This window comes from Pleurodeles waltl, chromosome 5, assembly GCF_031143425.1.
Source record: "Pleurodeles waltl isolate 20211129_DDA chromosome 5, aPleWal1.hap1.20221129, whole genome shotgun sequence".
Lineage (NCBI taxonomy): Eukaryota > Metazoa > Chordata > Amphibia > Caudata > Salamandridae > Pleurodeles > Pleurodeles waltl.
The window spans coordinates 447,136,761-447,425,118 of record NC_090444.1 but is presented as its reverse complement, the minus strand read 5'-3'; the positions used below and the strand labels follow the sequence as shown (position 1 = coordinate 447,425,118).

The 288,358-nt window shown below is 43.1% G+C and overlaps 1 protein-coding gene across 1 annotated transcript; it reads left to right on the top strand.

Moving 5' to 3' along the window:
* The first annotated feature begins 49,651 nt into the window (after positions 1-49,651).
* SPRED2 (sprouty related EVH1 domain containing 2) lies at positions 49,652-275,537 on the top strand. Its single transcript, XM_069234266.1, has 6 exons — positions 49,652-50,159; positions 112,968-113,142; positions 150,954-151,122; positions 163,480-163,544; positions 258,882-259,028; positions 265,534-275,537. Exons 1-6 carry the CDS (start codon positions 50,134-50,136, stop codon positions 266,185-266,187), a joined length of 1,236 nt encoding a protein of 411 aa, XP_069090367.1. The 5' UTR covers positions 49,652-50,133; the 3' UTR covers positions 266,188-275,537.
* The last annotated feature ends 12,821 nt before the right edge of the window (positions 275,538-288,358 follow it).

The window sequence follows — 288,358 nt, the reverse complement described above, 5'->3', positions numbered from 1 at the left end:
AAGCGGGGATGACCAGTGGTGCACATAAAGCGCCGCAGAGTTGCGCAGCGGAATTTTGGGCGAGACCTGGACCGTGCCTGGCCTTATTCCTGACAATCATGTGTGTGGGTGTGTATGTGCTTTGTGTGGGGGGGTGGCCCCTTGGGCAAGGGTCGCCCCCCCCCCAAAGGGGGCAATGTAATCTAGGCCATTTCTGCCCCCCTTGGGGGCAGATTGGCCTAGTTTGTGTAGGCCAAACTATGAAGATGCAAGGGATTTTTTTTCTTTTGTTTTTTCTTTTTTGTGTTGGGGGTGCGCCCCCTTGGGCAAGGGTCGCCCCCAAGGGGCAAAAAGCACTATTGGGCTGTTTTCAGGCCCATCTGCCCTCAAGGGGGGCAGAATCCACTTTGCGCCAGGGATCATGTGTGTGTTGTGTGTGGGGGGGGTGGCCCCTTGGACAAGGGTCGCCCTCCAAAGGGGGCAATATATTATATGGCATTTCTGCCCCCTTTTGGGGCAGATTGGCCTATTATTTTAGGCCCATCTGCCCCCAAGCAGAGAACACTAGACACAAGGGAACATTTAAAAATGGTTGGTGGCGGGGTGTTTCTAAACTGGCGAAGTATTCGCATTTATGATAATAACAGTTTATTTCTTCTTTTTGTTCTAATTCAAAGCTTTTGCTTCCTTTGCTGTGGCTTGTTGCAGTTGTGGCAGTGGTTGTCCTGCGGTACGCGTAGTTGCATGTTTTAGGTAAGTAAATAAGTTTACTTCAAAGGAGTATTGTTGCCATGCATGAATGACATGCTTGTAGGTGTTGTACTGAATGCAGGATTCTGTGTGAAATTGTCTTTAGATTTATACACAATGGTTATTGTGTTGTCTTATGTCTAATTTGCTTTTTTTCCTCTTTTTAGTGGGATATCTTTGGTGATTGCTGTGGCTGTGCAGAGAAGTTGCTGGTGAGTCAAGCTTTTTCAGGCAAGAGAGTGGTATAGTTTTTGAGTTTATAACTCTTAGTGATAAAGCTACACTTTGTTAATTATCTTACACAGTGCTGGTTGTTGGTGGTGCATTTGTCCAGTTAATTTTTGAAGGAAGGATCATGGCTAGACGTAGGATGACCACTCAGCAGATTGTTGGTGTGCTTTTTGAGTCGTCTTCTGACCATGATTATGAGACTGACTCTGCATCTGAGGCAGAGGAGGAAGTGCAAGATTCTGGAAGTGAATTTTCTGTCAGAGAGGAATCATCTGATGATGAAGCCACTCTCAGTGCTGATGAAGGGCCTGTTTTAGAGGAGGACACTGATGTGCCAATGGTGCAGGAGCCAGTGGCTGAAAGGCTTCCCATTGGAAGACCTGACGCGTGGGTTGCACCAAACATGGAACAGCCACAGTTGCCTGCGTTTGCTGGTTTCCCAGGGTGTCGGTTCAGAGACCCCTACCGGGGTGCCCTCAAGGCATTGCAGTGCCGGCCTGGTGAGGAGCAATTCCCGATGATGATGCTAGCCATCCATTGTGATGCTTGAGGGCTCTCACTCCTGAGACTACTGGTCTCCTAGTTTGGCAGCCTCATTTGGAACAGTGTATTTTTTACTTATTAGGGATTCCAAGATGTCCACCCACTTTTGGAGTTAGTGAGAAAATTGTGTGGGAACTTGGTAGACGACGGTTTAACAAAGGTCACCATTTATATGTAGATAACTTCTACACTGGAGTTCAGTTGTTCAGAGTGGACACTGTTGCTTGTGGCACAATCCGCTCTAATCGGAAAGGCCATCCAAGAGAGCTTGTCTGCAAAAAACTTGAGAAGGGACAGTGCAGTGCCTTGCGGAATGATGAGCTGCTAGCTCTGAAATTTGTAGACAGGAGGGATGCTATCCCCTCGATCTCTACAGGTTTTTGGCATTTTTCTGTTGCAGGCACCTGGGCCACCCACACAGGTGAGGTATCATTTTTATTGGGAGGCTTGGAGGAATGCTGGGTGGAATGAAATTTGTGGCACCTCTCGGATTCCAGAACTTTCTATCACCGAAATGAGAGGAAAAAGTTTTTTTGGGCCATATTCTGAGGTTTGCAAAGGATTCTGGGTAACAGAACCTGGTCAGAGCCCCACAAATCACCCCATCTTGGATTCCCCTAGGTGTCTAGTTTTCAAAAATGTGCAGGTTTGCTAGGTTTCCCTAGGTGCCGGCAGAGCTAGAGGCCAAAATCCACAGCTAGGCACTTTGTAAAAAACAGCTGTTTTTTTTGTGAAAATGTGATGTGTCCACGTTGTGTTTTGGGGCATTTCCTTTCGCAGGCACTAGAGCTACCCACACAAGTGAGGTACCATTTTTATCAGGAGACTTGGGGGGAACGCTGGGTGGAAGGAAATGTGTGGCTCCTCTCAGATTCCAGAACTTTCTGTCACCGAAATGAGAGGGAAAGGTGTTGTTGGGCTACTTTATGAAGTTTGCAAAGGATTCTGGGTAACAGAACCTGGTCAGAGCCCCACAGGTCACCCCAACTTGGATTTCCCTAGGTGTCTAGTTTTCAGAAATGCGCAGGTTTGCTGGTTTCCCCATGTGCCGGCAGAGCTAGAGGCCAAAATCCACAGCTAGGCACTTTGTAAAAAACAGCTCTGTTTTCTTTGTGAAAATGTGATGTGTCCATGTTGTGTTTTGGGGCACTTCCTTTCACGGGCGCTAGGCCTACCCACACAATTGAGGTACCATTTTTATCAGGAGACTTGGGGGAACGCTGGGTGGAAGGACATTTGTGGGTCCTCTCGGATTCCAGACCTTTCTGTCACCGAAATGAGAGGAAAAAAATTTTTGGGGACAAATTTGGAGGTTTGCAAAGGATTCTGGGTAACAGAACCTGGTCAGAGCCCCACAAGTTACCCCATCTTGGATTCCCCTAGGTGTCTAGTTTTCAAAAATTCACTGGTTTGCTAGGTTTCCCCAGGTGCCGGCTGGGCAAGAGGCCAAAATCCACAGCTAGGCACTTTGTGAAAAACAGTTCTGTTTTCTTTGTGTAAATGTGATGTGTCCACGTTGTGTTTTGGGGTATTTCCTTTCGTGGGCGCTAGGCCTACCCACACAAGTGAGGTACCATTTTTATCAGGAGACTTGGGGGAACGCTGGGTATAAGGAAATTTGTGGCTCCTCTCAGATTCCAGAAGTTTCTGTCACCAAAATGAGAGGAAAAAGTGTTTTTTGGGCCAATTTGTGAGGTTTGCAAAGGATTCTGGGTAACAGAACCTGGTCAGAACCCCACAAGTCACACCATCTTGGATTCCCCTAGGTGTCTAGTTTTCACAAATGCGCTGGTTTGCTAGGTTTCCCTAGGTGCCGGCTGAGCTAGAGGCCAAAATCTACAGCTAGGCACTTTCCAAAAAACATGTCAGATTTCAATGTAATGTGTCAATTTTGTCTTTCCTGTCGCGAGCAGTAGGCCTAACCACGCAAGTGAGGTACCATTTTTATCGGGAGACTTGGGGGAACACAGAATACCAAGCAAGTGTTATTGCCGCTTGTCTTTTTCTACATTTTTTCCTTCCAAATGTAAGACAGAGTGTAAAAAAAGATGCCTATTTGAGAAATGCCCTGTAATTCACATGGTAGTATGGGCACCCCTGAATTCAGAGATGTACAAATAACCACTGCTTTTCAACACCTTATCTTGTCACCAAGGTTTTCTTGACACCACTTTTTCACTTTTTATATTTCAGCAAATTAATTGCTGTATACCAGGTATAGAATGAAAACCCATTGCAAGGTGCAGCTCATTTATTGGCTCTGGGTACCTAGGGTTCTTGATGAACCTACAAGCCCTTTGTATCCCCGCAACTAGAAGAATCCAGCAGACGTAATGGTATATTGCTTTAAAAAATCTGACATGGCAGGAAAAAGTTACAAAGTAAAATGTGGAGAATAATGGCTGTTTTTTTCACTTCAATTTCAATATTCTTTTATTTCAGCTGTTATTTAATGTAGGAAACACTTGTAGGATCTACACGAATTACCCTTTGCTGAATTCAGAATGTTATCTACTTTTCAGAAATGTTTAGCTCTCTGGGACCCAGCATTGGTTTCTCACCCATTTCTGTAACTATCTGGAAGGAGGTTGAAAGCACAAAAAATAGTAAAAATGGGTTATGTCCCAGTAAAATGTCAAAATTATGTTGAAAAATGGGGGTTTCTAATTCAACTCTGCCTGTTCCTGAAAGCTGGGAAGATGGTGATTTTACCACTGCAAACCCTTTGTTGATGCCATTTTCAGGGAAAAAAACACAAGCCATCTTCTGCAGCCCTTTTCCCCATTTTCTTTAAACAAACAAAATGTTCGCTATATTTTGGGTAATTTCTTGGTCTCCTTGAGGGCAATCCACAAAGTCTGGGTACCTCTAGAATCCCTAGAATGTTGGGGGGAAAAAAGGATGCAAATTGGGTGTGGGTAGCTTATGTGGAGAAAACGTTATGAGGGCCTAAGCGCAAACTATCCCAAATAGTCCAAAAAAGGCTTGCCACCTGAGGGGGAAAAGGCCTGGCAGCGAAGGAGTTAATATCAATAGGCAGCCATGGCAGCCAGGTATACGATTGTGAACAAATGTGGGATATGATTAAATATGCTCTTCCATAAAACCAATGTAGTTACCATCACACTAGTCCAAACTCGATTAACAACTTATTGGTTGGTCTCCTCCCTCATTCTTCCCCCCCAACCTGAATAAAGTTTAAGTGTTGCCACAAGTACAGTGTAATAGCTACCTTAGCATACCTGTACCTCAGCCTTTAGATACTAGGCTGGAATTTGATCAGATGAAGACAGGATTCTTTTCACAATACTGCCCATGTTCTTCAAAGCTTTCCAAAGAACCTCCCCAGAGTCCTCGCCTACCAATTTCCTACTTGTGATCTACGTTCATCCAGCCAAACCCTAGTATATCCTAACCCTTCATAACACATATCAAGGTTGGTTAAAATATAGCAACTTACTAGAGCCCCATCATTGGAAAGTGCGCCTGCGGACCTCAGTGTAATCTCTTCTTGATCATCTTTAAAGACTGTCTTGATAGAATACCATAATGGCTTCACATCTCCCTGAGGATGAAACCTACAGACCTTCCTTCTCTATCCCAAGACAATATAATATAAATATATATAATAATTTGTGTTTAATATCACACATGTGATTGTCTTGTAATTGTCTTCACTCATCATCCACCAAGCCAATTACCTTCTTTATGTGTATTTCCATCCAATCTGGTACCCTATGTTCCAGGACTTCGTTGCAATGAACAGCATTTCATGTAGAAATGCTCCTGTTGCAATAACTACATGTTACCTGCTACCAACGTACCACATAAGTATTAACTCTTTGAGTACCAAGGAGTTCAATGCTCGAGATCTACATTTAGAAGTCAAAGTTTCGCCAGGACATCACATTTAGGCACTGCACAAATTATAGTTTTTCAGTAGAGCCATATCTACATACTGATATAACCACTCATGTTGATATCTATTATCTAAAGAGGTGTTAATGAAAATACTATTTTTTTAACAGTCCCGACTGATACATGTTCTATTCCTCGCATGGACACACATAGATCTCAAACCACTAATTTAGGGGCATATTCTGGAAGTCCTGTTTCAGGTAATATCAAATATCAGTATACTTTCAAAGGGGTTCCAATTTTATTTCTTTGGGACATCTAAAACTATTGAATACCATAGGCCTGCATAGTGGATCTGGCCTCCCTCTGCACTTATCTAGTGTGAAACGCCCAGGGCCTTGCATTACTCCTATTAAAATCACCCTAGTATTTTTAATTATTCATCTCCACAAAGGAGTTCATCAGCCAGAATAGAATCCCCAATTGAAATACAAAACACTTAAATAACATCCGAGGATTGTTAAGTATGAAAAGCCGATACCTTTAAGGAAATCATCTAAAATGTGTTAAAACATTCATCTGTTTTAATAACGTTAGTTTTGTGTGCAGAACACTGGTTCTAAACCTTTTCACTGAGCAACTAAACTTTGCAAAATGGACGACTTTTAACACTAAGTCGAAAATGTTTTCAGTGGAATCTGTATCATACTTGATTTTAGTCACAGACTCACCTAATGCAGTATTAGCAATAAAAAAAATACATACATGGAATCTAAGGCATCAAAAAAGCATTCACAAAGTACCTCCATGCAATATTTTGTACATTAATTAAATATTGTGGAGCAATTATTGCACAATGCGAAGCACTCAGTTCTGTTGGTGATCTCACACAAGTGTACAGGTGCAAAATGTTTAAACAACCAATTGAATTTACCAAAAGGAATAGATCAAGGACAATGAAGGACAATCTGAGAAGAGCAGCCGATTTAATCTGTCCCTAATTTATTTGTACAAGTCAATATTTCAACTAAACAATAAATGTTTGTGATATTATCAAAACTGGCACTTTCGATCAACTGTGTTGGAATTTCTCATGTGGTGTCCACATAGGTATGAGTTATGCACAGTTATGCTTTATTATTTGGGAATTTATTGGACACGTGCAAACTTAGGGGGTCATTACAACATTGGCGGTAAAAGCCGCTTACTGCCGTGCAGAAGACCGCCAATACACGCCGCGTCCGCGGAATTCCGCCACAGCTATTATGACCCACATCTCGGAATCCGCCGAAATTCAGACACCCACACAAGTCCGCCACACCAAAGGTCAGTGATAAACTGGCGAAAACAATTCCTCCACCGTCGTGCCAACAGAAACACACCCATGCTATTACGACACACGAATCCACGCAGCGGACTTTCAACCAAGGTATTCCATTGGTGGTACACACCGCCGCACTCAAAATACACACACATCTCCAAAACGCCGCCACATTGGACAATTCAAAATACACACACCTGATACACATACAAACACCTCTCCCACACACCCAACACAATATAAAACACACACCCATATCACCCACAAACCCCTACGACCAAATATTCGAGACGAAGGTGACAGAGAGAACACAGCAATAGACAACCCCACCACACAGAGGCACACAACACCATCACCCACACAACATCCACGCACAAAACACCCCACATCACTACACATCACCACATACACCACCCCACCCCACACATCACCAACACCACCCCATGGCACGCCAAAGACACCCCAGGTTTTCGGAGGAGGAGCTCAGGGTTATGGTGGAGGAAATCGTACGGGTAGAGCCACAGCTATTTGGATCACAGGTGCAGCACACCTCTATAGCTAGGAAGATGGAGCTATGGCGAAGAATCGTGGACAGGGTCAACGCAGTGGGACAGCACCCAAGAAATCGGGAGGACATCAGGAAGAGGTGGAACGAACTACGGGGGAAGGTGCGTTCCGTGGTCTCCAGGCACAACATCGCAGTTCAGCGGACTGGCGGCAGACCCCCACCTCCTCCCCCACAACTAACAACATGGGAGGAGCAGGTCTTGACCATTATGCATCCTGAGGGCCTCGGAGGAGTCGGTGGAGTTATGGTCACTGGTAAGTCAAATCTTAGCTATCATATCTCCCACCCTACCTGCATGCTATCACACCCCCCCACCCTCACCCCCTCCCCTATCACTCCAAATCCTCACTAATGTACTAATAACACAAACCTCCCATCCCAACACCAAGTCCTGCATGACACAACAAAGCATGGACACCCATCACTAAAGCATGCCCACTGCACATACCCATAACAACCCCTAACCATCACCACACTAGCCCCCACACAGTAATGCTAGCACTGGGGTACATGTTCACCCACCCATTGCACACCATGACACACACAGATGCAATAAGCATGCTTTTATACCCCTGCAGGACCACTACGTAACGTCACCAGACAGGAGGGTCCAGACATCTCTACCCCATCCACAGAAGAGGCCCACAGTGATGACAGCAGCTCTGGCCAACTGGATCCAGAGGACCAGCCTGGACCATCGTGGGCATCGGGACAGTCGGTTCCCCTCGCACAGGCACAGCCCAACACTGGCCTTCCACCCTCTGGTAACACCAGCACAGCACCCACCCAGCGGGCCCATACCTCAGTCCCCAGGACACGTCAATCAGCTGTGTGTCCACCATACAGGGAACCCAGGATAACCCACCACCCCAACAACAACAGGGACCTGGGGGCAGTGGTAGTGGGCACACGGTCCAGGGGACGGAGGCCCAGGAACACAGGGGAACTGGGAGGGCTGCTGTGTGACAGGGGGCGGACAGGCCAAGGGAACCCACTCTCCACGAGGCCCTCTCCTCCATCATGGGAGCATACCACCACTCCCAGGAGACGATGGCTACGGTCCTGGCCAAGTTTCAGGAGACCCAGCGCATGCAGGAGGAACAATATTTGGGGTTCAGGGAGGAGCTCAGAACCATCAGCTTTGCCCTGGACACCATCGTAGGGGTGCTGAAGGACATACAGAACACCATGAGGGACACTGTGGCACTCCAAGGGGCCCCTGACACTAGCCTAGATGATGAACTGCCCACCACCTCCGCCGGCGCTAGGGGACAGGACGCCCCGCCACAGGACCACCACACCAGCACCCCACCCCCTGCAGACGGAGGCTTGCCCCTGCAAGCGGTCCCTGAGATCCAGGAACAGGACAGAGCACGATGGCAAGACCCCCGCCAAGAAATGAGACCACCCTGATTGTCATCCCACTGTCCCACTTTGTACCCCTGTCCATATTCGAACTGCCCCAGCTCCACTTCCTATGCCCATATGGGCAGTGCACCTGTGAGACTAATAGACTGGACTCTGCATTGGACATTCCTCCACCATCACCCATCACCATTTTGCCACCCCCTCCAATAATTAGCACTTCAATAAACACCCTTGAACCACAAAACAATCTGGAGTCAGTCTGTGATTTAGAAAATGTGTATTATCTATGACAATGACAAAATCCGTTCGAAAATGTAATGTCAACATACCTATGTCACACATCACAAGTCCATGAAGGATGCAAGCAGATGACACACGTTGGTAACCACACCTGTGAAACCGTAATGGAAATGTACAACTCAGTTACCAAATACTGCTTCAAATTGACAGACAGGATAGAGGTAGAAGTGTGAAAGTAAATGTACTAGTAAAGAAAGTGTTCTCACCTGTGCGTCACTGGAAATATTGCTGTATGACTGAGTCCCTGTTGTCAATGTCTTCTTCCTCTGCTTCCTCCTCATCAATGTCCACAGGCTCCACAGCTGCCACAACACCGTCATCTGGACCATCCTCCTGCAGAAAAGGCACCTGGTGTCGCAAAGCAAGATTGTGAAGCATAGAGCAGGCGATGATGATCTGGCACACCTTCCTTGGTGAGTAGAATAGGGAACCACTTGTCATATGGAGGCACCTGAACCTGGCCTTCAGGAGGCCGAAGGTGCGTTCGATCACCCTCCTAGTCTGCCCTTGGGCCTCATTGTAGCGTTCCTCTGCCCTGGTCCTGGGATTCCTCACTGGGGTCAATAGCCATGATAAGTTGGGGTAACCAGAGTCCCCTAATAGCCACACCCTCTGGAGTTGACCCATCACATAAGGGATGCTGCTATTCCGCAGGATGTAGGCGTCATGCACTGAGCCAGGGAACATAGCATTTACCTGCGAGATGTACTGGTCTGCCAAACATACCATCTGTACATTCATCGAATGATAACTCTTCTGGTTTCTGTACACCTGTTCACTCCTGTCGGGGGTGGGGGCAGAGCTACATGGATCCCATCAATGGCACCTATGATGTTAGGGATATGTCCAAGGGCATAGAAGTCACCTTTAACTGTAGCCCAATCCTCCACCTGAGGGAAAACTATGTAGCTCCTCATGTGTTTCAGCAGGGCAGACAACACTCTGGACAACACGTTGAAAAACATAGGCTGGGACATCCCTGATGCCATGGCCACTGTTGTTTGAAATGACCCACTTGCTAGGAAATGGAGCACTGATAGCACCTGCACTTGAGGGGGGGATTCCTGTGGGATGGCGGATTGGTGACATAAGGTCTGGCTCCAACTGGGTACACAGTTCCTGGATTGTGGCACGGTCAAACCTGTAGGTGATGATTAAATGTCGCTCCTCCATTGTCAACAGGTCCACCAGCGGTCGGTACACCGGAGGATTCCGCCATCTCCTCACATGTCCCAGCTGACGGTGCCTAGGAAGGACAACAGCGACCACAGAGTCAAGCAATTCAGAGGTATGTACCCACAGCTACACAGAACACGAAACAAAATCCAAAAAGTTGTCTGTATGTGTGTTGAGTCCAGGCCTAGGTATGTGTGACGCAGTTGAAAATGAAGCCATGTGGGCCCCTGAAATGGCGGATGCCTGACCTCTAAAGTGGGACAATGGGATGTGAGTAAACTGCGCTGGCGGTTGTAGACCGTGGCGCAATACTGCATTGGTTAACATTGGACCCTATGGGTCCCAGGAGCCAATGACGATGTGCGCCGGCGGTGATGATACGCACCGCCGCGGACGGCACCGCCATTTTCTATCTGTTCAATCACTCGATACCTGATCTTCGACAGGAGAGGACCTACACTGCAAGTGCTGCTGTGACCTCGCTCTGGAAGAGACAATGGCACGTGCGTCTGGGGAAAAGGCCCCTGCCTTCACTGCACAGGAGTTGGAGAAGCTCGTGGACGGGGTCTTCCCCCAGTACACGCTACTCTACGGTCCTCCAGACCAACAGGTGAGTACATAGGGTGCAAGTTGTATGGTCTATGCCTGGGTGGAGAGGGCTGGATGTAAGTAGGAAGGGGGTAGAGTTCTGTGTCATCTATGTGTGCAGATGTCCACCATAGCCATGTAGGCCATATCCCAGGAACTGCATCTGTAGAGGCCAAGAGCACGGCGTAGTGCAGGGGGCTGCTGTTTCAGTATTGTCCGCCAACGGTAGCAGTAAGCCATGCACTCAACCTGTCTTTCTTCTGTTTCCCCACCCCTTTTTGTGCTCTCCCTGTTCTTTTGTGCATCAGCATCATCAGGCGCAGGTACAGTGGCACCGGAGCACGAGGGAGCTGCATCCCACATGGCCATGGAGGGCCACACCACGGACTCAGAATACACCAGTGGGACGGAGGGCGAGGGGAGCTTCACGGAGGTCACCGGATCAGCAACCAGCGACACGGACTCGTCCTCCGATGGGAGCCCCCTTGTGGTGGTGGCAACATCTGTGCCCCCCACTTCTACAGGGGTACAGCCGCCACCCCCCTACAAGCACCGCTCTCCCAGCAGCCCCTCAGCCTTCGCCCCGTGCCCACTCATCCAGGAGGGTGGGCATCACCTTCGCCCCAGGCACCTCAGCCGCTGCCCCTGTTACCCCTGCTGCCCTCAGTGAGGAGGCCATTGACCTCCTCAGGTCACTCACTGTTGGGCAGTCTACCATTGTGAATGCCATCCAGGGTGTAGAAAGGGAGTTGCAACACACTAATGCATTCCTGGAGGGCATTCAATCTGGTCAGGCTGCCCATCATCGAACCCTGTAATCTCTGGCCTCAGCACGGATGGTAGCCATTGTCCCTGTGTCAAGCCTCCCTCCTCCAACTTCCTCCACCCAGACCCAATCCCCTGTACCTCAGCCTATCCCAAGCACACCATCAGACCAGCCTGCACACACGTCAACACACAAGGGCAGCTCAGGCAAACATAGGCACCACATATCCCACAGGCACTCACACAAGCATCGCCCACATACAGACACAGCAACATCCACTGCCTCCACTGTGTCCCCCGTCCTCGTCGTCTCCCTCCTCCCTCCCAGTGTTGTCTACACTCTCACCTGCATGCACTACCACTACAGCCACTAGGACTCGCACCAGAACACCCAGCACCACACCCCGCTCACCTGCACTCACCACCCCCACTACCATTTACACGTCCCCTGTGTCCTCTCCTAGTGTGTCTGTGACGCCCCCTCCCAAAGTACACAAACGCGGGCACACACACACCCAACATCCATCCTCCTCACGACAGCCTCCAGAACATGCACCTGCACCCAAATCATCAAAAGTTACACCTCCTACAACCACCTCCTCTTCCTCCACTCCCAGACCCCCTCCAGCTACCCGTCCCAGTGTTCGTCAGAAACTTTTCCTGAGCAACGTTGACCTCTGTCCCACCACCTCCCCCCTCCAATTCATAGGTCCCATAGTAGCACCTCAGCCAAAAAAAGTCCGGTACCAGTGGTGCCTGTTAGAGGTATGTGGAGTGCACCGGGCACCAGGGCAGCCAGTGTGACACGGAGCCAAAGCACAGCCAGTCCCCCCCCTGTGAAGCACCAGAAGTTGGACAGTGCTCGACAGGAGAGGGTGAAGACTCCTGCCGACAAAGCCGCTCACAAGGGTCCCGGGGGGAGTGTCAAGTCAGCTGTGACTCCTCCCAAGGTGGGGAAGGGGCAGAAGAAGTCGCCAAAGTCTGGGAAGAGCAGCACGGCGGAGAAGGCCGCCATCCTCCCCCCTGCCCAGGACGCCACCGCCAGCCCCATCGTCACTGGTCCGGAGACCACCGCCAGAGTCAGTGCCCAGGAGGGCAGCACAATCGTCACTGGTCCGGAGACCGCCGCCAGAGTCAGTGCCCAGGAGGGCAGCACAATCGTCACTGGTCCGGAGTCAGTGCCCAGGAGGGCAGCACAATCGTCACTGGTCCGGAGACCACCGCCAGAGTCAGTGCCCAGGAGGGCAGCACAATCGTCACTGGTCAGGAGACCACCGCCAGAGTCAGTGCCCAGGAGGGCAGCACAATCGTCACTGGTCAGGAGACCACCGCCCAGGAGGGCCCCGGCAGCCACAGCCCCGCTGGCAATGAGGGACCGCCATGGCACACACTGCTGCACAGGTCAGAGACAGCAAAGTCAAGCACCGCTGAACAGGGCAAAGACCGCCACGGCAAGCACCGCTGAACAGGTCAGAAACTGCAAAGTCAAGCACCGCTGAACAGGGCAAGCACCGCTGAACAGGGCAAAGACAGCCTTGGCAAGCACCGCTGAACAGGTCAGAAATTGCAAAGTCAAGCACCGCTGAACAGGGCAAGCACCGCTGAACAGGGCAAGCACCGCTGAACAGGGCAAAGACCGCCATGGCAAGCACCGCTGAACAGGTCAGAAACTGCAAAGTCAAGCACCGCTGAACAGGGCAAAGACCGCCATGGCAAGCACCGCCAACTCAAGCATCGTTAGCCCATGTGCGGCAGGGGCAGTGACAGAACTGGGACCGTCACGGGGAGCGTGATGCACTCTGGGCACCAGTCCCCCTCCAGAACCAGTGGAGAACAGCATCCACTACCTGAGTCCTTAACAGGATGAAGCACTCTGGGCACCAGTCCCCCTCCAGAACCAGTGGAGAACAGCATCCACTACCTGAGTCCTTAACAGGATGAAGCACTCTGGGCACCAGTCCCCCTCCAGAACCAGTGGAGACTGTCATCCACTTGAGAGACTGTGGCTTTGCACTCCCCAGGATTGAACAGTGGGCAAGCCACCCAGTGTAGAGACTTGTGAGACTGTGGCTTTGCACTCCTCAGGATGGTACAGTGGGCAAACCACCCACTGCAAAGACTTGTGAGACTGTGGCTTTGCACTCCCCAGGATGGTACAGTGTGCAAACCACCCACTGCAGTGGGCAAACCACCCACTGCAAAGACTTGTGAGACTGTGGCTTTGCACTCCCCAGGACGGTACAGTGGGCAAACCACCCACTGAAAAGACTTGTGAGACTGTGGCTTTGCACTCCCCAGGATGGTACAGTGGGCAAACCACCCACTGAAAAGACTTGTGAGACTGTGGCTTTGCACTCCCCAGGATGGTACAGTGGGCAACCCACCCACTGAATAGACTTGTGAGACTGTGGCTTTGCACTCCCCAGGATACATCAATGGGCATGGAGCCCCGTCGTGGATCTGGCGTGGTGCTGTCATCCGTCTGAGGTTCCCCCCCATCTTTTCCCCCTGAGGTGCCTGTTGTATTTCTATCTGATGCCCCTGCAGTGTTTTCTCCGTTTCTGGACAGGTATCGTGTGAGGGCCTCGCCCATGCATTTTGGGCCCAGTGGTCCACGGACATTGAAATGTGCATACCTGCACTACTAATCGTGATGTATATATTTGGAATGTGTATATATTTCTGTATATATGAGCTTACTGTATTTTGATACATTACAATGGTTGTACTGATTTCCTTTTGTCTTTGCATTCTTCCAGGGGGGTTGGGGGTTGTTACTGTGATGTTTGGAAATGCATTGGTGTGTGTGTTGTAGTATGCGAGGGTCGGGGTGGGGTGGGGGTGTTGCGTGTGAGTGTCCCTGACTTTTGCCTCCCCCCCCCATGTCGTAGGTGCAGTACTCACCGATGTCTTCGGCGCCGCCGTTGCTGATGTTCGTAGAGGAGCAGGAACACTATCGCAGGGAGTATTTGGAGTTCCAGCTCCATGGTGCCCTCCTTCCTCGTGGAGTGTGTTAAGGTGAGCGTTTTCCCATTGCAAAAGCTGTTTCCACCGTGTTTTTATCCACGGTGAATCCGCCCCGGAAAAGGTGGCGGATTGGCCTGTTGTAATACTGTGGGCGGTACTTTGTCTTCCGCCTGTCTGTTGGCGGTGACCGCCGCGCTCCTTGTCTGTACCGCCGTGGCGGTCGGAGTGTTAAAGTGGCTGTCTATGTTGGCGGTTTCCGCCAGGGTCATAATTCCCTTTTTTGTTCCGCCGGCCTGTTTTCGGTATTATAGCCGCTTTAACACCGTCCGCCAGGGTTGTAATGACCCCCTTAATGTTTAGAAGGTACCTTCAAAACATTTAGGTACAGCAGATCTATGTGAGAAATCAAAGAGTGGCATAAGCACGAGAGAATAACTAATGTTTGCTTTGGTCAGAAAAGGGTAAGAGATGTTCTTCGGGGCAGAGGAAACTGTCATTGTCCGCTTAATGTGGTTCCTATAACTGGAGTGGCTGGAGTGGAACTTTGAAGCCTTTCACCTATCACTCATGACATGTGCATCTGCTATTTATGCATATTAATTACCTTTTTATAATAATCTTTTTATGTTATGTGAGAATATGATAATGTAATGCACTACATACTTTTTGTGTATTGTTTACTAAGAAGAACCTTGTACGGATAACCCATGGCTGTTTTATTGTAGGTATGTATTTAATTTGTACTGTAGGTCTGTATTTCTAGTACACTCTTATTCTCATGATTGGCTTATGTACGAGAAATGTCCACAATATGTGGCTACCATGTCACCTGCTGGTTTGCCCACGAAGACTTGTTACCAATTAACCTTGTGGGGTAATGAGTACTTCACCACGGTAATGGTATAAAACCCACTTCTTGGTTACCAAGGACTGAAAGCAGATTTTTTGATAGAGGGAGGTGTACTTTTTGTTACTAAAAGCATTTGTTCTTATAAGTAGCCCAACTTAAACATTTGCATAATGCATTGCGAAGGATGTAACAAACACTGATGTTCTACATTACTCTCTACAGATGTCGACACTGGTATTAAATGAGGGTGTATATACATTTGGTGTAGACTTAATTTTCATTCTACCACCATTCATCTGTGCTTATGCCAAAAAATCCTGATTGCATCCCTAACACATAGGGGGTCATTCTGACCGCGGCGGACGGTGGTCGCCGCCCGCCACGCGGTTCCCGCCGAAAGACCGCTCCGCGGTCAAAAGACCGCAGCGGTCATTCTGGCTTTCCCACTGGGCTGGCGGGCGACCGCCGAAAGTCCGCCCGCCAGCCCAGCGGGAAACACCCTTCCCACGAGGACGCCGGCTCAGAATTGAGCCGGCGGTGTGGGAAGGTGCGACGGGTGCAGTTACACCCGTCGCGAATTTCAGTGTCTGCTAGGCAGACACTGAAATTCTTTTTGGGGCCCTCTTACGGGGGCCCCTGCAGTGCCCATGCCATTGACATGGGCACTGCAGGGGCCCCCAGGGGCCCCGCGGCACCCCCTACCGCCATCCTGTTCCCGGCGGGAGAACCGCCAGGAACTGGATGGCGGTAGGGGGTGTCAGAATCCCCATGGCGGCGGAGCGCGCTCCGCCGCCATGGAGGATTCTCAAGGGCAGCGGAAAGTCGGCGGGACACCGCCGACTTTCCGTTTCTGGCCGCGGCTGAACCGCCGCGGTCAGAATGCCCAGCGGTGCACCGCCAGCCTGTTGGCGGTGCTACCGCCGACCTCCGCCATGGCGGTAATTACCGCCAGGGTCAGAATGACCCCCATAGTCTACAAAATGATATGGTATAATAAACAACCATAAATACTATAAATATTTTATGTTAATGCACTTACTTTCAGGGGCGTACAGCTGAGCAAAGGGGTCCTGTCCAAATTCCCTGTAAATATGTTTTTTTTTAGTTATCGTTCTTCTGTGAAGCTATTTCCAAGGACAGTAAGGAGATCTGCAGCACAGTCAAGGAATTCACTAACCCGACAATAACGTCAAGCAACATCTCTCCCTCTCAGGACCTATGCGACAAACTTGCAAACTTCAATGCACCCCATCAAACTCAGCTACTAAAGACCCATCTTCCTGCTCAGTTTCCCTGCCAACGTCATTGAAAAATCCATCAACGAACAACTCACCGGCTACCTGGAACACAATTGCCTCCTGGACAACTCCCAATCTGGATTCCACAGCACTGAGACAGCCCTGATGGCAGCCACAGATGACATACTCAACCTCCTCGACAAAGGAGAGACAGCTGCCCTTATTCTCCTCAATCTCTCACCAGCCTTCAGTACTGTCTACCACCAGATGCTCATCACCAGGCTTCACGACATAGGGATCGAAAGAGACACCTTCAGATGGATCATCTCCTTTCTCACCAACATAACACGAGTCACCCTACACCTCCAAACCCAAACCAATCATCTTGGAGTCTCTCAAGGCTCATCACTCAGCCCCACCCTCTTCAACATCTACAAGTTCCGCCTTGCCAACATAGTCAGGTCCCACAGATTCAATATTATATCCTACTTCGACAATACACAACTCATCCTCTACCTCGCCGAAAACTTCACCCCCACCAGAACCAACTTCCACCAACGCATGATCAGCATAGCCAATTGGATGATGAACAACTGCCTCAAGTTCAACACAAATGTCTTGATATTTGGCAGTGACAACTTCCACTGGGATGCCTCCTGGTGGCCCACAGAACTGGAGCCCACTCCAACCCCAGCTGAGCACATTAGGAATCTTGGTATCATGTTGGACAGCAAACTCACCATGAGGTCCCATGTCAATGCAGTGTCATCCTTCTGCTTCTTTATTCTGGGCATGTTACATAAGATGTTCAAATGGCTTACCCAAAAGCGTAAGAAGCACCATCACCCAAGCCCTCGTCACCAGTCGACACGGACTACAGAAACACCCTCTACGTGGGAATCGAGGCCCACCTAGATTAAAGACTACAAACCATCCAGATTTCCACAGCAAGACACATCCTGGATCTCCCTTGTCACACACACATCACACCCCACCTCAAAGAACTCCACTGGCTCTCAGTTCAGAAGGGATGTCAGTTTTAGTTTCTCACCCACGCAATCAAGGCCATGCATGACTCCGGACCCACTTACATCAACCACCGCCTGAGATTTCACAAACCCTCCAGACACCTCTGCTCTGTGTCCCGTGCACTGGCCCATACTCCCCCCCTCACACAACCCAGCAGAGCAGGAGGGCGCTCTTCTCCTACTTGGCAGCCAAAGCCTGGAATTGCTTCTCCCTGCACTTCAGGTCCTTCCCTCCTCTACAGGAGTTACGTGAAACACTGAAGACCAGGCTCTTCAACTCTGACCCTGGACCCTGCCAGTGCCTGGATACCCTCACGGGTGACAAGTTGCGCCCTGCAAGTCGGCTGATTGATCGATAGATTTATTGTGTATGTTCTTATCAAATGCGCAGGGCAACTGAAATAATGTGATTTTGCAGTCATTACATTTTCCACCTAAGAATAGATTTGCCGCATTTGCCACATAATCCATCATCTGCTGCATAATCTGCAGTTTTAAAAATATATATGTTTTCCACCTCAAACTGATCAAATGTTACTAAAAACATGGCGGTAGTTGTTGCTGTGCTGTAGAAGGTATTTCCAAATGATGACTGGTCACCTTTTTTGTTGCTTATTGGTGCCTTTGGTGCATTTGGGTGTCAAACTGGTACAGCTGAGGTGAAACCTTAGCCAGATACTGTTAACATGTGTATAATAACAAAATAATCGGGTAATACTATGAGACAATGTGCTGCATTATGTCACATCATTTGCCTGTTCTTGCTGCATAACTGCTGCATAATTCAGTCAGCCATGCAACATAATTTTGTCTTCCCTTGCCCATACATCCAGTGGCCCTCCCGATGAGTAAACTCAGGACAATTTGTGAGAAACCTATCCATTATTCTGGCTTCACAGGGTCAGTGCTTAAATCCTCAATCTCTGCAGGCCGTGAAATATCTAGGAAGTGTGCTTCTGAAAATACAAAGGCATGAGAAACGCTGTCAATGCAGGAACGGAATTTATAGTGATTCCATAACACTGTTAGGCAGAACTGATGACCATGACCGAGTTCTAAGTATGCAGAGAACTGTGACAAGCAGGATTTATGCTAAATCCGAATAAACCTGAATTTTACTAACAGGAAATCGGGTTCTAGATACACATTTTTTTTCGATGAGAGGTAGGCAGCCCAATCCAAAGAAGCGATGAAAAGAAATCTCCTACTAGGCGATAATGGAAATTAAAGATTGTTTCGGGAAATGTTGAGCCGTTGTTTAGGGTAACTAAAGGACTTTGCAATGAGAGGGACTCGACAGAGTGGTGGCTGTGAGAAGAAGATGAAAGACTATCAAGAAGCACAGAAATGATGGCATACTTTGACCCAGCATTTGTCAGTAAACGGGATATGGATGACGGTTTCAGAGTTTTGGGAGCCACCTTAGTGCAACACATGCATGGACACGAATTTACTCAGTCATCTCTGATGAAGCAGAAATGAAGGTTTTACATTTATTAGCGCATAAACGTAGTGTTGAAATAATCATGTGTGACTCTAACCGAACTAATAAAGATTGTACGGGGACAAAATGTGCCCTTAGAGTAGTTTGCCAACATTTATAAGCGTGCTTTATATAACGTGATGTATTAGAATTGCACTAATCCGACATAATCGTAAACGTGTGCTACGATTTGCTTGTTTGAAATGTTTTAGCTTAGCATTACTTTAGTGGAGGCTTCGGCCTAGTTGCCTGGTCTCACGGTTTAGATGCTCGTATTTTTCCAATGTGCTAATAAACGTGTATTTTTGCTTGAAGCTGTACTTTTCCACTGAGATCGTTCACATGCTTATCTTAAAGTTTCGTGCCAGCTTGGCATTTTTCTCTTTACTCCAAGGTCGATCTGCAGGTGCGGACAATGGAGGCTCTGAAAGTGAGCTAATTGGTATAAAATGTTGCAACTTGCGTACCCATCTCCAAGGATAATGTATGCTTAAGTAAAAGCTTGAGAACTGTTGTTTTTGATTGGACAATTTGAAGCTAACCTATGAACCCTCCAATGGAAGACCCTACTGGATTTGAACTGTTGTCTATAAAACCCAGGTGCACGAGAAGAAAGTAGCCATTACCAGCCTTTTGCAGCTATTACCCGCCATTGCAGCCATTATTGGACATCCCGCCATTTTGTAGACTTCGTAGCTATTACGGCCCACCTTGCTGCGACGCCATTTTGAAAGAGACTTTGATGCTTTCTCTAATCGAGAGAAAGAGACTTTAAATGATTCTTGCCCTAGAGACTTTAACTTTGATTTGTCCCTTTGCATGAAGTAGTAGTTTTACCTTGCCGCCGTGAGGCAATTGCCCCGTCCACCCCTGCCCCTTTGCCCCGTCCCATGCTGGTCGAGAAACGGTACCTGTGAGACGAAGACTTCCTTGTATGCTGATCGTAATTGGTAAATATGAAAGGAAATTGTACAATTGCATTGTGTTTCTTTTAGGTAACCAACTGCTGATTTTTGACAAGATCCCTAGTTAGGAGTTTTCTGAATTAATGTTGCTAAATTGTTTTTGCATGAAGTCCCACATGCCGATGCTAATTTGAGGTTAGATGAGGATTCCTTCTGTTGCACGATGCAATTTGAGACCTTGTTATGCTGACTAAATGTATGCAATTAGCTCGTTACAGATCATAGTATTAGTGATTTGCATTGCTATTATCGAATGCCTTGTTATTCAAATGCTGCATAGATTGCACTTGTTTCGCCGTTATGGACAGCTATTAATGTTCATTTATGTTTATCATTTGGTGTTGAGACACATTTATATTGTGCTAGCTTTGTTGATATAGGGAAATAAATTCACTAACTTTGAATAAACTGGTGTGGTTATTCCTGACTGAAAGGTCAGGGTTCGCCGAAATGTATTCTGGATTAATTGTCAAGTGTTATGTTGATCAGGGTATTGCTTATGTTCGTTATTGATTATTGATTTGATAAATTGCTCGATATAGAGAACGGAGAGTCCCACTTAGTCAAAAGATTCATCGGCCTAAAGAGCGTCCGAATACAGGTAAATTATTAGTACGGACCGCTCTATCAGTAGATGGTAGCAGAGGACGGTTTCGCCTTTTGGGACCCCGTACTCTTAAAGTACATGGTGTTGAATTAACGGTTACGCCCTTTCAGACCCTATTCGAGAAGTTGAATTAGATTTTTCTGGGGTAAAATAGATTGACAGAATGATGATGGGCTAGGTCCACCGCGACTTTCCCGGGATCTCGGAGCTTGCGAATGGAGAGAATGGAGGTGTGAGATCAGCGTTGGCGGTACTAGTGATGGTATGAGTGAAGTTAGGGTTTTGCGCTTGCACAGCTTATTGCCGCAGGTTGGGTGAAAAGGTTGCGAGGATTTTTTTTCTTTTTTAGAGGATAGCGGAGGTGCGACTCCGAGTGTAGAAGTAGAGAAGTCGTCGAACTTCATAGAAATAGCGGAGGTGCGACTCCGAGTGTGAGAGTAGGGAAGTCGTCGAACTTCATGTGCGTGTGGCGCTTTGTGCATAAAAAGGTCCACGTGGTTGTTGTTGTTGAGACGGGCCCTGCGAGGTCAAGAGACTCCGGAGTATGTTGATCCATGTTGTGGTCTGGGCGGTTTAGTAGGTTGATCGGGCGTGGTCAACGAGTCGGTACGTCTGTCGAGGGAGTGAAAGGAACTTCGACTTCGGGCTTTGACAAGATTCTAAGTGCACTAGAGTAGATCATTGACAAGTTGAGAGTAGGTCTGCGGGTCAGATTTGCTTGCGAAAGTGGGGACCGAGAAAGATGGAATAACTGCCGAGGCTAGTGAAAAATCCCTAAGGTCCTGAAGCGATTGTGTTACCCTTCCTGTAGTAAACCGACAGATCTGTTTTATTTTTTGGTAGCTCGCGATACATGCAAGAAGTTGTTACGAGAGGAGCTGAGTGAAGGAGGACTAGCCGCGAGGCTTTGTCAGCCGCAGTGAGTGTGAGTGCGACGTCACTAGGAGCCGCGCTGGGATAGGTTGGTTGGAGAGAAGGGTCGCGCACGGATTGGACGCAGTCCGTGGGGCTCGTTTGGAAGGGGAAAGGCAAGCGAAGAGTATTCCGGGAATTAAAGTCACCTATTGATTACAAATTTTGTGAAATAAAAGACGAGAAAATGAAATTTTTTAAAGCATTAAGGAGTGCGATGAAGGGGGAGTCTTACATTAAAGCGAGCGTAGGAGAGGAGACGCCGCCCGAAGGCACACCAGCTTACATTGTAATGGAGGAAAAAGGGGTAGCTCCGTGCCTTTGGCTAAAGCAATGGCACAAGCTGACAGAGAAGCATGGGAGCGTAGCATTCCCGATCCATGGGACATTCAATATAAGGATACTAGAGAATTTGAGATTCACGATGTACGACATGAAGGTACCTCCAAGGCCAGCACAGTTTGAGGCTCTAGCGATTTGGGAACTGATGGCTAGACAGCAACAGCAAAATAAGTTCGAGACCAGGATAAGGAAGGTAGAAAAGACACTAGCGGACGCTAGGTGGGATAATGCACAGAAGGTGTGGAGGTCAGATGTACTGCAGGGGATAAAATTGTTTCCCGCAATTACTAGGGAAGAAGAGGAGACAGGTAAGAAAGCTACCTGTAAGACAAACAGGAGGTGTTCCAAGGATAGAGAGGACGAGGAAGAGAAGAGAAGAGGAGTTAGAGGATGAGGAGTTAATCATGCAATTGCTGAACGACCGTCCACCACCTTATGCAGAGAGTGGACAAGGTCCAAGTACCAGTTCTGCCCCTCCGGCATCGGTACAGAACGGTGAAACTCAGAGTTCAGGAGCTTCATCGGGATCTAAGGACCCGAGTCTACTGTTCACCCCGCAGATACCGCAGGTTAGGAGAATATATCCAGATGTGCCCATGTTGAAACAAGTAGAAAATTATCAGCCGCAGATCCCAGGGTACTACAGCAGTGACAACGGTGCAGGAATGATTCTAGATCCAACCGTAAGGGGAGTACAGAATGGTCACAACCCGACATTGGCACAAGTTGAATCAACTCAGTTTCTAATGCCTCAAAAGCAGATGCAGGGGGGAAATGCACATGCTCAGATGACGGGGAGTCAGATGGGCATGCCGGCAATGATGACCCGTAGTGTGGGAATGAACATGCCTCAGAACATGGGAAATGGACAAAACCCAGATGCGATATCGCTACCCATTACTGTAGGTCCACCGGTACCTCTGTACAGTCAGCCTAATTTAGGTATGAGCGGTCAGGGATCAATGCTGCAGAATGGGACAGAAAGGAGGTGCATAGAAAACACTCCAGGGATAACTCCGATAGCGGCTCAGCCAACTGGATATGGGACCTTGATGGAGTTTAGTCCCATATATGCTCAGTCGACACTGGTGAGGTCGAGTCCCCCACTGATGATACCGCTGTCATCGAATACTGAAAAGTTGCCGCAACCATCAATGGCAGTCGATGTGAACGCTACACGGATGGGGTTGAATGCGCAACAGCTGACACAGTGGTTCAACAGTCTAAATTCCACACAAAGTTCAGCCAGTGGGAAGGGAGAAGATTATCTGAATAGGGTCAGGTTGAACATGGAAGCACAAGAATTGGTGGAAGGGACTATGGGTGTGAATAGGTTAGAGTCCTACTCGGAAGAAGAGCTGAGGTATCTATGTCCCAGGATAACAAAAGAAGTGAACAAGGTACACAAAAGCTTGCAAGAAGTAGCTGACAAAAACGGGGTTGATATAGACAAGACGAAACACTTGAGCAGGAGCTATAGGTTGGATTTTGGGACCACAGATTTTGAACACATGAGGTCAGCAGGCATGAAGGCGCACCTTAGAGAACTGCTGCAGAGTGCACAAGTGTGGAGGTGCTTAGACAAGTGGGAAAGCAGATGGGTAAAGAGGAAGGAAAGGAGGAGGGACAGTGCTACAGAGCTCAACGAGAAAAGACCACAGAGTAGCGAGGCAGTAACCATGTTACCAATGAGGGAGACAGCAGGGGGAAAATTAATACATGTACCATGGCACAGAAGCGACATTCAGTCATTTACGGATGATTTTCCCAAACTGAGAGAGAAGCCGATTGAATGGTATCAACAGACTGACAGGTTTGTGAAGCTTGCAAAATGTCTTTGGGAAGACCTGAACACTCTCTTTGAGATTGTGGTTCCAGCAGATTTGTGGGAGGATTGCAAAAGAGCTGTAGGTTGGCCGACAAGTGAACCAGAAAGAGACAGGGATACGGGTGCACCATCACCTATGGTGATGAGCTTGTACTACAAGGTGATTGAGCATTTGAAGACGAAAGTTGCTGCGAAAAATGTGGATTGGCAGAAGATCGATCGAACGGCCCAAGAGGCTAAAGAGTCGATTCATAGTTACTATGAGAGGTTGTTGAAGGCGTTTAAGAACTACAGTGGCACAGAGACAATAGAGGCGAAGGACATGCTTCATTTTGTGTTCAGATTTGTGGAAGGGCTGAGACCAGAGATAAGCCAGATGATAAAGTCGCATTTGATTTGTTGGCAGTCGAAACCGATCGATGAGGTGTTGAATTATGCGAAATACTGTAGCGACGAAATTGAAGTGAAACAGAAAAGGCTGAAAGAGAAGGTGATGATGATGCAACTTAAAGCAGCTCAGACAGGTCTGCAAGGTTTGCAAGGGATGCAAGGGTTCCAACAGCAGGTACCGCAGCCGCAGTTGCAGGGAAATATGATGTTTCAGCCACAGGCCAGAGGCAGAGGCAGAGGAGGTTTTGTGAATAATGGTCCGGATTTTAACACTGTTGTGACTGGTGTGCAGGCAATGAAGAAGGTGATGCCGTGTCATGTGTGCGGAATTGTCGGTCATTGGAAACGCGAGTGCCCGATGGTGGTGCAGGAAGGTGCAGGTGCAGGTGTTGGTCAGCAAAACAATGATGTCAATGCATTTCAGACAATGAGGGGACCGAAAATGAGAGGTCCAAACCCAAATTTTCAGACCGTAAATCAGTTGCAGGGATTACAACGTATGCAGCCGCAGCAGATACAGATGCCTCGTATGCAGATGACGCAAATGCAACCAATGCAACAGCAGTTACCCATGGTACCTAATCAGCAAATGCAAATACCTTTGGCACCAATGAGTCAGCAGCAAGTGATGGTTCCTCCACAGGTCTCGGGTCAGGTAATGAGTACAAATGGCACAGTACAACAGTTCCCACTACACAGTGAGAGTGGAATAAACAATGTATGGGAGAGTGAAAGTTCAGAAGAAGAAGGAGATTGTGTGCTTGCAGCATCCTTGGAAGTTGATCAAAAGGGTCCGTACGTAGAGGGAAGAGTAATGGGTCATCGTGTTTCATTCTTGGTTGACACAGGAGCCACACGTTCGACTGTTAAGAGCAGTGAAGTACCAAATTTGCCACTCTCAGGGAGGACAGTTCAAGTGGTGGGAGTAGCAAACAGGCACCTGACGAACCCAATAACAGATCCGGTACCAGTCAGCATCGGTAACTATCAAGGGGTGCATCAGTTTGTGGTATGTGACTCAAGCCCGATAGCACTGTTAGGGAGAGACCTATTGTGCAAATTGGGTTGTTCGATCATGTGTTCGAACGAGGGAATAACAATCCAGACGAGCAGTGATGGGGAAGAAGAGGACAGTGTAGAGGGGGATGAGATGGAAACTGTCGATGAAGAATATCCTCTGATTTGTCTTTTCCCGATGATAACTGAAGAAGATATTCCAGCCGAATTACGGGAAACAGTTGGAAAGGAAGTGTGGGATATGACAGGGAAAGAGGTGGGATTGATGAAAGGAGTGGAACCAGTGAAAGTGACTGTAAAGCCCAATGCAATCTTTCCCCAGACCCCACAGTACCACATGGCACAAGATACCCTCATGAAAGTTGCCCAACTTATTGACGAATTTGTAAAACAGGGGGTACTGAAAGAAGTGTTAAGCAGTCCATGTAATTCACCAATAATGGGACTAATAAAGCCAAGTGGAAAGGTCCGACTTGTGCAGGACTTGAGGAAAATAAATGACATCATAGTCAAGTGTTGCCCTGTCGTACCAAATCCAGCTGTGATAATGTTTCAAGTCCCTTGCGATGCCGAATGGTTCTCAGTCATCGACTTGTCACAAGCATTCTTTTCTGTGCCTCTTCATGAGGACAGCCAATTCCTCTTTTGTTTCAAATTCCTAGACAGAGTGTACAGTTGGTGTCGAATTCCTCAAGGGTTTTCTGAGTCACCGTCAATCTTCAATCAGATTCTAAAGAAAGATTTGGTAGCATTAGAATTGCCATTTGAGTCAACCCTAGTACAGTACATTGATGACTTACTGGTTGCATCAAAGACAGAAAATGGCTGCACAGCCGATACCATTGCTCTGTTGAACCATTTGGGAAGGAATGGACACAAGGTGTCTCCTTCGAAATTGCAGTTTTGTCAGAAGAAAGTGAAATACTTGGGTCACCAGATAGAGAAAGGGTCACGGAGAATAATGAAGGAAAGAATAACAAGTGTACTTCAAATGAGTCCACCAAAGACAAGGAGGGAGGTGAGGAAGTTTTTGGGAATGGTGGGCTATTGTCGCCAGTGGATTCCCAACTTCTCAACTCTAGCAAAGCCTTTACTGAAACTGACCCAGAAGGATGCCTTGGATCAAATTGAACTGAAAGGAGATGAGATGGATGCTTTTGTTGAATTGAAAGAGTGCATGTGCAGGGCTCCAGCTTTAGGTATGCCTGATTACACAAAGTCTTTCACATTGTTTTGTCATGAACGTGATGCATGTTCTTTGTCTGTCTTGACTCAAGCCCATGGTGGCGTAAACAGACCAGTAGCGTATTTTTCAGCTACTTTGGATCCGGTCGCAGCAGCACTCCCAGGGTGTTTGCGCGCCGTAGCAGCAGTTGGTATCAGCCTCACTCAGAGTGAAGGAATAGTGATGGGACACCCAGTAACAGTCATGGTCCCTCACTCAGTTGAGATACTTTTGACCCGCTCGCGAACGCAACACATGACCGGAGCAAGACTCACAAGGTATGAAACGATAATTCTGGGCTCACCGAATGTGCAGCTGAAAAGGTGCACTACGTTGAATCCAGCAACCTTGCTTCCTGGTGAAAATGCTGAAATTGAGAACGCTGAAGACTTCGAGCATGACTGCCTTCAGGTGACTGAATTTTGCACAAAACCTCGACCTGACATTAAGGATACTAAGCTTGATGAAAATGACCAAATTGTTTTTGTTGATGGTTCATGTCTGAGAGATGGGATGGGAATTTTGAAAGCAGGATATGCTGTATGTACTGTAACAGGTGTCTTGGAAGCGGGCTGGCTTCAAGGAGTCTATTCTGCACAAGTAGCAGAACTTGTAGCCCTTACAAGAGCATGTCAACTGTCTGCATTGATGAAAGTCACCATTTACACTGATAGTCAGTACGGGTTTGGAATTGTGCACGACTTTGGACAACTATGGTCACAGAGAGGTTTCCTGACTTCTTCAGGATCCCCAGTGAAAAACGGGGAGAGAATAAGGGAATTGTTACACGCCATTCAAATGCCAGCCGAAGTTGCAGTGGTAAAGTGTAGTGCTCATACGAAAGGACAGGACTATGTTTCTCTGGGAAATGCATATGCGGATCAAGTCGCAAGATTTTGTGCCTTGAACTGTATATTACTCAGGGATGAATGGAATTCGATAAGTGAGCCAGAACTCGAACCAGCTGAAGCATTTGCCTTAAAGGTCGTAGATACAATAGATGAACTAAAAGCATTGCAGAATAACGTCAGGGAGGATGAGAGAGATTCCTGGATTAAATCACAATGTATAAAGAGACCAGATGAGTTATGGGTTTCAAATGAGGGAAAATTTGTTTTGCCAAACAGTCTCTTATCACAGCTTGCGCGGTTCTATCATGGGCAAGCTCACCTAGGGAGAGATGCCATGATAAGATTGTTCAAAACTGATTGGTTTAACCCCAGATTTCGTCAAGCTGCAGAAGCAGTTTGCCATCGATGTGTCACTTGCCAGCAGATGAACCCAGGGAAGGGAACGGTTGTGAACGCGAGCCACATTGGCAGAGCCAGTGGCCCATTTAGTCGAATGCAGATAGATTTCATTGAGATGCCTGTGCATGGAGGTCTGAAGTATGTGTTGGTGATTGTGTGTATTTTTAGTCACTGGATTGAGGCATACCCCACACGTAGAAATGACAGCCTTACAGTTGCAAAGCTATTGTTGAGAGAGTTGATACCACGTTTCGGATTCCCGATCTCTTTAGAATCAGATAGGGGAAGTCACTTCAATAACGAGGTGATAAAGTTACTTTGCGAAGCGCTGAACATTGAGCAAAAACTGCATTGTAGCTATCGCCCTGAAGCATCAGGACTGGTGGAGCAGATGAATGGTACACTGAAATCAAGAATGGCGAAAATATGTGCATCAACAAATTTGAAATGGCCTGACGCATTGCCCTTGGCGCTAATGTCAATGAGAAACACCCCTGATAGAAAGATTGGATTGTCTCCGCACGAAATTCTCATGGGCAGGGCTATGAGACTTCCTGCAGTTCCCGCAAACGCGCTTTTGAATATTACAGATGATATGGTGTTAGACTACTGCAAGGGTCTGGCTGACGTGGTTCGCTCTTTCTCTCACCAGGTGGAAGCAACCACCTTACCACCGATCCAAGGTCCAGGACACGCACTGAAAGCAGGTGACTGGGTCGTGGTAAAGAAGCACGTGAGGAAGTCGTGTCTGGAACCCCGTTGGAAAGGCCCTTTCCAAGTGATCCTGACGACAACTACCGCCGTGAAGTGTGCGGGGGTTGCCAACTGGATCCACGCCAGTCACACAAAGAAAGTGTTGTGTCCCACAGATGAGGAAGTTGAAGCGCTGAAACTGCCAGTGCCTGATAAAACAGTGCTGAGTGCTGAGACAGAACAAAACCGAACTGAAAGCGAACAGGCAGAAGCAGGAGAGAGAGAGATATTATTGGAGGACGAAGAGACAAACTCACTTGGGGAAGACCAAGGAGAAAGCTCAGACAGCGACGAAGCAGCTGAAGGTGACAAAGAACCTGAAGCAGCTGAGGGTAGCAAAGAGCCTGAAGCAGTTGAAGGTGACAAAGAACCTGAAGCAGCTGAAAGTGATACAGAGCCTGACGAAAGTAACGGTGACGAAGGGCTCGAAAAAGGTGAAAAAGCAGGAGAGCCTGATCAGAGGAGGGCTTTCCCAGAAGCAGATGATACAGAAAAAGAAAAGGAGAACGTGATCGATTCCCCAGAAGGAGGGGACAAGGCAGGACAGAACGAAAAAGTTCAAGCTTCCACAGAAAGGGTCGCAGGTCCATCAAATGGACATGGTGCAAAGAGGAGACTAAGTATATCACCAGTAAAACAAAGGACTGAAGAAAGTTTGAACGACGGAGGAAGGCCAAAAGTGAAAGAGAAAAGAAAGGAAGTGTCTGTCGTGGTACCAACCTCGAGTGAAGAAAAAGACTTGACAAAAGAGGAAAGTACCAGCGAGGCAGAATCGAAAAGAGAAGCAAAATTGAAAAGGAAAAGGATACCGAATAGGAGATATTCCGGTCCAGAATGGGCATATGTAGCCAATGACGATTGGACTGACGAATTTGTATCTCTAAGCCTCGAGAACGAAGAAGAAGAGATACCAATAGAAAAGAAAAGTTTTATGGACAGTGTTGATTGAAAGGGTGATAAGTGACATCGCTTGCTACAATATAACGTGAAACAAACAACCAGCTGAGACATTGCTAAACCGGATGAGATATTTGCTGAACTGATAAGGACTGAGTTATTGCCGAATTGAGACAAATGCTGCTAACCGATAAGTGACTGGCCTTCTGAAGAAAACTGTGTGAACATTGCGCTCGTTCAGCTTTGTAACTGAATTGCTAAATAGTTTCATTTATAGGTGCTTCTAGCTCTCTGATTCTATACAGATCATGACGCAAAACAGTAGAAAGAAATATTGTAAATATGTGTGTATAGGCTTGATAATTGCATGCGTACTAATAGTAATGGCAATAGTGCTTGCAATGCATGGAAAGGGTAAGAATGAGAAAATTGACGCTTCTACTTTTGCTCCTGTCACTGTCACTGAACTAACTGCATTGAAAAGACTAGAATTAGATGAGAGACACTTGCATGATAAGAAAGAGCTTTCGTATAATGTTTTCTATCGTTTGCTAACAGAATATGTTGAGACTATGGATGCGAAAGATTGTTATGTGTGTACACAGATACCGACATCAGTAAAGGAAGGGGTGACTTATCACCACATGCCTCTTACATACGGGATTACATGTAGTATAGTAATGTCTAGATTTTATGGTCAAACTAACATACAGTATTTTTACTCAAATTATGATGTTACCTTTGCATATGTTCCTATAATAGCGCAGCTAAACCAGATTGCTAAGGATTGGGATGCTAAAATAATGAGGGAATTTTTCGAGCCAATGCTACCTTTTGAAACGGCTCACGCTCACAGGGAAAACCTTACCTGCTCGCTCTCTGCAGTAGAAATAAGCTTTTTAGATCGTACAGATGATAGAAGGGCACAAATGAATGCGAAATTAGAAAAGGAACTACATAAGAGGACTTCAGTAGATAATTATGATTTTGCCGCAATAAAGACACAAGGGAGAATAGCTTTAGATGCTTGGCATGTAGGGAAATTTTGTATATATCGAGGTGAATCTTATTATGATAACATTTTCGTAGGAGCGAGTGAGTGTAAACATACGTTTATCTTTAAGGCCAAATGGACATTCATGATGAACGGACTTGACCCTGTCATTCCAGGTGTATATTACATTTGTGGGTATAATGCCTATTATCGTCTTCCAAAGGGATGGTGGGGGAGATGTTATTTGGGTATAGTGTTCCCAAAGGTTTATCAACTGGATGACCTATCGATGATTCAAAAGACATCTGGATCCCATCGTATCCAGAAAAGAGAGACCGCAGCTGCTGTGGTAGGAGATATATTTGGAGCCATGATTCCTTCATTGGGAGTTGTGTTGAATTCCATCAAAATAAGAAAGTTGTCTACTATAGTGGATAACATGTTGACAAAGTTTTCAGGTGCTATAATCCTGATAGATGCTGAACTTGCAGCGGAAAGAGCTATGACTCTTCAAAATAGGCTTGCTTTAGACATTCTTTTAGCAAAGGATGGCGGCGTTTGCAAAATGCTTGGTGCGCGCCACTGCTGCACGTATATTCCCGACAATAGTGTGAAAATTAAAACTATGCTTGCTAATCTAACAAAAGAAAGTGCAGATTTGAAGGAATTGAAAGAACCAGGAGTGTGGGAGAAGGTTGGAAAAGGACTTGCTTCAGTGGGAAATTGGATTGGGGGAATTTGGAATGGAATATTACTAAAAATAATACAGGGAATATTAATTGTACTGATTTGCATATTTGGAATTTGGGGAATAAAAAGGGGAATAACAATGATTATGGAAAGAATTAAAAGACGGAAGGAAGAGAAAATAATGAAAAGAATGGCGGAAGAATACAAAGCGAAAACTAGGGGAATTAAAAGGAAAAGAGAACTGACAGAATTTTAATGGAATAAAATTTGTGGGCATGGTTTGGTGTGATGACAAGTAGTCATCAGAGGAGGGATTGATGAAGCAGAAATGAAGGTTTTACATTTATTAGCGCATAAACGTAGTGTTGAAATAATCATGTGTGACTCTAACCGAACTAATAAAGATTGTACGGGGACAAAATGTGCCCTTAGAGTAGTTTGCCAACATTTATAAGCGTGCTTTATATAACGTGATGTATTAGAATTGCACTAATCCGACATAATCGTAAACGTGTGCTATGATTTGCTTGTTTGAAATGTTTTAGCTTAGCATTACTTTAGTGGAGGCTTCGGCCTAGTTGCCTGGTCTCACGGTTTAGATGCTCGTATTTTTCCAATGTGCTAATAAACGTGTATTTTTGCTTGAAGCTGTACTTTTCCACTGAGATCGTTCACATGCTTATCTTAAAGTTTCGTGCCAGCTTGGCATTTTTCTCTTTACTCCAAGGTCGATCTGCAGGTGCGGACAATGGAGGCTCTGAAAGTGAGCTAATTGGTATAAAATGTTGCAACTTGCGTACCCATCTCCAAGGATAATGTATGCTTAAGTAAAAGCTTGAGAACTGTTGTTTTTGATAGGACAATTTGAAGCTAACCTATGAACCCTCCAATGGAAGACCCTACTGGATTTGAACTGTGGTCTATAAAACCCAGGTGCACGAGAAGAAAGTAGCCATTACCAGCCTTTTGCAGCTATTACCCGCCATTGCAGCCATTATTGGACATCCCGCCATTTTGTAGACTTCGTAGCTATTATGGCCCACCTTGCTGCGACGCCATTTTGAAAGAGACTTTGATGCTTTCTCTAATCGAGAGAAAGAGACTTTAAATGATTCTTGCCCTAGAGACTTTAACTTTGATTTGTCCCTTTGCATGAAGTAGTAGTTTTACCTTGCCGCCGTGAGGCAATTGCCCCGTCCACCCCTGCCCCTTTGCCCCGTCCCATGCTGGTCGAGAAACGGTACCTGTGAGACGAAGACTTCCTTGTATGCTGATCGTAATTGGTAAATATGAAAGGAAATTGTACAATTGCATTGTGTTTCTTTTAGGTAACCAACTGCTGATTTTTGACAAGATCCCTAGTTAGGAGTTTTCTAAATTAATGTTGCTAAATTGTTTTTGCATGAAGTCCCACATGCCGATGCTAATTTGAGGTTAGATGAGGATTCCTTCTGTTGCACGATGCAATTTGAGACCTTGTTATGCTGACTAAATGTATGCAATTAGCTCGTTACAGATCATAGTATTAGTGATTTGCATTGCTATTATCGAATGCCTTGTTATTCAAATGCTGCATAGATTGCACTTGTTTCGCCGTTATGGACAGCTATTAATGTTCATTTATGTTTATCATTTGGTGTTGAGACAAATTTATATTGTGCTAGCTTTGTTAATATAGGGAAATAAATTCACTAACTTTGAATAAACTGGTGTGGTTATTCCTGACTGAAAGGTCAGGGATCGCCGAAATGTATTCTGGATTAATTGTCAAGTGTTATGTTGATCAGGGTATTGCTTATGTTCGTTATTGATTATTGATTTGATAAATTGCTCGATATAGAGAACGGAGAGTCCCACTTAGTCAAAAGATTCATCGGCCTAAAGAGCGTCCGAATACAGGTAAATTATTAGTACGGACCGCTCTATCATCTCCAATGCCAGAAAGAAGATGGCTTCGGTATGCACTATTTTCTCTTATTTAATTCACTTACATTGTCACTTACCTGTTCACCTCTTGTCCATTGTGGTTCAAGCTATGAACGGTGTGTTCGGTTCTAAAGTGCTCCAGTATTCTATCTTTGTCGGTTGCTGATCACTATGGAACCGGCTCTCCTAGTTGTGGGCGTTCTGCTCTTTGCATCGCACTAAATAAGCTTGCCTGCCAAGTTTGAATTCAGCCAGTACTTAAGTTGTGCTTGTTGTTTCCGGTGCTGAGCACCAGCACTTATTTGTTAGGGCTTCTGTCTCAAGCATTTGCTGCGAGCAAAAGACACATATGGGAAAGACGGATGAAGGGAAAAACGAAAAAGCGTCACAAAAGGAGAAAGTAGAAAACTGCGAGAGTGAGCTGAAGGGGCAGGGAGTGGCTTTATATGGATTGAAGAGGCCCGGGATGGCTTCAGGATTACGCCACCTCTGTATTCCGTGTTCACACATTTAATTGCAGCAGCCGTTTGGGCTTTGGGCACCAGCACCTTTTTATTTACAAATTAAGCACTGAAAACAGCGTTTTGATTGTCCTCCACTTCTACAGAGAGTTCAGTTCCTATCTTCTAATGAAGAAACATGTTCCTGAGATCAGCTGCGCCACAAGTAAGCCTAACCATTGGTTTAAGGGGGTGTAGTGATGTGTAACTTCGTCCTATATTCTCGAATGTCTTGTGCGCGAGATGCCTTACGCCTTGGTGAGTGACATCGAGAGATTCGAGAATGGTGAGGGCGAGGAAAACGGTTTAGAGATGGACGGCTGCGCGTCTCCTTTATGTATCGATTAACTTTGAATAAACCACAAAGTCTTCACTTAACTTTTACGTTGGTGGTGCTTCATTACAGAATTGGCGACAAGTTGGAGCTAAAGTCCAGCCTACCTTCATCACAGGATCCATACCAACGGCCACGTTAACAGACCGCTGCTATCTTCCCCTTGCCGGTGAGTTTGAGCGAGTCCACCAGAAATCACTCTGGTCGCTTCTAGGTTCCGGTGGCTGCGATTCCGCACTTGGGTGTGTTAAGCCGAAAGCCCTCAAAGGTTCACAACGTCACCACAATGTCATCTGCAGGACGCCATTTTGACTTGGGCAATCCGATGTCTTCTAGGTACCGCCATTTTGTGTTGGGGCAATCTGACGTTATTTGCTTACCGCCATTTTAAATTGGGCATTTTTTTTTTCTTCCATGCGATGTACTATGGTAGAGAATCTTCGACATTAGGAAATAAGGAAATTTCCTAACGTAATTTATATAAAAAATAAAAAAAAACTTCCATTACTGAGGTTTGAAAAAGGAGACTGTGCAGCTGCATGATGGCTTCCGACAACCCTTGGAATTTAACGCCACCTCAAACCTTCATACCTGCTTCTGGTACACTTACTCTGAAATGGGAAGAGTGGTGTGAATATTTTCAAAATTATATCTTGGCCATTGACGATGAAGAAGAGCTATCTGCGGAAAAGAAATACAAAATCCTACTGCATTGCCTTGGTCCAGGAGGACTAAAAGTTTTCAAAAATATTAATTAAAAAACCCAGACAAGACGGCCAAGGCGATGTGTACATCAACGCACTGGAAGATTTGGGCAATTATTACAGATCCAAAGTCTGCATAGCTGTTGATCGTTACAAGTTTTTTCATCGGAAACAAGGAAAAGACGAACATGTGGAGGATTATGTGTCTGCTTTAAAGAACTTAGCAATCAATTGCAGATTTGATGTATTACATGACGAACGTATCCGTGATCAAATTGTTATGCAATCGGCAAATCCACATATCCAAGACAATTTATGGGCTAAAGGAGAAGGCTCACTACAAGAAGGTATTGATATTGTAAAAAGAGCGGAATTAACCGTGAGGTGTGCTAAGGAAGTCATAAAAGATAATAAGAGTGATGAGTCTATAATAGCAAGGGTAAAAGGAAATAATGTTACCAAAGATTTTTTTTTAAAGTGGTTGGGCAAAAAAGAATTTGAACCAAAGTCAAATTTAATAAAAGTTAAATTAGATGATAAAAGGAAATGCTACAGATGTGGCAATTCTGATCATTTAGCAAATATCAGATCATGCCCCGCTAGAAAGCAAAAATGTTCTAGATGCGGCATTATGGGACATTTCCAAAGGGCGTGTCAAAGGAAATCAGGGAATATTAATAAAGTGTTAGGCCTGGACGACACTAATTCTTCTGATGAAGATGATTTAAACATGTGTGTTTTATGTGTTGATGCCATAGATGAAAATTGTATGTTGAATGTGAGACAGGAGGAGACGAAGAGGAAGAAAAAGCCAAGTTGTGAGATCACCTTGGGAGGTGTGACCATATGTATTGTAGTAGATTCAGGATCTCCTTATACCATTGTGAACCGAAATGTGTGGGAAGAGAAATTCAAACGTATGGTGGGTGAAGAGTTAAGCTTACAAGAAATTAAAATCAAAACTTTTACAGGCGAAGTCATTGAGCTGTTAGGCTTCAAAGAATTGAAATTCAAGTATAAAGATAGAGAGACTATGGGAAAATTGTACGTTGCTGTTAGTGGTCCACCTGTTTTAGGTTGGATTGATCAGGGTAAGTTGGGCATGGTATTAGACCCCAACAACCCCAAACCTGTACTTACGGTGCAAACAGAATCGGAGACTGGCAAGTTAATGTTACAAAAATTCCCTAATGTATTTTCGGGGAAAATTGGAAAATTGAAGGGGTTTATGCACATGATTCATTTAAAAAAAAAAATGCAACTCCCCAAGTACATAAAGTAAGGCACATCCCTATCCCTGTAAAAGAAAGTGTTATGCTACAATTGGACAAACTTCAAGATGAGAAAATCATAGAACCCATAGAGTCTTCGGAGTGGGTGGCCCCATTAGTTGTAGTGAAAAAGGCCAATGGAAATTTGAGATTATGCATTGACTTAAGAGACCTCAACAAGAATACATTGATTGATCAATTTCTATTACCACACATCAACGAGATGTTATCCCACACCAAAGGCATGAAGTGGTTTTCTTCTATTGACTTGAAGGCAGCTTACCACTGTGAGAAAGTAGCCTCTTTCTAGCCTTGTTACCCCCACTTTAGGCCTGTTTGTGAGTGTATGTCAGGGTGTTTTCACTGTCTCACTGGGATCCTGCCAGCCAGGGCCCAGTGCTCATAGTGAAAACCCTATGTTTTCAGTATGTTTGTTATGTGTCACTGGGACCCTACTAGTCAGGACCCCAGTGCTCATAAGTTTGTGACCTATAGGTATGTGTTCCCTGTGTGATGCCTAACTGTCTCACTGAGGCTCTGCTAACCAGAACCTCAGTGGTTATGCTTTCACATTTCTTTCCAAATTGTCACTAACAGGCTAGTGACCAATTTTACCAATTTACATTGGCTTACTGGAACACCCTTATAATTCCCTAGTATATGGTACTGAGGTGCCCAGGGTATTGGGGTTCCAGGAGATCCCTATGGGCTGCAGCATTTCTTTTGCCACCCATAGGGAGCTCTGACAATTCTTACACAGGCCTGCCACTGCAGCCTGAGTGAAATAACGTCCACGTTATTTCACAGCCATTTTACACTGCACTTAAGTAACTTATAAGTCACCTATATGTCTAACCTTTACCTGGTAAAGGTTAGGTGCAAAGTTACTTAGTGTGAGGGCACCCTGGCACTAGCCAAGGTGCCCCCACATTGTTCAGGGCCAATTCCCCGGACTTTGTGAGTGCGGGGACACCATTACACGCGTGCACTACATATAGGTCACTACCTATATGTAGCTTCACAATGGTAACTCCGAATATGGCCATGTAACATGTCTATGATCATGGAATTGCCCCCTCTATGCCATCCTGGCATAGTTGGCACAATCCCATGATCCCAGTGGTCTGTAGCACAGACCCTGGTACTGCCAAACTGCCCTTCCTGGGGTTTCACTGCAGCTGCTGCTGCTGCCAACCCCTCAGACAGGCATCTGCCCTCCTGGGGTCCAGCCAGGCCTGGCCCAGGATGGCAGAACAAAGAACTTCCTCTGAGAGAGGGTGTTACACCCTCTCCCTTTGGAAAATGGTGTGAAGGCAGGGAGGAGTAGCCTCCCCCAGCCTCTGGAAATGCTTTCTTGGGCACAGATGTGCCCAATTCTGCATAAGCCAGTCTACACCGGTTCAGGGGACCCCTTAGCCCTGCTCTGGCGCGAAACTGGACAAAGGAAAGGGGAGTGACCACTCCCCTGACCTGCACCTCCCCTGGGAGGTGTCCAGAGCTCCTCCAGTGTGCTCCAGACCTCTGCCATCTTGGAAACAGAGGTGCTGCTGGCACACTGGACTGCTCTGAGTGGTCAGTGCCACCAGGTGACGTCAGAGACTCCTTGTGATAGGCTCCTTCAGGTGTTGCTAGCCTATCCTCTCTCCTAGGTAGCCAAACCCTCTTTTCTGGCTATTTAGGGTCTCTGTCTCTGGGGAAACTTTAGATAACGAATGCAAGAGCTCATCCGAGTTCCTCTGCATCTCTCTCTTCACCTTCTGCCAAGGAATCGACTGCTGACCGCGCTGGAAGCCTGCAACACTGCAACAAAGTAGCAAAGACGACTACTGCAACTCTGTAACGCTGATCCTGCCGCCTTCTCGACTGTTTTCCTGGTGGTGCATGCTGTGGGGGTAGTCTGCCTCCTCTCTGCACTAGAAGCTCCGAAGAAATCTCCAGTGGGTCGACGGAATCTTCCCCCTGCAACCGCAGGCACCAAAAAGCTGCATTACCGGTCCCTTGGGTCTCCTCTCAGCACGACGAGCGAGGTCCCTCGAATCCAGCAACTCTGTCCAAGTGGCCCCCACAGTCCAGTGACTCTTCAGTCCAAGTTTGGTGGAGGTAAGTCTTTGCCTCACCTCGCTAGACTGCATTGCTGGGAACCGCGACTTTTGCAGCTACTCCGGCCTCCGTGCACTTCCGGCGGAAATCCTTTGTGCACAGTCCAGCCTGGTTCCACGGCACTCTAACCTGCATTGCACGACCTCCTAAGTTGTTCTCCGGCGACGTGGGACTTCTTTGTGCGACTTCGGGTGAGCACCGTTTCACGCATCTTCGTAGTGCCTGTTTCTGGCACTTCTCCGGGTGCTACCTGTTGCTAAGAGGGCTCCTTGTCTTGCTCGACGTCCCCTCTACCTCCTGGTCCAATTTGCGACCTCCTGGTCCGTCCTGGGCCACAGCAGCATCCAAAAACGCTAACCGCACGATTTGCAGCTAGCAAGGCTTGTTGGCGTTCTTTCGGCGGGAAAACACTTCTGCACGACTCTACAACGCGAGAGGGATCCGTCCACCAAAGGGGAAGTCTCTAGCCCTTTGCGTTCCTGCAGAAACCGCAGCTTCTTCTGTCCAGTAGAAGCTTCTTTGCACCCGCAGCTGGCATTTCCTGGGCATCTGCCCATCTCCGACTTGCTTGTGACTTTTGGACTTGGTCCCCTTGTTCCACAGGTACCCCAGACTGGAAATCCAGCATTGTTGCATTGTTGGTTTGTGTCTTTCCTGCATTATTCCTCTAACACGACTTCTTTGTCCTTAGGGGAACTTTAGTGCACTTTGCACTCACTTTTCAGGGTCTTGGGGAGGGTTATTTTTCTAACTCTCACTATTTTCTAATAGTCCCAGCGACCCTCTACAAGGTCACATAGGTTTGGGGTCCATTCGTGGTTCGCATTCCACTTTTGGAGTATATGGTTTGTGTTGCCCCTATCCCTATGTTTCCCCATTGCATCCTATTGTAACTATACAGTACATTGTTTGCACTGTTTTCTAAGACTATACTGCATATTTTTGCTATTGTGTATATATATCTTGTGTATATTTCCTATCCTCTCACTGAGGGTACACTCTAAGATACTTTGGCATATTGTCATAAAAATAAAGTACCTTTATTTTTAGTATAACTGTGTATTGTGTTTTCTTATGATATTGTGCATATGACACTAGGTGGTACTGTAGTAGCTTCACCCGTCTCCTAGTTCAGCCTAAGCTGCTCTGCTAAGCTACCATTATCTATCAGCCTAAGCTGCTAGACACCCTATACACTAATAAGGGATAACTGGGCCTAGTGCAAGGTGCAAGGTGCAAGTACCCCTTGGTACTCACTACAAGCCAGTCCAGCCTCCTACATTGGTTGTGCAGTGGTGGGATAAGTGCTTTGAGACTACTTACCACTCTTGTCATTGTACTTTTCATAAGAGAAAAATATACAAAACAAGTTCAGTGTATATACACATTGCCAAAAAGTTTTGCATTTCCTCTTTTCACTCTTTTCTAAGTGCTGAAAAGTACTTCTAACTTTCTAAAAAGTTCTAAAAAGTTTAAAAAGTTTTTTTTCTCTGTCTTTCTAAAAGCTCTGACAAACTTTCTTCTCTTTTGCTATCACTTTAACTCTCTCTAAAAATGTCTGGCACAGGCCAAAATGTTGATCTGTCCAAACTTGCATATGATCACCTTAGCTGAAAAGGAGCAAGGAGTCTCTGCACAGAGAGAGGTTTGAGTGTAGGGAAGAATCCTTCCTTGGAATTGTTACTTAACATGCTTAGAGAACAAGATAAGGCAAGAAGTGCCCCATCTGTTGAAAAAGTAGCTAATGGTTCCCAATCTGATCCAGGGACTCCCCCAGGAAAAGATTCAGGAAAGAAACTTCCTAGCCTGCCCATTACTAGACAGTCTAGCATAGTTGGTAATGATGAAGAGCCACACCATACAAATAGTGTTGTCTCACATCATAGCAAAAGCATTTATTCACACCACAGTGGTACTGATGTTTCTGTTAGCCAAGCTGTTAGGGTGCCCTCTGTAAGGGACAGGTCTCCTTCTGTCCATTCTCACCATACTTCTGTTTCAAGGCATGTCCCTCCCACCCGCCCTGATGACAGATTGTTAGAAAGGGAGCTCAATAAGTTGAGGGTGGAACAAACCAGACTGAAGCTTAAAAAGCAACAGCTGGATTTGGATAGACAGTCTTTAGAATTAGAGAAGGAAAGACAGAAGTTGGGTTTAGAAACCCATGGTGGCAGCAGCAGTATTCCCCATAGTCATCCTGCAAAAGAGCATGATTCCACGAATCTGCACAAGATAGTTCCCCCTTATAAAGAGGGGGATGACATTAACAAGTGGTTTGCTGCACTCGAGAGGGCCTGTGTTGTACAGGATGTCCCTCAAAGGCAGTGGGCTGCTATCCTATGGCTATCATTTAGTGGAAAAGGTAGGGATAGGCTCCTTACTGTGAAAGAAAATGAAGCTAATGATTACAAAGTTCTTAAGAATGCACTCCTGGATGGTTATGGCTTAACCATTGAACAATACAGGATAAAGTTCAGAGAGACCAAAAAGGAGTCTTCACAAGACTGGGTTGATTTCATTGACCATTCAGTGAAGGCCTTGGAGGGGTGGTTACATGGCAGTAAAGTTACTGATTATGACAGCCTGTATAACTTGATCCTGAGAGAGCATATTCTTAAAAATTGTGTGTCTGATTTGTTGCACCAGTACTTGGAGGACTCTGGTCTGACCTCTCCCCAAGAATTGGGAAAGAAGGCAGACAAATGGGTCAGAACAAGGGTGAACAGAAAAGTTCATACAGGTGGTGACAAAGAGAACAACAAGAAGAAAGATGGTGAAAAATCTCAAGATAAGCATGGGGACAAGGGTAAAACCAAAGATTCCACTTCAAATCTTAAACACTCTTCAGGGGGTGGGGATAAAACAAATTCTTCCTCTTCTTCTCAACCTACACAATTTAAAAAGCCTTGGTGCTTTGTGTGTAAAAATAGAGGCCATAGGCCAGGGGATAAGTCCTGTCCAGGTAAACCCCCTGAGCCTACCACCACTAATACATCAAGCTCTAGTGCCCCTAGCAGTAGTGGTACTAGTGGTGGGACTGCTGGCAACAGTCAAGTTAAGGGTGTAGTTGGGTTCACTTATGGGTCCATCATAGAGACTGGGGTAGTCAGTCCCAAGACAGTTTCTGTCACACCTAGTGGCATTGGCCTTGCCACACTGGCTGCTTGTCCCCTTACAATGGATAAGTACAGGCAGACAGTTTCAATAAATGGTGTTGAGGCCTTGGCCTACAGGGACACAGGTGCCAGTATCACTTTGGTGACTGAAAACCTAGTGCACCCTGATCAACACATCATTGGACAACAGTATAAGATTATTGATGTCCATAACTCCACTAAGTTTCTTCCCTTAGCTATAATCCAGTTTAGTTGGGGTGGAGTTACTGGCCCTAAGCAGGTGGTGGTATCACCTAGCTTACCTGTAGACTGTCTCTTAGGTAATGACCTAGAGGCCTCAGGTTGGGCTGATGTAGAGTTTTATGCCCATGCAGCCATCCCAGAGGAATTGTTCCCTCTCATTTCTACTGAAATGAAAAAGCAAAGGAGAGAAGGCCTGAAAACTCAGGATCCCTCTCCATCAACAGGTAAAAAGGGTATCACAGTATCCCCTAACCACCCTACCATTCAGGATACCATTCCTGTGGTGGGAGAAACCTCTCCTGGGGTGGCACCTGTTCCAAGGGAATCATCAGTTGGCAAAACTGTACTCCCTGAGGTAGAAGTACCTCTCTGTGGGATAACTAAGATTGGTGAGAAAAAGAGCACCATTTTAGTTAACATGGAGCATCCCTCCAACCCTCCCAGAGAAACTTTAGTGCAGAAAACCTGCACTGCCTCACAACACTTAGGACAGCATCCCTGCCCTAGTGTGGAGCTCATAGGACAGCATCCCTGCCTTGCTCCAACTCAAGAGAAACAGCATCCCTGTTCTCTCTTCCAGCCATATGGACAAAAAATTTGCCCAGCTATGGCTTTACTGAGACAGCATCCCTGTCTGGCATTTCTATCACTACAAATAGGTTCAGTGGACAATTCCCACTGCTCTAAACTAAAACTTACTGATAGAAACTCTGAAAATACATCTTCACATTGTTGCTTAGCTAAAAAACTTCAAACAGGGTGGTTTACATCCCCACAGGGAAGTAACTATATAGTGGATGATAAAGGGAGTAACCAGTCTATTGCAGAGCTACTCTCTACTTATCACCACTTAGACAATAAAGTCTCAACTGGCCAAGGTTAGCCTTATTGTCCTTCGTTTGGGGGGGGGGGTTGTGTGAGAAAGTAGCCTCTTTCTAGCCTTGTTACCCCCACTTTAGGCCTGTTTGTGAGTGTATGTCAGGGTGTTTTCACTGTCTCACTGGGATCCTGCCAGCCAGGGCCCAGTGCTCATAGTGAAAACCCTATGTTTTCAGTATGTTTGTTATGTGTCACTGGGACCCTGCTAGTCAGGACCCCAGTGCTCATAAGTTTGTGACCTATAGGTATGTGTTCCCTGTGTGATGCCTAACTGTCTCACTGAGGCTCTGCTAACCAGAACCTCAGTGGTTATGCTCTCTCATTTCTTTCCAAATTGTCACTAACAGGCTAGTGACCAATTTTACCAATTTACATTGGCTTACTGGAACACCCTTATAATTCCCTAGTATATGGTACTGAGGTACCCAGGGTATTGGGGTTCCAGGAGATCCCTATGGGCTGCAGCATTTCTTTTGCCACCCATAGGGAGCTCTGACAATTCTTACACAGGCCTGCCACTGCAGCCTGAGTGAAATAACGTCCACGTTATTTCACAGCCATTTTACACTGCACATAAGTAACTTATAAGTCACCTATATGTCTAACCTTTACCTGGTAAAGGTTAGGTGCAAAGTTACTTAGTGTGAGGGCACCCTGGCACTAGCCAAGGTGCCCCCACATTGTTCAGGGCCAATTCCCCAGACTTTGTGAGTGCGGGGACACCATTACACACGTGCACTACATATAGGTCACTACCTATATGTAGCTTCACAATGGTAACTCCGAATATGGCCATGTAACATGTCTATGATCATGGAATTGCCCCCTCTATGCCATCCTGGCATAGTTGGCACAATCCCATGATCCCAGTGGTCTGTAGCACAGACCCTGGTACTGCCAAACTGCCCTTCCTGGGGTTTCACTGCAGCTGCTGCTGCTGCCAACCCCTCAGACAGGCATCTGCCCTCCTGGGGTCCAGCCAGGCCTGGCCCAGGATGGCAGAACAAAGAACTTCCTCTGAGAGAGGGTGTTACACCCTCTCCCTTTGGAAAATGGTGTGAAGGCAGGGGAGGAGTAGCCTCCCCCAGCCTCTGGAAATGCTTTCTTGGGCACAGATGTGCCCAATTCTGCATAAGCCAGTCTACACCGGTTCAGGGGACCCCTTAGCCCTGCTCTGGCGCGAAACTGGACAAAGGAAAGGGGAGTGACCACTCCCCTGACCTGCACCTCGCCTGGGAGGTGTCCAGAGCTCCTCCAGTGTGCTCCAGACCTCTGCCATCTTGGAAACAGAGGTGCTGCTGGCACACTGGACTGCTCTGAGTGGCCAGTGCCACCAGGTGACGTCAGAGACTCCTTGTGATAGGCTCCTTCAGGTGTTGCTAGCCTATCCTCTCTCCTAGGTAGCCAAACCCTCTTTTCTGGCTATTTAGGGTCTCTGTCTCTGGGGAAACTTTAAATAACGAATGCAAGAGCTCATCCGAGTTCCTCTGCATCTCTCTCTTCACCTTCTGCCAAGGAATCGACTGCTGACCGCGCTGGAAGCCTGCAACACTGCAACAAAGTAGCAAAGACGACTACTGCAACTCTGTAACGCTGATCCTGCCGCCTTCTCGACTGTTTTCCTGGTGGTGCATGCTGTGGGGGTAGTCTGCCTCCTCTCTGCACTAGAAGCTCCGAAGAAATCTCCCGTGGGTCGACGGAATCTTCCCCCTGCAACCGCAGGCACCAAAAAGCTGCATTACCGGTCCCTTGGGTCTCCTCTCAGCACGACAAGCGAGGTCCCTCGAATCCAGCAACTCTGTCCAAGTGGCCCCCACAGTCCAGTGACTCTTCAGTCCAAGTTTGGTGGAGGTAAGTCTTTGCCTCACCTAGCTAGACTGCATTGCTGGGAACCGCGACTTTTGCAGCTACTCCGGCCTCCATGCACTTCCGGCGGAAATCCTTTGTGCACAGTCCAGCCTGGGTCCACGGCACTCTAACCTGCATTGCACGACCTCCTAAGTTGTTCTCCGGCGACGTGGGACTTCTTTGTGCGACTTCGGGTGAGCACCGTTTCACGCATCCTCGTAGTGCCTGTTTCTGGCACTTCTCCGGGTGCTACCTGTTGCTAAGAGGGCTCCTTGTCTTGCTCGAAGTCCCCTCTACCTCCTGGTCCAATTTGCGACCTCCTGGTCCCTCCTGGGCCACAGCAGCATCCAAAAACGCTAACCGCATGATTTGCAGCTAGCAAGGCTTGTTGGCGTTCTTTCGGCGGGGGAAATACTTCTGCACGACTCTACAAGGCGAGAGGGATCCGTCCTCCAAAGGGGAAGTCTCTAGCCCTTTGCGTTCCTGCAGAAAACGCAGCTTCTTCTGTCCAGTAGAAGCTTCTTTGCACCCGCAGCTGGCATTTCCTGGGCATCTGCCCATCTCCGACTTGCTTGTGACTTTTGGACTTGGTCCCCTTGTTCCACAGGTACCCCAGATTGGAAATCCAGTGTTGTTGGTTTGTGTCTTTCCTGCATTATTCCTCTAACACGACTTCTTTGTCCTTAGGGGAACTTTAGTGCACTTTGCACTCACTTTTCAGGGTCTTGGGGAGGGTTATTTTTCTAACTCTCACTATTTTCTAATAGTCCCAGCGACCCTCTACAAGGTCACATAGGTTTGGGGTCCATTCGTGGTTCGCATTCCACTTTTGGAGTATATGGTTTGTGTTGCCCCTATCCCTATGTTTCCCCATTGCATCCTATTGTAACTATACATTGTTTGCACTGTTTTCTAAAACTATACTGCATATTTTTGCTATTGTGTATATATATCTTGTGTATATTTCCTATCCTCTCACTGAGGGTACACTCTAAGATACTTTGGCATATTGTCATAAAAATAAAGTACCTTTATTTTTAGTATAACTGTGTATTGTGTTTTCTTATGATATTGTGCATATGACACTAGGTGGTACTGTAGTACCTTCACCCGTCTCCTAGTTCAGCCTAAGCTGCTCTGCTAAGCTACCATTATCTATCAGCCTAAGCTGCTAGACACCCTAAACACTAATAAGGGATAACTGGGCCTGGTGCAAGGTGCAAGTACCCCTTGGTACTCACTACAAGCCAGTCCAGCCTCCTACAACCACCAAGTACGATTACATCTGAGTTGCAGGGATCTAACAGCTTTTATTACGCCTTTTGGTTGTTACAATTTTAGATGGGTACCGTTTGGTCTGGCCTCAGCTACAGCCATGTTCCAAAGATTAATTAACTCCATGCTTGATGGTATCAACAATACCATGGTTTTTCAAGACGATATCCTCATAATGGGTAAATCTAGAGAGGATCATGATCGTACCTTATGTAGAGTCCTTGAAGTCTTAGATGGAAAAGGTTTAACAGCAGAATTTAACAAATGCAAATTTGCATCTGACCATGTTGACTATTTAGGGTATGTAGTATCAGCTGAGGGGATAAAACCTAAAGAAAAATTATTGTCGGCAATAAGTAAAGCCCCTAATCCGCAGACTAAGGATGACGTTTGTGCCTTCCTGGGTCTTGCAGAGTTCTATTCCAAATTTGTTTAAAAAAGTTCTACTAAAACTTACAGCTTAAGGCAATTACTCAAGGGTAGAAACAAGTTTGAGTGGTCAGAAATATGTCAGAATGCTTTTGATGTGCTAAAAGCTGATATTTGCAATGCTCCCCCACTACAAGGCTTTGACCCAAACCTCAAATGTATTGTCACTACTGACGCCAGTTGCAAACGCCTTGGTGCAGTCCTCACACAAGTGAACACAGAAGGCAGAGAAGACACCATTGCATTTGCTTTGCGTTCGTTAACTTCAGCTGAAAAAAAGTATTCAGTTATTGAACGCGAAGCACTGGCATGTATATGGGCATTAGAACATTTCAGACAATTTGTGTGGGGAAACACAATCACATTGAGGTGTGATCACAAACCGTTGGTGAAGGTTTTAACCATGAAGGGGCTGTATAAAGCTTCTCCGAGGTTGGCTAGAATGTCTGTATGCTTGTTTAATTACAATTATACTGTACAGTACTTGCCTGGTGTGAAGAAAATTGTTGCTGACTTCTTAAGTTGTATGCCTTTGCCACATATGGTTACGGAACATGATATTACGGAAGATATGTGGGTGGCCATGGTAGAAGAAGGGGTGTGCCATGGTATAACACAGGAGGAATGGTTAACAAATCAGAGTTCTAATGAGACGTAAAGGAATTGAGTAGTTTAATCACGAAGGGGTGGCCAAAGAAAAAAATGATTAGCAAAGATTTGAAGCCTTTTTGGGAAGTGAGAGACGAATTGTCCATGGAGGATGGTCTAATACTCAGGAATGGTATAGTGATACCTCCTATTATGTTAAGGAAACAAATTCTTGAAATTTGTCATGAAGATCACCTAGGCATTGGTAAAACTAAGAATAGAGTAACGTATTGGTACTGGTGGCCAGGATTAGATAAGGATATAGAAAGAATTGCCAGGGACTGCATGGTTTGTGAGAGTGCGGATAAGACACAAGTAACTTTAAGACTGCCTTTACATACTATACCTTGTCCCAATATGGCTTGGGAGAGTATAGGTATTGACGTAATGGGACCAATTGGTGAAGATGACAGACAAGCTTTTTTACTTGTGATTGTGGATCACTTTTCCAAGTGGCCGGAAGTGGACATTGTAAAAAAGGCGGACGCTAATAACATCATTAAATTCTTGGACAGAATTTTTGTCAGGGAGGGCTTACCGAAATGTATCGTATCTGACAATGGTCCCCAATTTGTGTCTTCGGCTTTCCGAGAATATTTAGGCAGCAATGGAATTAAGCATCACACCACATCAATTTATCATCCGTCTGGTAATGGTGCTGTTGAAAGGTTCAATAGAGTACTCAAGGGCATGATTCAGTTCTCTAATTGCAACCATTTAATCTGGGAAACAGAATTATGGAAAACTCTCTGGGCGTTTAGAATAATCACATGTATTAGTACGAATGCCAGTCCATTCGAACTCATGAGGGGAAGAACACCTATGTCAAAGGACAAAGTGGGTTGGCTCAAGGCTGCTAAGAGAGTGGAATGGTCACCAGTTGAAGTTAGGATGAATATTGAAAAGGCTCAAGGCAAATATAAAAAATACTTTGAGAGATGCATAAGAGGAAGGAGTTTAAGTTATGCGTTGGTGATGTAGTGAGAGTAAAAGCAATAAACACACAAGTAAAGGCGAAAGTAAATTCTCCTCCCCATTAAGAGTGGAGGCTGTATACAATAACTCCGTAAAACTAAGTGATGGTAAGGTATGGCATGTTTCCGCATAATCAATATGTAAAAACATGAGGGTAGGTGGAGAAGGGAGGCAACATGTTGCGAACGACCACAGATATAAAGTGTGGTTTGGTGATGATAGCGAAGGAAGAGTGCAGGGTGATTCCAATAGCCTTAGTAATATTGACAACAGACATGCAACATGTTCACCCAACATTTCCTATGAGACTGTTGATGTTCCTGATAATAACCGAAAATGGAGTAGTTCTGGGAGGAGAATTGTGAAACTGAAAAAAATTATTATCTTTAAAAGTAGAAGCGCTTTTAGTCAAAAAAAAAATGTGGAGTCCAGTACACTCTAGAAATTATCTTGGCATTGTGTTATCTATGGATAAATTATTCATATATTTATTTATTTGTGGTTGTGTTCTATTTTATATAAAAGAGGGAAGATATGTAGTAATGTGTAACTTCGTCCTCCATTCTCGAATGTCTTGTGCTTGAGATGTCTTACTCCTTGGTGAGTGACATCGAGAGATTCGAGAACGGTGAGGGCGAGGAAAACGGTTTAGAGATGGACGGCTGCGTGTCTCCTTTATGTATCGATTAACTTCGAATAAACCGCAAAGTCTTCACTTACCTTTTACGTTGGTGGTGCTTCATTACAGGGGGATAAAGAAGGTGTGTGGGATGGAGCTTAAATAGGGTGCGGCCTAAGTAATTGTTGTGCTTGGTATACATTTCATTATTCATGAATATGTTTGGAAATAGAAAGTTATAGTGTCCTATTAGAATACTATTAGGTAATATGAAAGGTTGCTGGGGAGGTTGGAATGTTATGGGGTGAGTTGGAGATTGTTGCTGGCGGGAGCAAATGTGTTGGCCTTTATTAGATCAATTCTCCCTTGAATAAAGATTTAATTCATATTGGATCGTGAAATTATATAACAGCAGTTTACCTAGGAAACAGTCAGAAGGGGAATACCCTATGCAACCAAGGACACAGCCTATCATATATGAAAAAGAATAATGTGCTTGACAAATTCATATGGTTTTACTGGACAAAACAATAACTGACATCAGCAGCAACAAGATATTAAACTAGCACCTTTAGCCAGGGCCACAAGCAATAAAACACCTGACAAGCAGGCCAACATGTAAAAGGACAAAAGAAACTAATGATAAACATAAAGGTGTAAATGTAAAGCACACAAAAGATAGGGTATGAGCTAAAGTAGTTCTGGTTTCTGTGCTTCAAGTGCAGTTAACGATTTGGCATGGCATGATCAGTTACTGCTGTGTGGCGTGTAGTCTTGTACAGCAACCAAATTGAACATCTTCCTCCCTCAGCAGGTCAATAGTGAGAGACTGATAATACAGAACCAGGAGGCCACCAACGTCTTGCCACCTTAAGCACCATCCTTAACTTCCAGAAGACATATATCCCTGACTTGTTTGCGTGACGGCGACAGCACTCCTTCCACCTAATGCACGTGACATATCAGGAAATTATTCTTGTCACCCTCCAGCAAAGGTAAAAGAGCAGTCTACAAGCATGGCAGCTGAGGGCCTCGGCTTCAAAAAGTACAACAACAAGAAAGATTTGAAGGTGTAGGTGCATAGTAAACCTTAAGCACTCAGATTTTCACTTGTGCTGATACAGCTAAATGCGCTGCCTATAACCCTGGCATTGAAAGCAGGGTCGAGCTGGCATCTAAGACAATCAAGAAGTTGCCGAAGGGCTGTTTTCACATGTCAGTGCGTGACATGGGCGCCCGCGGAAATGTTTTCAGAAGGGGTCGTGCCCATACTAGTGCAGGCAGCGTAACACTACAGCGGCCGTAGTGTTATGCTGCACTGTTAGCTTGCACACCAGGCTGTACCTAAATCCAGGCGGAGCAAGCACCCCCCGCTGCCCTCCTGCTGATACCCATGGAGTGTAGACTGTTGTTTGGCTGGTTGTGAACCTGGTTTGTGCTCGGATTTTAATATTGGTTACTCGATTATTAAAACAAACACTGCCCGCAGCTGGCTCAAATCCATCCAGTCTTCCATATCTTGCAAAATGCGTGTCTTTATCAACTCAAAACTGAACACATTTGCAAATATGGGCCACTTCGTTATCCATCTAATTACTTTTATTTTGGTACCCGTGTCTGTTTTCTGTCCCAATCTCACACTGATAGAAGAATAGAAAATTGTGTTTTAGATTAACTCGCATGTGAATTATGGGTTTTTAAAAAGGTGGCAAGAAAGTGAAGAAATGACAAAATGTTTGATAAAACACGGTCGTCTTTACCCTACACACTCGGCATTGGTATGCTGGACTGCATCCCTATCTGGACCGCTTGGGCGGCAAGCACACGGTGGGGGTACGGCAGCGCTGAATGCCTGTGCTGAGCACGGCTATGCTATTGTAGTAGCTGTGCGCCGCTCTTGCAGTCTGGCAGCATCTGAGCTGTGGCAGGGGCGGGCGGCTGCCGGTGTCTGGTTTCTCCCCTCCCTCCCGTGCTGCAGCTTGGCAGCTGGTTGCTATGATGACGTCATCGCTTCCGCCCCACTTCCTCTCCTCGGCTGTGAGAATCCAACATGGACTGAGGCTGCAGCCATGGGGCTCGGACGGGGCCACCGCCAGCCTCCTTCCCAGCTCCCCGCTCGGCGCCTGTGAGCGGGAGCTCGCCGCATAGGCGCTCTTAAACGGCCGTGCTGCGCTCTCCGGTCCGGCCGCTCTTTTGCACTTACACCTTGCTTTTGTTTTACTTTCTGGGACTCCCTGTCCCCAACCTCCTTGACTGCCCCCGGAAACTATTGAAACGTAATAAAAAGTTGAGAAAGGTCCGAGAATGTGACCAAGAAGATGTGGAGCGCGGAGCCGCAGGGCGCTGCTGCGGGACGTCCCTACGGCCGCCGCTGAGGAGGAAAATGAACGAGGAAGAACAGCCGGAGGAGTGAGTTGGGGGCTCGGGTTGGAGGGTAGGAATGAGTTGTGTGTTGTGGGTGGGGGTAGGTGGTTTAGTGCATGGGATTTTAGCCCTAGGAGCTCCCAGGAGCTGCTGCACGTCCCCAGCCTCCGTGTTTACTTCTGCAGGGCTGGCGCAGGCGGCTACACGTCAGTTGCTAGCCGGGACTGAACGAGTTCGCCCTGGTCCGGCAGGGACACCCTCTCCCCATAAAGTATTGTAACTCGGGTCTTTCAGATTTCTGATATCAACAGCGGTCCCTTGCACTTCTTTGGAGCTTTTGACCCTTCCCCGCCCACTTGCATTGTTGAGCGTGCGGCGGCCGAGGCCCGGGATATCCCCCCGCGTCAAATGGAAGCGCAAGCGTCGGCCATTTTTTTTTCTAGAGTCGCCTTCATTTGCATACAGCGTTTTCCATTCATAAAAAAAGAGCTGGCGCGCGCCGCTGGTAGGAGGCGGGCGCGCGGCGTGGAAGAGTCCGCGGTCTCGACCAGCCGTTGGGCAGAGACTGAGGCCTGGCTAGGTACAGGGCGAGTTGCCAGCCGCCCGTAGTATGGGCAGACGGCCCCCGACACCCTCAGTCTCTTGGAAGGGAGGGTGAGGCCCAAGACCGAGCAGCCCCGAGGAGGGCCCCTTGTTGCTGCTGTGTGAGTCGCCTCGCACTGAGCAGTCCGTGGAAAATGGACTCGTTCACACTGCACCTTTTGAAGCTCGGAGAGCAGGAGACAACCTCTCTGCTTGAGCGAGGACCCAACAGCTTTCGCTGCGCTTCATATTCCTTTTTAGTAGCATTTGCATACTTTCTGCTGGCCTGCAAATAAATCGACACTTGCTAAAAAGTGCACATCTAGGCAATTAAAAAAAAAAGTTAAAAGCCCATGAAACCTCATCATGTCACTCTTGAGATCTTAAGAAGGACCGTAAGGTTTTACTTTGTTTGAGTAAGCACGTAGTTATGCTTTTTTTTTTTTTTAACTTGTTTCTAGAGTCTCGCACTTTGAAGACGAGTTGTATTGCCGGACTTTCCGTTCAAAATCAGAAATCTTTACTTTGGTTTATCCCAGTTTTAAACTGCGTGCACTTGGACCAGTTTGCCTTTAAAATGTCCACCTTTTGCTCTTCTAATACAAGAATGGAGGCAGCAATATGCTTTTAATGCCAATGTTAAGGGAAACAAATTAAAACACTTGTTTATCAAGTCAGTGTTGTTTCGTGCAAAGCAAGAGTGGGATGTTTATTTCTGACCTACCTTTTCATATTGCTTTAATGTTGTACCATACACTTTATAGGACGTAGGAAAGTGAATTTCACCCCCCAACAGAAGTGCAGTGAGAGAACGGGATTTCTGAACTCTACAGTGAGCAAAGCAACGGGCAAATAAATAGTCATGCATTCCAGTCCTCAAGTGAGGAGGAGCGAATGGTGGTCACTTATTCTTTTGGGTACTTCCCTTGTGGGTTTATGAATAGTGCAGGGCAGGTCCCAAAGGACTTGAGCGAGGAATTCTTTATTCTCGCTGCTGGCAGAACTGATTTTGTTTAAAAAAAAAAAAAAAAAAAACACAACTAGCTTCTAATGACTGCCCCTAACAATGCTTGACCCTCACACCCGGCTTGCTGTAAAGGGCGACACTTCCGGAAAGACTGTGACCGTAAAAGTGGCGGATATGACCAATATGCCATGGAAATGCCCGCTTCTGTGATAACGCAGTTCCTTTACTCGTTTTTGTTTTTTAAACTTTTAGGTAGCCTTTCCTAATGGTAACACGATGCGTGAAACTATCAAATCAGCTATTGTACATGGGATTAGTGGCAGTATAAAGAATCAAGGTTGGAGGCGCCTTTTAAAAGGGTTGGAAAAAATAAGCTGTCACACATGGAGTTGGACCTATTTTTGATCAGACTTTACGTGAAAAGGTGACAATGTGTTAATGGCTATATATCAAGAACTGGTTAACTTGTTATGTTTGCTGCTTTGTTTTACTTCCAGGGGAGTGTTTTTGAAATCAGTATGTAAAAGCACAGCAAAACCGCAGGGTAGTCCAGGCGATGTTTATTGACATCGTGGCACGATTTAGCTTGCGGTGCGCTACAGTGCTAAAACAGGGACCCTGCTAACAACACTTTAGTTTTTGAAAGGCCCTTTTATATACAAGAATAAGCTGCGCTTTTTAACGTACAGTACTCGTTTACTTACATTTCAGTGACATTTTTGAAGAATAGTGCAGCACTGTCTCTATACATTGGTCCAGCATTTTATACTCTTCGTCGTCTTCTTCTTCCCATCCATCTTTGGGTGTACTGTTTTTCCACTACTACAGCACCCTCTCACCGACTAATTCAGCATATTTGTGAGGTGGCTTACAGAGTTTACTGGATCTTCTCTTTGCAATTTCTTTATGAGGTTGGTGACATGGTGTTTAGGACCAGTGCTAATTTGCCACTGTCTCTACAAAGCTGTTAAGTAGAAAGGGTATAAAATAGAATTGGGGCAAATCAGGGTCTCGGTCCCGAACGCCACTCATCTTTTCAAGCTGCACAGCAATATTTTCTATTGACCGTATTGTTTCAAGCACCAATGTCAATAAAGATTTAACAGAGAACATTGACACCCTTGTAGTTGATGGTTTGGAAATGTCCTCTCGCATTGGCGATTTTGTTCTCTCAGCCTGCCATTAATATATCTGCTGCTGATAGTAGCCACCATGCCGGGTAGAGATCTTTCGGTAGGGATGTTACACTGTAAACCACTAGGCAAGCTATGATAATGTAGGGTTGCTGGGGCTCATCTGAAATGCCTACTCGGGTTAAATGCACGTTATGTCACAGCTATAATCTGCTTTAAATTACTACCAGCCTGTAAAGGGACATTTTAGATCCTTGGATTGTTGGGTCATCTTTGCGTGCTTTGAATACTCTTAAAAACAGGGAAGATCCAATAATTTGCTCGGGAGGTACTAGTAGCTCACCAGAACCCTGACAGTAGTAACTCCATGAAGGGTAACTCAGCAGAGTAATCAAGAGGGTCTACTATAGACATATTTGAGAAGGTCACTTTGCAAGAAAAGGACAATATTTTCTTTGTGTGTTAACCCAAAATGTAAATTGCATATTTGAAAGAAAACCATGTATTTTGACAAACTAACCTGGTCTTGTTTGTAAACAAACTGATTTGGAAAAATCTAAAACGTATTTAAACTGCTCCTTAAATGATGGTTCATACAGAGTTGTGGAAATTTATAGCCTCTAGTATTTCCTGTGTGCAAATGGACACTTACTGCTGATATTTTATTAGGCATGTGGAGGCATTTAATTATGCTAAAACATTTCCTGGAGGTGCTGTTAGTAACACTGTCTTGTGCATCGGGCGGTTAGTGTTCTACAATATTACATTTTAAATATCGTGCAGCCAATATATTGTATCTAGAATATAGACTACCATAATATCATGAAAGTAAGTACATAGAGGTAAGTGTAGTTTTATTTACTTTAAGTCCACATCTATTTATCCTAAAGATAAACATATAATAAAGGTAACCACACGTGGAGTCTAGAATAGTGAATCTATACTTATCTATATATGTACCTTCATGTCATTGTATTAGTCAATATTCTAGATATATTTGGTATAACTCAGATGTTGTGACATATATCTGGTTGGTGACTACTAGTAATAGTTTTAGACTGAGTACTGGCATGTTATATTCTTACAATTCATCAAGTTTTGATTCCACCACTTCAACTTTGTACTCCTGAAATCCCCATTAAGTGGTATGGTTTTTGTAGAGCTAGTTCTCCAATTTCTCTGCATGATTACTTACTTGGAAAACTGCACATGCATATTTTATGTTTTTAAGGGACATGGGGCTTGTCAGGGCATTTTTGTTTAAAAAAAAAAAAAAAAAAAAAAAGGTTATTTATTCTAGTTGTTGTAAGATACTTAGTTTGGTATTCGGTATTTGAGCCTGGTCCAGACTATATGCAGTCTAGGCTTTTTGTTGTAGAATTCTTTAATCGGAGAGATGAGTACCTCATGGTACATATGTTCAGTTAGCAATTAATTGATAATATTGATGTAAGAAACGTCTCAACTTGTTTTGTCGAACACTTAATTGCCAGATTCTTAAGCATTTTCGCACATCTAAGTTAAATTTAAGTGGTTGAGAATAAACAGCAGGGGTATAATCAGGATTTGCAGGTATCATCTCATTTCAGTAATTAATATGTTTACGCTTGCCAAATGCAGGAGTAAATGGAATCTGTTGGTATGCAGAAATAACACCCCATAAGTGAGTAGGGTATAGAGGAAACTGTCTGCTTGCAGAATTGCACAGCAGGTTCCCATTTTAAATGCAGGAAGAACTAATGCATTTTAGCATTTGGATAAAAAACTGTGATTGTCACAGACTTCCATGACCACTTTATAATTCCAAAAGTGGGAATTTTACCACAAATACAGAAATTACCATGTAGTACCATATTTCTAAATTAAGAAAATGCAGGTTGGACCCTTAGATTTCAGTTTTCTTTGTCCTACTTAATTGTAACTACTTCTGTAAGTGGTTGGCTAGCTATTATAAACTAATATTGTTAAATGGGGGCTAGTAGGAAATCTCAGTTTTGCACCCTTTAATGTTGTATGTCATGTTTGCTGATGTTGACAGCAATGCATAGCTAACCCCTTTGGAATAAACAATATAAATAAAGGGATTTTAAACTATGACCGTTTTTAGTGGACATTGCGAAGCGTTTGACTTTTTGGTATAATCATTTGGATCCATTGTCTATTCTGAATTGGCTAGCGTGCATGCAGATTCTGTATGAATGACAACAAGAGAGACAGAGCAGCAAGTAAGTAGAAGCAAAACTGAAAAGAGGTGTGTTTTTCCATTAATCTTATAGCCAATACAGTTGCAGTAAATGATGAGAATTATGTAGCTGGTAGTGACAGGCGAGAGAAACGGTGTTTAGAAGGAATGTATTTCAGGTGCATCCATTCTAAAGCCCACATTTTGTTGTTGTTCCCTATTGATGGGCTGATTCCATAAGATCCAAAGGTTAGTCTTTTGATCTTAACATTTCAAATTCAAGTGGATGCATTTGCATTTTATCAAAGGTAATGTATATGTTCAGAATTGATAAGAAGATTGATCTCCAAATCCAAGGGGTGATTGGTGTCATCTGCGCACACTCACAGAACAGTCCTAGATGAGACCAGCTTCTTACCGAGGGTAAACGTTAAATACAAAATATGCAAAAAGGAAAATTCTTGTGAAGCACCACAAAAGATAGTCTACAGACTAGAGGCATACTTGGTATGGCCACTTACCAAGTTATTACCAATAGCAGATTTTTTTTATCCATCTTTTCACTAGGTTTGCGAGTCCCATCTCCAACAGATTTGAGGTGGATAGCATGGTTGACATTGTCAAAAGCTGCTGTCAAGTCCAAAATGGTTAGAATGCTGATAATGTCACTTTCTGTACTCAGCCTGTGATGATGCAGCATTGATTTAATTAGTTATTCTTTGTCTCTTTTAGGGTAAAGTCCGCGGTAAAGTGATTCAGCCAATTTGATTTAGTGGTTATTTATTTATTTTTTTTCCTTATTTTTTTTTTTAATCGGTACACAGTGCTCTTTACTCATATGTTTTTCTAAGTTGTTAGATGTGTTTGAGCCAAAAGCTCAGATGATCCCCTGTGTACAATGATGGGGATTTTTTTTTTTTTTTTAAACTTTGGTGTCACAGTGCCTTCTTGATATTTGGGAAAGAACAGTGCCCATAGTAAGCAAGTTTATATTCTTTGCATACAATAATTGCCTAGCAGCACAGAACAATTTATTAGCTTACCCATTTATAGTATATTTACTCTGTAGTTCTGTAATAAAGTTTATTATAACGGGAAGATAGAGGAACAGCTGCCTTGCACATTTTAGGCCCTCTGCTGTTAGTACTACAGGTCCTAATAGTGTTTAGCTCAAGAATATGTGAAACAAATTTATTGCTATGAGTCCTCCGAATTTCGGAAAGAACACTTGAAGTCTTATAGAAATTATGATGTGTCTTGATCTTTATTTCCCGAATTATTTTTAATTCATTTATAATAATAGGCAATAATTCACACAACAAAATGCATTTCATGAACTTATTAGCTTCATCATCACCAAAAATAAATATTTAAAAATAAATACACATGACTTTGCAATATAAGTTAACCGGCAGTTCATTTTCTGAAAAAAGCTTGTTCAGCCTAGGGTACTATACAAATGATTTGCAGTGGTGTTGTAGACGCGTGGCACTGTATAATTCAAAATAGAAAAAACAGCTACAGTTGATTCAATAGGTTCCATAGACTGAATTATATACCCGAGTGGAGATCATTTTATACTTAGAATACACATTCTAAAGGCAAGAACCTACAGCCAAGGTGTAATTCTTCTCAAATTCTTGTAATTTGATAGCTCTAAATATTACTACGTTAAAGCATTTTTAGAACCTTGCAAAATATTTTATAGCTTTGTAAAGTGACACCAGGTAAACAAGTTGAAGAGCACATGTGGGTTTCATTTTTGAAGGCAGGAAGTCGTAACGTTTAATGCACTGGGTCTCTTAACAGGTATTTCAGAATATACATATTTCCGAATATATTTACATATTCATATCCTCTTTATTGGCTACACTTATGAGATATTAGACACCAGTGATCTTTGGAAAAGAAAGATTGCAATGCATGGGGGTCACCCTTAGGTTATGCACATCGCAGCCATCTTGCAATGGAATTTCCTTAATTGGAAACCCATACCAAGAGTGCAAAAAAACATTGTAGCATATATCTCTGCCTTTTAGAGCCAATACCCGGTGGCTTTGCCAGTGCTTTTTATTTATTTATATATATTTATATACACACACAAACTCTGGGTGTAACCAATCTATACATCAGCATGGCTCCTTCATTGAGTCTAAAAGCAATGGAAACCTTCCTGGATGCATCATTGGTGAGCTTCTTCGAACATTACTAAATGCTTATCAATTGACATCCAAGGTTGCTCTGTAGGATAACCTTTTTCTGTTTCAAGGTAAATCACTATGTTGTTCTGCCCGTAGCATTGTGATCATTTCTAACCTTTAACTGGCGGCTTTTAGCAATTACATTATTTTGAAGTTAGTTTAGTGCTCATCGGTAGGTTCAATTTTTGCCATATTTTTATGTGCTTATAATTCAGTGCCATTAAGTAAACAACGAGGGGTACCGTTTGAGCAGTTCCAAACTTTTTATAGCCATTCTCAGATTATTTTTGTGAGGGCAAACAGGCAATCTCCTTGCAGTCAACTGTTGTGTACTTTGATGGCTATTGTAAAGAAGTGTTGAAAGAAAACAGTTTTTAATGAAAACAACTTTTTTGTATTTATTTTTCTTAGCACTGGTACAGTAATTCTCTGATAGGACAGCCTCACTGTTGTAGAACCTTCTAATAAGTTACCGCAATTTGCTCATTTTAAAAGAGAAACATTTTGCATTATATCAGATATGAAACCCAAAACACTTATTTAGAATTCACCTATGCAACATTACTATGTATGTGAAGTAGCGTTCTCATTACTTGAACAACACTGTTGGGCCTGCAGTAGTTATTAATCCAGTTGGTTTTCTATGTGGGTGGATTCCATGCAAATCTCAGATTGATACAAAGTGGTTGGGTTATCGTTAAGGAGTTGTTCCATAAGGCGGCTTGTGGAACAAGTGAAGGTGTAACACAAATGAAAGAGATCAAGATTATTAATTTTACAAACCTCAATAGGGAGAGAAGGCCATGGAAAAATTGTGTCATTAGTCAATTTATCATTTTGAACCTGAGGTTGATCTGGTGTAATGGTTGAGGTAGAATGTTATACATGCAGAGGATAAGATCCACAGTTGAGAATGTATATAATGCTGGGGAACTCACTTTTTCTACTGTATAGTTCCAAAGTGTTAGAGGAGGAAAAGAAGCTTTCTTTGGGAGACCGAACTCTAAGAAATATTTCAGGGATATTGGACAGGCATTAGCTAATCAGGAAGAAGAATTTGAACACCCGTTCTTCTGTGAAGTTTCTTAGAGCGCATTTGATCCTTTTATGGTATATCCGGCATGCTTGGTTTGCAATGCCTTGGGCTGATGACATTTAATTTGCATACCTGGTAATTTGTTATGAGCGAAAGGATTGATGCAGTAGTTCTGTGTTGCTGTGCCACAAAACTTTGTGGTATAGATATTCCATAGCGCCAGATGAGTTTAGTTTTGCCATGTCGTAAGCTGTGCCACATGAGGGTTTCATGTGAATGTAGTTGAGTAAAGAGTATGAGCATTCATCTTCCACAGGTGGTGAGGGAGACAGTTTGGGGTCACTGAGGCAATTTGGGGGGGTCACCTTAGTCTTTTTCTCAATAAGCTGGTGGGTCTATTTTGATGTCGGAACATCATTTCAAGAACACATTGATTCCTCCTAGTTTGTGGTTTTTTTTTTTTGGCCACCCTGCTACAAAAAAAGTTGAAAGCACTCATAACGTTACTCTTTGGTAATACATTTTTGCAGCTTTAATGCTGCATGTCTGCTGTACTTGTTTTGCTTTATTATCGTTTTTAGGTCTGGCTTGACTGCTGGGTGTGATTAGTAGGAAAAGCGCTTTTAGATAGTCTTACTGACAGAAGGTGTTAGACTCTGCCCGCGTATTGGTTCTCCTGACTACAGCACTCGATTAGGCAATGTGTACTTCCACTGTAAAATAATGCTTGTGTTGCAGGTTTTGCCTTAATGGACATACAATGCTTAATGCAGGAGGACTGTGTTGATTATGGTGACAGGCCAATAATCAAAGCTATTGGTCTGATCTGTTTATAATTAAATACAATAAATATGATACGTTTGATTTGTGGTGAAAAGTATCTGTTAAAAATCAATAAGCATTTAAAGGTTGATTGCTATTACTTCATATTAATTCCAGCAGAGCGCTATTTTGTTACTTGGATGCCACAGATAACTATAGTAGGTTAGAGTTTTGGTGTTGGCCCCCTCCTCTGGCAAAGAGTAGAGTAAGAAGATTTGCACTGTGGTAATTCTTGCTTCACCCACATTGGAGTGATATTTTGCTTTGCTAATTGTACTTCTGTATACATTTGTGATTTAAGGACTGCACAATGCTTACCTTGTTGGAAATCCTACTCTCAATACAATAGGGCAGGGGGTTTATATATTGTGTTGCCAAATATTTGTAATTTTAGAACTGTTTGATGGTTGCCAGCTTATGCACAGGGTAGTGGTCCGTTGCTGGTTATGTAGTTACACCACTGGTAAATGCTGTAGGTCTTATTGGTTGATTTGGAAAAGTTATGTCAAATTCCATAGTGTGTTTATTTTTATGAACCGTTTTGACAGAGCCATTTGGCCTGACTTGCTTATGTGGAAATGTGTTGAAGGAAATAGGCTTCAAAGGGTGGTTTGTTATTACACTATGTTAAACCCTGTATGCTAATGTATTGTTACATGAAGTCTCACTAATTACCTGTAGAGAAGGATTTGGGTGTTATCTGTGACATGAACCCTAGGGGGTAAAAGCATTGTACTGATTTTTTTCTAGAATCCCTTCAGAAGACCTGACGGGCTCAGTTGTCTACCAGGATCTTGTAGTCACTATAAATGCAGACATATGTTAATATACATGCAAATATAAAATTACTTTGGGTTAGCCCTGCTCCGCCATTGGTCTGTATGAATCTCATTTACACTTTGCTTTTAACTGTGACTGCATACAGCATGGGCTCCCTCCAGCTTTTCTCTCTTGCTTTGTGTGTGTTGGCATTTGTCTGATGTCACACACACATCCACCTGAGTGCATTTGAAAGCCTGAGCTGGTGCAGCAGTTCTTAGTTTTCCATTTTCCTCTTTTATGGGCCACCTTTCCTTTTTTTTCCTGCCTTAAAAAAAAAAAAAGCTATATATATATATTTTATATTTGGAGCATACTATAGTTGCCCGTTTAGTGTTGATGGGCTGATTGTTGCCCATTTCATCTGCAGTGTGTTTCATCCCTAACAAACGTTACCTTTAAACCAGGCAACCATAATAGAATGGTATTGTCCATATTGCATTAACGTTTTACAATTCTAAGATGGCAAACATGTTGATTTGAAATTTGGCCACCATTCTAGAACCTTAAAATAGTGATACATTTTGTACAATACTGTTAGAAGATGCAACCTGCTACTATGCTTAATTTTGTTATAGCAACCATATTCCTGCTATGTTTGGGAAGCGTATGTTCTTTTTCATGGTCTCATCTAAAACACCACGAGCTGTTTGTTACAAAACATTTTTTCAACTCTGTGGGGTTTTGGGCCCATTGTCTCATTTGTTTGCTTCTTATTTATTAGAATCCATGGGCTTTATTTCCTCTTATTGTATTTGCCCCTCCCCTAAAGCATGGCTAAATTACCAGTGTCCTTCCACTACTTGCTCTTTGGGAGCTTGAACACTCGGAGTATGGTTTTCCTAGTTGTTGCCCTCATGTGCTTCTCTGCCTCCGCGTCCCGTGTTGCACTCTGTCATCCGTTGTCTTCTGTCCCCCACCTGTGGTCCTATTGCCCTCTCACTCGTGTTTCTGTTCACCTGCATTCATTTTGCATGCTCTCACTTTTGTGCCAGTTCTCCCCTCTCCCCCAATGTGGCTCCCATTTGTTGAGTGGTTCTATGCCACCCCCCACCCCATGTTGCTTTCATTAATCCATGTGCATCCGTGCCTCTGCTCTCCTCCAAGTGGCCCTGTGCTCATTTAAATGATGCCTCCACCACAAACACTACTGTCTCCTGCCCATGTGCATCCCTGACTCCTTGTCCCTATTAAGTTTTTAATAAAAAGGGAAATTATTCTGCTGCTGGGCTACTTAGTTTTGTAGGTGCACACATTTGTGTTTAACACATGCCTACAAAGTAACACTGCCCAGTGGCCGCACCATAGAGCTGGTACTTGTGTTTTTTTTTTTTTCTTTCCCTTTATTCTGTACAGTCTCTGCTCTGCTAGTGTAGAGCATGAATAAAATAAATTGGGTTGCTGGAGCTTTACAGCAAGATTCCAACATTTACTCTTTATACTATATATATTTGAAATGGTATGCAGAAAATGAACAACAGCTCATTACTTTATTAAGATACTTTGCTTTGTGTCAATGAATATCCCAAAATCTAATTTGTATTCCCATAAACAAATGCTTCGCAGAAAGTTTACCTAAGTCCAAGTTTTTTGACTGATAGGTTTTTTTTTTTTCTTAAAAGAAATTTTAATAAGCTAGGCAAGACCAAAAGGTCTGGCTTGATGTGTGATTTACAAGCCACGCACAGTGGATTTGCCAGTGTTTGTGTGCAGCTGGAGGAAGCCTGCGAGAAGCTTATCATCAGCAGCCACCCAATGGCAGGGGAAATGAGTTCCAAGGAGGAGAGTTTCTAGCTGTTCTACCAGTCTAAGCAGCATCCTGGTGGCACAGGAGAATGGCTGTTGGCCATGCTGATTGTTTGAGCAGTGCCTTGGCAGTAGAGAACAAGAACTGCCTGATGGAGATTAATGATGAGCTGCCGGCCATTCAGAAAGAAGAAAACGTCCGGAAGAAGGGACAGGGAAAGATGTGTGTTATGTATTGATTGTCTGATGGGGGGGGCTACTTTTTTGAAAAAAAATATTGAATCTTTAATGATTGACCGAAGTTTTCATATATAAATTAGTCCTCCTTGCATCTCATTAGAGGTGAAAGATTCACCAAAGCAGTCAAATGAAAGAAAGTTAGACTAAAGTACTCCTTCTTGTGTGCTGATCCGCGAAGTGATTGGGAGTGTCCAAAGCTAGTGGTAGAAGTGTCCTGAGCCAAAGAAATCAATGACTAAAGGCAGCTGCCTCAAAGACCTACGTATCTATTCATTTTTTTTTTTTAAAGGTCAGACCTTAAGAGGCACTGTATCATATACTGATAGCGGAGTTCTTAAAGTGACAACATTGTATTAAAATCACGTTTTGCAGTGGTAGTATCCATTCAGAGTGAACACACTATAATTTACTCACCTGATTCTTGATTTTCAAACCTGGATATGCAGTGATAAATTTGCGGGTACTTCAGCATATAGTTATGATTGAAGTAATGAAAGAATGAAATACTACAGTTTACTTGACTAGCAGGACTGAACACTTATGGTTACTGAGAAGGATTACTGCAGCTATCAGCGAAATATCGCAAGTCGTGCTGATTTCTCAGTATGACAGTGGGAACGACAAGAATCATCTTTAAGCTAAAATACTTGAATATTCTGTGGCATGTAGAGGCACAATAAGGTAATCGGGTGACCAAAATTACAAAATAAGAACCAAAAGATTAATTTAAAAAATATAAAAAGATAAGGACAACACTTAGAAAAGGATAAGGAACATAAAATCGGAAATTACCTTAAAATAATCTGTAATGTAACTGCAAATGTGAGAGAGCTGTATTAAGGTCGCCCACCCATCAGGTGCCCCTTTGTATTGATATGCATTCTAGAACATCACCACCAAGATTTGGAAAAGGAACTAGGTAATGACATGCCTTTTGTGAGCTGGTTAGCTGAGATTTTTGTATCCTGAATATTGGACTTAAATTACACACTTTGATTATTGGCTTTCCTGTGTGGTTATCTGTCTCTTGTAGTACCTCAACTTTATCTCTTTTATATGCATTTATCTACAGGCATATCCTACAAGTGCATATTGGTATTCATATATAGATTAAACCTTCTGTGCACTTTGATAAATTATTTGATACCCTACATCATTGTACATCATCCTTTCTATCCAGTTTGTAAGCTCCAGCTTCTAGGTGTTTACTTGTTTACTATCCTGATGAGAATGGGTAGCCCCCTGTGATCCTGAGCCATGCCTACTGTTGTCCACAACCTAACACAACCTTCCAATGCTGAGTAATGTCTTGTGCCTACAAAAAGGAGCCAGAAATTATCAAGACTCCCTCTCCTATCAGGGAGGGAGTAGATATTCACACCAAATAATGGCCCCCTACGAGCTATGGAAGCAGGCGCTCTTTACAGTGCAGAAATATCTAGTCTGCCTATGGACCTTCCTACGTCTAACTTCACAAACCCTGAATGAGCTTCGCCATGGGGTTGCTCATGTGTCTTCATCCAGCCTTTCTGAATGCTAACTGTTCAATCTCATGCACATGCATTGAAGAATTGGTTCCATACGCTCACTTTCCTTTACATTACTTGCAATGTTTGGGTGTTTTCTGACACTTCTCTCACCCTTCCATCCACGTACCTATTTCATAGTACTTCATTTTCCCACCGTTTCTGCTTGCCCTTTTTGCGTCTCAATGTTTGGTTTGTACATCCTACGACCATGGCAAATTGAGAGGTAATTGAGGCTTTCTGTGATTTTCCTAAAAGTTGGTTACATTTACGAATCACATTAAAAAAAAAAAAAATTGTCGTTTTCAGCTTCCCAAATATTTAATCTTCTGTTCTCCACCGCAGCTGTAGTTTCCCAAATCACTCTTCTCTCTCTTAGAGCTTTCAGAATTTTTCGCCTTTGGTCGGACCTCATCTTAATAATGAGTGATCCTTTTGTCATTGCAAAATAGAAAGCATTCTTTCATTTCTGGTGCCCCTACTGGGTCGCTGATGAGAACTCCCAGAAAGAAAAAAAACACCAAACCAAGAACAGATCTTTGTTATAGTCTGCTTGTTTCCCTGCTGTAATCAGTGGATTATGTTTTTGGTTTGGTTAGTTGAGATTCTTATGCTTGTCCCTTTTGAACAGTTTATAATCCAATTTATTACATTGATTCTCACCCCACTATTGTTCATGTTGCTTACATTTTCTCTTTTATAGGGAATCAAATGCTTCACTGACAGTGTTCCGCTTAAACCAATCTTCTGTGATATAATTAATTAGTTATCTAAGAAAAAATAATTTATTTCATGGACGTCTATGTGTGCTATAAACATATGCTCCGGAGCCACTTCTGTAAGTAATTTAAGATCCAACAACCCTGGGAACAAGGGCCCCAATCTTGAAAATGTGACTGCTGTATCACTTAAAAAGAGCGGGTTTATGTAAGATACTGTGGAAACTACTACCAATTCCCCTAAGGCAATTAATCTATTCAAATACAGGACTTTCTCAATTGGCAAAGAATGTAAAAACATTTCTGTTACATTTGTGATGTATAATGATTTAAACAATATTTAAGAGTTAGATCAATTTAGTGGTTTATTTATTTATTTTTAAACTCAACATAGCTTTGGGAAGACTTTGGCCAAGAACATTGCTCTTGACAGCCCTAAGAGTTTTCAAATGGTACATACAGATTGTATTAAAAAAATAAATCGGGTGTGGGTTGGCTTTAAAGATGAGTCAACAGTTTGAGTTGGAATCATCCAGATATCATAATACTGAGCTTCTGTCTGCATTAGCCCCACCCATTCACTTTCTTGTGTCGTCTCCCAGGTTATTATTCCTTATTTACTTCTCTTTGGCTGAAGTTTTATCTCCCTATGCCCTTCGGTCTGCAGATTTCCTCCTGGTGTGGAATGTTAATTTATGGCTAGAAGACATTACTTTAGGTGAAATACACTAGATTTTGAGAGGTTGTTCAACTCTTGACCCATGACAACTGGTAGAGGAGCCGACACACAAATCGGGGCACACCCTTGACGTTGTCCTTGCCTCATTTTAACAATATTGTAGTATCCAAGGGACTGCCGTCCCTTGGTCTAAGCATTTTTATATTCAACGCATAGCTCAAGGGTTAGAGTTCCAGAAACTAGACCACTGACAAAAAAATTCCAACCATGATTTGCAAGAGAAGTTACAGGAAAAAAAACTATTCTTGAGGGGATTGAGGCTTCTGCAGCAACAAATTTCAGTAGTTAGATTTGGCTGCCTTTGACCACTAAGCCTTGGTGAAGATAATTAAAAATCACCATTCATGACCCACTGAACCCTGGTAAAAATAATAGCTTGCCTAATAGAAGAAAAAAAAAGAAAAAACAGGAAAGCCACTTAAAAAGCTGAGAGAGCGTGGAAAATTTATTTTAATGCATAAAAAGCCATTAAAAGATATAAAGCTAAGATTAGATTTTGTCATTGCTCATGAATTAGCTTCTGCAAACTGTGAAAAGTTATATGCCCCCCACCCCAAAAAATAATTATCTGACAATCTAGTTGACTTATTTTTGTTTGTGATAAGTTGGTCCTTTTATAGCTAACTGCATACCCTCTCAGAATAAGGGACAGGTTACACCTGAGATTTCTAACACCACCTCGGAAGGGAGCACTGTTTTACAGTTGCATCTGGTTACAAGAATGTATTTATCAAGTAACTGCAGAAAAATCTGTTTAGGTTGCGTTTCTTATCCTCATAAGATGAGGGTTATACGTTTACCTCAAAATATTTTGGGGATAGATCATACAGAGTTGACTACTCTATTTTAAGTTGGGCCAGGTACCAGCAGGGTTAACTGAGCAACATTATTTTTGGCTCTCAAAACGTTGTTTTGGAGGGGGTACCTGGTAGATTCCAGTTATGTAGTCTGTGTGGCAGCGTAAAGCCCACCAGTTGCATATAAAGTATTGGAGACCAGATTTACCGGACAGCACAGGTGTGGTAGAACATGTTTTTATTAATATTGATCACGGGTTGGAGACAGGTTGCAGGCTATGGAGGGATTGAGTGAGGTGCCCGCACTGTTTTGCTGCTAGTACTTCCATCAAACGATATGAGATCAGCTTGCATTCTTTTTGGGGGTGGTGGTATCTCGGGTTCTAATTGTTGAGTATGTTTGTCTGTGGGATCATGCAGATATTGAAAAGATTAACGATTGCACTGAGCAGTATGGAAATCAGCTAGATAGCTTGGTCAGTTCAGAGAGAGGGGGAAGCTAGTTTACCCTGGTGAAATGTATTAGCAAGTAAAGAGGTGATCCATTGGTGGACTGTTCCAACTTCCTGCAGGTCGAGGAGATAATTTATAATTAATGTGTAATCACAGATGTTAAGTCATTGACAAGTAGAGTAGCATAAGCGCATAGCTCTATTTGGAGTCTGGGTCTTCATCGTGCTTTTTCATCAGGTAAATGATCAGGGCGTGTCTGAGTATTTGTCATACTTCCGATGATTATTGGAGGCTTTGTGGAGCCTGGTGGATTGTCCCACATAAATGATTGTCACTGTAAATCCCTGTGGGTGAGGCTGAGGACTTAAGCGGACTGATGGTTTAGGGTATTTTTACTTTCTGCACTTCGTTGCTCATCTCTTTTGCCCTGTTACTGAGTGAGTCTATGGTGGAAATGTGAACCTCAATGGAAGTTTGAGGGTAGCCAGGAGACCTTGCGTTGTCACCATAGACCATGATAAACTACTATGAGACAGTTTGTAGTTGATTCTAAATACTTTTTTCTTTTCACAGTTCTGAAACGCAGGCTTAGCAATAGCTATTTTTCATGACATATGGCCCTTTGTTACTCCTGCTAACACATGTAAGTTGTAACTATATTATCATTCTGCAGTTCGGGAGCTTGCTAAATAATTTTTTTTCTGTGGGTTGTTTTACTATGCTCTTTACCAGGATAGGTGTGCTTAAAAGGAATATATTGTGTTAGCCAGTATATTTCTAAGTCTCGTCTGGTGCATTACCTTAAGATGAGTTAACTTTCAAAAACAGTTGTCCATTGATTTCCTGCACTTGGGTTGAGACTGAGCGCCCTAATAAGTTGAAAGATACGGATACTTTAGTTTGTGTGGGACAGAAATATGATTGCCCAGTTGATAGACCAGTAGGTCAGAGGTAAAATAATTTCTACCCAATATGAGGTTAAGGCTGTAAACCCCTGTGTGTTTTGGATATTTGATCAATTTTGGAAAGCTATGATTACCCCTGCTCTTAAAAAGGCACGAGTTGTGTTTGTCATTAGCCTATGTGTTCGGGCCATTTTGAAGATTAGACAGCAACTGCTGGGCTGGAGATTATTGGCAAAAATAGTGGGCGTCTTCTTTGAAGAGTGATATACTGACATGATGGTGGAGGCTGAGGATGGCTTGGTGACACAATTCATGAGTATGTAATCTATGATGTACATAGCATGTCTTTTCATGAGTAAAGTATCATTGTCTACTGATGTATTTTCTATTATAATAAAATATTCCCTGTCTGTGTCCGTAGGCCTCTTGTGATTGATTTTAAGACAATGTTTTTCCTTTTGTTTCCCCTTGATTTGCGTTCTGATATCCCATTTGAGGGTAAATTAAATAACTGCTATTTTGACCTCTCTCTACTTGTCTTGCTTTTACTTTATTCTTGGAGGTCCGTCCCACCCTAGTTATCTATCTGACAGTTGGAGCCTCATCATGGCCATATCCCACTCATGAGTCTTTTGTGGATGTTTGGAGTCAAAAATACCAGTCACCCTGTGTGTTACAGTGGGTCATGCAGGCACTTTTTTTTTTTTTTTTTGCTGTAGATCAACTTGATTCTTGCATATGCGTTGATAGCCCTCCCACCTCACCCCCCAATGAACAGTAACAAGACTGCAATATTGTATTACAGAAAAATAGCTCCATAAAACTTTTAAGTCCTATTCTAAACCAGTTATTATGCATCCCATCATATTTTGGACATCCTTTGTCAGATTGACCACACCTTCCCATCAACCTTAGCCCTGAAATCTTACCAGCCTTGAAACCATCTGATCCTGTGCTCTGTATTCTAGCCATACCCGAAGCTCTCTTGTACTGTACGTCTCTCCCTATACTTTCCCCAGGTAAGTAATGCTCTTCCCCTGTTCTATAGTGCACAGGTTTCAAGTTGGCCACATACTCAGCTGGCTGTGCCTCCCCTCAGTTGCACTTATCCACATTTGGGTGGTAGCGGGGCATAACATTAATGCACTTGGTAGATGCAAGACGTGGCCTGCAGGGAGCCAAAGTTTGGCCAGACATGACTGGTCTTTGGGGGACCAACAAAAGGAGGATAACAAATCAAGGGGAGCTGAACACTGCGATTCAGAAGCAGAAAGACTGTACCTTCTGCTCCACCGGTCACTGCGTCTGGCCATGAGTAACCTGACACTACATCCTCAAATGAACGCAGGAAATGGCCACACAGGTGTTTGGTCCTACAGTGGCTTCGGTTCTATAGTAAATGCTAGGAGATTGGCTATATAGAAGTAAAGCAAATAGCCTGGCATACAACTAAGGACCCCCCCACGCCCCGTCGTCAAAACCACAGCGTGTTTTAAAACTTGATGGTAGATTTTCTACACTTCACTAGTAATAGGAGTAAAATTATTTCAAGTTATGCTATCTGATATCTGGGTTTTTGCTTTATGCCTTTGTTGAAGATGCACCCACATACAATGTCAATTTCTTTAGTGGTTTACCAATTTCGTACCTACTGTGGGTAAGCCACTTTGTGTTCTGCAAATCTTCTGTATGTCTTCTTACTGACATGAGAGCCTGAGGTTAAAAGGCTCATCGGCCGATTGTACTCATTTGAGCACTGACAACACCAAACTAATGATATTTTTGTTTTCTGTGGCTTCGATTTTATATATTTGAGTTTGACTGTGGTAGGCAAACAGATATGACATAGTTTGTTCTTTATCGGTTTTGATGGGATACACGACCAGACAGGCTATCTCAGGCCAGGCGAAAAACATGCCAAACCAACTACACCTAGCCTCTCACTGGTAATGCTGCATGTTGTTAAAGGAGGGATGGAGTGCCCCGCCCCAACCCACCCCACCCCACCCCATGTTCCCTCGCTCTGCTCATAGTCCTGTAGAGGCATCTTTAGAAATGTAAATCACCGCTTCAGGCCTGGTCTGGTTTATTTGAATGAGTGCGCGGACTGGCATCACCCCGCGTTTTAGAGGCCACGTCTATTCCTGCGGTCTCTTACAGAGAGGTGAGTTTTACATGTGTTTAAGCAGATTGGTTACTGTGTAATTTATATTGGCACTATAGCCTGACAGACCGCGTGATCGGTTATAAAGTTGTTCAAATTGAACCATGAAAGGATTTAGAGTGAATTCTGACGGTGTTAGAAGGGTTTTCTGTTCTCGTCACTTGTTTTAATTCTATTGCAGTTATTTGAAGCATTCTGAAATGCAATGCAAGGCCGAAAGGCTTTATTAATGCACGCGATTTAATAGTAGTTTACACATCCAAGGTCCTACGTTTACATTTTCTTTAGTGTATAGCGTTCGTTGTTGTTCATCGCGGTCTGCTGAATTGTGAAACTTATGGCAAGATCAAACAGAGAAGCAAGGGCGACCAATCCCCCAAGCCACCATTGAGACAAATGTCGGTTTACAGGTTTGGAAAGAGATCCGGAGAGGAAGTCGGTTGAAGAGGTAAATAGTGGTGTGTAGCAAAGCCGACCTCCCACAGAGGCTGCCGTCCCCGCGCCCTTTCATCAAGCTTTGTTTCTCCCTGGGAGAGAGCTGTTCCAAACCACGGGGACCCCTAATTACCAGGCCGCTCAGAAGTATGAACGGCGAGCCTTGTTTTACCAATGCACTGGGATGTTTACAGTCTGAATTGAACAGAGAATAAGGGATGCAGGAGCAAGGCTTTCCAGGTTTCCTTAGTCCAAGTAAGAAGAACCACGAAGGAGCCACAAACCCTGCACACCGGGATCTGCAAATGCCCTGCCAAGCTCATGTCACTGCACGGAATTAATGCTAGCATGGAACAAGCAGGTCTTATGTTTAGGTACATTAAAAAAAACATGCCCTGTAGGGATGGACTTGTGCTTGTATCTACAATTCTGGGGCAAACCCAGTTTTTTCATACATGAATGCTTCAAGCCTCACACATGACACTGGTAAGAAAAATACTGCGAAAGGATTATGGGAGGCTACCTGCAGAGTTGTTGCTAAAATCACTGTTCCACTAATTGTCACTATATTGGTTGTTGTTTTTACTGTACATAAGTGTACAACTGTAATGTTGAGGCACATATGGCACACAATTGTTATCCATGTTCTCTTTTTTTTTTGTCTTTCTTTCTTTGTCGCCCACATTCTGGTAATAATTTTAAGAGCGTTTAAGAGATTATACAAAGTAGAAAAACAGGTTGCAGACGTAAAAATAGTTCTTCAGCAGTGGGAATATTACCGCTTGAGGGTCAGAGAAGGGCAGTGGGCTAAAGAAATTGCTGAATTAAAACGTAACTTCTACTAATGAGTGACCCGGGAAAGATGGGGTTGAGAAATGGTTGGTGTCAATATCGATTCAGGGATAGAGTGGACCCCATAGAGGAAGGCGGTGGGGGGTTATGGGGCCGAGCTGCATGGCGTTAACCAAAGGTGAGCAATGCTGCTAAAACCAGAAATAATGTACTGCGGTGTAGGTCAAGTTCCATGATCTTTTACAAATGATTCGGGAGTAGAGTTTTTCAAGTGGGACTGAAAGGTGAGGAGGGGGGGGGGCTACCTTAAGCATGTTATTTTAGACTCGGAAACAGAATCTGAGAACGAAAGGGATTAGGCGGGGGCTCGTTTTATCTGTAGGGTTTCCAGGTAGAGTTTTTGTGTACTTGGGTCAATATGAATGTTGTGCCTCAGATTGAGAGTAGGTGACCTATCTAATTTCGTTAAGGTTGTAAAGCGCCTCCAAGCATTATTAGCCAATTGCCCCTCCTACAGTTTCACTGACTCCTTTTCATTTTAGTTATTATTTTATATTTAAAAAATGACAATCTGTCTCAGTTGCACCAAATGTATTTGACACCAAAATCACATTTTATATTTAAAAAAAAAAGTCTGCAATTCATTAAAAAATGGAAACCTGTCAACATCTCCTTTGCTTTCCCGTGGGCATCGAATGCCTGCCAAGCTGAAGTTCCTAGTAGTGATCAGTTGAATGATCATTGACCCTATCCCATCTGCAAAAAGAGAAAAGCAACTCAAAATGTATAAACCTTGTTTTAAAGCTGTTGTGTGCAAGATCCCTGTTGCTATAGACGCATCCAAATTTAGGAGCCAAGAAGGCATAATGCATACTAAGGGAAAGGAAGGAAAACACTATTTGTGCGGAACTAGCTGTTGCAGAGATAATGTGCACCATTGATGTGGTAATTTCGAAATCAAATCTGAGTGCATATTAGAAGAGCGAGCCAGAAGAAGAAACATGCAGATCATGCAGCATCCATGTACACCTTAAGGCACTGAAAGAAGCATAAAAAATAACATTAAAATATTTGTTAAATTTTTCACTATATTCTTCCGTACCCCGGACAAGCCCATCATTAAATGCGCCCAGCGCTGACGACCCAACAGTTGCTTCTAGGCTCTGCAGCAGACAGACAAATAGCGTGTGTGTGAGCGTAGATCAGCCTTCACTGCAGGACTGACTCACAGGAGGTGAGAAGAGGAAGTTGCTTAGGTGTTCAGCAGACTTCAGGGTTTGTGTGGCATAGTGACCCTTTGGCCATTGCTAACTGTTTACTCGTAATGAGTTGTTGTAGGCAACAAACAAGAATAATGTTGCATGATGACACTGCGATTTCCGTAGGTATTTATTTTCTTCCTTGCTTTGTCGTAATGGAGCTTTTTTGTTACATTTAGCATTATTAAGCCATTTATGCTAGCCAAGCCAGTTAAAAGTTTGAATTTGAAAGTTTAGTGTCCAAAGACTGTTGGAAAAGTTACCTGAGTGTTGATTTCGGATACTCTGGATATGGACAACAGAAGCAGAATTGAATTGTAAAACCTACTTATACTTTGCCAGGATTTTCCATTCCCTGGATTGATTCTCTTGCACCCTTTATTGGAAAAGACTTAACGAACAAGCCTATGCGAATTCTGTTGTCTTCGTCAATGTTTTTTTTCCTCTCATTATTGCAGCGCAGTTAAGCCGCTGTGCAATTTAACCAATGTTGTTTTATTAAAAAAAAAACATAGTTACATGAGCAATGACAAAGCTAATAGATTGTACTTGGAGCGAAACCTGTTGGCTTTGCCAACACTTGTTTGTTAATGAGATGGTAAAGCAGTATTTTTGATAAATGGGAAAGGACAGTGGTTGAGTGTGTGTGATTCTTATCTGAAACTCAAAGAGTCAATAAGCCCAAGTGCCTGGGTTTCAACAAACAAAACAGACATGGTCACCAGATGGTCTGTGCATGTAAAATGTACATTGCCTCAGAGCTGATCATACCGGATGCGATCTACCAAATATGGTAATTTTTCGACATAGGACAAATTGTTGACGTAGATGAATTTTTCAATCATTGACAATTAACTGAATTGTAGAAAACTGAACTCCAACCGCAAAAAGTACTTCATGTCAGTATAACGGCATTATTGCACCCCAACCAATCTCCCCAACGTGTATATCCCATTCGATTTCCTATTAGCATAAAGGACCGCCAAGGGTGTGGCAAGGGATGCACGCTACAGAGAGAATGGCACTGGCAGGCAGACAAGTAAAGAGAGAGATAAGGACTGGAGTGGGAGAGGCAAAAGGAAAGAAAGGGGGTTAGAAATAATAGAACAAGCGAACAATGTCGACAGCTCGGCGGTCGGCTCTTCAGAGTGGTGTGCGCCTTCCCCTGTGATACGAAACTTAATACTGTGCTGGCATATAAATGCATTTTTGTGTGTTCTGGTGAGTGCAGCCATTCCATGGACCTTTGCTTTGCTTGTGGTTTTCTGAGTAGTATGAATGATTTACACCACACACACTTCATCTACTCATTCATTTCGTCCAACCATGCACTGATTTGCTTCTATCTTGCATTATGTAAACCTACATTGCACACCTGAGAAAAAAATGAACAAGCTGAGGAGAGAAGACAACCTGAAGATGCACATGCATAGAGTGGGGGATAAGAAATTAATTTAAAAAAAAAAATACCTTCTGTGTGAATAGCCTGTGGAAGTACATTGGTCAGTGACCAGAAGCTGTAATTGGTCCAGGCTCCACATGGCATGGACAGCAAAGCAGAGCAGCAAGTGAAAGCAGATGACATGCTGGCCAATCAGAAGCACATAATTTAGAGCGATTTTGGAATAAACTAACGGTTCTTACCCCTCCCCCCCCTTATTTTATTTTTTTTCTTACAAAAAACTTAGCACAAGCTGTGCAGGTGAGCCTAAAAATGAAGAATCCCATTTGTCCTTGTTCTCCTCCGTATCCTCAATGGATGCATTGGGTGTCTTGCCTCTGAAAGCCTACTGCTGAACAGCACTAAAAGGCAAAGTATGTCTGGCTTCTGACATGGTCCCTGGAGGTGTTACACTTATCATTGACCTTTCGATTACAGGTAAAATAGCGACCTGAAATGAAGAGGGTTATTGAAAACAGCTCTTCCACTTGTAAGCACTTAATAACAAACTGGTTAGAAGTTAGACTAGTGCAGAACTGAGTTACACACCCTTGTATTTAAGTCAAAGTGTCAAACACCATCTGGCTTTTAAAGACGTTTGTTTGTAGTGCGCTACATGCCTGCTGCTTTCAGGTTGCCTCTAAGGATGTGTTGAGGTATATAGAGTAAGAAACATGAAAGGAAGAAAGAAAACAGGCCTTTGCTTTTGGACTAGTCTTGTCATACATGGCAAAGCTTGAAGGACTTCATTGCAATTGTTTTATGTCATTATTGTTTTTTGCTTAGTAATATTGGCTATCAGCAGATTACAATTCAAAACAGTTTACTTGTTTTATGTTTTACTTTTCCTATAGCTTTAAACGTGCCTGTGGGGCTGCTTCACATAGTTTTGCCCACAGATCATGCATAATGATGTTGAATTCCTTTTCGAGTTGATAGTTATTACCATTTGGGGTTAGTTAAAGAAGAGTTATTTCTTTAATGACAGTTGACCTCTGGGTTTGATTAGAACTTTTCTGGTGTGTGGGTAAGATCTTTAAGAAGTAACTACATTGGCAGTGCTGATCTGGGTGACTCTTTTTTTTTTTCTCCAGGTACTTCTGTTGAAATGTGTGATGATTGGTCTAGGTGGTGGCTCTGAAAGTTGCCCACCCTGCAGTGACTGCAAGTTTATGTTTGGTAAGCAGAGATAGCACTAGGTCTCAGAGTGCTGCAGGGATGTGAACATCTTGCCACCCTCAGTCATTGTTGGCCAAGGAAGTTTCCGGGTCCTGTATCCTTGTACCCTGAATATTCACATTTGTGAAATACTGTTTGTGCTCCCCGAGTGTCCAGTGGTGAATGGGTGCTCCATGGTCATACGAACATCTCCCTGCCGTCAGCCAGGCAGTGCTTGCCATCACTACGCCATGATGGCACCATAACCCTGCTGTCCTTAGAATCAAGTGAAATTACAACTAGCAGAAATTGAGAATGCATGGTGGGTGCAGTGTTTTCCCATTTCCCCGCTGTCCTCCCTGTGCCAGACCACATTTGTTTCTGTTGTCGCACTATCAAGCACGTCTGAGAGTCACGGGTCTCTTACCCATAATTCATGCATGTGCAGTTCCAGCAAGGCTATACCCACATATAGGGCACATTTGTCCAACATGTTGAGGGGAATATTGAACGTTTCATGACTCACCATCATTTATTTCATTTGTAATATGTTTAAATATCTCTCTCAAATGACTACATACTGTTTTTAATTAGTTCAGGAGCTTGATCTGACTCATTTCGGATTTTGACTTGTAAGTTGTAGAGAAAGTGTGATTTAACATCAACCTAGTTCCTAATATAGCAAAATGGCATTATGTGCGTTCTTATATTTTAAATGAACGGTGATACTATGGCGGTTAGCTTGCATTTAATAGTATTTGAACCAAATACTGAATGCATTTTTGGTGAAACAATTGCCTGAAAAACTGGTTTACAAGGATCCCTTCAAAGCGGGTTCCTTATGCTCTCGCTGAGCTCAAGAAGCTTGCAGCCCATCCCTCGGAAAAGATGCCTGACCAGAGCCCACCATGTTGCTTCATTGGTGTGCTCTACCCCACTCAAAGACGGGGACCCGGGTTAGTACACCCAAGCCAGCAAGCTGCTGTACTTTGTCATGAAACATTTGCCTAATGAGAGAATCAGTCCTGACGAAGTGACCAAAAAAAAAAAAAACACCACCCAGTGGGCTGAAAAACTGAATTTTCTTTTACTGTCAAAGGCTTTTAAGTTGTTTTCCACCATTTGCTAACCATGGTTGCCTTGACTCTTAAAATACTTGAACTGCCTTTGCTGGGTCCACAGTTTCGGAGAGACTGCGCGGCTACTACTGTCAAGTTAAGACTCTAAAGTTTGTTCCCCAGCGGTTTAAGTGGGAACGTCATGTATTGTTAGCTTGCTTGCACGTGAGGATGCAATCTTGCTTTTGGAGTAACTTATTTTGTAATCAAAGTAGTATGAAGTTCCTGTTTTCAAGGATATTTCTTGAAAGTAAACATTCCTGTTACAAGTTGTTGCTCATGTTCTAGTGTGTGTGTGAACCTTACTGTCCATTTCCCTCCCAAAAAATAAAATAAACCGAAGTTCCAGATCTTCGTACTTGTCAAAGTTGTTTTCTAATTTTCCTAGTTTGTCTTCGCGCTATCCATTTTTCTGCACATTGCTAGATGAGCACATTAAAAAAAAAAATTTTTGAGTCTCAACTCAGCCAAGCTGTAAAATATACGCAGAATAAATGTTTTCCCTTCAAGTCTACTTTTGCGGAGATTTTCTACAGAACTGGCATTACCCAGGAGGGTGCCGGCTTTCTGGAAAGTGTAATTTTTGCATAACTATTTCGTATGCGGCATAACGTTTTTTTTGGTAAAAATCTTGTCTTTAATGCAAATGTGGCACAAAGAAAAGCTTTGCCACCTTCAAAATTGTGGAGGTTTCCTTGGACATTTACGTAGGTTTACAAGTACAATCTTTTGCACAGCCATTATCATGCAGAGATACCATTTTTGTTTTCAAAAGACCTATTGTGAAGTTATTGGGTTTCGTCTCCCCTTTCTGGTTCAGGTATTTGGGTAGAGACCTCTTTCAGCTTCCTTTTTGCTTTAGACCTGTTACCAATGTATACTGGCATAATCTGTCTGTAACAACTGCGGGACTGTGATGTCTTATGAAACTCTACAAACTTAGAATTACCAAGAAAAGCTTCAATGGTCCGTCAGCAAGAAATGTCACTATTGGAAATGAACATGTCCAACGTTTTACAATATTTAGTTGAGGGAATTCCCACTTGAACAGAATACAGAAGGCATTACAAATAGTTCAGTGAGTTATCAACTTCAAATAGAATATTTCATACAGAACGGTTTGCAACGATTTTAATGTCAAAGCTATTTCTCTGTTGATGTCTGTTTCACGTGTTGGGGGTATGAGCTAACTACTGATTTGGTATATCTGTAGTTAAAACGTGGCAGTTGTCTATCTGAATGTATTTTCACCCACCAAACATTTGCCCTTAGAACAACTTTGATTTCAACACAGTAGTAAGAATTAAGTTTTGCCTTTTAACATAATTGTTTTGCCAAAGATGTCACCCTCATGGCTTGGGATTTAGTGACTTTAATAAACATCTCTTGGTCAGTTCAGAAAAAAAAAATGTTAAACGGCTCCACGTTCTCTCTGGCATGTTGAAGCCCCTTCCACAGACACTACAAATCTCTCTAACATAGCACGCAGTATATCGTGACGGTGTGAATTTTGATCACCTAAAGGCGTTGTCAATTTAAATAATTACCTAGATCAGTGTGTGGTGCCTTGCTGCGCACCATACCCGATTAATGCATTGTTTAAAAAAGATTAAGACAAAATAATTCAGAGGTTAATAAAAACTAAGTCTAGGACAAAATGAACGGTGAACAGTATACATCCGTTTATTTTACATCGAAACTGTTTATTATTACAAAATGACTTTTGCTAATGATGCAAATGGTTAAGGCTAAATAAAATATGTATTACTATTTAAGGTGCAAAATTACTTCACATTGGGCCAGATGTAGCAAAGGGTTTTACCCATTCTGTGCCTATGGGAAAATGTGTTCGTACATATGGCCCCTAGTAACTAGTAAAAGCACTTCGCATTGTAACTAGTACGTAGTTCATTGTAAGGCATTTTAATGAAAGTTAATGTTCAAATAAATATAAACACTAGTATGTATTATCAAAATTTCATTGCAACATATCATTGTGATATGCAGGAAGTTTTGAAGGCACTTTGGTATAACGCTAAACTCGAGCAATTACTATATAGTACTACTTTGTCTGGTTGTCATCATAGGTGCCCTTATGAGAGTTTGTCATAGCTGATTGCAGTCTGGCAGTTAAAATAGCAAAATTATTTCTGCCAGTAGCAGCTAGCTTATTAATTCCTCTATAAGGGGCCTGATCTTTTATGGCAAGATTTTAGATAAGCCCCTTGTCTGCCTAAAGCCTGTTATATGATCCCAAATTCAAGTCAAGACCTGTGCGGTATCGCAAGTATTGGAAGGCCAAACAGTTTGTCTTGGTGGTGATTATGTCCAGCATTATTGAATTTGTGCCATGCAGAGCCCCGCTGCCTTAAGTAATAGTAGTTGACAGTTTTGCTGCAATGACTTTCAGCATAGAACTAAAGTGGGTATCTTTCATGATTTGTAGAGCGTAATAAATATTGCTGTTAACGACCATACTTTGGATACAGTGAATTCTGTCTGTCCTAGTAATCCCAAGGAGACCTAAAAATAGGGGGGGAGGATGCTGTATAGATTTCATCATCACATTTTTCCAGATCAGTTGATATCCAGTGGGCTATGATGCAAACTGCCAAGATGAACTCAGAACTAAGCTCCATCATAATGACTTTCAATGGCGAAGGCAGCCCAAGACCCAACAAGTGTCCGCATCTTTGGTCTTCATGATTGATGCTTGCAAAATTGATCACAGGGAGCCAGTGGGGTAAAATGTAAGTTCATCTTGCTGTAACTTTGGCAATGTAATTAAAGAGCAAAGTTGCACAAGTTAAATTCCATTGATCGTGCTACATAATATTTAGCACCTTCTTGCACTCAAGGATTGCTTTTTACAAAAGTTTACTGTTGAAGATTGTCCCAAGATTTCAGTTTGAGGTTACCGTCACCGGTTGGGATACTTCTCCCTATAGTCTTATCGAGAAACTAGGATCCCTTCAGTTGTGACTTTTGAAAAGTCATGATTATGCAACGATTATTCTAAGCTGATTTGTAGTTCTACAAGTATCAAGGGCATCCAAAATACTCAACAGATCAATAGCAGTGTAGTAAAATGGGAGTAAACCTCAGTGCAGTGAGGTATTTAGTTGTTTATTCCAGAATGCAGGCAGATTCGAAGAAATTTGAGTCAAGAGAGTCTAGATCGCTGATAAAGGTGGTAAATAGGTATGGTGTAAAGACTCATCCATGATACACTAGATCTTATGAGGTTTCAGTCCCTTCTCAGCTGACAAGTTAGTGTATAATTCAACAAGTAGGCTAAGAAGGTTTCTTGGAAATTATATTACCAGTTTGACTTTCTCGTGGTTCCCTAACGCCAGTGGTAAGTGTAGCTCAGTGCAAAGTTTCGTATTTAGTTTTATTGGTTCTTTTGCTTGGAAAAGATCCAACCTTCTTTAAGCTGTGGAGACTATCAAATCAGTGCCATTTTACCTGATGAACATAGTAACATTTGGAGCAGCACTCAAAGCTAGTGGCATGAGCCGTGCTACCTTCTTAAAGGTCTAGATAGTGCCTGCCGCCTTACAGCGAGATAATTTAAAGAGCAATCCGACGTTGGCGGCATGACTAGAACCTTTACAACTGTTTAAAAGGCACTTATTCCTCCTGCTCTTTAAAGTTTAAAAGAAGGCAAATTGTGAACAGGGATTTCCATTGCAGGGCCCTAATAAGCTCCCAGAGGTGGACTGATCATAAAACCTTGAACAAATGATCTGGCACACTGTGCATGCAAGGCCGAGGCTCAAAGTATATGTTAAGTTGCTGCCGTGGCCCAACAAGACTGGTCTGCTATGCACAGTATAATCCTCCTGTCTTGTCTTCACTTCTCCCTGCAAGCCCAATCCTTTCTTTTAGATCCCAGAAACCCTTACTGTTCATGCTCCTGCCCTACCGCACTTCCCTCACATGTAGTCACATGTTCATCATTAGTATGGAATTGTATTAACAAAAAAACAGTTACTGTCCTGGCAAATTTCACCTTGTTTATTGGGGATGTCCCATAACACTGGACTGTTAGGATCGATCGATGCTAGCCAGCATCCATTGCAGAAATGCTTAATTACTCACTCACTGCTTTTTCACCGGGCAGTTCACTTTCGGAGCATTGTGGTGTCTCACTTGGAAGAAATTCATCAGGGGCAAACATTTTGGCTTTCTAACAGAATGGTTAGTCGTATATCAGGTTGGTAAAGAGGGAAAGAAATGTGTAGTTGAACAAGGAGTCGTCTCCGTGTTTGGAGCATTGTTGTGTGCTAAAGGCGAGGAAAACATTTTAGAGCTTAGCTCCAAGCATCTAAGAGGGTCGCTTTCCATATATATATATATATATATATATATATATATATATATATATATATATATATATATATATATATAATTTTTTTTTTTATTGTGAGACCATAATGAGGTTATCTGTATGCTCTTTGCAGGTTCTCGAAATATTAAATGAATTTGGGAGATTGATGGGAGGAACGTTTGGGGAATAAAGGCATGTGGACAATACAAGATGGCCTTGAGCATTTAAAGTTTGTACTCCCAACAATCTTTATGTAATTGAGTGTAAGGGTGATGTGTTTTCTTCCCAATTGAACCTCCATGCCCCAGCCTTACAATGTAGAGCAGCTTTTTTGCCAACGTGAGCACAAAGAGAATGGTACCGAAAACTAAAATGTTTTTCTACTGAAATTATGATGTATGTAAAATGAATGTATTTTGGTACAATCTTGTACATGCCTTGTGGTCTCAGACATTTAGATACCAGGGGGCCCCTCTTATGTAAAGGCCAGCCTCATAAATAGTTACAAACTCGAGAAATAACACAGATTACGTGTGTATAATGGAATTAATCGCCCGTTTTATGTTGGCAGCATAGGCTCTGCATGACCTTCATTTCATCATTGAGCAGAATGTTACTGAACAACAGTAAGGATACCCTCTTTTCAGAACAAGTCTTGTGTTATTTTCATGATATTTGCGAAGATCTGAAATATTTTTTTCCGAGCTGTCTAACGATATTATGGTTTCTCCTTTCCTCGCTCCGAATCTGGAAAAAAAAGGTCTGCCACTAGCATGACTTACAAAGAAAATATAGTTTAGAACTGACGTTGCCCTTTTCTGTGTTAGATAAATACGCTATATTGAGGAAGATGGGTTACTTTTTTTCTTGTGCGTTTTCATTTTATGACTTGGGTTAAGCTCTTAATGCTATTGTGCATTCATTGTATGAATCCAGTTCCTAAAATGTGGTTGCAGTTATAGCTGCTTTGTTTTTAGGAGTGGCAGGTGGGTGTTGTTTGCTGAAAGTAGAAGCCGTTTTGGATTAGATGCTTTGCCCACTAAAATCAACATTTATTAGCTTGAAAAAGTGCTTCCTTGAAGTATTATCTGAATAATTATCTGTGTCAGTTACTCCTTTTCAGGAAAATGTTATTTGATGGCTTCCTTTCCTCTTTTTGTGTTAGCTTCTTTATCATACTTTAACTTGCTTGACTTGTATTCTTCCATAGCTCGCATACAGGGATCTCTACTTTTTTTTGTTGTTGCTTTTCTTTAAACACTTCATGAGAGTGCAACTGTTTTCTTCGTCTCTTTCTTGTGCGGCCTGGCTCCTCTCACTACCCACCTTGTTGATTCCTGTTAACCCATCACCCCACCCACTCCTACATTGCTTCCCTAACCTCCCAGTCCTTACATGGGTTCGTGTTCCTTTTTCGAAAGCCTGGCAGGCACTATTTGCTGCACAATCACTCCGCAGTACAAAAAGCGCTTTGCACTTGCATTGCTCTCATGAAGGCTTACGATTGCTTCCCGTCAACCACACTGACCCACTCCTCACTCACTTCTCCCCAACGTGGTTCAATAAATAACAATACCAGCTTCAACCATGTCTCATTGCTCATACTTGATAACACATGCACGTATGGAAGGCACTGGACCGTTTCTTTTTTTCCTTGCTAAATGCCTGATCAGTGGACCGCTAGGCCTGAAGAGCTTCTGAATTCAGCAGCACTGTCTTCTGATTGCGTCTTTTCTGGCCTCCCGCCGCAGGGCTAATCCAGTGTTTAGTATACTGGTCTCGCTTTGATAACTCGGTGGCTTTGTCCACTCACTTTTGAAAGCAGCCTGAAAGGGACCCTTCTGCACTCCGTAGGGAATCAGGGGTGTGAAATTCCCGTCACCCAACGTCCAGGACATATTTCTTGGGGTCAAGGACAGCAAATTTATTTTTTAATTTTGTCCATTGGACACGTAGGCCCAAATATCTGCAGCACAAAACCTACATCTGCCACTTCACAGTAACATTGTACGGATCTGTGAAAGAGAATTGTCTGCAACTAAATCAAGATTTGTATCCATAAGTCTGTTTTGCAAACTTGTATATTAAGGTTCATTACTACAAAACCTTTTACTATTAGTTTGAGCGCTGCAAGGAAATGCAGTGATCTATGAGCTCAGTTTACGTTTCGGACAGTGGTTCCAGTATAAAATGTATACAAAACATCTTCAACTTGAAATCATTTTGGTAAACTATTTTGCAACTTTAAATACATTTTCTTTGAAGTTTCTTTTAGTAAAAAGTGTTTGATGCTCACCAGTATTTTTTTAAACAAAGATTAATATCTGTGTAATAATGTTAGTGTCCTTTGCATAATCTTTAAATATCCCCCTATCTGTCTAGCTCGGTGTTCCCATTGCTCGTCACATAACAAGATTCCTCATGCTCAAAATAAAGGCAGTAGCAATAAATCTCTCTGAAGAATGGAGTTTTTAGGTCTGACATTATGCAAGAACATTTCATTGAATTACGTTAATAATTATAATATATTTATAGACGGTTTCAGCCAGTCCTCTTTATACATTGGCCTTCCTTATCTTCATTTTTCTTCCATCCTCTATAGCACACAGCATCGGTCAGCGAGTCTGCCCGCTTTAGCTATTGGCTAACTTAAGAGCGAATTAGACCATTCTGCACTTTTACAAGGAACGCATCCTCACACACAGTAGTTCCCTTCAGTGCCATGGAAGACTATAGGCTTTTTGAGTTCAGCATTTAAAAAAAAAAAAAAATTGTACATTTATTTTATTATTTTGGCAAGCGCCGGGCAGCTCCATTTAAAAATAAAGATTTACAAAACCATGACACACCAATGACAAAATCTGACCTTTGTTGGAAGACAGTAACGTACTTAATGGCTCGATCAGTGATTCTTAACCGCTGTAATTCAAATAGCCAGTTTTCCTCAAACAAGACCAAAATGGCCAAAGATCCTGCAACTTTAAGAGGCGATCAGCCTCTGAAAAGAGGTCACCGTTTTTCCCAAATGACAGGAGGAAGGTAGCCCTTCAAAGCTCTGCTCTAGTCTTCTGTTCAAAAGAGAATTTCTCCACTTTATTGGAATTATTACCCCCCTACACTTCCCCCCCCCCCCCCCCCCCCCCCACCGCCCCACTTCTTGCACGTTCCCTTTGCTGCCTTTGGACTTTGTTCCTGAGGAAAGTGCTTTTTGGTCATGGATATTTTCCTCAGGAAGGTCTTTTCAGAGCATGTAACTGGGGGAAAGAAAAGCTTCACATTAAGCTGCATATATTGCCTTCATCCTGGTTCTCAGGCAAACAACTGCAAAATCTGCAGATAATTATCAGCAGAAATCTTAAAATGATTGCAGTGGATGTCGTCTCCGATGGCTTCAGACAAAGTTTTACAGTAAGGTTCCATCTTCAGGAGCTGAGTCTACCCACTGTGGCCCATTAAAGCAAATAGGAACTTTCAATTAAGGTAATATCCCAAAAATGGAGCAGCTGTCAGCTGAGGAGTTGATGTCCACTTTTCCAGAAGCCCAGCATGAAGCCTTTAAGCTGGGCATGAAGCCAGATAGGCCACCTGAGGTGCCCTGTGTGGCGTCCCTTTATTCTTTGGCTCTTGATTCGACAGCTGCCATTCATACACACATTCACAATTTTTTCTCTTTGCTTTCTCCTGAGCCGACAAAGTCTACGAGACTACCTTTGATAGCAAAATCTAGACAGCTTGTGAGAATTTTTCTTTGTATCCAAAGTAATTCTGGTATACTTGTGCAAAACAAAATCCTGAAGATGGAGGATGAGTTGCAGAACTAGGGCCCTATTAGCCCTGCAGCCAGCCTGACACAACTCCATGTTAAGTGTTAGGACCTATGTGATGATGACGATATGGCTGAACCAGATCAGTACCAAGGTTTCCTAGGTTACTATGATGAAAATGACACAGGTCGTCCATGTTTTGAAGAGAAGAAGAAATGCAACGGGGCTATGGCCATCAACACTAAGATGAGTGCTACCAAAAACAAACTTGCCTTGGCATATCCTCCAAAGACAACCACAAAGCCTGAAGAAGACGGCAGTCCATCAACACCTTGGTTACTTCTGTGTGAAATTCTCATTATGCTTAAGCAAGGGGCCAGCAGCCATGCTAAAATCTGAAAGAAACATGTTCTACTCCATTTTCATCGTAGACCAGAAAACTGGAAAATCACAACCCATGTTAGATATCGGACAACTAAAGAAGTACCTGGTCATGGTGCTATTGGTTCTTCTACTGTTGTTAGATGTTCCGGATCTGTTATTTCATATCTCAGTCCCAAAAACTGCAAATTCCTGTGATTCGAAATAGCCAAGTGCCATTTTCCAACTACCTGTTTGGATTTTTTTGTCCTTTGGGGTTTGAAGTTTCAGGTAGAAGGCAGGGGTTGTGACCTTTATGTGACAGAAGGGTAATGAGTTTTTTTCCTACCTGGATGCAGTGGCATAACGAAACTTAAAGTGCCCCTCCCCCCCTGTAAAGTACCTGCACGCCCCTTGGACCCAGGCAGGGGCCTGCCACCCTTGAACACTGCATTGTGCTGAGGGGGCCCCCTGAAAAGCTCTGAGGGGGTGGAGGGAGGCTGCAGGCCTTTGTAACGCCCCTGTCTGGGTGACTGGTGGATCAATGGAAGGGCACACTCTGCAGCTGAAATATTCTTGGGAAATTTTCTAAACTTTTGCACAAATCGCAAACAAATCGTCCTCATTCTATCCGCTTCCATGCAATTTCTTTCTAGCATCAATATTGAACGCAACAGTAAGAGTATCTGCCAAGAAAGGGGAGCCTTGGACTCCAAACACTTGCAAAACAAGTAAAGAAAATGAAAGGCATCAAAATCAGTCTGGTTAAAATCTCTACTGGATATGAAATCATCCTGCATTCTATTAATTTCAAACTAGTAACTACACCCCTTCCAAGAATTGTTGGATGATAGTGGGTACAGGTCACAGGATCATTCCATGTGAGGATTAAGCCAGTAGTGACAGCTGCACGCTCCTGGTGGCTCTCACAGTTAAACATAGCAGTAGCCCTGACCTTTCTGCAGGAATGAGCACAGTTTGCCTTTACTATGAAGGCTTCCATGGATGGGTGGGGCACCCACTTGTTAGACTTGTAAACAAGGAGACCCTAGTCTTGCTAAGAGAAGGAACTGCAGATGACCACGTTGGAGCTAAATGTTGTCAGGAGAAACAATTATTTCCTTTTAAAAGTTGCACTCCGCTTCTCATGACAACATACCACACCTCATTGATGTTGTAACAGAAACAAACAAGGTGGTACAAAGTCATCGCACTTGTCAGAAGAAGTGCAACACCTGTAAACTTGGCTCTCAGTCATGTCTGCCTGGGATCTGGATGAACGGACTCTCGTCTATGCCGTAATGGCCGTCCCAGAGTAGAAGCGGAACCAGTTTGACAGTTTTGGCTAAAGGGCCATCTGAACTTGGACCTGTTTGCTACAGCCAATAACAAGACATATTAGTTATTAGCAAACCGCCGGAGGGGAATCTGGGTAAAGGGCAAAGCTTTTTTGCTGCTTCCCTTTATCCTGCTAGTGATGAAGAAGCTTAAGGGCAGACATGCAGTCTTATCATGAGGTTATCTGGCCAGCCCCAACAACAGGACACATGGATATTCAGTTGACAGAAGCCACAAGCACATAGCCAGATTATCCAACAATAAACGAAAATTATTCCTCGTGGCCCAGCATGTCTATTTGTCGGCACATCTTTTGCGCACCTGGCTACATTTTAAATCCTTCCAGAGTGTTGGGACTCCTGACTTGTGAGAGCCATGTCCACTAACTGGACTAACAGGCAAATGTGTTTCTCTTGCCCCCCCCCCCCCCATGGCCCTCAGTTTTAAAGTCCATGTCTAGCATTGTAATTGACAGGTCAGACCCTCTTCTCTTCTCTTTTATTTATATTTTTTTATTTATTTTATTAGTATCATTTTTTTATCTCCTACAGTCAGGACTTAGTTACAGGTTTTTTTTTTTTTGTGTTCACCCTGCAGCCATTTCACAGTTCCACAGAACATTTGGCTGTCTGTGTGTTCTGTATGAGAGTTATCAAGAAATGTCCAGTGGCACTTCAGCCCTTATACAATGATGCGAGCTCCAGCAATCACTTCTGAAATCAAAACAATACTAAGACAATTCATTAAAGGACCATTTGAAATGATTTATGAAGCTGACAAGGTTCTTTCGTGGAGGTCAGCAACTCTATTGGTACTGACGGCTACTCACAGAGTGTGATCTAAATATTTACATTCAGGGAACCCTTCCTGATGTTCATTATAGAGTAGGTTGTCGGGAAGAAATCTGAAATTAATATCCAAAGTGCCAACTAATTTCATCTGAATTAACCTGTAATTCTGAAAGCTTTTTTTTTTTCTTTAATCTAACTGCAGCAGCAGAACGATTAATTCCTCCCTTAGATATTTGCAGATGCCTTAAGCTCTATATTAACCAATACGTTTTAAGAAGATGGGTAAATGTATTGCCTTTTACAGCCATCTACAAGCTGGTTGCCCCTTTACAAGCAACTCTTCGCAGGACTGATATACAATTACTTTTTGCACAGGAAACTTCATCTTCTCAGCACTATGGAAAAAGTGTAGCCCTAAAGATAGCATTCTGTTTCTGGAGTGATTTTGGCTGACATCTGCAAGACAGTGACGTTGAAGAACTGATGTGCTTTGAGCATTGCTACCTGGATTGAGAAACAGAAAGAGAATTAGCAGTTGGGCAGTCAGTTTTTCAATGGCTTTCAATAGGCGAGTCTCATTTCACCGAATGCTTATTTCACGCATTGATAAATAAATGCTCACATTTGGCATGATTCTAAGCTCACTTCTACATGCGGTGCTTGTTAAACTGCTTTTTACTCTGATTCAAGGAAGATCCAGTGCTGTAGAAGAAGCACATTAATTAATTACTTGTAACTACAGTCCTCTTGCATTGATGTCCTTCATTGATTTACATACGACAGAACCTCCTTCCTGGCTTTCACTTACTCATGCTTTTTATCCTTCCACATTATGCTACGAAATTTGTTGTATGGTTACTATGGAATTTGGTGTGTGGTGGCTTTGAGGAGGAATGCTGTAAAAAGTGCCTACATTATATGGGTTGCTTGTTAGGTTTTTTGTCTGAAGCTGATTTCCTCCTAAAGTTGCAGAATCTTTAACTTTCCATGTTTTGTTTAGGTTGCCGCCTACCAGACAACGCAGCCTAAGGCATTTTGGGGACTTTCAGAAAGTTGACCTAAAAATGTGTTCCGCTCGTTGATTACCGTTGGCTTTGTGGTTTGTAACTCACACTTTCTGGCTTCTCGTTTGCTGGCTTTGTTTGCTTTAGGCTCTCCCTGTTTAATTTGTCCCTCCAATTACGTAAACAGTGTTTTCTGTATCCTTCCATGAACTTGCTTTCTTTTGACAGGCTTTTAACTCTTGTTCTTATCTCCGCACAGTTGCTTTGCATTCAAAGACCAAGGTCGAATGCCAGGCACTGTCATTCAAGGGTGCTTGTTTACTTTTCTGTCTCTGACTTCAAAGTGAGAGGATTTATGTGACAATCTTGCTGGATACTTGGGGTAGGAAAGAGTTTTTCTCAAGCACAAAGCAACATTTAAATGAACAGTGCACTTATTTCAGAACATATCAGAATTATGAACGCCCAAATGAAGGGTATTCTTTATTTCTGAAGTGTGTTGGAAACTTGTATTTTAATGTGAACAAGACAAATCATTAAACTAGGTGATGCAATTTCCACGCATTTTTGTGTGTGTTGTATTAGTAAAGCTATATGTATGTGCAAATTTTATGGTCATTTCAATTGAAAATTTGTTGTCTGTAATGGCAGTGTGCTACAGCATCATGAATACTCCACTCCACGCCACTGCACTCCTCACCAATCCACGCTATGCCTCTCTATTCTACTCTAGGCCACTTCACTCTATGGCAATGCATTCTTCACCACTCCACTTTACGCCACTGTACTATTCGCCACTGCACTCTACACCACTCCAGGCTATTACACACCAGTCTGCTCTACACAACTTCACTCTACGCCACTTTGCAGCACTGACCTCTATGCCAGTACACTCTACGCCAATGCAGTTTACTCTCTAACACTCAACTCTATGCCCCTGCACTCTACGCCAATTCCCTGTATGGCACTCCTATTTACTCTGCACCACTGCACTCTGTCACTGTACTCTACACCACTTTATGCCATTGCACTCTATGCAATCTGCTCTAGGCCACTGCACTCTTTGCCACTCTACTCTTATCCACTGCACTCTTGTCAATTCTCTCTACACAACTGCACTCTGTCCCTGCATTCTATGCTACTGCACTCTTTCTGCATCACTGTACTCTACGCTGCATCACTGTACTCTACTCCTCCCAGCGCACTACTCCACTCTACACCACTGCACTGACACTCTACTCTGCAACACTTATGGCGTATGCCTCTCTAGGCGACTCCACAATATGCCACTCTATTACACTACACTCTTCGCCTTTCCACTCTGCCACGCCACTCCTCTAAGCCACTAACCTTTAGCCATGCCGAACATCAGCCAAGCTGGTGAACAGCATGGCTTAAACACATTGTGAAAAGCCAATATAATATCTCTTATGTAAGTAATGCTAAAGGTTACCGGAGGGCTTCTAACTTGACAACGAGAAATAATGAATCTGTGAAAGATACTCATGCTTTTTAAGTGAAGTAACAAGTAATTAACTTGTTTCTTATAGTTGGCACTTCTTCTGGGGTTACTCCTGTTGCATCCTAATTATTACGTCATTTTTACAGTGTGATCAGTAAAGTGAATTTGTAACTCTAGGAAGCAGCAACTGAGTCCCTATAAAACATGCCAAACAAATGTTAAATCTGCAACCAGGGCAGAATGGGTGTGGGATTGTTGAACTCTTTCAAAACCTAATTTATTTGCTGAGCATTTTACTCACAAATTCTGCGTAAAGGTCTTATTTTGACATGTTACCTGCATTTGAATAGCGCACTTCTGCCATTGGAACGGCCTCACGATCAAATCCTTGAATAGGAGCGTAGTGCATGGTATTGAAAACTAAGGTTTTGTCATACATAAGTCGTAACCAAACATTAGTTGCAGTTATACCACTGTAAGCGCACACAGTAACCTATCGTAAATGTGCGTACCTCTCACTTTGCTGCATCTCTTATCCATGCCCTCATTCGCACATCGATCCAGTAAATTGACTCCTTTTCAGATTCACCCGCTCATTCACCCACAGAAACTTGTTAATCTGTGAAGAAGCACTTCCATTGAAAAGCAGAGCATTTGGCTTTTCCAGTACTCATTTATTCAGAACTTTCAGGCACAGGAAAGTGTTTAATTCAAGAAAAAATGCGAACATTTTCGCAACAAATGAAGTATTTTCGTACAGGTTATAAAAAAAAGGTGCATTGAATCTTTGCGCGATGGCATGTTTAAACAGAGGCCCCGGCTCATCCAGCCTCGCCTTCTGTAAAGCAGGCAGCATTTGCCAAACTACATGTGGAGCTCTGCAGGAACAAATAATCTGCTGAAAATAAACTTCCAGTTCTTCCTGTTTTCATAGCTCCCCTACTTCCTTCGGGCTAAAGTTCTGCTTCATGTGCTATAGTTTATTCATCAGCTGGCACATTTGAGTCAAGTATTTTTTTGCTGTGCACGTCTTTTTAGCCATCAAATCCTTTCCCAGCTATTTTACTTTTACTCTATTATTTGACAATTTTTTTTTATTTTCAAATGTATCTAAAATATATATGCTCTTTTTTTCTGAATCAGCCCAAACAGTGGTACACTGGATGCCTGTAAAGAGGAAGTTACTATTTTAATGTACCTGAGTTGCACATTTAGTTTCACAAGGCATCTTGTACGGTTATTAAAGTTGATTTGTGCGTTTTAAATCTCTACCATAACTTTTAGTTACGTTTACGGTCTCCTGAATCTGATGTAAATGGGAGGAAAGGGCCTTCCCTAGTGGATTACATTTGATGAGTTAAAATTGTGCCTATTGGATGCAGTTATTGGCAGCGACCTTTTGGCCATCTAATCAGAATTCGTATTGCTGTTTGGATCCGTTCCTCGTCTTTAATTGTTTTTTCATTGTCCTATAATGGTTTCGGTTTGTATTTTTTTTATTTTTATGAAACCAGTAGAATTTTTGCCTTTGTTTTTACCCCTCTCCAAGAGACATAGGTTATTCTGGGTCTAAAAACTCACATGTTCAGAGTAGAATTAATAGAAATCATTTGTAGTTGGTCTGATAATTTCCACAAGTGCCCTAATTATGAATGCTCTGGTATTGCTTCTTCGGATAAATTTGTTGCCAAGTGACATTGTAGTGTGTGTGTTTTTTTTAATATATTTTTTTCTCTTTTTCCTGAGGAGAAAATATGGTTACTTTTCCAGTCATTCAGCGGTGTATTTTTATGTCAGGCCTGCCTGACAGCGAAAACTGCTTGCAACCCCCTCCTTCCCCCCCCCAATATTGTGGGTTACTAAGAACTTGACCATTGTTTGGCTTTGTCACCCCTATTTGCTTGTTTTTATTTATTGGCTTTCCTTGTAACTCCTTGTCCCACCTCTGGAGCATAGGTTCTTTGACAGTCTCTCTGATTTGCTGACCTCTTTCCTTCCACTTCTCACTTTAAGGCAACTGCTTTTTCTTTGAGATTAAGCACTCCACGAGAGTGCATGTTGCTCGCGTATGTACTCCTACCCTCCCACCCCATGTTGCCTCATGTTGGATTCTCTCTTCTGTGCTTCTCCCCCTCACCAAGCTATATCCCCTGCTCTGTGTCACTTTGTTTTTGTACATTTTCCTGACTCCCTTGTTATTCTCTCTCATGTGCTACTCCCCTCCCACCCCCCCTACTCGCCTGCTCCTTGTTACTCCTCCCAACCTCCCCCGCCCACTGCTCTGGCAGCAAATTACTCCAACACCTTCTCCTTAAAATAAATAGAATAGCAAAATCGCTCTGGTCACTGCTTGCACTTTTTTACGTAAGTGCCCTCAAATTTAAGGGGTAAAAAATTCAAAACCTACCTTTTATTGGTCCTCTGTGCTCCCATCAGGCTGAATAAAATGAGGCCGAGCTTCAGGCAGTCGAGGTGGGCTTACTTGCTCTCCTGCCAGCTGCATGTGGTGCATCCATGTTCTGAGAGAACCACCTCTATCCCTCCTCCCAGAAGCTGTGGAGATATTTCTTCCCAGCTTCTCATCAGACGACTCTTCCCTTAACAATAGCTTTAAAAAGTGTTTTTCCTACAGGAGAAATCCATCAGAGAACCGAAATGCATTGTGCCGGATGTTGATGCGACACAACACTTAAGTCCGAATCTCTGGTTTACTCTGCAGCTTTGCCTCCCGTGTCACAGTCAACTGTAGATTAAGGAATAGTCGGCCATGACGACGTTATACTTTGTTTTGGTTGATAATTAGCTTTGGATGTGGAGAAAAGATAGTTCCTTAACTAATAATGGAAAAGGCAGAGGAAAGTACAAGGTTGTCAACCAGTCTTGAGGCTAAAGGATAAAAAGTGGCAAATATATTTCTTTTGCAAGGAACCAAGCAACTGTACGAGAAAAGAAAAGAAGCTAAAACTGTCCAGCTCTGTGTTGCGCTGCTAGCAGCTTTTAGCTGTTGTCCAATAAATGTATTGAATTGGACAGCAAACGTACCAAGGTGCTATTTTTGACCAGCCCCATCTGTGGGAAAATAATGAAATGTTAGAACAGTGTAGTTGTAAATGGAATGAAGTTTAAATGCTGATTAAATGTGTAGCAACCTAGAATAAATTACCTTTTTCGTTATTTTTGAAATGTTATATTACAATGTTTTAGTAAGAGTTGTTTACCTTGCATTGACCACCTTTTGTGGAAAGTGTGTATTTGAACTTCTTATGCCAATTTAAAAACAAATAAAAACTCCCTGGTATCTAGTGGCATCCCTGCAGCACAATCAATATCCGGATTGTGCATGTTCAAGATGGGTAATCCAGCTTCCAGTCTTGGAGCTTTGCAAGCCAAAAACCAGGAGACAATCTAGAGCTGCCCTCATAAAACAGCAGGAAGCAGCCCAAGCTGAAGAAGGGACTAAAGATCTAAAAAATAATTAAAAAAAATGTTTATTTACTGTAGTATGATATATTAAGCAGGCTCTTGGTTTAAACTGTTTTGGTCTTTAATCATGCATTCTAGTTCTTCAAGCAAATCAGAAACCTAAACCGTTAGAATGAATTTTGGTCAGAAAAAAACATCAAACTTTGGTACTTGACCGAAATGGTCCTTATCACAGCAGGAATAAAATCTTGGTGACAAACTCTGGACAAATCTTTTAAACACAGTTTGTACACCTACACACACTCTAAGGAACAAATTGGAAGTACCCTTGCCTTATTTTTGGATGTAAAACAAAATCCATAGTATTACATGAATTGTATTTTCTGGTGTATGATTCCAGTATCCGGATGGTAGTTGTCCATTGCAGTGTCTTATTATCTGTATATTCTGGCTGAATGATTACAGAACATGGATGTTTGTACATGTTCAAGCCTTCCAGCTGACCAGAGCAGTGCATGGCTGCTAATGCAAGTAGCTAATGCTTGATATCCAGTATTGCAGCATTTGGTACATATTCCTGTTTCTTGCTTTTAAGTTCAGTAGCAAAGTGTTTCATTGAGATTCGAAGAAGCACTTTTCTTGATTTCTAATGAGAGCAAAATCCGACACGCTTTGGTGGCCAAAGCATAGATCGTGATGTAGCAGTATATAGACAAGGCAAATATGGATGGCCTCTTAAGTAGATCATTGTCTTTTAAGACTGTTTCAACTGGTAACACAACGGAGATCATTCTTCTGCAATGGGCATTGAAAAATCTGGGACTCTTGCATTCCTTCAGAGTTTTATTTGTTATGTTTCTAGAATCTACTTCATGTAGATAATCCAGGTCTTTGACATGGTTTTGCTCGTGTACACAGTATTCTGACCTAGGCACCATTTGCAAACAACAAAAAGACTTTCAAATTGTAAGGTGTGTTGCCTCCTGTCTTTCACAACTTTCCTTTTAAGCCAGACAGTGAACTCTACAAGTTGACACATTAATTTGCATCATGTCACATAAATTATCTATTTACCGCAACTTTCAGCTCTATATTGTTACATTCTGACATGTATTTGTAATCTTCGAGATGGTGATTAAATCTGCTTTACTGACATTTACTTAATGTGCAAGAAAAAAATATTCATGTATTTATTTATTTAGACATATGACCAAAACAGTATTCTCTTTTCCATGTCTTTTTAAGAATTCTACCTCAATTTCAAATTTCACCTACAGGATTATTCTAAAAATATCATTGTGGTTTGGCAGAGGAGGAGATTCAAACACTGATCTTTAATATTAGCTTTTTTTAAATGCGGTCTCATTTATATATTTATTACTTCGTCCCCACCACCTGTGTCTTTTCTCTGCATCTTGGGGCAGTCAGTGATTACTGTACGGTTTCCCTGCTAGGTACTCTCATTAGATATCACATTGGTTCATGTACTGTTACACTTGAAATTAGATATCTAAATTGCTTCTTTTATGATGGATGATCCAAATGTAGTTTGATTGTGCAGCTGGTGCTTTCTCCAGGAGTTGGTAGTGGGATTAGAGCTCAGATAGCATGTGTAGCAAATTCGCATTGTCTCCATGGCCACCCCAGATGTTTTGGCTTTTCCTGTGCCCTGTATTTTCTGTACTGTGGCATCGCCGATCAGTGCCATGGTGCATGTAGTTTAGCCCTAAAATTGTGGTAGTATAATTTTTTTCACCCGATTCTCCTTAACTGCCCTGTAAAACCATTGTAGATAGCACAGGAAATGCATCTGTGATGTCGAATTTAAATGTCTTATATGGACAGCATTGTATATTTACACCATCCATGTATTGAACGAAAATGTATGTCTACCAAAAGTACCACTGCGCTGGCTAGGGTGCACTTATAATTCACTGTAGTGACACGTGGCAGTGAAAAGTGTCTTTGTCATATAGGAAAATTCTATGTTTATATATTTGTTGCCCCTGAGTGTGCCTTGTAAGCCCACAGGCAGGGTCCTAATATTTAAAAACAGAGCACTATCAGTATTGGGATGAATGTGCACTTTCAATAAAACAAAACACAAAAGCTACTTCACTGTGTAGGCTTTCCTATACCTAAGTGGGATTACAATGTATGTATATCCTATGTTCACTTAGAGAAATGCTAGAAACATGCTTCATAATCATTTGATACTTATTTTATTACATTTTGGTTGAGCCAAGAGTGTCTTAAAATCAGTTCTGCCTTGCATATCACCCCCGAGGCTATTATAGACATCTTTGGCTGGGAGAGTTAACAATTCTGGTTTTGAGGTAAGTTCTCCAATACTAATGGACATTGGAGAGTCTACATAAGGTGCAGTGGAGAATTAATGGTTATCCTATTTTCAGATCAGTAAAATTAATGGTTGCCCCATTTCCTGTTCAGTAAGGGGTTTACCAGAATGAATTGACTCTCACTTTGACTGGGTGCAGAACAATATACGCGCATAACATGATCATCCCTCACAAATCCGACTTAGAAATTCAATATTGATAACTGGTGAATATGTAAAGAAAAGTTAACTCCTGAAATGAGTGAGCAATCTAAAAGTTCAGATCCAAACCTCATACTTGCTGTGCTGATTGGCACCCTCTTTGACTTAGTTGGCATAGTTGTGAAGAACTTTAACTGGAGGAGAAAAAGGAGAATCGATGTGCTGCCCAGTCATTTTTTAATGGACATTGAATAACACCAAAGTGATCTTCCGACACATCATCGAGTTCCTCCTAAAGTTGTTTGTGATTATCTAGTTTGTTTATTGTTCTCCACCATGCCATATTCCTACCACATGTGAATATAAAAGAGAATTGAAAAAAGATAGATTAAATCCAATAATATAATTGCCAACGCAAACAAATACCGCAAAAAGGTTGGCAACAAAGCAAAACATAGCATGAGAAAAGGGAGAAGTGAAAGACTAGCATTAATATAGCGCGATGGGTCTCACCTATGTGAGATTGGTTTGCTTTATCAGTATTTCTTACACATGTTGCGCAGTAGCGGAGCTTTCTGTGCAACATGGCTTATAGTAAGCATTGACTTCGTCATAGCTCTGTTCTGTTTTTTTTAAGCCATTTTGCACAGCAGGGAAACGGCCTTAACGCTGACTCCTGAACAACGAAGTCCTGGTTAACGAAAGCGGAACAACGCTTTCCTTAACCACGACTTCGTTGTTTAGTGCCTTAACCACGCATGTGCTGAACAACGCACATGCGTGGTTAAGGTACAAACAAGGGAGTCGGCTGAGGAGGACGATGCAATGAGGCAACGACTCCGGTAAGTGGGTCGGGGTTTTAGTTTTAGGGGCGGGGTGGGTGGTCAGGGTTTTAGGTTTAGGGCTGGGGGTCGGGGTATTTTCTGTTTTAGGGGTGGGGGGTCGGGGTTTTAGGTTTAGGGCCGGGGGTCGGGGTATTTTCCGTTTTAGGGGCGGGTGTGGGGGGTCGGGTTTTAGGTTTAGGGCCAGGGGTTGGGGGGGGGTCAGGGTATTTTCTGTTTGGGAGTCGGGGCTTTAGTTTTAGGGGCGGGGTATTTTCTGTTTTAGGGGCGGGGTGGGGGGTCGGGGCTTTAGTTTTAGGGGTGGGGGTTGGGGGTCGGGTATTTTCAGTTTTGGGGGTGGGGGGTTTGGGGGTTTGGTTTAGGGGCAGCGTGGGGGGCTTGGAGTCGTTTTTGTGGTGGGGGTTGGGGTACTTTAGGTTTCAGGGATGGGGTGGGGGTTGGGGTTGTTTTAGGTTTTGGGGGTAGGGTGAGGGTCAGTTTTAGGGGTGGGGGTTGGGTTTTAGGGGTGGGTTGGGGGGGTCGGGTAATTTTAGGGGCGCGGTGGGGGTTGGGGGTTTAGGGGCAGGGTGGGGGGCTCGGAGTAGTTTTAGGGGTGGGGGTTGGGGTACTTTAGGTTTCAGGGATGGGGTGGGGGTTGGGGTTGTTTTAGGTTTTGGGGATAGGGTGGGGGGTCACGGTAATTTTAGGGAGGAGGTGGGGGGCCAGAGGGGACGCATGCAGGAACAATGGATGCCTATCACTAATGCCTTTACCAGGAATACCTTTACAACGAAAAATCGTTGTTAAGGCATTCGTGGTAAAGGCATTAGTGGTAATAACGAGGTCGTTGTTCCGACCTTGTTGTTCAGGCATTCGTTGTTCCGGCAGGCGTCGTTCCGACATACATTCTGCACAGCAGCCTACATTGCTGTGCAGGTTGTCCAAAAAAGAACTTTAAACAAAGCCAAATAGCACAAACATTCGAGCAAATTTTGTGTGTGTGTGAGCGATGAGAGGGTTGAAGGGGGCAGGAGGAACCATTAGGTGTATGTGTGGGGGGGGGGAGGGTTCAGCAACACACCAGATATGGGAAGGTGGGTGAGGCACAGGCAACACGAGGGTGTTGTTGGCGAGGAAGGAGGAAAAGCAACACATCGGAGCGCTGGAGGAGGTGAAGCAACACGCGGTGTGGAGAAGGTGGGAGGTAGCAGCAAAACAATGAAGAGTGGGGTTTGGGGAAAGTAACATGAGGAAGGCCTGGAGTAGGCAGGATGGAGCAGCAACACAAGGAAGATGTGGGGGAGAATGAAGGGAGCAACAGCACAACGGAGAGAGGGAGTTCATGGGTAGGCAAAACAGCAAAGGTAGGGGGGAGCGAGCAGTAACACAATGGAAATGGGAGGGGAAGGCAAGAGCATAGATGGCGGGAGGACGGAGGGGATGGAGACACATGCTCCCTTTCTGAGCGCATGTAAAAATGGAATGTGTGCCTTGCCTGTGCAGTCAGTGGAAGAACTCTGGCCGCAGACAGGAAGCTGAACTTGGTCCATTCTTGGCATCCTCCCCCTGCCCAGAACCCCTCCACCCCATGGGAATCCCCTCACCCTCCATTGTGTAACTGCTCCTTCTGTCCCCTTGGGAAGCTGACAAGGCAGCTACCATTTATAGGTGATAGTGTACAGCCGTCCAACATGACATAAAGTAAAGGGGAAAAAGCACTATGACTCAGCCAGTGTTGACCACGTCAAGACTTTTTTTTTCTCTAATCTGTCGCACAGCCGCCCGTACTGCTGTGCGATGTCTAACAAATATTAAACTAAATAAACATTGACAAAACCAATAGATGTTGCATAGGCGAAACTTATTGGCTTTGTCAAAGCTTCTTCCCTAAGCTCCATTATGTCATCTCTATCAAAGGCTCAAAGCGCATCTTAAGGCTTACTTTTTGTTCAAAAATGACCTCCGCCTGGGCGGTTCTTTAAGTGCTTCCTAGCAATTCTGCAAATGCCACTGACTAGTACCCCTGCTGTCTTTTCATTGAATTTTTGTGAGATTTCTATCCAGACAGGGAGGGAGAAGTGTCATTTTCAGATAGGTGAATTTGAAGACTTATTATTGAGGAGGAGCTGCTGATTTTAAGATGCTTTATTTTTTGGGATGCTACTGTATGGTATTTGAGGAGTCCTTATTAATTTTGAAGTAGGTATGATTGTCATGGTGTTCAGTTTTAGCCAATCATTTTTGGAGAGCGCTGGCTGTTAAAGGTATCGACATAGAGTGATATTGCCAGTTAAGCACTTGATTACATTTATAATACACAGAAGCCTGCAATTTATGCATAAAAGCCTGTCTCTAATTTCCTTTTTACGATGCGGTTATGACTGACTCTAAGTTATTACAGTTCAGTTCTGACACCACAATACCTACTGCCAGAGCCAGCTGCCAAGTGAAAGGCAGGTTGCGGAGCATCATTACAGTTACAGTATAAACAAGGGAAGTTGGAACTCGCTTTACCTTCGCTTATGGTTTTCTAAAGAAGTAAAAGTGATCCGCAGAAGGGAGGTATTTAGGGCAACGTGTTTATTTTTTTCCAGTGCTGTCATTACCAGAAAAAGTCTCTCTTCATGTTTCTAGATAATCTGATCTTCATTATTTTTAATCCTAGTTCTGTTAAAGTGATTGTAATATATTTTTCCAAACATTACTAATTGCTTTTTAGTGTGTTTTTCAGAACATATTCTGCTTTTATTCTTCATGCTAGCATTGATTACATTTAAGCAACATACAGTGGATTTTGTTTTTTGAGAAGGTTGACGGTGCTACCATGAATCTGTATGAGAAATACAAGGATAAAAAGGATGTTACCTGTGAGCTCTCTGTGCATACAAAGGAATTCTGCCGTTAAGACACCATCCTTCTCTAGTGCCTTCCTTTCTCGATCAGTGAAAGTTTGTTTGAACTTGTACGAGTTAGTTAGCCATTGTAGGAACTCTGCCAGTAGGACACAAACCAAACTCCTTGGCTATGGACTGCGCCGTGCTGCCTTCCCTTTGGTCACTAAAGACAGAAAGTAAGAGGTATGTCGCTGTGCACCCTAGTGTTTGGCCCCTCTCATGTGCAGTAGTGCTTTGGCTTTAGCACATTTTGCAGAGTTCCTAGGACCTTTCACATGGACTGTGTGTGATCCCTTGAAAATTGCGTGTTCGTGTGAGGCTATTTAAATGGTAAGCTTTTTCAAGGGTCTCAGCTCTCTGTGTATTTTCTTATCCAATCATATTGCTAATTTTGAATTCCTACAGTTTTTAAAGATTTTAATTGAAATACAATTCAGGATGCTTCCAGCTTGTCCTCTGTGAAGCAGGATGTTGAATGTAAGTAATGGCACGACGGGCCCATAAAACGCAGAATTAGCCTCGGATGACTCATCCAGTACAATGCAGTATATTTGTCAAGGAGACTGAATCATACTTGGGGGACCCACTTCTCTGTCAGCCAGATGCTTCTCAGGTCAGCGAACGATACGTTTTATCAGAAGCTCCACAGTAGCGACAATGCTAACGCAGGCGACTGTAATGGGTCTGAAATATAGGGAGGATGACGTATCTGAGCAGGTAAGTGGTTGGTTCTAATCTTTTCCCACTCCCTTTCCTAATAATATGTAAATGAGCGCATGAAACATTTTAAGCGGATTAATACCAGCTATCCTGGATGTCACGCAGCTTCCATTTTTTTATGTTTAATTTCGTTTTTGGTGAAATCATCAGCATGACACTTTTTTGTACTTGTGAATTTTGCGTGACATCGAAAAGTGGGAAACTGAGGAGCCCCCATATGCATCTAAAGATCTCTTTGATGCACAGGAGATATACAAGATTGACTGCGGTGCATGCAAATAAACCTGTATTTTAAACAATTAGCAGTTGTTACATTTTTATAATAATTAAACACTTCAGCGAGATTTAAAATATTTCTGGAGTAACTGAATGTTGGCGTGTATTCCCGCTGCGATGAATGGCAACGTGTTTAAAAATAGAATTTTTCACATTGTTGCTGCAAGGCAAAATTTCATCATTACATAGAGCAATAAGTGCCGGTTGAAGCCTATATATTTAAACAGCAATACATTGAGTATACGTGCAAATATCTATTCTGCGTTTACTATGTCTGACACGGACGTGCACTGTTAATATAAATCAACATTGTCCTCGCTCGTCTGAGTCACCGCGGTTTTTAGAAATGTTTCGCTTATTCTTCTGGGATTTTGCTCTAACCGTCAAAAACAGCCCCCAGAGACTTGTAACTACTGTGGTTGTCGCGTTGATGCTTGGAATACATGCACTGGCTGTGCAGCAGAGACGAGGCAGTTTTAGGGATATTTAGATGGAGCTCTCTCTTTGCGAAAAGAGGTCTTCATACAAGTTGGTTAGTTAACCCTCTTCCCTTATCCCCCCGGCCGCCACCACATTTCACAGCCCCCTTGGACCCCAACACAGATATACGAGTTTCTGTAGACGCGATCTCAGCAGATGCAGTCCCCTGACATCATCTGGCTAGTAGTTACGTGTACACCCGATCAGAGGTATTATGACAACATGTATCGGTCTGTCCTTTCCATCGCGTGGTTTCTCAAACATCTCTGTCGGATTGTTTTCGCCATCATAACTGTATTCTTTATTATGTGGAGTCGTCGTGTGTATCTGAGAGAAATCATTCTTGTATTTCCAGACGTTTCCTGAACATTATCAACTATAGAGACTGACGATGCCCACTTTTCCTAACTGTGCTTCCTGTATGGGTGACCCTGTGCCCACATGAAAACCCCTGTTAGTACTTATTGCTCAGAATTGAATTAACTGAATATTATGGTGCTAAAATTATTTGCACCAGAACCTGTATTTTGTAGTCCGTTATAATTGTAAAATTCAAGTTCTCGTAGAGTTTTGTTTTTTTCTGCTTGGTAAACGTGTTGTAGCTATTTCAAACACATCCTATGTGTACTGTTTGAATTGTTTTGCATCTGTAGAGACCTCGTGACCTTATTGAGGCCTCAAAGCATTTTTGTGGATGTCTTGCACTTCTTTGTACATTTTGGACCGTGAGTGATCACCAGATAAGCGTGAATGATTCTCAGCCCTAATCTGATAAAAATGCTACTGCCTGCTCCTCGCTGCCCAGTGACCTGGTGTAATAAACAATAATTCTGCAGGGCTGTTTATTTCGCTGCAAGAGGTGCATCGTTTGGGAATGCTAGTATGGTGTGGTACGCTGAACATAAAGAAGCTTGCACTAATGAGGTTTGTGTCGAATGAAAAACTGCTAATGTTTAAACGTCCCTTTTTGGGTGGTTAATAACGACTCGATGATAAACTGAATATTTTGGTTCTGTTGAACACGTTTCTCCTGCATGGCTATAAGTAGGAGAGTGCTCCTTAACAACCTGCTTCTGCAGTCTCCTTTTTCACGCGGCTGTGTTGTCTAAGCAGTTTTAAATGATTTCCCTTTTCTTTCATGAAACCTTGACATGTTCTTCCTTTTGAAGGCCTCAAATGTAATTACCTTGATTCCTCTTAAACGTTAAGTACTTGCTATGATCCAGGCATGGCCACCTTGTAGACAAAGGTACCTTTGTAGATGGATGATGTTTACACGATAGTACTGCAGACATAGATCAAAATTAGGTTGAACGTTGAACATTGTTATTCATACAGAAAACATCAGGTGAGAGCAGTTTTAAGGATGTGTTGAACAAAGTGTTATTTTTTCTTTAAAATTGTAATGGTACATAAAATAAACAGGATGAAAGGTTTAGATTTGCTTCAGTGAGAACATAATGGTAACAAAGTCTTCCAGGTAGTGGGGAACTTAACTTGAAGTAGGTGAAGAAGAAAAGTTTAAACCAGCATATGTTGTAAAAAGTCAACAATTTGTTTCAACTGTTTTGATAAATTAAAATGTCTTCATCACTAAGAGTGAAAACAAAACTGTACTCCTATTGCCTATGTAAGAAATCATTGAAATCTTATGTTGGAATCATAACCTCACTGTAGAGACCCTCCTAAGCCAGACTCTCCTAGGTACAGGATTGGACGACAGGGTAGCATTGGACAGCGCTCTTCAGTTTAATTGTCTTGATAGAAGAGCGCCCAGCATCCATGCGATCTCAAAGGGGCCTATGTACCGGACCTAGAAGGGTCTCAACATTCCAAAGTTTATGATTCCAACATAAAATTTCAGTGATTTCTTACATGTGCAGTAGGAGTAGTTTTTTCACTCTCTTAGTGAGGGTTATGCACAATAACAGGTCCTGAAGAATCACCACCTGATCCCTGTGACTGTATTAGGCGAGAAACATGTTGACTATGACTTGAAGTTCTATAGTGTAGGGAATACCCACACACAGTTCCATAATCTCTAAATCTCTAATTAGAGATGTAGACATACATTTAGGTGTTAATAGGGAAGCAGATTTGTTTTCTGTACCCACTTTTTTTTTTTTTTAACCTTGGCATGGGTGCCAGGTGGTATTAAAGATAGTTTTCTTGGGCACCTTTAGCCAATTTTAGCAGTTTTTCCAGCCCCTCTCACATCCACTCACTACCAGCATTCTTTCTTAAAAAGATCTCTGGCAAAGAGCCCTCTGGTAGGGCCCATCAGACATTGCAGCGCCAGCCTGACAAGGAGCATGGCCCGATGATGAAGCATGTGAGGGCCACTGTTCCTGTAAGACTAATGCATGTGGTGACTGAAAAGACCCTGCCCTTATTGGTGGGTGGAGTCTGTTCTTTTGGAACAGTGTATCCTAATTCAGTTATAGGTCCACCTGAAGCTGAACCAGTGCTCAAGGACTGCCTGGAAGTACACAATACCCTGCAACCATTTTAAATTGGGGTTCAGGTCATCACTTAGTTTATGTAAATGTAAAGGGAATTAAATGAAAAGAAATGCTGAGCCTAGCATGAAGGGATGGCCAGGAAGAGTGGCAAAAGATGTGGGGGCCTGCAGGTAAGCAGGGACAAATTAGAAGTGAATGTCAGCGTAAATGCAAAATGAAGTGATGAGGAGCAGACGTTGGAGAGACATGCGAGCACCCATTCCGACTCTATGAAGATTTCTGGGGGGGGGGTGGGGTGTTGATGGGTGCACATGGATCAATATAGATATGTACCAGTTGATAGAGCAAGCAGTGAGGAAAGGGCAGAGGAGAGGTAAAATAGTTTGTGCTGTTCTGTGTAAGCTGTCAGCTGGAGGCAAAAAGATAAAACATATAGTTAAAAACATGTGGATAAAGAGCAATTCTCCAGTGGAATGAACCAAAACCTGTTAAAAGTTTACCATCGGGCCATTTGGATGGTCTTTGCCTACCATATGAGTGGTTGTTCTAAGTGAATTCTCCCACCCTGGGCCCAACATATTCATGTGGTGTGCTCACAGTTTCAGAAGTGTAGTTCTTAAATAATTGGCCCAAGTGTTCTTTGCACCTTATTGGTGGCTCCATTTAAATGTGGGGGTGGGGGTGGGGGAGGGTCATTGACACAATCTTGAGAATGCCACTTACCCAAAAGGGTGTCAGGCATCCAGTTTTTTTTTTTGTCTGCTTTTTTCTGTCTGCTTTTTTATGTCTTGGAACTCATCTGCGGCCTATTTGCAGCCTTTGACTGTTAGGTGTGTTCTTGTGCATGTTCCTTCTTCCTCTGGTGCGCTGAGGCTGGAGTTCCTGCAATGGCAAAAAATGAAGACACTAGTTCTGAGCTCGCAGGACGTGTGTGTACACTGGAGTTGGTGGTGCCTGAGGGGTCCACCTACTTGCAACAGAAAAAGAGGTCTTAGTGTTCATGTACTCATCCCGCCTCAATCGAGGAGATCGTGCAGAAGACCTGTCTATCAGTAGGTTATGTTTCGCTTTGGAGCGGCAATGTCATATCAACTTCCCTGCGCTTTAAGTGATTCTCCGGTCCTTGTAATCGGCCTTCACTCAGTGGCAGCAGCAAATACTTCAGGTACTCATAAATACATGTTTCATGCACTTGGCTAAGCGTGGAATTGTGTAAGAGTTGTGGGATCTTGTTAGTGGTGGCTAATTTAGCTGGCTCATCCATTCTTCATGCGGTTTCCTTGAAGATTTATGGTTGAGTTCCCACCGATGGGAAGTTCCATCAGACGGTGGACAGTCTGTTCTGTTAGTGGGCACCGGACTTCAGACTTTGGCTTTCATGTGACCGAAACAAATGCTTTTGGGGACACATTTCTAAACTGGAATTGCTTTAATTCATGTTTTGCCCCATTCTCATTATTCCTTTGCGTCTGAGAAAAATGTGATTCGACATGGATATTTTCTTGATTGTACCACAATGTAGGAGCAGCCCTTAGTAGTTAGATCGTCTGGATTTCATCTGGTCCCCTCAAAGGCTTCTACGTCTGTCCCTGCATAATGGGGAAGACACAGGGTGAGATGTTGTACCACATCATCAGTAGCTAGGCCTTGCATGCATGGAGGTTGAGAAACCGTTCCTAGCTAGATACTCTTTTGGATGTGGTAGCAGATGCAGTAATTGCAGAGAAATGTGTTGATGCGAAACTAATGTATGCCTATCATTGACATTGTTTTCTCTTTTCATGTTATTAATATCATACTTATGGCCCCTTCTGCGGTGGATTTCGCGTCGTTGTGATGTTATCCTTTCCTTAGATAACAAAACACTTCATATAGATAACTTGTTTCTGGTTTCTCTCGGTTTGCCTTGGTATGCAGTTTCTGGAGCCGACTCAGAACAGTTTCCGTTCTATAATGCGTGTTTTTTTCAATTTTAGTTGCTCACAGGGAGGTGGGTCTGTATTTCAGCTCATGTATTGTGGAAATGTAAAACTCCTTTCATTGAAAATTGTATTTTTTCATAACCATCATTTGAGGTTGCAGGGTGAGCGAAGGAACTGTACATGCTCAGTTGCACCTCATTCTTTGCATTGTTCTTAGGGGATAGAATTGTTTTTGTACATTAGGTTATTGTTTTTTCAGAAGGCGACCTCCTAGTATTATTTGTGATGAAAGGTGACAGGCTCATAATTACTCCTCTTTATCCCTGCAAGCAAATGGAATATCCGTCATAGTCGTACCCGTGTTTCCGAGTTAACCACGCAAAAAGGGTGCAACTTCGGTAACCAACGATTAAGTTTCACTGTTGTGAACACCATTGAGGACGTTTCCAGGCTAATAACTTCATGATGAAATGTGCTCTCAACAATGCATTTCAGAAGCACATTTCCTAGGGGAAGAGCTGCCACTTGCACCCTTCTCAAGACTTCAGGATATCTTCCTGGTGACTACTTGGGTTACAGTCTGTTTGTTTACCAGACAATTGTTACATATTCAAGACTGGTTTAGCTAAGCGCTGTGGCAGTATGCTTTTTTTATCAGTGCAAGAACTTTATTCATGGACCACTTCATCCACGACTGTCAGCGACCGGCCGGTTCAGCCCCCAGACGATACTGACCTATGGCGGCTGGAATCTTCGCCTGCCTTTCATAGCCAGCACGTGCCTTACCTTTGAATACGTACAACACTTTTGAAAATTATTAGAATATCAACATGCTGCGGTGTGGCTGGAGCTCGCAAGCATACAGGTGCGTGAGTCATTCCGCTATATACTACACTTTGGCAGCAAAAAGAGTAGCGAAGGGACAGGGATGCTGAGGTCATTTTGTACAGTGTAACTTGAAAAGTTTCCTTTTATAGTTGTTTCTGACATCGTTGAGATCAGCGGCAAGGTGTGGTTTTAATTAGGCATGAGTTTTTGTTGTACGCTTTTTAAAGGATTGTGTCTTTATTTAAAAGTTTGTAGTTTCGCAGAAATACTTCAAGTTTTTTTTTTCTTTTCAATATCCGTGGGCATTGTAGGAGACAGCTCCTTTTTTGGAATATTTGTTAGTTCGCCCAAATAGGGCGCATGAACTCTCTATTGTAGTTACTCTGATCATTTTCTATTGGGGGAAAAAACAGAAAATTATCCGCCTTGGAATAGTTCCTTCTGTTTCTGCTTTGTTTTTTTTTGGGGGGGCTGGGGAGGGTGGAGCGGGGAGGTGCTCATTCCAAGATGGGCAGTGTTTGCACCCTTACATCGTGATGAACTGGTTGCCATTTTGGTATTTTTAAATACTGTTCCATCATGGTTGGCAGCCGTTTTAGAACACGAAATTAAAAAGACAAAGCGAGTGGAAATAGCAAAAGAAGGTGCCGCCCAGTTTCTCTTTGAAGCAGACAGGCACTTGGAAATAAAAAAAAACAAGGAGCAACACCAGGAAGGAAAAGATGAGCAGGGTGAGTGAAGTGTGGTGTGTGTCTCTCTGAAAAAAGTCACGTTTAAAAAAAAAAAAAAAAAAAAAAAAGCAGCGGATGAGTGGGGGTTGAAAGTAGAGAAGAAAGAGTGGAGGGCAAGGTTTGAAGGCGAACTTGTAGATGGGGGAGGTCAAAGATAGGCATACATTTCAATAAAGTGCTAAAAAAACAAAAAGTAGTTGACCTACTGGCTGTATAACATCAGCGAAACCTCCCTAGAAAGTGCAGTGAAGACGCCTCTGCTGACACATTTCTGTGTGTGCACAGGCGTGACGATGTATGTGCATGCTTGTCTCCTTTGGAATCACCTGGGCAGCATATTCAGTTCTTTGTTTATCAGTGTAAGATGGTGCATGCCGCTTAGATTAGTCAATTTGAAAAAACAACAAATATTATTTGTGTTTAATGTACTTTTTGTATATTGGAGCTTCCAGTCCACAGATGACAGACAATTAATGGGCCCTCACAAAAAAGTAGAATAAGTCACTGCAGTAGTTATGGGAGTGGGTGGAAAGGAATCAGGTGTGTGTGTGTGTGTGTGTGTGTGTGTGTGTGTGTGTAGTGTATTGTCGTGGTAGCACAAAAAACAGATCTGGATTATGGAGTGCCGGTTGGCCCAGTAACAATTGACACCTGCTGGGCCCTTTAGAAAAAATGGCAACTACTGCAAAGGTTGACAGGGCAGTGGATGAGTAGGTTGGAGGGGCTGGTGAAGGGGGAAACAGGCAGGTTGGAGATATGAAGTAAGCAATAAAACATGAGAGAGCAAGGAAATCCTTGTAGTCTCACTGGGTACTTAAGGATGACGACAAATGTAGTTCCCTAAAGGTGAGCAGTGGAAGGTTGCTTGTTAGTGAGAAGAATGGTAGAGACTATGCTACAAGGAAGAGACAAGCACAATGAAGAGCAAAGCAAGCCAATTAATAAGACACAAGCTAACAAGCGTGCCAAAAAAGCCAACCAGTGCCAGCAGTGGACAGGGTCTGGTAGGTAAGACCTGAAAAGTTACCCAAAATTAGAGAGGCAGGTCACTGAATAAATGACGGATAATTGAGACCAAGTCACCCAAACACGAGCAAGGAGCTCACCCAGAGCCCACACTTGCCATTACATTGTACAGAATAGGTCTTCTACAGCAGGCAGCTAAAGGAACTCCTGCAACAAGCCACCCGGGCTCTTTTTTCCTTGCTTAACTTTATTGTGTAATCGTTTAGCTTTATGCTCCCGGCCACTCTGAAATGCATACTAATGTTCCTTTTCCCAGAAGCGTGAACCAGCTCTCAGACTTTGTGCATAACCTCTGGCCATCAAGTTCATTCTAGTTTTCTTTCTGGGTGGGGTTGACAGATTGTAAGAGCTTTGATGCCTGTTGAGAGATTCGGCTGGCCGCGTGCCACGAAAGTTAACTAATTCAGTAGCCTTTTCGGTTTGTTTTCATGATTTCACTCATTTGAACGCTCATCCAGAAGAGAAGCATCCTATGTGAAGACATTAATTAAATAACAGTTGTTTAAATAAATCAGGCGGGCGCTGGGAATTTGATTGGTTTTCCTGTCTTTTTAAATAGACTATCGTTGAATAAATGTGGTGTACTATTCAGATTTGCAGGTCTTTATAACCTTTGGCTTCAGTGCATACACCTAGCATTGTCTTCAACCGCTACCATCGGTCAAGAACGTGTGGAAAAAAAAAAAAAAATACAAAAGCCTAACTAATAATGCAACTTTTGATCCGCACTTTTGTAATCACCTTATTTTTGCACAGATGTTAATCGCGTCAGGAAGTGCATATTTATTTATCATTAATGCAAGTGCCTCATTTAAATAAATGTTTTCAGTTCTAAAGTTGGTGGTAAGTGTTAGCTGTCAGTGCACCTAGTTTGCAGTACAAACAAGTACTAGTATGAAAACAGGAAGCACGCTTGTAAATCAGTACTGCATGCAAAGTTTAGTTCGCTACCTATGTGGTATAACTTCCAGTTTAAATATTTCTACATTGAAAAGCAGCAGGCACCTGATGTTCTGAGTGCCAGTGGAGGGCGTTCGTAGTGGGAAATCTCAAGGGCCAGTGGCTGTGTGAGAGCTTTTCACTTAATTGCCTTGAAAGGTTGCTGTATATTGGCAGAATGGGCCAGAATATTATTCTTAGAGTTCATTCCAAGCTCTGAAATAGTCACAGTATCTAAAGCGAGAGAAATGAGAGACTATGAAAATTGTAGAGGGCTAGAAAGATGGGGGTTAAGAGTTACTGCAGCCAAGTGTTTCAAAATGAGATTTGGGAATTAGTGCAAAGGGTATTGGAAAGGATATTCAGGGCCATGGAACGAGTTTGACCTGACCAAATTAACCTCACATTAAAGCTTGTAAAGCAATAGGGCATTGATTGCAGTGTTGAAGGGAGATTCTTTTAGCAGAACAATATATAAGCCACATATATAATTCACAAAACAATTGAAGGGCTCTCCAGTCGGCCACAGAAAGGTGGTTTCATCTTCTCACAAGGCAAGCACTTATAAATACCACTAAATGTGTCGGTGTAGGAGGCTGGCCTGGTTTGTAGTGGGTACCAAGGGGTACTTACACTCTGCACCAGGTCCAGGTATCCCTTATTAGTGTAGAAGAGGTGTCTAGCAGCTTTGGCTGATAGAAAAGGTAGCTTAGCAGAGCAGCTTAAGCTGAACTAGGAGACGTGTAAAGCTCCTACTATACCACTGGTGTCATATGCACAATATCATAAGAAAACACAATACACAGATATACTAAAAATAAAGGTACTTTATTTTTATGACAATATGCCAAAAGTATCTCAGTGAGTACCCTCAGTATGAGGATAGCAAATATACACAAGATATATGTACACAATACCAAAAATATGCAGTGATAGCAATATAAAGCAATGCAAGCAATGTACAGTCACAATAGATTGCAATGAGAGCACATAGGTATAGGGGCAACACAAACCATATACTCCAAAAGTGGAATGCGAATCACAAATGGACCCCAAACCTATGTGAGCTTGTAGAGGGTCGCTGGGACTGTAAGAAAACAGTGAGGGTTAGAAAAATAGCCCACCCCAAGACCCTGAAAAGTGGGTGCAAAGTGCACCTAAGTTCCCCAGAGAGCACAGAAGTTGTGATAGGGGAATTCTGCAAGGAAGACCAACACCAGCAATGTAACAACGATGGATTTCCAGACGAGAGTACCTGGGGAACAAGGGGACCAAGTCCAAGAGTCACACTCAAGTCGTGAGTGGGCACATGCCCAAGAAATGCCAGCTGAGGGTGCAAAGAAGCTGCCACCGGATGGTAGAAGCTGTGGATTCTGCAAGAACGAAGAGGACTAGGAACTTCCCCTTTGGAGGATGGATGTCCCACGCCGTGAAGAAGCTTGCAGAGGTGTTTCCATGCAGAAAGACTGCAAACAAGCCTTGCTAGCTGCAAGGGTCGCGGTTAGGGTTTTTGGATGCTGCTGTGGCCCAGGAGGGACCAGGATGTCGCCAATTGCGTGAGGAGACAGAGGGGGCGCCCAGCAAGACAAAGAGCCCACTCAGAAGCAAGCAGCACCCGCAGAAGTGCCGGAACAGGCACTACGAAGAAGAGTGAACCGGAGCTCACCCGAAGTCACAAAAGAAGGTCCCACGTCGCCGGAGGACAACTCAGGAGGTCGTGCACTGCAGGTTAGAGTGTCGGGGACCCAGGCTTGGCTGTGCACAAAGGAAATCCTGGAAGAGTGCTCAGGAGCCGGAGCAGCTTCAAATCACGCAGTACCCAGCAATGCAGTCTAGCGTGGGGAGGCAAGGACTTACCTCCACCAAACTTGGACTGAAGAGTCACTGGACTGTGGGAGTCACTTGGACAGAGTTGCTGAGTTCCAGGGACCACGCTCGTCGTGCTGAGAGGGGACCCAGAGGACCGGTGATGCAGTCTTTTGGTGCCTGCGGTTGCAGGGGGAAGATTCCGTCGACCCACAGGAGATTTCTTCGGAGTTTCTAGTGCAGAGAGGAGTCAGACTACCCCCACAGCATGCACCACCAGGAAAACAGTCGAGAAGGCGGCCGGATCAGCGATACTAGGTTGCAGTAGTCGTCTTTGCTAATTTGTTGCGGTTTTGCAGGCGTCCAGAGCAGTCAGCGGTCGATTCCTTGGTAGAAGGTGAAGAGAGAGATGCAGAGGAACTCTGATGAGCTCTTGCATTCGTTATCTAAAGAATTCCCCAAAGCAGAGACCCTAAATAGCCAGAAAAGGAGGTTTGGCTACTTAGGAAGGAGGATAGGCTAGCAACACAGGTAAGAGCCTATCAGAAGGAGTCTCTGACGTCACCTGCTGGCCCTGGCCACTCATAGCAGTCCAGTGTGCCAGCAGCACCTCTGTTTCCAAGATGGCAGAGGTCTGGAGCACACTGGAGGAGCTCTGGGCACCTCCCAGGGGAGTGGTCACTCCCCTTTCCTTTGTCCAGTTTCACGCCAGAGCAGGGCTGGGGGATCCCTGAACCGGTGTAGACTGGCTTATGCAGAGATGGTCACCATCTGTGCCCATCAAAGCATTTCCAGAGGCTGGGGGAGGCTACTCCTCTCCAGCCCCGACACCTTTTTCCAAAGGGAGAGGGTGTAACACCCTCTCTCTGAGGAAGTCCTTTGTTCTGCCTTCCTGGGCCAAGCCTGGCTGGACCCCAGGAGGGCAGAAACCTGTCTGAGGGGTTGGCAGCAGCTGCAGTGAAACCCCGGGAAAGGTAGTTTGGCAGTACCCGGGTCTGTGCTAGAGACTCGGGGGATCATGGAATTGTCTCCCCAATGCCAGAATGGCATTGGGGTAACAATTCCATGATCTTAGACATGTTACATGGCCATGTTCAGAGTTACCATTGTGACGCTATACATATGTAGTGACATATGTATAGTGCACGTGTGTAATGGTGTCCCCGCACTCACACAGTCCGTGGAATTTGCCCTGAACGATGTGGGGGCACCTTGGCTAGTGCCAGGGTGCCCACACACTAAGTAACTTAGCACCCAACCTTTACCAGGTAAAGTTTAGACATATAGGTGACTTATAAGTTACTTAAGTGCAGTGGTAAATGGTTGTGAAATAACGTGGACGTTATTTCACTCAGGCTGCAGTGGCAGGCCTGTGTAAGAATTGTCAGGGCTCCCCATGGGTGGCAAAAGAAATGCTGCAGCCCATGGGGATCTCCTGGAACCCCAATACCCTGGGTACCTCAGTACCATATACTAGGGAATTATAAGGGTGTTCCAGTATGCCAATGTGAATTGGTGAAATTGGTCACTAGCCTGTTAGTGACAATTTGGAAAGCAAAGAGAGAGCATAACCACTGAGGTTCTGGTTAGCAGAGCCTCAGCGAGACAGTCATCACACAGGGAACACATACAGGGCACACTTATGAGCACTGGGGCCCTGGCTGGCAGGGTCCCAGTGACACATACAACTAAAACAACATATATACAGTGAAATATGGGGGTAACATGCCAGGCAAGATGGTACTTTCCTACAGTCGGCTTCTGAGAGAGCCTGGGATCACCTCTTTCCCCAGTAAAGCTAGTGGGTGGAGCAAGGGCGTCCTAAAAGATAATTACTTTTTTAAAGTTATGAAATCAAAATACAAGGCTCAGGTTGCTTTCACTTTGCAACTGAAGCATGTCTGCTGTCGGAAACCGTACCTGTTTTTTTAATCTGATATTGTGGGAAACAAACCATGTTAGTTGGACAAGATGTTTCTCTACACTTCTATGTAATCCTTCAATTAAGTTAAACTTTTAAAATGTGATATTATTAAGTTAACTATTTTCTGTTAAGGGACACAATTAGAATAATCTGAGAGAGAGGGGAGAGCATCCCTGCCCAACCTGCTACCCAAAACATAGGATGATGGATATAACATACAAATATATTGTCATATTTAGCCATTTGTCTCAGAGTAGAAAACATGGTTTTCTCTTTTTTGTGCAGTCTGATCTGACATTGTTTTTCACCATCAGCATTACAGTAGACTTCTATCTTTTTAAATGTTTTCTTCCCAACTAATAGTGCAAATGAGCATTTATTTATTTTCTGCGGAGTACAAAGGGCAATTTATTATTATTTTTTTCAGTAGGTCTGGCCTGGTGGCAGCTTTAGTTTCCCCCCGCCAAAGATAATCAAACATTAGTGTGTATATATAGGTGTGTGTGTGTCTGTGTGTTTTTATATTTTTTTATATATATATATATATATATACACACACACACACACTTTTGGTCACATTTTGCTTCTGAGCATTGGCCAGTGGGTCACCCCACTTCAGCTGTTTGCTTTCTATACTATGAGCAACAGTGTTCTGCTCTTGTACATTAACCTAACAGTGGTCCACTTCGGAGCCTGGACTTGTAAGCCAATTACCGCTGTAATTTATGCTTTCTTTTCTTATTTTTTTTTTGTACATTTATTTTTGTGGTGGTTTAGTTTGTTACTTTTTTGTACATGCATACACACCGTTTTTAGACTGTGATAGTTTTGCTTTGTTACTTTTACACCTCTATTGTCCTTTTCAGATGTTTGCCAAAAAAAGGAAAAAAGTACAGGCTGGCTAAAGCCAGATTATTGGCTTTGCCAAGGCTTGCTCGAATATGAAGCTGTGTTAGATAAGGGACTTTCCCAAATTCTTTGACAGTGTCATCTAAAAAACTTCACTGCAGAAATTCATTACCCTCTAGGATTTCCACAACAGAAGACACAAGTGTAGCTTTACTGAAATCATCAGCCTAGAGCAGTCATTTTGAATTAGCCACCAGCTAATGATCTCGTAAGCTGTTGGATGAAGCCTGGACACTGTTTCCTGTGGCAGGGTTTCTTCATCTGCAATTGAGTAGCTATAACCCCATGTGCAAAGGCAGGGTGAAAAACATGGCAGGTCAGAAAGGGGCTATTCTGTTTTGTGATAGACCAGACCTGGTCAGTTGATTAGCAGGGATTAGTTGCACTCTTGATATAGTTGCTACTCTAGCAGTAGTAAACCACAATCATCCATAGACTGCTGTCTGTGGACAGCCTCTGCCATCCCATACATTCGGTAGACCCCTAGATTAAACTGTCTAGAATTTAGGAACTCTCGGCTGCAAATATGAAACAAAAATACAAAAGGTAAAAAGTATTTAAAGATGGGTATAAGAAGAACTGGTTTGAAAAAAAAGTTTTGTTTCTGGCGTAAAATAAAACCTATGGGTAATCAAGTACATTTTTTTTTTTTTTTTACTGGATTTGTTATTCTAGTGGTTGGGAATGTGTTTCAAATTCTTGCTCCGCAGCTTTGCATAACTTTTCGTTTGAAATTATATCTGTGTTCCTTAGTTACTGTAAATAGAGAGCATTTAGAAAGTGCCTTCAGGCTACTTAAGGTAAAATTCAAGAAATGGTCACCGTTGCTTGTTGAGTTTAAAAGTCTAGTGTGGATTCTGCATTGGCAAAAGTGTGTAACCTGACTTTGTTTTTGTTTTGTTTTAGTGACAGCTATATTGTGCGTGTCAAAGCCGTGGTGATGACCCGAGATGACTCCAGCGGGGGATGGTTGCCACAGGAAGGCGGCGGCCTTAGTCGAGTTGGTGTCAAAGTAATGTTCACGGAGAGCTGCGGAAGAAGTGCCTTTGTCATCTATGGTGTACGAATAAAGGACAAACTGGTAATGCAGAACACATATGTTCATAATATTGACGTTAGGCTACCTCAAAACCCTACAGTGTTTATATATATATATATATATATATATATATATATATATATAATATATATATATTTTCGATGGCATGTGTAGCTGCAGAAACGCATGCTATGCATAGTCCTGCCACCTAGTGTTGGGCTCGGAGTGTTGCAAGTTGTTTTTCTTCGAATAAGTGTTTTCGAGTCACTGGATCGAGTGACTCCTTCTCTTTAGCTCCATTGCGCATGGGCATCGACTCCATGTTAGATTGTTTTCTTTCCGCCATTGGGTTCGGACGTGTTTCTTTTAGCTCTGGTAGTTCGAGTCGGAAAATTTATAAAAACTCTTGAATTCGTCGGTATTGTTTCGATCGCGTATCATCTCTCATCGACACTTCGGTACCATCGGATCCAACTTCTTTACTCGCCCTTCAGGGCACCCGCGCCCAACTCGGGCCTGGTCGGGCCGACCGCGTGGAAGCCTCATGGACCAGACCCCATTTCGCTTCGGTCCTTGGTGCCACACCAAGTTCCCATATACAGACCAACATCTCGTCTGTAATCTCTGTCTCTCTCCAGACCATCAAGAGGATACTTGTGAGGGCTGCAGATCCTTCCGCTCGAAGAAGACTCTACGAGACAGAAGAGCACAAAGGTTGGAAATGGCGTCGAGAAGCACCGAACTTCTTGACGTGGAGGAAGAGGAGATTATGCACACCGCAGTCTCCGTCCGAGGGTCCGATTCCGAGCAGGAGTCCGAGGAGGACAGACTGGTCACGGCAGGACAGCACGTGAGTATGCCTGCCCCTGTCCAATCCAAGCCCAAACATAAGGCCTTGGGAACACCACTGCCAGAAGGCCATGGCTCGACCTGCAAAAATACCTCCGGTGACCAAGCAACAACTTCGGCAATGAGAAAGGCCACGCCAGCGAAGCCTTCGGACTCGAGCCGAAGCACTGGCTCAGAAACAGTCAAACACCGACCCATCGAGTCGAAGTCTCGAAAATCGCTTTCTGAGCCGAGGCCAACATTCACTCCCGGTCATTCGATCCTGAGAAAACAAGCTTCGGAGCTGAAAAGACCCAGCTACACAGAGGAGCATGGACTTTTGAAACAAATTAAAGAAAGCCATAGATTTTCGGAGGAACTCACACAAATGGAGGACATTGATGAAAGGCAGGCCAGAATTCATATTCATAAAAACACTGGCAAGATTATAACTGCACTTTCTCTGAAGACTAAGAGGAAGCTAGCCTTTCAAGGATGATTAGACACTGATCAGCCATCAGCTAAAGTGCCAAGGCCTAAACAAAAATCTCCACCTCCACAATTTTCACCTCATCAGTCTCCTCATTCTTCTCACCTGCTTGTCTCTCCACCTACTACTCCTACACCTGCACAGTCTCCTGTACATTCTGTAGATTCACAACAGGACAATGTCGATCCATGGGATCTCTATGATCCAGATCCCATTCCCGATAACAGCCCAGACTGCTATCCTTCCAAACCATCACCACCAGAAGATAGCACTGCATACACTCAAGTTCTGGCTAGGGCGGCATCATACCACAATGTTGCCATGCACACCGATCCTTTTGAGGATGATTTTCTCTTTTAATACCTTATCCTCCACTCACACTACTTACCAGTCCCTTCCCATGCTTCCAGGCATGTTAAAGCACGCACATCAAATATTTCAAGAGCCAGTCAAGGCTAGGATCATCACTCCCAGAGTGGAGAAAAATATAAACCACCTCCTTCTGATCCGGCATTCATTACTCAACAACTGCCTCCTGATTTTGTAGTTGTGAGTGCAGCAAGGAAAAGGGCCAACTCTCAGTCATCTGGTGATACACCACCACCAGACAAGGAGAGCAGAAAATTTGATGCTGCTGGCTAAAGAGTAGCATCGCGAGCAGCCAATCAATGGAGAATAGCCAACTCCCAAGCACTACTGGTTAGGTATGATAGGGCCCACTGGGACGAGATGAAAAATATCATCCAGCATCTCCCCAAAGACCAACAAAAGAGGGCACAGCAATTAGTCGAGGAAGGGCAGGCTATTACTAACAACCAGATTAGATCAGCCCTAGACTCAGCAGACACAGCAGCCTGGACAATCAATACTGCTGTTACCATTCGGAGATACGCATGGCTTCGGTTTGTCAGTATTTAAGCCTGAAATCCAGCAGGCTGTCCTTAATATGCCATTCAATAAGAAACAGCTTTTTGGCCCTGAAGTTGATACGGCCATTGAAAAGATGAAGAAAGACTCAGACACCGCTAAAGCCATGGGTGCTCTGTATACTAGGCAATACAGAGGTTAATTTCGGAAACCTCAATACAGGGGTGGCTTTCGAGCACAAACACCTGAGGCATCCACCTCACAATCCAACTCATCTTACTAGCCTCAATACCAACGAGGTGGGTTTAGAGGAACTTATAAAGGCCAATTCCCAGGGGGTAGGGGAAAATATCAGCCAGCAAAACAAGCCTCACAGCCAAAACAGTGACTCTCTCCACCTCTTCCCTCATCACACTTCACCTGTGGGAGGAAGACTGCAAACGTTCCACAAAAGTTGGTTACCCATTACAACAGACAACTGTGTATTGTCTATTATCTGCAATGGTTACTGCATAGAATTGGCTTAAATTCCCCCAGATTTACCTCCAAAACCACACAAACTCTCCTTCCAACACATCTCCATGTTGCAAGAAGTACAGTCCCTATTACTCAAACAAGCCATAGAGCTTGTACCACAAGGTCAGATAGGAACCGGGGTTTACTCCCTGTACATCCAAAAAGATGGGAACCTTGAGACCAATACTAGATCTCAGAACTCTCAATCTTTACATCCTATCAGAACACTTTCACATGGTAACACTACAGGATGTAGTCCCACTGCTACAACAAGAAGATTTCATGGCAACATTAGACCTCAAGGATGCGTATTTTCACATACCCATCCATCCAGCACACAGAAAATATCTCTGGTTTGTAATCCAGGGAAAACATTACCAGTTCAAAGTGTTAACCTTCGGGATAACAACAGCTCCCAGAGTATTTGCAAAATGCCTTGCGGTAGTTGCAGCCTACCTAAGAAGGCAACACATCCCTGTCCTTCCATATCTGGACGATTGGCTAATAAAATCCAACAGTCATACACAGTGTAAAAACCATGCACATTATGTAATACAAACCCTACACACTATAGGGTTCTCTATAAACTACCAAAAATCCCACTTGCAACCTGTGCAAATTGAACAGTATTTAGGAGCCACACTAAATATGCAAACAGCACTTGCAAGCCCAAGTCCACAAAGGGTACAAACATTCTATAATGGATTAGCACAAATTCAGTCAAACCAACAGTACACAGTCAAATTTGTAATGAAACTGTTGGGCATGATGGCATCATGCATCACCCTTGTCCCAAATGCAAGATTAAACATGCGGCCCTTACAGCAGAGCCTTGCAAAACAATGGTCACAGACACACGGTCAACTTCAAGATCTAGTGTTGATAGACTGCCAAACACGCATATCACTTCAGTGGTGGAATTCCACAAATTTAAACAAAGGGCGGCCATTTCAAGACCCTGTGCCTCAAACCACACTTACAACAGATGCATCAATGATTGGATGGGGAGCACACCTCAACAATCACAACATTCAAGGACAATGGGACACCAAACACAAACAACTTCACATAAATCACCTAGAATTGCTAGCCGTATTCCTAGCACTCGGAGCCTTTCAACCTCTTCTCGTTTACAAACACATTCTGATCAAGACAGACAACATGACTACAATGTATTACCTAAACAAACAAGGAGGGACCCACTCATCGCAACTGTTCCTTCTAGCACAAAAGATTTGGCATTGAGCAATACACAACAACATTCACCTGGTAGCACAATACATTCCAGGGATACACAACCAATTGGCAGAGGTTCTCAGCCGAGGTCCTCAACAAACACACGAGTGGGAAATTCATCCCCAAGTGCTTCAGACATACTTTCATCACTGGGGAACGCGAGACATGGACCTATTCGCCACCAGCGAAAACGCAAAATGCCGAAACTTCGCATCCAGGTTCCCACACCCTCTATCCAAGGGCAATGCTCTATGGATCAACTGGTCAGGGATATTTGCTTACGCTTTTCCCCCTCTGCTGCTCATTCCATTTCTAGTCAACAAACTGCGTCAAAACAAACTCAAACTCATATTTCTAGCACCAACGTGGGCACGTCAACCCTGGTACATGACACTGTTAGATCTGTCAGTAGTACCACACATCAAACTCCCCATCAGACAGATCTGTTAACACAAAAAAAACAACGGATCAGGCATCCAGATCCAGCAAAACTCAATCTAGCGATTTGGCTCCTGAAGTCTTAGAGTTTGGATATCTACATCTTCCAACAGAGTGTATGGAAGTAGTTAAGCTAGAAAGCCCACTACCAGGCAGTGTTATGCGAACAAATGGAAAAGGTTTGTGTTTTACTGTCAATCTAAACAGATTGCCCCTCTTTCAGCATCAATACAAGACATTGTAGGTTACTTGCTTCATCTGCAAAAAGCTAATTTAGCCTTCTCGTCCATCCAAATACATCTCACTGCTATTTCAGCGTATTTTCAAAATATACAACACACCTCTCTATTTAGAGTCCCTGTTATCAAAGCCTTCATGGAAGGACTAAAACGCATCATACCACCAAGAACACCCCCAGTGCCTTCGTGGAATCTAAATATTGTACTCACACGACTCATGGGGTCCACCATTTGAACCTGTGCATTCATGTCAGATTCAATACTTAACATGGAAAGTTGCATTCCTAGTTGCAATTACTTCATTAAAGAGAGTTAGTGAAATCCAAGCTTAGACTATTGAACAACCCTTCATAAAAGTACACAAACATAAAGTGGTACTTCGGACAAACCCAAAATTTCTACCAAAGGTGATATCACCATTTCATATCAATCAAACAGTGGAACTCCCAGTCTTCTTCCCACAGCCAGACTCTGTAGCAGAAAGAGAGCTGCATACATTGGACATTAAAAGAGCTATAATGTATTACATTGATAGATCTAAATCATTTAGGAAAACCAAACAGTTATTTGTGGCGTTCCAGAAACCACATACTGGTAATCTTATCTCAAAACAAGGACTAGCTAGATGGATAGTAAAATGCATCCAAACATGTTACCTAAAAACTAAAAGGCAGCTATTAGTAACACCAAAAGCACATTCCACCAGGAAAAAAGGAGCAACAATGGCATTTTTAGGAACTATACCAATGACAGAAATCTGTAAAGCATCCACTTGGTCAACACCCCATACATTTACCATGCATCACTGTGTAGATGTGTTAGCAACACAACAGGCCGCAGGAGGACAGGCTGTACTAAGAACACTATTTCAAACAACTTCAACTCCTACAGACTGACCACCACTTATGAGAGGCAAAACTGCTTTGTAGTCTATGCATAGCATGTGTATCTGCAGCTACACATGCCATTGAACGGAAAATGTCACTTACCCAGTGTACATCTGTTCGTGGCATGTTGCCCTGCAGATTCACATGCGCCATCCCGCCTCCCCGGGAGCCTGTAGCCGTTTAAGTTAAAACATTCATTTGTACATATCTATATATATCTGTATTCCATTTGCATGGACATCTCTTCTCTTTATACTCTATCACTCCTACCTTACCCTCTGCGGGAAAACAATCTAACATGGAGTCGATGCCCATGCGCAATGGAGCCGAAGAGGAGGAGTCACTCGATCCTGTGACTCAAACACTTCTTCGAAGAAAAACAACTTGTAACACTATGAGCCCAACACTAGATGTCAGGACTATGCATAGCATGTGAATCTGCAGCAGAACATGCCATGACCAGATGTACACTGGGTTAGTGACATTTTCCATATATATATATATGTATATATATGTATGTATTTATTGCTGAGTTCTCTTTTTACTTACACAGGTTCTAAATATTTTATTTAGATGTTTGTGTTTATCAAGGGAGGTTTTATATTTTTCATTTTACTTTGATAATTTATTTTGTGCACGAATAGTGTTATTTGATTTTGGATGTCAAATTTGCGTGGTGGACGGCTGGAGTGGTCTGGGAAAGGGACATTTCACAGAGAGAAAACAGCAGTAACATGAATTAGGACTGTATTTGAATATTTGTTCCGTTCTCAACCTTTATTGCCATTAATTTGTGTTCTTGCAATACATTGGTGTTCGAGCTTACTGTTTAAAAGTATTTTAAGTTGGACTTCTTTTATATATTGTTTTTTTTTCTTTCTTTTAGTAGCACTCAATATTTCTTCTTGGCCCCTATTTGTTTCTTTGCCATGCTTGTATCCCGAGCACTATGAATTTGATACAAATATGCATTTATGGGCGTACATTGCTTATATCAGCATAACAGATCTGTATAGTAGCTCTCTGCATCCAGTAGTCACTCGTCTATTGGTATTCTGGGCACTTTTCATTTATGTAACAATGTGAACATGAAATCCTTAACACTTGCAAAAGATTTTTCATATATCACACCTGCCTTTAACCACTTTATTGATTGCACCTGCGTTGTCTTGTGCTGTCTACTATTTCTTTTATGTATTTGCTATTGTTTTTACCAGTAAGCGGACTTTGTGCTGTGTTTATTTTTCCATCGGACATTTCACCGCTTACATTCTTTGTCGGGCAAACATCCCGGTTGAGAACATCTTGGTGTTTGGGCACTGAAGCGCTTATGTACGTGGGCGGTAAGCTACACTGAGTTGGTTGTATGTGGGTGAGAGGATGTTGTCTTTGTTTTGATTCTATATGGTAAGTGTTTCCATTTCATGCGTAGTGACCACCGAGGTATGGTTATTGTGCTATTTGGCAGAGCCCTTAGCAGTGTGATGGGTGAAGATATGTGAGAGGCAGGCCTGCAGTTTATAGTTTTCAGTAAACTGGCAGCTTTGAGCAGCTCTACAGATCCCTTAGGGGTATTTTTTTATTTTTCATGGTCCACCTATGTGGTTAATGCACTGGGTTGTCCATTCTGAGGTATCTTGTTTAAGGTCCTGAGCAGGCATGGGTTGGATGGAGACGTGGATCAGAGAACTAATAGCATGGACTTTGTTACTATCATCCTATACCTGATTGTCAATGTGAGATATCAAAAGTGGTCCTAGCATATAGCTAGTTGGGGCCCGCAGTGGTAGAGCAATTTAAAGTCCTCCATTGGCCAGCAGCATGTGGCAGGCAAGTTATTCCCTGCCTGTTATGTTGATGGGTGTTTTAATGCCGTGGACTGGTACAGTACCATCACGTTGGCCAGATTGCCTTCTCTACTGCGTGATAGACATGACCCTTAGTAGTTTTGTCTTATGTGAGTGTGAGAGTGTTAAGCAGTAACAATAAATTATTATTCTATCTGTATAAACTACAATTGACTGTCCAACCGCTGAGTGTTATGGAATTATGAGGCAGGAGGGCTATATATAGCATTGTAACTGAATTTATATAGCACGTACTCAGCCAGAAGAGGTACTGTAGCCCTTTACTCTGGGCAGCACAATGTTCTCGAGCACATGATTAGTATTGTTGGTTATTGAGACTAGTCTTGTGCTCTAAAATATACCAGGCCATGCATTTACTTCAGTTTCTATATGATAGAATAATAAGAGTTAGATGTGATCGTTAGTGGGGGAGGGGGAATTAATGCATTTATTTAGGGTATTAATTGATGCATTACAGGAGATTAGGTATTAGGATGTTTACGTTGCAGGGGTATGATTTCTAAAGGAGAAGTTGTGATTGTTGAATTGAGGTATAGGCAATGTGCAGGGATACAATAATAAAGATTAGGGAAAATATGCATGCGACTTAAAGTAAGCTGTGCTCAGAAAGAGAATGCATGCAGAGGATAGAAAAGGAGAGAGTCATGCAAAAGATAAAGGCAATTCTAGAATTGAAAGTTTTAAGTCAAAGTCAGTTTTCATACAAAGGTTTTTAGGAATATTGTGGGGGGTTTTGAGACTGCATGCAAACGTCTATAAATAAATAACATTATTTGCATGTGTTGCAATATCATTGTAGGCCATGAGAACATCCAGGCGCACACGTGTCCATCACCCATGGGTAAATAGAAGTATGGTTTTATTTTTCAATAAAATTAGATGAAAGGAAAACACGAAACAGGATGTTGTACTTTAAATGTTTGGCATAGAGATGCACCTCCAATTTCCCTCTGATGATCAGGGTCGGATGAAGAACACCTCAAGGTGGCAGGTGTAACACTTAGCTGCTTGCTGACCAAAAGATGTTTTGACCAGTTAGCTGAAGAAATATCAAATTTCCTCATCATTGTTGATTTCTTTGCTGCCCAAAGGGAATTCCACAAGGCTTGATGGTAAATGACTGAGTTAATCCTAGCCTAAGAATAGGAACAATGACAAAGATCAAAGCTTAAAGCCCTGGGAATGTGTGAGCCAGATACTACAAAAGAAAAACATTTGCAATATATAAATGAGTCTAGTCATTAAATGTCCCTGTATTGAAAAAGTATGGTTACAGGATCCATGCAAAAATGTTTTTGGAATTAGGAAACGGGCGAGAGAAGCGTAGTGTGAACAGCATCAAGCAAATGTATAATTTTGGTGCACATACTGTTATAAAGATCATACGGGGAAGTGATAGTGAAGAGTAATGTGTAAGTGGGAACATTGTTTAGTTCTAAAAGGTACTGTAATGTAGATTTTCCTAATAGTTTATGAAGGAAAGTCTTAATTTTATTAAAGACACTGAGGCTCCTGTTATGCTTTTCTTTTCTTGTTTAATTAAATAGCAGCTGCAGTCAAGACAAAACTACAACTCCCATGAGGGCAAAGAAAGGGGCCAATGGGGGAAGCAAGAAGTAGTCACAAACGATGCACCAATCACTAACAGGCTGCCCCTATAATACTTATCTTGACTGAGAACAGCCCTCTTTTCTTGTGTGAACTTAAAAAGTAACAAACAATTGATTGATGGAACAACATATGCATATTGCCATGAACACAGACAAAAGTTCCTGGATAACAGTCAACAGTCCAGAAATAGAACTTGGAACGGGCCGAACATTTGGGGCCAGATGGTTGACTTGAAACGCAGTAGACGTGCTGGCTCCTGAAAGGTGTCGATGAGCGAAGCAGCTCTTAGGAGGAAGTCTGTGGAGTCGTTGAAGATGCTGCTGGGAGGGAACAAAGAAAAAAGAATTTGTAGAGGTGGGATAATACTCGCCTCCGTGTCTTTAATAAAATTAAGACTTTCCTTCATAAACTATTAGGAAAATCTAAATTTTATGTTAAGACCGGAGGCTCCTATTATTATGCTATTTTAAAGCGCATCAATCACATTTAATGAAGCATGTTGAACAGGTTTGCAATAAAACACCTTGAAAACATTATCATTAGACCAGTCAGCCGATCTGAGAATGTCTTCCAGCTGGGAGCTGGCCCAAAAAGCTTTGGAAGCCATAGCTCCCCTAGCCGAATGGGCCCCAAAGGCAGAAGTATCCATGCCTGCTGAAGCCATGATCCATTTAACCCAACGAGCTACAGGAGGGGAGGAAACAGGTTTAAAAGGTTTTCTGGAAGAAATAAGGATTTGGGATGCAGAGGAAGATCTCAAATAGTCTGTCTGTTGTTCATAAACTTTCAAACATTGGCCCACACATAACTTACGTTGGTCAAGAAAATAAGGATAAAAAACTGACAAAAGGTTAGTTTTTGTGCGCCTGTGAACATTAAACAGAACACCTGATAGAGTAAAATGACAAGCGGTAACATCCAAAGCTCTAAAATCAGAGAGACGTTTAAAAGAAACAAGGCATAACAACATGTTAAGATAGGTAGATAATTTTTTCAAAGGAAGCATAGAATTGTCTGGCCAAGAAATAAACAAATTAAATACAGCATTTACGTCCCACAAAGAACTATATCTAGGTTTAGGAGGATTGTAAAACTTTACTCCCTTTAAGAGACGACACACTAATGGATGTTCTCCCACTGGTTTGCCGTTGATGTGTGTGTGAAGAAGAAATGGACCTGTACGAGTTAATAGTACAGTAAGTCTTACCTTTGCTGGCTTCTGCTGCCAGAAAATTAACTATGAAGGTTATATCTGCTGTAAGGGGATCAATGTGTTTTCCCACACACTAGTTATGCCAAAGGGACCAGGCTGATTTGTACACCTTTTTAGTTCCTGGAGCCCAGGAAAGTTAGATGAGGTTTGAAGACTCTGCCGAAATAGAAGGAAAAGGCTGGGGTTCCCTGATAATTTCCAGGCCGAAAGAGTTAGGAGATTGTCTAGGATAAGGTTGTGACGAAGGCCGAGGGGATTGGACAGTACTTCTGGAAAGGAGGGAATAAGAAAGGGAGAGTCTACTGATAGTTCCAGAAGAGTGGGAAACCACACTTGGGATTGCCAAAAAGGAGCAATGAGGACCAACGTTGCTTGTTGATGTCGTACTTGAGCTAGCACTCGGGCTATCATGATGAAAGGAGGGAAGGCATAATTGAGGGAGGTTGACCAATCCTGAGAAAAAGCATGGAAGGCTAGAGCTGAGGGATCCGGGCGCCAATTGGAAAAACTGCGGAAGCTGTGTGGTGAAACAAGAAGCAAAAAAAGCTATGTGAAAAGGACCCCATTTGTGATGAATGGTGAGGAAGACTTAGGGATGAAGCTTCCAGTCGCTTGAGTCTCGAAAATGGCAAGAGTGCCAATCCGCCACGGAATTGAGATTGCCTGGTAAGTATTCTCCATGGACTGAAATTCTGTTTTGAAGACAAAAATCCGAAAACCCCTTTGCTAATTACTCTAAAGGTTTGGATTTTGTGCCTCCCAAATGGGTGATGTAACGAACCGCTGAGATATTGTCCATCCTGAGAAGGACTGACAACAAACCTTGTCTCTTGCGAGGCTTTTGATTACAAAGAAACCGGCAAGCATCTCTAAACAATTGATGTGCAACCTTGACTCCTCTAGAGACCATGTGCCTCCAGGCGAGATTGGACCACACCGGGCTCCCCAACCCAGCAGACTTGTATCTGATTCTAATACAAGATCTGGGGCTGATGTAAAGATAGTCCTGCCATTCCATGCGTCTAAATGGTCTATCCATCATTGCAGTTCTGTTCGAGAGTCTTGATCTAGAGCGATAGAGTCCGAATAAGCCAGCCCTTTTTGGAGATGACAAATCTTTAATCTTTGGAGAGCTCGATAATGTAACTGGCCCGGAAATATGGCCTGGATTGAAGAGGACAGAAGACCTACTATTCTTGCTAGGGATCTGATGGAAAGAAGAGAACTGCGCAAAGTTTGAAGAATTTCTGAACTGATAGATTTTATCTTTGATGGCAGAAGAAGGGTGGCCGAAACTGAATCCACCAGGAAACCTAAAAACTCTATTTTTTTAAACTGGAATTAAGGAAGATTTTTTGTTGTTGATAATGAAGCAGAGATCTGTGAAAAGAGAGTAGGCTGGATGAGCGTGAGAGAGAAGAGACAACCAACTTTGGTTCATGAGGAGGATGTCGTCCAAGTAAATGATTAATCTGACTCCTCGGGCTCTGAGAAAGGCTACAACGGGTTTCATAAGTTTTGTGAAACACCATGGGGCGGAAGACAGGCCGAAAGAGAGAGAGGAAAAGTGATGTGTTTGATTGAGCCATTGGAATTGTAAAAACTTTCTTGAAGCTGGATGCATGGGAACTGTGGGATAGGCATCCTGAAGGTCTAACCGAACCATCCAGACGCCTTGGAGTTAGAGAGTCTCTGAGATGCAAGATGGTCTCCATTTTGAAGTGACGGTAAACTACAATGGTTGAAATGTTTTAGATTGAAAACCAGATACATCTTTTTGTTTTTCTTCTGAACTAAGAAGACCGGGCTGACAAAACTCAAAGGGTTGAGGGGGCAAGGGACAATAGCTTATTTTTAGAGAAGAGATTGAATCTCTGCGGAAATCAGGTGTCCTTTCTAAAGAAAACTGGGGAGGCTGAAGAAAGTTTGATTGAAAAGGCTCTGAGTAGAGCTCGATAGTGTATCCCTGAATGGTGTTTAAAACCCAAGGATCCGCTGTGAGAGACTGCCATTTTGGGAGGATCAATGAAAGACGACCCCCTACAACAGGAAGGTGAAAAGGTTGACTTACCGGGCTGGGAAGAGAACCTGGAGCCTCTGTTGCCCTTGTTTCTGAAACCTCGATTCCTTTGAGGGTAAAATTGAGGTCTGTACTCTTGATAGGTGCTGGATAATGCACCACGAGAACCTTGGTTATTATATGTTCGGCCGCAAAGCGGTTCCTGCCTCTACTGGCCCTGGCGAAAACCCGACTGGAGAACATTTTCTTAAGTGATTGTTGCGCCTTGCCTAGTGATGCAAACGTAGCACCATATTTACTGAGTTCCTTGATAAATGAATCACCAAAAAGAAAACCTTCCGTTTTAACCCCTGGATCCGAGGTTGTCAGACTGACTAGCTTGGGATCCAGTTTGAGCAAGAGCCCTTTTCTGCGCTCATGGGTTATAGCACAGTTGGTGTTACCTAATAAGCATACAGCTCGTTGCACCCATAATGATAGTTCTGCAGGATCCACGCTAGCATTTTCCAAAAGGGCTGCCTCCGCCATATCAAAAATGCGGGTCAAGGGGCCCACAATAGCCAATAATTTATCCTGGCAAGTGGATCAGCCCTTATCTACTCCTTTGCGTGGGTCTTTGCCAAATTTGGAGAAAAAAGTGATGAGCGAAGTGTCAATAACTGGGGTTGGTGAGATTTTTTAACGGAGGGATGGACGAGGACATTCCGATTTTAGTTCCGCTCTGACTTGTTTGTCAAGGTGGGTGCGCAACCTGGAGGTCATATATTCCGCTACATGGTCCGCGGGTAACCAATCAGAGTGCTAATGGTGAATTTCGTTAGGGTCGAACATGGGTTCCCTATCTGCATCTGTGATTTTGCATGACTTGGAAAGCTCAAGGGTGTCTAGTTTGGCTTTTTTAGGAGGAGGGGAGGCGAAGTCTCCATTACCAATGCTCAATCTACAACCAAGGAATTTTATAAAATTCTCAATGAATTTCGAAAACCTACATGCATGGAAGGAAGTCATCCCACCACTCAAGATTTCACAAACAAATTGGCAACTCACTACACAACCAAGGCAGACACATTGGACTCCTATTTAAAACAGAAGAAAACCATCAGCACCAACCCCTTTCCTAAAATACCCTTTAAGAATAAACCATCCCAACCTCTACAGTCCTTCAAACAAATATCCCAGGATGAATTTATGGATTTGGTCAAAGCAAGCAGACCTTCTGGTTGCCCTTCTGACCCTTGCTCACCACAAATCTTCAAGAACATCCTGCTATCTACTTCTGCTGCCACACCTGTAAGAAGAATCATCAACAACTCTTTAACTTCAGGAACTTTTCCTGCAGACCTGAAAAAGGCATACATACGACCTTTATTAAAGAAAACAAACCTAGTCCTGCAAGACCCCAACAACTACAGACCAATCACAAATGGACCTTTCCTGGGCAAATTGATAGAAAGAGCAGCATTCGCCCAGATGTCACAATTCATTGAAGACAATTCTATACTTTCAGACTTCCAAACTGGATTCCGCCCAGGAAGAAGCACTGAATCTGCACTCATGGCAATCTGGGACGATCTTAAAAACCCAGTCGACCGAAATGGAGTTGCTGCACTACTTCTCTTGGACCTCTCAGCTGCCTTTGATACGGTTGACCATGACACCCTAACTCAAAGACTCCACAAAGCCGGCATACAAGGGATTGCTCTCGACTGGATTACTTCCTATCTTCAAAAAAGAGCGAATATCCTCCACTCGCCCCCCCTTCTCGTCCGAACCCTACCTCACAAAAGCAGGGGTCCCCCAAGGGTCAATCATCTCACCTTTGCTTTTCAACATCTAAATGATATCTTTACCAGAACTGATCAATGATTTCCATCTCACATGCTACAACTATGCAGATGACCCACAAATACTACTTAAATTAGAAGGTCCCAAAAACATTGAAAACTCACAAATCTTCAGTTGCCTCAGAGCCGTTGATCAGTGGATGACCTGGAGCCATCTCAAACTCAATACCTCCAAAACAGAAATACTCTCATGTGGTGACTGGAAAAATTATGACCCTCTGTGCATCTGGCCTGACGATCTCGGACCACCTCCTCAGTTATCCAAGGAAGTTAAAAACCTAGGAATCACCATGGATTCCAAGTTAACTATGAATGCCCAAGTAGACAAATTAGCACGCACAAGCTTCATCACCTTAAAGACTTTACGACGCATCTTCCCCCACCTCGGATTTTAACACAAGGTGCAAGCTACTATCTCGCTTGTACTATTCAAACTAGATTATGCCAATAGCCTCTACCATGGATCATCTCTATCTGTTATGAAAAAACTACAACGTATCCAGAATTCTGCAGCCAGGCTACTACTACATATAAAGCCGCAGGCCCACATCTCCCCTGCCTTGAGAGCACTACACTGGTTACCCGTTGCCAGAAGATGCACTTTCAAGCTGCTTTGTATCACCCACAAAGCTATACATGGAACAGGACCGCTTTTTATCAGAAAGAAAATTACCAAATACATCCAACAAAGAACCCTCCGCTCAAGATTGACACCCCTCCTTAGAACACCACCATAAAAGAAAAAGACTGTAGGTGGTACATCCTTCTCCGTCCAAGCAGCCAAACTATGGAATTCATTACCCCCAACTATAAGAGCCACAGATAACTTTCTTGTCTTCAGAAAACTAGTCAAGAGTTGGCTCTTTCCTTCATACCCATCTTTTTCAAACAACTATGAACTGCATATGCCTACAGGGAGTGCAGAATTATTAGGCAAGTTGTATTTTTGAGGATTAATTTTATTATTGAACAACAACCATGTTCTCAATGAACCCAAAAAACTCATTAATATCAAAGCTGAATATTTTTGGAAGTAGTTTTTAGTTTGTTTTTAGTTTTAGCTATGTTAGGGGGATATCTGTGTGTGCAGGTGACTATTACTGTGCATAATTATTAGGCAACTTAACAAAAAAAATATATATACCCATTTCAATTATTTATTATTACCAGTGAAACCAATATAACATCTCAACATTCACAAATATACATTTCTGACATTCAAAAACAAAACAAAAACAAATCAGTGACCAATATAGCCACCTTTCTTTGCAAGGACACTCAAAAGCCTGCCATCCATGGATTCTGTCAGTGTTTTGATCTGTTCACCATCAACATTGCATGCAGCAGCAACCACAGCCTCCCAGACACTGTTCAGAGAGGTGTACTGTTTTCCCTCCTTGTAAATCTCACATTTGATGATGGACCACAGGTTCTCAATGGGGTTCAGATCAGGTGAACAAGGAGGCCATGTCATTAGATTTCCTTCTTTTATACCCTTTCTTGCCAGCCACGCTGTGGAGTACTTGGACACGTGTGATGGAGCATTGTCCTGCATGAAAATCATGTTTTTCTTGAAGGATGCAGACTTCTTCCTGTACCACTGCTTGAAGAAGGTGTCTTCCAGGAACTGGCAGTAGGACTGGGAGTTGAGCTTGACTCCATCCTCAACCCGAAAAGGCCCCACAAGCTCATCTTTGATGATACCAGCCCAAACCAGTACTCCACCTCCACCTTGCTGGCGTCTGAGTCGGACTGGAGCTCTCTGCCCTTTACCAATCCAGCCACGGGCCCATCCATCTGGCCCATCAAGACTCACTCTCATTTCATCAGTCCATAAAACCTTAGAAAAATCAGTCTTGAGATATTTCTTGGCCCAGTCTTGATGTTTCAGCTTGTGTGTCTTGTTCAGTGGTGGTCGTCTTTCAGCCTTTCTTACCTTGGCCATGTCTCGGAGTATTGCACACCTTGTGCTTTTGGGCACTCCAGTGATGTTGCAGCTCTGAAATATGGCCAAACTGGTGGCAAGTGGCATCGTGGCAGCTGCACGCTTGACTTTTCTCAGTTCATGGGCAGTTATTTTGCGCCTTGGTTTTTCCACACGCTTCTTGCGACCCTGTTGACTATTTTGAATGAAACGCTTGATTGTTCGATGATCACGCTTCAGAAGCTTTGCAATTTTAAGAGTGCTGCATCCCTATGCAAGATATCTCACTATTTTTGACTTTTCGGAGCCTGTCAAGTCCTTCTTTTGACCCATTTTGCCAAAGGAAAGGAAGTTGCCTAATAATTATGCACACCTGATATAGGGTGTTGATGTCATTAGACCACAACCCTTCTCATTACAGAGATGCACATCACCTAATATGCTTAATTGGTAGTAGGCTTTCAAGCCTATACAGCTTGGAGTAAGACAACATGCATAAAGAGGATGATGTGGTCAAAATACTCATTTGCCTAATAATTCTGCACTCCCTGTATGTGGATATATATGTTTTTCAGATTATATGTATATTTCTATTTATTTATAGTTTCTTTGGAAAATATGTATTGCTACTATGTCATAACAATAAAATACACACACTCTTTAAACCTGTCTGACTAAGTATTTTTTACCCATTATTCTAATTATGTATTGTATGTGCATATGTGTGTGTGTGTGTGTATATGTGTGTATGCGTATATATATATATGTATGTGTATATGTTGTTTCTGTGCTTGGCATGTTCATGGGTCATTGCATGGCTCCTGGGTGGGTTGTTATACTAGATATCTATGAATTGCTGCTCTCATCTTATCACACTTATCTACTCATCACTCTTATGTCATGTCTCTATCAAACTATCCTCCATTCTCACTCTGACTCATCCCAAATCCGTTCTACCACTTTCATCTCCTAAATATCTCTGCCTAAGCTCTTCCCTCCACTTCCACATCTAACTCACCAAACCTCACTCTACCTCTGTGACCTCCCACACACCCCTACTAAATTCTCCTGCATTCATCTCACCCTGCTACTATGCTCTCCCTTTCCACATACTCTTCCCCCTCGGCTCCCCTTTACTCATCCCAAGCCTTTGGGTTGAGTAAATGAAGGATATACTCCCAATTAACACTTCTGGATTTCTTTCCTCCTCCCCACCTCCATTACTCCAGTCAATCTAACTAACAAACTCTCATATCCGCGGCTCAAATTAACTCCATAATAATACTAAAACTGTACTCATTATTTAACGATACTAATCCATCACTAATTCTTGTTGGGTTCCGGAGTAGCATGCTACTCATCAAAAAGCGCTTCAACGCCTTGTCAGGGGTAGTAAGCGCTATATCAATACGATTACAATACAATACAATGTCGGAGGTGTCCGAATCCGGACTATTGTCATACAATTGATCGTCATCAGTGTCCAAAATGTTTGAAATTATGATAGGAGAAACATGTTTGGCTTTAGCTACGCATTTTTTTAGACAGTTTATTTGAAAGTAACCCCTCCCTTAAGGGAGGCCTTTGAGGAACAACATCCTCTGTCTTTTGTGAGGAACCCTCACCGTTCAATAGCATCATTTTGGTATTCTTGGAAGCACAAGGATGCTTTCTGCTATTCCCCGCAGATTGGGCCAAAATAGTCTTGGACACTAATTTTACCACAGAATCTTCAAGAGTTTTTGACAATTTGGCTAAATAAGCAGAGAATGCTTGCTCAACTGAAAGTTGTATGAAGTCATTTAAATTTTCTTTAATAATCTCCTCCTCCTCAATGGCACCGTTAGAAATAGGGTAGCTTTCCATTGTATTGAAGTTATAAGCTGTGGGAAGCAAAAGGGAACAAAATGGCGAGGGTTTATTTTCCTTCACCAGAGTCAATGCAGAGGAAGGCTCTGCCTATGGGCGGGGAATTCACATGAAGGGACGAAGGCTGGGGAGTGGCACGGGAAAGAAGAACGGTCGGAAGGTCTGACAAGAAAGTAATGGCAGGAGAAAGGTAGATAATTCAAAATATGCAGAGCGCACTGACAACTTGCCGTTCGTTCACCGCGACCGTCAATTGAAAATGGCAGTCGCGCTGAGAGGAAAAAACTGGCAGAGGTCGGTATGGGTGCGCCCGCCGCTACGAGCCGACTGAAAGGAGCACAGAAGAGCGATACACACACGCGCGAGCAAGCACCATGAACAGATACACACTTAGTGCTAAATAATGAAACAAGATATAATATAAAATGAATGAAGATACTTATCTTCACTGCGAGCAGCAAGAAAAGAGGGCTGATCTCAGTCAAGATAAGTATTATAGGGGCAGCCTGTTAGTGATTGGTGCATCATTTGTGAATACTTCTTGCTTCCCATTGGCCACTTTCTTTGGCCTCATGGGAGTTGTAGTTTTGTCTTGACTGCAGCTGCTATTTAATTAAACAAGAAAAGCATAATAGGAGCCTCCGGTCCTGTCATAAAATTGGAGTATATTGCAAATATGTGACTTGACATCAGGTTGAGAAAAATTAGATTCATCTGCAAATAATCTTACAACAACTGGGACCTTATGGAAGAGCCTTGGGGAAACAGGGTCCATAATAATACTGTGCAAAGGCAAAGGAGCTGTCACTGACTATGCTCCACAAAGAGGTGGTGCACAGTGATTGGACTTAGAGGGTGCCCCTGAAAGAAGGGGAAAGGGGACTTCATGTAACCCACACCCCTAAGCCTCTCCTGCAGGAGGATTCAGTTACTCCAGGTAAGCAGGAACGCACAGCTGCCGTGTGGGTCAGCACATTAATTATAATATTGCGTACTATCCACCTTATTGCTCAATTAAAAGTGCACCACAGAGTAGACCACAGTAGTCTACCCTATACATAATACAGCTCCAACATGCTTAAAAGATTCTTATTATAAGCAAGAAAGCCTTATAAAAACTCCCACCTATTTGAGTAAATGATTAACCTTGAAACGCAGGTTTACTGAACATTTCAACACTTAATATTCCTTTAACCTAAAGCTTACTCATTCGATATTCAGGTTACAAACGCTGAATAGTTTTATTGTGTAATCACCATATATCGGGCATAACTTGTCAAATTTTAGCTTTCCCCTTGGTCCTTCATTTAACTGACCATGATATTTGGGCCATTGAAAGTCACTGGCAAATTATGATGTGTAGTCCGTTAATACAAAAATCATGGTATTTCTTTGAGTGAAATCTGACAGTACCAATTAGATCTCTAAATGTAAAAGCGTGTAAAGTATGTCATTTTGTTTGACTCATTTTAAGTAACAAGCCAAATGTTAATGCTATTACAGAATTCCAGCTAAACCCTGCATTCCAACCCTAGGATCTAAAGTGGTGTACCACTTCATAGTGCTAAACCATTCCTGGAAAAGGGCCACTCTCTGTCTTCCTTCAGGCGTTCAGAAAAAAACTAGATTCTTGTGACGGACTCACAGAAGGAAACTATATTGGAGCACATAAGCGAGGATTGTTGTCATTCTAGCGTGGTATATGTTTAATAAATGGCCGCTTCCTCGTGGGTTGTGCATTTCAATTGGCTATCGATTGGAATTTCCAGGTACTTACCAGACAATTAAAACAAAGTTATTTGTTGTGTTTGGCATCCTTCAGTAAAACAACATTCTCTGGAGGTACTCATTCCAATAAACCTAATATTACTTGTTGCTGTATTATTTCTTACCTGGCCCTTAAATGTTCAACATTTCTAACATACATTGCAATCAGAATGCCTTCTTTCTTTCTTTCTGCTTCTAACCTCTGATTCCTCAGCATTAGAATAGCACCAGGCACTTGGATCCAGAGAATTCTTCCAGCAGTACTCTTCTGGTAGGTGTCACATACGACTCGGATGTAACAGAGGTGAACGGAGCAGCGCCCCATATAACCTGTACCCTTGCATGCTTACTTGCGTCAGTTCCTTTTTTCTTCCACACCCTTAAGTGTGCATCCAGGGCTCCGTTCCCAACTTCGCCTGTTATCAGTCCGCTCCAAAAACCTTTTACAGTCTGCCAGAGAACAATGTACCCACCAAAAATGACCGGATTCATGTGTGCCCTCATGCATACTAAGGCAATTTAGGGTCGGCAAGTTGAACTCCGTCGTGAACTAAAGAGATCACGGTTGAAGTACAGATCCTGCTCCCTTTCTGGGTAGTGGCCTGTCGTCAACTTGCTACTGGGTCTATACCGACCCCCAACAATGATGTCTATTTCAGTACCACAGTACACTCCACTGTCACCGTAGATCCCTATGTCAAACTCCAACCGTGCACCGGCATCGACCCACTCCAGGTCTACGTTAGACTATGAAATCATGAACGCGCAACCAGTAGTTACACAAGCAGGTTCCGATCCCAGACTTCCGCCCGTACCACCAGAGGATTCATGCTGTTTTGTCTCGGACTCAAACCCAGTGCAGGATGCATTCATTGACCCCCTAAGACACTGGCAGTGGTGAGGAGGAGGAGGTAGGGACAGATTGCTGCTACCTCCTTACACTGATGGTGCATTGTGTTTAAACTTAAGAAATTCCAGTGGGCTACAGACCTCTTTTGAAACACTGCTAGACTCTACTAGAGCCACCAGTGTAGGAAATTGCTTCATTTGCAGTGGTGATTCAGAGGACTCTTGAAACACTAGAATTTCAGTTGCCTGCTATTGGTTACAAAAACAAATGTGTTGACATTTTCTTCAACCATGCCTGCCTTTATCTGAACTATTATTGCCATTTAATGTAGGCCTCACCAATGCTCTTCTGCCTGCATGGTCCAAGCCATGTTTGTCTGGCAGTCAGTCAACCGGTGGGTACAGACTGCCTCCTGATGATCCGGACTCCCTGAACAACCATCCCATACCGAACAGCCTGATTGTTCATCTTCATCAAGCAAGGTCAATCTGAATTCCTTTCCAACCAATTCTCTGGATAGGGAATTTAATACTTTTGGATGGAGTGTTTATTTTTTTTGTCTGCTAGTATAGTCCTAGGATCTCTCAATGCAGTTTGCCTTATGGGTAAACACACCCATGTACTATGCGATATAGCCAGCAGTATCTTGCTGGTTTCCCCGGAGGGCTTCAGGGCCTCGTTATCATAAATGATAGTGATGTTCAGGATACAGTTAAGTATGTACTCCGAACTGGTGTGCTTTTGGCACCAGCGTTGTGTTCAGAAAGCATGCCTGGATGAGATTAAACAGACTTTCTGGAGACATGAAGGCATCCCTAATGCCCTTCGATATCTCTATGCTTTTCGGACAGAAAGCTGCTTCAGCACTGGACCATATCAAGGACAGTCACACCATATCATGATCTCTTGACACCAGCTAATCAATTTCCTCAGCAATAGAGGAAGTTTATAGTCTATTCTAGGGAGGCTGGCTTACAGAAAGTCCCTGGCTTCCCTCCTTGTACTGCAGCAACCGTCCTAGGCCTTTTGAGTTTGAGGATGGTGCACATCAAACACTGTCCAAACCAATAGGGGCAACATTTCTCAAATTAATCCTGCCCTGCAGCAGCTCAGTCGAGCCACTTAAGTATGCCTTACCAGGTAGGATGAGGCATAGCCTCCCTGGTTTGAGAGCCTTTGTGTAAGTTAGGAGGGTCTTGGAGGTGGGCAGATGGGCTATGCCCTGTCCTTTATCTCCTCCCCACCTCACCTTTCTTCTATGCCTGAGTGATTTTGTGACCACTTTGCAATCCTGATGCAGTAGGTTTGTTTTCTGCCGTCTACGGATGCCAAATAGGAGGAACCAGACAGATGTGGGAAGGATGCTACACGCTTTGCTCATTCCAGAGAAGGACAGAGGCCTCAGACCTGTTTTGGACCCCTTTCCACTAAACAGCTTTCTGAGGAAAGACGTGTTCAAAATGCTCACTTTGAATCTGATCCTGTTCCATGTGGGAGGCTGGATGCCGTCCTTGGACTTGTTGGGTGCATATTTATATATACCTGTCCTGCAGTCCTACAGGTGTTACCTGTGGTTCACGATAGGCTAGGAACTCTTTCAATTTACTGTGTTCACTTTCAATGTTACCTTGGCCCCTCAGGTGATCTCTCAAGTAATGGTGGTTGTTGAGTGTAGGTTTTCTTGTACTTCAGTGACTGGCTGCTGAAGGTGAGCTTGCCGCAGTTAGCTGTGGACCACCTCCAAATGACACCTCAACTCCTGACATCATTAGGTTCCACAATTAAGGAGCCGAAGTTCCACCTGAACCCTACGCTTTGGATTCCATTCATTGGGGCACTTTTGGAAACTGGAATTCAAGACCTTTACTCTGTCACCATGATTCTGGGACTTTTAAGATATGATCCTGATGTTTTGGGATCAGGCCTCAGTTTCATTGAGAATGGGTCTGAGGCTCCCTGGTCTCTTGTATCCTCCTCGCATGCCAGGTTACTCATGCTGGCTCTGTATGGAATCCTCAGATCTCACTGGGCCTAGCGTTGGGGCTACCTCTAGACCCCATCCAGATTTCAAAGGAGACATTGAGGGATCTGCAGCAGATCACTCTCCTGTCCCCACCCAGAGTTCGCATTTGTAGTAGACGTATCACTGCTCAATTGGGAGGTCACATCTTGGAGAGGTCGCTGGTCTCTGGTAGAGAGCTGGCTCCATATCAGTTTTCTGGAGTTTTGGGCAATCAATCTGGTCATGAAAGGCTTCCTACCATCTATCAATCCTTCATAGCAAGCTGGTACATGTCCTCACAGACAACATGACTGCTTTGTCATACTGCAACAAGAAGGGTGATATGAGGTCCCAGACATTGTCACTAGGCACTGCCCCTCTGGAAGTGGCTGGCCAGCACAACTTATCCTTGTCTGCCGATCACCTGGGGGGGTCCCTGAATACCACAGCAGCGAACTGGCCAGTTGTTAGATTACAAGTGGTGTCTTCATCCTTTCTTCTTTGGGTGGCACATGGCATCTTCAGTCTTCAGGTACATCCTGGTAATATCCTTTTGCAACCAAAGAGAAAACACCGTTTCACCGGTTCTGCATGTTAGAGCTTTCTCAAGCCACTTACCAGGAGATGCATTCCAGCTGGAATTTCACCTCTGCTTCTCCTACCTGGTTCTGAATTTGAGTCTCATCAACAAGCACCTCCATGCATGGAGATTGAGCGGCTGTGGCTAAGTGTGTTTGAGTTGCTGATCAGGGTGATTTATGTCATCTTTATGGCCCAGCGCCCCTCCATGAAGTCAGTCTACGGTTAAACTAATTTGTTGCTTGGTGTGGTGCTCGTAATACCGACCCCTTACAAACTGAACATTCTGAAGTTCTTTGATTTGGTCTTTTGTTAGCGTAGCAAGACCTTGAAGTTGGCATGATGACAGGTAATTTGTTAACCCTTTTGTAGTTTCTTTATTTACATGACCATACTTCAAGTCGCACTTTGTGGTGCATTATATAAAAGGTTTGACTCGTGTGTCTCCCGTTAAACATTTGCTTTGCCTCTGTGGGATCTAAACTTAGTTGTGACATTTCTAATAAGTGCATCCTTTGAGCCTTTTCACAGCTGTTCCTTCTGGTTATTGACACTATAAACAATTCTTCTCATTGCCATTGCGTCTGCTTGTGCGGAGTGAAATACAGGTGCTTTCGATGCAGACACCTTCCACCTCTTCTTTGTGGGCAACTTGGTACTGAGGTATCCTAGCAGCCTGCTTACCAAAAGGTGTGACAACCTTCCAGGTTGGCCAGATGATCACTCTACCAGCAATGTTTCCCCTGCTGCACTCCTTGAAAGAGGAAGGGAGTCTCCAGCGCCTTGTCCCAAAGAGGGTGCTGAGCTTTTAGATCAACCGCACAAAGTTCCAGTTCCTTAGATATCTGTCTCTTTCTGAGATTTTCTTATCTGAAGAAGGACAACGTGATGCAAAGGTGCATCTTGTCATGGTATGAGCTGCTTAAGAAGGAACCCCCAGAAAGCCTGCATGTGCATTCGACTGAGTGGCCTATTCTGGTCATCAGCCAGGCTTCAATGTGGGCATCAGTGCATATATCCACGAAACTGCCTTGAAATCCAGTTCAGTGAAAAGGTCACCTTTCCCTCTTGGTTTTGATGGAATTTGTGGTCTGAGTTCCCTCTTAAGACTCCCCACCCTAGGAGGTACTTGTTATGGTGTCTATTCTAAAGGTGAGGAATTTGCAGTTAGAAGTATCCACCGGAAGAACAAAGTACCAGTGGATACTCCATCTAACTACTTTCCCTGTAACCTCCACTGTTATTGTCCTCCAAACTAGTTCTTACTTCTGTCCCTTTCTCACCAATACAGTATAGTGTTGCAGCTAATGCTAAAAACTCTAACCTATGCTCATCGCTGCTCTGTGTGAGAGGGGGGACCTACGAATCCTCACTATAGATAAACTATCTCTGTTATTAAAGATGGCTGGCGATCATTAATGAGAACGTTGCGCCAACTCAAACAAACTGTAAAAAGTTATGTGAACATGTCATTGCTTGCAGTTTGCATATTCAGCATGAAATTAACGTTTTAGGGAATCTAAAAATACCTTATTTCGCACATGGCATTCAATACTCCATATCCTCCTAGTCTCTTAAATACAGCACCCACAATCCCAGAATTTATCTAGATTGATCATGAAAAATGGCAGTTGTACTTACGTTCCAGGGCACAGCATTTGGTCGTGTCTAAACGCCGATAGAAAGAGTGGCACAGAAACGAAAGGCGCATCGGAATTTAACACCAATGCTGACTATGACCCCGATACCCAGGGCAGTGTAAGGGCTCAAATGGTGGGTGCAAGGGGGAAAAGCACAGTGTTGAAATGCGTAGATCCAGGTATCATGTCCGAAGGCAGAGAGGGAACGCTAAGGTGGAACCAGTTGTACTGCATTGGACATGAGTATAATATGGTGGGATGATGTGCCAGCGTGTACAACTTTGCGAACAGCATGCTGATTGATTGAAAAATCTGGCACATTAGCTTCTGGTTAGAGTGTAGAATGTTCTAGTTGCTTGATTTCATCACTTAGCATTGCTTTGGACAACTTGGCAAGGGGCAGGGTTTGGATAGTGAAAGGACTTTGAGCAAGTGTTTGCCAGAATGGGAAAGTGCGGATTTGTCTCTTTGTCCCTTTCAGTTCTTGTAGTGTCTGTATTGAGTTTGTGATGGAGAACTAAAGTGGTAACATTACACCACAGACTTGTATAGTGAATGTCAACCATAAGGAATTTCCTAATGCTTAAAATCTATGATAAGTTTTATAATCGATGTGCCTTTGTTGGATGAGGTGTAATGCACCATCCACTCGTTTTTCCATCCATGTACCTCCATTAGAAGAGGAGCGATGCACCATCCGCTTCTCTTGTGAAGAAACCAGCCAAAGGTTGTAGTGCTGTAATGTAACGTGGTGGTGCCAGTAACACACACTTCTAAGAGCATTGCATGGGTCTGCTAGGACTGAGAGAGTGCATATGACTAAGTTTACACCCCCTGCCCTTGAAAATATCAATGCTGCGTGGGACAGAGCCTGGTTGCAATTGCAGGAGTAAGGGTGGAATAAAGGCAACTCGTTTCGAAGAACAATTGAATCAGAATTATTTTGCAACTGTATCTTATATGTTCCTTGGAGAGTGACGTATGATGGTGGCCAGGACCCACCACAATTGGAAACGTAAGACAAATCTTTCAACTCAACTAACAATTAATACTTTATGGCGCGAGCTATTTAAAGTCTGCACTTATACAGAAAGGGTACTTTGAGAGTCTAGTTCAATTTACACCCCATTCTTTGCAGTTCAGAATGCTGCTTGGCTGGAGAAAAACTTGCATTATAAACACAGTAACCTGGCAGCACCACTAAAGTATTTTAACTGTGGATGGCGATAAGCTTTTTTTTTCTGTTGTAGGATTATTCGTTGATGTCATTTTCTTTATTTTGGACTGGAGTATCCCAGAATAGCCAAAATGTCATGTTTTCCAGTATCCTGATTTTCCTCCGGGAAATACAACGTTGCAGAAGTGTGGTATCGCCCTTCCCGGATAGCATCTATTATTTTTGATGCAGGAAATGCACATTAAAGCAGGAAGTCCTGTTCTCCCACTGTTTACACAGGAGATGTTTTAGACCGAGCTGTATTCTGCATGAAGGAACCGTTGTCTCACAATATATGCTTTGTTGTAACAAACTTCAGAGTGGTCATTAGGACCCCTAAATAAGGTCAGAAGTCAATCAGTATACATGTTCTAATTCCTAGTTTAAAACAGAGTCTGGAGTGCTCAGTTACCCTCCACCTTTCTTACTATTGTAAGCAGTCCTCATTCTCTTGAGGGAAGACCATCTGAGTAGCTACTTCGCGCCCCCCCCCCCCCCCCAATCCGTTTTTTCTCTCGGGTTGAACACTTCGTCCCCCTTCATTCTTACTGCTGACTTTTATTTCTTTTTTGTGTTTGAGGTTTCTCACCTAAACTTGACCACCAATGGTTTTCTTTGTTAGTAAGTCCTCTTTTTTTTCTGTCTTTGCGTCAGCAATTTTCTTTTATCCAGAGGACCACATTTTCCTGCAACTGGATTGCATTTTCCTCCCTGCCATCTCTCCTTAGATGTTTTTCGTTCACCTCCACTGTACTCTTTTGCTGTTCGAGGTCACTGTAAAATAGAAAATGTATAACTGTGGCCAAAAAATGGTTATAATATATACCTTTTTGTTATTATCAACCATTTTTCTTCAATCCAGCATTTCAGTTCCCTCAGCTTTATGAACGGTTGGAAGTTTGTGGTCCGTGTCCACCCCCTTCTCCCCCCCCTTCATATCAAAATCTAAAAAAAGACATTGACAGCACCGATAGGTCTTGCATAGGTGAGGTCTATTGGCTTTGCCAGTGCTTGTTGACACCCAAGCACTACCACTACTTACAAAACCACCTTACTATTGCCCCTTTCAAACCCATCCCCATCATTCTATCCATACTCTAAACTCTACTAAACAAACGAAATCAAGAGCACAAACGTAACACAACTAATTTGCATAGAAAATACACTTATTACTAATGTACTAACTATTAACTCTAACCTTGGGTTCCAGAGTAGTGTCCTACTCAACTGCAAAGCACTTCGTCAGGGGTAGAAAGCACTATATAAATACAGTTTAAAATTACAATATTTATCTTATGGACATGGGATAAGATACCAGGTCTGACAGGTTTTTCACATTTTGTTTTCTTTGCATCATTGTGGTTTTCAGTGTTTTGCACTAACGAATTAAGTATTCACCAGATCAGTTTTCTACTAAACCACATATTAGAATTTTGCATCCCACCTTCTATGCCATGTTTTGGAGGGCATGGTTGGAATGGTATAAACTTGCATGTTCGTTCCTCTGTTGTCAGTCACGTACAGAGGTTTGTAGTTGAAGAACATAAAAGTAGAGGGAGATTGATCATCAGCAAATACTGCAATTTATTGATCCAACAATCTAGGGAATAATATATATATATATATATATATATATATATATATATATAATCAAGCGTTGGCAAGCCAATAGGTCTCACATATACAAGAGCTATTGGCTTTGGAAATGTGTTTTTGCTATGTTGTACATCAATGTGGCTGCTGTTCGGCATGGCTAAACGTTAGTGGAGTGTCAGGGTTGAGTGGAGGAGAGTAGAGTTCAGTGGCAGTGTGTGTGTTTTGGGGTGGAATAGAGTGCAGTGGATTGGGGTGCATTGAGGTAGTGGGGTGGATTAGAGTTGAGTGGCGTGGATTGGATGAGGATTGCAGTAGAGTTGGATGGATTGAATGGAGTGTGGTGTATTGGAGTAGGACAGATTGAAATGGGGTGAAGTGGATTGGAGTGGGGTGATTAGATTAGAATGGGTGGGAGGTGGGTGAGTGGGTGGGAGGATTAGACTGAAGTGATAAGGCTGGGGTAGAGTGCATTGGATTGGGGTGGTTTTGAGTGGGGTGGATTGGACTGGAGTGGATGGATTTGGGTGCATTTGAGTGGAGTGGGGTGGATGGATTGGAGTAGAGTGGATTCAACTGGGGTGTAGTGGATTGGAGTGGGGAGGATTGGGGTGGGGTTGACTGCAGTTGGGAGTATTGGGATAGGGTGGATTGCACTGAGGTAGGGTAGGTTGAAGGGTGGATTGGACAGGAGTAGGGAGGATTGGACTTGAGTGGGGAGGGAAGGAATGGGGTGGATTTGATTGGTGTGGGTGGGATTTACTGGGTTCAGGTTGGTGGGATTAAGGTGGTTTGGAGTGTGATGGATTGGCATGGGTTTGACAGGAGTGTGGTGGATTGGATTGGAGCAGGGTGGACTGAACTGAGGTGGTGTGGATTGGATTGGGGTGGATTGAAGTAGAGTGGGGGGGATTGAAGAGGGGTGGAGTGGATTAGATAGGATATGAGGGGATGGATTGGATTGGGGTGTCCTATGGTGGATTGAGGTTTAGTTGGAATGCTTTGAGGTGGGTGGATTGGATTATAGTGGAGTGAGTTGGATTGGAGTGGGGTGGACTAGATTGAGTGGGGTGGATAGGGTGGCGTGGACAGAAGTGGGATGAAGTTGAATGAATTGGGGTGGAGTCTGGAGGATTGGGATGGAGTCTGGTGAGTCTGGAGGATTGGGATGGAGTCTGGTGAGTCTGGAGGATTGGGATGGAGTCTGGTGAGTCTGGAGGATTGGGATGGAGTCTGGTGAGTCTGGAGGATTGGGATGGAGTCTGGTGAGTCTGGAGGATTGGGATGGAGTCTGGTGAGTCTGGAGGATTGGGATGGAGTCTGGTGAGTCTGGAGGATTGGGATGGAGTCTGGAGGATTGGGATGGAGTCTGGAGGATTGGGATGGAGTCTGGAGGATTGGGATGGAGTCTGGAAGGGAGTGGAGTGGTGCAGATTGTTTTGGATTGGAGTGGGGCAGGGCGGACTAAAATGGGACGGATGGTGTTGGATCTTAGTGGGGTGGATGGTGTTGGATCTTAGTGGGCCAGACTGGAGTGGGGCAGATTGGAAAGTGGCAGATTGTTTTGGATTGGAATGGTGCAGATTAGGGCATGCTACACAATTATTTGTCTGAGCATAATTTCGAAAATGACATATAAGAAAGAAACAATGTTGCTTTGCAATATTTAGAATGAGATAATAGTCATCTTTTGAGAACAGCACCCACGAGCAATAATAAAACAAAGCATGAGTGAAAAGTGAGTAAAGAAGCCGTGGCAAAAATAAAACAAAGTTAACTATAGAAAATGCAGCTTTGCAATTGTTTGTCAGTCCCATGTCTTCTTTTTGCACTGCACTAGAATTTAAAAAGAACAAAATATTACCTCAGTCACGCCAGGAGCTATGAAAGGCACTAAAAGTTGAATCAATCAGTGCTTGGTCCCTGCTTAACAGACAGGAGTGGAAATAATGATATGCCAGTCATGACAAATTACAAGGCTGTAAATAAGAGTGCCTTTTTCTATACACAATACAATAGTGTCTCGCAATCGATATGCATGCACCAGCGCATGCTATTGCAGGCTTGACCCTAAAAATGAGGCATGTGCGCATGTCAAACTTGGATGTAATGTTCATAAATTCCAGAAAGCTCCCATTAGATTGCCGTGCTTTAGGATTGCAGGTGAAAAGAAGGCAATCTGTGCACAATTGTGGGTATAGCTTGGTCAGTAAAATTGGGGGGTGAGCGTCCGGTTTTCTAAAAATCTCACTGGTGTTTAATGTTAAATACATTATATGGCAAGCAGGGCGCATGGGAGGAGCTAAAGGGGTAGTGGAAAGGAAGATGACTACGGATTGGTAGGAACACTAAGTGAGAGAAACACTATTTTGTAAAGTAACATATCTGAAGACTTTCAAAACAGGTAGAGAGGGTGTGTGCTTTTTTGTCTGTGTAAAAATTCCTGGTGTAAAAGAAATCCGAAAGACACCTCACCATACCGGACTGAAAGCACCATCACCTAACTATTCCACAGAAAAAGCATTTAGTAGGGGGATCTAACACCACAAACAACCCCCCCATCATCATTATGACATCTGAAAGGGAAATATAAATGCACTGTGAATTCTTACAAAATTCAAGCAGATTAGCAGGTCACTGTTTAACATTGAAGTTGATGAATGTTGTGCAGACTGGTTATGGCACAGTCAAAACGGGAAGAAGAGGATAGATCATAGAGTACGAGAATAAGGTGGAAAGGATTGTTAGAAGATCAGATTCAAATCTATATGTCACAACTATGTGTCCATCCTTTCTAGATTCGACTTAGAGACAGCTTTAGCTCTCTATCCATCTTCATGGTCTCAGAAAACCTGATAAATAAAAATGCATATGTAATTAGTGTCTGTGGATCGGCCTCCTTTTATGATTTGTACTGTTAAATTGTAATTTACATTTTGCTTTTGCCCAGCACAACATACAGTGCATCAGCCCACTTCAGCCATTTGGACTCTTGTACTACAAATCCACACATCTGCCTAAAACGTAGTTGACTCCAGTAACAAGGATGGTAGTCCAAACACTCTTTTTGTTTTAATGTAATTTTATTTATTTATGTTGCTTTGGCCCATGGTCATAGATTTGCAATAACAAAATGCAGGCTTGTCAAGACTTGGTGGCTTTGGGAATGCTTGTTATGTTCTGTCCTGTTAGAGCTATCTTATTTTTGATTATTTCTTCATTTGTAACAATTTCTGTTCTTTTTATTGATCTGTGAAGAATTTAGTAAACATGAGACTTTATTTAAAAAAAAAAAAGCTCTTCCCCTATTTTCAAAACTCCTCAAACTTGTTAACTGTGTAATAATGATTACTGTTCTCATGAGCAAAACGAGCTCTTTCTTATGCCTCTCAACCTTTTGCAGTGGCTTGGCAGATACGACTCCCATCTTTTAACCCAAGTATGAGATTATTTTAACTTGTGGTCATGTTTGTGAATCCCCTTGAATCATGCACACTGGATAAAGATTTGAGGACAATGGCATATTCAGCAAAATAGTGCATATATTTTTTATAAATCTAGATAGGTTCTTTCACGCTACACTTATGTCTTCAAAACTATCTGTCAGAGTGCCAAAAGGATATTTCAGTGAGTTGAATTTTCATCTCTTTGACAAGGTGGTGATCGACAGCTCACAAGTGTGAGTCCTGCTGGGCACAGTCAGCCTTCTATCCTCCCAAAGGTTGGTATATTTGGCGTAAATTAGGTATGAGTGACATCTGTTATTTACAGCACATATCAAATATGAGCATTGCAATGCCAGTAGTTCTGGCTTTAAACTAATGTGTTATGGCAATGTGAAGCATTACAAGTAGACTAGATATGTTTTTGTGTGCAAGTAAAGAACTGTATAGTAATATTGGTGTAGGTCAAAAGATCAGATGACCATTGCACTGTCCAACTAGACCTAAAGTTCCATGTAGGTTAATGACTGCCCTCCTCCCATCTGTCATGGTGCCAGAAAAAATAATAAGCATACATTTTCTAATTATCTTACACACTTTGATAGTATTCCAGTGAGGTATGTGAGTGTGCCACTGAAAGTTCAAGCAAGGCAGAAGGATAAACAAACAGAATAGTCACAGCTGCTGAAGGTCAAGCACGTTTTTGTGGAAGCAAGCAACTTCTACCCAATCAATACGTGTACTGCTGACTCCATCTTGTGGGTGGAGCCAAAGCCCCTTTCTAATGTTGAACACAGTTGTACAGCCACAGCTGTGCAGTCAAGCCAGACCATAGCAAGTTATTGTTATGTGCATTTCTAACTCAAGCAAGGCAGGACGAAAAAGAGGCTGAGGGTGAGTGGGTGTGGGACCACCTCAGAGTGGTTGTTGCCTGCCAGAGGGCTATGATCCCTCGAGAGATGTCTAGCAGGTCTGCTGCTTTTATAGCCGGGTATCGCTGAGGCTTTCAACCACCAAACACCACTCGCCCCCACCACCTCCCCGTGCAAGCTGCAATTAAAAACCTTAGATGCACTTCACTTTGGGATTATGGGTCGTAAACCCCTGGACGTATTTTATTGACAAAATATTGTTAATCAAAATTAGACGGAGTAACCACAATCATGTTCACAAAGTATTAACAGAGTTCAAGGGATGCCTAGCCTTAACAGAGTACGCTAATACATCCACATTTCTGTCACTGACTAAAAACTGTTTGTTCTGGGGTACCCAATGTTGGTGGCTGTGAATGAGATTATGACTGTTTTCCCATACCCCAAACCCTACCCCTCCTTACGCTACAAATCCCAGGGGTAGGGTCTCCATCAGGGTGTTCTCATACCTTCCAAACTGGATTGCTGTGGAGGGGACCCAGCTGCCTGCTAGGATACCTACCTCAGGTGCCCCCGCCAACCTAAGACTCCCTCCCCCCAAGGGCCAGTGCTCGCTTCCGACCTTCTGCGCATGCACGGGTGGTTGGCCATGGGGGCCAGATGCCAGCGACTGCTCGCAACCTCCCCGCACCCCTGTGTGTCGTCAACACTTCTCAGCCAGCACCCTTTGGAGGGTCCAATTAGCTTGCCACCCAATTTTGCAATAAAAAAGGTACCCATTTATCTTCCCAGTCATGATCTCACCCTTTCCCACCATCGTACCTAAAATACGACAAACGAACAGACTATAACTGCCCATTCAGCACAAATCGAGTCACCTGAAAAACAAATCGTTAGCATGTATACTACAATTGGATATTTAGAACCTTTGAATCGAACTGTAAGAAAAGGAACTAATTCAGTAGAGACAGATGCCCAACAACGGGAGGAGGCGGGTGGGTAATTCTTGTTGCGGCCACTGGAGCCCCCTGGTTGGATCGGCGAGTCCGAGAAAGACACACTCGGCAACCGCAGCTGCCTTATAAGTCCGGTCGCGTGGCGTCATTCCTGTGCGCGACCCCGGAAGCACAAAGAGTGCTTCAAGGGCCACAGGCCCCAAACAGCCAATCAGCTGTGTTTTCATTGCAGGGTGAGGGCGGGGAGCCTGCTGCTCCCCGACCCCCACCCCAACATTCTGGCCTGGCGCAGCCGCCATAAGCAGGGCCCCCCGATTGGGGTGGCCCGTGCATATGGCTGGGTACCGCCAAGGTCTCCTACCACTCTCCCTCCCCACCCCCCACGTAAACTTGAATTCAAAACCTTAGATGCACTTCGCTTTGGGATTAGAGGTCGCATGCCCCCGGCCGTATTTTATTGACAAAATATTGTTAATCAAAATTATATGCAGTAACCACAATCATGTTCACAAAGTATTTACAGAGTTCAAAAGATGCCTAGCCTTAACAGAGTACACTAATACATCCACATTCCTGTCACTGACTAAAAACTGTTAGTTCCTGCGTACCCAATGTTGGTGGCTGTGAATGAGATTGACTGTTTTCCCATACCCCAAACCCTACCCCTCCTTACGCTACAAATCCCAGGGGTAGGATCTCCATCAGGGTGTTCTCATACCTTCCAAACTGGATTGCTCTGGAGGGGGTCTGGCTGCCCGCTAGGATACCTACCATGGGCACTCCTGCTACCCTGAGACTCCACCCCCACACTCCCCAAAAGGCCAGTGCTCGCTTCCGACCTTCTGCGCATGCCAGCGACCGCTTGCACCCCGCGCCCCTGTGTGTTGTCCACACTTCCCAGCCAGCACCCCTTGGAGGGTCCAATTAGCTTGTCACCCAATTTTGCAATAAAAAAGGTACCCATTTATCTTCTCAGTCATGATCTCACCCCGCCACAGGACCACATTGTTGCCTGACGATGTGGCCTCCCTCTTAGCCCCCCCCCCACCCCCTTGCCCAATTTGCTAATGATTCTTCTCACTGAGTCATTGAGGGCTTTCACTGAGAGGAGGGAAAGAGGAATCATGTTCGACCAAGCAAGGACAGCCTGATGGAATTTTTTGGCCAACACCTAATTTCGGATATTACCAGTTCAAACCGCTGCCCGCGTCCTAGAGCAACCAGGTCGTTACCCCCAAGGTGCAGCACAATGATGTCCGGTGATGGATAGCCTAATATGGGCATTGAATCCAGGAATGTCCTTAATTAATTGAGTGAGCCGCAGCCAGCCCCGGCCAAAGAAAGAGATGGGGATACCAGCCTCCGATGAGCGTGACACAAAGGCACTTGCAAATAGTTCACCTGCACGACGGACATGTGAATGCCCGATTGCCCACACATCGAGGATACCAGCAACTCCTGCTTGCACCGGAGTCTTCGGAACCGTCAAATACTTGAGCTGGGTGTCTACAAAGAGTACAAAGAAAGAGAGGTGTCAAGGACATGAACTCATGGCATATGCAGTCTCACATATCACTTGTAGGCATCCGATGGCCATCTTCCAATTCTCTTAACCGCTACTCCTGGGAATCCCATTGCCACCGCCGCTGTGGAATCTGAGGCATCCAAACCCGCTGCCAGAAGGGAGCACTCGAGTACCTGTGAGGATTGGTACCTAGCAAGTGGCGTGCCGTCCGCATGCACCAAAACCACACCCATCTCCCCTGGAGCACGCTGCGCTAGGAAGACCTCTAAGTTCCGAATAGGACAACCTGCATTACCCGGGGCTCTATGCAATAGAATATGGTCCTCCTTTCCATCCTGATCCGCCTTAGAGCGGGGAATAGTAATCACCAGACACCCGGTCCCCTCCGGCCAATGAATACTCGCCAACTGCAGACCCCGAGGAGTCCCTTTTATTGCGCGTGACCAGTTCACCCAATCTAAAAGCACCATAAAAGGCAAGGGTAAAGGCTGACTTAAATAAGGTGACCTCCCAGGAAGTACAAACATGATCCAACACGACTAGCAAGGCCCCCAACTTTGCCACATCAATGGGCTGCCGAGCGTCTGGCGTAGAGCCCTGAATGCGCTGCCATCCCCTAAGGGCTCTTCTTACCAAAAATGATTTTGTACCATCAGGCCACCACTATAGTTGTGCAAAGAAAGAAATAGCAGCGGAGTAACGCCTGGTGCACGCTTAAGCTGCAAATGCTCCCTGGTAAGCCTTCAGCGTTCTGGGTGCTAAGCTGGCTGCCACGAGGTCTGGTATTGCTTGGCACCAATTTGCCACAGATGCTCTGTAAAGGGCGTTGGGAACTTCTCCGCTCCAGGGAGGTGAGACTTGAAACCCTGCATCTTAAAACTGGGGAGTCCTTCAGCAGCGTTATTCAACACTCCAGCTACGTCCTTAGCTCTGAAGGTCACATTCAATCTTAAACACAAAAATACTATCTCTTTCAGCAGCCTTAGGATCATCTTGCACTTAGCTGCTTGCTGGTTAATGCACTCAACCACTGACATATTATCTGACCAGAAAATCACCGACTGATTCTGAAATCCCTCTGGCCAAATAGACAAAGCCACTAAAATTGGGAACAGCTTCAAGAAACCAATATTAGCCACTAGGCCCTCTTGGACCCAGTATAAGGGCCATCGCTGAGCGCACCATGATGTACCAAATATAGCCCCAAAGCCTTCGCTCCCAGCTGCATCAGTAAAAAGTCCCAATTCCTTGTTGGACCTCGGCGGACTAGGCCACACCACTGTCCCATTAAAGTCTTGCAGAAAGGTTTCCCAAATCCTCCTATCTTGTTTGACCTCATTGGAAAGCCAGGTGTAATAATGTTTGACTTTTAACTCTGACATGGCTGGGCAATTGACGGAGAAAAGGGGTGCCCCCTGGGTATGATTCGCAGCGCAAAGTTGAGCTTCCCGACCAGGCACTGCAACTGATGAAGTGTCACCTTCCGTGCCCTCAGGCAAGACTGTAGCGACTTGTGAAAAAGATGCCACCTTCTCCCAGGGTAATCTGGACACACCTGCCACTCTGTCCAACTCTATCCCTAGGAATTCAATTGTGGAACAGAGGCCCACCGTCTTTCCCTCCGCAAGTGGCACCCCAAATTCCCACATGAGTTTTTTAAATACGTCCAACGCACCAGCACATTGATTAGATCCAGCGGGCCCCAGAAAAAGGAAATCATCCAAGTAGTGTAAAACCCACCTATGCCGCGCCCTGTCCCTAAATACCCACTCCAAAAAGGTACTAAATTTCTCAAAATAGGAACATGACACAGAGCAGCCCATAGGCATACTCCTATCCAAGTAATACTTTCCTTCCCACTGGAAACCCAACAAACGGAAGTCCTCAGGATGCACTGGCAACAACCGAAATGCAGACTCAAAGGCCTCAGCTCCTGCAGCATTTGAGTCGCCTGATCCAAAGAAGCATACCTAACCGAACACAATGCTCTATCAATGGCCTCATTCACTGATTGCCCCTTTGGAGCGGACAGATTGTGAATCAGTCTGAACTTCCCTGGCTCTTTCTTGGGGACTACCCCTAAAGAAGAACAAACAAAGCCCTGCATGGGAATTTCATCACCCGCCCCAAATCCAGTTCCTTCTTGATTTTCTTACTTGCCACCCCGGGGTTGGAACGCAGGTAGCTGATTCTTAAAATGGGGCGAGCCAACACAGTCATGAGCTGGTATTCTGAAACCATCCTTAAAGCCCAAATACAACACTTGCGCTGCTGGGTTGGGGTAAACGTTAAGCCAGGGGACCATAGTCAAAACATTAACTGGGGACGAAGCCTTATCAAAAATTCCCGTGCGACCCGTGCACCCCAAATTGTCAATCTTGTTTCTTGGCACCTTTATCTCGTGATTTTTTTTAAACATTTGAATTCTGGATGGGAGGCCTGGCTTCAAAAGGAACAGCGGTGCTTAAAACGGCATGTCCCGGGGGAACGTGAGCAAGTGCGTCAGTTGAAATCCCAGCAGGCCCCCTTCTTGGCCCCAGTACCCTCTGAGGCTCCTGAGCCCATCCCTGTAGGCCCACAAAGGGCTGCTGACATGGCCCCTGTGTGCAATTGGTATAACGCAACCAAGTGATTGTGTATCTGATCCCATGCCAATGAAGTCTTATATGACTTAATTCTCCTGAATTCCTTATCATATTCCTTCCATGCCGTGCCTCCATATTCATCATGCACCCCCACGATCCTGTTCTGATAGCAAGATAACTGCGCACCTACGTTGTTGAAACGTTCAGCTAAAATGGCCTGATAAATAGAGAATGCTCTAACCCAGTTGGACAAAGACTCCCCCACTCTCTTTCTTTGTAGCCCATGCCCACACACTCTTGAATGCGCGCACTCTTTGCAACGCCGCACCTCCTCCTTCTCAGCTTTGTCAACCAGTAAATCGAAGAGATCGATGTACGCCCCTTCCAAATCTTCTCACTCAATTCAACCGGTACATGCAGCCCTAACTGTTCATGCTCTGAGCCCCCTGGTCGGATCGGCGAGCGTGAGAAAGACGCGCTCGCCAACTGCGGCCGTCTTATAAGACTGGCCATGTAATGTCATTCCTGTGCGCGACACCTCTACAGCCAATCGGCTGTATTTTCATTGTGGGGTGGGGGCGGGGAGCCTGCCGCTCCCCGACCGCCTCCCCCACATTCTGGCCCGGCGCCGCCGCCATATGCGCCCCCCACTGATTGGGGTGACCCGTGCATTTGCACCATTCTGGGAACGTATCTATTTAAAGTTCAGTGTGGTTGAGATCTTTCGCCTTTCTAAAACCTTGCGCTCTGTATCTTTAAACATGAAGCAGTCCTAATGTGCCCATCAAAACATTTGTTCGTTTTGTTGCTTGAGTCGTACTGAGATTCATGTTCTATGCCATTAATGTTTTATATATATCCAGTACTGCAAGTTGCCGACCTGATAATGTTTAGTGAAAGTCCAGGACACACATTGTTAGCCTGACTGTGCTCTTGATTAGCAGTTATCCTTACATTTTTGTTTCTACATTCCAGGTGGTATTGGAATGCTATTTAAAGAAGGACCTCTCCTACACGAAAGCAACTCCGACATTCCATCACTGGAAGGTCGACAACAGGAAGTTTGGGCTCACGTTTCAAAGTCCTGCTGATGCACGAGCGTTTGACAGGGGAGTAAGAAAAGCCATCGAAGACCTCACAGAAGGTAGCGATATTTAAGATCCGCATTCCGCCCGTTATAATACAGGGTGGCTGTTGAGCATAGTTCACAGTCCTTCTTGGCTGTGTGTTGCTGTGCTGGATACGAGGTACCCTCATTAGCATCTCAGTTGAACTTAAATGAAGGCAACGCTTGTTCAGACTGACCTTCGCATTGCGCCAGCGCTTCTTGGTTGAAGGCCATTCCTCTGTGTTTTTATATGTAGAGTCAGACGCGCTTGACTCCGTTGTCTATGATTGTGGGTCTAACTGTAAAGCTTCGGTCTGCACTGGTAAAACGGAAACTGCATGTCTTCTAGGATTGCGTTTTAAAAATAACAATTGAATTGCGATAGTTTTTGTGGTATAGTTTGGCTGCTTCGTACATGCTTTGACAACATTTGCTCATGTTTACTTTTCTGCATTGGATACGCAGGGGTCAAGTTTATTTAAACCCCAGAAGAAAGAGCAAGCCTGTTTTTAATATTTAAATGTGCTCTGTATTCTAGTGTTTGGGTTATCTGTCGGAACTGAAACGTACTTTAGAGTCTAAATAGGGATGGGCCAGCATCCCTTAGGGTTTTTTCTTTTTTGGTTAGGTTTCACGTTACTGTATGTGAAAGGTAATCTTTTGAAAAGAAACTCTATGCTTAAATAGGTGCTTTGGGCAATGTGGCACGAACAACTGAGCGGAGGCCCTTAATCACAAAAGCTTGTCTGATTAAAAAGGCCTGTCGTGCAACCAGACTAGCAGTAAACCTTATGTTCAGTGTTTACAACAAATGTTTAAAAGCGCATATTGTGACGTCTTCAACACTTCAAGTGATGCACAGCGGGAAAAGGTGAATACGCCACTCATGGTCTTTGTTTATGATGAACATAATGTTGTATTAAATGTTTTGTTGTAGCTTTTTCTATAGCACAGTGTTTTCTTCCACCTTAACCTCTTGCGCTTGAGGTACTTTTGGGAAAGTTAATGTCTGCAGTTGTTGCTCCACAGTGGGTCTTCGTGGTGGAACGGACGCATTGCAGGCTTTCCCCGGCCACATTGAACGCTGTTATGGTATGATTTGTGGGGTGACAATTTCCCCCCTGCTAGTGTTTTGTGGGAGGCGAGAGAAAGTAAACTGATATTGATAATCTTCAGTCTAACTCTTGCTAGTGAGAATTATGCCAAGGGTTTATCCCTACACAGCACTCTGCAGAGAGAATCCAGTCTCCCGACTCTCCACCTAACCTCTTATCTGGGGCACCATTGTCACATCAGGGTTATTGATCTTATTACACTATCATCCTAAGTCATTCCAGTGCCTTTGTAGTGCAGTGTTTGAGGCTTATTTCCTGTCTATGGTTTGCTCTTTACGATCCAGGCTCTGTAAGCGTAGTTTTATGTTTCCTTGTCACTGGAAAAGGTATGTTTCCTTCTTACCTTGTTTTTTTGTTTGTTCTTGAATGCATTACCGTGTATCCAGTTTTCCCCAAATCATTGTCACCATGTGAGAGTTTCTCTGCCCCCTGCATCCATGTCTACCTGTCCCTTTGTTTTCTTTCCCTCCCTGAGGTTCCCTAACTCCTTGTAACTCAAACTAATTAAGCTCCCCGCCCCGGAGTTTCTGGGGGACGAATGTTGCAGACAAGCATACAAACACAATGGACATGCTGCTTGCCACCCACATAAGAAAGTGATTCAGTCCCCCCCTCCCCATAGGGGTAGTAAGCATGCTGCAATACAATACACTTCTCTGTGAGAAAGAGGGATGGGTCTACAGTCTGCACTCGGTGAACGACCAGTCAGCTAAGCAAGGATTATCTCCCATTGTCTGTCATAATTGTAGGATTGTATGCAGTTTGCCGCAAATGAGGGATACTTCTGCTTGTGGCAGGAGTGATATTTGTTGATGTCTATTGTCCTTTCTGTATCCATGTGCTGGTGGGTTCCTAACATTCTGCCCAGATTGACTCCAGGGACACATCCTCTTTCCTGCACCATTTAAAAAAAAATTAAAAAAAAGTACACAATTTCACTCCAAAATTACTTGTTCATTTTTCCCTGATATGGCGCTCTTTTAAGTCATTCCTTGCTGTTATATGACATCACTCACTGTCCAGGGAGTAGAATCGTTCCCTTCACATTCGTTTTCTACCTTGTGGCTGATGAAAGCATGCACCTCTCCCCACTCGTTTATTTCAATATGTGGGGTCCCTCTGCACTAGAATCAAACTCAGCCTGAGAAAACCTGTGTGAGAAGTGCATATGCCAGAGGTAACCCCATGTGCAGCATGGGTCATATCTCCTTCTTCTCCTTGGAAGCAACTGTTTCTTAATGAAAATTAGCTAAAACAGTGGATGTGAGATTCTGTAAGGACAATATGTGCAGGCCGTTGGTAATTAGGCCAGAGTAGTCTTTGGTCATTCGGCAGGAGTGAAAAGGATACTTTAGGCCAAAATGGAATGAGGATGACTTCAAACTGATGCTTCAGTATATTAGAGAAGCAGAGGTTAGCAAATTGTGATTGGGGTGAAGGGATCTCATGTAAGAGAAAGACTAACCAAGCAGTTTTCTTGAATGGGCATTGACGTCCTTTTAAGACTGGTTAAGGATTGAAACAGGGAACCTTTTGAGACAGGAAGAAGTAGTCTTCAAATTCATGAATTCACGAGTATGGCAGGTGGTCAGGAAAAGTCATTGTGAGCAGGTGTCGTTCCTGGGCACATTTAATAGATTTAAGAAATTAAAAAGCCCTGTTTGCCCTACCTTCAGTGTCCCTTTAGGCTCTTAGCCCTACGAGTCAGGGTTCACTAAGACAAGCGGAGAACAATGTAAAGTACAGGTTTCTCAGTAAGCTGATGTAATCAACTATGTAGTTTGGCCTTCCTAGAGCAGAAGGAGGTAACTGAAGCACAGAGAGAAGCCAAGAGAAGTGTGGCTTAGGCTAAAAATCCACTGTTAAGTGAAGATTATGTACTTACAGGAGGCAATATTCTGGGTACTTCTACTGAGAAGTTGTAGACTGAAGTGAACTCTGTTCTGAGAGTCGCCCTAGTTCCCCGTGGCTAAGGCACCTGTAGAACCTTGTCACTAGTGTGCCACTTAGGGGGCCTTCTTTGGCTATCAGGTTGATGGTATTAACCTTCTACTATCTCCCTCGGTGCATTTCTTGTTTTACGATGCTCATTGTGACTTCCTAACTCCCAATTTGGTTTGATATTCCTTAAAGTTTGCTGAGTTTTAAGTAGATTTGATGTGTCCATAATGTGGCATGTTAACATTTTCTCAAAACACCTAAAGAAACTATGCTTCCCATTGCCTCTCTGTTGCAATTTTACTTCCTTGGCAGCAAAGTAATGGTTATGGGATCTTTGTGACTGTTGACATATGACTACATTTCATTCTACATAGCTATTGAGAAGCAACAGAAGTAGAAAAGGTAGTAGAGGAGCGCAGTTGACTTTTGTGGACCCACTCTGAATGAGGGGTGTAGATTGTCATATATGGAGATGGCAGAAGTGGTGTCCTCTGCCCCGGAAACCTAAAAGCTTGTGAGTCACTCTCCAGACAAAGATCCAAATGGAAGGAGATTCTCTATAAACTCTGCTTTGAAATGTACCTGCAGGTGCCACAGTATGACTGTTAATTACACATTCTGTAGAGTAATTTCATGACACCCTTTGTATTGATACCGTTGTGGTAAAATTGCATGCCATTCTGTATCGCTTCCTCTGATATCAGGAGATTGAAATGAGTGTGATGTTCCTTCCACAAACTGTAAATTTGAGTTGTGTGATTTTAATGGGGAAATAAAGTTTGCAACACCGAATACTTTCTCCCTTTCACCTGCAAATAAGAATTTTCTCCCTGCATTGAATGTACCACATACCAAGGGGGAAAGGAAAGGTGTACAGCTGAATAATGAAATGACATGTGTAGTTTAGCAGCAATAATAATGTCAGGACAGGTGGAACTTCAGGGCTTAACTGAGCCCTATACAGTTAGGTTTGAACAAAGCTGTACAGAAAATTCCAGCGGAATGAGGCTTGGTAGTGAAGGGATCCGTCACAAAACCACTTAGTTTGACTTGGGTGTCAAGCAGGCATGAGTCACGCAATACATTTGTTTAATTGATAAAATGGTAACTGCATAGTAACAGCGCCAAGAGCCCTGGCCATTGCTTTCTTGTGGGGGCGTGGCAAGGGATCTTTTAATTAATGTGTAATTTGCTGATGTAAAGTTTTCAAATATAGGGAGATGTGGTCTGATGCCTTTAAGGGGTGGACAGCATAGTTTGGGGGCCACCACAGCATGTTTACTGTTTATAAAAGAGCCCTGTGTATAAACCATAGTAATGAACAGGCCGAGACATGTCAACTGCATGGCCCTATGCAATAATTGGGGGGGGGGGGGGTTTGGGAAAAACACTATGCCAACAGCAAACACAGTGACAGAAGGTAGTCATTTGTATAGTCTGTCTGAATGTGAGACAAAAGAATACTATTCTGTAGGTTGACATGTACTAATATGCCCTAAGCTGCTACGGCCTCACCTGGATCTACTATTTTGTTTTGTGACTGTCAAAAAGGTGCCCAGCAGGACAAACAAAATAGCACAGTTTTAGTTTTTAAAGCAAATTTTCTTTTATTTTGTTAAGTCGTCTTTTCTTAGTTTCCACTCATGTTTTCTTTTGCTTTTGCTGGTGGGCACTGTTGTCAAAAGATGACAAATTGTTCGAAATATACGAAACCTATTGCATTGCCAATGCTTGTTTTAAATGCACTAGGGTTACATTAGTTTTTTTGGAAGATGTGCTGACTTTTCTTTTTGCATTGTCCAAATGTGGATGGAAGACGGGGGTAATGTGTTTTTGCTTTCAGATTCCAAGTCTTTTGAAAACCCCTATATATTTTTGTGGGCTTTACACACACTATTTTCTGTTAGCCTGTCAAATCTTTGTACCATGGTTACAGGATGACCAAACCAACTATTGTACTGTTATTTCGGAGGTAGATTCGTACTTGTTAAGCCCTGCCTACCAGGCTGTGCAAGCTGTCTGGTTGCAAAACTATTGTGAGCTTACCAAGACCTTTGTGGGCTTATAGAGCCCACTCATTATTTACCACTGGTTCACTTTATCGCCCTCATATGCTTGCTTCCTAATCCAGCCTTCCGCTGTTCACGTTTGAGGAACTACTGTTTTGTTTTCTTTATGGTTAAGCGCTCCATGAGATTATGTGTGTTTTTCAGTGTTCTGTATCCCTCATGTGCTTCTCCCCGTCAAAGTCCCTGCCTCTCATGCTCTGTGTTGGTATCTCTCTTATGTGCTTCTCCTCTGCCAGCTCCGTCTCGGATTGGTAAAGAACTAAAAAATAAAAAACCTTGCCAGAGTCATTTTGCAGGCACATACATCCTCATGTACCTATGAAATAACGTGGCCACACCATAAATCCCTGTTGTAATCTCTCTTTGGGCCTTTAACCACACCAATGTCACACTTGTTACTTTCATTGGTTTGTGGGATTGCGTTTTAAAATCCGCTTGATTTCATTAGTGAAAGGCATGCATACGTCATGCTTTTTCTGGTGTTTAGCCCTCCTCGAGCGCACCGGCCAACTACTGAAAACATTCTAGGCTCTATGTTTTCAGCCTGGTTTCTGCACTACTTTCTTTTTATTTTTCATGCAGCTCGATCGCACTCTTTTTTTTTTTTTTTTTTTTTCTCTTTTTTTTTCTTTCAATGTATGTGGCAAGAAAAGATCGGTTAGTAGTTTACAATGCTTTAGCTCTAACTCTGGCAAATGCGAGACCTGTTGCATTGTAAATACTTGTTATTTATTTTTTATTTTGTCCGGTGCTGCACAGCATATGCAAAAAAGTGTTGCATCTTTAAACAGCATTGACAAAGCTGTACTAAGCTCAAAAGGGCAGGACCTTGTGGCTTTACCAATACTTGTAGTTCTGTTTGGAATTCTTTGGGAGAAATTGATCATTTTTTGAAGCTATGATATCATTGTGAGTTAAGATATCCAGCTATTTTTGTGTCTTTTGTAGGCTTTTTCCTCTCAGATATTTATGATCATTTGTTTAACCTTACCCTTTCTTTTGGCCCAAGTCAGCACAGTCGTCAGTACTTTGATGAATTGTATTTACATACACAGAGATATATCAGCATCCTTGCAAGTTGATAATATTGGCTGTGGAGACTGGATGTTCAAGGGCTTGATCTGTTTGGAGACCTTCATAAAGTTTGGTTGCAGTTATTTTATACTTCTATAAGACTTTCTTTAGAGGTTTTTATTATTAACACGTGTCACAGTTGTATTACCTGGTACAGAACGTGTTTAACTGGTTCTTTGCTGGGGACGTAATGGTTACGTCCCGTGGCACAGTGCTCCTGTCCAGAAGACGTAACCATTCCGTCCCGGCACCGGAGCTCAGAGGAAGCACTAGCGCTCCCTCCATGGGATTCACCCCCACCCCCACCCCCACCCCTCCCACCCCATGGGAGGGCTGGAAGGGGAATCGATTCCCCTTCCACCATGACCCCCCGTGACGTCTGATTACCTTATCTGAGGCCGCCTCCCATCGCACAAGCGATCTGGCTGCTGAAATGCCCACTAGACGCCAGGGATAATTTTTCTTTGTAAAAGTGGCATAAGGGAAGCAACCCCTTGGGCAAGGGTCGCTCCCCAGGAGGGCAATTATTTAATTATTTTCAAGGCCTTTTCTGCCCCTCCTGGGGGCAGATCGGCCTATTGTTATTAGGCCGATCTACCCCCGGGGGGGGGCTGAAATCTCTAAGCGCCAGGGACAATTCTTTTTGGAGGGGGGGTAAGATCGCTCCCGTATGGGGCAAATATTTGTGGATATCACGCATGTTGAAGAAAAATCATTTAAAACCCATAATTTTATCCTAAAACAACCCTCAATCACACCTTTGGGGTCAGGGCAACTCCACCCTGGCCATTTATACCATTTATCATTTGTATTTTCAGCCCCAGGGACCCTCTCCCATAACATAGAATGGCAGCCGCAACTTTCTAGTGAGGTTGTTGTCAGCCAGTTACAGTGCTTCCATGCATATGCAAAAATGTCAAAAGATATAGGCAAGTCAAAAAATGCTTTTTCTATGGAAATATGGTCCTAAATATAACTACCTACTGGCAACCTCCAGTTACACACTCAAACATGTATATACATTTATGATGTTAAAATTAGTCAACTTCTCACTTATACAAAATTAAGTTACCCACTGAGTAAAGGTCGTAAAACTTACCTGTGCTTTAATGACTCCTGATGTAAAGCCCGCAAAGTAACCTTAAGTTGCCAAGGATCTTTGGTAATGTCATCTTTATCAGGATGTTGTAGCCATTTTGCATGATGAAAATGTACACCTTGTTTGTAAGGTGAAGCACCCAATTGCTTGTTAAGTAATTGAAATGCCTTCTAAGATATATATGAGACCCAGACTCTATTCCAGTCCAAAGTATATTTTCTGTAACTTTCATTCACCCATTCATTGTTTCATTTATCAAGTAAATTATATAAATTTGATAGTAAAATAGATTTTATTTAAATATTTTAGACTTTGTGTTTCATAATTATTCTTTCCTCACTTGGTTCCGGAAGACATTAACATTGTATTATATAGGCCTAATAATTGTTAAAAACGAATGTATGGTATGTTTTTTCCAGAAGTGAAAATCTGAATAAATAAAATAGAATTAGTTTTTTGTTTTGTTTAATGATAAACAATTTTATTAATTTTCTAGTTGCAAGTATCACAGCAAAAGCATTTAAAACTTAAAATCGCACCATCATCCCACACGCACCCAGCGTGGCTCTCTGGCTGTATGTGGTTCATAATGTGAGGGAGTTCATTGCCAAGTTCATAGTATTCCATCCATTTGTCCCATATCAGGGTATGCTTTAGTGGGTATCCTCTGGCAGTCTCTGTGGGTTTCTCCAATTGCACACACCAGTCCATTCCCCTACACCACGTAAGGAGAGTGGGCGGTGAGTCTGATTTCCATCTCCGAGCAGTGTCTCATTTGGCCACCACGGTTACCAGCCCAATCGGGGATCGATCCCCACGGTTATCCCCATCCTCGTCAAGAACCCCCAAAGGTCCCTGTGTGTGTCTAAGGGTGGGGGCGGGTTTCCAGTATTTGGGTCAAAGTGTCCATTATATGTTGCCAGTAGGATGCAACTGGGGGCATTGCCACACAACCTGGTAAAAGTCAGTGCTCAGGTATGGGCATCTGGGACGTTACGGAACTGGAGTCCTGCCATCCCACCAAAGTCAAGTTGGAGTAAGGTAAGTGGTGTGGAGGCTGTGAAGTTGTATAAGCCAAAGCCTCGAGGATATTGCTATTTCTCAAGGGGTCAGCTGTGTTAGGGCCCCGTTCATGTTGTGGAATCCCCCAACCCATCCCTTCCCATTTCTGTCTTGGGGCCTGGAAGCGATCAGTAGAGTGTATTACCAATGTGCAGTCAATTTGGGACACCACTCCTTCCCCCAGCTTTACCATCAATAACTTAGCTTCGAGGAGGCAGTGCTAAGGAAGGTTGAAAATCTTACCTTTGTATGGTTAAAGGGCATGCCGCAACTGAAGATATATTTGAAATTGTGTTACCGGGAGGGAGAAGTGCATCTGAAAGTCCTCGAATGAGCCACCCATACTACCCAGGCAGACATACCCAAGGGTCATAATGCAGATTCTGTCCCACTTGGCGAAATTCTTCATTTGGGCAGTGTACACAAGGTAGTGGCCCTGCCACAGTGAGGTCTGGCACATCAATTTTTTCCTACAACCCATACCACGCCACCCATCCCGCCAGCCCCAGAGTATCACCCTGGTAACTTCAGCAAGGGTGTTAGGATTTGGGTCATCATATAGGATCCCCATCAGGTCGAAGCTTAGGAGAGAGCTCACTGCTATATGTTGCGTCATCCCAACGCCCTGTCAGCCTGTCACTGATGACCAGTAGTTGTGCAGCTTTATTGTATTCCAGTAAAATAAAAATATTTTTTCCAATCCTTCCGTATTTGCCATATGATAATTTCAATTTTGGATCAGTGAAGACGTGTTTTGTCTTGGAAAGTGTCCCAACGACTTCATCAGGGCTGAAAACATCACCAGAAAACATAATAAATCCCATTACAAATTAAGAAATCACAAGTACAGCTGTTTAGTGTTCCGACACCAAACACCCTTGATATGGAAACCAAAATGCTTGCAAGTTCCCTTTATAGTACATGATTCAAAAGTAAACAAAATTAGTGTGCAACAATGATAAATATTGTCAATAGCATCATAGTTATGTGCCCCTTAGTAAACTGCAACATAGTACAATTTGTACAATAGCAATATCACATTAGTTATCTTTATTATGTAATGCTCAACACCTCCCATGTGAGTTATGTGAAACATCATGCACACACGTGCAACAGAACTTGGCGAGTACAAAGAAAAAGAATACTATCCAAGTGCTCTACCTGATAAGTACCAATGTTTAACAACAAAATGTTCGGTCTGGTTACCTCCTTTTTATAAGTTCCGTCATACATCCACACATCCCATTTAGCTGTCAAGAAAAGAAAGGGCATATTTCTGTCTCATAGTGAAAGTTATCGAATAGTCCTCACATTAACATCAATATCGTAAATAAAGTTTTGCATGCCCAAGAATAGTCCACTCAATTACAGCAAAAACCCAACTCCCGAAGCAACTGAGGCTTAAAACCGCATAACCGTTGACTCAGCTGAAGAGTACTGAAAAATTAAAATATGTATATTCGAGTAGAAGGACGTGCCGCGAGTACGCTGACAACCACCTGCATGCAAAGCCTTCCCTTATATCGTCATAGGAATCGATAATGGACTAAATAAATGCCAACTGGTGTCCGCCATCTTTAAATCATTGCCGTCCCTAAGTCTAAAATCAACATACATCTAAGGAGATTATAAATCATATTTCTAGAAAGCGTATTCAGACCCACACCTATACTAAAAATACAATCAGAATATGATGGTGGTCTAAAAATAACAAACGGAGAAACGCACCGCAAATATGTTCATGTTGTCAGTGAGATGGAAGAAGGGCTAAAATTCTGTCCCCCCTTGGTCGCCATCTTGAATAAACAACATCGATTTTATCCACTAATCCGTTCTCACAAAGCCATAAATTATACATAATAGAAATATCTAAGTCAAGACTCTCCATTCCTGAAACCATTAGGGTCACACAAGTAAGCCTCCCTCTTTAGAAATTACAGACAAAAAGGTCGCCCCATATATAAGGAACAATAGTCACCCTCTAAACATCGTTCCATGTCCGGTATACTACATGTGTGTGCATTTATGGTAAACATAAAGAAGGTATTATAGTACATAAAATAATACAGTACACAAAGACACATTCATTTACGTATTATATGTACTATAATACCCTCTTTATGTTTACAATATATGCACACAGGTGTAGTATACCGGACATGGAACGATGTTTAGAGGGTGACTATTGTTCCTGTAATTTGTAATGGGATTTATTATGTTTTTGATGATGTTTTTAGCCCTGATGAAATCGCTCCATGAAAGTGCATGCGTTTTCTTGTTATCTCACTTGTGTACTCCTTGCACCTTCAAATACCTGCCCCCCCACACAATGCACTTTGTGTGTCTACTCCTCTCCCCAATCGCCTATTGCTTCGCCATCCTGGTTTTTTTTTGTTTGTAAAGTTTATTAATTATTATTATTATTATTTTTTTTTAACTCCAAACCCCCAAACTTGGCCTTAAGCTTGTCTGTTGCTGCTCTGCCTACTTCAAGTTGCTTCCCCCCACCCTCTCTGTTACTATTTCATGCCTCGTGGTCATTAAAGTATTTTTTCAGCTGTTATTTTGTGCCGGGTTACTCCATTTTTATAAAGCGTTCACCTGTTTGAATCCTTTTTTTGGTGCCTGCTATCTTGGAGCACTAAATGGAAAAAAAAATACCAGCTTGTCATGCTGTATACGTGTATGTTTGATACCAAATGGGTGCATATATAATTTCTCTGGCTTGCTGTTGCATTATGAGGCATGCGCACGTACACGGACTCGTGGTTTTTGGTTTACTATGCTGTGCAACTTCGGCGAGAAGCATTGCCTATTAGTTTTGACAATGTTTGTTGAAAATGTTGCCTTTAATACATTAGTTTAATATTTCAAATTCAAACCAAACATTACAGTGAAATTTCATGTAGTAGTGCAAGTTGTTACTATGTGCAGGGTAGGTTGCCGCAAACTAGAAATGCTGGGGAATGCATAAGAAACGAATCCCTACTTTTTCAAAGTGCATATAGGCTACATGAGGAGATAACATTCTAAAACTTACACAAGTCCTTTAAAAAATGGGCCGATTTATTAAAAGGTTAGAAAACATATTCTTATATGCTTCATTACTGTAACTAAAGACATTAACTTTTGTATTCCTTATTTAGGAGTTAAAAACATTTAAATTGTTCATCAAAACATTTAAAGCCTATTTAGGCATTAACACAGTTGTAATTTGTTATATGAAAGCGGGTCAGGTGTTAGTTAAGAATCAGTTTTAATTTGGGTTGGACAAAAGCCTCACTCTTCAAAACAGAAGTAAAATACTATGTGGAACCAAGCCATGCAAATGGATATTGTACAATTTTGCAGATTTGCTCAAGCAAATAAGTTGCAGAGAAATTGGATTTTGTGCATGACTTGTTTTTCATTGTTCTTTTCATATGATTGTTCAAATATTTTGACCTATTTGAAATGAGTGTTTGTGCAAATTTTCAAATGATGTGACACTTAGTGGACCTCACTGGAGTAAGAAGTGCATAATTCATCTTGCATGAATTCTACAGCTAATACCTCGGCTGAAGCTAATGCCTCGAATAACTGGGCCATCTAGTGTAATTCATACTGGAAGGATTTTGACCCATAAATTATTTAGCTGTGGTATTTGGTGAGAGTTACATTTGAGGTACTTAAGTGCTATTACAATTCCAATATTGGGTGCCCACACTTAAAAACTAGCATGATCTGCTGGTGAAATTGATGACGTGGTACATTGAACCAGATGCACAAAAATACTGACCATCAAGTTTGGAAACACACAAACAGATTTTGCTGACTCTTCTCAGTTCCTAGAGATGAATTAGATCCAGTATACTTGAGAGAACAAAAACATTGTGTTAGATCCAAAGCTAAGCTAGGAATAGTTCACTGTTTGTAGATGAGTATAGTTGCAGGTGGATTGACTTGTTGCCTAGATCTTCAGTCCACGTGATGTTCATCATCCCCTGGTCTGTGATTTCCAGCTAACTAGTTTTTTTTTTTTCTTTTTTAATAGGCTCTACAACGTCGTCTTCCACACTCCATAATGAGACAGACCTTGGAGATGATGATGTGTTTACAGTAAGTTAGATGGTGTTACTGTTACTTAAACTGCATTTGTGTATTTATTTTGAAAGAAAAAACTGATGAAGCACTCAGCGTGTTACCATTATGGGCTCTTTTTGACCCTTGCATGTATTTGAATTCTTTTTACTTGGGTAAGGTAGGAGGCCTGCACAGTCGCTGGTCAAACTTCTTATCCTTGGCAAACAAACAAAGTTGGAAGTATAAGGTGTTGTTAGTGAGATAGGAAAGTAGGTTATATGGTATGGGCAGTTAGTCCACCCAAGATACAAGATTGATCCCCCATGGATTCAAAGTGACACAAATCATTTGCCAAATGCTTGATTGTTCAAAAAGGGTTTGAGTTGTTTTTACTGCACACTGATAGTCTAGGCTGTGTCAAATTGGGCTCTTGTTGCAGAAGATCGGTTGCATGGTACCGATACCTTGAACATTGGTGCTGGTATGCATTGGTAGCTAAAGTAATACTTTTTAAGGCTGGTCATCTGTGTGTTTTTGCAAAATATATCCATATCTGGCAAAGCCGCAAGGATTATGGAGCTCCAACTGTCATTATTACAATAATTGGCCTTGGAAACCATTGGAAGGAGTGGTTCTTTTGTCACATCATAAAAGGAGAGGTCTGTGAATGTGGCCTTGGGCAAAGGGGAAATAATTATCATTGTGTCTTAATTGGAATTGAGTTGTCCTTTCCCTATTGTAACCTAGTTTTGTGACGTTAAATAATTCATAGGAACAAGTAGGTATTTCAGGATCTTCTGTTTATTCGATATACACCTCAGCCAGTCTGCCATGCTTTACCTGCTCTGCTTTCCTCAACAGTCTCTCACGGTTTCCCCACATTCCAGAATCCACAGCTCAAATCCCCAGCTCAGTCTATCTTGTGACATGCCGCACACATGTACACGAGAACACCACACTTTTCCCTTCTCTACAAATTATTCAAACTTATATTTGTATAAGCATGAATGATATTTAAATTTTTCTTTTGGGAGATTGAATTGAGCTCATAGGTAAACAAACCTGTTTTTAAATCAACCGATATTACATAAATTAAACATCAAAAAGAAGCCTGAAAAAAACTGACACTTCACTTCCCTGCTACACAGTCTTGAGGATATGGAGTCGTGTTCTCTCAGACTCATCCTCCTACTGTTCTCTTTCATGAAATTAGGATGAGAATTATCCTTTGCTTTTTCATCATCCACATTCGGCATCTCCTTCACCATCTCAATCTTTACCACAAGATCCCTTGCTTTGTTGTGACCCTCTCACATTTACAACTCTGTTCAAGTTTCCATATCATCCCATCACTAGTTTTGATTGCATTCTTAAGATGTCACTAGTCTCTTTTCATATGTAAACTTTGACCAGGGTGTTCATTCGACTGGTGATCTTATTTTTACCATATCACCAATCTGAATCACATTTTCCTTACCCTTTTTCTCTCAAAATATAAATAACAATTTCCATGTGTCCTTCATGTGCTAGAAAAGCTAGTCTGTTCTTTAAACTTTCAGGTGGCACTAATCATCTTCCTCTCAGTAGCACCTCTTTGTCCACTAACAGCTCATTTTTTGACAAAGACCAGTGCTTACCAATAGGTCCCTGTTTATGAACTTTGATAGCATCAATAACCTCCATTAAAGTGCTCTTCTTTCTACTTCACTCAGCCATTCACTCTCTGAAATGGTTCCTGCATTGATTTCACAAACAGTGATTTACTCTTCCAGTACATTATCATCACCCTATTCATCATAAACACGTGTTTTGATTAAGCGAGAAAGATAGTCTGCTGAGCAATTCTTTGACCCCGGTATATATTCTACTGTAAAGTTAAAATCTTGTAAAGAAATAATTCACCTCCTTATCCCTGCAGAAACTGCATCCGAGCCCTTTAAGACAACGTCTTCTAGTGTTTTGTGCCCCTTACAAAATTATTTGTTCAATGCCCAATAAATACATAGAGCCTCACGCTCAATGTCTGAAAAGATTTTCTCAGCCTCTTTCAAGCCTCTCGAAGCACAAGCAATTAATTCTTCCACCGCATTTCTTTTCTGCATCAAGACTGCCCTAAACCTTTTTGACTCACATCAGTACTTATTATGGTGTCATTTCCTGGGATAAATGCTTTCAAACAAGGTGCCTTCATTAAATCATTCTTTACCAATTCAAATTATTTTTTGCATCTCATTCCAGATAAAATCTCCCTTCTTTCCCAACAGAGCTCTTAATTGGACTGTCTTTCTTGCGTAATTTGGGAGACATTTGTTATACAACTCTGTCATGCTTAAAAAAGACACCAACTTATCTCTATTTCTTGGCTTTTCTAATTTCGTAATCGTCTGCACTAAATCTTTTTTTCGGTAAGATTCCTGACCCTGTGATCAGATGTCCCAGATACTTCACTTCATGCAATCAAAATTTTCATTTTCCATCCCTCAGGGTTAATCGAGCTCTCATTAATCTTTCCAAAACCATCCTTACTCTTAAGTTATGCTCTTGCTCATCACTTATGTTCTCACTCACCACTTTCATATATAAGTAGATCATCCTGATAATATCTGTCTCCTTGCTGGTCTTTCGAAATTTCTGACCTTACTCTCTGAAACACTGATGCTCTAGACACAAGTCTAAAAGGTGATCTCTTGAACCTGTAACCCTCCATCAGTGTTATAAAGGTAATAAGAGTAAGATCTTGTGAGACCAAGTCTAACTTGATCTGGTGATATGCTGATGTCATATCTACTGTAGTAAAAATACTTGCTCCTGCAAGTGTGGACATTAGCTCTTCAATGTTTGGAAGTGGGAATTTATCGACCACAACCTCCCAACCTCCCAATTCAGTGCTCTTAAAGCTACACAAAGTTGATCGTCCCCATTCTACTTTTTGTCCACAACCACAGACGCTAACCATTCTGTGGCCTCTATTGACTTTATCACATCCAGATCGACTACTTTCTGCAACTCACAGCTCACTTTTTCTTGTATGCTCAAAGGAATTCCTCTCAACTTGGCCACCACAGGTACAGCATCTCTCTTCAATCGAATATGATGCTCTCATAACCTATTAAGCAGCTAAGTTTTTCTTGAAATAATTGAAGAAATTCCTCAACAAACTTTGCCAGTTGACTTTGAATCACTTGAGGTACTGCATTTGAATCCAACTTGACCCCTACCTGTTTCTGATTAAACCAACCAATAAAAGTATCCCCCTTGTTTGCAACATAAATCTTTTCTTCTCACTTATGTCTTTTGAATATCAGCCTTGAATCACCCTACGATTTCAGTCTGTGTGCCTCCATAACCACTTGGTCGGACATCTAACTCTGCAAGTAGTTCTTGTTTTATGAAACACTCATCAAATACCCTTTTTCAGATTATAGTAGGATGAGAGCACAAGTCAAATTTCATTATAAGCGCAACATTATTCTCAACCAACGCAGAGGGGTGTCCCTGATCTGTATTTTCACAGTTCTGGTTCAGATCTATGGTATTGTTTATTTGAAGCATGTTTTGTACTTGTACTGCTTTCTCTTTGTCTTTATTTTATAGTTCACACAGATTTTTCTTCCATTTGCTCCATCTAATGGGAGGCTCATCTGCACTACTCAAAAAGAAAGGTGCAACTCTAAATTTGAGGTAAATTGGAAAAAAAAACAACATATATATATATATATATATATATATATATATATATATATATATATATGTGTGTATATATATATATATATATATATATATATATATATATATATATATATATATATATTATATTATATAAAAGCATAGCGGCTCAATTCAAATGGCGCCACGCTCGCTGTACCGGTGAAACCGCTCTGGGTGAACCGAACCCATGAAGAATTATGTAGACCAAAAATTGGCAGTGCACTCCAAGGTATAAATAAATCTTGTTTTATTTCAAGACTTCAAACTAAAGAACAACGTGTTTCGACCGTTAAGGTCTTTTTCGAGTCCATACGTCCTGTTAACACTTCGAATCTTATTTATAGTGAAAACTTATTGCCATATCAATGCATGCTGGGAGTTGTGGTTTAAATATAAATATGAAATGTTGAAACAATACTAATCAATGTAATTAATTTATAGAGAGATTCTCATGAGGTTAAACAAAACAATATCAAAAATATCGAAATAATCCAAATACAAATACTTTGTGGGAAAACAGACCTATATCGGATTCACTTCATATACCATTCCCAAGCTCACTATAATAACTATAATTCTAACAATATAATCACTTAAATAATTAACTGATTATCTCTACAATTAATATCATTGCTGAATTTAAACAAAAAGATATATAAAAAAGATGCATCTACGGCAAACATAAAAGTAAATTCTATCCAAAATTTAAATATTGTGTACATCAGGACTAAACCATTCCAAAATTCAATTGAAAAATGGCTATTACAAATACTCGCAAAGTAGTCAAGAGAATTTATGCAGCTCTTGTGATAAAGTCATTATTTAGCAGCTCAAAATAAATGTATAAGATGTCTAGGAGTTCTAAACCTACAAGTGAACATAAAGTTCCTCATCATTAATCATCCCAAAGGGGGCCTTAGTTTTCATCTGAATTATAAATCTCGATTCAAGTTGCCTTAACTTTTTGACTCGATCCCCTCCTCTTTCTTGTTCTGGGATATGATCAGTACCATAATATCTTAGAGTTCTCCAATCATTTTGCGTATGTGTCTGTAAGTGTCTAGCTGTTGCATATGTATAATCTTTATGAACAATGGCTCTAATGTGTTCTAGGATTATTTTCTTTAACACACAGATTGTGCTGCCAATATATTTAAGGCCACAATGACATTCTATGATGTAAATTACAAATTTTGTGTTACATGTAATTTTATGTATAATGGTCAGCTCCTGTCCATTTGGGAATTTAACCTTTCTCAATGATTTCCCTATTTTGCATGCCTTGCAGTAGTTACATTTAAAGAATCCCTTTTGCTCCACCTCTAGCCAGTTACAATCTTTTTCTAAGACAAAATGACATTTTACTACCATATCCTTAATACTAGGTGCCTTCTTGTATGAAAACAAAGGCTTGGAGCCAACTAAGGGTCCCACGTCTGAATCCCTACTGATTATTTTCCAGTGTTTACACAAAATATTCTTAATAAGTGTACTCTCTTTAGTGTACTGCATAATCATCCTCACTGTTTCCTTTGAATTCCTTTCTCTTTTATTGTACAAAAATTCCTCTAGTTTTTTGGACGGAATTGCCTTTAAATTACTCTTGGGGATCTTCTCATTATATCCTCGAGTCCTAATTCTTTCGTACGTTTCATCACATTTCAGTAATGGATCTTTTTCATTAGAGCAATTTCTCCTAATTCTAATAAATTCACCCAAAGTAATACTATTAATTAAAGATTTGGGATGAAAGCTTTTACCATTACATGCAGCCTCTTCCCGAAACACTGTTGTTTCAATTTTATTGTTCTCAATGTAAATGGTGATGTCTAAAAAATGTATCGCTATTTTGCTAGTTTCACAAGTGAATTTAGGACCCACCTCATTATCATTTAAAATAGTGAAATATTGCATGAATTCATCCTTCGATCCATTCCAGATTATAAAAAGATCATCTATATAGTGGACCCAAAGTAATGCTTTCTCATCAAATTCATCATTATTTTTTCCCCATGCTATCTCTCTTTCCCACCAACCCATTACAAGGTTGGCGTAATTTGGAGAAAATGAAATGCCCATGGCTGGGCCACATAGTTGATGATAAATCTCATGATTAAATATAAAGATATTATTCTTTAGACACATATCAATCATATCTAGTAACATTTTTGAATGTTCTAGCTCTGAAATGTTACGTTTAAAAAAATATTCACAGGCATTCAACCCAATATTGTGACTGATGGATGTATAGAGAGACACTACATCTATTGTAACAAGTAAATAGTTTTGGTGCCAATCCAAATCTAATAAAATCTTAAAAAGATCTCCAAAATCCTTAATGTATGAGCTAAGTGTCTTCACAATAGGAGCAAAATAAACATCCACATAGTTCAAAACTCTTTCAAACAATGAGTCACACACTGAAACTATTGATCTCCCCGGTGGCGATGACAATGATTTGTGAATTTGCGGCAAGAAGTAAATCGTGGGTAAAGTTGGATTCTCTTTTTTCAAATGAATATATTCCTCACAATCAAGTAGCAATTGTAGGTGCCAGCTATCTAGTTTTGTATGTAAAAGAGAAGTCCTATTGTTTATAGGATTTTTTTTAAATTTCTTGTACTCAGCTGGGTTATTCAATTGTCTATAAGCTTCCGTCATGTAATCAGATATGTTTAAAATGACAACAGTCCCTCCCTTATCTGCTGATTTTACTACAATTCAATTATTTGCCATTAAACTTTTTAATGCCAACTGCTCCTCCTTTGTCAAATTGTCTGAGTTCCTAATTTGTCTTTTGTTTTGTAGGCGTTCCAAATCCTCTAGAACTAATTCCGAATATAGATCTATTTTGTTGCCTGGTGATAACACAGGACAAAACTTTGATTTTTCTTTCAGACCAGATGATTTGTGACATTTTGTATTAATGTCTAATTGTTGTAAGACTTCCATTTCTGTGTAGTCTTCATCTTGTAAATTGTGAGCAAGGTCAAACAAAGTTTTAAGATCTGTAGCTTGATCAATCCTTAATTGAGTTTCTGCCGATTCCTCTGTAGTATCACTTGTTGAAATAGATACGGTCTTTTTACTTTAGTGTGCATGACATTTTAACAGTTTCAATTTCCTCACAAATTTGTAAATATCAATGCGAGTGTCTACATAATTATGATGAATTTCAGGGCAAAAAGAAAGACCTTTATTAAGGGTTTGTAATTCAATGTCAGTTAGCTCATAATCAGAAAGATTAACCACTAAATTCGGAGGTTTTATTATTTCCTCAGACTTCTGAGAGAGTATTGTCTTTTGCCTGTTTCTTTTGGCTCTCCTTGTTTTTCTCTTGTTGATCCCGCCTGATTTTGTTTGTTTCCGAAACCACGACCCCTGGTCCTTCCTCTTCCTCTTGATAACTTCTGATCCATGTAGAGTACTAGCATTTCCTCTAAAAATAAAATAAAAAAAAGTATTCCCAGTGTCCGTTCTTTCCCCTTTGCTAAGTTCTACTTCTGATTCTATAGAGGTCTCTTCACCACTGTGATCTGGTTGTGTTCCTATAATCCTAGATTCTCGTTTCAGTTGGTCAAACCTTTTTGCAAATGTATATACTCTCCCAAACTTATAGTCTTTCTCATCCCTTAGGAATTTACTCTTTTTTCTCTCCTGAACTTCATCTTCATAATTATTTAATCGTGTTTCCATAGCTTGCCGCAAAGGTGTGTGTTCACTTTTGTCATTTTGATTATTCACCAAATCTTCCAATTCTCTGATTTTGACATGTGTTTCTTCCAAATCTAATTTAGCATGCTTTATCAAATTTTTCATCATGTTAAGTGAACATTGTGTATTGTTTTCTGCCCATTCTGTAAATAATTCAGGCTTAATGCCGGTATATGTCAGCAGTATGAATATACGTAGGCCCCTTGGAATCTTTTTTTACCTCAATGTATTTTTCTAGAGATAGAATTTCCCAACTCTTGTTTATTTCCTTTTTATAATACTTTTCTAATTCAAAGAATTGTTGTTTTAAAGAGAATTCTTTCCTTAAGTTAGTGTCCACTGATGTAGATTTTTCCCCTGTGAATGCTTTACTTGTATCAAACACCTTGGCTGCTGTTGCAGCTCTTTTCGCTTTCCCGTCCTCCATTGTTGCGAGCAACGTACAAATCAGCCTAATTAATAACAAAGTTTGGAAGTCTTTTGAAAATTTATCGAACAGCCTCGATGGCCCTGTGAATCTTTACTTTGACGCAATGTCAGTATCACCTCAGGGCTGTGGAGATTTATAATTCAGATGAAAACTAAGGCCCCCTTTGGGATGAATATTGATGAGGAACTTTATGTTCACTTATAGGTTTAGAACTCCTAGACATCTTATACATTTATTTTGAGCTGCTAAATAATGTCTTTTCATCACGAGAGCTGCATAAATTCTCTTGACTACTTTGCGAGTATTTGTAATAGCCATTTTTCAATTGAATTTGGAATGGTTTAGTCCTGACGTACACAATATTTAAATTTTGGATAGAATTTACTTGTATGTTTGCCATAGATATATCTTTTTTTTATATATCTTTTTGTTTAAATTCAGCAATGATATTAATTGTAGAGAAAATCAGTTAATTATTTAAGTGATTATATTGTTAGAATTATAGTTATTATAGTGAGGTTGGGAATGGTATATGAAGTGAATCCGATATAGGTCTGTTTTCCCACAAAGTATTTGAATTTTGATTATTTCGATATTTTTGATATTGTTTTGTTTAACCTCATGAGAATCTCTCTATAAATTAATTACATTGATTAGTATTGTTTCAACATTTCATATTTATATTTGAACCACAACTCCCAGCATGCATTGATATGGCAATAAGTTTTCACTATAAATAAGATTCGAAGTGTTAACAGGACGTATGAACTCGAAAAAGACCTTAACGGTTCTGCAACGTAGGATCATATGACTTTGAGGTGCAGTCTTCCTCACTTGGGGCTAGTGTGCTTATCACTGTATAGTAGATCCAGCATAAGCCCCAGTATTACCACAGTCATCAAACCCTGTTGTATAAATATGCGTGCACTGTTAGGTACTGTATTTTTTTTCCTTGTATGGTATCAGGTCTCAATGTTTATCATTTTAAGTAAAAAACTAAAAATCAGTGAAGGCAAATATGCTGTGTTTCAATTTTTTCCCTCATTGTTCTAAAGTTGTTGACTAAATATGTGAACTATTATAATGTAAACTGACAGTTCACTTGCTCTTCACCTGAAATGGCCGTCTCCGCCTTTGGCTTGTATCTGTTAGTGTTCCAACCCCTCTGTGCTTTTCCTCAGTACTCCTAAAATGGCCGCCGCTTCATAAATGAAACACACCAGACTCCCGACAATGTCTCCTGCACTTATCTTACTTATTCAGTGTTTCACTTCCTAGTTAAATACCATGCAGCCGTCATTTCACTTACTTCTCCTCGTGACCAGATGAAGCTGCTACTGCACTGCCACAAAGTAAGTTTCTTCCTTGTTAAACAGTAGCAGATGTTGAGGTGAGTGGGTTATAGATTCGCTCCTCCCCAAATGTGACGTTGGATAACTCACAGGAGCAAGTAGGTATTTCAGGATGTCCTGTTTATTTGATATACACCCCACCATGACCGCCTTGCTTCACTCGTTCCGCCTTTCTCAACTGTCTCTCACGGTTTCCCACATTCCAGAATACCCCAGCTCCATCTATCTTGTGACATACGAGACGCATGTACACGAGAACACCACAGATTTTGTTGTAGGAAACAAGGATGTTTGCTCAACTCTACTGAGGCACAGTTACCTCCTTTTCTTGTCTGAGGTACTACTACCTTTGAGGTGAACATTAAGATTCTAATCTCTAATAGAAGTGAGATCTGCAGTAGTGCATTAGGTGTACTTCATACAGTCTCCTTCTAACAATGGTGTGATATTCAAAACAGCCTTGCTTCAGAAGTCTGTCAGTCCTTGACACTAAATATTATAAACATGTGACCTAGACCTGTGCTGGGGGGTTAAGGTTTTTCCTAAAACCTATACTGCATTTACAGTGCTGTGCGAAACCTGTTTGCCTCTGTACCAGAAAAGATTGAGATTTATTTTCACCAGTTTAGGATTTTGGCCCAAGCAGTGATTGCAGGGGACAGAAATGACCAAGTTTCCCAGTTGTCAGTAGCATTCAGCTGCACTTCTATCATACATTATCCAAGGTTGATATGGAGTATAGAAGAACTAATGAGCTGCATGTATATTGTGCTGGCAGTTTGTGTATCTTATTGTACACAGTTTTGGTGTGTAGAGTAGTAGTGTTTTTATATTTAGCCTGTGATAGTATTGGACTGGTTTCTCTCTTTGATAAAATATGTTGCTGTTGGAAGGGATATTCAGCTGCTCTGTATAGCACTTGCCAACACAGAGCCTTGGGAGGTTCTTCTCTCTGCTTGTTCCAGCTGCTTCCAAATAATTGTTGAGATGCCCATCCATTACGGCGCAGACTGCTACTGCTGAACTAAAGCCAGTGTGCATGGAGATGCAGAGATGTAAGGACAGGAAATTATGCCTGAGCACTTAAGTCTCCTGTAGGTTGCATTATACTGATATCTAAACACAGTAGTTACTCTCTTTGTAATTTAAAGGGCATGATTTTGTAGTTCTTTTCATGAAATGTCAACTGACATCATTCCTTTAGCCTCTAGTCTTGCCATTCTCTAGTCGTAAAACCTGGAACCAAGGCGTAACCGATTCATCAGTATTGCCTAGTAAGCCCATGCATTAGTGTTTCCTTGGGGAATTTATATGAATATCTTGTAACGTTCAGTTTTTGTGTTCTTGGTGTAGAATCTTTCTTACTCAAGGTTTGACAGTGCGGCATTAACTTGACGCCTATTGTGTTCTCTGATAAACAGCAAAAAAGATGCTTCAGAAATGAGACCGCAAGCACTGTGTACCTACAGTGGTCAGAAATTATTTTGATGCAATTTGTACAACACCCCTGTACTGACTGATGCAAGTCATCCATTTGACCCCCAGATATTGCATGGTAGCACACTGCAGTTTGGGGACTCCAGCTTACCCCGCCAACATCACTTTGCAGTGCCAACAGACTTATTTCCTTTAGACCAGAGAAGCCAGCGACCTTCCATGGGGAGATCTGGCAGCCTGAATGCATGACCTAGTGTTGGAGTTTTAAGGTTACTGGCAACATGAGTAAATTCCACCAGTGTAGTAAAAACAGTAATGTCACAGACCGAGACGTTTATTGTTTGATGCAATTTACCCCATGAATTTCAGTTCTGTTTTGGGAAAAAAATATTTGCTCTTATTTTTGTGCAGCTGTTCTCCATGAGAAAGTGATAAACATACTAAAGAGTGACATTCACACTTCGAGGGTGAATAAGGCCCTATCATTATAGTGTTTGTTGTCAGCAATTGGTATTTCCTTCAAGCTAACTAAATGTGTTACAGATTTGCATATTAGTGCACTGATTACTAGTTCTTCAGAGGGAAGGCGCTGTTTATCATGATAAAATCTGACTGCCCCATCTCAAACTCTCAATCCCACCCCTGGGCAATTTGAAATTTATGATGTGTGATAATTCGGCCTATTTCAAGGTTTTTGGGGTAGCATGCAGACTTAATTGCTTCCTGCACCATCATCTGAATGTCGCAGTTTTTCCCCTGTTAAACTCCAACAGGTTTGACCTGCCAAAATTTAACAAAGGACATGAACGTTATCGCACTCTGCAATTTCTGGGTGCAGTAAAATCTGCACTACTTGAACTTTGACCCTTGTGCAGGGTCTGAAAACTGTGGCCTACTTATAATTAGGCCACAGACAATCAGTTTAGGTGTATGGTAACTTAGTGTCCACATTAATGGTGATATCTGCAAATGGCACTGTATAAAAATGTGTGTAAATTATTAATACTAGAGGGGAGTACAAAACAATGAAGGAGACTTCACACGCAAACAATTAGTCTTTTATCCAGGGCAGTAATAAAATAGCTTCTTGCATCACTTGAAATTATGCTTTTTCTAAGGTCTCTGATCACTTCCTTGTCTCCACTACGCACTGTGTGGCTTTCTCTCTTGTGTGCTTCTCCCCGCTACCCCTTCTGTTGCTCTCCCTTGTGTGCTGCTTCCCCCATCCTCTCCCTCTTCTCCCACCAGCTCCTCTGTTTCCTCCTCACCCACCTTTTGTTTGGGGGGTGGGGTGGGTCGGGGCTGGGAGTCTGGGTTGTAAATTGCCAGCAAACTGTGACTGGCGGTTCATGAAGAGCTTTTGCCCTACTTCTTAAATCTTCTTTTTCACCAGTCCATCTCCGATTGGAAAATAAAAGCCATGGCAAATTTGTCAGTTTGTAGATGGGCATGCCTATCGAACCATGCACATGTTACAAACGTTACAGCATTGCACTTCCTCCCTTCCCTAAAGATTAGAGATTTAGAGGTGGTGCAGTGGTTTCCTTGCTGTATCCTACACTGTGGCTCCCTTTTAACAGCAGTCTATCTGGCTAATGGCTCAAGCAACTTGTCATCAGAAGCCAGTTAATCACTGGCACTCAGTATTGTAAATCCACGTAAAGGGAGAAGGGTGGTGATTTTCCAGAGAAACTGTTCAGTTTAACCATAGCTGTACAAAACTGCCAGGCCCTTGTGAAGGGCCCTGTGGTTGACTTTCACCAAATCATATGAGCGCCCAAATAGTCATCTCTGGTGAGAAAAAGATCACTTTCCAAATATCCTCTTCAATCCGCTGTCCTGGTACCACAAAGTTTCCTAACTGGAAATTGAGTTTGGGTGGTGCATCAAATTCAGAACAACCCTTAAACAATGGAAGATTTGACAGGAAATTACACCTTTTCAATTACTATCTATTAGTATAAATAAAACTTTGTGTTCATTCTCAGTTGTAGCACTGTTTTTTTTATTTTTGTTAAAAATGTTCATCAACCTTTCGATCCACCCTGCTGCATGTTCACATGCAATGTTACATCCTTCCATTCCATTCAAGCCATGGCAGGTATTAAAACTTTATTGGATGCTCCACCCTTTGGGCACGAAACCTGAGCCAAAAGTATCTGCTTCCACAGCAAGCTAAACAGTTTCACTTGAGACACCAAAAGCTTCCACTTACAATACAGCACTGTCTCTCTCGGCATCAAAACAAAATCCTCAACCTCGGCTCCAACAGCACCGACACGGAAAACCAAACCCGCTTTGGCACTGAAAAAACTTGAATCCAAAAACTTTTTGGAATCAAAATTACTACCGGAGCCAATTCTACTCAAAATGAAGCAGCAGCTTCAAAACAGTCAGTCTCCGCTTCATATCCAGACAAACAGGAGGGTGTTGGTAAAGGCTGTTATCTCCACCCCTTCCACGAGAACTCCTAGTTGAGGCTCTGGAACAATCTACACCTTCAATCAAACAAAGGAGGGTGGCCAAAAACAAAGAAGAGGCTTTGCTTACCTCCCTCTACATCTCTTCCACCAACCACCACACCACCAACACATTCTCTTGTCTCCTCAACACTCTCAGGGTGACAACTTGAATATTTCAGCACAAGGATCACCTCATTCCTTCCATCTTTCACAAGAGATACAAGAGAAGGAATGGAACACTTACATACTGACAGACCCTTGGTGTTGGTATTATGAAGATACTTATACAGACAGATATAGAGGCTTATCCAATTAGACCTTGGCCACCTGACGACACTACTACTTTCCAAGAGCTAGTGGGGAAGTCAGCTACTTACCATCCGGTACCCTTTCATAATGCTGCAGTAGAGGATGATTTTCTTCTTGAAATGTTAACTGCTTCACACAAATCCACTCAGTATTTCCCCATGCTTAAAAGGATGATGAGGCATGCGGACAACATTTTTTTTAAGACCTGGCTAGAGCTCAGGTTATTTCTCCTAGAGTGGAGAATAAATGTAAGGTTTCTCTCTCTCTGACCCTATTTACATCAGCAGTCCGATTCCAGCAGACTCTTTGGTAGTGACTAACACTAAGAAGTGAGTTAATTCCCAAGCAGTGCAAGATGCACCACCTCCTGATAAGGAGACTAAGCTTATTGATGCTTCATGAAAGCATATGCAGCACAAGCAGTGAATCACTGACGCATTGTCAATATGTAGGGACTCAATACAACAGAGTACACTGGGACGACATGGAGCAGTTACTCCAATACCTCCTGGACGAACATAAGAAAAGGGAGTTGGAAATTGTTAATGAGGAACAACTTATTTCGAGTAGTTTTGTATACTGTGCCCTAGATTCAGTTTATACCGTGGCTAGAGGTATCAATACTAGTGTCCTACTACGTAGACATGCACGGTTGCGCATCTCTGCCTGTAAACAGGAGATGCAGCAAAAAATTCTAAAAGTCCATTTTGATAAGGAACATATATTTGGCCCAAAGGTAGACCAGGCCTTGGAGAAGATGAAAAAAGACAAAAGGGTGGCCAAATCAATGGGTGTGCTTCAGTTTTCCAGCACTTAAGGCACTTTTCATAGGCCGCAATATAAGCCAGCCTCTAAAACTCCTTCAGCTGAAACATCCTCAGCATATATTAATGGTCAGCAACATATGTCTTCTCACAGAGGATGCTACAGAGGGTCTAATAGAGGAAGTAATAACCGAGGTAGAGGTAAAACAACTTCCCCTCGAACCTCTACAACTACCTCCAAACAGTGACTTACTCCTTCCCTCAGAACATCAGACAGCTCTAGGAGGGTGCCTTCAGTTCATTTTCCAAAACTGGCAGCACATCAATACAGATCGATGGGTGTTGATTATTTTCCACCATGGGTAATGTCTGGAGCTCAGTTCCACGCCTCCAAATATACCACCTCGCACTCACACACTCTCACAAGATCACATCACTCTCCTCAAACAGGTGATTCAATCTCTGCTTGCAAAGGGAACAATAGAACCAGTACCCGTTCAGCATTAAGGAACAGGAGTGTATTTCTTTTCTCATCCTCAAGAAGGATGGCTCATTAAGACCCATTCTGGATCTGAGACCCTCTAAACCATTACATCATATCAGAACATGTCCACATGGTCACACTTCAAGAAATGTTACCCTTACTACACCAAGGTGACTTCCTATCATCACTAGTCGTAAAAGATGCCTATTTCCATATTAACCCAGCTCATCGCAAATTTCTCAGATTTGTCATACAAGGGCAGCACTGTCAATCCAAAGTGCTCCCATTCAGGGTCGCCACAGCACCGAGTTTTCACAAAGTGCCTAACAATGGTAGCAGCTCACCTCTGCAGACATGTGGTTCATGTGTACCCTTACCTAGGCGACTGGCTTATCAAAGCCAGCTCTCACAGTCAGTGTCTCACCCATGTACAAACCACAATAGATTTACTTCACCAGTTAAGGTTCACAATCAACCTTCAGAAATCACATCTCACCCCAATTAAGGTACAGCCTTCCCTTGAGGCCATAATCAATACACAGTTAGACATACCATACCCAAATGCACAAAGGCTACAGAACTTTCAAGCGCAACTTCCCTACTTTCGTCCCAATATACAGGTCACCGTGAAATTAATCATGACACTCCTGGGAATGATGGCATCTTGCATTGCAATAGTGCCACATTCACTTCTTCACATGCTCCCCTTGCAGGGATGTCTATCATGCCAATGGTTAAAGGTGCAGGGTCCCTTACAAGATCTAGTGTTGGTAGACAACTGCACCTTTCGCTCTGTACAATGCTGTAACAAAACCAACCGTTCAAAGGGCAGGAATTTCTGGACCTGGTTCCACAATTAATTCTGACAACGGACACTTCCCAAACTTGATGGGTGCTCACCTCCAAGAATTCTCAATGCAAGGTCTTTGGGATCACACACAAAGACTTCTGCACATCAGCTTTCTTGAGCTGCTAGCTGTTCATCTAGAACTCAAAGCTTTTGTGACACATCTTATCAGCAAAGTAGTCATCATTCACATAGACAACATGGCAACCATGTTCTACTTGCAAAAACCGGGGGCGGAGAGGGGGCACTCATTACAGTTGTATTGCCTTGCACAGACAATTCGGTGTTGGGCGATTCGACACAACATTTACCTGTTAGCAGAACACCTTCCGGGAACTTGCAACAATTTTGTCAACCTCCTAAGCAGGATGGGACAAGTCCACGAATGGGAACTCCACCCCAGAGTCCTGCAACCCTCCTTCCAAAAATGGGGATTCCCAGACTTAGATCTATTTGCTACAAAGGAAAATGCAAAATTCCCAAACTTGGCATCCAGGTTCCGTCACCCTGTCTCAGGGCAATGCTCTGTCGATGAATTAGTCTGAAGTATTTGCCTACGCTTTTCCACCTCTCCCACTTCTTCCGTATGTGGTTCGGAAACTCAGGCAAACTTCTCTCACGCTAATACTTGTGGCACCCACATGGGCTAGAAAGACAACCATGGTTCACCACTCTACTGGACCTATCAGTAGCGCCCCATGAGAAGCTCCCTCTCAAACTGGACCTTCTCCCTCAGAACCAGGGCCAAATCAAGCACCCAAATCTCAAGGAGATGAATCTTGCAATTTGGCTCCTGAGGTCTTAGAATTCACGTATTTAAATCTACCTCAAGAATGTATGGACATTCTTAAAGAAGCCCGTAGACCAACCATAAGAGCATGTTAAGCAGCAAAGTGGAACCAGTTTGTCCACTACTGCATTTCTAAAGATTGGGACCCTTTATAAGTGTTGGTATAAACATTATTTTGTATATCCTACATTTGCATAGGGATAAATTAGCATATACTTCTATAAGGTTACGTTTAGCAGCCGTTGCTGCTTATCTCCAGAACAGACAAACGTCTTCTCTTTTCAAAATCCCAGACATAAAGGTTTTTATTGAAGGGCTTAAAAGGAGGATACCACCAAAATTGCCTACAGTACCTTCTTGGAACCTTAATGTGGTACTCACTTGACTTAGGAACCACCTTTTGAACCACTACATTCATGTCTTTTGCAGATTCCTTCGTGGAAGGTGGCCTTTTTTTTGCAATCACTCCCTTAAGATGCTGAGCTTCAGGCATTAACCTTTGCAAAAACCCTTTTCCCAAATACATAAAGACAAAGTTGTTCTTCGTACCAACCCAAAATTTCTATGGAAAGTAGTATCTAAATTTCATCGCAACCAGACTATTGAATTACCAGTTTTCTTCCCAATACCTGATTTGTTTGCTGAACGAGTCATCCACATGTTAGACATGAAAAGAGTGCTTATGTTATATATTGATAGAACTAAAACATTTAGGAAGACAAAACAACTCTTTGGTGCCATCTCTCCACCTCATAAAGGTTAACCCTATTACTAAATCAAGTATAGTAAGATGGCTTGTTAAAGGTATCCAAACCTGCTTGTGCAAAAGCCGAAAGGCTACTACCTGTTACCCCTCATCATGTAAGAAAGGCATTATATGTTAAATACCCATACCTGGCGTTTGTAAAGCAGCTACATGGTCAACAACTCACACATTCACCAAACATTATTGTGTGGATGTTCTAGCAAGCCAATGTAGGTCAGGCAGTGCTACGTGCGCTTTTTCAAACTACTGTACTGCCCACGGGTTAGCCACCGCTTCTTTGGAGTCACTGCTATACAGTCTATGCAGGGCATGTGTATCCTCAGACACACATGCCATCGAGCAGAAAATGTTATTTACCCACTGAGCATCTGTTTGTGGCATGTAGTGCTGTAGATTCACATGCACCCACCCACCTCCTTGGACACCTGTGGTTGTTTTTTTTTAATGTACATTTACACACATGGTCAGTTTCTCTAGTACATATTTACACTACACTCCCTTCGCAATTGCCTACGGAAAAGCAATCTGAAGATGGAGTCCAGGACCCTGCACATTGCCAGCACGAGGAGTCGTCGCTCTACCTTGTGACTTGAAAAACATTTCGAACAATAACAATTTGCAACATTTCGGACCCAACACTAGATGGCGGAAGTCTGCAGAGCATGTGAATCTACAGCACTACATGCCTCAAACAAGTGCTTACTGGGTAAGTAACATTTCTAATTGGAGTTTTCTAGAAGATGCAGGAGTTACTTTCAAATCCACCTGTTTGTGCGTTTGAAAGCCTACGTACTATAAGCCGAGCTGTTAGTTTGTCAGGAAAGGCAGTGACATAGGGGCTGGTAAAGAATCATGTAAAGGTAGTGACAGGCACTGAAGGAGAGACAACCAAGGTGTGTTCATTTTCACATGTGGGTGTATCTGTACGTATAAATATTTAGAAATATTAGTTTATTGACCTATGCACGTTGTTGTACAACATGATTTCACTGGATGCTTACCCTTCAGCTCGTGCAATGCAGGGTGCGCTGCATGAAATACGGAGTTGCAGAAAGGCAGCAGTCCCCTGTAAGTCTGTCTTGAGGGTTACTAAAATCGACGGTTGCTGATTCCTGTCTGAGGCACAGTAGTAGTAAGTCTTGTGACTTGAAACTGCAGAACTGAGGATGGAGAGGAAATGTTTGGTGTCATTGCCTGTGGGCAGCGCTACCTGCTTTACTTATCTGCAAGTAGTAAATACTTTTTTTCTTTAACACGTCACAACCTTGGGGTTTCCTTTTGCTGGGCTGGGCTGGGCTGGGCTGGGCTGAACAACAATAAAGTTCTGTTAGGCATAAACTGAAAAATTGTAGCATTGTGCCCATCCGTACCTTGACCATCTGTTGCTCCTTCTTTTTGCACACTTGTGCTCAAAAACAACCTGGAGTGCTTTTCAAACAGCTACTGGTGTGTGAGATCCGTTCGGTTACTCTTCTACCCAGAGACAGTAAATCATATGTCTCACTGTCTGGCCTTACCAGATGACCCTCAACCCGGGTGATTACTCTGTTCGGCAAAAAATGCCAGAGACCAGGGTAGGCCATGTACGCTCTAAAACAATTGCCAAGATTAACAGAAAAAAAATAACAGGGAGTTTTACAAATGAGGCACAAACAATCCATTTGTAACATTTCTGTCAGCAGTTTTTGGCATTCCGATAGTAATAAGTTGATTGTATTTCATTTGCAAAATGCATGCAATTTTCAGTGCTCTTCTGTGTTATCACTTTCAGGAAAAAAAAATTCTCTAGTAATAAATATTGTTGGTCTTTTCCAAAAACGATGCTGGTCGTCTGATTGTTTGGATGGCAGCTCGACATCAAAATATTACAAAGGTCTAGTCGCTCACAGGGGATGACAAGATCCATGCTGGGACATTTTATAAATTGCGCACACTAGTTGTGTGTCTGTAAGCGTGTGCTGGCTGAGTGTGCACACTGAATATGTACCAGTTTGAACAGAGCCAGAAGATATTGGCTTTACCAATGCCTGTTTCTTTTGTTTAGAGCAGTCCGTCTTGAGTGCATGTATTTTCATGCGGTCTTCCAGCTCGTTCATTGCCTCACAAACCCCTCCTGCTTGTTTTTTTTTTTTTTTCATCCTCCCCAGCTCCTCCTCTGTCACTTTTTTTTTTTGTCGGAGTTCCTTACAGCTGCAATTTGATACTGGGCAGCTCCTTCGTAATGATGTATTTTTGCACGTTTTATTTTTAGGATTGAGTGCAAAGTGTTCTGTCCTTGCTGTAATCTCTCTATGGGTTTGTAACCACGCCCATTACACGGCCATGAAGTTGGTTGGTTTGTGGACTTGACTTTTAAAATTTGCTTGCTTTCGTTAGTGGAAGGCATGCATACGTCATGCCTTTTCAGGTGTTTAGCCCTCCTCGAGCGCACCGGCCAACTACTGAAAACATACGAGGCTCCATGTTTTCCGTATGGTTTCTGGACTACTTTTCACTATTTATTTCCTACGCAGCACGGGTAGTAGTTGAGCGCTTTGCATCACATCGACCCTGTTACATGGGTAATTGCATTTTTGCCGAGAATATGTTTGGATGCGAGCGAACTTCTGTTTTAGTTTTTATTTTTAATTTATGTGGAAAGAAATGTCCAGTTCTGAATTTACAACACAAATAGCTCCTACTTAAGCAAACGCTTGTTTAATTTAACTGTCCTAAACGGCCATCCTCCATTTGGAACAGAAAATTAAAAGTAAAAAAAAAAAAAAAACAGTTATGACTCATTCATGTATGTGCAGTGCACATGTGTTGATCATACAGACCAATACATCTTCAGTCTGGGACCAGTCATGAAGTACAAAAACATTAGAATATCCACCATAGCGTCATGATGTCAAGCGTTTAAAAACAAGCTTTTTTCCCTTTCCTTTTGACCATGGTGGGCAAAATTGACAGCAAGTAGTGACCTGAAGGTCCGCTAAAACCTTTCAAAGGTGAGTGTTTTATTATTTTGCTAAAGCCATTGGCTTTATTGTATTGCTTGCTGCCTGCCTTTCACTTTTCCATGACCCATCACATATAGTAACATGAGCCCTGACACTGGATCCCAGAAGTCCCAGAAGTAGTATCACGGTGCATGGGTGCTGGGATAGATACCAGTTATTGCATCAAGTATGTAGATCTGGCAAACTGGTACAGTTGAAGAGAATGTTGATGGTAGAGTATCCTGTTCTCAAAGAAATCTGTTGTCTTTATATTTGCTTCCCAATGATGAAGTCCTGCTGCAAGCTCAGTTAGTAATACAGCTAATTTAGTCAACCCATAAAGCTGTGAAAGATTGACAGTGTCACTAAGGTCTCAGAAAGATTAAAAAAAAAGCACTAGGTACAACCAGAATATTTGTTTGATATGCCCAGAATATTGGTTTTCTCTTATGTCTTGACATCTATAACAAGCGATCTTCCGGTTATTCACCATTATATATAGTCTGTTGAGAAGCAAACATAGCCAATGTCACAACAGTACTTTTTCAGAACAAATTTCCCACAGCAGCATGTCTGTCATTTGCGAGGAAGAGATGCACTAACTAGGGTAGCACCAACTTGCGCTTAACCACACCAGTAAAGGGTTTCAAGTTTATTTATTTTATGCCTTAGCTAATTAAAACCATAGATAATTAGCAACACTTTAAAAAAGCAATATAAAAGAGAGAAAAAGGAAACATTTAAAATAACATATCTAATACACTAATTAAAATACATCAGACAGACACAATAAAAGCTACAGCGGTGTGGCATGCATTCAAAGTGCATTATATGCAACAGCCTTAACAAGGTGAGATATATAGTGCCTCTTTTCACAAGCAGACATTGACATGCAGCATTGCTGTTCCTGATAAACGGCACCACGGGTACTTAGGAGCTGCTAATATATCTAGGGCCGAATTCGGATCCTTTCAATTGTTTAACATATTAGCAGTTAATGCAAACAGGTTTATTAGTTAGTTAAGACCAATGATCAACATAAATCAATAATCTTAAAACCTATGTTTAAAAGCTAAAAGACACCCTACCTGAGCATGCAGCTAGGAGTGGAAAGTGCAGTGCGCTGAGTGGGTGTTTTGTGCAAAGTACCCCTTAGCGAAGTATGCAAGACCGCTGTGTGTAAGCCTAGGCCGGGATTACTTTGTTCCCCTTCCATTGGCTGGTGAGAGCTTAAGCCGTAAGCAAACACTGTTACCTAGGTTTGATCTCCCTAGATGATCAAAGTGGCGAGTGCAAACTGTTGTGAGGTGTAGCATGCCAGAGTAACCTAAGATGAGCTACTAGGGGCACTTAGGACCAAATCAAGCGGGGGCAGGGCTTATGCTTAATTATTGATCAGAGGGAGGTGTTCAAATGTTCCCTGCTAGCCACTAGATCACCAAGCGTGTGACTGTTCAGTACAAGCCCTTGTCGGTCCCTGTCTTGTAGTGCCGTCAGTTTCTTTTCGACCTTAATAAGATACCTCATGAAACAGCAGTTTAGTTGCATGTCTGTGAGCGTGGAACAAGATAGGCCCTCCTGTCTGCAGGTCCGGATTCCTCTTTGATTGAAGAGTGGCTGTAACATAGTTTTTCTATCTAATAGTTCCTTACAAATGCATTTCAGGTGGACTAGATCTTCTTTGCCCTTCCCGCACAGCTGACAGTCTATCGCAGATGGTTTGCAATCCCATGGGGCTAGATGTAAAAGTGAAGGTAAAATGGCCAATCGATATCTCGAAAATCTGTCCTTTAGTAGGTTGGAGAAGCCTGTGTAGAGGTAAGGTGGTGGTTCAGCTTTACGATAGTCTTGCAACACCACACAGCCAAAGTCTCTGTTGGCAACTGCTGCCTTGTCATTCAACAATGACACACGTTTGATGGTTTTATTTACTGCCTTTTTTAAGCTAATGTATGTTGCCAATGTTGCCCAAAGGCCATGTAAGCCAAGTTGTGTTAAGGTGTCGTTGAGGGACGTGTCTGGTAACCAGTTCTGCCCATAAATGAAAATTAAATGTGTACACCAGCAAAGGGAGAATTGGTGAAACAAAGTAAACAGCATGCAGGGTGTCACCTTATTTCGACAAGGCCTAGTTTTTATGTAATTTTAGCATCAACAGAGGGAGATCTGCCATGCCCCAGATACAACAGTCTAAACAGCGGCCCATAGCAAAAAACCTTTTTCTCAATGGCACTCCCCACCAGGCATATGCCCTCACATTTTAAAGCATGACCATGACTGTTACATGGCACCCTCAAGAGTTGTAATGATCTTTCGTTCCAGCTCTGTAAATATGTGATATATATATTTATGTAACTCCAATCGCTTTAACTTTTCCAATAAGTAATTTTTTATGATTGTCATTTGTAAATACGTAACTCACCATGAGTAACCGTAGCAGCTACGTATTGTCACCTACTACCATGTTACTCTAAATTTCTTATGTAACGTTCTTTCATTCTGTTGTGTAGCACCCTTATCCCTCTGGGTAATGTCTGTGCTATATAAAAATGCATAAATAAAAGAAAAATAACCGGTAACTAACACCTGGATTCTTTCTCTTTGCTCAAAGTGTAGACAGAGGTTAGGTAGGACCTCTTTGATCCAGTAGATCTAATGGATGTTGGGGCTCCAACTTCACCAATGGGGCTCAGTATTGCATGCTCTGCAGGGGACTACCTATCTTTGAGCCCCTGGTCACGGGTTAGAGTTTTGGGGTGTAAACTTGGTACACGTCCAGATGAGTCGAGTGGCAAATATCTTTTGTACTCTGCACTATTGCCAAGAGACAGGGCGAGTGTGCACTTTACAGATACATCTCTTCTGGTAAGTACTTCGGCCCTCAGAGGGGCTTGTAAAGTGCTATTTGGAAAGTTACATTTGTAAAGTGCACACTACTTGTTTAGAGAGAGGTGGGTTTTGTCACTCTTGACCCACACACACTTTTCTGCTGTGTCACCACAGATTATCTTGTTTAATTCTTCCGGCGAGTGGACTTCCGCTCTTCAGGGAACCCGTGAATACCACCTCATCCACTTGTGTAAATGAAGACAAGATGTGGCCACATAAAAATGAGAAACTCTCTAAATTGTATTTCGGTAGGTTGACTGGAAAGTATGGGGGAGAGGAGGTGGCGTTTGGGCCAGAGCTGGCGATTTTGGGCCTGGGAAACCAGGTTAGCGTCTGCGTTGACTCAACAAGCTGGGATGGGAAACCAGGTTAGCGTCAGCGTTGACTCAACAAGCTGGGATTCTGTGCCTTACAAAAACAAGCATTTGCAACACAGACTCTCGCATTTGCTCGAGTTAGAGCTGTTACCTTTATAAATTGCTAACTGAACATTTCTTGAAACTTAAATTGAAAATGAAAGGTAAAACAATTGACATAAGGGAGACGATTCAAAGCGCCATGGTCGCCATGAGCGTGAAAGAAAGACGGAAAAAGTTTGCTCGCAGTCAGACATATAGGCAATCGTGCTATTATCCAAGTAACCGGGGCAGTCTCTAAAGCGGTAACCAAACCGCCCTAAAGAGGGACAAACGTAAAGCATTTACCAATGATAAAGGATTTTTGAAAGGCAAGCCCACAAACGAGTGATGGATTTGCGGTGGGCGTGGTTAAAATCCCTCAAGACTTAGAACAGGTCAAAGAGCTTGCACGCTTGACCTCGAAAGTGACCTTGTGTAATGTAGCTATTGCTCATGTAAAGTTCTCTAATATCTGAGGGTCGAGTTCGCGTTATAGTAAAACTGCAAAAAAATTGTGACAAGTGGCGCTAATCTTTGGATGTTGGCTTCGCCAGTGAAGCTTGGTGAAAAGGCCAGGACTTGATCTTCTCATTAGACAGTGTGTGTGTCGCAGCCGCTCCGCTTTTCCAGGTTTCTTGCAGTTCTGTGACCAGACCCGCAGTTGGCATCTTGTTCACATCTGTTCTTTTGTCACCAGTCTGAGACAAACAACAGCAGGCTGGGTTAAAAGGTGACTTCCTGAACTCCAGAGCAAAACTATCATTAGCAGCTGCTTCCTAGCTACCTGCCAGAGTGATTTATGGTTTCTGGAAGCGGAGGAAGGGACGCAGGGAAGCCTCGGAGTCCCAATACTTATCTCCTGCAGCTGCGTTAAATGAGGAATTGTATGGGTCTGACAATACTTAGTGTGCGCGTGTATTAAAGTGCACACACTATTGTAAGAATTTTCATGGCAAAGCTTGATTGGGACAGTTTAAAAAAAGAAATACATGTGAATTTATTTTAGGTGCCTCACTATTGCATCTCTGACTACAAATGTATCTGTACATTTCAGTTGCTTTACTTATGTAAAATTGTGTGTGTTTGTACGTGTATGTGTCTTATGTATTATAATCATTGTGACTGGCCCACAGAGATCTGCATATCTTCATCATTATCAGGGCTACTAGGATTATGCGGAATAGAAAACCAAATTATGCGGGTGATTTATCTAAATTGTTAAGTAAAAGTAAATTATGCCTCAGATTAAACTGTCATTCGCAATGTAACCATATTACTTTAGTACTTAATTGGCTAAATAGATATCGAGTGCAGGCTCGTATTAACTTAAAGAAGTTGACAATTTTCTATAAGTCGTCTTATGGACAGGCCCTGAAATACCAGAAAAAAATGATTTCTCAATTCCTATTAATTGCTCAGTTGTGGGCAAACCTATTTGCCATCTGACGGGCAACTAAAGCTGGCAAACGAAGTGTGCTGCTGCTCTGTTCACACGTATAAGTTGTGGAATAAGCTGCATTTTGCTGTAAATTTCATATGTGGGAAATCTTTGAAAACACGTTTGTTATAAAAGATGAAGTCCTTTGTAGAGTGTAGGTTCACAGAGGTTGGTTGGTTGGTTGGTTACAGCTGTATATTTTTTTCACTGACAGACTGGACAAAAACAGCCACAACAGCAGAGAACTCTTCAGCATCGTCAAGGAGTTCTCCAACCCCAACCCCAGCGCCAACGCCTCACGCCCTCACAGGATCTATGCGAATCCCTCGCCACTTTCTTCCATCGCAAGATCAGCGACCTCCACGACAGCTTCGGACACCAGACCCAACCTAACACAACCGAACCCACATCCCCGACCATCACCCTCAACAACTGGACCCACATCAGCACGGAAGAAACCAAATCCATCATGAACTCTATCCACTCCGGCGCCCCTTCGGACCCCTGCCCGCACTTCATCTTTAACAAAGCCGACAACATCATCGCCCCGCACCTCCAGACCGTCATCAACTCTTCATTTTCTTCTGCTACCTTCCCCGAATGCTGGAAACACGCCGAAGTCAACGCCCTACTAAAGAAACCTACGGCTGATCCGAGCGACCTGAAAAACTTCCGCCCCATCTCCCTTCTGCCTTTCCCAGCCAAAGTAATAGAGAAGACCGTCAACAAACAGCTGACCACCCTCCTGGAAGACAACAACCTGCTCGACCCCTCACAGACCGGATTCCGAACCAACCACAGCACTGAAACCGCCCTCATCTCAGTCACAGACGACATCAGAACCCTGATGGACAACGGTGAAACAGTCGCCCTCATTCTTCTCGACCTCTCGGCTGCCTTTGACACCGTCTGTCACCGCACCCTAATCACCCGCCTCCGCTCCACCGGGATCCAAGACCAGGCCCTGGACTGGATCGCCTCCTTCCTCGTAAACCGCTCCCAAAGAGTCTACCTCCCTCCGTTTAGCTCAGAACCCACTGAGATCATCTGCGGCGTACCTCAAGGCTCATCACTCAGCCCGACACTCTTCAATGTCTACATGAGCCCCCTCGCTAACATCGTACGCAAGCACGACATCATCATCATCATCACCTCCTACGCCGACGACACCCAACTTATACTCTCCCTCACCAAGGACCCCGCCAGCGCCAAGACCAACCTACAAGAGGGTATGAAGGACGTCGCAGATTGGATGAGGCTCAGCCGCCTAAAGCTGAACTCTGAAAAAACTGAAGTCCTCATCCTCGGCAACACCCTGTCCGCCTGCGACGACTCCTGGTGGCCCACGGCCCTCGGCACCGCACCGACCCCCGCAGACCACGCCCGCAACCTCGGCTTCATCTTGGACCCCCTTCTCACCATGACCAAGCAAGTCAACGCAGTGTCCTCCGCCTGCTTCCTCACCCTCCGCATGCTCCGCAAGATCTTCCGCTGGATCCCCGCCGACACCAGAAAAAACGTGACCCACGCCCTCGTCACGAGCCGCCTGGACTACGGCAACACCCTCTACGCTGGGACCACCGCCAAACTCCAAAATCGCCTGCAACGCATTCAAAACGCCTCAGCCCGCCTCATCCTCGACGTAACCGCCACATCTCCGCACACCTGAGACACCTGCATTGGCTCCCAGTCAGCAAAAGGATCACCTTCCGACTTCTCACCCACGCACACAAAGCCCTCCACGACAAGGGACCGGAATACCTCAACAGGCGCCTCAACTTCTACGTCCCCACCCGCCCCCTCCGCTCCTCTGGCCTCGCACTCGCCGCCGTCCCTCGCATCCGACGCTCCACGGCGGGTGGGAGATCTTTCTCCTTCCTGGCGGCCAAGACCTGGAACTCCCTCCCCACCAGCCTCAGGACCACCCAGGACCACTCCGCTTTCCGGAGACTCCTAAAGACCTGGCTGTTCGAGCAGCGATAACCACCCCCTTTGTCCCTAGCGCCTTGAGACCCGCACGGGTGAGTAGCGCGCTTTATAAATGCTAATGATTTGATTTGATTTATATTACATGTGGAATCATTTCTTCTTTTCAGAATAAATCTAGACATTTGACTAATCATACCACAGTCCCTGCTCGGTCATTTAGTGGTCCCTTGTAGGCAGGGCAACTTGAATTAGCCAGCAGAGGAGGGCCCAATTATGGGTCTAGATTCACTAAATTCTGCACCAAGAAACGGCAAATTATGCAGTGTAAATGAGTGTCATTTTGTGATGTATTCATTATTTAGTCATTTTTTTACACTGTGGGGAAAATACATTATTAGCACGATTTTCACACCCAAATACAGCAATAAACAATTAAAAGATGACTGGTCAACTTTTGAAAAGGGCCTTCCGCTGCATAGAAACACGTCACCATAATTTAGTACACTTGGGTCCGTTTGATATAGAAAAAAATTGTCTTTTACAATCGGCAAATTATTCAGCAGACGATGTGTTATATGGCAAAAACGGCAAATCCATACTTAAGTGGTAAATGCCTCAGAATCTCATAGTTCTAGTGGCCGTACTTGTAGGCTATTGAATACATCGAGAATGTGCCTGGGAGATATGTAGATAGGTGCATGCCGAGGGTACATAATCAAACAGTTTAGCTAGAAAAAAACGGTGTTTATTGAAATAAATGTGCCCTAATTCAACCTGTATAAAAGTTAGGTTGTGAAATAGGTTGTCATTAATGGCTATACCTTCGATTTCAAGTGTCGCTGTACAGATTCATTTAGTTGGTGAAACTGTGCAGAACAATAAAAAATCAGTATGTTAGGTCCGTGAGGACCTATACTTCTGACCTTTCCTATATTAGGGTATGTGAGCACAGTAAAGCTTTTTGAATTGAAGATATCTTTCATTGTTATGATTCAAGTAATATGAAAGCTCACAGCTTAGTGGTTATTAATTGGTCTTTCTGGGTAGTCGGTCTGTGGGACTGGATAGCTTTGGGATTTTTCTGGAAACGTGTGAAGCTAGGCAAAACGTTTTTTTTATTTCCAGCCCATGGACGGGGCCATCAGGGTTGTAGTGATACAATACAGAAAAGATGTAGGGATGTGTATGTCTGCACCCAAATGAAGAAGTTGCAATTTCCAGTGCTGGTAAAGGACCCTTGGGGGGACGTGATGCCAGAATCGGCACTGCCAGTGGGTTGCTGCACCACAACGTTACTAGCCTGATAGTTCGACTTGACAATAAGATGGAATTGTTGATTTAACACTTTTGCTAGATTTTGTGAGTGTTGGGCTAAACAAAAAAAGATCTTGCTTACTTTCTAGAAGGTCTCCACCAATATTTGTGTTGTGACTCAGACCCGTTTAAAACTACAGTGCAAAATAATTCTCTTCACATTAGCACCCTGTCATTTGAAAATGAAAGACTGAAGTTTATGATTGGTACTGCACTATTTCCATTTTAATAACTTTACCAGAATCCAGGCCTATAAGTAGGTAAAACTGTGTCCCTTTGGATTACTTCATTTAACTTCGAAATTCTTTCCACTTCAAATAAAGATCTTAGTCAGAGGACGAGCAAAGGAGGGAGAGCTGCTTAGCATTTTTGGGACTTTATTTGTGACTTTTCTTGTACTGTGCAGAATCCCACTAATGGCATTTAAACACTACATCGTTCACATCATAGCTAACTTCGGCGCCTCGAAAATAAAGCATGGTCACGAAAGCGCATCTTCATTTTTGTGCCTCCATATATGCTCTCCTCCGCTTTGTGGACACATTTTTTTAAAAATCTTTCGCAGGAATCAAATGTGCATCAAGGTCAACGGACCTTTGGACCCAGAATGATTTGTGATGAACTATCGACAGTATTTCAACACCACCCCAACAACTTAGACGGCATGACCAATGTGGCCACCGAAGAGAAACTCCAATGTTACAAGCACAAGCTCAACGTCATGTAGACAGTGTGCAAAACCAAATTATAAGGATACATAATCACCAATGTTTGCCCAAGGCGACAAAATACATTCAGGCGAACTAAAGTCAATAACACGAAGCATTCAAGAATAATAATACATAAAGACAATAAGAATATCTGTGATATAGATACTACACATTGTTCAGAATTTACAATTATTAGTCAATTCAGTTTTAGCAGAGCCATTAATTTTGGGTGGGCCCAGGACAACCCTACGGTTAACCAAATTAGGAAAATACATGTGAAGGGAGGAACACATGCGGATAAAAATACAAAAATAATTTAGAAAAAGAATAACTCTGGTTACATATCACTAACTTAAAAAAATTAAGTAAAAATTCAGCATATTGGAGTTTCTAACCTAAAATGGCGTTTCAAGGGACATTGTCAAATGGCAGAGAGGAAGATACTTCTCCAAGGGATACAGCATTCAGTGAATCTTCTTCAGCAAAGCATCTGGTAAGCAAGGCATCTGCACTCGTCAGAACAGCCTCTGGGGCTCACCAAAACAAGACCAAGACTGGACTGACAAAAGTTTGAATGTCCATGGATATATTCATTCACATGAAGTATTCTGATTTGTCAAAAGTGTCAGTCCATATTACATTGAATAGGAATCATCTAATCATAAATTATCAGCAGGTAGCAACAGTTCGACAATTTTCCAAGTCTGTCATGGTAACATCTAATTTCCGTGTGACTTCAAGCAGGTATGAAATAAATGTATACGATCACAGTCCATGTTCCTGCTCTATAACGTTTTCCAAGGACAAATGGTAAAGTTCTCCACAGTTAAATAATAGACATATTACAAATGGACTTTGCTTTTCATGGGAACGAAATCTGAAATGAGACTTGACATTACGAAAAAACAATTCAACACTTCTACATGACTGCAGAATGCAAACTCTAAAGGCCACACTTAAGCCAATACAAAAAGCGTAAGTAATACATTTAATTTTAAATGGTTAGAAATGGGGTCTCTAGTTGGCAGTGGTTTGCACCCTGTCCAAGTAGGGACCATCACTTTAGACATGGTAGGGGAGTCACACAGCTAGGATAACCCCTGCTCACCCCCTTGGTAGCTTGTCACGAGCAGTCAGGATTATCTCAGAGGCAATGTGTAAAGTATTTGTGCACACACAGTAACACAGTGAAAACACCACAAAAGTACTGCAGACCAGTTTAGAATAATCGCCGACATTTATCTCAGTAAAACAAGACTAAAATGACAAAAAACAACATATACAAGTAAAGATACACATTTTTAAAGATTAGATCTCAGTAAAGTGCCAACTGGTGCTATCACAACTTCGTTGACAAAGTTGCTCTCAACAATTCGGACACCCCTCGCAAGGGAGTGCGGGTCGGTCATGAAGTTGCATGGACCCCAGGTACAGTACCTTTGGAAAACGGGGAAACAAAGACATTGCATGGAGTTGGGGGAGGTGAGGCATTGCTGGAGCTGGTGCAGTGTCCGTTACTCACTGCAAGGCGGGGGAGGCGAGTTGTCCTTTCCTTACTGCAAGGCGGGGGGGTTGAGGTGTTGGTTCTTTGCGGTTGCAAATGGGGTGATGCGGCGTCCATGGTGAGGGGTCGGTTTCTTATGATTCAGCTGGGTCGATGAATCCAGCAGGTCAGGGTGCAAGGTGTCGCCTTCACGGTGTCATGTTCACAGTGTTGCAATCACGCCACAGACCACAGGTACTGAGACAGAGTTGAGTGTCCCGGACGTCGGGGACAGGGCGCTCAGAACTCGGGCTTTGGTGAGACTTCAGCAGCGCTGCAGTGGTGTTGGGCCTGCGGCGTTGGTCGCGGTCGTTGCACTCAGCAGGGGCCAAGGCTTTGTATGGGCAGCGGCGCAAACTTGGACATCTGCGCCGGTTCCGAAGTCGCTCTGGAGTCGATGCACTTGTTTCTTCTTCGTTGCACCAGAACGCACCCCCAAAGGACCCATAAACTAAATGTGGCACCACTTTGTGAGTCAGGACTCTGAGCAAGAGACCAGGTGCTGGCAGATGAAGTCTTTGATGTCCTTGAGACTTCTAACAGGAGGCAAGCTCAGTTCAAGCCTTTGGGGAACTTTGGAAAGCAGGACATAGAAAGCAAAGTCCAGTCCTTTCACTCCCAGGACAGAAGTAGCAGGCCAGCATAGCAAAGCAGCAGGCAGAGTAGCAGTCCCTCCTGTGGCATCTGGCTCTTCTTCCTGGCAGAATGTCCTCCATCCAGAAGTGTTCTGAAGGTGTGGTCTCAGAGGCCCAATACTGATAGTTATTTCTGCCTTTGAAGTAGGCAAACTTCAAAGGAAAGTATTTGTAGTGCACAAGAACCTGTCTTTCCTGCCCTGGCCCCAGACACACTCCAGGGGGTTGGACACCGCTTTGTGTAAGGACAGGCACAGCCCTATTCAGGTGCAAGTGTCAGCTTCCCCCACCACTGTAGCCCAGGAAGACCCATCAGGATATGTAGGGCACACCTCCGCTCCCTTTATGTGACTGTCTAGACTGCGCGCTCGACCTAAAATGGGAAATTTTGGGCCTGGCAAGTGGGTGTACTTGCCAGGTCAAACTGGCAATTAAAATTGCACACAGACCCTGCAGTGGCAGGTCTGAGATATGTTTTACAGGGCTACTCCTGTGGGTGGCACAATCAGTGCTTCAGACCTGCTAGTAACATTTGATTTACGGGCACTGGGCATACAAGGTGCACTGTACTAGGGACTTACTAGTAAATCAAATATTCCATCCATGGATAAACCAATCGCCAATACCATTTAGACAGAAAGCATTTGCACTTGAGAACTGGTCAGCATGAGTAAATTGCCCAGAGTCTTAAAGCCAGCAAAAACGAAGTTCAGAAGCCAAAAAGACAGGGGAAACCTTCCAGAAAGGGATATTTCCAACATAAACAAACATCATTTGTTATTGCATTACATTACGTATCACAGAGAACTGTATTTTTCGCATTTTTTCAAAGTCATTAATCTTTCATAAATCACAAGAAATCGAATATTGCTTCTACAGGCGCTGTTAGCTACAGTCCAAAGTATGTTTTAACAATAGTTTTAACTTTCTAGCATGTGATTTAGTTAAAAAGACACCTATGTTGAGCTTTGAAGTATAAGTAAATTGCAAATATAAAATGCATGTCAGTTCAGCTTTCTGAGTTAGTTTTTTCTCTTTTACTTTCATAAAATAAAACTTGTCACATTTTGATGTCTTAAGTGACAAGAGACACAGCACTAAAATGTACTCTCTATCACTTTCATGTGGAGTGTGTTGGACTGCATTTCATATTTGTGCTCTGTCTTTTGCCGTATTCTTGGTGCGAAATATGAGAGAAAACTGCATGTAGGTGTGAAAGGTTTTTCGTGGGGTGAGGGGTTGTTAGCAGCCTTCCATTTTGGAGACCGCACAGGTCCCACAAGGTTGAGCGAGTCTCCTTGATGAGCACTTAACCCACCTCTGCACACAGTGATACTGGTCCTTAGTGAAAAGCATTCCATAGACCACACACACTTTAAAATGGTTCCAAAAGTCAACAATACAAGCCTGCATTTATGCATATGGTCTGACTTAAACGTGTCCCACAAGATTTTTGTAAACAGTTTGTAAACACAATATTTGTATGATGATTTTCTTGTATATAATATTCTAACCTACAACATAACTGTCTCCATTAAAACGTGCCATACGAGCTTACAGGAATATACAGACGTGAAGCGAAAGTTTAAGGTTTTTGTATATGGGATAGAATTTAGTTTGGAATTGTCCTAATTCGTTTTGAATTGGAGTGGCAATCAGTATCAGAGAAACGTAATATGTTTTTGCACAATGCAGCACATTTTTCAGATCTCATCTACCAACAGGTTTTAACTGTCTGTGGTAGAAGACCTATTTGGTTACAGTACCACTATTTAGAGTAGGCTTTTGATCAGCCTATTGCTTATCATTGGTTGACTTTCTTCTCTGTCATCTGCTTCTTATTCGGTGGCTGTCATTTTGAGCTTGTCTTCCCCTGGAGCATAGCCTCTTTACCATCCTTTTAATTTGATGACGTGTTTATTTTTCAGCAGCCATCTCTTAATGAAAATGTAGATTTTCCTAGTAATTTATGACGGAAAGTCTTAATTTTATTAAAGACACGGAGGCGAATATTATGCGTTCTTTTCTTACTTTATTTCAAATAGCAGCAGTCAAGAAACTACAACTCCCAAGAGGGTTAGGAACAGACTAACCAATGGGAGTAAAACAAGAACTAACGATGGACCAATCGCATGAGGCCATAACCATAGGGTGTACACTTGACTGCAAGCAGCCCTCTTTTCTTGAACGAGCCAGTCAAAGAGAATCATAAAACAAAGGGTAAATGAGTCCCACAATTTCAAAGGCCAAGGAAACGGAACAAACTTCTTGAACCACAGTGATAAACCGGGAGTATAACGGTGAGATAAGGTGCTCCTGAGAGGATTGTGATGACACGTCTCGTGGGTTCTTCTTGAAAGATGCGATGAAGGCGCCAGCAGCGTTATCCGGAAGCTGGAGGTAATGCCGGAGTCGCTGGGAGGGAGAGAGAAAGTACATATTAAAAAGTACAGTGGTGGGATAATATTTGCCTCCGTGTCTTTAATAAAATTAAGACTTTCCGTCATAAATTACTAGGAAAATCTACATTTTATGACAAGACCGGAGGCTCTATTATGCGAGTTTAAAGCATATCAATAACTACTGAAGAAGCAGTTCTAACAGGTTTACAATAGAAAGTCTTGAAAACATTATCATTAGACCAATCTGCCGACCTGAGAATGTCCTCCAAACTAGATCCCAAAGGAAAAGCTTTAGAGGCCATGGCTCCCCTGGAAGAGTGGGCTCCAAACACAGAAGTGTCAATTCCCGCTAGGGACATAATCAATCTGACCCAACGGGCCAGAGTTGCGGAAGTCACCGGATTATGATGTTTGCGAAAGGAAATTAAGAGTTGGGTAGAGGAGGACGTTCTCAGGTTAACGGTTCTTTTTTCGTATTCTTTTAAACAAAGACCCACACATAATTTCGGTTTATCAGGGAAAAAGGGATAGAACACCGAATGCAAAATAGTTTTGGTACGTTTGGCAATGTGAAACAAAACACCTGAAGGTAGAAACTGGCGGGCAGAGACATCTAGGGCCTTAACATCGGAAACTCTTTTGATAGAAATTAGGCATAGGAGCATAGTGAGTTTGGCAGACAGCAATTTAAGGGAAAGACCCGGATTGTCTGGCCAAGAAAGTAAAAGGTTCAGAACCAATGAAACATCCCAGACATGGGAGTACTTGGCCGAAGGAGGTTTAGAGAGTTTGACCCCTTTTAAAAGGCGACTAATTAAGGGGTGGATCCCGATAGGATTGCCATCGATATTAGAATGGTTCATAGAAATAGCGGATCTGTAAAGATTGATAGTACGATATGATTTACCCAGACCTGCCTGGGCCACTAAGAAATTAATAATTAGGTTCAGATCCGCTGAAAAGGGATCGGCACATTTTCCCACACACCAGCTTGACCAAAGAGACCAAGCTGATCTGTAGGCCCGCCTTGTGCCAGGCGCCCATGCATTATTGATGAACTCTGAAGCTTCCGACGAAATAGGGAAGGACCGCTGGGTAGGCCGGAAATGAGCCAGGCTGATAGGACTAACGATTTGTTGAGAATCAGATTGTGGGGCCGTCCGAGCGGGTCTAGGAGGAGAGACGGAAATGAGGGAAGTAAGATTGGAAAATCTGCCGTGAGATCGAGGAGGGGTGGAAACCAAACTTGAGATTGCCAAAAGGGGGCTATCAGGACAAGGGACGTCATTTGGCGCCGGACTTGATTAAATAACCGGTTGATTAGAATAAAAGGAGGGAAAGCATAATTGAGGGAGTGGGACCAATCCTGAAGAAAGGCGTCTGTAGCTAAAGCCAACGGATCCGGACGCCAACTGAAGAAGCGAGGAAGTTGGGAGTTGAGTCTGGATGCAAAGAGATCCACCTGAAAGGGGCCCCATTTTCTTTCTATTTGGCGAAAGACAGAATGGTGTAATTTCCAATCGCTGGAATCCGAGATATGTCGGGAATGCCAATCTGCATTGGAGTTCAGAGAGCCTGGAAGATACTCGGCAAGAAGAGAAAATTTGTGGGACAGACAAAACTCCCAGAGGCTCTTGGCCAGAAAAGAAAGGGGTCTGGACCTGGTGCCCCCTAGATGGTTTATGTAACGAACTGCGGATATGTTGTCCATGCGGAGTAGAATGGAGCAACTTGCTCTGTCTTTTGTAAAAGTCCTGATCGCAAAGGAGCCTGCAAGAAGCTCTAAACAATTTATGTGCAATCTGGACTCCTCTGCAGACCATATACCGCCAGTCGATATTGAACCACAACGGGCGCCCCAACCCGTGAGACTTGCATCTGATTCTAATACAAGATCGGGCACAGAGGGGAAGATGGATCTGCCGTTCCAAGCCTCTAAATGGGATATCCACCATTGGATTTCGAGTTGGGATTCTTGGTCTAGATATACGAGGTCGGAGAAAGCCAAACCTCGACGAAGGTGAAGGATCTTGAGACGCTGAAGGGCGCGGTAGTGGAGGGGTCCTGGGAAGATGGCCTGGATAGAAGAAGAAAGAAGACCGACGACTCTTGCAAGAGCTCTGAGGGAAATAGGGTATTTCTGGAGAACTGAAACCAATTCTCTTTTGATTGCGGAAACCTTGGCCCGCGGAAGAGACAGAGATGCCGAAACCGAATCTATTTGGAAGCCTAGAAATTCTATTTGTTGTGAAGGAACCAGTACCGATTTTTCGAGATTTAAAAGGAAGCAGAGTTCTGCTAGGAGTGTAGATGTTACCTGTAGCTGAGACAGAAGAGAGGATTTGCTTTGATGCATAATTAGAATATCGTCGAGATAGATAATGAGTCTGAAACCCAGGGATCGAAGGAAGGAAACAACCGGCTTTAAGAGCTTCGTGAAACACCACGGAGCTGATGAAAGGCCGAAAGGAAGGGAGGAAAAGTGATACGTTTATGAATTCCAAAGAAATTGTAAATATTTTCTGTGAGAAGGATGGATCGGGATAGTGAGGTATGCATCTTGAAGATCTAGTCTGACTAGCCAGTCGCCTTGGAGTAAAATGTCCCTGAGATGGATAATAGTCTCCATCTTGAAGTGTCGATAGACGACAAACTGGTTAAAGGATTTTAGATTGATTACTGGTCTTAGTTTTTTGTTCTTTTTGTGGATGAGAAAAATAGAACTGATGAAACCGGAGGAATCCGGGATGCAACTTTGGATGGCATCTTTTTCTAGCAAGGATTGGATTTCTGAAGAAATTAGAGATGACATTTCGAGAGAGAACCTTGGAACAAGAGGGGAACCTGACTGGTAAGGAGGAGAGAGAAATTCGATGCGATAACCCTGGATAGTGGAGAGAATCCATGGGTCTGAAGAAATTGACTTCCAATTTTGAAGGAAGAATCGAAGGCGACCTCCCACGGGAGGGCCAGAACGTTGGCTTACCTGAGGTAATGGCAGCTCTGGAGATGCGCTGGCCACGATTGCGGAAACCCCTTGATCTTTGGGGATAGAAGTGGGGTTTAAACTCTTGGTTGTAGTAATAGGAGGGGTTAGAATATCCTCTGGAGCCTTGGTTTCTATATTGGCGGCCGGTAAAGCGGCTCCTACCTCTACCGGCCCAGGAAAAAACACGCTGGTTGAAAACCTTCTTTAGAGACTGTTGGGCTTTGTCAATAGACGAAAATGTGGAGACGAAACGACTAAGGTCCTTGATGAACGAGTCTCCAAATAGTTTACCATCGGCCTGAATGCCGGGATCTCTGGTAGCAAGATTAGCCAGCTTAGGGTCCATACGGAGAAGGAGACCCTTACGTCTCTCGTGGATGATGGCCGAATTAGCATTTCCCAAAAGACAGAAAGCTCTTTGGGTCCAAAGAGAAAGGTCCAAAGGGTCGATAGGAGAATCCTCTAATCTAGCCGACTCGGCTAAGTCAAGTATTCTTGCAAGTGGACCGACCACATCAAGGAGTTTATCTTGGCACGTGGTCCAAGCTTTGTCTACCCCTTTACGGGGATCTTTTCCATACTTTGTAAAGAATGTGATGAGAGACTCGTCAATAGCTGGGGTTACAGTAATATTAGAATCTAAAGACGGTCTAGGACATTCAGATTTGAGTTTAGAGCGAGTCTGTTTGTCCAAAGGAAGGCGCAAACGGGAAGAAATATATTCAGCCACGTGATCCAAAGGAAACCACTACGTGGAATTGGGGTGATGAATGAGAGAGGGTTCGAACATGGGAACACCTTCCGCATCAACCACACTGGTAGAGGGCTCACTAGAGGAACATTTGATACGTTTGGTGCGGGGAGAAGAAGGTGAAAACGTATCATCAGGATTATCTGATAAAGATAATTCGTCCATGCCCTCTTCATCCGTGTCCAAAACCTTCGTAATAGCAATCTTTTTTGGCGCTGGTATATGCTTCGATTTTGATTTACATTTAGCATGTGAGCTTGACTTTTTAATAGAGTTCCCCTCCTTAGAAGGAGGCCTGGGAGGAACCAAGTCCTCGTTCTGGTGTGAGACAAGCTCACTCTCTGTATGTGCGCCTTTTGCTGTTTTAAAAGAAGCGTTCATTTTGCGTTTTCTGCCTTCCCCCGCAGAATGGGCCATAGGTTTGGACATCATGGACCTTACTGAACTCTCAATGTTCTTTGACATTGTAACCATGGATGCTTTTAAAGCATTTTTAACTGAGGATTTTATAAATTTGTTTAAATCCTGTTTAAAGGATTCCTCATTATCCCCAGAATCAGAACTGACAGATGAAATATCGGTATCCATATTTGTTTACAAATGACAGACTGGGCAAAATTGGGATAGTTGAAAAAATATGCCCTGAGAAAAAACAAGGGAAGTTAAGGGTTAATAAAAGAGCAACACGCTCTTTGAAGCTTGGAAAGGCCCTCCTATGGGCGGGACCGAGGGGGAGGGTCAAAGAATTTCCAAGACGCGTCGCCGAACTGCCCCAGAAACGGCACGGAGCCGGCGCTGAGCTAAAGCGGCTTCGGCAGCCGCGGAGAGCTGAAATGCCTCGTCTGCCAGGCGCGCAATGCGAAAGCGCTGACAGAAACGAGGAAACACTCGAATAGAACGTGCGACGGAGCGCGCGCAAGGCAGAAAACCAACGGTAACCCGGAGGAGCGAGGGGGGCAGAGGGGCTGGGGCTCGCCGCTATAGAGTTACTAAGCCTCCGGGAAGACGTTATGGTTAAGGAGAAAACGGCATATAAATAAATAAAACAATAGACATGCAAGGATAATAAAATAGCTAAATAAGTAGACGCAAGACCAAAAGAGTGTACTTATCTTGACTGCGAGCAGCAAGAAAAGAGGGCTGCTTGCAGTCAAGTGTACACCCTATGGTTATGGCCTCATGCGATTGGTCCATCGTTAGTTCTTGTTTTACTCCCATTGGTTAGTCTGTTCCTAACCCTCTTGGGAGTTGTAGTTTCTTGACTGCTGCTATTTGAAATAAAGTAAGAAAAGAACGCATAATAGAGCCTCCGGTCTTGTCATAAAATTCTAAAGTTCAAACCTGTCTCACATGTACTGCCTGAACTACACTGGCTTCCTATCTGGGAGGGAGTAGGTTTCAAGGCTCGTTGTACAGCTCACAACTCCCTTCTCGACATAGGTCCTGAGTACCTCAAAAAGAAATGTAAATGGTACATTCCCAGGTGATCTCTTTGATCAGCCACCTCCAGAACACTGGAAACACCTGAAATAAAGTGGCGTACGGTGGCAGAAGCCGTATTTCCTCTACCAGCAACCTTTGGAACAAAATGCCTCTGCATCTCAAAGCTCGGTCCAGATATATCTGTTTTAGAAAGGAATTGAAAACCTGTCTTTTTTCATCTATGTTTCCCATTTAGGTTTTACACATTGTTACAGCTGGCCGACGCTAGCACCAAGACTCCTCTGGGCAATCGCACACTTGATAAACATTATCATTATCACGGCTCCATACCTGGAAACTACTCATTTTCTCACTCAGTCTGTGTGCTGCAGCCCTCTGACATTCCAGCCCCCTAGCCATGCTTCCCCAGACCTCAAGCATGTCAGTTGCTTCCCCTGCCAGTGCACTTTTTTTTTTTGCAGTTTGTCTTTTTTTTTTTCTTTTTTAAATTAAAGAGCCCCACCTGGCTCCTCGATTGGTTGGTTCCCTTCCCTTCATTTTTCTCCTTTGCACCTGCTGCTTGGCTGCGTTTATTTGCTCCTCTCATTCCATGCCCTTCTCCACAGTTGCTACCCTGCCCCTCCCAATAATGTGTTTTTTTTTGTTGTTTTTTTTGTTTTTAATTATTATTAATTTTTGTTTTTCTAAGTGGGTCCAGCAACTGTAATTTGCTTCCGGTCCATCCCTTTCCAAATAATGTGCTTTCGTGCACCTTTTGGGCATCCACCATTTAGAAACCTTAAACTAAAAAGAAAAAAGTGACCACCACAGCATCAGGATCCATATGTTCACGTGTGCTGACCTTTTGGCGGTTTCTCTGCTTGTATACACAGTATGATTACTCTTCCTCTGCATTCATTAGTTTCATAGTTTCCTTCATTTGAAGGCAGCACAGGCCTAGATGCCTGTTAGAAATCTGCCTATTTGTATTGTTAATATACTATTGCTGATTGTTGTGCTAGATTAAACTGAGCTAAGGATTGTGTTAATTTATTTTCTTTACATTAAGCAAGAGATAGGAGATGAGCTTGTTTACTGTGTTTTAAAAATATAATGACCCGATTGTTGCATTTGGAAAATCGCTGGTCAAGCATCGTGGATCCTGTGTTCTAATTCCTTTACTTGAAGAAACAATGTCCCCTTTCGTTTTACAAATTAAGTGGGTTAAAAAGAACTGTTGAAGAAAATCTTGACTGAAATAATGTAACGTATTTTGATGTGCATTTCTAAACATGTTCTAGACGCGAATGTTCTCACATTGTGAGCATCACTGTTGCATATCGCAACCTGTTAATCTCTTTTTTAGCTGGCCTTGTGTTTTCTTCCCCCTTCACTCCAATAAACTTTCCCCCGCCCCCCGTCGATTCGACAGCAGAAGGACCACTGGAGATTTGTTCTATATTTCACCAACAGTGAACACTGGTCTGCTGGGCAGACAGTTCCTCAAATTGTGCCCCTACTCATAGTAAAGGTCACTTGTGAACCCCTATGTTGAAAATGTGTTCTCCTCTCATAACTGGGAACTTGAATCTCCGCCGTGTGTAATTGGTGAGTTGTGCTGTGTGTGATGCTTTTTGTGTTTGTATGATAGTTGGCTGGGTGTGCATGTGCTGGGTGGATGGGTTTTGTCCTAGAATTCAGTTGTTGCATGGTCCTGACAATACCCCAGAACAGTTCACCAGCACAAGCTAGGAGAAATACCTGACCAGGACATTCCTTTTGCTTGTCCCTCACATGCCTTTCCACCAAGGCTTACCCTTGAGAAAAGCAGACCTCTGTTTAGACAGCTCAATTAACTAAGCCTGTTATAAGTCTGCAGCCGCCTTGAGGTTCATGGGGATGTATGGTCCATCAAAGCACTGCGCCCGGGGGGGGGGAGGAGGAGGAGTTTGTGTTTCTTGCCTCATCTGACTTAATTGAAGCCTGTATCATCCTGCTTTCTGCCGAGGACGAACCCAAGACTTTGCTGTTTAATCGTAGGCCATTGGATAGTGTTCTGTTGGCCGAGGCTAGAAACTTTTATGTTTTTTTAGTTGTTTGAACTGTCTCTTTGTTCCGTATAGTTGTAAAGGCCAGGAGGTTTAAAGATGCAGTACAACTTTGCCTAAATCCTAGCTCTCCGGTTATAGTGAGATGATGTATAATGCGTCCAGTGGATGTCCCTGACAACATTACCTGCAACTAGCGATTCAGAAGCTATGAATCTGAAATTTTGTACCAATTGGTGGCCGACTGTGGTGCTTAGTCTATTCCTCAGGCTGTAGCTCCCCAGTTTTGAGGCGGACTTTGTGGCCAGGTAAAGCTGTAAATGGTCCACCTCTTGAGCAGTGTCGATTACCCCTGTTCATGAACCACCTTGGAAACTGGAGGGGGGGGGGGGAGGGTGCTGCTATTGGTCAAAGAGCCAGGTTTTAAGGAGTCTCCTGAAGGTGAGAAGGTCCTGGGTCTGTTGCAGGGGGGTCGGGAGGGAGTTCCAGGTCTTGGCGGTGAGGTAGGAGAAGGATCTGCCGCCGGATGTCTTGCGTTGGAAGCGGGGAACGATGGCGAGGGAGAGGTTGGCAGAGCGGAGTTGGTGGGAGGGGACGTAGAAGTTTAGTTTGTTGTTCAGGTAGGCGGGTCCGGCGTTGTGGAGTGCCTTGTGAGCGTGGGTGAGGAGCTTGAATGTGATCCTCTTGTCCACGGGGAGCCAGTGGAGGTCCTTCAGGTGGTGGTAGATGTGGCATCGGTGGGGTACGTCCAGGACCAGTCGGGCGGAGGCGTTTTGGATGCGTTGGAGTCGTCGGATGTCTTTTGCTGGGATGCCTGTGTAGAGTGCGTTGCCGTTGTCTATTCTACTGCTGACGAGGGCCTGGGTCATCATTTTCTGGTTTCCATCGGGATCCATTTGTAGATTCTACGGAGCATGCGGAGGGTGTTGTAGCAGGAGGAGGAGACTGCGTTGACCTGTTTGGACATGGTGAGGGCGGAGTCGAGGACGAAACCAAGGTTGCGTGCGTGGTTGGCTGGTGCTGGAGGAGGTCCCAGCGCGGTGGGCCACAAGGAGTCGTCCCAGACCGAGGGGGTGCGTCCGAGGATGAGGACCTCCGTCTTTTCGGAGTTCAAATTCAGGCAGCTATTTCTCATCCAATTGGCAATGGACTTCATTCCCTCGTGGAGGTTGGCTTTGGCGGTGTGTAAGTCTTTAGTGAGGGAGAGGATGAGCTGGGTGTCGTCGGCGTAGGAGAGAATGCTGAGGTTGTGCTGACGGCCCAGTTGTGCGAGGGGGGCCATGTAGACGTTGAATAGCGTCGGGCTCAGTGAGGAGCCTTGGGGTACGCCGCAGATGATGTTGGTGGCTTCGGAGCGGAAGGGTGAGAGTCTGACTCTCTGGGTTCTGCCGGAGAGGAATGAGGAGATCCAGTTGAGGGCTTTTTCTTGTATTCCGGCTTCGTGGAGGCGTGTTAGTAGGGTGCAGTGGCAGACCGTGTCGAAGGCAGCGGAAAGGTCCAGGAGGATGAGGGCAGATGTTTTGCCGTTGTCCATTAGTAGTCTGATGTCATCTGTGGCGGCGAGGAGAGCAGTCTCGGTGCTGTGGTTACGTCTGAAACCAGACTGGGAGGGGTCCAGGATGGAGTTGTCCTCGAGGTGGTGGGTGAGCGGAGCGTTGATGATCTTCTCTATGACCTTTGCCGGGAAGGGGAGGAGGGAGATCGGGCGGAAGTTTTTGAGGTCGTTGGGGTCAGCCTTGGGTTTCTTGAGGAGTGCATGGATTTCGACGTGCTTCCAGCTGTCCGGGAAAGTCGCGGTTCGAAGGATAGGTTGATGATCTTTGGAAGTTGGGGGGCGATGGTAGAGTCGGCTTTGTTGTAGACGTGGTGTGGGCAAGGGTCTGAAGGGAATCCTGAGTGGATGGAGTTCATGATCTTGCAAGTTTCGGCGTCGTCTACATGGGTCCAGGCGGTAAGGCGGTTAACGTAGGAGGAGTTGTCGGGGGTGGGGTCTGGCGGAGGCGTGGTGTTAAGTCTGTCGTGGATGACGGCGATATTCTGATAGAAGAAGGTGGATAGGGCGTCGCAGAGTTCTTGAGATGGTGGGTTGACGTTGGCGCTGGGGTTGGAGAGCTCTTTGACTATGCAGAAGAGTTCTTTGCTGTCGTGTGCGTTGTTTAGGCGTTCTGTGAAGTGGGATCGTTTGGCGAGTCGGATTAGTTGGTGGTGCTTGCGGGTGGCTTCCTTGTGGGTTGCCAGGCTGTCAGGTGTGCGTTCGAGGAGCCATCTCTTATTTAGTTTCTGGCAGGTGCGTTTGGAGGTGATGAGTTCGTCTGTGAACCAGGCTGCTTTTTTCTTTTCTTGGTTGACGGTGGGCCTCTTGAGTGGTGCGAGGGTGTTTGCGCAGTCCACTGGTGAGGATCCACTGTTGTAGGTTGATGGCGGCGGTGTCCGGGTCGATGAGGTCGGTAGGCGGGCTCTGGGCGAGGGTGCTGGTCAGTTGGTCTTCGGTGACTTTGCTCCAGCGGCGGTGAAGGTGTAGTGGGGTGCGGTGGTGTTCGGTGTGTTTCTTGAATGTGAAGTGGACGCAGTGGTGGTCGGTCCAGTGGAGTTCGGTGGTGTGGCTGAAGGTGACGTGGTTGCTTGCAGAGAAGATTGGATTGAGCGTGTGGCCGGCGATGTGGGTGGGTGTGTTGACCAGTTGTCTGAGTCCGAGGTTGGAGAGGTTGTCGGTCAGCGATGTGGTGTTGGCGGCGTCGTTGTTGTTCTCCAGGTGGAAATTGAGGTCTCCAAGGAGGATGTAGTCCGTAGAGGCGAGGGTGTGGGTGCTCGTGAGGTCGGCAATGGTGTCGCTGAAGGGGGCTCGTGGTCCTGGGGGTCAGTAGATGAGCGTTCCCCTGAAGGTGGTGTTGGGGTCGGTGTGGATCCGGAAGTGTAGGTGCTCAGCTGTCTTGAGGGTGTCGTCCGTGTGGGTGTGGATTTTGAGGGTGGACTTGTGAGCGATGGCTATTCCTCCTCCGATTCCGTTGGTGCGATCTCTTCTGGTGATGTTGTAGCCGTCAGGGATGGCTATGGCGATGTCGGGGGCTGAGGAGTCGTTCCACCAGGTTTCGGTCAGGAAGTCTACGTCTGGGGCGGTGGTGTCGAGCAGGTCCCAGAGCTCGGTGGCGTGCTTTCGTGCGGAGCGTGTGTTGAGGAGTATGCAGTGGAGGTGGTTGGTGTTGGTTGTTGCAGGCTTCTTTGTTATGTTGCAGGAGAAGTTGCAGGTGCGGCAGGAGAAGGGACCTTTGGTGTTCTTCGGTGTGGCCTGGAAGCAAACTGTGGAGGGACCGGGGTTGAGGGCGAAAAGTTAGCTGGCCGAGTAGCGGCGTCTGGTGGTGCGGGGGGCGTGCGGACCAGGGGGTTGGCGCTGGGCGCGTTCCAGGCGCAGACGGGCTTGCCTCTGGCGCGCCCGCTTCGCGGACGCTCGGCGCCAACCATTAAGAAGGGAGGGGGAAAGGAGGGAGCGGCGAGGGGGGCGCGACAAACTAAAAATAGTTTGTCGATAGGTTTTTGGTTTGCTTCTTTCTTGACATAAAACCTTTTCTAATTCTCCTTTGGTCATCTTGACTTATTGCCTTTTAGGTTTGAAGTGAAACTTAAAAGCACACGAATCAGATTCCTGCCACTTTACTGCCGTGGAAACAGTGGTTGCCATTTCCTGTAGCGACAAAATACTGCTACCGTCTAGGGGGCATAGACCCAGTCAAATGATTGTATTGCCCAAACGTCTCCTTTGTTTGTCGTAACAAGAAAATGATGAGTGCAGCAGCAAAACATTTGTAACATGTTTATAGAGCATGAAAACTAGGACGGAGACCTCCTGTGTCAATCAACTGCATGTTTTTAGTTTGTAAAATATGCCGAACGGCATTCATTTGACTCCGGAAAAACGTGCAGAATGATTTCAGAAATGACATCCCTAAATATATCAGCTGCTAACCCAATAACATGTCTCCAGTTCATAAAAATAGTTGTCATTGTGAAATATAATCCTATTGCATCTGTCCTTTAGATTGTATGGTCCTCCCGTCGCGGAGGCAGGTGCTGTTTTATTGAAGACATTTGTATAAGGCATATTCTTCCATTAGTATATTTGCAGCGCCACTGTAGTTAAAATAATTTTACGTCAGGGAATTAAGGACTTACGTTTACTCCATTTTTGAACTACCCCCCCTCCCCCGAAGAACTCATGTACCTAGCCATACAGCTTGGGGTAGTTTGAGAACTTACGTACCTAACCCAGTACCTTAGAGTTGTTCGAGGTGCTTTATATGGAAATATTGAGAGTAGTACTAATAGCCCCCTCCTCATTAATTAATTAATGCTAAAAAATACGGGTATAAATAACTTCAAAGTTACAGGAGTATATGTGGTTCGTTGAATTAAAAAAATATATAAAATTAAGCTCAGTTCTTGTAAATAATACACTGATTGGACCTCCGATCCAATGGCATTGCCTTAAGCATTGTGTCGCACATTTGTTTTTTATTTGTTTAAAACAACTTCAACTCTGAACGTGACTACCACACCTAAGCTAGCCATTTTTTAATTACATATTTCATTTACCCCAGTGAATCTTGCATCCTCAACACAGTCCAAATTGCCTACTTTCTATAGCAGTTGGTCGTTATGCTGGTATGTCGCTAAATAAAGGGAACTTGAATACAGAGCAATTTTTGTTCCGAGAAATGTAGAAGATTGTGCAATAAGGCATAGAAATCACAGATATTGTCTCTTTGGGTGGGTACCTCATTTCCATTTATGAGGTTATTCTTTATTATGTTATCGCCGTTTATTTACCGCATTTTCAGCTATTGGTGTGACCTTTAGCACTTTAAGCAACTCAGTGACTTTGGTCTGCGATGGTAATATTGGAACCATTTGCAAAGTTTAATTCAGCTTTTCATGATGTATTACGGGTACTTTTTTAAATCGTTTAGGTGATTAAGTCTTACCATTGAACTGGAGGCCTAAGAATTTGATATTTAACTCCAGAGGGCTTTCTTTGTTAACTACTTTAAGATCTTAGGCTATCTTTTAACATCTTAGGAACACACCTACGTTGTGCCCCTTGATGGTGATTGCTATAGGGTGGCAGCACACAACATGGAGTACTTGGGTTGCCCTTAATGCATATTAGACATTCTGCCCACTGTAATCTCTGTTGGATGTTACAGTGTGCCCTGTCATAATATAAATGAAGTTAGTACAGTGAACCTACTCTATTGAATGTTTGTGTTGGATGTTCTGTTTAATGTGTTCCGTTAAGAATCTGTGTGTTTTTTCTTAATGGGGAGTGCTTGTTTTGCAGCATGAATCTTTTCTGGATTCACATGCTGTGCATTATTCCACCATCTAGTAGTTTGATCGGGAGCTCCTCTATTAAGTAGTAGTCCTCCTCTAGGTTTTTGACAGTCCCACTATTTGGTGAGTGATCCAGGCTTTCTTGACATCATATGCTCTCCCTGGAAGTTTCCATGCGTAGTCGCCATCGTCAGATTTTCATTAGCGAGGAGACTGAGGTGTTTTTTAACATCATCTAGTGAGGAACTCTTCAAACACTGCTGGCATAATTTCCCTACACTATATGTTGTCACTATACACGAGTATTCTGAGCATACATAGCGAGGGTTGGGCATGTTTGTTTGGAGTTTACAAAATGTGTATGGCACCCATTGGTGTCTAGAGGCCACAATAGCCACCTGCCTGGATGCGAAAGGGATGTGTCAAATGTTCTATTCTGGACCCATTTATCGAAATGTTGTTCAGAAGCATTTATATATTTTTGCCATTTATAAACTTTTGCAGGGGTAGGAATGCTGGGCACATTCAATTCCTTAATTTGTGCTAAGTCTATACAACCAGTTTGCTGTACAGTTTCATTTATTGACTTTCCATCAAGGCAAGTTGAAATGATACAACCCAGAATTTTTAATGTTGCGCCGTTGGGTTTGGAAGCATCGTTGAAGGCTCTTCAAGCATCAGAAAGAAGGAAGTATTTGTCAAGAGTTCCTCAAACTGGAACATGGGAGACCAGGTCAAAACATTGGATTGGAGCCATTGAGTGTCCTCACACCGAAGGAAGAGCAGAGAATGTCTGGACAGGGGGCCCCCTGCTCCATGTGACATTGAAAACACAAAACACACATTTTCGTTTCTGCCCCAGGTGCCACCACAAGTTTGTGCAGAAGGGTTGCCACAAAGTGCAACGTCTGCCTCCCAGTAGATTACCGAAGTGACAACTGCAACTCCTGTGCAGAGTTTAGACCCAAGACTCTGAAGGTGAGAGAGAAACAGAGACAGGCACCATGCAGGGCCAGAAAGAAACTCCGTTACTGAAACACCTGGGATTGTCAAGCGAGGAGGAGGGTAATACCACAGAATTGGCCGGAGGATTGGGCTCAGGTGTTGAGATGAGGGTCCTCAACGTTGAGAAGGAACTTTGTTTGTCAAAGGAGAAACAGTTGCAGGCAAAGCCAAAAAATCCTGGGGGGGTCGAGTCTAATTCATCTGACTCGAAAACAACAAAAGCTGCCTCAGCATAAAAAATTGACAGACGGAAGCAGAAGCTGAAAGAACCCCTCTGGTCCCATTCCAAGGACACACTGCAGGTGGCAGAGCTTCATAGAAGGCTACAGTGTTGAGGGGCTTCTGAAGTCAAAAGGTAAAAAAAACTGTTGAGTGAGACCTCGACAACAAAGTGCGACATTGAAAAGAAAGTCAACACCCCTTCTCAAACCTGAAGACTGTTCGGCTGAAATCAAACACAAGAAAAGGCTTCTCGAAGCAGAGATGGCTGCAGTTCTTCAGAAGAAAAAAAGAGTTTGACACCTCTCTTAAAATGTTCAGAGTTCCTCCCAAGGCTTTGACAGAACAGACTGAAGGAGCAAAGGACGTCTAAGAACTCAAGCCCCCAACATCACCAGACCCTCTGGAGGAAGGGCAAGAGATGTTTTTTGAAGAAGAGGAACACCTGGAGTCATAGGGCATGTTCCAGGACACACAAGGGTCTGAATACCGTGAAACCTAGTGGCAAAACCTTGAAGCATACTCCCCAGAAGAGGGGATAGGCACTTATCCATCGAGGCCTTCACCTCCAGACGATATTGCCATGTATATTCAGCTTATCGAGAGGGCTGCTGATAGACACAACATACAGCTGGAGGAAGAAAAGGCATTTACTGAAGACTTTACTACTTTCTCAAAGTAAAAGTCAATATCTACCCATGCTGCCAAGTATTCTGGACCAAGGTAGAGAGGCCTTCAAATATCAGCAACATGCAGGTCTGTATCACCATTGGCCGAAAAGAAATATAAGCATTCGCCTAAGAACCACCAAAGATTGGAAGGACAGTACCAGCAAACTATATTATTGCAGCAATAACAAGAAAGAGATTAAATATTCCCTCAATCTTCAGATTGCCCCCGTACAAAGAGAGCAAGAAGATGGACATGGTGGGAAGGAAATTTGAAAGAGGAGCTGCTACTTAGTGGCGTGTTGCCAACTCTAACGCTCTGATAAATGTGTATGCTTATCAACATTGGGAGGAGATTGCATAAGTCATGAAACATCTCCCTGAGCAATACCAGAGGAGATCAGCATCCCTCGGAGAGGAGAGGAACATATTGCCAATACCTCTCTGAATTCAGCACTAGATGCTCCAGATACAGCAAGCAGGCACATGATGGAGGGAACTACTGCAAGAAGACATGCTTGACTGAGGGTGTTAGGATTCAAGAGTGAGATCCAAGCTAATGTAATTAACACTCCTTTAATGGAGAAAAACACTTTGGCAGTGCTGTTGATGAAACACTAGAACAGCTGAGAAAGGACAATGAAACCTCCAATTCAGTGGGGGCGTTGCAATTCAGGGGAAACCTGAGAAGGTCCACACCAACAAGAAGACCTGGAGGGAGAGGTAGTTTCCAAGGCACAACCTTGCATCAAAGGCTGCAGAGTTCAAGCCAAGCACAAACACCAGTACAACAATGGCAGTACCAGTCTACCACAAGGCAACCCTTTCAGGCGAGCAAGAGTGAGACTGCAGCCACAAAGGGGATCAGCAGCCCCTCCAGTAAGTGACTCAACACAACAGGGTCCCCTCACACACACACAACACCTGTGGGAAGGAGGATAAAGGACTTATTCCAAGAGTGAGAGAAGATAACAGACATGGATACTAAACATCATACGATTTGGCTATTATATAGAACTAACCAAGAAACACCAGCAAATGGGCCAAACAAAAGAGAAAAATATCAGATTATTACAATAAGTATAGAAACTTTAATGCTATATATATATCTATTTTCCCTTTGAAGTGTTCGGTGTAACAAAGGTGTTTATTCAATGTGGTCTCAAAAATTTTGTTTGTCATTTCTTAGTGCTGTTGTGTGATACAGGATAGCCAATAGGCTCAATCAACAAGAGCCCAATGTCTTTATATGATATGATTTGTATAGTGTATTCTGTTGAATGTTTTGATTCCCTGTGTGAGCAGTTCAAACACTACTAAATATTGCTTCACTTACCTGAAAGGATTATCACTAAGAATGTCTTATTTTAGGACAATTTTTCTTTGGTAGAGTTGAAAAGTACAGATTCTGAGCTTAATCACAACATTGAAACGTTTAACTTTAATAAGCCTTTGAACCCCTTAAAGAGACCATGCCTTAAACAGTGGCTTAAATTTGTGAGCTTTCCTGTGCCTATCATTAGGCAGACTCTGCAAAACACACTCATATGAGGGTACCTGGAGGGTTTATGTTCTTTTTGTGTATGGAAACTTCCTTTTTGCCAGTTGTTGATGCCGCAACCGTAAATCAATATTTCCTATTGCTTTTGAAATTCATTGCAGTCCTGGAATACTTAGGGCCACTGGTAGCTGCTTAAAGAGAGAAGCTGGAGTTGTGGCATCGCACCAGTGGGCAAAGTCTATGGGACAATGACGCTCTCCCTTGCTTGTTATTAATCGACTCAAGTTTATTGTTCTCTGTTGTCCTGCATACCTTTCCTTCTGCTGTAAAATGGCCTCTTTTCTTATTGTGTTTCTTACACTATGCACCTCTTGAACTGTTCGCTTGAGCGGAGTGTAAACCTATCTTGATGAAACCAAAGTTCTTTATAGTCTAGAAAATATAGCAACACTCTTCTCCCATTGTGAAGCTGTTTCATAAATACCCTCCACATATTCCAACCTCACACCCAACTTTCAAAACAGTTTGATATCCTCTGTAGACAAGGGAGGTGTTTCTAGTAAACCCATTTGTAGTCTCATGATCTGACATCTTGTTGCAAAGAAGTTCAGTTTTCTAAAAGCAGGAGTTTTTAAAAAGCAGGAGTTGTGTCATCTTCAAGGGTAGCTGGTATACAATAGATCGATGAAACAAACATCCTCTTTGTCCTTTTTTCACATAATTGCATTCTTTACCCTGATGACTTTGAAAATGCTTCTTGAGCAGGAAGCATCCAGTACCTTCTGATGATCATCACTTTTCTGTACAAGACATCATATTGCGAAAGATCCCATATCTACCTTATGGTACACTAAGTTTCTTTAGTCTTGCATGTTGGGACAAACTGAGGTGAGTGACCTTGACTATCTCTACTTGAAATTGAATACGTATACTTCAGCTTACAAGCTTGCCTGCTCTACAGGAAGGGCCATAATGGTTTTTGAGAAATACATGCTTCTGCATATTAGGTCAGGTGTAAAGTCTTCATTCAAAACAAATCAGAAGAGGGCGAGGAAGAAGCTGAAAAGGGGTTCACTCAGCTTCCTATTAAATACCAAGAAATCAAATGGGAGTGTGTAAACTGCACAGTTATTGAAACCAGAGTCTCTTTAAAAAAAAAAAAAAAAAACATTTGAGACCCACACCCACTACTTTCTATCATTGGTGTATATGATATAACTGAAGTCATAGGGGATCATTTAATCATTCGGTCTTCCGTCCACCAGGAAGAGGAGTGTCTGGATACAGAAAGGGGGTGCAATCTGCAATAGTGAGATAAAATTACCTCCTATCCCAAAATAAATATTTTTTTAATAAAACCATGATGAGGGCAAGGTTAAAAAACAATTGATGTTTTAGGAGCTTATTTTTAATCCTTCACATCTACAATGTGTCAGCCATCATGCACCTAGGTAGGTCTTTGGGCTTTCTTCAGGATCTATAGTGATCATAGCCCTGGGTGCTCAGAAGGGACAATGCCTTCTGCAACCTGTTTTCTTTTGATAGTAACTGCATTTACCATCATATTCTGACCAATGTGTTGTGGCATCCCCTGGAGAGGTAAAGGGGGAAATAAATTGCATAAAACAATACATAAGTAATCACATGACAGTTTTGTTATCCAGTGATCCCGATGTGAAAATAGACTCTATTGTGCGCATATTATAAGTGACACGATCATATAAATATGTGTGTGCACATATTAATTTGTGTGACCTACACATTAACCAGTGATAATAGAGGTCAGTTACAAGTAGATGGTATTGGTGCCTCATAAAAGAATTCAAAATTATATACCAGAATGTCTGTTATAAAGTACATTTACTGCTATGAAACAGACTTGGGTCAGAAGGCAGGTAGGTACAAGTCACGAAAAGCTAGAAAGATAGTTGAAGTGATTAATTAAATGGTGGACACGTGTATCTCTAATCAACAGTAAAACCCATTGTGGTTGGGAAGAAATTTAGTATTATGTGCTAGCCTCACGAAAAGCTTAAATCCACCCTGATGGCTCAAACGTATGAGAATGGGAGATAGTAAGGGCTTGCGGTTTATAGAGTATCAAAATGTTAACATTACATTACATTGTCAAAAAACCTTGTATATAATCATAGTCATTTAAGGAGACGTTATGAGTTTATATTCAGCAATCTTGATCCACAAAGGGATAAACAGAATCTCATCTTGGTGGGGCAAGCCACAATGTACTTTGAAGAGCTGCTTAGTGTAGTTCCTGAAATGTAGGAGTTAATGTGCAGGTCTGATTTGTGGAGGCATGTGTCATATTGTAAGCACTTAGTGAGAGAAGAGCATAGGGTAACTCATATAGCTGTATCATATTTGCAGACTTGTGATCACATTTCTTTTCTTCCTTGCATGTGATGTGCAGGATGCTATATTGTGGTATCATATCTGGTTGATGGCAATGTCTGTTAGCAGAGAATTGAAATCATCAAGATATGAGAGGATGAGGTCTTGAACAGTGGTTCCGAATTTTCTTTAGTTAAGCAGGGATTGACCTTCTGTAGAGGTTAAAAAATAAAAAATAAAAGTTGATACATATGTAATCTGGGTTTACGTGGCGAAAAAGGCTTTGAAGAAATGGTCATTGTAGTGGGAATCGTGTATGTTGAAGAGACATTCCTAGTTGTATGCTTGTTTGTTGCCCCTCACGATCAGAATGGATTTCATATAGGCAGTTGAATAAGTAAGTGATTACTCTTTTTTTGTGTGTGATTGAAAATACTTTCCATATAGAAATCTCTATCATATTGTGCATGAGGTTTAGAGGTGTACTGCAGACGTGTTGTGGTTATTTTGTCACTGCAGTTAAGCAAGACATGAGGCAGAAAGCTGTGTTGGGAACACAGTTGTATTTGCTTATGTTTACAGCAAGGGCCTCCAACCTTTTTGGTAGTAAGAGCTGCTTGTGTTCAATGAAAATAATCATGAGCTGCTATTATTAATTTTGTAACAGTGACCATATCAGACAGGATTGCCTTAGTGACCACCCTATGCAAGATTACCAGAGGTGATCACTTCCATGCATCAGGATGGTTGCCAGCAGTAGTGTTAAAAAGAAAAAAGCTTTCTCAGTTTGGAATGCCTTTACATGGGTAATACATAATCAATCTTTAGTGCCAGAGCTTCAAGGTAAAACTGTTAGTAATAAGTCTCCTGATATCCAGATATCCACATTATTTATCACTCAAACATCAGCTTTAAATATATTTTGGAAACCGGACCATTTTTCTCTAAATATTAGCTTATGAGTTTTGAAAATACACACATTTCCATCTCAAATACACACTTTTTTTCATCATAGAGTATGACTAGTGAAATCGTGTTTGCCGGCCCGAAGACCTCAGGGCCTCCTTGGCCCACTTGATACATGACAGGGAAGCTGGGAAGGATGGACACCTAGCTGGCCTGCGGATTGCATAGATTCAGCTATTGGCACCAATGTTGTGATCAGGCGGTTTGCCTGGAGGAGATCAAATGGGTTTTCAGAGGGTGTGAAAGTGTCCTTAATATACATGTCTTTTGATGGCTCAAGGGCAATCAGTGCTAAGGCTGATTTGGGGCTCGAATGCTTGGAAGACCGTCATGTCACAGCTAGGTCCTTGGGACTGTCATTGCCAGCTAAGCAGTTTCCACATCAATACTAGAAGTTAAGTGCTAATCCTGGGAGCTACAGACAGTGCTAGCCTTCTAGTTTGTACTACAGGCATCCAACCCAGCCCTTATGAGATTTAAGCTGTGGTAACAGCCAAAACTGTTCACAACAGCACCAGCAGCAATCATCTAATTCTTCTTTCTCTGCTGCAGAAGCTGGTAAGGCACTTTGATTTGACCTCACATACCATGCTTGGATATTAAGAGGCAGATTATGTCATTTTCTTCCTGGCTAGAGACGTTTCACATCAGACAGTCTTACAAATTGTTTATTGGGGCTATACTCTACCTTTCACTTCGTGACCACCCTATTAACCCTTCTACGCAAAGACTTTTGTAGGAACATTCCTCAATCCTCATGCACGAAATCACTTTCCTGTTATCCAAAGGTTCTGGACTCTGAGTGGGGACAGGGGTGTTATTCACACCACCTCTTCATTCAAAAGAGGCAGAAGTCTCAGACTCATCTTTAATCTCTGCCTGTTGAATGTCTTTTTGAGGAAAGACAAGTTCAAAATGCTCACCCTTAATCTCTGGATCCAGTGGTGTCTCCGGACTTGTAGGTCACATATTTTCATATACTAGTCTTGCAGTCCAACTGGCATTTACTTGCGGTTCAGGGTGGGCCTGGAAAACATTAAAATGACGGTGTTCCTGTTCACCCTTACTTCGGCCTCCCTGGTGTTCACGAAAGAGTGCATAGAGTCTGGCAACAGTGTTGGGGTGTGATTCCGGCATGTTTGGTGCCAGGCATATCTGGATTTTGCTGTTGTGTAGCGGGACATGGGTGGTAGCCTGTGTCCAGTGCACAGGTGGAGTGGCTTCCCCACACTCGTGGGGTCTGGGAAAATGGAGCTGGGTTTGTGGGGGCACCTCTGCTTGCGCCCTGACCTCTGGGGTGGGGAGGGCTTTCCATGGGGGTGGCTTGCTGTGACTTGGTGCGGTGGCCTGTGGTGGGGGAGAGGGGTGCATGCACCTTTTCCTGTAGGCTGCAATGGTGGGCCTGCAGGCACATTGTGCATGGTGTCCCATGGGTGGCATGGTGCGTGCTGCAGCCCATGGGAAACCCCTGGTGCCCCGGTGCCTGGGTACCATATGCTAGGGACTTACAGAGGTGCACCAGTGTGCCAGGTGTCAGGTGTGTGAAGTTCTGGGCAGCCGGATCTGGAGGGGGCGAGTGCAGTCGCTGGGTTCCTGGTTGGCAGGATCCTAGCAAACACAGTCAAAATAGTGGGGGTAGCTGCCAAAGAGAGGGCACTTTCCTGTAGGAAATAAGAGACTGGATCAACTTGGGAAGAGAATGTCCTCTTCCTCCAGTTTGGCATTGGGGTCTGTGAACACAGCATGCCTTTTGGGCCGCTACTCCTGTACCTTGTGGGATACTGTTGCACAGGTGCTGCCGCAGGTCCCGGAGGAGGCCTGGGCCATTCTCTCTCAACCCGTTGCTGATGGGAGAGATGCAGCCAAGTTCACAATACGTTGTGGGCTGGATTCAACTGACTCATTGGGCAGATCAGTTGCATCAGTGGAGGCCTTACGGCGCCACGCCTGATTGAGGATGTCTGGCTTTTGAGGGGATATCCAGCAGCCGCTCATGGACATGCCCTTTGATGGCACCTGTCTCTTCAGAGACAAAGTGGACTCTGCGCCAAAGCGCTTTAAAGAGTCCCGGGCTATGGCTCCGTCCCTTGCCCTTGCATCTGCTCCTCACCCCACACAGTGTGCATTTCACCCCTTTAATAGCTATGGAAGAGGCACCCAACCGTATCCTTTCCCTGCCAGCCACGGTACTGCGCATGCTGCACAGCCTCCGAGTGCCTGCGGATGTGGGATCCCACGTGTTCGTGGGTCAGGGATCCAGCATCCGCTCAGTCCACCACCGCCCCCGCTGCAGCCTCCAAACCTTCCTAGTCTGTCGCTTCATCAAGGACCAGTTGGAGGCAGGGTTCGCCATCACCTGCTCCACTGGGAATCCATCACGACGAACAGGTGGGTTTTGCAGATAGTCCAAAGGGGCTTCTCCCTCCCCTTCAAGACTACCCCTCCCCTTCAAGACTACCCCTTCGGCCATGCCACCGTCTTATGACCATCTACTGGAGGATCACTTGGAACTTCTCCATGGCTCTCTTGGCCAAAGGAGCCATAGAGAGCGTCCCTGTGCCAGAAGTAGGTTGTGGTTGTTATTCCGCTACTTTCTGGTGCCCAAAAAGGACAAGGGCCTTTATCATATCCTAGACCTCAGGGTCCTCAATACCTTCCTCAGGAAGGAGAAGTTCAAAATGCTCACTGTGGCTCAGGTCCTATGTGCCCTGGACCCAGGAGACTGGATGGTGCTTTGGACTTGCAGGATGCCTACTTCCACATACCCGTCCAGCCTGCCCACAGATGTTACTTGCGGTTCGTGTTAGGTCACAAGCACTTTGCTTACCATGCTTCCTTTTGGCCTGACCAGTGCCCCTCAGGTGATGGCAGTGGTTGCTGCTCATCTGCGCAAATTAGGGGTTTCAGTCTTCCCCTACCTTGACGACTGTCTGTTGAAGGCAAGCTCGCTCAGTTCGTCACCTCCCCCCTTCAGACTATGGTGAACCTCCTGGATTCACTAGGGTTCACTGTAAATGTACCGAAGTCCCACCTGACTTCCTCTCAGACTCTCCCTTTAATCTGAGCTGTTCTGGACACATTGCAGTTTTGGGCCTCTCCTCCCAAAAAGTTGAGTCCAGGATATTTAGGCTATGATACCGATATTTCAGCCTCTGTCCTGGCTTTCAGTGAGCATGACTCTGAGGCTGCTGGGCCTCATGGCCTCCTGCATCTTGCTGGTCACACATGCCACACAAACTTCAGCTACACACACATAACAGAATATACAAACCATCATTCAAAAAAGCTTTAAAAAGGTAGTACCAAGACAGAATTCAAGATGCAAAATCTGCAATTAAAGAATTTTATAAAATTCTCAATTAATTTCTAAAACCTAAATGCATGGATGGAAGTCATCCTACTACTCAAGATTTCACAAACAAAGTGGCAACTTATTACACAACCAAGACAGACACACTGGACTCCTATTTAAAACAGAAGAAAACCATCACCAGAAAATCTGTTTCCTAAAATGCCCTCCAAGAGTAAACCAAACCAGCCTCTGCACTCCTTCAAACAAATATCACAAGGTGGATTTATGGATTTGGTCAAAACAAGCAGGCCTTCTGGTTGCCCTTCTGACCCTTGTCCACCACACATCTTCAAGAACATTATTTTCTCTACCTCTGCTGCCACACCTGTAAGATGAATCATCAATAATTCTTTAACTACAGGAACTTTACCTGAAGACCTGAAAAAGGCATATGTACATCAGTCATTGAAGAAACCAAACCTAGACCCATAGGACCCCAACAGCTACAGACAAATTACAAATTAACCTTTCCTGGGCTAACTGATAGAAAGTAGGGGTGAGTACATCTTCAAATCCGTTTATTTTCTAAATTAATTAGGTAAATTTTGTTTCTATCTCTTAGGAAGTCAACTAACTATCACATAAAGAAGTAGTGACATCACGATGAACATGGATTTAATAATATAACCATATAATATGTTGTACCGTTGAATTATTAGAGGCTGACCAGATGGAGGGCAAAGTACTCATACATGCTTTCTGTATTGTATTTTAGGTGCTTCCTATTTCAAAATTCTGTCCTGATGATGACTCGCCTGAATTAATTTCTTTTTTGGGGGACGAAACGTCGACATTGTATTTGAAAATGTGGATTGGCTTTTGAAAAATTCAGCAGGCTCACAGTACCTATTGTTATAAGTGCTTATATGAGACCTCATGCTTTTAACCACAGTTTGGTTTTAGTTTTCACGTAAATAGCACTGTAACACGTATACTAACACATATTCACTCACGCTGCGCCGTTATACAGGAGCACCTTGATTACTTTACTCTAAATTGTGGAATTTAAGTTTCTAATAAATGTGATATTACTCTCAAACGTCATTGGTACAGAAAGTTCCACAACAGTGGTTGTACCATAAAGAAGTTAATTCATATCCTTCCCCCCCGGAGGGACCAAAAACTTTTTGTGTTACATTACAAACTGATAGAAAGAGCAGCATTTGCCCAGATGTCACAATTCATTGAAGACAATCCTATACTTTCAGACTACTAAACTAGATTCCGCCCAGGAAGAGGCACTGAATCCGCACTCATGGCAATCTGGGATGATCTTAAAAAAGAGAGTCGACCACAATAGCATTGCTGCACTTAATTCTCTTGGACCTCTCAGCTGCCTTTGATACTGTTGACCATGACACCGTAATTCAAAGACTCCACGAAGCCAGCATAGAAGGGACTGCTCTCAACTGGATTACATCCTACCTTCAAACAGAACTAATATGATCTATTCCCCCCCCCCCCCTTCTCATCCAAACCCTGCCTCACAAAAGCAGGGGTCCCCAGAGGATCAATCGTCCCACCTATGCTTTTCAACATCTACCTGATGTCATTACCAGAATAGATCAATGAGTTTCAACTCACATGCTACAACCATGACACACATATACTACTTAAATTGGAATGCCTCAAAGAAATTGAAATCTCCCAAATCTTCAATTGCCTCAGAGACGTTGATCAGTGGATGACTTGGCGCCATCTCAAACTAAATGCTTCCAAAACGGAAATACTCACTTGTGACGACTGGAAAAATTATGACCCACTGTGCCCCTGGCCTGACTATCTGGGACCACCTCCTCAAGTATCCAAGGAAGTTAAAAACCTTGGAATTGCCATGGACTCCAAGTTAACAATGAATGCCAAAGGGGACAAATTAGCACAATCAAGCGTTATCACCTTGAAGCCTCTGCAGCGCATCTTCCCCCACATCAGATTTCCACACAAGGTGCAGACTACTATCTCTCTTGTACTATCCAAACTGAAGGATGCCAATGGCCTCTACCATGGATCATCTCTATCTGTAATGAAAGAATTACACCATATTCAGAACTCCGCTGCCAGGCTACTATTACATGTAAAGCCACAAGCCCACATCTTCCCTGCTTTGAAAGCACTACACTGGTTACCTATTGTCGGAAGATTCACCTTCAAGCTGCTTTGTATCACCCACAAAGCTATACATGGAACAGGACTGCTTTTTATCTGAAACGAAATACATTCAACAAAGAAACCTCTGCACAAGATTGCCACCTCTACTTAAAACCCCACCATACAGGAAAAAGACGACAATAGTTGGTACATCCTTCTCTGTTCAAGCGGGCAAACTATGGAATTCATTACCCCCAAATAGAAGATCCACGGATACCTATCTTGTCTTCAGAAGACTACTCAAGAGTTGTCTCTTTCCTTCATAAGCACCATTTTCAAACAGCATTGGACTGGATATGCCTCAGTTGATAAATATTTATCTGATTGTGTATATTCTAGATATGTATAGTTCTTTAAGAAATATGTATAGTTACTATCTCATAATAAATTATACATATACTCTTTAAGCCTGTTTAACAAATGTATATTTACTCATGGTTAAATGTGTGTATATATATGTGTGTGTATATTATTCTATGCTTAACATTTTCATAGGACATTGCATAGCTCCTAGACAAGTTGTTATATTAGATACTATGAATCCCTGCTTTCTTTTTTATATCACAATGAGCAAATGTTATCTTAACTGATTAACAGCAAGCATTTTGCCATTGAAAAATTGAGGAAAGATAAATGAATGCTAGAAAATTCCACTTATTAATTAACATAAAATATTACAAATCTTGAAAGTCTGTTTATACAATACTACTTTTCTTTGCATAGTATACCCATTATTATATTCCTTGCACATATATTCCCTTATCTATTTACATATCTATTTATTGCTGTAGTCCAACTGTACTAGAGAATTTTTTTTAAATTAAATCTATTAAAAAATTAAAAATAAATAAAAGCATACATTTTTCTCTTGTAAGCTTTACGCGGTCTCCCCATCACCTTATCTCTCAATCTATCCTCCATCCCCACTCTGACTCATCCCAAACCCATTCTACTACTTTCATTTCCAAAATAACCCTGCCTAAGCTCTTCCCTCCTCTACTGCATCTAGCTCACCCAGAACCTCAGTCTACTACCGTGATCTCCCAAACAACCCTAGTAAATTCTTCCTCATTTTTCTCACCTTTGACTCGTATAAAGCTCCTCCTGCTACTTTGATCTCACAAACCCCTTTCTGCAGATTTTTCCCTCCTCCATCTCTCCTTTACTCATCCCAAGTCTCATCTTATTACTATTCACTCCAAATTAATACTTCTGGATTCTTCCCTCCTCTATCGATCCATTACTGTAGTCGATCCAACTAACACTCGCATATCCAATGCTCAGAATGAACTCATAATAATATTAATATTGTACTCATATTTTCCTATACTAATCCACCACTAATTCCTCTTGGGTTCCAGAGTAGCGGGCTACTTGCCGAAAAGTGCTTTGACGCCTCATCAGGGGTAGTAAGCATTATACAAATACGATTACAATTGTGGTGGTCGCTGCCCGTTTTCAGAAGTCAGAGATGCATGTATTCTCATACCTCAGTGAGATTGGTTGCTAAAGGAACTCTTGCTGCAGTCAGTCGTAGTCAACCTTCGGATGAAGGCTGAACTCCTGACAACCTAGGGGTTTTCATCGACTAACTAAAATACTACCTGAGCTCAGGTATAGGATTCCCTTCATTGATGCTGTTGTGGGCACCACAGTACTCCAGGCACTTCACCACCACTGCGAATCCAGGATATAAAGCAGATGATTCTGCTATTTTAGGCTCAATTTTTGGATCTCTGTGGGGATGGCTCTGAGGGTTCCTAGACTCTTGTATCCTTCTTGTCAAGAGTGTCATTTGACATATGCAAGCCCTGAAGTGGAACCTCTGGTTTCAGTGGGCCCAGCATCATGGCTCCATCCAGGTCTTGTAGCAGAATGCTCAGGACCTTTAGAAGTGCCTGAATAGTATCCTTCCTGCCTTTGGTAGGCCAGTCTCCCTTTACCACCCAGACTTCCCATTTGTGACAGATTCATCACAGCGGAATTGAGAGGGATCATCCGAGGAAAGTGGAGATCAAGGGCCTCCGTTCCTCAGCAATGAACCGTTGTCATATCAGTCTTCTAGAGCTTTGAGTGATTGTCTGGCCCTGAAAAGCCTTCCTGTCATCCATCAAGGGAGAGGTTGGGGGCTGGTGCAGTACTGCAACAAACTGGGTGAAGTGTGGGGTCCTGGGCCGGGAAGCCTTGGATCTCCTGACGTGACTGGATCTCTTGAAGAACACCTTGGATCTCACCTTGGACCTTGGGTCTCTTGAAGAACACCTTCCAAGTAGCCAAATGTCTAGCAGGATTACTTAACGCAGTCCTGCCATGGATCTGCTATCCGCGGGTCTTGCCATGGCTAGATCCATTTGTCACCATCAAATGTGCACTGCCAACGATTTTGCTTGTTGATGTTTCCTCCAAAGCATTCGCTCAGAGGTGCATTCCGGCTTGAATAAAATGAAGGAATGTTGTACATATTTCTGCAGCTATCTCTCCTTCATAGATTTCCGAGGAAGGTCAGAACAGACCAGGCACAAGTCATTTTAATCACCCTGTGCTGGGCCAGGTGGACATGGTGCCCAGAGCTGCTGAGCCTATGGGTTTATCTTCCTCCTACAGAAGTGGTCACATGATCAGACATCTTGTGTCAGCAACAGGGCAAGGTCTGGCATTGGAGGCTTCACAACCTAAATGTCCAGGCGTGGCAATTGAGCAGTAGCAGTTGAATGGTTTAGGTTTAGGTTTATCTGCCAAGTTGGTTAATTACATCTTTGTACCCACAGGACCTTCCACTAAGTCCTTCTAAGCTCAAATACATTTTCAGATGTCTTTTGTTCTTTCATTGGCCCAACAAGGTCTTACTAACAGGTGTCGGACACTGGCAGACCTTTCTGTGTTTGCTTGATCAACCACCATTTTTAAGTGTCTGGTGTGTATTGCAAGGTTGACTCACATTTCCCCGCCACCCTGCATAACGCTCCCAAAGTAAGTTGTTTCCCACAACAGGACCTAAAACTGGGTCTTAACATTCCTTGTATGTAGGCCCTTTGGACCCATGCACAACTGCTCCCTACGACTCTTGACTGTAAACAGTCTTTCTCAATGCAATTACGTCAGCATGTCAAGTGAGTTAACTACAGGAGCTTTTAATGAAACTGCACTACACCGCCTTCTTCCCAGACTAATTGATACTGAGGACTAAGGCAGCCATTCTTCTGAGGGTTTTGAGTCCCTTTCACATAGGCCATTCAGTTACTCTGCTGGTGTTTTTGGCTCTGCCTCACTCCTTGAAAGAGGAGAAGAGACTCCATTGACTTGACCTTACGGTTGCTGTGAATTTTTACATTGACAGCATGAAAGAGCATTACATGGATGAGCAGATCTTTGTCGGGTTTTGTGGGGCAAAGGAAGACATTGGAAAAGAGGACTCTTTCAAGGTGCATAGTACTGAATATCGAAATCTGCTATGCACTGACCACGACACAACTCCCTGAAGGTCCTTGGGCCCACTCCAATAGGATCAAGGCTGTCACAACAAAATTGATACAAGGGGTACCTGTTTTGGACATCTGCCAGGCTGATTCACAGGCATCTGTGCATACGTTCACAAAGCACTGCTGCCTCAACAGCCCAGTCTAGAGGAAAGGTACTGCTACTTTTCAAGCAACAAAAGATAACTTGAGGAGAAATTTGTAGGAGAACCTTGCCATCTCCCTATAGTAGCAATAGTATGTCAAACTAGGTAAGGTTACCCTCATACAGGTGGTGTAACACTACGATTCTGTAAACCTGTCAGGACAACTTAATAGGATTGTACAGGGGCCCTCGCCCACAAATGTCTCTTGACATGCTTCATCATTGGACCCCCTCACCCAGAATGGTGACACATCTGGGCGAACTCAACCAGTAGCCTGGGAGCTCTTGATAGTGTAGAAATAGAGAGTATAAAATGATCAGTACGTAAACACACAATGGTTATAATTGTGTTTATTGAGAGAAGATTAAAAATATATGAGTACTATAGTAGTACCATTCCAAGATGCTGGAGGGTATAATTGGCATCCCATTACTATAGTAGTCTACGTGTTACAGCCTTTATGATGCCCAGGTGGGTCAGGAGGCCTTTGTCAGGACCAAAAATCTCTAAACAATTTGTTGGGAACCCTCATGATTCACTAGTCGTATTTTGTACAAACGAGTACATACACACACTCATGCTGATTTACATACATGTTAAGAGACACTGGTCATCTCAAATAGTAGGATAAAAGTAGTTAGTGTTCTCAAATCATTATATGATCACACAAGTGATACACACTGTTGTAAAGCACACGTTGTGCTTGCATTGCAAATTTGCAACCATCAAGGTGTTATAAGTGCTATACGCACTCAGACATGACAGGACCAGACATTAAAAGCTAAGCTCAGAATCCAAATAGCAAACTCATTTCTTTACACCCGTACCCCTCATTGAGAGGAAAACAGGCCATCTGGGATGCATGGTGGAATCTGCTCTGTAGTGTCACTCTGCTGGGTTATCAGGGGAGAAAAGTATTGTTTAAAGAAATGCGTTCCAATCTCCACTGCGGAATGGTTTCAGAAGGAGAAAAACCGGTGCCAGTACTTACATAGTCCTGACCCGTGGCCCCCTTACCAAATACCAAAACATCAAAAAATGCCAAACACTTGTTACTGATGGTATGCATGAACTCCAGAAATGGGTTCTGGGTTTTATCCAGATAGTGAAATCTCTTGCTTTCATATCACCTACCTGGTTCTGCACGTCGCTCTGATCTAAGTCAGCTCCCGAGACCCTCAGTTCTGATAAGGTATCTATTTTTTAAGATGAGAAATTTGCGTTACACGTATTCATCAGAACAGCAGGTTGCTTACCTTTGTCAATGCTCTTTCTGGTGGATACTCTGTCTAACCATAGATTCCTCACTTGCCTTCCACTGTCTCATTGTTTGGAGGAGGCTGTTTGACATGTAAGAAGGTCCCAAGTTATAATCAGGCTTATTGTTTGATCAGATGTTCATTGCTCCACATCTGATGGCATGGAAGGAGAAAGTTGGTGAAACCGATATCAGCTAGCAAGGGTGGTCTTTATATACAGCTCTACTCCGTCATTTTCAGGGTGGTACAGAGTCACCATGGAGCCACATAACACCGCCTACTGGAACATGGGTTCCCTGCTGTTAAAGTCTCATGATATGCCTGCCACCTGGGGATATATTTAAGGTTAGGAATCTGCAGTTAGAGAATCCACTAGAAAGACTATTACTTGAAAGAAAGTAACTTGGCCATCTGTGGCAAGTCATTTTCCGTTTGGTCTTCCACTATTTTAATATCACTTTCCTGTCTGAGGAGTACTACTTACCCAAATGTTTGCTGTGGTTGATGTTAGACTATATTGACAGCGTTCCTTTTGGTATGGTGCACTGTAAAACTTTAGCATATCAAAATAATTGTTACTGAAAGACCTCTTCCTTACACTAATGAACTGTTTCTAGCAGAAAGCCTTCAGATAGCACGGGAAACTTCTCAATTCTTTGAAATCTTGAATGTAATCTCTGTGGGTCGAATCGCATTGTTCTGGACTAAGTTCTCACCTGGCCTGTTATTGAAATTATTTTTTCCTACATTTCTAAGAATTGAAGCTGGACCATGTATCTTTTTTAAAGAAAGATCATATCACAGCAGATTCGTGGAAGTGGAGGGGAGCAAAGAGACGATGAGGAAGATGTCATTATGTCCAAGAATGCAACACCTTACCTGATTAAGCAGTTCTGTCCGTGAAAACAGTATGTTTCTAGTTGGACAAAAGTCGTGTTGCCACTGTTTATTAGACCATTATAACCTTGTCGTTGCGTGTTCTCCTTGGTTGGCGCAGGGAGGGAGAAACGTCAGAGTTGTGGGTGTTTTCGTGGCTGTCTTTGAAATAACCTTTCAGCTTGGCTGGCCGCGATGAATCCGGTAGGAAAAGGGATCTGACCGTGATGCAAGTTTCCTTAGTGATAGCTTGCCAAAAGCACTGGAGTTTGTAGTAGCACGTGTCAGCCGCACATGATATCCTGTTTGCTATCAGGAACGTCCTTGCCATTGCGGGAATGTTTCAGAGCCGTACCTCGCCAAGCAACCCTACCCTCTGTTAAGTAACAGAAGAAGCTTTCTGTCTGAGCCTGTGCGTATCTGCTATGCGTGAGGGGGAGTGTCCTACGGACTCGCCCAGCTTCTTTTGTTGCGCTCTAGGGCACTGCTGTCTGATAATTTAAATTCCTAGCGAGGACGACAGCTGGAATTCCGTGTTTCTTAGTTGCAGTTCCCTGCGTCTCACTGGCCTGCTTTATTCAAGATGCACACGTAGACAGGCGGTGGCCCTTTTCAAGAGGGTAGGAGGTTGCTTCGTTGACAGCACATGGTTCCTTTCAGCTGTGGCTATGGTTGGAGAAAAGTATATGCATTACTCATTGCTACAGAGTCCTGAGTCCATGTGACTCCTTTGCTGCTTTGATGTGGTGAGACACTCCACTGACGGTAATGTGAATAGAGATTTCACTGTCACTGACTGACAGGTTATTTGCTTGATGTGTCGCTTGGGGTACTCGACTCATTGAGTTTTATTGTGCATCCAGGTAGTCTTTTTTTCTGTTTTAGTTTTTTCAAGATGTACGAGATATTTTAGCAAAGAGGAAGTCGCAAAGTTATCCACATTATTGGGGCAATTTAGCGGAGTTGAGTGAAGTCATAGTTTGCTCAGTAATATCCAGTTACTGGGCGGCCTAGAGAAACTAGAGGAATGTCCTTTTTCTGTTGTTGCTATTGTATATATTGCTACACTAAGACTGTTGTATCGTTTCCTCTCATCGAAATTGGGGGCAAAGCCTCTGAAAGCGAAGGTGACTATATACAGGACTAAATGTCTGCCAGTGGCAACCTTTGGGACAGGGCTCCAGGGGTTTCAGGATAATCATGGCATCCAGAACATTCAGAATATGTTTTTGTTGAGGTTGTTGGCAGTTACCCACCAACACCTCCAACTATGTGTTAGGCTGAAGTGTGGATTGATTTTGGTAACGGTTTTATCAAACTCCGTCCACTAACGTTATGGGTCATAATCTGTGCTAAACCGGAAACTAGCTTTAATCTACTGGGTTTGTCAGATTGTATCAAAATCATGTGCCCACGAAGATCCTTTTGTTATCCTGCCTTAAAAAAAAAGAAAAAGCGCTTACTAGTTTTGGATTACCAGAATTGTATTATAACCTAAAAGCTATCTCTAGCAAGGTTACATGTTTCTATTCTTTGTGCTAAAGCAATAGAGAACGCACTGATTTTTTTAAACCAACTGCAGTATACTATTTACCGATTTTATTACGCCCATGTATAATGCACAACACATATACTTTCTCACACGTCTCCGCCTAAAGATTTTACATTTTGTGGTCGCTTTCTTCGAACTGGATCTTTTTTTCAGCCAAGCTTCCTCCATGTCTGAGACTCTTGTTCGACTCGCAACACCATGCACTTCATGCTTTTTTGTAAATGTCTTTTAAGACGCTTTTTTCTGATTTTGAGGTCTGTCAATCTTTCAGTGTAGACTTGCCATGTTGTGTCTCCAACTTCTAACTTCTCCTTATGTTTTCGTTGCTTTAGCTACATGTATCCAGTATTCTATTAGGTAAACAGGCACATCTATCAATTGGATACTTGTTCTGTTTACTGTATCTGATTATTTTTGTAAACTTTTGAACTTTGTTGTGCATTCTAATGTTTTATATATCTGTTATGTGTCTATTTTAACAGAATAAGCAATTTGAGAGGGACTGGGTCAGCATTAACTGTTAGCAAACGGTTCTTTTTTAACAAACAATATGGAAATTGTTTTGGTAAAATGAAGAAAGCTTGGTAACTAGAAGACTTCGACCTGCATTTACAGGACAGCTGTGCGACTAGTTAAGATGTTTGGAAACATGATACTGCACTTTAGTGTCTTATCCTGTACACTTTTTTTTTTTTTTTTTTTTTGTAACTTTGCTTTACTTGATGATGTTTCTTTTCATAATGCAAACATTTTTTGGGGGTATTTTTTTTTAAGCTATCCGTAAAAGGATGTGCACTTTTAAGTGATTAATATTATATGAATGAGTGCAGAATAGGCCATTCACTGTGAGAAAGAAGTACTGTCCCATTACCAGGCAGTACTGTACTAACAATTCTGCTGAGACAATGCAAACCTGTATTGTTTCTTTTTTCAGTCCGTGACCACAAGCAAGTTAATGTGCAAATTTGTATTTCAACTCGAAAGACAAAGATTTATTTTTAATAAATAAGTCTTTCTTTCACTCTGAATTTAGCGTCGTTTTAGACCAGTATTTTTAGGTTTCGCCTCTGACAGTGCATGGGCTCTCACTCGCAAGACATATTGTATATAACAAGGGGCTTGCAAGCCCGGCCAGTTGGTTACCATTTTTTAGCTTGTTTGTCACTCTTCTTTGCTGCCTTGTAATTTGGCAGTGTTTGCCGGCGTCACCTCCTCTTGTTTGGCAGGAGCATGCACCAAGTACATATTGCTTGAGCTTGATTGCTGTCCTTTGACGTACTATTTTTGTATTTTATTTATTCTTCATGTTTCTTATCCCTCCCCCACACTCCTATCTGTGCCTGTTAATTGCTCCCTCATGCTTCCCTCCCCTTCATTTTGCTATCCTGAGTTTCTTCCCCTCTTGTCCTGCCCCACAAAAAATTGACACAGCTAAATAGCTCTCATGTACAAGAGAGCTGTTTTACTGTCAATTTCTTTTTGCCATGTTGTTCAGTAGTATGGATGCTGCACAACATGGCTGAAAGTAAAGCAAAAAGCGCTATAACGCGGGGAACGTTGCGCACGTCATAGCTTTTTTTGGTGTGTGAAAGATCTGCAATAGGGATGTTTCCTTCTACTGCAACAATGTTTATTTTTTTTATTTTATTTTTTTAGCTGTCTTCAATATTTTTTTCGTGTAAATGTTACTTTCAGAGAAGAAATAATACTGTAGCCAAAGTGATTGGAGAGACAATGAAGCATTGTGGAAGTACCCTGTGTACAAAAGATGGCTTGTGTATCATTCAGCTCTGATCAGAGCCAGACTCCTGTGTGTTGTGAGTCACGTGAACAGGACAGTCGGTGGCGAGCTCTTTATGCCTGTTCAGAGAAGCCGGAGGTGTTTCAGGGCTTTTAACTCGGAGAATATAAATGTGTGCTCACTGGTGAGTGTGGATGGCTTGTCTCCTAATTGTAGCTTCTAAAGGCGAAAATATTTCACACAATACCCACTTATCCTCTGATGGCAGAGCTCTGCTAAGCTACTTGCAGGCAGTGTCCCTGCCCCGCTTCTGAGGTGTGCTGGTATCCGCTTTTTAGCTACTAGTGTTTCCATAGAAAGAATATTGCAGCCACTGAGGACTGCTAGTGCTTGTGTATTACCAGTATTACATCACAGTAAGAGGTGCCACTGCTCTTGCTACATAATTCCAGTGGCCCTGATTAAAACCCACCCGCCAAGTGCCAGTGCTTTCGTACTAACAATATTGCAACCAAGTTGAGAATTGTCACGGCCTCATATTATCAGTGTTGCCAGCCAGCTGAGAAGAGCCATTGTTAGCATATTTTCAGTAAAAAGAACCAGCTGAGAAGTCAGTGCTTGTATATTACAGTATTTCCAAACCGAGAAGTGCCATGCTTCTTAAATTAGCAGTATTACAACCCAGTCGAGAAGTGCCACAGCTTGCATAGTATCAGTGTTGTCAACCAGCTAAGAAACTATGCAGCTAGTATGTTATCACTATAGTAGCCCGGCATTGAAATGCAAGTATTTCAAACCATTCCTTGAATTACTAGTGCTTGCAAATGAACACTGGTGCTACTCCAGTGAAGGGTGCCAGTGCTTCGATATTGCAAATATTACAACTCGACTCATACATCCTAAAACTTTTACAATTCTTAAGCAGGATCAGTATTTTCAGATACATTTACAGCAATCAGGCTAAGTGTCGCACTCTAAACTATTAGTATTGCAACTGTGCCACAAATTCATTTAGAAACTGGTTAATAACTACCCATTCTCATAAAAAAATATTAGAAACTGAAACCGGTCGGTATTATCATCTAAAACACATTGCAACCCTCATCATAAGTGCCAGTTCTCATATATTATCATTGCATCTGTTTTGAAAAAGGAGACAAGCTCTTGTACAATTAAGTCTTCTGCGCCTTCACCCCACCCCCCAAATTAACCTTACTAAATAAACCAACACAAGACAAGTGGGAAACTCTACTATCAGAGTCAAACAACACTCCAAAGGTCTCACCGAACTGGCCATCCACCTGGAGTAACCTCACTTCACATAACTCCCATCACTGGCACAAAGCAGATACTGGATTACCAATCTGGCCCCCTGGACTCCTAACAAACTTTATAAACAAGGCCTCTGATACTCCAACACATGCTGGAGCTGTGAGAAGGAAACAGAAGACTTAAAAAGCATGCTAACGGAGTGCACATCCACCAAAAACATCTGGCAGGACATCAGTAATACAATATATCAAATTCTTCATGCTAAATGGAATCCTACCTTAGCCTCTATTACACTGGGCACCATCCCATCTGCATTAAGCAGGCATTACACTGAGGACAGTCTCCTATGGGATATTCTAGTCACAACTGGCCTTAAAGTATCCTCAATGAATGGAAAGACTCACCCAAACTATCCCCCCCATACATGGTGGGAATGGGTCCAATTCACCAGAACTGCCTGTAACTCACTAAACTTATACCTGATGACAACACCAATGAAGAATGGTAAACTCTGGTGCAAACTAGACAACTTTCTCACTCGTCTGTGTTGAACCAAGGCCGGCATCCGATCACTCATGCATTTACTCACTCTTTCTCCCACCCTCTCCCTCCTCTCCCCACTTGCCCACCTCCTCCTGTCCATACCCACCCACTTCCCCATGTACACCCTACTTTTCACCCCGTCACCTTCTTCTTCTCTCATCTCTGTGCTCTTTTATTCAGACTCATCCATTTACAACTGAGGTACCTTAATCATTCACCACAACATCAAAAACTGCTCCATCACAATGCATACACTGATTAGCCTCACCATTGCAAACAAATACTCTTATCTCTACCCTCTACTTATGTAAAGGTGGACCGCTTGATTTGATGGTACCAAACAATGTTTTGTTACTTTTCATTTATGTTTTTTAATTTTCCTGGTGTATAAAATCCCAATAAAACTCTCTTGAAATAAACAAAAAAAAATTGTCTTCTAACCTGTATAAGACATGCAGTAACTTAAACATGTCAATACCTGGCTGAGAAATAATATTGATATTACAGACGTATTGAAACTTGCCTGGTAAAAATCGGTGGATACTCTCTCTCTCAAAACTGATGCAATTTGGAAGCCGTCTTTGAAGTGCTAATATTTTAGTAATGCCTGCGTGTTGGAAAATGCCAATGCTGCTTGGCAGGGACGAGCACACGTTAGCCTGTTAAAGGTGTTTTTTTAAAGGTGTTTTTATTTAGTCAGGATGTAAAGTGCCGGTTCTATCCGATACAAAAGTGTTGCAGACATTTTTGAAAGGTGCATGAGCTCCACTGTCAAACATTACGGTGGAACGTCGGATGTTGACCGTGCCTTTCCATTAAAAGTAATATATATATATATATATATATATATATATATATATATGTTGTATTTGTATAGCACTTACTACCCCTTTCACAAAATCACGGTGTTGAACCAAGGCCTGCATTTGTACCTAGTTTGACATCTTTTGCCGCTTAGCTGCAGCCTATTGGGAGCAAAGCGCTCACACATTTTGGAGGATTCTTCTACTAAAACTATTCACATTGTTTCTGGCCAAACGTGGCAGCTACAGACAGGTCATAGATTTGAATCTTAACAAGCTCACACATCAGTATTTCATCATTGTGATGCTGATATATACTCCTTTTAGTGTCATTGGTCTTTTCTGTGCATGGTTTATTAGTAGTTAATATTGGATTTTAGGACGAGTGTGATGTGACCGGTTCTGCTAGGGATCATAGTAATTTACTTACTATGCAGTTGTGTGTACTGTTGGTCTTTTCAGTTCACAAGGGTGATCTGTTTTTGTCTGCTCGGAGTTGTCTGTGCTACTTGACTTCATCATTAGACAGTGGTATAGCTTTAATGCTGTGTTTGGCGCAAATGGTACAGTGTAGTGAAGGTGGTCTTTTGGTTCTGTGAAGTATCCTGTGGGGAGTGTGCTTTTGCAGCTAAATAGTTATGGTGCCATGTTGCTCAAGGTAACTTAGCCCATGCTTGTTTGTCTTGAGTAGGTAGCGTTATTTTGCAGCATAAAATGCTCTAAAGTTCCGAAAGAATGTATGTAAACTTTACAGCATTTCTTTGTGAGAAGCTGTGTAAATAAAGTCATTACGCCTGTCTGAGAAATCAGTGCCAGCTCGTTTTACAGTGTGCTCCGTAAAGTGAACCAGCTGATGCGGATTTCAGTGCTCGGGTATGTTTTTACCATAACGTCAGATGCGCTGAACACAAATTACACAAATTGTCATTCTAGAATGCATACGTTTCTCAAGAAGCAGCTAAAGTCTCTGCCCGCTCCGGGGTGGATTCTACTTTCTGCTTTTTAAAGGTGTCTCTCTGTGCAGCTCAGTCTGTAAACAGTACGAAAAAGAGGCGGTGCTGGCAGTCTGACATGGCGACGATTGACAGCTTCTGGTTAGCACAGTGGAGCGGCTTTGACTGAGAATTGCCTTCAGCAGGAGCAAAGAAGCATTCTGCTTGATCATCTTACTCCCTCCCCCCCTTTCCCACCCTCCCCCAGGCATCCCAACATCAAAGGAACTCACACACAAGCAGGGGGCTCGGTTCGGTAGGTAGAATTTCACGGGGACATTTTGTTTTCTAATGCCGATAGGAGTGGTTGGTTTCCTCACGCCTTCCCGCGCATTTCAGTTTTAGGTATTAGCATTTAAAATGGCAGTGGTGGTATGGCACCCAGAGAATGGGGGAGGAGGGTGTAATGGAGTAGGAATTCCTGCTTTGATGAATTGACTTGAACCATCTGTCTTTCCAGTGAGCTTTAGAGGGCTGATGCGAGAGGCAGGGCGAAAGTGACTGCTTAACCACTGTCGCGAGGGAGACCGGCTATACTTGTCCCGGGGTATTTAAACCCAGACGAAAGTCTGCTCGGATTGCTATTTTCTGCCTCATTTGTCTACAATTGAGGCATGGAGCAGAGCGTAAATAGCACGGTAGTGTAGTGAAAAGTATGACACGTGTTTCCCATCATTTTAACTAATTTAAACTATGGTAAGGTCAGTGTCTGAAGTGTGTCTGCACGTTAAACCGTAGAAGAATGATCATAACAAAACATTGCTTTACTTTAATGAGGGTTAGAGTGCGATGATGACTATCGGGTTTGGTAATTGTAGTTGACAAAACTATTTTGTCCCGGCGGATTGAGGGCAGCAGTGTTGGAACAGTGTGTATGCCTTGTAGAGAGTCTTCTTTTGTATAATGAGAAAACTTAAGATGTATGGACAATTTAGGACGTATAGGTTGCTCCTGTAAACAGCTGCTTTCTGGTGAAGTTGCCATATTTTTAGGTCTAACAGATGACGCGGATTGAGTAGTTAGCTCAGAGTGGTAGCGAATGACGATTATCTAACCAAATTGTCTGTTTAAGGGTCTGCCTCCATAGCGCTGCTACCCCCAGCCCTTTGGTTGCATACTCCTGGTGTTTGATCACAATCTTATACATGCAACATAATAAAATGCCAGGACAATGTTTGTGGGTATAATATGTCGCAAGTTTATTGATTACACAGGTAGGGTTATCTTACGGGCGATCCAGGTGTCGGAGATGAGTTTATGAATATGGCCGACACCCATCCTGAGAAAGCTAGAGCTGTCCCTTGTGGTGCTCTCTGCACCTGCGTACTCCGCATCTTACAGCTCGTTCCTTTCTCGTGGTTTACCACTTTGATATTTTAGTCATGCTCCTGACAAGTCAGAGCGAGACCCCGGCCAGTCTCCACAGTTGCTCAGGATTCCAACTGCCCCCCTTTGCGGGGTTGAGGAGCGCCGTCACATCATCCCGGGCCCCGCCGTAAAGGCTCCCAGTGGCCCGAGGAATAGCCTTTGCTCCAGGAATCACCATCTGGAGGCCTTTTAGTCACCCTTAAAGCTTTAGGATCGCCCTGTAACTCCGCTTTGCGACGACTTTTACGTTTCCTGTAAAGAAAGTAATGTTAAGCCTACGCTCCCTTTCTGCCCTTAAACCCTTCTATATCCCTTTGTTGTCGGGGTGGGTGGGAGGGCTTGCGTGTAGTTCAGCCAAAGAGGCCCCAGCCCAGTCCAGTTGCCCCTTAAGAGGCCTTGTGGCCTCACTCCGCCTCCATCACACCTTTGGGGGCCATAAACTCGAGGTGGCCCACCCTCCCAGTACGGAGGCCCCTCGGGCTCGTCTCTATCAGGCGGGGGAGCGACGCTAGGATGCTGTCCGCCTTAAAGACGCCCTACGTGCGTCGCGGCCATCCACATAGCGCTGCTACCCCCAGCCCTTTGGTTGCATACTCCTGGTGTTTGATCACAATCTTATACATGCAACATAATAAAATGCCAGGACAATGTTTGTGGGTATAATATGTCGCAAGTTTATTGATTACACAGGTAGGGTTATCTTACGCCGATCCAGGTGTCGGAGATGAGTTTATGAATATGGCCGACACCCATCCTGAGAAAGCTAGACCTGTCCCTTGTGGTGCTCTCTGCACCTGCGTACTCCGCATCTTACAGCTCGTTCCTTTCTCGTGGTTTACCACTTTGATATTTTAGTCATGCTCCTGACAAGTCAGAGCGAGACCCCGGCCAGTCTCCACAGTTGCTCAGGATTACAACTGCCCCCCTTTGCGGGGTTGAGGAGCGCCGTCACATCATCCCGGGCCCCGCCGTAAAGGCTCCCTGTGGCCCGAGGAATAGCCTTTGCTCCAGGAATCACCATCTGGAGGCCTTTTAGTCACCCTTAAAGCTTTAGGATCGCCCTGTAACTCCGCCACGCCTCGGGGATCGCATCTCGTGATACCCGAGGCCCCCCCACCTGTGCTCCTTCCTTCCCAGCTAATTGCAGCCGGCTGTCTCGAGAGCGTCTCTAATGCTCATTAGGAACATATCCGTGCCCGTGTCAGACAGGTGTACCCCGTCTGCCGCAAAGTTACTGCTCAAGCGTCTACACAGCAGGGTATGTCTAATGAACCCATAACCGTGCTGCTTCGCAAATTTCTTTAGTGACTTGTTGATTCTCCGCCTTGACATTTCAAGTGCGACCGGAGACCTGGCCCCCTGCCACACCCCCTTGGGAGAATCTCCGACCATATTACTTCCCCGCCCTCCATCAGGGCGGCCATTCTGGCCAGGCCATGCGTCATGGCCTGCAACAGCGGGCCCCTCCCCCAAGTCGTTAGGTCATTTCCGCCCAGGTGAATTACAAGAATGTCCGGTTTTGGCCCATTCTCCCCCACCAGCTGGCGAACTCTAGGTTCTAGCATGGACCAACTCATTCCCGGGGTTCCCCTCCAAGTGAATTTGGTGTTGCTGAAACTGCGCGTCCAGCCACTCTCCCTGGCCCGGTGTTCTGCTCTGTCCACCAGAGAGTGACCCATCACCCATACTGTCTTAGCCCCTAGATGGACAAGAAAGTAAACATTACCACACACTTTATTGACATCGTAGATCGCATACGTTCCGCTCACAGCGTTCACATTATATATAACTTGTTTCCAACCCTTTAGCGTTCCCCAGAGCGTATGTACAGCTTGCATCTATCGGACTGCCACCTCCCGATCCGCTTAATAGCATCCGCATGCAAACCCTCTTTGAAAGCCGTGGTGGCAGCCCCGATTCTAAAGGAGTGCGTTGACCATTTAAGCCCCTGGTACCCGGCCTTTGCGATTGCTCCCTTCAAGATCCTTCTAAATTGAAACTGAGTTAACGGCTGGCCATCCAGGTGAAGCAATAAATACCCAGGTAGCGAGGGGCGGCATGCTATGTACCTCCTGAGAAGTTCGATCGGGCAGTATCTGGTGTCCCCCAGTACCCGCAAACGAACCACTACACCTTTCCCTTTCTGGTCCGCCTTAGAGCGACGAACCTTGATTTCCGCCATGTCCAGACCCATCTTGATATCACCCAAATTCAATGCCCTGTTGGACGTGTCGCTCTTTGACCCCGCCACTAACTCTGAGGTCCTGAAGGCTCCAAAGAAGGCTAGGGAAAATGTGACCCCGAATAAGAGCTCCTCATACTGCGAGCTACAAATGGCTGTGAGTGCCCCCACCAACTTCTTGAGCATGTTAATGTCGATGGGCGCCCTCTGGTCGGGTGTCCTCTCCTCCTGTCTAGCCCATCCCTTCAGTGCCGCCCTCAATGGGAAACCCGCGGTCGGGTCCCCCTCTACCCTCAATTTCGAGAAGTGGGCGATAGCCGCCACATGCCTGGAGACCCATGCGTGCGATTTCCCATTGTCCTTTGCCCATAGTACGAAGCGCTGCACCCTTGTCGCCAGGGGGTCCCCAGCCTGCGTTACTACCGTGAACCTGTTGAAACATGCCTTGTACTTGGCACGGGTCGCGGGGGCCAGTGATAACTCTCCTAGCGCCCCTATCCTTTGCTCCACTGTACCAAGTGCCACCACTCCGCCTTGAACGGTGTCATCTCTGCCATCGCCTGAGGGCATGCCGCCCTGAATTTCGCCCACTGAAAACGAGAAAGAGCATCAGCGGCCACATTCTTGACCCCTTGCACATGCCGCGCGCGAAACTCCACATTCCTCAACAGGCAACCCCTGACTAGTTCCCTCAACAATCCTAACAATACTGGGCAGTTCCCGGATTGGCAGTTGATGGCCTGGACCACTGCCATGTTGTCGGACCAGAATGTAATCCTCCTGTTGGCCAACACCTGTGGCCACAGGTAGATGGAGAGGACAATTGGGAACATTTCCAGCACAGTAATGTTCTTTGTGAGTCCATGCCTTGCCCATGCATTCGGCCATTTCGCCGCACACCACTGCCGGTCTAGTATGACCCCAAATCCCTCCCTTCCTGAAGCATCGGTGGCGAGCTGGAGCTGCTGACTGGTGCACCATGCGGTGCGCCACAATAAGGCACCGTTGAATTCCTCCAAAAATGACATCCACATGCGCAGATCTTCCTTCAGCCCAGCCCCGAGACGCACCATGTGTCGGGGTTTTCTCACGTTTGCTGTCGCCCTTGCTAAACGCCTGGCAAATATTCTGCCCGCTGGTATGATCCTCGCTGCAAAGTTGAGCCTGCCTAGGAGGCTCTGAATCGTGGCCAACGTTGCCTTGTCCCTGCTCAGGACCAGCTGGATGTCGGCCCGCAGCGCCGCAACCTTGTCCTTCGGCAACCGGCACAAACCCGCGGTTGAATCAATTTCAATGCCCAGGAAAGTCAAGCAGTCTGTTGGCCCCTGAGTCTTACCCGGGGCCAATGGTACCCCCAACGTCTGGCTGAGGTGCTCAAATGCACTGAGGGTTGCCTTGCATTCGCCGGAACCCGCTCTTCCAATAAAGAGGAAGTCGTCAAGGTAGTGCAGTGAACTCCCCGGGGGTGTCCCCTCCCTCAGTGCCCATTCCAAAAAACAGGCAAAGGTCTCGAACAAAGCACAAGACACTGCGCAACCCATGGGCATGCACTTGTCATAGAAGTATTGGCCAGCCCACTGCATCCCTAGGAGGTGAAAGCTGCTTGGGTGGACCGGGAGGAGGCGGAAAGCAGACTCGATGTCCGCCTTTGCCATGAGCGCACCTAAGCCCGCTGCGCGAACCAAGTCGACGGCCTCGTCAAATGATGCATAGCAAACTGAGCATGTGCCCTCCTCCAGGTAGTCGTTTACTGAAGACCCTTTGGGGAAAGAGAGATGGTGGATCAACCTATATTTGCCCTGCTCCTTCTTTGGCACGATCCCCAGCGGTGACACAATAAAATTCGGAAGGGGGGGGGTGGATGAAGGGACCCGCCACCCTCCCCAATTGGCACTCTTTCTCCAGCTTCTCCCGCACTACTCCCTGAGCCTCCATGGCAGAGCGCAAGTTATTTGCTCCCCGCGAGAGCGAGGGGCCATCGTATGGGATCCTAAAGCCCTCACTGAAACCATTAAACAGCAGCTCGCGCTCAGTGGCCCTTGGGTAATCCTTAAGGATCGAGGCCAATGCGTTAAAATCTATGGGAGATGGCGCTAGTGTAGTGTGGTGTGACTGAGGATGGTTAGGGCTGCTTGGCACCCCCATAGGTGCCCATTGCCTTATCGGTCTTACTCCCTTTGGTGCATTCGGTTGCAGGGTGCCAACCGGCGCACTTGGAGCAGGTGTGAGTGAATTTGCACGCAGGACCCCAAGAGCATGCCCCGGCATTGTATGGCCTGCATGAGTTGTTGCTGGACCTATACTGGTACCCCCCTCTCCCCCTCTGCGGGGGCTTCCCTCGAAAGGGGGACCTAAGCTGTTGCTTAAAGTAGAACGGCCTTGCTTGTTTGTGTCTAGGGAAACGGGTTTCGCTGGTTGTTGTTCTGCAGCCATTGCCCATATACTGCACCCAGAGCTCAATCTCGCGGCAGTCCCATGCCATCTCGGGTGCCTGTTCCATTTTTTGCCTGAATTCCCTGTCATAACACAGCCACCCTGTACCCCCATTTCGGGTATATTCTTCGTATATGACTCTGTTGTATTTGCATAGAGCTGGTCCCTGCTCCGGGAACTTCTCCATGATCACTGTGGACAACATGGCGAATGCCTCAAGCCAATTGTCCATTGATTCCTCAGGCTTGACCTTCCTCTTCCATTTATGCTTCTCAACCTCTTTGCTGGGCACGGTTATGTCTGCACCCTCTTTCGCAAAGGTGAGCAGGGAGAAAATATCAATAAATTCCCTGTTCCATATTCTTTCTCTAGCTTCTAGTGGGACCCTCCAAGCCAGGTCTAACAGATGACGCGGATTGAGTAGTTAGCTCAGAGTGGTAGCGAATGACGATTATCTAACCAAATTGTCTGTTTAAGGGTCTGCCTCCATCCTCTTGCTTCCCCTCTAGTTCCCGCCTCTTCTGTGTTCTTGTTATCCCATGCAGTAGGGCTCCTTAGGGGGCGCCGATGTTACCCCTCGGGCCCACTTTAGCAGTGCTCTGTAGACATCTGGAACAGCACACTGGCCTTGGGACATCTGATACCGCGGATGAGAAAAGGCGCTTCGTTTTGTTTGTTACGTCTGACTCAGCATTTGAAGTCCATACAAAAAGTAAGGAAACTGATCCTGAATGGGGGCCCAGGGAACCGCTTTTAAGATATATTTTTTTAGCAATGTGCACTCACACGATACCTAATGCAAACTTTACGTTTCCATTGGAAGGACGCCCTCCAGCACTCAACTGGTAACACCCTTACGTTGTCTCGCAAAAATAATAAATCTTTGTCACCAGGAAGCCTCAAATGACTCCATCAGTAAAAGTCTTACACTGGCTCCCAAGCAGCCTTTACATTTGCTGGTTGACAGTTGCATGCATTTACATCGCTTTCAGGTAGCAGGCGCCCTAGAGAGAAGGCGTGCTTCTTCTTTAGCTGCCTGTCCCTCACTCCTTTAGCTTTACTGTGCACGAGACCCCTCCCCTTTCAGTCAGAGGTATGTCTAGGTTAGCAATAACCACCATAGGAGCCTAGATCACAGCCTCCACTCCCTACACACCTGTTCACTCGTTGCTTGGTCTACTGTGCATCACAGTCATTCATTGGTCTTAGACCTGCAACGGTGGCACTGTAGACATAACCACAACTATGGATCTTTTCTATGGCGGCACACTGAAGCAATTTGAGGACCTGGTGGAACATAGTCCGCATGCAGTGGACAGTTTTTGACATCTGGCATTGTTGACATGCACTGCGCAGAGGCTGGAACATCAGCAGCTCAACCTGCCATACATGGTGATGCAATACCTCCACGCAATCGGAAATGTCCACAAACTTATTAGCTAGCTCACTAAGATCATAAATGAACACCCCTTGGCCTCCCTTACTGCATTACAAACCAGGTGGGAAAAATAACTACCCATTTAAGAAAAGGACTTAGAACGGATACTGACCTATCCAGTTAAGGTGCCCATAAATGCCTGATTTATGTTAATCCAGTACTTTGCCCTTCATCGGGCATATTTCTCCCCACACAAAGTCAACCATTTGTTTCTAAAGCAGGAGCCCTGTGCCCTCGTTGTCCGGCACAAAGTGCTGACTTTCTACACATGCTATGGGCAAGCCTATTTTTATCACAGTACTGGTTGGTCGTTACTACACGGGTGACCCAGGCCACCAACCTGGCTGCCTTGCTCTGCTGAGAATCCTACTCACTGGGGTGTTATGCATGCACACCCAAATAGATAGGTTAAGGGTATATTTCCTCGATTTGGTTGTCCTACTGGCTAAGCTCTTGGTTACCCGTAGGAGGAGGAACCCCTACATTACTATGCAAGTGATATATATCAATGTGTTCAGTAATGACAATAGTTTACTACTGTGTATATTATGCGCTGTTATAAACTAAACCAATTCAAATAGTTGTAAAAAAAAAAAGTCAGCACTTGTCACCTAGGAACTTTGTTTTGGTTATTAACAAAAAGTGGATAAACTGTTGCTTTAATTGAAAGATTGGGAACTTCTTTTCCAGTAGATCCCACCCACTTTAACAATGGGTCTGACTAGCCCAATGTCTGCAACCCGTCTTCTTCTATGCTCCTCCTAGTAACTGCCTAGCATGGAATGTGTGTTCAAAAGAGAAGTGTGCTTGATTGCAGCCTCTTAACCCTGTATTTTGTTATCAACAACCTCTTGCCCCTCTTTTCTTTGAGGCAAGGAGAAAGAATGGGGAAGAGAAATTGGCAAACAGGATGTGCACCATCTTCCCTAGCACCTAAGGCTACTCTGACACCCCCCTGGCCATCCATAAATTGAGCTTGTCTCACAGCCCCTAACTCCCGAGGATGTTTTTCACCACTGCACTTTTTAAATCACTCTCTTACATTTAGTACAGTTAAATTTTTGTTTTTAAGAATCACTATATCTTCCCTATATTCTTCTACCAGACGTGCCCTCCTCACAATGGAACTTAACCATTATAAACACTACTCCGTCAAGAAAAAATACACTCTTGGTTGTTTTTTTTTATTCATTTTTGTATTTTATTTTTTGAAATGCAGCACTCTAAAGCTTTTTGTAGCAATTAAAATACTCCCTAGAAAACACAGCTAAACCAAATATATTGTGACACTGATAGTCCTTCTGAAATTGACAGGAGATACCTTTGATTCCATTATGGATCAAAGGATTTTGACACCTCTTCTATCTTTGTAAGTCGTGCACCTTGAGTCATACCAGCTGCTCTGTTTTTTCAGCTGCATTTGTATTGCACTCAAGTAGTGCCTCATTCTAGTTCTTCACAATTTTACTCTTTTGGATGGAATTGCCATGATTTTGAATCAATGACCTGAATTTTAAGCGATTGTTAGCAAAGACTAGTCGATCATCAAACCACAGTTTTTTTTTTAGATTCAAACTTTCTTCTCTTTACCTGAAATAGATGACTAGCTATACAAGACAAAAAGTGCATTTTCAAGTGCCTGCCAATATATATGTTCAGAAATGACCCCATTACAATACTTATGTTGCCTTGTCCTGGGGTAGATTGACTAATGCTACATAACTGGGTCCACCATTCCTGTAGCTAACAGCGTTTGTTGTAAGATGAAAGAGGGCTGGCTCCAAGGCTTTGGCGTTTGTTAAAACAGGCAAAGCATTAGGTTGCTTGGAAAGAGGAGTAGGAAAAGCAAGTCGTGGGGCAGTTAAAATAGAAATATACTCTGAAAGTAGTTCTTTTCCAAGATGACGTAGCACGATTCCTGCGATACTAAATTGTGTTGTATTCGATTTTAGAATAGTGCAATATCTTTGGAGCCTCAAAGTGCATACTTTATCGTTTTCTTATAATTAACCTGAAATTTTGTGGGGGAAAGAAGCAGAACAGAAAGCAACTGAAGGAATTTAAAGCACACGGTATGCATAGCTGTCAAGTTTCATAGCTACATGTATGGAAAGTTGGTCCAATCCGTTTTTTTGTTGTTTTTTTTTTTGTTTTTTTGCATTCTGGGATTTGAAGTCTTGGTTATCACATTATATAACAAGAACTGAAATACTCTGAATGGAAACAAATAATCTTGACTTGATATGCTTCCCAGTCATGGACCTGGGAAACTCCAGAGTTGTACCTGTAGCGGTTAAAAGTCTTTAAATGCTTCTTGACGGAGAACAGAAGATGACACCACTTGAGCTACATAATGAGATCAAAACAATTCATGGGAGACTTCACTTCAAGGCACCAACTGCATTGTTGGCTTGGCTGTGTCGAACTTATGCTTGACAAACAACAGATCATCATCGGAAAAATTGTTCCTTGTTGAAAGCAAGTCCATGATCACCTTTCCAAGGTAGGTTGCAAAGTTAGCTACATCGGTATTAGAATCACTGTTAATGCGGAAGACAGTCTTGCAAGTGTTTTTTGTTGTTTTTTTAGTTTTGATACAATTGGAGCTTAGGGGAATCTGCAGTACATTTTGACATCCCATAGATTTGACTCAATAAAGGTCACAGCCATTGTTGCTGGGCAAAGTTGGTGCGTACAGGACACTGGCTGTTAGGTAGATACATGCTAAAACTGTTACGACTACAGCGGTCTAGAATCAGGACTAGGTGAGGTAGTATTAGTGAGGGAGAAAATGTCACTTTTTTTTCTAATTTATAGAGCGGCTGCTGGGACTTCAAGTCGCAAAAACGGTGGCTCAAAAGTGGAGATGGCTTGTATTTGAGTACGTTTGTGTATTATGTGGGCTCATGGCCTCAAGGTTTGCAGCTTTTAGCCGATTTACTGAGTGCCTTGGTGAAGTGAGTGTGAGGGGCTTGTAGATAATGCAGCTGGGCTTGACAGTAGTACAAGTTTAAAGTGTTAACCGGATGAGGGATATCAGGGTGAGCTCAATTGGTCAGACTTTCTCTTAACATTACAAAGTGTGCTGTGTTATGTAAACCAGACTTTAAAGAGATGGAAGAAAAGATCATCGTACTCCAGCATGCCGGGCATTGTCACAGTTGATATGAGAGATTGCTGCTTTCAAGGCAGGGCAGCCCTCGCTGCATGCCATCTTGAACTCAGTTGATTGGGCACCAGGTAAGTAATACATGAAAAGGCCACCTTTGGGCCCAATAATGTATGAGAACAAGACATTCCCTACGGAAACGAGATCGAGGACCTCTGGAGAAAAACCTTCCAGTCATTTTAGGGAGTGAAGGGTGCAGTCATTCTTGACATTACTCTGTCCTTACAACAAATACAGACCCTGTCGACTTCCTCTGAACACACATTTTGATCATGTTACTGATTACTGTATTACAGGTATTTTCTGCAGATAGTCTGACAAATGTTGTTTGTACCATTTAATGCTACGCAGATGCCAATAAATACTCATTAAAAAATGTGGGGCGCCAATGGCATGGTTCATCTGAGGCAGATTCGCAGGCAGCCAGTCTCTGGCGTCCTTTTCTCGGGACTGTACATATGTGAACCCAACCCTTCAGTCGGGTCATTGTCATAATTTGCCTCATGAGTTTGTACTCCCTGCAGTTTACTGAGGGAGCCTTTGTTTATAGGTCATGTAAATTGGTGGCGACCGGGTAGGACTAAATCTACCGCTGTCATATCAGCTTGTAGCCCCTTTCAACCAAAGCGATCTAGATTTGATGGGACTAGCCTCCGTCCACTAGATTGTGTTAGTCCTCAGACCACGTTTGAAGTTGATCTAATGTCATAAGAACGTATCTAGGTGCCCTGATTATCCACTTTAATCACGTGGACAAAAGTGAGTAGTACATTTTGAGTTTTCTCAATAGCATAACCGATTAGCAAAATGTTTTAAAGTTACAAGTATGCAACAATATATTTCCCGTTTCCTTTGTATTAAAGAGAGGCTAAACTAAATCTCACGATAAAAAAATGGAAACATTTCTGAACCAATACAAACCTAATAATTAACTGTCTGATTCAAGAAATAGTCCACAACGTTGCAACTGGTCCTTTTTAAGGCGATGGAAAACCTGCCTTAATAGACTGGTTAACATTGTAGTGAAACACAGCTAGAGTGCCAAGTTTGAGTTATGACTAAAATGTAAACATGCATATTGTACTGGTGAAGCTTAATTAAAAGTGGGGAATATGGATAATTTAGTTTTTATTTTGTGTATATATTGGGTTGATCTTAAATTACAAAATGGACGTTTGAGCCATTTACTTTGGAAAACATTTGTACGTTACACAAGAATACACAAGAAGAAAAATATATTTTCACCATTTCAAAAAGAAGGGGAAATGGAACCAATAATAATGTAAATATTCCAGTTTGTGTATACTAATTGGTATTCTTCCATTTATGAGTGGCAAGATCACATTGCAAACCATCAAGGAGAGAGGAAGGAAATGTTGAGTCTCGGTTAAAGCAGAAGGGTTCTCGATGCGGCGATGGGAACAGAAGGGTATATAGAAGTGCGCAGGCAAAAGGGAAAGATAGGCATTCAAAGTGTGGGTCCTGTGTAAATACTAGAAGAATAGTGTGAAGAGACAAATGGTCAGGGGGTCGTGATATTGAAATAGAGGTTTAGAGTGTGTGACATTGGGTCAATAGCATTTTTGAGACAAGATTGACCTGCATTATTCCTCTCCTCTATTATGAATGGACCTGGTGAGTGGCCTTTTCAATAGATAAAGAAGTGACACTTTGAAGAAATAATTTATGTAGCTCTCCATTCATATTAGGGAGAAATCAACCTTAATGTGGTTTATGGTTAAACATAAAGGCTATTCTAAATATAGTGACCAACTGCTTTTGAAAAACATGCTTTGTTTTGCACCTAGTGTCTTTATATCTGAAAGAGACAAGAGATCACAAGAGGCAAATCAATGATAACTTGAGCTTGCATATTAGATAGATGAAACTAGTGTGCATTTCCAATGGACAGTCGTATAGACCGAGAAAATGAGGGGTGTGTAGAGATCTAGATCCACTGAGAAGAGTACAGGTTAAAGAGACGGTATAGTTGTATTGTGTTGAGAAGTTGGCTTACATTAAAAACCAAAAACTTCTCAATTGTGACATGTTAAAATTAAAAAAGCGGGGGGGGGCAGGAATGGGTTAGGTGTTTGCGGAGCACTAATGCAGGGACTGGCCAAAGGCCTAGGCAGGAGGGGTTCAGTGCAAGGCCTGTCCGAAGGTTCGATCTATCCGTTTCAGTTTTATTACTCCTGCTTTTTGAAGGCCTGCAGGACGCTGTGAGACATGATAAACTATCTCATTTGTCATGCCATTCATGTCATTTAAATATAATCAACAATGATGTCATTTAACATGTCATAAGTGTTGTAAAATGTGATGTCATCAACAGCATGATGCAGGCGCACGTTAGTTGACTAAACTGTAAGTGATATATTTCAGCGGTTTTTGAATTTGTAATTAGCTCTCTCCTTCCAACACCTAACATCACTAACTTTTGGTGTGCTTTTTTATTTATTGTAATGTATGTTAAGATCTTAGAGGCTCCAACATTTTCTGTAATAAGAGCTACTTATGTTAAATGAAAAGCTACATGCCCTTCTAATATTATCAGAGATTTAATAGAAACTGCATGAGACAAGATTACATTAGTGGCCACTATACACAAGAAAATCAGCAGTAATTAGCTCAGCGCATCAGGCACAATTTGTCACCAGTAAAAATGCTTTGTTGATATAGAATTCCACTACATGGGTGATACATAGCAACTATAGCTGCAATGTCCCTAGAACCAAGTTAATAATAATAGTTGTGTTATTATTGAGAGATAAGCCTTACATTTATTTTGGAAATTAAGCCATTTTTCTCCAAATATCAGGATATGAACTCAGAAAATAGTCATTTTTGTCTCTAATACACGCTTTCCATTTTGGTAGATATATTAATTCAACTAAGCGAAAGCCTCTAATAAGTTAACTGTGCTGCACATAGGTAGCTGGAGAGCTACCAGTAGCTCACAAGCTACTCATTGGAGAAGCCTGGTCTAACCAAACAATAGTGTAATTTTAACCTTCTGTTTCTTTCAGTGAATGTGTGTTTTGACGCTGTTTGCCAAATCTTCACAAAACGTTCCTGTTAAAAAAGTTCATCCACCTCTGCTCCTTCCTGGATTTTTTTCGGGTGATCCGTCAAGTGAGGGTCCCAATACACCTTTTCCCCATGCATTTTCCATAGGAACAATTGCACAAAATACAGAAATAACAGCTGAACAGAATTGCATCAAATGTGGAAGAAAGTTAGCTGTTTAGTCCGTGTGCTTTTTTTTGTTGATTTGATCTAAATCTGTTCAATGGTTTTTGAGAAACTCGGTTAAAAATTTAAAGATATATGGACACTTGCTCCTGTGGGAGTCCCTCTGGAGTACCGAGCGACCACAAATTAAAAAAAAATCCAATTGGTCACAAGTTTTTTTTTCCTTTGCAGGCGCTCAAGCTGTGATTGTCTGGCTACAACTTGATCAAAAATATTGCAGCCACCATTCTCTGGCTCGGGCCCCTTCTGTCTTGCAAATTAACAAAAAAAGAAGATATAAGATGGACTATGATCCATGGCAGCCAGCACGGACCCTTGCTCCTCTGGGATTCTAGCAAGACCAAAAAATATATTTAAAAAAAAGGAGGTGGGAATGTGGGGTGGGGATGTCTGTGGTTGCCCACTAATGGAAGGGAGGGTCTCTCGCTGCCAAAGGACAACAGCAGCGAGGGGATGTTGGCTGGCCTTTTTTTGTGGGGGAGGTGCGGGGTCGTATCAGGTTAGGCCCTGTGGCCAGCCGTCCTTTGGCAGTACAGACATGGGGGTTGACCACAGATGTATTGTCATAAGATGTTACTTTACATAAAAAAAAAAATATATATATATATAGAAATTGACTGACTACACCAATGGTTAAATTTGAGTTATACGTGAGGAAGGTAACAAGATTTTAATATGTTTAAAAAAATAAAAAAAAAATAATAGAAATTCACTGAATAATACACTACTGTTGTAAACCCCCAAAAAAGTTCTGACATCCGCCTCTTATACATAACTAACATAAGTATAACTTGTAGCACCGTAGATTCCAGACATTCAGTGTTGTAATATGTGAGGTCATATACCGTACTTCATAGCGGTGCAAGTTCATATATATCTCTTGAAAAACAATGGTTAATGTGCCATTATATTGAGGTGTTGAAAGAAGATAAGAACTAAGAAGATAAGCACCATTGAAAGCAAAACAGTTCTAGTTCTGTCAACTAACTATAACTTACAACCCATCATGCACTGCTTGTGAACTCACATATTAAATTTTTCAAATCAACTCAAAGAAAATACCAATTAAATATTGTTTCATTATGAAGAGTTATGAGGATATAAGTGAAATCACTTGTGATGCGCTAACTATCACTTTTAGAAGACTTAATAGCTTCAAGGACAAACTGGTACATAGTCATTACAGAGAAACCAGGGGTCAAATACAGACATGGCTGAAGCAAGGTGGATTTGGGAAATGTAAGCTAAGCGTACTGCATTGGAATAAACACACAGGTTCAAACAAGGGAGATAAGTGTAATATTAACCTGCAGGAACACATTTTAAGTGTACATCATCATGTGCCCATGTTGAAAAAGTTCATGGGAAGCTCCATCTGTAAACTAAGAAAAAACATTTTGGGACATATATCAGCAGGAACTAACAAAGACAGGAGTTACTGAACTGCAAGTTGCATGCAAAGTTCACATAATGGATACTGAAGGGCAATAAAATACTTTGCAGTTCATCAGGTGAAAAAAAGAAAGTAAGGGGGAGGAGACAGAGAAAGAAGCCTACGACAGTTGGAATCGAGATGCATCTTCATGCTTGACACAATATAGTATAATAGTTCAGTGATGGATGAAAAGTTTGAACTAAACTCAGCCACTGCTAATCACTTGGGGCCGCATCCAAATCCATCATTATTCAGCACACCATGCCACCTCAGTTGGACCCAGCCATATTTAAAGCAGTCTCGACCCTGCTCCAGTCCGAACAGTCCAGCCCGAAATGCTTGACAGCATCACCCTGACTGAACTCTGCAACGATGAGGATCTTCACACTTGGAAATAGAGTTGAAACATAAAAAAACATAATCCTTGTTTACTGATGAATAATCAAAGCCAGAACTGGAACTGAAATAATTATACCGCAAGGTATGATTTGACATTTTACCATAACTTTGCTAGATAACCAACATTAATTTCTGATGCATGTTTCCGCTAATAAAGTTGTTTGCAGAAGAACATGGCAAACCGAGTGAAAGTGTTTGACATCAGGAAGTTAAGGTAGCGCACATACCCCACTCACTAAAGGATTATCAATGGATAGCTGAATGTAAAATTAAGCAGTTATACCACAAACTACATGTCCCAGTATTCAGTAGGGGATAAAGTGACCGGGACATATAAAGACGCCAAAACTGTCTTTTCAAACACCCGCTAAGTGGTTAGCAATAGTATTGAATCACATAGCTTTGTATCCTTTTAATCAACGGATGGCATCAGTATATTTAAATATGTAATCACAGGGAATCTCTCTAAGCATCGAGAAAGAAGTCTGAATTGTGGATTATGAGAGTGAAATGAAGCCATTTCACCATGGACTGCATGTCTCAGTAGCCAATAAAAGAGGAAATTACCTTGACATGCACAGGTTCCGGAACTCATTAATAACAGTGGCATATGGAATGGTAATACCCATGAAGAAGACCTGTGTACCTTCATTTTTAACTCTCCTCCCTGTTGTAAGCAAATAAAAATGGCGATGCCCACACTAATTAGCACGCCACTGTTGGTGAGTGTATTTATTAATCTTCTCAAACCAGTTGCAACCATATCCCCTCAAGGGTCAGGTCAAACGATTACTAATCAAGCCTTATTCTTTTGAAGCTACTTGACTTGTAAAGCTATGGCACTCAAGCCAAACACCGAAACAACCCTCTAGCGGCCACACTGAACTACTCATCCTAGATCAGACCCACACCATTCTCCAAAATCCAGTAATGAGGAAGACCTATGATAAAACTATTACTAATAACAAATTACTCCACCTCAAAAACTGTATGGTACAAATGGTTAGGAGACAAAAAGAAAAGTAGCATCAGAACAACCTGTTTCATGTCAAGGTCACTGTTTGTGCCTTGATTTCTCCATCAAGGGTGAAACAACCTTCTCAAAGTACCAGGCAGTTATAAAAGGGCAGAGAATAGCAAATGTATTAGACCATAAGGGGCTACAATGGAAACTTTATAAGCAGTTATTTCAAATGTTAGACAGCTGGGAAAGTGTCATCCCTCGGAAGAAAGAATTAGAGGGAGTGGCTGATGTGATTCTTGACACAATGAAAATGACATGGTTTACACGTCATCACCTTATTAGCAGACTGGCCTTTTACTGCCACCTATAAAGCTGGTTGTAGTGAGTACCAAATAATTTACCTTGACCTCGTCTCAGTACACCTTCACACTGATATTCAGTGGAGCACCCCAGAGCCCTCAAATCATATAGATGTTTTTGTTCTGTAACCAGCTTAGTGTGAGTATTGCTGCTGCCAGCACACCCCATCAAGTGAGCAAGCCTGTAGTCTGACTTGGGCAGCCCCAGTTCATCTCGGAATATTCAAACCCGTACTGAAATCCTAAACCAACTCTCCTTACTGGCCCTTGCAGCCCAGCTGAACTGCAGGGGGAAAATAAAAGAAATAAACACACTTACAATTTGTAACTGCACACTTCCCACAGTTTTAACCATTGACCAAATGTATACAGAGAAAGTAAGAGACTGTATAGGGTGTTTTGCCTTGCTGGACCTTTCTAATATGAAAGTGTGAGGGGTCAGCTTAACCCCTTTCCACCATTGCTATGAAAAAGGCAGCTGACAAATCATTATCAGAAGACCATTTTCCAGATAGAAGTCTGATAGTGCAAAGCATATCAAAGCCATCTCTGATAGACATTGTTTGCTGCCATCAAATACTTCAATAAAACAAACTGCTTACTTCTACACTTAAACTTCATATCTCTTCTTTGCGAAGACAGAGAAGCATTCTATTGTATTTTATGGTATTGCCATATTTACATAACGCTCCCTACACTTTGCTGGGGCATTGTAGCATTATTCCACTCCCATTTCTCTAATCTAGGGCACCAATTCCTTGTAATTGGCAACACCTCTTTTAATTTAATCTAAAACCTGGGTGTCCAGTTGTAGTCGGTAAGGCCAGATACTTGCCAATCTTTACAGTAACCAAATTCATATATGGCCATAGGTGTATCCCATTTGCTTATCCCAATTCAGTTTAATGGATCCGACCTTAGTTAACCAACATTTGACCACCTTTACATTAAAAGGTGTTCTAATTTCGTCTGGGTGAGGCTTTTGTAAAATATTCTAGACATGAGCCGGAGCGGCCTCCATTGCGTTCTCCAACTCCTTGTTGAGCTTAAACGATAAACAAATGTTACCGGAGAGGGATATCAGGAAAGTTATGTACTGCACAAACATACTGAGGAACTTGTACTGGAAGACGTTGCACCTGTTTAAAACAACAAAAAAAAAGTAATTCTGATGTATACTCCTAATTGCAGAATTTGTACCTTTAGAAAATATCTCTAGACTGCATCCAGAAGATTTTAACAGCAATGCTGTGTCATGGTAGGCAGTGCTGTGCGACTCCCTGTTGACTTAGTTCCATCCCAGAAGTGATGATGGAGCTGAAAATAAGTGCCCCCATGGGCATCGACGTGAGTTTTTATTTTATTTTTATTTATTTATTCCCACCACCCCCATATTCGTATGTTGATCCAGAGCTCACTCCCAACTTTTTCTCGTTCCTTGACAACCTTTTTCTTGAAGAAAATCTGTTTTCATCCTGCAACAAAACCTTGTCCTCTCCAAAAAACAGTGTTTTGACTTGTAGGAACTGTTGCAAGCAAATGTCTGTGACCGATTCCTGTGAGGTGTTCCTCTAGTGTCTGAGTTCAGCTCACCACTCCAATTCCAGCGAGGAGTGTGCCCATATAAACTCAAAGATGATCCGAGAACACAAACCTGAAGACGTTTGTCGCTGAACACCAAAAAGAATCATTGAAGTCCAGCTCCTTCTCGAAGTCAAGGGTGCAGATCCCCTCTGCTCTGTTAGCTGTTACCACAACAGATTCTCGCCACGGTCATCAGGCAAGTCCAAGTCAAGCAGAAGTACAAGAATGCAAAGCAGAATTCATCCCAGTCCTGCCACTCTCAACCTGAGAGCCCCCCGCCCCCAAGTAGTCTATTCTCCAACTGATCCTGATGCACTCTTAAGTTTCCAGGTCCATCGGCCATGTCACAACAGATTGAGGCCTTTCATGAAGTCATGTTGTGATTCTTTTCTTTTTTTTGGCACTCTTCTGGTTCCCTCTGGTGCGCCTTCAGCCCCCTAGGATCTTTGGAGGCCTCCAGTTGGGTGACCACCAGCGGGTCCTCTATCTACGTTGTCTTTGCCTCCTGAACTTACCTCTGGTTCTGCTCTGATGCCAGAGCTCACTTCCAATGCAGCACCAAAGCCACATCTGTCCTTTTGAAATGGATACCAACACAGAGGTGCTAGAGGAAGGCTGCATTCCAATACTCTTATCTGACTCCAAGATAAATAGGGCTTGGCGCAAACAAACGGTTGCATCCCAAAGCCCTACTGATGCACCCAGTCCCAGTTCCTTGAGTCTGATAGAATATGCTTTTTTCTAGAAGCCGCACTACAGTGATCCAACAGCTGTTTGGTCCAGACTCTGATCAGTGCCAACCTGCCTTTGAAGATGACCGGGGTTATTTCACCTCTGTATGGTCCTGCAGGAGGCCAGTGGGCTGGATGCTCCCCCAGAAAATGGTTTGTGCTCCACCCCCTGTACCCCTTCTAGGTATCCGCAGAAGTACTACATTTGCAACTGTGAACTATGGAAGTCCAAAAATAACGTACTTACAAATGTATGGCAAGCTGGACAAACTTCCTCAGTCCCATTACTTCCATTTCATTAAGCCCTGATAGACATCTTTATGGGCAACCTGTTGCAAGCCCTTTTCCTGTCCACTAGTGAACAGGCAGGTTGCTAGATGTCACAGTCCAGTGTCAGGTGACCCCCATTTTTTTGATGAGGCAATCCTCATTTATTGACGTAGCTCCTTACACCAAAAGCATAGTGCTTCAAGCTTCCCCCAGTAAAGTGAACCCTAATTCCTGCCCCTAAAGACTCCTGACAGAGTCAAGACAAATTGAGGCATTCAGGAAGCTAGTGTTCTCCTTGGTCAGTCGAGCCCTCTGGGCACTCAATGTCAGCTCTTTGCTGGGGTAAAGCCATGCTTTTTGGGATATGGTTAGATCTTGACAGTTGACCCTGAGGAATTACGGGCCAAACTGGCAAACCACCCAGTATGTTCTGGATGCTGCCAGATACATCATCCGGTCTGGGCTGAACACCACCAACTGCTTGGGCGGTACCTTCAACAGTTTCGCCCCTTTCAAGGTTACTCCAGAGGAATGGAGTATCGGCAACAACAAGGCCCCCCTGCCCTGTCTGGGAGTGGGCTTGGTCTTTCAGAAACAGCAACCTGCAGGAGGGGGGTGAGATCAAGCAGACAATGCCTAGGCCATCAAGGGCGGTTCCACTCCCCCCCCCCCCCCCCCCCCCCCCCCACCTCAGTGGCATCAGCCTCCATGTCACTTAAGCTTGCCCTGGTGGCAGCACATGAGCAACCTGAGGGATGCAGGATTACATTTTTCCTTCATGGGCGACAAGCTTAACATCCAGCAGGTGGGCCCCGCATATCGTCTAATGAGGCTGTGCCCTACCATTTCTTTTAGACCACCACACCTCCCGCCTACATTAGAGTAGTTTGTAGAGGAGCACTTCTCCATTTTCCGCAAAGAAATGTAGGCTGTTTTGGCAAGGGAGCCATAGAGATGGTCTGGCCCCAAAAATAAGAAATTGCTGTTACTCTTGCTATTTCCTTGTGCCAAAGAAGGATGGATACCTTTCTCCTTTTCAGATCTTCATCCTCACAACTCCTTCTAGCAGAAGCACAAATTCAAAAGGCTCACAATGGTCCAAGTTCTGTCTGCTTTGGATCTGGGTAACTGGATGGTGGCTTTGATCTTGCAGGTTACCTACTTTCATGTGCCAATCCTGGAGTCTCGCTGACGCTACATGCAGGTGGATGAGGAGCATATTCAGCTCTTTCGGCCTCACCAATGCTCCTCGGGTGTTAATGAAAGGGATGGGGGTGGTCTCAGTTTATCTTCGGAGGTTGGGGATTCCAGTTTCCCCCCACCTCTATGATATGTTATTGAAGGCAGGCTTGCTGCACCGAGTAACAGGCTATGTCCAGATAACAGCCCCCCTCCTGATATCACTGGGATTACCTATCAGTGTGCTGAAGTCACACCTGACTCCTTTACGAAGGCTCACTTTTATTTGAGATATCCTAACTATAGTGCAGCTTTGGGCCCTCCCTCTACCACAATGATTCCAGAACATTTGGGTTATGATACAGATGTATTAACCTCAATCATTGTCCAGTGCGTCCTGAATATTCTGAATCATGACTTTCTTTGCTATACTTGCAGAGACAGCATGGAGTCAATGAATCCCTCATGCCTATGAAGTGCTTGCCGGATTGAGTAGTTGGTGGTTTTTGCTTGATACCAAGAGGAAAGGGCCAGGACCACATAAATGGGAAATTAAGATAAAAATGAAGAACCATGTTGCACTTTTTCCTACGTGAAGAAACACAGATTAGCTGATCACCTCATTTTAACACTGCATTGCCATCTCTCTCCTTGAATATTAAAACTTAATCTCCGCTTCTACTTGGGTGTGATGATGAACCACAGGACTGGGATCCTGCTCTAGCCTCATTGTATTTAAGTAGCCTTCGGTAGGTATGGACACCTGTTTTAAAGGGCAGAGGTGCTTGTAATATTTTCTTGGGGCGCATTAGAGTACCTTCTGTTTCCTTAGACTGGACTACTCACCCCATGGAGCAGTTATTCATCTAGGTTTTTACTGGAGCCCTGGATTTCTCTATTAAAGTCGCTTGTGGGAAACAGGGTAATTTGAACCATTCTAAACCTGCTCATTAACACACGAAATTGCTTTCACGCTCGACAAGAATTCACACGCGCATATTCTTCATGTTCAGGCGATGGCACCCAAAAGAGATGACGTCTGTGGTACCAAGACTCCACAAAGTCTTTGCATAATTAATCCAGGGTACAGAGTTTAGAAGTTTCTCAGTCTGAATAATCAAAAGAGTAAAATTAGCTGCCAGGATTTCCTATTTTCACAGAAACTTACCAAGTGTCGTCAGGCTTCAAATCTCTAGCGTTTAAGGACACTCTTGTTATTTTCTCATATTGTGGGAGTTGGGTACAGTTGTGTCAGCGGCAGATTGCTCCCAAGTGTAACGTTGGTATGGAAAGTAACTTTTTAAATACAATTGACTTAGTCTAAGAACAGCGGCGTGTTGTTTACACATCATAACTTGTGAAGTGAATATGGTTCTTTTTCAAAAAGGCCTTATTCATTTCATGACCAGCTTCATCTTAGAAGTCTCCAGGAGAGACATTTAGAATGTGTAATCTCTGGGGCAATTGTTAAGACCATGATCCTTGAATGACTGTTTCTCACAGTCCTGGTTCTCAGTGAGAATAGCTCTGAAGCGTCTGGGCATCTTGGCATCCTGCACCCAGAGGGCATTCTGGGCATTGTAGTTGTGTGTGTGTTTTCCTCGTTTTAAAGTCCATATTGCGCTTTAAATTAATTGATAGCATACATCATAATCAGCCCCACTCCTGCTTATCTTGTTACCATCAGAACCTTTTTTGGTGAACTTAATTGGACTTATCACTTTGCTCAGTGCAGCGAACCTGTAGTTCTTTCTGTAAAGTTCACCAACACTCTCAAAAAGGTAATGATCAACAGGCCATGCGTTTGTAATTTGCAGCCAACAATGCTTTTCCAGCAATAAAATAATTACAATTTCACATTCCCAGCCCTATTTTCGCTCTGTAAATAACTGAATTTTTTCTACTTGCCCTGTGCCCTTTTTCTCCATGAATACATATATATATATATGTTTGTGTGTGTAGTTAATGAGAGTAAGTCTGTACTTAACTTTCAATATTTTTATCCTTGATATTTTGACTATAATATTTAAGTAGAAAGATATTCTCTTCTCTATTCCAGGCTACAACCCACCCAGAGATGAGGGTGTGGTGTCTAATGCATCACTTCTGGGGTCGAGAAAGAGGAGAAGAAACTCTAGTGCCTGAATCCTTTTTGTAGGGTTCTCTGGGATAAAGAAAGGCAAGGTAGTGCAGAAAAGGACTCTGTCGAGGTGAATAGACTTCTGGATCAGGATCTCTGGAGGGGTTGAGGGCCCATTACACCAAGGCCAATTCCAGTCCTTTGCATCTGTCAGGCCATGGTGTGGGCATCAGTTCACACATTCAAGAAGCTTGCTGCCTCGACAGGCAACTTCTTTGGGAAGGGCATTTTAGCTGTTCGGTCACGCAGGACTTTTTGGTCTGGTCCATTCCACAAACCCACCACCTTGGCACATACTACTTTGCTATCTAGTCTAAAAGTGAAGAATCTGCAGTTAAAAGTATCCACCAGAAGAGCAAATTACTTGAATTTGTAACACTCTTTCTGGTGGATTCTGTGTATGCAGATTCCTCACCACTCTCCCTCCTTCCTGCTGTGTGCAATTGTCTATTTCACCATCTACAAAGTCTTAATTTAGACATCTGCACACTGTTACGTCCTATTGGTTGATGGGCTCTGCTTCTGAGGGCCTAGATAGAGGTAAGAAAGAAACTGACATCAGCACACAGGAGGGCGGCTCCATTCTCACTTCTCGGGTGGAACGAAGTCAACATGGAGCCGCACATTGCCACCTACTGACACGCCGGAGCATTGTTAGCATTCAGTCTGGTGCCTGGAGATATTCTAAAAGTGAATAAGCTGTCTGCGGTTAGAGTAACCACCAGCAAGAGCTTTGACCGAAGGTAAGTAACTTTTTCTTCATTGCTTTTACATCAGTTGGTAGCTAATATTTTGAAACATGGAACAAGTTCTTATTTCATAACCAGGCAGTCTGATTCCAAGATCATAAATGCTTACCACTTTCTCAGATAGTGTCAGCCAAAGTTTGAGTATACTTTTCAGATAACAAGAGTATAGATCTCACACAATACCCACAACATCAATGAGACTACTGTAAATACAGCCTTTGTTTATTTCTGCATTGTGTGTGTCGACTTCATGTATTGCTTCTTAATTAGATTATTCAGTAACAAGTCAGGAAAAACAATATGGTGATTGTAGCTCTTGTTTCAAGATATGCGGTTTTCACGAGGCCTGCATCTGATTACTGTTGTACTAGAGTGCTTTTTACTATTAGAAGACAATGATATCTATGTGCATCGTAAATTAAACTGCTTTCATTTTGAACGATTGCAATCACTACACTGCAAACACATGATAATGGCACAAGATCTTGTGATTTGTACCTCCGCAGTCTACCCTGCAATTCGATTGCCTGTGAATGTTGCGAATATACACTGAACTCTGGAGTTGGTAATAAGAGCCACATTTTCATATATTGGTGTCTTACTGGTCATGTCAAGTAACTAGACATCGGTGGCCTAGTAGCAATTCTTGCCGACTTTGGTGCCTGGGCTCCAGCGCCTCAGCACTTGACTGAAATGTGTGTGCTCCTAGGCACATAACTTGATCCTCCTATGTCTAAAATGTAATTGTGTGTAATGAAATCGTACATCTGTGTAACATAATGGTGTAACTTAACGTTGTAAATACTTCATCTCCACAATCGTCTATCATCTCTAAAGGCACCCCATAACAAGCAGCACTCCATTGCTCCCAAGTAGGCTAGTGTTATATAGATATTAATAGCTTCTTGGATGTTGCGTTTCCTCTATTAGTACTGCAGTTTGGGGGGAAAAAGCAATATGCTGAACCACATAATGAAAACGGCATTAATATATATATTTTTTTCCCATGTCAGAGTGCAACGGATAGCTCTTCAAATTCTTCATCGAAGAGGGAAATACCCATGCAGATAATATCCTCTCCAGCATCTGATATTGATAGATACTGTGCTCTGGGTCATATCCATGACCAGTATATCTCGGACCACTACCATCTGAATCAAGTACGTGTCATTAATTCCTTTCTGTTTAACTTTGAAACCATATCGTTGCCTAGATCAGATTACCACTAAAAGGAAATGTTGCTACATCCTGCAGTCATTGGTTTAAGATAAAAGTACGATCCCATCCTCAACATTTCTACTGCCGGTGGCTTAGAAATTATTTATTTCCACCATACATTTTGGCCATCTGTTAAACAGCATATGATTTGGAAGTTTTTCTTGAACTATTTCTATCAATTAAGGTGTTTGATGTAGTGTCACATGCCACAGTGATGTAAAATATGTAAGCCATGTATTACTTGGAATTATGTTGTTCTTGAGACCATATGGCACATTGTGTGCTAAAACCTAAAATGTTCAGTTTTGGCACAGAAACAATCGACATTTACATTTCTTGGAAAGGTTATCCGTTATTGTACCAAGTAACAATAGAGTACAGGGGCTTACTGTATGCTGACGTCGTGGTCTAACTCTGAGACATTGGGGGTGATGACAGGTACATATCTCCAACCCTTCAGGCATTTACCTCGGCTTCTGGGCAGTAAGTTAATTGGTCTTAATGCTGCCTTTTTCAACTGCATCCTCAAGCTGCTCTGACTCATCTTGATATAGGTGACAGTCCGAATATTTGGGGATTAGGATCTGTCACACTGACTGGGACCTTCTAGTTTGAAATCTCATTAGGAAACTAGCAGCCTTTAGGGCTCAAATGTTCTTTAGGAAACTTCCTCTTTCGGTTATTGGGCTTTTCTTCTTAACCAGATGGTGATGTTGCAGTCCCTCCTGTATTGCTTTGCCCATCACCCCATTCTTCTTATGAGAAAATTCTTCTGGTAAGTAGACACATATTTTGGGGAACAGTTATGGCCAGCGCAGTGTCACTTAAGCCAAGCTGCTTCTTCTGTTGAAGCAGGGCGGGCTGGGCTTTCAGAATTTCAATCATTATTGCCTGGAAACGTGGCTCCTGTGGATAAGCCAGTGATGTTCGGGTACTCAGTGAAAGAAACATGCTGTGACGGGCTCCACTCCGTCTTGGAAAGTTGCCTGAGCTGCTGCTCCTTGGCACTAAGCTTGAGCGCAGGTTACCCTGATTATCCCACACGGCATGGCGCTGCCTCACCTGGAGCTTGCTTGTCACTAAATATGTTACACGCTAACCACCTGCCATCCCTTTGCTTGGCATGCCCTCACACCGTAGCTGCCTCAAAGCTGGCAATGTGAGGCACTGGGAGGTCATGGGCATCACATTGCAGGGTGATCTGTTTCAGGATGATCAACTACTTTCATTTGATGTACTTGGGTGACAGTTTGACTTATATAGAGACCTTTCCTATTCTACCAGGTTTTGGTAAGGCTCACAGAGTCAAATGGCACATTATGAGCCCAGACCCGATAACACTCTCTCCGATTCACACTTTGTTCATGATGCGAAATTGGAGAAAATGAGTCAGTTGGTTATATAAGGCTATTTATTTACTATCATTGCAGCCTCAGCGCGACGTGTGAGGCTTAATTAAGTAGACCACTTAATGACAAGCAGTGGGAGAGTCTGTTAGTATACCCAGATACCATCTTGCGCAATGCCAAGTTCAAATATGGTTCAACATTCCACATAAAGCCGATCTATATTCAGATAGTCAATACAGTTTTCCCTGTACAACACCTTCACCCACTTTACATGTTGTGGGACTGCCCATCTTTGGCGGCCTGCTGGTCTGAGTTTGAAGGCAACCTTACTAATATAATGGGGTTAACCTGCTTGAATAGTGGGTAGGTTTGTTCTCTCGTGTTCCAGAAGCGGCCTAGAAAAAATGATCTCTGCCTACTTCCTCAAGCTTGCTTTACTCCTTATTAACAAGGCAATTACCATGCAATGGAGGGCTGCAGTGCCTCCCATGTCTAAACGCATGGTGTCAAGTCACCCTCGAATGGTTCCAGAGTAAGGTCTACATAGGAGAGAAAGTAGAGGCCTGTGCAAGCACCTGCTTGCCAGAAACTGGAACAACCTTTTGTTTTCCCTGAAAGAAGGATCTAGAAATGATATCTACCACCATAATGTTGTTTTGATGTGGCTCCATCAGAAATCACTAGGCTCCTCATACCCTCTGTCCCAGTCAGGGGACTGGATGGTACATTCTTCCAAGCTTTTGCCAAGTAGAAGTCAGATACTCTTTTTAGGGTCGAGCCTGCGTCGCATGCGCTTGCGCATGCGTTTCGCTAAGCGAGACGCTTTACTAATTAAAAAGGGCTCGGAGCCCTGTCCACGTCATGTCAGTGTCTGTCATTGGCTTGTGGGCTTGCCTGTTAGAATGTGCTTGATTTCATTAGTGGAAGGCATGCACATGTTATGCCTTTTCCGGTGGTTAGCCCTCCTCGAGCGCATCGACCAAGTACAGAAAACATGCGAGGCTCACTGTTTTCTGTCCGGCTGGTGGACTACTTTTTCTCTATTTTCCCAGCGCGATCTCGTTTGGCAGAAGTCGAGCGCTTTACATAATATCGGCCCTGTTACACAGTTAATTGCACTTTTTCGGGTTACGTACATAAATGCACTTTTGCTGATAGGTTTCATTACCAGTGAAAAGTCGGGTTAGGAGTTTACAACGCTATCAGCTCTAACACGAGCAAACGCGAGACCCGTTGCATTGCAAATGCTTGTTACAGTTTGGTTCCCCCTCCTGTTGTTCCTAATTTTCTCCTTTTCCCCGTTCCCATTTGGCCTTACAATTCACTTGTCAGGACTGGACTTTAGACGTTCCTTTGCTGATGCCCATTGATGACGGTGGCCTATTTGCTCAGAGCTGCTTATAACATTGCCAACCTCCCCCGTCTGGGAGTAATGGTTTTTCTTCACCATTCTTCCTTCCATTACATTCTGCTTAGTGGCTCTATGACTCACTTTAGTTTGCGAGAACAAGCAGACCATTTCCTATATTCACTTCCCATTGTGGTAATCGTGTAGGTAGATGGTTACACCAGTGGTGTTCATTTGTTTGACTTATGTGGATGCCCACTCAATCACTACTTTCGGCTATGGGCAAATACGTAAAATAGTTCTACGATGTGAGCCTCAAAACAATACACAAGAAAAATACAAAAACAAGCATACATCAAACAAACACAAACAGTTTTATTTTTATTTTTAGTTAATTCACTCAGGTAAAAATAAGCTAACATCAAAATGTTCATGTGAAGGGTGACACTTTTCAGAATGTATTTTTATTTCTAAGAGGCGAAGCAAAGTACTAGACTCTAGTATATCACTTTGACTTTTTGCTCCTTATGGCATACCCTTATTATCGGCGCATATTCGAGTTGCTTCAGTCGAGGCCACCAATTGTCCATAATAGATTCTGTTTGCTGCACTTTTGCTGCTTCCACAAACCAGAAAATTATTCCAACACGATTTTAGTTTCCAATTTCAAATTCCTTCACAGTTTCAGGGCATGTTCACTTTCAGTTTTCAATATTACATTTTTATGAAGGTGTATTTCATTCGAGAATAACAGTGAGAGAGTGAAAAGAGAAAAATCGTGTCACTTATCAGCAGTCTGAATGAGAAGAGACAAAAGCTTGCTTCGCTTATCAGCAATCCGTGAAAGCGAGCTCTCTACCGGTGTTAAAAACATTAAGTGCCCCCCACTCACCTGACTAGGAACCCCTATAAGTTCTTAAAAGAACCCTTATCCACTAACACTAGTTAGTGGCATGCTTTACCATTGGTTCCCACCCGAGACACCTAGTGCATCCGGGGATGCTGCGACTCCTGTTTTACAGTGGAGTGTTTAGGTTTTTTTTTTTTTTTTTTTTTTTTTTTGAGGATCCGTGAATTAAAATTACCTCAAGGTTGTTAACCACTCAAGGCAATTTTAATAATGGAAACCTTGGGTAATTGCGGATGTGATCAAGATAGTGACGTTCTCCCACATCCTAAGTCTACATGTTTCAGCCATTATTTTCAGTGCCCGCTGGGTCAATATGGCTTTCTTCAGGACTGAGTCGCTAGGTTGTCATTCCTAGCTGGTGGCCTTACGCTAGCTCTGTCGTCCTCGTGAAATTTGAGGATGACAGGTAGTATGCAGGTGAGAGACACCTTGATGAATGTGTGACTACAGGGGTTGGGTATGTGGACCATAGGTTAGGAACCACTAGTCTAATTAAGTTTACAGACGGTTGTCGCTCACTCTATCATGTAGTTACGATTATGCCCTGCTACAGTATATTCCAAAATGCCACTAAAGATATATATATATTTTTTAAAGGGAAGCAGAAACACATGATTTCTTATGTATTTTCTCACCCCCCTTCCCTATTTTCTGCACACAAATGTTGATTTATTTTGCAACTGCCCCTACAATTCTTTTTATACGATTGCCAATGCATCCCATGAACAGCTGTTCTGGTTAAAGTCCTTACAAATACTACAAATAACAGGGTTTGCTTCCTGTAAAGTTTTTTTTCAGGTTGTTGTTCTTCCGGCGAATTAAGAAATCTTTGAGCCCTATCAGGTAGAGAGAACTGTTTTAATCCAGGCTGGCGTCTAATATAAAGTGTGGAGCTTGTAGAGTTTGCAAAGTTAAAAAATGTTTTCATCCTCCTACTGCTTTAACAGAAGTTCTTCACCAGCGGTAGCAGACACTCTACTGTGATTTTCCATTTTGTCCCCAAAATCATGTCTGTATGCAACTTGCATATTAGAAGGGTTAGATTAATGACAAGTAAATGTTGGGGCCTATATAGCCACAATACCAGTGCCTTTATTTTAGACACGAATGTGATGCCGTACGTATGCCGCTCTCTCCACACCTAACACGATTCTGGATGAAGACAAGTAGATGGAGGTGCTCTTTTCATAGGTGGGGAGACCCAAGGGCATAGCTTCGGTTTGTGCAGCAGGTGCAGTGCACCGGGCTGACTGAACCCTGATTATTGCTATAATTGAAACAGCGTTGGGGGCTCATTTCAGCCCTTTTACTAGTACCCATGACACACTGATTACTCTACTGGGAAGACTTGTTCACATGGTTCAAGGATGTCTCCATCTTACTTTAGATTAAGACGAGTTTTCATCAAATGTGTTGTCTACTGGCTTTCATGAGAGGAAACTGTTGCCCTGCAAATGAAGAAACTCCTTCACGTGTGCATATGCGCTGTATTACAGAGGCACCCTGTGTAACACAGGACAAGTTAGGGAGCAATACACCTGGGGCCTCTTTTTTGGCAGGGGACATGGAGGGCCCCTGGCCTTCCTGTAACAGACTTTAGCCATCGTTAAAGGTCAGAAGCCACCCTCAAAGAGACTGACCGTGTAGCAAGAGCTGCATCATCAAAGTTGTTGCAAGTGAACTTTGTACACAGGTCTCTGGGAGGAGCCAGGATCTCTCCCACAGGGCTGGGTGCAAAGTGTGGCTGCATCGTGCTTCATGCAGACCATCATGGCAGATCTTATGAAAAATTAAAGTGTAGTGCTATAGAACAATATTTACTACTATAATTACGTTTAATTTCATATTATTCAGTAACTTATACTGCTGTGGTTATGCGTACTGTGAAAATAGTTGAATAACAAATTACAAATAAACACGTTCAATAACGTTTAGGGTTAGCAATATGTGTAGAATAATGTCTAATTATTTTAATTCAATGTATGGTTAATATAAGAATTCAAAACAATACATGTTAATTTGATTTAAAATATTTACTCTTACTTAAGAGAGGAGGGTTATTGATAGTATTACCATGTGGTTATGATTTACATTAATAGATTAAAAAGGAGGGTAAAAATATATTTAGTTTTTATTATGAGCTAAAATTTAATTTAAGGGTTAGGTCGTGATAGAATACACAAATTTTCTATCGTAAAACTAATTGTTAACTCTAGGGTAAGTGTTGCCATTAATAAAACAATGTAGTTAAGCTGAAAATAAAATTAGGGAGAAGTTAGCTTCAGTGCTAAGTTTAGGATTAGTAATGAAATAAAGTTGCCATGAAGTAGAATTAATGCCTGTGTTTTGAATGGAAGTGCAATAAAAGGGTAAAAAGAAGACAAAATAAAAGGATGGGAAAGTAAAGGTGGTCGAAGTAAGCACATGCAACCATGTAAATCAATATTCAGTATGTGATGGCTGTAAATATTTTAGTACTCTGTTTCTATGAACAAAGAGTGATGTTGAAGCAATAACATGTTGGTCGCAAATAATGTGTTACAAGGTAGAAATGTGTGGCAGTTTAGATGTAATATCGCGATCCAAAGAAACTATTAAGAACAGGTTCCTAACTTAGCCTTTGCACTTTCTCTTCAATGAGTGGCCGCCTCCGGTGTTTCTTTCAGCTTTAGTGATATACTTAAGCTCTCATTTATACATGTATGAACTATTTTTTGTAGTTTACCAAATAAATTGCCTTAAAAAAAAAAAATGTATTTCATGTCTGAAAATACTCGGAGTTTGGAACATTTCCGCATATTAGATATTAAAATAGAAATTGCTTTTTTTTTTTCCTTCAGTCTCTACCTAGATCTCCTCGACACGTCAGTTTTCCTGATGACGATGAAGAAATTGTACGTATTAATCCACGAGAAAAGTGCTGGATGAAAGGTTATGAGGATTACCGGCATGCCCCAATCCATCCGAAGTACATCGGCACTGAGGACATGGACTCATATGTGCGTTTTGCCAAAAGTGAAGCTTCAAAGCATGACTACAATTACCCATACATCGAAAGTTTGGATTTAAGCCGTGGCGATAACTCAAAGGGTAGTGTGGTAAATACTCAGCCAGCAGTATACAAAAAAAGGCACCGGAAAGAAGATGGGGAGAGGTCAAGGTGTGTGTACTGTAGAGACATGTTCAATCATGAAGAAAATGCACGAGGTAAATGCCAGGATGCCCCAGACCCCATCAAAAAATGCATCCGTCGTGTCAGTTGTATGTGGTGTGCGGACAGTATGCTCTATCACTGTATGTCTGACCCTGAAGGAGACTATACCGACCCTTGCTCATGTGACACGAGTGATGAAAAGTTTTGCCTCCGATGGATGGCTCTTATTGCCTTGTCCTTCATCGCCCCCTGTATGTGTTGTTACTTGCCTTTGCGAGGTTGCTATCACTGTGGCATTATGTGTCGGTGCTGTGGTGGAAAACACAAAGCAGCTGGGTGACTACAGATAATCACTAACATTTTGTTTCTGTTCATGTGTGGCCCAAGCTGGCCTGGAACATTCAAGGATCCTTTTGTATTTTGATGAAGCTAATTTCCCCTCATCCATCAAAGAGCTAAACTTTAAGGATTGATCTCAGGACCACTGTGTGCTGATTGCCCATCTGAGATTCTCTACGATATGTTATTAATCTACAAAAGAAGAGGATGTCTTATACTTGTTTATACATTTTTTGACAGTTGAAAAGTTCAACACCTGAGCTGCGAAGTGTGTTGAATTTCAGTAGTGGATGTTCAACAACTGTTGCAGTATGGACTGTGTTGAACCCAGCCACGACCAGCAAACACCACCCCATACATAAGTGGCTTGGGAACTTGCAAAACCACGACTGGAGTGATACAGCCTAGCAGTATTTTTCAAATGTACAGCAATATATTATATATAACTGCGAAACAAGGTTGTATTATTTCAAGCCTGCACTATAACATAGATTTCAGTAATTGTCAAATTCACAAATAGCCAGTACGCAATTCTTCATGTTCAAGTCCAACATCATTTCTTATAGCAAACCTGTTTTTACTTACTTCGTAACTTAAAAGGGTTCTGTGCATTTTTTTAAATGGGGAAACACGCCTTAAGTAATTCTAATAGTTATTTAAACATTTTTCTTTGCGAAAAATTGTTGAAAGGGAAATTAAGATGTTTGTTTTTCTGAATAACAGTATAATTTTGACATCTAGTGGATCCTAATATGATGTTCTCAAATCAATGGCTAAACACTAATATCACGACCAGATATTGTCTGTGGAATTTTTAAGAATACAATCTATCCAGCTGGCCGCTGCAACCACATATCAGCATATAGTGTTATGCTGGGTTGTCACACAATATGAAATCATATGCATTTCACAAAGGGTTCTAACATAAACGTGTATATCATGCAATGTAAAATATTTCTTGGTGAGTGAAAAAGTGGTACATTCAGATATACAAGATGGTACTTAATCTTTTCTTCGTTCACAAGGTGATCTCCAACTCCATATGAATCAGGAGATATTACACCTCTTTTGTTTAAGCTCACTGCCTTTGGAACTGATGTAACTTGGAATTCTTTCTATGTGAGATCTGCCCCAGTATTCCGAATGAAGACAGTTTGCATCCCGTTGTTTTTAACAGTTATAAACTGCTACACTTAAGTTTTACCATTTTAGTTTGCAAGATATACAATATCTGAGTTAAAACCAGTGATTACCCATAATTCTGTTCCAGTAGATTTTGCCTGTTTGGGGGGGGGGGTGGGGTGGGGTGGAGCCATTATTATACCCTACCTCTGTACTCGTATCCCTGTCTTAACTGACTCCCAGTGTACTGTGTTCTGTTTTAAGAAGGGGTTGGGCAGAAAATGTCATCCCGATGGAGAAGAGCTAGCATGCCAGGCGAAACCTCCCTGCTATCCCACTTCTTGACATGGAGTGTGTGACCTTCCGCTCCTTTTGTCTCCCGCTATGGAACAGGCACAGAATTCTTTATTTAATCTAATTCCAGGGCATGCAAACATTTGTGTGCCAGTGGGACAATTTGATTGGACAAAGTGTTCCACACATGGTGCAGGAAACACATGTAATGCTTGAAACACTCCCAGGTGTGGATTTTTGAGGTATTATGTACCTGGCGTAATGCCACCAAAGTGGCAGAACGCCCACTGCTGTGCTGCTTTGCTCTGTGGGTGGAAGGAGAATGCTCCACCAGTCCCTATTCAGAAACCAATATCTTGAGTAATCCAGTCACAAGGACCAGTCGATCAAAACGCTAAATAATAATATTATTGTGAAAGTCTTTGTGAACAATTTTGGCTACATTATTGTGGAACTTTCTCACTGAGAAATTCTAAACATATGGGCCCATAACTCAAAAGTAGTTGTCCACCCCTATTGTAAATTTTGATTTGAGATTAAAATACATTTAAAATGAAATTACAAGCATTTTGTATTTGAAATAGCTGTCATTCTAATTCTCAGAAATCGTGCATTTGTAGTGTGTAACTTCGTCATTTTAAAGTTCTAGCTCTCCCTTGTGCTGCAATACATTCAGTACTACAAATGTAGTGTACTCTTTAACATTGCCAATGTAAGGAGCCCTGCAATTGACTGTATATGTGTGTTTCCTGTCCGCAGTTAGACAAGTGGGACGCAGTCAGACTTTTCACCTGATCTTAGATTTCCATAAACCCTGTTGACTGTGGTCAGCCATGTGTAGGAGAAGTTCTGCATTATGACTGAGTCATTTGGGTATATGTAAATGCCACAGTACGTCTTTGCCGTGCCTGCTTCTCCCACATACACAATTAACTGGAATCCCGTTCTACAGCCACCTTAAAAACTAACTGTACTTTTTACAATGTCATTACTTTTTAAGGTTTCCAAACACCAGGTTTTAATTTGATTTAATAAGAAATCGATGCCTACTTTGTGGTTGCAGCTGGTTACAGATTAGGCGTCAAGTGGTTAACACTTGCAATTGGTCAGTTTACCCATATGCCACTCCTGCGCAAGGCTTGTAATTAGCGTGAAAAGAGTATTTTTCTAATATATTGCGAGGAATAGCCAAGTGTTTTTCTATTATGAGAAAAAATTGATATCAGTCTGCTAACAGCATAGTACAATCTGATATTTTGAGGAAGGTAGGGATTGCCTTGTCAAAACTGGCGCCTCTATTCTAGCTATAATTAATATTTGCAGTAAATTGCCAGTAAGTGCATGCTTATACGTTCCATCTTGTCACACATAAACATCCATCTACAAGAAATACTTTTTTTTTTTTGCCAACTATGTATTCTAGGCTTGCCACTTGCGATTGGAACTCCAGTTTTTCAAAAGGTAATTGGAAGTTACTAAACACATGCACTTGAGTTTATTTAGTTATATCTACTTAAAATATACACGGTTATGTTAATAGATATGTACAAGTAAGTGCCTGTCAGATAAAATAGTATGCTTCGGTGTATCAGTGGGCACTTTAAGAACACATTTGTCATTGTTAATGGAGACCGGGGCAATAGTTAATTAAGGGCTTGGTTTGGAGCATTCATGAGACTTAGATCATTCATTAAGGATAAATGTGATATTACTTTATCTGTGGTTTGTGCCTGATACGCCAAATGGTAATGTAAAGTATATGTTCTTGCTACAACAAAGTGTCCTGAGGCTGCTTTTATGGCATGCCGGATGGTGCTTTACAAATAACTATAATAATGTAAGGTAGTCCCCGTAATAATTTTAGGATAAGTTTACTTTCATCAACTTGGCATATGCAAATGAATTCCAAACTAGTTCAATAAATGTAGCATTTACATGTAGTAATATAATAAATGTTATCACTACCTTATGTATCCTGGGTTAAACGTTAATGACCGCTCTTTAAAAAAAAAAGGGGGGGGGTAAAATCAGTGAAAAAATATTACTTTGCAGAGATTGTGCTGGCAAAACAATGGTCAGCTAGGCCGTCTTCCATGTAGTTCTTCTTTCTAGACTCTTTCTTGTTGTAAGGAATTTTATTTTATGGGCTTGTGTGTTGAGCAGCAGAAAACTCAACAAGAGTTGGGCAAGATTACACTGAGATTCCAGAATCTTCACTCCACATTAAGTAAGACCGCCTTTCAAATTCTATCTCAAAGAGCTAGAACTCTTTCCCAGTTAACATACACATTAACCACATCTTTGTTACTTATGAGGTATGTACAATTCAATCATTGGCTTCTGCCGTTCTGTTGAATTTTTCATTATAAATTTGCCTCGGTCATAATATGCCCCCATGTCTCAGTTGTCCCTCTGGGGTCTAGTGTGCTGTACTCCTCTTTGGGGAAGGAACAGGAGCATTATTAGCACAGTATAACAAAAACCCTAAGTGAGTGGATAGCCCTTCTTAAGCCTGGACTGCATACAACTTTCCTCTTATTCGATTATTGGAATCTTTGTTTTCCTTCTTCAAGGCAAAACACATTCATTTTTAGCGTACCGTCCTAACACAGCTTGTATTTCTGTATTTATTATTCAGCTAGAAGGCCTCTCCCCTGCACTGGCTTCCTTGCACTTGTTTACTGGCATCCTCTGTATCACAGGCCATCTGATTCTATGCTGCTCCACTTAGGGGTTTGAACCTGACTGCAGCTTACTGTGCCTTCATCATTTAGGGCCCTCGTGATACTAGCTAGCCACATATACATTTTTAATGATTTTTTTCAGCATCACTTGGAAACAACTTGCATTGGTGTTAAGTCATCTCGGGAGGTCACTCTCCTCTGAAGTTTCAGAACTCCATAGCTTTTAAGCTAAGGGTATGCATATATATATATCTTACTGCCTTCTGTGCAGAACTTTATCGTTAATGAATATGCCCTCATGGTGATTGGAAGCCAGTACCAGTTAAAAGGTCTCAGGTGATATTACTGTACAGTAAATAGTTAATAGTTTGACCTAAAACTAGAAATGTTCCTGAGGTGTCCTTTTAGGATAACATCAGGGCTTAGTTCAGTGCCTGTTTTGTGCCTAAAACTTCACTGTCCCTGGTACTACAGAGCCATTGTTAATGCATCCACATTCCCTCAATTAATTGCAAGTTTTGTACTGCCTCTCAAACAGGCATATGGACTACGATAACCTGTTGAAGAAGAAAAGCAAAGAAAGTATTCTTCATAGTTATTGCTGACCAAGGAGGAGTGTACCGAATTATCTGATACAGCATTGCGTCCATTCTTGAATCAATTAGTGCTCTCAGCTGTTGGACTCTTCTGCTGCTTTTGAAAACCATTCTCCTTCCACTCTTTGGGGAACATGTATGCTGTGATTTTCAGGACCAACTGTAAATGTGCCCATGGGACATAGTCAAAAGAAATGCACAACCCCTCAACGAAAAATATTTCCATATGTGTACTACTGCGTCCCACGACAGTCACAACATTAGAACATATTTTACCATTTGTAGCAGCCAGTCTTCCATCTTTAGTATTCAGGCAAGGATGCCACAGCTGTCCCCTTATGAAATCATTTTGTGGACCCTATTTGCTTTAAAAAAAAAATATATATTAAAACAAGGAACACCCAAAGATTATATGGGGATGTAAATCACCTTACGGAACTCTTCTTATGGTGGAGATCCTTTTGGTCCTCCTCTCCCACATGAGATAATAGACTCCTACTCCTCAGTTGTTGTCTCAGTCTCACCCCTCAATGCATTCCTTAGTGGTCTTCATGGGCATATACCAGTCCTTGCCAAATGTTCTATTCAAGGTCATAGACACAATAGAGGCTTTGATGATGAACTTAAGTAACAGTCCCTCAGTGTTGTTCATCATCTTTACACCTTGCTGTAGGATGCTGTGATGTGCTAGTATCTCATGGACACAGAATTATCTTCGGTCAAGATGAGCATTCTAGCTCCTATTTTACCCAAATAGGACAGAAAACGTGGTCCATTCACTTAAAGGAAAATATCTTAAATGTGGCAGCAGCACAGTTGGAAACTCGTATTGCAAAAAGATAGAAACAAACTGCTATTCATCTAATGGCACATTAGTAATTGGTCAACACTAGCTTTTGGCAAATAAAACTTTGCACCACTTCACCCTTTCCAAAGACCTTGAAGTCCAAATATATTGAGTTTGGATGTGCATTTTTTTATCAGAATACTGCACTTTGATTTAAACAAGGTAATTTTGTTGCTATCCTTAGTGTTGGTAATTAGCATTTAGGGAGGAAGATATTTAAATTGCAAGAATCTCTAAATTCCACCATGCAGAGAGAGGCTGATGGCAAATGAGCAAACCCTTCCATACATGCACAGTTGTGCCAGCAATCACGTGAGCACTACTTTCAGATGCATGTCCATGGTGGCCACAGTACACACTCTAGCCCATCTTACATCTTAAGCTTTACTACAGTAAACCTGGGAACATTTCTTTTTGCCATTTAATCGCAGGTTTCTGATAACAAGTAATGTGCTGACACAATGTGAGACTGGGTAAGTGGCTGCAAAATAACACTCCATTAGCTGCGCACTGAGGTGGCGTAGAGTTCCGCAGTCTGCTTTAGGCCTGTTGGTACCAAATTTTCTCATATACTTCATGTTTTCACCAAATATCGTGCAAGACGAGATAGATTCCACATTATTTCCTTAGCCTTGTCTTCTGGCTTACAGCCCAAGTATCAGAGCTAAATATCCTGCTTTCTTGGTGAGAGATCAAGATAGGACGGCCTTGACTGTTCTTTGTTGTATGTGAAAGCGCTAGTTTTCCACAAACCTCTTCTGAAGATAAAAACAGTTATTGGGTCAGGAGAGCTGCAGCTGAATGTCCCCTAATGAAAATTAACAAAATATTCTAGTCCTGCTATTGCCCAAGATTCCATCTTCCCTCGAGTTGAGTGAGTGGGGGACAGTTGATGTTCTGACATAGAACTCGATTACTTACTTTTGCCATGGGAATTGCACAACACATCTTTGATTCCTGCTCTGTGGCGTGGGAGGATATTTCAGTGCAAGTTGTGCCACATGTTTTCACAGGCTTGTGGTGCAGCTTACAGAAGTAATGTGCTCACCATGCAGTCCTGTTGTAAACAACTGGGTAATGTGAAGTTTCAGCTCTTGGCAGTCATGGTCTCTCCGTACCTTCCCCTTTGTCTATGATCACATAGAGATATGTGGCTTCTTTAAACTCGGCTATCGTTCTTTGTCAGTGTGCCTTATGGGTTTTCATATTCATTGGGAAATCTACCTTCTTGAGCTCCACTTTTGGTTCTGAGAGGTTACTGCTAAATTACAGCGATACAGTGTCACACAGCTACTGATTAAAGATGACAGATCCCCAGATCAGTATTATAAATTGTACTTGTCTACAAGACAAGGCAGTGATTGTGCAATGGGTGGCTCTAATTACTATTAGCCCACAGGTATTATGCCTAGAAGCCATGGCCATTCAGTTGTTTAGGTTTCATGAGATTATCTACCTGATGCCTCTCAATCTTCGGCACTTGATAGTCAGCTCTGTTAGCTCAAGTTTGCATTATTTTAATAGGTTTATAACCAAAAACAAAGACTTCACATTTCCCATAATACTCGTCTTAGTCTAGCTTCTGGTTTAAGATGCGAGACTATTTATATCGCATGGAATCTATACTGACTTAGTTGATGACAATTTCGCTCCACCCATCTGTAGAATAAACTAATTTATGTTCAGAACTTCATAATCTTGACACCCAAAGGCAAGGGGGAGATGCCTTTTTATCGACTTGGGCTTGAAAGATTGGAATATCCTGCTTTTACTGCTGTACATTTAATCTTTAAACCAAAACAAAAAATGTAATTGTTTCGGAAAAACCAAGCAATAAACACACCAGCTCTTTCTGCAGGCAACATGTTCAGCGTTTACAGATGTTCAAGCTAGAGGTGCTACCCCTCAGGAGGGGATGGGACATCACTACAATTACACGTGTGATGCTAATAATGTATGTTCATAAATACGTAATAACTCTGACCACTAACCTTTAGTACCTTTTGAAAAAATCTGGTTCGACGCTGTATGGTTAACGGGTTGGTATAATCTGACATTTATTCACAAATGCGTAAAGCAATGAATTTATTACTCATTGTTGAACCTCTTGAAGTTGATGAGCGTCACATTCTTAATCAAAGTGAATGTATATATTTCATACATGTGTTTGGGGATGTAAAATAGCAGGAAATAATAATGCTTAGATCCAACAGTGGTAGGCATTGAGTGGATGAGATGCACATTCCTGGTGAAATATGTGAATAATTTGTCAGGTAGCAGTGACCGCCTTAGAATTCGTCCAATTGAATTAGGGTGGAAAAACACAAGTTAATTCTTTGCTTTTCTCTCACACTAAGACAATGCTTTGTAAAGCACCTAAGTGAAATTACAAACCTGTAAGTGCTGTCTAATGAAAATCACCAGCCTCAAAACACAGGAGCCTTTTTTTTATTAACAAATCTATACGTTAAACATAATTTATAAACATGTGATGTAAGAGCACACCTGTGCTATATGTGTACATAATGTACACGTGCCATTTGAACATTTATGAACCAGTAAACTGACTGGGATTGGAAAAGTGGGCATGTGTCACAAGAATGACCAGAGAAATGCAGTGCACACGTGTTTACCACCCACAAAGTACTAACTTTTCGACTATTCACCAACATACCGAAGTGTACTACTTGCATTAATTTTAGCACCTAATTCACACCCAAATGAATCTAACAGTAGTGCCAAAAGTGTGGAAGAAACGCACAATCAAGTCAATTGGTTTTGAATGCTTGTAACATTGGGCTGTGTATGTTAACATATTTGTTAGTTAAAAAAATACATTACTTTCCTAAGCCTTCACATGCTTAATGTAAGCAGTGCATACATCATGCACATATAGGTTTTGAAAAATATTACAATCTACAATTGTACATGAATGCTGTATGTATGTGCCTCTGCATAAAGACGTTCATACTTCATGCATGACTTGTAAGGGAATGTACTTAGGTACAAGTTGTAAACTACGAACATATGTACACGTAACTTGTAAGTTACGTACTTTACACATCTGTATACACTAGTATATAACTCACATTGCAGTCTATAATTCTGCAAGTGGTTTCCTACCAGTAGGTGCCTGTGAGACCTACACAAAGCACAACACTAACATTGGGATCTTACATTTCATTGAGTCACTAATAATTGCCCTTATTTATTTTAATCAAAACGGGTCCACTGAAAAACTAGTATTTTAGTTTATTCCTTTTTTGTGAGAAACGTCCCCTACGTCTCCCCAGAACACCTGTTTCCTTGCATTTACAACCCAATTTTGAAATACGTGCTGCAGATATGCTTTTTGTGAGAATAAGGGCACAACAGTATAATTGAGGCTATGTTTCTTTCTGTAAATATATTTAGTGTATTGCCGCCTGCAGCTGAACGGTGGGTTAGTGCATTTTCTTCTTGTCAGCTTTGCAATACTGACATAAATCGCTGAGGGAAATCAAATTTTATTTTTGTAACAACGTTAACCAAATGTTTGTCTTTTTCATTTGTGAACAATGTTGAGTTATTGCTCAGATTAACAATTAAAAGTGCCTGGAGCCTACATCCATTATGTATATGTATACTAAAAGTAAATCCATGTTGTATTGATTTTTTTTTTTTATATTCACTTTTACTTTTGTGTAAAAATATATACAAGTGTATGATGTACATTTTAGTTCTTACCTTTTTTTATTGTTTCTAATATGTATGATCAATGTAGCTACTAAGTTCCATGTAAATATAAACACCTATTATCATAATCGTTTTTCCTGGTCCTTGTTAAATATTTTTAGTATGTGTATGTTAACCACGTGCTGTGAATGCAGTGGGTGGCTTTTTTGGAGGCCCCCCGAAGACTAAAAAAGAAATTCGTTTTCAGCTAACAGAAATGTTTTGGTTGAGTATTGAGATGATCCAATCCTTGTCCTCGTTTTCTACTAGAGTGCCTGATGTAGTGATATTTGGGCAAGAATTCCATCTAGGGGTGGCCTCCTTTGACACCAACAGCCTAGGTTTCTTGCAGTTCTGTGGAGCTTCCAAAATCACATCTAATCCCATTTCCAAATACAACTTTTGGGTTGAGGCTTGCTAGTACTATTGTATTGTGAACATTAATAGAGCCCTGGCATGTAGTGAAGCAAAGCCTAGATGAAATTGAACCATTCCTGGAAGCCTGATGTAGCTGGCAAAATAAATGTTTGTGTGATTAGGTCAGTGGTCAGTCCACCAATGAATTGTTGCCTACATTTCTCAACCACTACTCTACATCTACCACTGTCTAAGAAAGGGCATTGATTTCCCCTTCATTCTTTGATTATTGTTCGTTTGAATGAGCTCTTATTTAGCTGTTTGAATACCATGCTGTTTAGTGCAGTCCATCTCCGCAGTACGTTGTTCTCCTATATTTATTTTATATTGTATTAATTTATATCATCACTGTATGGTGATTAGTCTTGAATCTGGACATATCAGTAGTAAAGCATAGCATTGCATGTCACAGTTGCTTTGGAACTAGTGAACAGGGTAGCGTGGTGGTCACTGTAAACTGGCTGTTAGTGGCGTGAGAACGGAGTTCTTTAGATTAGCAAAACTGAGCAGCTTGAAGCGGTCTCCTCTTGAGGACAGTGGGAGAAAAATATTTCAGTAGCACAGTGGAAAGTGAGAAGTCAATCCAAGCCATTTTTAACTTTATAGCATGATTCATTTTAGGGCCATTCAACAGTGACCTCAGTTTGGGTGGTAAGGTCAAGTTGGTCATTCTTGTTACATGCCTGATTTGTCTTTAAATGTTTTCCCATCACTTAAATGCATGGCAATTTTGAACTTTTTGGCCGAAGCAAACCACAAGCAGTGTGTTTGCTCTGGGTTAGCGGGTACCATAGTTTTAAAGTATACAATCAAGGCTAAATCAGTATGGGTCCTATACAATGTGTTTATGCCCCTGACAACAGTGTGGTTCAGTGATAGCATTTCATTTTCTTTGAAGGTGAAAATACAGTTTGGGTTTGGATAGTACTTCTGTTTCATTATTAATTCCAGGATATCGGCCTGCTGTGTCTTCTACTGTGTTTCTGGCCCCTTCTCCTCCCTGTTCCTTTTGGCTGCAGTGGTCTGGGTCTGGTGGTGAGGTGCAGATGTTTGTTATTGCAGACCAGTTGTGTTTTTAATATTTTCCCCTTCTCAAATTACATGGTGAAAGAAGCTTTGTGGCATGGGAATCGCTAAGCGTGCCATTCATCTGGTCTGCCTTCCTACATCTTTTTCTTCAGTGAGACGGTGCAAGTTACGTATCTGCTTCGAATAGCACAGTCACCTTTTTCTCTGGTAACCTTTTCTTCTTTGTCCTTGCCCAGAAATGGTTTTGGCTGGCTCTGCAGGCTGACTAGGCATTGGGATCACTTTCATTGGCAACCACCCACTTGGCCATCTGGATTGGTCGAAAAACATGACAAGGGTAGGAATATAATCCCATTAACTTGATACATCCCATAGATCCAACGGTCAAGTGGTCTATGTAACTTTCTCTGTATCAAAAAGGCCTTCACGCCAGACTCCCTGCCCCTGCTTTGACTTACTGCTCCCTTTCCAGCTGAAAGCCAGATGGACATCATTCTAAGACCTATGTGAAGGAACTTGCATTTGCTAGCTCGTTTGCTTGGGGTGTTAACTAACATACTGCAGAAACCTCGTAATTTGTAAATGTTATATTTGGATGTTATAAGCAATATGTTGTCTAAAATGTAGCTATTTGATTGTAACCACCTAGTACAGCCTATTTGTTTTTGTCTATTTCATAGCTTTGATAACATCCCACTGTGAGCTGAGTAATTCTAGTCACTTCTGCTGAACTATTTCTCAGAAGGCCTGCTAAACTTCCTTGTGAATCACTGCTGGGTTTATCACACTAATAACATTCATAAGAACGGAGTAGCTATCTTCCCAGGGTATCACAGCTGAGTGCACCTCCTACATGCTTTTCTTATGAACTGATGATTTTTCTACCTTCCGGGGTAATGACTTCCGAAAAGAACTTGAGTCCTTGTACCGCGCAATGTTGTGAACCTCATACCTACTTCACGTAGGAGTGCATCATCCTATCCTGTCTATGTCCATGGTAAATTGTATCAATAAGGACCCTGTTTCTTCTTCCCCTGGGTACATGGGCTATTTCGCTCTCTCCTTTCTAAACCATATCTTGTTAGGTTTTACCACTATTTATCTATGGTCTCAGTAACCTTCTGATTCGTGGTAGCTTATGTGGGGGCAGAGCCTACAAATTGTGTCCCAGAAGCTATGTATTTTGCACTCTTTTGCTTACATCATTGGTGAGAGAAACAAATGTAACTAATAGGTGGGCCTGCAAACGCATCTACTTAACTGAGTTGGTCTACCTTCCTAACTAGCATCATTCAGGACATCCTCTAACAACTTTATCTTTTATATTAAGGATCTGGTTGAACTCGCAAACTGGAATGATACCTCATACCAGTGATTAACCCTGACCACTCGGATACAAAATCTGCCTAAATTCCGTTCTGTGAATACTACTGTGCAATACTTCTAATAAATGTTAGTGTTAAGACTCCACAGTTTTCAACCACAATGTCTCCCCCCCTCCATACTTCCATCATCTTCCTGTCTCCCAGTGAATCATAGGCTTCGCACAATTTCGGTTTACAGGGCACAGAGAGAATATCCCAACTACATATTGGGCAACCTTAGAGACTAATATGATTACCCATAAGATACATAGTGAAAATATAATGGTATCTTTCCTAAGATAATCGGCACAACATCCAAAAGCAATTACTTTAACTGCAAAATGCAACATAAAATAAACCATTATTTAAAAGACTATTTTTTTATTATGCAACAAATAACTTCCCTCTTGATACTGCTGCTCTTCTACTTAACAGCTGATGCTCAACACTTATCTAAATGAGCTGACTGCCTTAAGAGCTTCCACTGAACTGTTCAGCTTCCAGAAGAAAATAGAATGAACACCATACAGCCTTCTGGTGAAACACATATTCTTTAAAGATGGGTAGTGCCTTCTGACAATACTACTTATCAACTAAGAGACCTCTAGTAGAGAACACTCTGAACGCCCAACAGAGCACACTAGCCCGAACACCATGCTTCTGTTCAGCACAGTTGGGCCATTTTGATGATTATCACTGTGCTTACATCTGTATAACCACTAACAGACAATTGCTAAGAAAATATATTAGAATAATGCACATATAGCGAACACATCACTTATATGCTATATTGTTCTGTATTGTCATGCTAGCACCATAACTAACCTCGACACTCCATACACAATCCTACAACAGCATCGCTTCAAAAAGAATAACCAATCTCAGAACGTTCTTTAAAATTTCTGTACAACATGCTTAAAAACCATTATACTTCACACTGCCAGTTGGCTGTCCTATGCCAATATTTGTAACATTTAGAAATTTGGGATGGACAAGAAAACAATGATCTCTAGTATTGGGATCAATGCAAGCATAGCATCAGGGATTTCCTCTCTTGTAATAGTATCCATATGCTATAGTTAATCTGCCTTTATAGTCAAGCCCATGTTAGCAGCCTGATAAGACCCCCAGCACAAAGAATTTAAAGCATTACAGAAATAACCACATAAATGAGTCTCCCTCTGTTAGAACTTTTTCAACAGCACTATGAACAAAATAACAAAAACTTCTTATTTTCAACAATGTAGAAGGTTGATTGGAAATCACTTAGATGTAACAGAACTATGGCTGTGACAGCAGGAGTGCTTGGGACATAAGATTAGACACAGTTCGCAAAGGACTCATCTGGGATGCTGAGATGCTCTATGGGGCCTATATTGAAAAAAAGTGCCCCCGGACCGCAACTGGTGTGTGCTCTGCTTTGTGTGCCCTTGGACACTTTTCTAAAAACAGAGGGTGGTGCAGACGTTTGTGCATCCCAAACTTTCCCTTTTAAGTTTGAACCCAAATTCCTTTCCTGAGACTGAAAGTCTATAAAAGCTGGAAATTCTGGGCTAAAAATGTTTTGTATTGTGAATGCCACATACCTTTTAGCTGCTAAGGCTTGTGTCCTGTGAGAGTACGAGAAAATGGCAGTCATCACTCTGCCTGATTACACAAAAAGTACGGTCTCAAATATGGGCAACAAGGATTTGGATGCTTCTAAACAAACCTCCGAGGGTGACCTGAAATCCGTGGACAACGCTCACACGTTCAATGGCCACTGATGCCACACTGTGTTGCCACCCCAGTGCATGCTTGCTGGTCCTGGCCTCCCTAGTGAAGCAATTCTACTAGCAATACTGAAAAATTTGGGACAACAATCCCAAAGATGTAATTTCACAGCTGGTTTAAATCCCTCAACAAATGTATTTCTTAATTAGTGGCAGAGTGAATCTAAAGGACACCACCAACAGCTGCTGCTTCAGTCCACATCATCTTCTGCTAGCTATACTGCATCAAACCCTGACTCCTCCGCATCCCCTACATCACCACCTCCTGGTTGGAGAGATGGTCTCTATTAGACCGGTCAGCTCTTGGCATGGCTTCCCATGTCTTTTTGGCTTCTGACCTCCTGTTTTTGATCTTGTGCAGAATTTCGTTTTTGCTGGCTGTAGGACTCTGGACACTTGACCACTGCTGACCAGTGCTAAAGTGCAAGTGCTCTCTGCCTAAATTGTGTTGGTATTTGGTTTACCCAGGATTGGCATATTTGATTTACCAGTAAGTCCCTTGAACATGCACTATGTGTGCCCAGGGCCTGTAAATCAAATGCTACTAGTGGGCCTACAGCACTGATTGTGCCACCCACATGAGTAGCCCTATAAACGTCTCAGACCGGACACTGCAGTGTCTGTGTGTGCAGTTATAAACTGCCAGTTCGACCTGTCAAGTGCACCCACTTGCCAGGCCCAAACCTTCCCTTTTACTACATGTAAGTCACTCTTTAGGTAGGCCCAAGGCAGCCCCATGGGTAGGGTGCAGTGTATTTAAAAAGTAGGACATGTACAAGTGTGTTTTAAATGTCCTGAAAGTGAAATACAGCTAAAGTTAGTTTTTATGGGCGAGCGCAAAGCGTTCCATCCATAAAGTAATCCATCTTTGGGCTTTAAACCACGCCCAGGTCACGTCAGTCTCTTTCATTCGTTCCTGGGCTTGCTCTTTAAAATCTGCTTGCTTTCATTTGTAAAAGGCATGCATACGTCATGCCTTTTCTGGTGTTTAGCCTGCCTACACAGCACCGATAAACTACTAGAAACATACGAGGCTCGATGTTTTGAGCCTGGTTTCTGGACTACTTTATCTGTTAATTTTCCCCGCAGTGTGATCGCGCTGGGGTTTACATAGCGCGATCGCGCTCCGTTTTTATGTTTTCAATTTCAGCGCTGCATTTTACATAGCGCAATCGCGCGGTGTTTTTTTCCTTTTAATTTGTGTGGCAAGAAAAGTTAGGTTAGGAGTTTACAATGCCAATAGCTCCAACTCGAGCAAATGCGAGCCCCGTTACATTGAAAATGCTTGTTACTATTGCAAGGCCTATCTCCCCCATAGGGTAACATGAGGATTGCCCTGAAGTATCTTAAGGGTAATTTCCCATTGAAAGCAGATAGGGATATGGACTCTGGGTTCTCTGATCTCACAATTCAAAAATACATATTTTGGTTAAGTTGGTTTTTAAATTGTAAGTGTAAAAATGCCACTTGTAAAAAGCAGGCATTTTCTTGCTTAACCATTCTGTGCCTCTTCCTAGCTGTGGAATACACATCTTGGTCAGGATGACAGTTGGGCTTTTTGTGAATGCACTCTAGACAGTCACAAAAAGGGAGGTGAGGTGTGCCCTGCATATCCTGATGGATCTTTCTGAGCTAGAGTGGTGGGAGGTGCAGACACTTGCACCTGAATAGGGCTGTGCCTGTCCTTACACAAAGCAATTTCCAGCCCACTGGAGTATGTCTGGGGCCAGGGCAGGAAAGGCAGGGTATTGTGCACTACAAAGACTTTGTTGAAGTTTGCTACTTCCAAGGCAGAAATTAGTACAAGTATTGGACCTCGGAGACCACAACTTAAGAACACTTCTGGACTAAGGACATTAGGAAGAAGCGCTAGATGCTGTAGGAGGAACTGTCACTCTGCCTGTTGCCGTGCTGACATGCTGCTTTCTGCTTCTGTCCTGTGAGTGAAAGGACTGGTCTTTGCTTTCTACATTTTGCTTCCAAAGGTTCTCTAAGGGCTTGGACTCTTGGACTGAGCTTGCCATGTGTTAGAAGTCTCAGGGACATACAAATTTCATCTGCCAGTATCTGGGCTCTCTTGCTGAGAATTGTGACTTGCCAAGTGGTGCCCAATCTAGTTCCTGGGCCTTTGGGAGTGAGTTCTGGTGTAACAAAGAAGAAACCAAGTACATAGACTCCAGAGCGACTTCGGAACCGGCGCTGCTGTCAGACTCCGTGCTGCTGCCTGCACCAGAGCTGTGTTCCCTGCTGAGTGCAATGGCTACGACTGACACCGCAGGCCCGATGCTGCTGCAGCATGAAGAACCGGGAAAGGCAGGCTCACCTCTCCCAGCGGTGGAGGGGACACCCTAAGCCTTCAGGGTCTCTTACCAGCAAAGAACACAACAGGCGGAGTCACGACTGATGAGGAAGAGAAAAGTTTTATTAGTAAAACAGATAATAGCTCGAGCTGAGCACAGTGTCCCAGGACAGTCTGAATGACTTTCCTACGGAGGCTGGCTGCTTCATTCTGCAGCGTACAATCTTATATAGTTAAGCTGCCCCCCTTCAGCCAGGAAGCCACCCCTCCATATCTGGCGAACACAAAAGCTTCAAACAGTTCTCCTTTTAACCCGAGAGCATCCTGCTGACGTACATACATTTGATTAGTCTTTCCTGCTTGTACTCCCACTGTCTCGGGAGTATCCTGCTAATACACGGCAAAGTGACAGTTCATTTGTCAAATGTCAGTCTTATCACAGTTGGTTTGATAATTTACGAGGATATCCCTTGCAGGAGGCCCCTGGAATGCGGTGGGAAGAGGTACAGTTCTGTTCGTGCACAATGATAAGAAGGATACAGCTGTGGCTCGGTATCCTGAAAGTCAGCTTGGTTAGATAAGTGGAGAGGCCCAGAGAAGGAAATGGTTTTACACAAAAACTGAGTTCACAGGGAAGTCAACTTACACAGTTTAAATGAAGAGTCAGCTTTGTCGAGCACATGGCAATATTAATGGAATACGCAGAAATAAATTCTGAGGCAAATACATCTCGGATTATTATTTAACAATCCCTCCTTTTGCCATTGCGAGGCAAATTTCTGTTCAGTTCACTTCTATCTTTAGAAGCTCATCAATTTGTTGTTGAAGCATTAGTCGCTCAGTATTCTCTTTGATATTGGTGGGTTTGGGTGTTAACATCGAAGCACAGACCCCACACAATGCAGGACCACATTGTACGCATAGACAGCATGTGAAGAATGTGGCAGCTATGATAGCCAGGAATATCAAAACCTTCCAACCCCAGGAGACCAACACCTGCCACAGACCTGAAGTCCAAGACCAAGGCGTACCGTTGTCCTCATGTATAACCGATGCTATTTTATGTAATCTTGAAATGGCTGCAAATACTGAGGGTGAATTATCTGGTATGTAAACGCAGCAGCTGGCCCCTATGATGCGACAAGCTCCACCCCTATCTGCTAGTATGACGTCAAGCACCATTCTGTTCTGAAGAGCTACCATCCTGGTAGCTTGGAGTTCTGCGGTGTTATTGGCAAGTGCTCCAGCTGTTTCATTTATCGTAGCCTCCAAGACTCGCGTTAGTCGTCGTATTTGCAGACTGTTCACCGAGGGCCCCCAAAAGGGTAGCAGTCCTTTTGTTATATCCATGAACAGCTGTGCGGAAGTGTCTGTTTGGTCTACAGTATCTCTTCTTTGTCGATGATACGTAGGTGGCTTGTTGAACGTTGGTGGGAGAAGGAAGGCAATATAGCAAATGCCGCTCCAACCAGGTGGCAGCCAGGTGTAGGCCTTACTCCCACATACAAAGTATAGTCCTGTAGGTGCATTGAGGTAAGGGGTGGAGGTGTTGTACATGATGGTCGCATTACAGACACTGACTCCGACAGGTATGCGTCCTTGTCCGCAGATACAGAGTGGGGCCTGCCGAGGTCTGATAGATATTGTTTTTGGTTTCATGGAGACCGGACCAAATGTATATTCCATGAGTGGATAGCGGGGCAAGGTCATGATCCTACGCATTGTTGGAGAATCCGTACAATTGCACGCGATGTGTATCTTGGCTTGAAACTGAAGGATAAAGTCTTCAAAGAGTGTGTTGTTCGTTATGATACCGGGTCGTCTCACAGGCCTAGAACCGGGTAGGGGGGTCTGTATTGAAACATTGGACATTAAGGAACAAGTGTAGGCAGCCGTTACAGGAAAGACTGGAAACTGAAATGCATGAGCAGCCGTATGAGGAAAATGACCACAAACCCAACAGTCTGTCAAGTTTGTAACAAGTTGATGTTGATGTAGCATCTGGATGAACGTATTATTGTCATATTCTTGTCTCCTGGCATGTATCTCAGGTGGTAGAGATACATGTGTATGCATGGGCGCAGACGTTGGTGTAGGAGGCTGTCTTTTCTCTGTAGCAGTGTGGATGGTCCAGCCAATGCACGCTAATATGACAAGAAGCACTACAATTATCGCCAGACACGTTGTACGTGGACCAAACAATTTTTTTTAAATGTTTAATTTTTCTCAGTTTCTGTCTCTGTACGCTCTTCTCGTAATCTGAATACATAGTCCTTTTCCTTTCTCAAGTCTGCTCTTCTCACTGGCAGTGATCAATATCAAATTTAGTTATTCAGTACCTGCGTGCAACCCAGCCTCCCCTAGGTGCTGCCCGTGACTGGTGGTTGCTCCACCGGTGGGTGATTCCAGCAGTCCTATTGACACTCTCTGGTCCGCCACACCGGACAAAATCACGGCCCTGCAGCGAATGTTTGGCTGGATGCAACAGGTAAACGATGAATCATCTATTCAATGTTGGTGACGTTTGCGGAGGTCATATCTCGCAGAACCAGGCTCAGTCTGATCCGGAAACAAGGGAACAACTGGAACACCTTCAGGTGTTGCTCCCCGAAGGACCGAATCACTCTCCTCCTGGGTGGCTGTCCACTCTATCTGCGCGTCACTGAAAGGAACAAAAGTGGGTACTTTCTCGCATTCGTCGTCACCTTGACCCTCTTTCACCCACTGATCGTATGGTAAGGGCAAAGGTACCCTTTTGCAGTGTGAAGCGTGGATCCAATTCTTTGCTCCCTCGACTTTCACAGCAGTCCTGGTAGCAAGGAGTACTTGGCGGGGGCCTTTCCACCGGGGCTCGAGACTCTTTTTGCGCTGGAAATTCTTGGTGAGGACCCAGTCACCAGGCTCGATACAGTGGCCTGGAGTAAGAGGTAATGGTGGCAGAATATCCTTCACCTGCTGATGAATGAGACGTAAAGAATTAGTGAGTTCATTGAGGTAATCCATCAATACAGGGTATGGTAAATCTGAGTATTTCTTTGGCCTTGGAACTCCCCACACATTAGCCGGTCTCCCCATGACCACTTCATATGACGAGAGACCTGACTTGGAATGTGGTGTAGCCCGAAGTGACAACAGGGCCAGGGGGAGAGCATCAGGCCACGATATGCCTTTGTCAGCACATATTTTGGACAACTTCAATTTGAGTGAACCATTATATTTCTCAACTAGTCCTGCAGCTTGTGGATGGTTGGCAGCATGGAATTTCTGTCTAATTCCCAATCCTTCACACACCTTTTTCATCACCTGACCTGTAAAATGGCTGCCATTGTCGGACCATGCAATTCGAGGCATTCCAAACCGGGGAAAGAACTCTTTCAAGAGTACCTTAGCAGTTGTGAGGGCTGTGTTGTCCCTTGTAGGATAGGCTTCTACCCATTTGCTAAACATGCAGACGACCACCAATACATACTTCAAATTGTTACATCTTTCCATTTCGATGTAATCCATCTGTATAGCTTCAAATGGGTAATCAGGGGGCGCGAAATGGCCGGGAGGTACTTTAATGCCCTTGCCAGGATTGTGTTGCATGCAAATCATACAGTGTTTAACCAACTTCTCAGCTGCCTTTGGAATATTTTTGTTGTACCAGACAGGGGCAAGAAGTTTGCATATCCCTGCTGGACTGATGTGTGCTGGACCATGAGCCATTGTCACTACAGGAAGGACATACCCATCAGGAAGCATCCATCTCTGGGCTTCTGACAAGTCTGTCCAACACCCTGTTTCTTCATTAAACCTCGCGTGTGTCTCCTTCCATGATGCCAATTCAACTTCCGTCGCTTCTGCCTGTATGCTTTTCACACTCTCTACCGTGTCCTCAAACATCCTGTTATCTGGGACCCATCTGGCTGGTCCCGCTACATACATCTTGCTTTTCTTCTGACGTGCTGTTTCCTTCGCTACCTGATCTGCAAAGGCGTTCCCTTTCCCTACGTGATCAGTGATCTTTCTGTGTGCGCTGCATTTCACAATGGCCATGGTCCGTGGCAGGGCTAGAACGGAGAGCAGTCTGTGTATTAACCCCCCATGTTGTATGTGGGTGCCGTGTGATGTGAGAAAGCCTCTTTCCGCCCACAATCTGCCAAAATTGTGTGCCACTCCAAACGCATATTGACTGTCAGTGTAGATATTGACATCTAAATCTGTGCTTATTTCACAGGCTCTAATCAGTGCCACTAACTCAGCCGCTTGTGCTGAATTATGTGGTATCCGACGTGCTTCAACTACTGCCGTTAGTGTTGTGATAGCATATGCAGCTGATGTGGTGCCATCAGGTAATTTGAGACATGAACCATCAATGTACAAGGTGCCTTGGGGGTTACTTAGAGGCGTGTCTTGCAGATCTACCCTTCCTTTCGTTTCCTCCTCTGTCCTGATAATGCAGTCATGTATATCAGTATGTGTATCTTCAGAGCTTTCAGTCAGGGGTAATAACGTTGCGGGATTCAAGGTAGTGCATCTTTTGATGGTGATGTGACTGGCAAGAAGTGTTAACTCATAACTGGTCAGGCGGGCATTTGTAAGGTGTTGTGTCTTAGTTTTGTTAAGTAGGGCATCAACGGCATGTGGGACCAACAATAATAATGAAGTATCCATAACTATTCCAGCTGATTGGCGCACTGCTACTGCGGCTGCAGCTACAGCCCGTAGGCAGCTTGGAAGAGCCCTGGCAACAGGATCCAGAAGGGCTGAAAAATAAGCACATGGTCGCTGTTTGCCACCATGTTCTTGTGTCAGGACTGAGAGAGAGCAACCGTTATGTTCACTTACAAACAATGTAAAGGGCTTATGATAGTCAGGCGTGCCTAACACAGGGGCTGAACAGAGAGCGTCCTTCAAATCTTCAAAGCTGGACTGGCATTCAGTATTCCAGACAACGGTATCCGGGCAGTCTTTGTGGGTGAGTGCTAAGAAAGGCTTGATAAGGAGAGAAAAATTAGGTATCCATTGGCGGCAAAAAGATGTGATGCCAATGAATCCCCTGACCTCCCTCTGTGTTGTGGGGACAGGTATATTGCGTATGGCTTGTACCCGGGCCGGGGTAAGTGTACGTCCCTCCTTCGACAGCAGGTGACCAAGATAGGTAACCTGCTGTTGACAATACTGTAATTTAGTGAGGGATACTTTGTGATGGTGTTGGGATAGATAAGTGAGAAGTGCAACTGTGTCTTTTTTGCAATTTTCTTGGGAGTCAGAAGCAATAAGGAGATCATCAACATATTGTACCAGGGCGGAACCAGCGGGGAATTGAAAGGAATCCAGCTGTCCCTTGAGCACCTGGCTAAAAACACTGGGTGATTCCGTGTACCCCTGAGGTGCGCGACAGAACCGGAAACTGCGACCGCCCAGGGAGAATCCAAAAATGTGTCTGCTGTCCGGGTGAATGGGTATGCTAAAGAATGCATTCTTGAGATCAATTACAGAGAACCAGGTAGCAGTGGAGGGTATCATTGTTAGGAGGGTGGTAATGTCGGGTACAACAGGGAATTGAGGCTCCACTACTTTATTAACTGCTCGAAGGTCAAGCACAAAGCGTAGGCCGGGCTGATGGGAAGAATCAGCGGACTTTTTGAGTACTGGGAGTATGGGGCTGTTACATGTATTACCTCTGGTCTCTTCAACAACCCCTTTATCAATCAGCTGCAATATAATGTCCTTGAGGGCCTGTTCAGTGTGATGTGGTAACTTGTACTGTGGCAGACGGGGAAGTAGTGCATGCTCTTTTAACTTGATGGAGAACGGGGGAATATCAAGGCAGCCCACATCTTCATTGTTTGAAGCCCAAAGTGTAGCGGGGAGCATCTCTAGCTCAGGCGGGAGTGGTAACGCTATGAACTGGGTGGGTGTCACGTGAGGACCCATGGTGACGTACACGCCATCAGGGGAACAATATATAGTGGCGTGTAATCTTTTCAGTAAATCGAGACCTAGCAAATTTTCACTACAACCAGAGGTAAGTATTAGAGGAGAATCA

Bases quoted from the DNA above. Each gene is read 5' to 3' on its own strand.
- SPRED2 (XM_069234266.1), top strand. From the start codon at position 50,134: ATGAACGAGGAAGAACAGCCGGAGGA. The intron at 113,143-150,953 runs GTAATGCAGAAC...TCTACATTCCAG, and splicing joins TACGAATAAAGGACAAACTG to GTGGTATTGGAATGCTATTT. The intron at 259,029-265,533 runs GTACGTGTCATT...TTTTTCCTTCAG, and splicing joins ACCACTACCATCTGAATCAA to TCTCTACCTAGATCTCCTCG.